The sequence below is a fragment of the Etheostoma spectabile genome, chromosome 17 (assembly GCF_008692095.1).
Source record: "Etheostoma spectabile isolate EspeVRDwgs_2016 chromosome 17, UIUC_Espe_1.0, whole genome shotgun sequence".
Lineage (NCBI taxonomy): Eukaryota > Metazoa > Chordata > Actinopteri > Perciformes > Percidae > Etheostoma > Etheostoma spectabile.
Window position 1 is genome coordinate 21,120,226 of NC_045749.1, and position 288,358 is coordinate 21,408,583.

Consider the following 288,358-nt stretch of genomic DNA (forward strand, 5'->3'; position numbering starts at 1 on the left):
AGTGGGACTGCGCTTACGTTAGGCAGACGGGTTATTCAGACCAACGCAGCTTTAGCTAATTTTAGCTTTGTCTAACAAGCTAGCATTACCTAGCAACTAGCAAGCTGTCATTTACTCGGCCAGCACCGCGGTAGTTCACATGGACTCAGCGTAGCCAGTGGTGACGTTACATTTTATTGACATTCACTTCGCATATAAAAATAGAACACAACTACTATGGGAATGTCAACCGATTCTTGACTACAAAGAAAATGTAATAGTGCTTTTCTTACCATTTCGACGTAGATGCAGCGGCTGGCTCACGACAAAATCCGTAACAAACCAAAGCTAAACGAACTGACAACCTCTGTGAACACACTGAGGAAGAGGCAACTGGACTCGCCTTTAACGGCTATCCTTAACTCCTCCTCTTTTCAATATCACTCCGCCAACTTCCCTTTTCCTCAATTATTAAAGTAATTAAAGACACTTTTAAATAAAGGATTAGCTATACAAGGAAATCCATAAACACCTGCAAAACGTACCTACCACTGCCTGAACGTTGTAGCGCCAGTATTAGAAATTATATTGCGTATTGCTGGCGGTCTACATAACGGTGTATGAATACTTTCTGCTACTCTGTGATGGGGCCCAAGACGTAGCTGAAAGAAATCGCGCTCTCTGATTGGTGTGTTTGTACCTGCAATGCGTCACTCCCATGGTCTGCGCTGCCGATGCATCTTGTCCATAGACATCCCAGTCAGTGCCACAGGCGTAGCAGACAAGCTTGGTGGACAGTGTGTATACATATGGGCATCCTTTTTAGGGAGACCCAAGAAGATAGTTTTGATAAGTAGCTACCAGGAGCGTATTTTGTTACTCGCAACTGGGATATTACTGACCCAGTTTGGATGAATCATTCTTGTGTTATTCATTGACATATTGATACCCATGCTTTTTTTTTAACTGCTGTTAAAAGGTTGACTGCGCTATAGTGTGTAGTTCAGTGTGGCTCCTGACCAAAGTACCTCCTGTCTGCTGTGCAAGTCATCCCTTTAAATCTTATGCATAGTGATATGCATTGACAGTGCTGAAGTGTTTGAGTGTAATAGTTTGTAAGAAGTCTGTGCATGTGTGTGTTGTCTGTGTGCATGCACGCTTAGATGTGTGATATGTGACTGGGCTTGTTGTGGGTGTTGCTGTGGATTCTAAGGTCTATTGAGCTGGCTGGTGTGGATGGGAGTATCTGATAGCTTGATTGCTCATGCATGACTGATCACCTAGTGACCACCTGTCTCTGGCCTGATCCCATGGAAGCTGCTGGGGAGAAGACGGATAAGGGTGCACAGGGATGTGCAAGGAGAAGGATTGGAAGAACCACTCAGAAAATCTACTAGAATCTGCATGCCCCAATGCCCCCCTCTCACATTCCTCCCAATTCTACTGCCTCTCTTATTATTAGACACATATGCAACACTATAAGTAGAGTAGGGATTGTGAAAAGCTTAATATCTCACACGCAGATGTAAGAACAGAGGACCCGAAGTGGTCTCCACTTCCATCTGCGGCGTTCGTAGAGGTGATGCCGCCCGTGCCATGTGATCTGCTGAGCAGCTTTAGAATCAGCCAAGCTTCTTTCCCCCCAACCTACCCAATCTGGAGCACATTGGATTCTTTTCCTTTAAATCAGTTTATTTATTTATTTTGTCACCGTTCAAATTATGTAATGCCAAAGGTGATAGCACAAAGGCCTGTCACAAAAACAACATAAGCTGGAGCATGTGTGAACGACGTGTACGTGGAGGTGTATGAATTCACCTTTAGACTCTGAAAAAAACACTGTAAAAGGTGAACGACTTGCATTTTTGTTTTTTTAGTATTCACGAGTTAGACTTTATAGATCATCTGCGGTGGATCGCTCCAATAAAACTGTACAATAAAATTATTAAGAGACAAAGGTTTACTGTTGGGTCATAAATACTTCTAAATCAGAATACCTGTCTACTTCAGTCCTGCTTAATTTCTATAGCCGCCCACACGCAATTTGCAGAATCAGCTGTTTGGTTGGGAGATGACACACCCTTTAATGATCCACAGGTCTCAGAAAACCTCCTGCAGGCCTAAGGTGATTTTTATCCTGGAGGCTGATATGAATAGGGACCCAGGAGACGTGACTTAATGGTCTACAAAACCTGAAACCACCTCCATGATGTGAGCCAAGGAAGACCTAAATCACTGTTGTTTGTTGTGTGTTATGTTAACTAATTGTGTTTTTTACCTAGATTAATCCATGTGTGCGTATACCTGTGCACTATGCTCACTATTAATTTCCCCCTCTTCTTATCAGTTCTGTTAATGTGTAACTGCCTCACATAATGAGGCTTTATCGGACACAGCCCAGCCCAGAAATTTTATTTATGAAACCGCAGCTTTCATTTCCATAACACGCAGGTCAAAGGTCACATCAGTGCAGCAGAGGCAAGGCTGAAGGCACCCCTCCATCTTTGTTTATGTCACCTCCCAATGGCCTATAACATCCCTCCCGCCGATAGCAGTTAGCATTGTTCCCTTTGCAGAAAAAACCTACCATGTGGTTCAATAGTTGGCGATGGGGGCGGTATGGCACACAGCGCGTGAGATACACCATGCACTGTGCAGTGTAGTGTTATTGCACAATCATAGCTGAAAACAAAGCAGCTTTCAAGCACAAAAAAGCTTAAAGCGAGGGCTAATTTGTATACCTAAGTGGCTTGTGAGGACTTTGAGCGATGAGGCGCTGGTGACAAATATGAGAAGATGTTTGCCCGTGTAACTGAAAGACACGGACACCATTATTAATGTATGAGGTTTTGTAATGCACCTGCTGGTTCACTGCCAGCGGAGTGGGTCAACTTTCATGGGAGAGAAAGGCAGTTTGTTGGACATGTTTGTGCATCATGGATGTCAAGCTATAAGTTAAAAGACCTTTGCATTGTGTGAGTGTGCATGTTTGCAAACAGGCAGGTCTGCATCTGTTTGCTTTTTAATGAGTTTGAACATCCATGAGTGTACAGTATATGCGAGATAAGCCTATATGCCTCTGTGCAATTGCTTCCTTGTACTCTGCGCTGATGGTAAATACGAAAGGGAAGGGGCGTCTGCATGTATTTTTAATGACCTATGGGCAATTTCGGCGGTTCCCCTGCATACACTGGCCAAAGGTCTGGCCTAGTCATTGGGCACAGTTAAACCAGCAAACCACTCCGAGTAAGCGTGAATGGTTTTACAGCCGTGCAATTAAGGCATTAGCCGTGCAAAGGCCAACAACAGCCCAGCCGCGCATGAGCCAATCCCATCGTCATTTCGGCGTACCTGTTACTGAGAAATGACATGTTCTCCAAAATTACATCATGAGGCAGAAATGATTAATGGCCTCAAATCGGATAAGAGGATTTCGCCGGGCCCTCTATTCCTTGTCTATTTCAATCACGTTGCGATGAAATGGATATAATGTTAAGCATGCACTTAGTTTTCTATCTCCCAAATGTGTTTCTGTTTGCGGCCCATAGTGCTAGATCATCGAGCGTCTCTAAACCTGCACGTCAGTTGTTTTATTTGAGGGGATCTGAGGGACAAAACCACTTACTGGCTGTCAAATAGAATCCCTGCCGTTGCTCGTCTCTTTCTCTCCCTTTTCATTCCCCTCCTGTCCTTTCTCTCTCTGACTCTATCTAACTCTGTCACTCTCCCTTCCTCACTGGCTTGCCTCCAGGTTGTCTGCTGCAGTCGGCGTGGAGCTGGAGTTCAAACACTGCAGCCTTCAGCAGCACATGAAACAGGGCTGCCTGGAACCTTCCAGAAGTGTGGCACTAAAAAGCTGCCTTGCCAAGGTGATTTTCTACTCAGTTAGCTGTGCCTTTGTCTAGAACAGGTGTCAGGAGCTCTACTTGCTATGGATGTTTTCTCTATGAATCCTATATATGGTGTTGTGGCGTAATATCAGTTTACTCTGTCAATCAGACCTGTAGGACATGAAACCAGTGGACTGGAGAAGCACTGCAGAGGGTACTGCAGGGGTAGTTTAGAGCCTCGGTGCGTAAGTGACAGGGGCCGATTGTTTTAGCAGCTCCCTGCCCTTGACCCCGGCGGAATGGTAGGCCAGATCTGTCTCTGCAGTGGCAGGGACCTGCAGGGACCTGCAGGGCTGCCTCGCTCCACGCCTCCCTCAGATGATCTCATTCTGCAGGGGGCAGCGGGCAGGCTCCACCCGCATGCTGTGGGTCCAGATGAAGGCTGCAGAGCAGGTGTCTAGTAGTCTGTGCATGTGTGTGTGTCGGACTGTGTGTGCGTTCAGAGCCGTGTTTCTGCTTAAACCCTACCCATTAACAAATGTGTTTCATCTGCCTTGCGTTGAAGACTCAGCTGTGACACCTGGTGGCTGGAGACGGAATCGCAGATAGCAGTCAAAAAAGAAAAACTGGACCAATGTGGTAAATAAAGGGAATGCTAATTATTGTAGATGCAGTTATGGAAAAAAACACAAGTACATTTAGTTCTTTTACTTAAGTGCAATTTTGAAAAAGTTGTACTTTCCATTGTATGGATCTTCTACCTATCTACCTGCCATAGTTGCTTTGCAGGTGCAAAAAGATACATAACATATGATCAACACACATGTACTTGCACAACATACTTTGCATGTTGATAGATTAAACTATACAATTGCATTTAAAGTAGTATAATTAGGTCCACCTCTACAAGCTACAACATTAAAAGCTGCTTACATGTTAAAGGTCCCATGGCACGGCATTTTACTTTATGAGGTTTTTTAACATTAATATGAGTTCCCCCAGCCTGCCTATGGTCCCCCTGTGGCTAGAGACGTTGATAGGTGTAAACCGAGCCCTGGGTATCATGCTCTGCCTTTGAGACAATGAAAGCATAAATGGGCCAATCAGGAATATTGCCCCTTATGAGGTCATAAGGGGAAAAGTTACCGCCCCTTTCTCTGCTTTGCCCACCCAGAGAATTTGGCCCACCCATGAGAGAGAGAGACATCATGGCTTTCAAATGAGCAAATTGGCAGTTGGTCAAGGCCACATCCCCACCCCCCAACCCCCCCTCTCTCAAAAGCTACAGATTCAGAAATGGCACATACTAAGGAAAGCTCATTGTGGGACTGGCTCTAGTGGCTGGAATTCTGCACCAAAGCTGAATTTTGGGAAAGAGTCTTCAGATACAGTATTACGGGACCACTAAGGTCTATATAAAAGAGACTTCAGATACAGTATTAGGGGACCACTAAGGTCTATATAAAAGAGACTTCAGATATGGTATTACGGGACCACTAAGGTCTATATAAAAGAGACTTCAGATACAGTATTAGGGACCACTAAGGTCTATATAAAAGAGACTTCAGATACAGTATTAGGGGACCACTAAGGTCTATATAAAAGAGACTTCAGATACAGTATTAGGGACCAATAAGGTCTATATAAAAGAGACTTCAGATACAGTATTAGGGGACCAATAAGGTCTATATAAAAGAGACTTCAGATATGGTATTAGGGGACCACTAACTATCAGCAGCTTCAGCGTGACAAATGTGGTTCCAAATTTTCCTCTCCAACGGTCAGGGTGAGCTGCAGAGAAAACCAAGGGGGTAAGCGAGCATTTGGAAAGCGTACCACCTATGGGGAGACTCTGAGGCCAACAAGCCATCACGTCCAGATAGCATTCCATTGACCGCCATTCATTTTGGCGTCACTTTAACCCTTGTGTTGTCCTCCCGGGTCAAAAACAGACAAAGATTTGACATTTTTGTCCCTTTTTCAGACTTGAAAGTGATCAATTGTATTTGCAAAGAGCGTTGTATGGAATCCAATCCATTGTTTTGTGGTAATTTGGTTAGAAAGAAACCCGTATTTCCGATACAGACATATTTTAAACGGGTCAAAGTTGACCCAAGGACAACAGGAGGGTTAAAGACTATTTTTCCATTGTATATTTCTAAAGAAACACGACAATGTATGAAAGGCTCCATTACCTTGTATCTCATGTTATGGCCCCCCATTTTTGTTAAAACAGGCTAACGACTGCGTCATCACCACACGACAGTAGAGAAATCACGTTTTAGTATGGGAGAAGCTTGCAGGCAATCGGGGGGGACGTGGAGGCAAACAGTCAGGGGAGAAGCCCAAAGAGAGACCATGAAAGCGTCACAACAAAATATTTTAATTTTAGTATAACGTTTTGATGGATTGGAAGCACTTCGGTATGTGGTAAGGGAATTCATATGAAGTAACATTTATCCAAGAACAAATAGATTTATCTTGCACAGCTACCAGAAGACTTACAACTTTCAGACAGGTTGCTCACGTCACAACGTGCTGTATTTATATATTTATATATTTATATAGCGCTTTTCTAGTCTTAACAACTACTCAAAGCGCTTTTACATCATACAGGAACCATTCGGCCGAGGCTGCTGTACAAGGTGCCACCTGCTTATCAGACAAACACTCACACAACTCAGGGTTCAGTGTCTTGGACACTTTGACATGGGACCGCAGGGCCAGGGATTGAACCAACAACCTCCCAATTGGCCTACAACAACCTAGCTTTACCACTGAGCCACAGCTGCCAGTAACGCTCAGCATTACCGTAAAAGAGCTTCTAATAGGACTTCACTGGTCTCCGATGAGCGTCGCTGTGTCCACTTCTTTTACTGTCTATGGAGAAAAACCCTAGACTTGGTGAGAACTGGACCTGGACCGGAAGCCTCTCCCACTAGAAGGGGACATGTTGGTTACAACATCAACATCCAAGTTGCTATGATCTTGAAATAACATTACTTCAGCACAATGTTACTAAAGTGGCGCTTTTAATGATTTACATTACATGTACATTTTACAGTGTTACTATGTTTTTTGGTGATTATGAGTGATACAAATATGGATGTATTACTGTTCATTTTGGACTAGAACCATAACGCACTGGATCAAGTGCAGGAGCCTGATGCCAGTTATTCTGCCTGATGCTTATGTTGCTATCAAGGAGGCTGTTGGCCTAGTATCAGCTGGAAACTAAAGAGCACTGCAGTGGTTTACTTTTCATCACTGTCTCCAGCCAAGAGGTTCTTGAGTTCTGCTGGGTCAGACTCTGACTGTAAACTGTTGTCCTGGCGAAAAAAACTTCCAGTCTAAACTTGGCAGGTCCATTGCTCAGCGGAGAGCATTGGAAATAATTGGCTTTAAAAGTCACTCACGTTGAATTACTTGTTTGTTACGATATAAATAAGTCATTCATCTTGTCTTTAGAAAACATATACAGTGGCTCCCAAAGTGCTTGTGCTGTGTTTGGAAGCCTGTGCATTTCTTTGTGCAAGTGTGTGTTTTATTGCATGTACAGTGGCTAGAATAAGTTTACACCCCCATGCTAAAGTTGATTAATAAGAGGAATAAAAAAAACATCTTTTGGAAATTGATCTTAATGCCTTAATTCAAAAGAATTTAGAAAATCCAACCTTTTAAGGACACTAATTTTCTTTGTGAATTAATAAATATTCTTCCTTAAAATACAGAGGGCATAAGTATACACACCCCTATGTTAAATTCCCATAGAGGTAGGCACATTTTTATTATTAAAGGCCAGTTATTTTATGGATCCAGGATACTATGCATGCTGATATAGTTCCCTTGGCCTTTGGAATTAAAATACCCCCCCCCCCCACCACACCACACACACACACATCATCACATACCCTATACCATACATTGAGATTGGCATGGTGTTATTTCAGTTAGCTTAATAGCTGGTTTGATTTGCATTGAGAGATGATCTTATGAAAAGTTCCCCATGCCAATCTCTATGTATGTTGAAGGGTATGTGATGATGATGATGTGTGTGTGTGTGTGTGTGGGGGGGGGGGGGGGGGAATTTTATCAGGATGCATAGTATCCTGATCCATGAAATAACTGGCCTTTAAAAATAAAAATGTGCCTGGCTCTATGGGAATTTAACATGGAGGGGTGTATATTTATGCCCCCTGTATTTTAAGGAAGAACATTTATTTATTTACAATACATCATTCATTCACAAAGAAAATTGGTGTCCTTAAAAGGTTGGATTTTCCTAATTTTTTCAAATTAAGGCATTCAGATCAATTTCCAAAAGATGTTTTTTTATTCCTCTTTTTAATTAATTTTAACATGGGTGTGTAAACTTATTCAAGCCAGTGTGTGTGTATGTGGTTTTAGTATGTACTATCTATGGCGTTGCCTGGGTACGTAGTGGTCCAGGATCCGGGGGCTGCTGTGGGTAATGTACTGCAGGGCAGGGTCGGAGTAGTTGAAGGGCGGAGGGTTGTTCTGCTGCTGGACGTAGTCTGGCATCATGTGCTGGAGGCTGGAAGAAAACACATGAGCCAATCAGAATGCAGGAGTAAACAAGAAATCCCTGCAATCAAGCAAGGTTCTAATAATATTCAATTAGTTTTTATTTCATTTTTGTTTTGACTTTTGGTTTTAATGTTAGTTTCAGCTGGTTTTCAGAGTCTTTGGTAGATTTAGTTAAGTGCCAGTTTTTCAGAAAGGTTTACCATTAGTTTGTTTATGTTAAGTTCAGGTTTAATGTCTCAGAATTATGCAGCTACATATACATATAGAATATGTTTGGAGATTAGCCATGATGTTTAATGTTTCATCTTTGCGTTACTTTAGTGTCCGATGGGAAGCAAATACGACGCAGGTCAAGTCCGTTCAATTTCTGTGGTTCAATGTGACGAGAGTTGACGTAAATTCATGCTGTCTCCTTTTTTTCCGGTAGGGAAATATTCTAGCTAAAGAACTCACACTGAAATCATTTACATTCATTTTTAATTTAATTTTATACATTTTTTTTTAACCAGGCAATGGAGTTTTATTTTAGTTTTAGTTTATTCAGATTATTTTCAATGCTTTTTGGTTTAGTTATAGTTTACTTATACTGTCACTGCATTCAAGTGGCAAATATGTAGAGTGGTATCCATATTATTTTCTTGCACTTTATCTCTTAAACTGCATTTAAGGAGTCCATGTTTTCGGCCTGTACCATGTGGATCATTACGTGCTGTAAAACTGTTAATAGTGGTGATGTACTGTATGCCTGAGTTACTTTTCTGCACATTTTGTACCTTTCCCAGTGAATTCCTGGCTCTGATTAGTGCTGTCTATAATTCTCCAGCTTCACAGGGGACAATCATTTCAGGCAATTTATGGAAATGTTTGGATGGGCAGCAGTTTTTGTGAAGTACTCAGCAACTTATGAATATTCATGCGGGCTCTAGCCTAGATATTCTGGAGAAAGACGCTGAAAACTGGAACTAAAGCTGATTAAAAACATGAAATAAACATCCCGAAAACAAAATTCTTTCCAATGAGACCCTTCAGACACTTTGTCTCATCATTGATTCTATGTTGAGAGCTGTATTCAAGCTAACTGAAGCTTAGTTCAAACATTAGTAAAAACCTACATTTGATGATGAAAAAGTAGTAAAAAAGAAACATTGGAAATGTTTAATTCAAATCATTCCCGCTCCACTTCTCATACATCTGGGACCTTATTATATCACAACACAATCCAAGTATCTCTATCGCTCTATCTCATTAAACACAACAGCATAACCTCTTCCCTAGATTCTGCTTATTCACTCTAATCTAACAACATAATCCCACAATGCTGGCGCCATCCCAGGCCATTATATCCATAGGGTCTGGTTCGCTGATGGCACAGAAAGCAGGCCAGACATCAGGGGGATTATGTGTCTCTATGGCCCACTAACACCTGGCCCAGATGCCATACATCTGTACACACATGCTGGGGCCAAGGACACATGCACATCATGATGCTCTGCTATGCCCACTGGCACGCACACATGCATCTGGATACGAGATGTTCTTTAGCAGTTGCAGCATGTTTTCCTTCAACATGGTACACTGAGCTTTGGATTCAAATCCTACTGTGATCGGATATTTTTCAGTGTGCAACTGAATGTGTGGTTAAATAATTCAGAGCTTTTTATTGTAACTGACTTCTCAGTCTGTTTGGTGTAGCTACTATTAAAGTAATGTTTTTTTGGGAACATTTCTTGCAGAGACTAAAATAAGAAGATTGAGCCAATTCTCATATTTGTAGGGTGAATATGAAGCGGCGTAGCTTAGCTTAGCTTAGTTTAGCATAAAAGCTGGAAACAGCTAGCCTGGCTCTGTCCAAAGGTAACAAAATCTGCCTAACTTTACCTAAGGCTCACTAATGCAAAATACAACCATGTGACAAGATATGTTCATTATTGAGCTTTAAATGTGGTGGAAGACAAGACTTTTGTTACTTTTGGACAGAGCCAGGCTATCTTTTTCCCAATTTCCTGTCTTTATGCTAAGCTAAGCTTAATTGCTGCTGGCTGTAGCTTCATATTAAGCATACAAACATGGGAGTGGTATCAATCCTCTTAACAAGTAGTAAGTTAGAAATGACATCTCTGATTTTATTATGCTGTTTAAGCCGTTTTTCTGTGAGCTAACGTCACCTCTAACCTGTGGACGTGGTACCCTCATCATTACCTCGGGTTAATGTATATTCCATTTGCAAACATTCGTCAGTGTTACCCACGTGCCGTTTCATAACCGAGACTAAGCTGTTAGTAGGAAGTGTTTTTGTTTAATATAGTAAGAGAGTGGGCAGTTCTTCCTCCAAGTGAGAAGTTAAGTACAAGGAGGCAGTGCTGCAGCAGCAGTACGGAGGACAAGATTTAAAGCCTTCAAGTCGCTGTGAAGGATTGTCTCTGGGCCGACCTACTCGACTACTGAACCTTATAACACTGAGTGTGTAACTCTGTGTGTGTGTGTGTGTGTGTGTGGTCTGTTCATCCTCTGCAGCAATATATTTTGTGATGACCTGAAATGGCCCCTACCACACCCTGCGTAAAGGGGCTGCTGCCCCACCTAAACCCTATTCATAGAGAGCAATGTTTCCCAAACTGAGTGTCGGGACCCAAAATGGGTCGCCAATTGGCAGAGTAAAATGCATATCAATCTTATGTGAATGAGCGTTCTTTTATGCTATACTGGTCTGTTCAGCTCAGATGCTGAGGGATGGGGGGGGGGGTGGTTCTCTCTCTCTCTCTTCTCTTATCCTAGGAGGGGATAAGAAAATGAGTTGAGAAAGGGGTGAGACACAGAAAAGAGAACAGAGACCTTTTCTGTTTTTGTTTACTTTTATAATGGAATAAATATACTTCATATACATTTAAATTCATGGTTTGTTCCGTCTTTTGTCCACAGTTTAAAAATGGAGATGTTACAATGATTCATGGTGTATTTTTGTCAATTTGGGTCTCGGGGAGACACCAAATTTCTCTTTTGGGTCTTGAGCTGAAAAAGTTCGGGAACCACTGGTTTAGAGTTTAATTAATGCACGACTACTGGTTTAACCATTGTTTTGAAGGTGTGTGTGTGTGTGTGTGTGACTAGAAACCCAGTCTTAGCATATGGCTGGAGTGAGGCTATAATGCTCATTCCATACCAGAAAACATGACTAATCTGTGACGCTCTCTGCACACACCGGAAGACGATTGAGACAGCGTTGCTTTTCTTAGATCCTTACTACTCGTGAGGGAGTATTGCAGGAGGGTGATGCCAAAAGAACAAGCACTAAGAGTCTGTGCTTATGTGACTAATCATGGAGAAACCTGGCGTGGGTGATTGAAAAATGGCCTGTGCGACAATTCAAAAATAAGGAACACATTGAAGCTTAGTTGTGCCCAGCAAATGTAAACCGCTAACCACTCTAGAGACTAATAGATAGTGTGTATTTAGCCATATTTTGGCAAAAAGTTGACTTTCAAAGAGCTGAAATAGATTTTTCTGCTAGAGTGGTTTAAGATTTTTAGATACTTCTTTTTCTTTGCAAAACTGGGTCACCATTGGAAACCATTGTGTCTTTTGTGTTTCTAAGATGACCGAAGGCTACAGATGTTTCAGAAACACCCTTCCAAATCTACAAGGACTGTTTCTAACTGAAAATATAGTGTTTTGGAGGAGCTTCAATCAAACACAACTAAACCCTCAGGAAATAAAACAAACTTAATCCTTCATGCATGTTAAATATATGTATACAGTACATATGTTCATGTTCTCCTGGTGTAACTTACTCTCCGGTAACAGTCTTCTTGCGGCAGAAGAAGTAGGCCAGTGCAGCCAAGAGCAGCAGCAAGAGCAGAGGGATGCCGATGCCCAGAACCAGGCCCAGAAAAAGGTGTTGTTCCATAGCAGTCACCTTCTCTTGGCCTGTAAAGGGTCAAATCAAACCAAGTCATGACATAGATCCCCATAAAATACTCTCATGGCAGTCACAGAATGGGTGAAAAGATGGTTAAGAGTGTGAAAAGACAGGATAAATGCTAGAGTGTTATTTACAGGGTAGAGAAAAATATACAATGAGTTTTTTTTTTTTTTTCAATTAAAACATGGCCTACAAAATGGCTATTAAACGTCATGAAGGCTGTATCAGCCCTTGGATCTAAAAAGTAAATCTAATCTAGTAAATGTTCTATGGGTTTAGCACACAGTATTGATTTTGTCAGTTTATTAGCCCTGGAGCCACTGCTGAAGCTGCAGGATGGATGTAAAGTCATGCTCAGATCCTCACCTATCACACAGGACTGGGTGTTTTCCACATCGGTTGTGCCGTTGCAAACACACCTGTAGCCTCCGTAGGTGTTGGTGCAGAGGGCAGGGTGGGCGCACCTCGCCTCCTTGGTCTTACACTCATCCAGATCTGTAGGTGGGGGCAGTCCAACAGCAAGTGGGAGAGGGAAGTATTCTTGATAGCTTGCCATCATTAAAAAAGTGTGTATTAGTGATAACTTAATAGAGCTCAACAGTGTCCGTCCACTTTTTAAACGGCTCTGGTTCCGGGAGTGAATTTCCCCATTTAACATCTCAATTGACGTTTCATTAAATGCTTATATGAAGAGTTTTATTTATTTTATTTTTTTAAAGATTATTTTTGGGGGTATTTTTAGCCTTTATTTTGATAGGACAGCAGAAGACATGAAAGGGGAGAGAGAGGGGGGACAACATGAAGCAAAGGGCCACAGGCCGGAGTCAAACCCGGGCCCCGTCGCGTCGAGGAGCAAACCCCCACACATGGGCGCCCGCACCCCCAACAGAGCCATCCGGGACCCCGTATAAAGAGTTTTAAAACTGGAAAAAGCCAACCAGCTACAAGATGAATTGTGACCATAAAACATTTGAATCGGCGCCAAAGAACATTTTGAAAAGGGCAAAAAAGACAAAGGTACAAGACTGTGTACACAGACTTCAATGGTAGTAGCTCGCTATAGCCATCCACAGGTGTAGTAAACATTTCCATAGTAACAGCGAGCTCCACCAATCCGAGACATTGCTGTTATCCTTGAGGTTGTAGATAGTGTACTTATGTATTTATCATATATCGTGGCTGGTAATCAAAATCCTTATGGAAAAAACAAATGGGATTTGGGACTGTTGGGCTCTATACCACATATTAGTTCCAGTTATTATGCAGGAGGCAGAGAAAAAGAAAAAATCAATAAAAGCATGTGTAGTTTACCGTCAACTTCTATGCTGCTGATGTCATAGTGGCTGCTGATCCTGGCCAGGTAGTCTCTGATGTACCAGTGGGGTGTGTCACTGGACACGTTGATACGATACTCCGTCACATCGGGATTGGAGCCCTGCATCGGATCCTTTCTGCTGGCGTTGTAGAATTTGTTCTGGAAACCCATGGACAGAATGTCCACCAGCTGAGAAAGATGGAAATATCGATTGTCTAATTTGTTTTTTATCATTTAATTATATTATTGCTGTTACATGTAACCAATCAGCTGGACCACATGGAATCTACGGACGTAAAACTCCCCGCAGAATTCATCAGAATCAGCCATCACTGGCGCCACACACACACACACACACAACACACACACACACACACACACACACACACACACACACACACACACACACACACACACACACACACACACACACACACACACACACACACACCTGTTGGAGTCCATTAGGTCTGTTCTTCATCCGGCCCATGGAGACGTTAAACACATTATACCCTGCAGATACAGAACAGCAGCAACAGCTGTGTGATGACCTCTTATAACCATCCAGTATATGGACATGTTTCCCACGGTAACAGCACCAGAGGACGAGCGAACATGATTAAGCTAATGAAGGCATTGAGGGAAACATATGTGAGGTCTTACCTGGAGGATTGGCAGAGTCACCTGCAGAGAAACACATCGTTCAGAACTGCATTAAATACTCAGGTGGCACACAGGACATGTGAAATATTGTTTATCATGTAGGTGTAGCCATTTTAAGAGAACAGAACTACACTGCACATAATGTGCTCTATCAGAGCTAAGCCAAATCACATTGGCACTTTTAGTTAGTCTGCAAAGGTCAGGCGCGGACTTCATATTCTGTGTGTATATTAGTTATATGTTGACATTTCAAGACATTTCATAATCCTTCAAATATTATGTTTAAATAAGGTCATTAAATGTCATTACGTCGTAACCATGGGAATCTTTCCCCTAGCTACCCTCCATCCCACACGACATGAATGTAGTGTAAGTTCTAAGATGTCTAATCAGGGGAAATGAGCAAGAACACCTGCATGGGTGCACAAGTGCTGTATGGTTGTGGCTTTTAAAGTACATTTTTGCCCCATAGGGCCTCTAGAGAAGTCAAGAAAGGCGTCTTTAAATAAAATGTATTATTATTATTATTAGAGAAGTATATTTCTAGCATGTAGAGTCCCTGTAGTGCCAAATAAATGAAGTGAAAAAAACATGTCAACCAACAATGCCATTTGGACTTCTATAAACCCATAAGTGTAACCAGTGGTGGAAGAAGTATTCAGATCCTTTACTTAAAGGTGCACTATGAGTTCCTACATGGTCCCTGCTGTTGACGTCTCCCTCCATGTTTCTGTAACGGTCATAACTAACTGACCAACTGTCACAATTTGTACAGTAACTAAAGCTGTCAGACAAATGTAGTGGAGGAAAAAGTCCAACACCTAGCTCTGAAATGTAGTGGGGAAGAAGTAGAAAGTAGCATGAAAAGAAAAGTCTCAAGTACCTCAACATGTTGTACTTGAGTAAAGGTACTTAGTTACATTCCACCATTAAGTGTAACTGATAAAATAGTAAGACAAAGTGGACATACCACATCCGACAGTGTCCGTGGTCTTCTGGTATCTACAGATGCATTCCACAGAGCCTTGTTGGTTCTTACATTCAAACTTAGCATTGGGACAAGTTGTGAGCATGGCACACTCATCTATATCTACAATAAAGACAGAGACAGTTAAAACTGTGTAAGTAAATGTGGTGTTATGCATACTGAAGTGTTGGGTGTTCAGTACCTGTGCAGCTGTGGCCGTCTCCTGTAAAGCCGGGCTTGCATGTGCAGGCGAAGCTTTGTTTGGTGCTGAGGCAGTCGGCGTCTTTGTGGCAGGGGAAGGGGAAAGGAGGGCTGCACAGGTCTGAGTAGGTATACAGAGAAGCAAGAATTACATAAATTACACTTTGGGTTCATTTTTTCTTCTCCAAATCTGACAATGGGACTGCACAAAGTGCCACCGACCATGCTCAAAGCACTTGTATCCCTTTTTCCCCCCGGAGAAAGTATTATTGGGACACTCTCCACAGGTGAACTGGCCAGGCTTTGACTCCGACGTGCACTGCACGCCACGAAAACAGGGTTTGCCCTGACATATGTCAGCAGTGTTCTCACAGAACTTTCCACTGAATCCCTTTGGGCACAGGCACCCTACCACCTGAAAGCGAAGAATAATAAACAGAAAGGAACAGAGACAGACAGAAATATGGCAACATTCAAAAAACGTGTCCCACACTCTGTGTGTGGATCTGAAAAACCAACTTTTCTCTTTCCCTGACCATATTTCCTTGAAGTTCCTTTATTGTAAAAATGTCCATGTCTTCTTCGATTACAAAGCAGGTTGAAGTGCTGCATAAATACAGTGAAAGTATCAAAAGGATGTATCCACAGAGAAATACACTTAGTATTTAGTAACTGTGCCTTCAAATATACCATTCAATCAAGTATATATGCCATTCAAATATGACCTGAGCTCAATAAATTGTTGTAAAATTAAATTATCAGCCAGTGCATACAGGTCAGCCACCTTTTTTTCTTTTATTGTTTTTTATTTTAGGGAATTAGTTTGAAGGAACTCCCTGTACTGATTTCTAAAACCCGGTTGGCTTAAGATTTCTGCATAAAGAAAAGTTTTTAAAGTCAGTAGAGCATTTATTTTGAACAAAAATCATGTCTTGAAAAAAATCAAATGTGAGTGCTAGCCTGCTATGTGAATTCTATCAGGGCCTTTATTTATTTTCATCTAAGGGTCATCTAAGGGGATTTAGTCCAATGCTACCACTGGAAATCCTTCTCAAATCTATGAGAGCATTCATGGATGGGATGCGCTGTTGGTTCTTAATCATTTTTACACATAACACACATGTATTATTATCCCACCTAAACCTAAATGGGTCAAATGAAATGATTCAGATTGTGGGTCATCCATTGATGAAGCAAGTTGTTGGACAGCTGTACTATGCTCATGCCTTTTTCATAAAGGATGGTATAAAGAAGCTCTGAAGCACCTTTAATATTGCACTTAAATATTTTCAGATAAGGTTACTTACAGTAATTTGCCTAAACTGTTCAGGGTCCACTTCAGAACAAAACTGGCATTTTTTCAAATGGAGCTCTGTATGTGAGGTGATGAATAGAGTGAGATAATTGCTGCACTGGATCTATAACAAGGACAATTTCAAAATGTACTTGGAAGGTTCCCTGGTAGTTGTTAGTGGCGCTGTCGTACTGGCAGGACCCTCCGTTGAGGCAGTTGCAGACGTACAGGATGGGGGTGAACAGGGAGCTGGTGAGCTCGTCTCGGACTCTAATGGTCAGCTGGACAGGCTGCGTGGTCAGGGGCGTCCATGTCAGGATGCCGTCGCCTGGAGAAAAGACGACAATTATACAATTACAACGGTGTTTTTGTTGTTGTTATATTAGTAAAAACAGCCTTTCAGATCATTCTGTGTGCCTGTGGATGTCGCTGTGTGTGTGTGTGTGTGTGTGTGTGTGTGTTTGTGTGTGTAAGCCATCCACTGACTCACATTTAATTAAGTTTTCTGTTGCATGACTGAAACTACTTTTGAACGAGTACATGTTGTGATTGGTTTAAAGAAAGCCGATGAACCAGAGCACTGTTGTGTAGACCAGCCAGACCCTCCTCGGCGGCGCTGTGGAGGAGGGTCTGGCAACGCGAGACTACGCCATCTGTAACATCGACTGAGGGCCGGGGCTCTTTTTGGTATAAGGATTTGAGGGAAAAGTGTGTGTGTGTCTCACTGCTGCCTATGGAAGTCCGTGGAGGCCTGGGGTTGAGCAGCGAGTAGGTGATGGGGTCTCCGTTTAGGTCCTGAGCGACAATCTGAATGTTGACTGTGGAGTTGACGACACCTCGGATCACTGCGGGCCCTTTCACTATGGGAGGCATGTTACCTAGCGGACCACAATCAAATTAGTACAGGCCAATGGTGAAAACATTAAAAACCTTTCCAAAATAGAATAGCCCTCTTACCATCAATCAGAGCCAGATGGTTGTATTGTTTCTTGGCGTCCAGAGTCCGCAGGCCCAGGTCAGAGCTGCCGGTTGCTAGCGTGTCGTAGACACACTGCATGCTGCCTTCACAGGTTCTCCTCAGGTCCTCCACCTCAGCAGGACTGACGCTCTCCAGCAGTCGCTGAGAGGAGACAGGCTCCAGTGGAGCCAGAGGAGGAGAAGAGAACAACAGGCTCTCTGGGACAGGAACTGCCCCTAGAAACACACATCCACACGGGTACAGGGATGAGGATGAGGAAGTGGAGCTGTGCAAACACCCCATATAAGGTCTACATGACTGAAATCGTACTGGACTGCAGGAAAATGGGACGTCAAACTGGATTAGCTTTAAAGGGAGGGGGCCGACTCTGAGGACCTTCAACATCTGCAGGATAATGCTGAGGATGTTTTATGAGTCTGTGGTGGCCGTTGTGGGGGTGGAGCTGGACTCTCTGTCGGGGTGTCAGAGAGGAGGATGCTGTCCAAACTACATGTCATCTTGGACAATGTCTCCCACCCACTCCATGGCATGCTTCTCATACACAGGAGCACTTTCGGTGATAGACTCATTCTCCCAAAATGCACCACAGGGCGCCACAGAAAGTCCTTCCTGCTTGTGGCCATCAAACTTTATAACTCCTCCCTCTAAGTGTCGGACACACACACACAACAGAATATTATCTGTTTTGTGCCACAACTGGCCTAAAATTTATGCAATACTCTGCCGCTACTATTTGTTAATTATTACTGTTCACCATTATAACTCCTTAATTATGTAAATACTGTATCATATAACATCCTTTAATGATGTAAATACCATACATACACAAGGCCTTTGTCATATCCACTGCTCCATCACCACCACAATCAAGGAATCAGAAACCCATGTACTGGAAGTTAACTGTTCACACAATTAGTAAATCAACCAACGTGTCCCTGAGCGAGGCACTTAACCCCTAGTTGCTCCAGAGACGTGCATCTTCTGATATATAGCAATTGTAAGTTGCTTTGGATAAATGTACAGTATAATTTGTACATATTTTAATCTGGGAAGCACTTTGTGCTTAATGCTTGAAAGTGCTATATAAATAAAATGATTATCATTATTACAAATTCACATTGAGATAAATGTTCAGTCCAAGGAGTCCACATTGTACAATGTCATTAACACAATTAAATAGTATAATATTAAAATAATATGAATTAATTATAATATTAATAATATAACTTCAAATATGTCATAAACACGATTAAATAGTATAACTGTATGTATCTGTGTTCCGCTCACAGGACAAGCCGAAGTCGTGCAGTCTCTCCTCTGAGGGGGGGTTGAGGTTGGTCGAGGGGAGGAGCCTGCCGTCGGACATGAGGAAATCGTCCAATCGGTTGGAGCTCCAGAGACCCATGAGACCCACAGTGCGGTTGTAGAAGGTCTGGGGAACCTCCACCATGGCCGCCAGCTGATTTTGACCAACCACCCGCCACGCCACCACGTGGAGACCACTGGCGTACACCGCTGCACAGCGAATTACTGACATACAGCGCACCGCAAAGTCCTTCTCACCCACGTGCACGACACCTGGAAGGACAGTTAGGACGTATTTAGAAGTGTTGGTTCCCATTCATTGCGATCAGATGATCACTTGCTGCTCTTCGTTCCATTTGCCCGTACATATCTGGGAAAAAGGGCTTCTGTCTACTCCGCTCCTTCTGCATGGAACTCTTTGCAAAAAGACTTGAAACTATCTGAACTTTTTCCTTAAATGCTTTTAAATCCAGATTGAGAGAACCTGAAATGACCTGTTTACATTGTAAAGGTTTTTAACTATCTGTGTTGTATAACTTTTATACATGTAATTGATTGTGTTTTTGCCTGCAGGACTCCCTTGAAAAAGAGGTTTTTAACCTCAACGGGACTTTCCTGGTTAAATAAAGGTTAAATGAAAAATAAAAAATAGTTGTCAAACGATGAAGACATGAAGACTACAGCCTTAAGGTTTTGGATACATACTTTTGCAGGTTTGGTTTGATAGAAAAAATTGTTATGAAGTGCTATGTAACCCTAGGTACAGGATTGTACGTAAAATGGCTTTTTTTAATTTCTGCTTCTGCACTATGTCGTCTCATACAAAAACATAACAGCTTGTTGTTATTGTGTGTCAGATGTGCGTGGTGATCATTACCAACTGTTACAGGGACTTCAGCATCATCCACAAAAATCCGCAGCCCGTCTCCTTTCTCCACACATCTCCATTCAATCTGAAAATAATACATGAATATTAGAGATATCCAGCATAATATTATGAGATACCTAAAGGTGTAGTAGGTAAGACTTATAAAACTAACTTTTGGTCATATTTGCTGAAACTGACCCTATGTTCGAGGGCACTACATGAAGCAGGTCATTTAAAAACAAATCTGGCTCCTATGGCTCCTCCTACTATCTGTAGTGCACCAATCAGGTCCGGGGGGGTGGTGGGGGCTGGGGGTGTCAATCACTGCTCATGCACACGCATTCATTCTCCCTTGTAGAGGGATGGGCTTAGGAGACCGTTTTGGGCTTTAGCGGAAAGGGGGGGGGACTGAGAAGTACATATTTTTGGTTTAAAGGTACTGTAGGCAGGACTGGGAAAATCCAGAACCTAGAAAAACTTCTCAGTCCCTCCCCCTTTTCTGCTAAAGCCCAAAAAGTTCTCCTAAGCTCCTACCCCCACAAGGGAGAATGAATGCGTGTGCATGCACAGTGATGGACGTGCAGTTAGCCCCCCCCCCCCGGCCACAGACATATAATTTTGAGCATTAAATATAATGCTATAAATTTGAGCATTTTTGCACCTATTTCTACCCATTTCTGAATCAATTTATGCTGGAAACAATTGAAAATGCCCTAACGTCTTTGTTGGGGAAGTAAATCTCTTTAAATGTGCATGTGGCACTTAATTAATGTGAATAATACATTAATTAATATTAATGAATTTATAAACTCCATAGAGCTCAGACGTGTGTCATCAGGGGCGGTCAGTTGGTGAGTGGCCGTCCATATATATATATATATATATATATATATATATATATATATATATAGGTTTATTCCCGGGGGTTCGACTCCGGCCCTTTGCTGCATGTCTAACCCCCCCTCTCTCCCCCTTAATATCTTCATCTGTCCTGTCAAAAATAAAGGCCGAAAATGCCCAAAAAAATCTCATCAGATTTCTGCTCATGTTTACTACTTTGTGCACATTCAAAATATAACTCCTCCCATCTCTATTGTCCGAGATTTGGAGAGTTGTAATATTGTCTGCTCTGCATGATATGGTAGTATCTCATTTAGACCGCCTGACAGACACAGGGGCCCATTTGGTTCTCTGGTCCCTGACAAAGTTTAGAGAAGTGGCTGTACGCTGCTCTTCATCGGAGGTAGAGCCCGGATGCAACGCGTCACTGCGACGGACGGGTCTGTAATACTCAGAGCACATACCTGAAGCCGGGGGAATGCGCCTGGGATGGCTCGTGAAGAAATGTTCTCAATTTGCAACATTTCCAAAATTCCACAGACAGGGAGCGCTCTTGAACCCCTCACAGTCTCTAAAACTAGTCGATCACAAGTGGCTCAACAGGTAGATCTATGGATTAACATATGTGTCAGGGGTGGCAGTAGCTCAGTCCGTAGGGAGTTGGGTTGGGATAGTCACTGGAGGGTCACTGGTTCAAGTCCCCATGTGGACCAAAAAAGTACGGAGTGTGGATTGGTGGATGGAAGATTCACTTCCACCTCCTGGACACTGCCCGTGCCTTGAGCAGGCACCATACCCCCCCAAACGCTCAGTCGTTGGTTTTGGCGGGCAGCCCACTCACTCAAACTCTCTCCATCAGTGTTGTGTGGGGTGGGGTGTGTTAGTTCAGGACTGTTGTGTGAAAACAAAAAAGTGGTGGACACAGAGTGTAAATTGTAATTTCCCCATTGGGAAACAGATTTAAATTAAATAAACTCATCTTTCAGTAATTTGACGGACCGGGTTGACACTTGTGTTTCCAATGCGTGAGAGTTGGCAGCCCTGCAGATGAGTTTGACTTTTAACTTCAAATCTACTTGATGAGAGATTTACAGGAACCTGGTTGCCAACATTATCCTTGCCAGTGGCGGATCTAGAAAATGTGACACAGGGTGGCAAAAAGTCTTGGCAGGGTGGCATATAAAGACGGAAACCCCCATATGTAAATGGATCGTGTGGCAAATAGAAGAAAAACTATAAAACTGCATAACATAATTCTATCATTTAACATTTTAGTTGATAAAAATTACTGATATAGTAAGACAAATAGAATAGAATGCGTCTTATTTTATCAGTAATTATGATCAAACAAAATAAACTGTAAAACATCATTAGATAATACATTTTATACGTATGTACATATTTACATATCTAAACCCCATGGGGGCAGAGCATTCAGCCGCTCTGCCCCCGTCTCTGGAGCTCACAACCCCCCCCCCCCCCCCCCCCTCCCTTTCAAAACATTGTAATTCCCAAATTCCCCAAATCTCAAATAAAAACACATCTGTTTAAAAATGCCTATTCCACCTAAATGTCTTTGCCGCCTTTTCTGTTGCTTTGCTGTATATATTTGTTTTGCTGTTGTATAGTATTTGTTTTGCTGTTGTATATTTTGTTTTGCTGTTGTATAGTATTTGTTTTGCTGTTTATAGTATTTGTTTTGCTGTTGTATTGTATTGTTTTGCGCTGTATTTATTTGTTTTGCTGTTGTATAGTATTGTTTTTGTTTTTCAGTATATATTTGTTTTGCTGCTGTATAGTATTTGTTTTGCTGTTGTATAGTATTGGTTTTGTTTTGCTGATAGTATTGTTTTTCTGTTGTTAGTTTGGTTTTGTTTTGCTGTATAGTTTTGTTTTGCTGTTGTATAGTATTGGGTTTTGTTTTGCTGTATAGTATTTGTTTTGCTGTTTTTATAGATTGTTTTGTTTTGCGTATAGTATTTGTTTTGCTGTGTTTAGTATTGGTTTTTGTTTTGCAGTATAGTATTTGTTTTGCTGTTGTATAGTTTGTTTTGTTTGCTTTTAGAGTTTTTTTTGCTGTTGTATATATTGTTTTGCTGTTGTATAGTTTTGTTTTGCTGTTGTATAGTATTTTTTTTTGCTGTTGTAATATTTTTTTTGCTGTTGTATTGTATTTGTTTTGCTGCTGTATATATTTGTTTTGCTTTGTATAGTATTGTTTTTGTTTTGCAGTATAGTATTGTTTGCTGCTGTATAGTATTTGTTTTGCTGTTGTATAGTATTGGTTTTGTTTTGCTGTATAGTATTTGTTTTGCTGTTTTATGTAAATTTGGGTTTTTTTTTGCTGTATAGTATTTGTTTGCTGTTGTTAATTGGTTTTTTTTTTGGCTGTATAGTATTTGTTTTGCTGTTGTATGTATTGGGTTTTTTTTTGGGTGTATAGTATTTTTTTTTGCGTTGTTAGTATTGTTTTTGTTTTGCATATATTTTTGTTTTTTCTCTTGTTAGTTTGGTTTTTTTTTTGCAGTATAGTATTTGTTTTGCTCTTGTATAGTATTTGGTTTTGTTTTGCAGTATAGTAAATTGTTTTTGCTGATGTTTAGTATTGGTTTTGTTTTGCTGTATAGTTAAATTTGTTTTGCTGTTTTTTTAGTATTTTGGTTGTTTTGCAGATAGTATTTTTTTGCTGCTGTATAGTATTTGTTTTTTCTGTTGTATAGTATTGGTTTTTTTTGCTGTTGTATTTGTTTTGCTGTTGTATAGTATTGGTGGGTTTTTTGCAGTATAGTTTGGGTTTTTCTGTTTTTCTAGTATTGGTTTTGTTTGCAGTTAAATATTTGTTTTGCTGTTGTATAGTATTGTTTTTTGGGTTTTTCAGTATATATTTGTTTTGCTGTTGTTTAGTATTGGGTTTTTTTTTGCAGTATAGTATTGTTTTTGCTGTTGTATAGTATTGTTTTTGTTTTGCTGATAGTATTTGTTTTTTCTGTTGTATAGTATTTGTTTTGCTGTTGTATAGTTATTGGTTTTGTTTTGCAGTTAGTATTTGTTTTGCTGTTGTTAGTATTGGTTTTTGTTTTGCAGTATGTATTTGTTTTGCTGTTGTATAGTATTTGGTTTTGTTTTGCTGTATGTATTTGTTTTGCTGTTGTAAGTATTGGGTTTTTGTTTTGCAGTATAGTATTTGTTTTGGGTGTTGTATAGTATTGGTTTTGTTTTGCTGTATAGTAAATTTGTTTTGCTGTTGTATAGTATTGTTTTTTGTTTTTTCTGTATAGTATTTGTTTTGCTGTTGTTTAGTATTGGTTTTTTTTGCAGTATGTATTGTTTTTTCTGATGTTAGTATTGGTTTTGTTTTGCAGTATAGTATTTGTTTTGCTGTTTTATAGTATATTATTTTTTTTCTTTGCTGTATAGTATTTTGCTTTGCGGTTGTATAGTATTTTTGTTTTGCAGTATAGTATTTGTTTTGCGTTGTATAGTTTGTTTTTGTTTTGCTGTATGTATTTGTTTTGGGTGTTGGATAGTATTGTTTTTGTTTTGCAGTATGTATTGTTTTGCTGTTGTTTAGTATTGGTTTTTGTTTTGCTGTTGTATGTATTTGTTTTGCTGTATAGTATTTGTTTTGCTGTTGTATAGTATTGTTTTTTGTTTTGCAGTATGTATTTGTTTTTGCTGTTGTATAGTTATTATTTTTTTCTTTGCTGTAAGTATTTTCTTTGCTGTTTATAGGTTTTTTTTTTTTGCAGTATAGTATTGTTTTGCTGTTGTATAGGGATTGTTTTTGTTTTGCTGTATAGTTTATTTGTTTGCTGTTGTATAGTATTGTTTTTTGTTTTGCGTATAGTATTTTTTTTGGCTGTTGTTTATATTGGTTTTGTTTTGCTGTTGTATAGTATTTGTTTTTGCTGTATAGTATTTGTTTTGCTGTTGTATGTATTGGTTTTGGTTTTTTCAGTATAGTATTTGTTTTTGCTTTTTTTGTATTGGTTTTGTTTTGCAGTAAGTATTTTTTTTGCTGTTGTATAGTATTTTTTTTTGCTGTTAGTATTTGTTTTTTCTGTTGTATAGTATTTTTTTTGTTTTGCTGTATAGTATTTGTTTTTGGCTGTTGTATAGTATTGTTTTTTTTTTGCAGTATGTATTTGTTTTGCTGTTTATAGTATTGGGTTTTGTTTTTGCGTATAGTATTTTTTTTTGCTGTTGTATAGTATTTTGGGTTTTTTTTTGCAGTAAGTATTTGTTTTGCTGTTGTTTAGTATTGGTTTTTTTTTTGCAGTATAGTATTTGTTTTTTCTCTTGTATAGTATTGGTTTTGTTTTGCAGTTTTGTTTTGTTTTGCTGTTGTATAGTATTGTTTTTGTTTTGCTGTATAGTAATTGTTTTGCTGTTGTATAGTATTGTTTTTTTTTGCAGTATAGTATTTGTTTTGCTGTTGTATAGTATTGTTTTGTTTTGCAGTATAGTATTTGTTTTTTCTGTTGTTATATTTGTTTTGTTTTGGGAGTATAGTATTTGTTTTTGCTGTTGTTTATATTGGTTTTGTTTTTTCAGTATAGTATTTGTTTGCTGTTGTATATAAATTTGGTTTTGTTTTGCGTATAGTATTTTTTTGCTGTTGTATAGTATTGGTTTTTTTTTGCAGTATAGTATTTGTTTTGCTGTTGTATAGTATTGGGTTTTGTTTTGCTGTATAGTATTTGTTTTGGGTTGTATAGTATTTGTTTTTGCGTTCTTAATTTATGAATTCCCGGTGCGGCGTCCTTAGTGCCAAGAAAGGCGCCTTTAAATAAAATGTATATATTATTATTAAACATATCTATTTATTCCCACAATGGGGGAATTCTCACTGTTGCAGCATTGAGGGACCGGGATAGCTTCATATTTTGCTTCCTTCACGACAACTTTTAACATTTACAAGACAAACATGAGCAGGGGCTAAACGGCTTTTCAAATCCATAAAAAGTATTGGACAGTTAAATAAAAGTTAAAAAAAAAAAAAATTTATTGTGGGAAAGGCACATCTTAAATAATAGGTAGTTGCTGAGTGCACATGGTTAATTGAGTTAGAGAAAATGACGTCCCAACTGGCGCATACTTGTGTGTACTGCTCATCTTTTTCCTTTCCATATTTCATAAAGTTTCTGCCATATTTTGGGAATCATCAGAAATCATTACATTCATACTGTAAATTCAACCAAACTGGTGTCCCATAGCAACAATAGAATGAAAGATACAATGGAAAAGAATCCCTAACCATTTGGATTGAAAACATAAGAATACATGTTGTTGTTGTCATGACAACACACTGAATACTGGGACCCAACTTTAGTTCTGACACACATTCACTCAGCAGTTTGTATCAGAGACAGTTTGACTTTGACAATCCAAACATTGCAACGAGAGAAAAAACACTGGAAAACATGGAATTCAACACCAGAGAGATTCAACCAATCAGTTTCTATCTCAGTTCACTTGAAGAACAGGTACGGTTGGAGCTGAAAGACGGCGAGGCGACGCTCACCCAGTGTGAATCTGAGGGGAGAGTTCGCCTAATCATCCGGGAGGACCTGCTGGCCGATCTCCTCAAACAGCTCCAACTCCAGAGAGAGGGCAGGGGTCGGGGCCATGAAAAGAGCTGATGCAGAAGGAGATAGGGGGTTTAAAAGTTCAGCTGGCTAAAACATGTCCCCTCCCCACCCGGGGAAACAGAGCAACTGAGATCCGCTTGGTCAAACCAACCAACAGCTGCGAAAAGCCCAAAAGATCTGGACCTGCATACTTCATTAGTGAAGATCTGAAGGTTAAATTGGAGCAGGTGAAGGGAGAGGAGGCCCTGAAAAGCAGTGGCAACGCAGAAGATGGAGCTTGTAAGAGAGAAAAATTGCTCAAGGTAAGTAAGACACCAATGTGGAGTTGAGTTGGAGAGCGATCTGGAGATGAAGGGCTCAAGGACAGGAGAAGGAGCAAAGGGACACTGGAAAGATCCCAGTTTCCCCCAAGAGTCCAGCTGGATGAGGCTCCGGCTGAACGTGTCCACTCCCCACCCGGGGAAACAGAGCATCTGACATCCCAGCTGGAAAAAGCCAAAAAAGATCTGGACCTGCAGACCTTCATTACTGAAGCCCTGAAAGTCGATTTAAAGCAGATGAAAGGAGAGATGCAGGCCCTTCTAAATATTGTGGCGAGGCAGAAGTTGAAGCGTCGAAAAGAGAGGCAGATCCTCACGGTAAGTAAGACTACCAACGTGACGTTGGAGAGCCATCTGGAGATGGAGAGAGCTCAAGCTCAGGAGCTGAAGGATAAATTGAGCAAGATGGGGGAAGCTCTCAGAGAACAGGAGGAGAAGGCAAAGGAGATTCTGGAAAGATCCCAGGCTTCCTATAGAGCCCAGCTGGAGATGCAGGACACAAACAACAGGAACATCATGGCTGCTCTTGAGGAAAAGTATGAACATCAGCTGGAGAGTGAGCGTGTCCTATGGCAGCAGGAGAAAAACACCCTGCTAGAGGAGAGCGACAAATCAAGAGCCTCCCATGTGGATCAGAATGAGGAGCAGAGCTTTGTGAGTGACTGCCTCCTCGCTGCTCTGAAGAACACTGAGCAGCAGCTGGAGAGTGATCTCAACCAGTGGAAGGAGGACAAGGCATCCCTCCTTCAGGTCACAGAAAGCCTGAAGCTGACTCAGCTGGAAAAAGAGCAGGAGTGGGAGAGGACTGAGAGCACCTTGAGGTCCCAGCTGGTAGATCTTCAGTGCCAGATAATGGAAAAACCAAAGAAGAAGAAGTGGTACAAAAAGCTTCTGCCTGGCTGAGGAAGAGATGCATTTGTACTGGTATAGTATCTGTCGTCTGTCTGTCTGTCTGTCAGTCTGTCTGTGTGTGGGTCTGTGTGTGTAGGTGGGTCTGTCTGTTTGTTTGTGTGTGTGGGTCTGTGTGTGTGTGTGGGGGGGGCGGTCTGTCTGTCTGTCTGTTTTGTGTGTGTGTGTGTGTGGGTCTGTCTGTGTGTGTGTGTGTGTGTGTGTGTGTGTGTGTGTGTGTGCGTGTCTGGCTCTGTCTGTCCTCTGTTTGTCCATGTGTGTGTGTGTGTGTGTGTGTGTGTGTGTGTGTGTGTGGTGTGTGTGTGTGTGTGTGTGTATCTGTCTGTCTGTGGGTGGGTTGTGTGTGTGTGTGTGTGTGTCTGTGTACGTGGCGTGCATGCATGCATCTGTGGGGGTCTGTGTGTTTGTGTGTGTATGGGTATGTGTCTGTCTGTCTGTGTGTGTGTGTGTGTGTTTGAGTCTGTGGGTGTGTGTGTGTGTGTGCGTACGTGTGGGTCTGTGTGTGTATGGGTATGTGTGGTCTGTGCGTGCATGTGTGTGGGTCTGTGTGCATGGGTAGTGGTGTGTGTGTGTGTGTGTGTGTATGGGTATGTGTGTGTCTGTCTGTCTGTGTGTGGGTGTATGTGGGTCTGTCTGTCTGTCTGTGTGGTTGTGTGTGTGTGTGTGGTGTGTGTGTGTTGTGTGTGTGTGTGTGTGTATGGGTATGTGTGTGTTGTGTGCGTGCATTGTTGTGGGTCTGTGTGCATGGGTAGTGTGTGTGTGTGTGTGTGTGTGTGTGGGGTGTGTGTTTGGGTCTCTGTTTGGGTCTGTGTGTGTGTGTGTGTGTGTGTGTGTGTGCGTTTGCTCGCAGGGCGTGTGATGCGTCAGTGCAGTAGTGGAGTAGTAGAGCTTGTAGTAGCTTGTAGTAGAGCTTGTAACTTGTAGCTACATGCTACATGCTGCATGCTGCTTCTGCACGCAACTCTCTGCTTCCAGCTACTGCCACCGGACAGCCCTTTGTTTTCAGGGCTGAAAGAAGAGCCGAGTGTGTGTCGCCTCCTCCGCCGGTACATAGCCTCTCACACTGCCAAGACCTCGTACACGCCTCCCCGTGGCACACATGGGAACTGGGCCCTTGTGGTTCCAGGCTAAGTTGTACAGGATCTCGGAGCAGCAGTGGGCCCCAGAGACACGGCATGCAGGCGCATCGGTGAGTAGAAACGCCCTGATGCCAGTCAACCACTGCCCCAGTTATGGGTAAATAGCCCCAGCTATGGGTAAATAGTGAAGACCCCAACAGTGGTGCAGGTGGAAGATGTTGGTATGAGAACCACAACGTCTGGGAAGGAGGAAGAAGGCAACCCCACAGCCATGTGAGTTAAATTGGGAGGGTACAGCGTCTAGGGGAGCAAACCCTGTGGAAATGTGAGAAAACTGAAACTATTCCTCACAAATATATAATAACTACTGCATACACACAAACACTAGCTCTAAAAATGATGTCATGTTTGTTGGTGTGCCGGCCCTGGGCCTGTCCTACATGGGTACTGTGGTTTGTCTTGTTAACTTGCAGGTGTAGCGGAGGCGATGATGAGATGACTGTGATCCTCCCAGACTGTTTAACCCCCGCCTGCCCCGAGACCAGGAGGCCGCATTCTCCCGATGGCGCACCAACATGTTTTCTCTCTTAACTACTGACAACATGCACCTCACATTCTCCATCACATCCATCCACCAACATTCATCACTGATACTGATAATGACACCTCATTCATGCTCTTGTTTGCATCATTATTTAATAAATGTCACTTTATCATTGTTACGTTGCTGTGGATCTCCCTCTTTTGTTTTGGCCTGTGAGCCGGTCGTAACAAGTTGGGGGCTCATTTGCCATGAGTACAAAACCAGGACCTTGTTGTGGTTTTCTTTAATTAATCCTAGTTAGTTGCAGTTGAGGTGATTTGGTTTAGTTGAGCTAATCTATTGTTGTTTAAATGTTAAGTTGCACTACATACATGTGTAATATAGTTTGATGTATAATGCATGTTGTTTGATGCCAATGCTCATTTGCATCCTAAACCCCCAAAATATAAATTGGCTCAAATTATTATGTATGTTAATTATAATATACTAAATAGAGGTTTTTGTCTGGAGGTACATGTTGGTCATCCAAAGAAAATAATTTAATAAACAAAAAGGAGCGTTTCTTTCAGGGACATCTTGCAGGTTTACAACGAGTCTTGTGTAGCTTTAGACTTTAAGACAAAACAGGTTTATTATAAGTTATACATTTTATGATGATGAAAAGCTTTAGAGTATACACTGGTTATTGTCAAATCAACTACAAACTTGAATTATTTGGTAAATATCAATAAGCAGTTTACTTCTTTGTTTTAGGAATAATCAATAAATCCTATGATTTTAGTTGTCAATGTTCAAATTTGTTGGCTAAGTCCTGTGTCTATCATACAGAACTCTGATTGTCTTGACAGTACAGTGGAAAAAATAGTCTGAGGCAAGTTAAAATAAGTCAATGGCAACTTTTCTCCCAAATATCTTGAAACTCTTATTCCTCATCACAATAATAAAAAAAGTTAGAGATGTTCACTAAAATTGATATTTGTACTTTTTAAGAGTAGAAATGCACCAATTCACTCTTTTTCCCAGAGTTAGATGAGGGGATTGATACCACTCTCATGTGCGTTAAGAATGAAGCTGGAGGTGATTAGCTTAGCTTAGCATAAACTTCCCTTGACTACAAATAGTTACTTTTATACTTCCATTTATGTTTTGATTAAACAAACAAGATTGTTGGTGGGAGTATTTTGAAATTTGGACCTAGTCAGGCTAGCTGTCTGCCTGCTTCTTTATGCTAAGCTAGGCTAACCACCTCCCAGCTATAGGTTTGTACTTACATTAAAGGCCCCATATTATGAAAGTGGGTTTAAAATAGGTCGAGGTGCTATATGAATACTGTGAAATAAATGAATGAATATCCAAACGCTCAATCCACAAATAAATAAAGAGTATACAATCAAATAAATAAATTAAATTAAATGCACAAAGCCTATACTTAGAAAGTGTCAGGACTTACTAACGGTTGTGATATCACAACTACACTATATCTAAGTAGAAAGTGCTGCTACAGTCCCGTTACAGTCATTCCCGGCTGCAATGACAGTGGAAACACTGACCAATCAGAGCAGACCGGGCTTTTTTCAAGAGGTAGGCTTAAAGAAAATGGAGCGTTTCTGACAGAGGGCGAATAAAGGTACAGTATATCTAGAAAGACAGTATTAGAAAATAATGTTTTTTTAACATTAAAGCATGTAAACATGTACTAGCAGAAACCCAAAATACAAGTATAAACCTGACAATGAGCATAATGTTGAACCTTAAACACAACATCAATCTCCTCGTCGACCTCGCACAAAGAAAGTGACCCAAGTGTAACAACTCCTTTCAGACACACAAACTCTCTCTCTCTCTGTAAAACACACACACACTTACATTGTCTTCCCAACCACACACACACAACTGTCCTGACCTTGCCAATGCCTTGGTGGAAGGCAGCCATGCGCACCACCACTGGGACCTCACTGATCCCCTTTGCGTCTGTATGGAGCTTGTCAGTCTGTCCTTGCAGGGTGAAGATATTAGAGCCGGTGGCGGAGGACAGACGCAATATCACAAACTCGCCAAGGGCCTTGAAGGAGTACTCCGTCCCATCAAAGGTGATGAAATGGAGACTGCCGTACACCATGCCTGCAAGGGAAACGTGGAATCAAGAGAGGTTTTCTGGTCATATTGTGGTCTCCTTTGATTAAAAAGTACAGCAAGACAGGCTGCTGACTATCATGACCATGACCATGTATACACTTTCAATTCTATTTTATTTATAGTATCAATTCATAACAAGTTATCTCAAGACCCTTTACAGATAGAGGAGGTCTAGACCACACTCCATAATTTACCCAACAGTTCTAGTAGTTCCCTCCAAAGCAAGTAACAGTGTGACAATGGTGAGGAAAAATTCCTTTTAAGAAGAAACCGGGGACAGACCCAGGCTCTTGGTGGGCGGTGTCTGACAGCCGGTTGGGGTTGAGACAGGGCTGTAGTCAAGACCACCTTAGTCAAGTCCAAGACAAGTCCAAGACCAGGACTAGTCGAGTCCAAGTCAAGACCGAGTCCAAAGAGGTTCGAGTCTGAGTCAAGACCGAGTCCAGGACAGAAAAAAAGATCTTATGCATGACAGCTTCAAGACAATTATTTTGGGTTTCACTTCCCCTCCAATATTATTATCAACATAATAAAGACACCTGGACTCGGTCGAGACCAAAAGCCATATTGGGCAAGACCAGTGGCCGAGACCGAGACAAGTCCGAGTCCAAATACTAGTGAGTCCAAGACCATAGAAAAGCAGTCTTGAGTCCATGGGTAACAATCTAATTTTAACCTTTGTGTGAAAAATCAAACTTTTTTAATCAATGTTTTTAACTTTTGACGCTCTTTTTTATGTTTGTCACTTTTTTTTACGTTTTCAACACTTACACTAACTTTTTGGAAGTTTTACAGTTATTTTTGGTCTGAGTCCAACTACTAGCGAGTCCAAGAGCATAGTAAAGCAGTCTCGAGTCTGGTCCGGACTCGAGTCCAAGACCGGACTCTACTGGTACTACAGCCCTAGGTTGAGACGAATACTGGGAATAACAGTCACAGTAAAAGATAAAGGAACAGTGACTAAAAAATAGTGATTTGTAATAGTTTTAACACACAGAACCAAACTCCTGCAAACCACCCCAGTAAATAATGAAATATGGCTTTTCTGCCCACAAATACAGATACTCCAACTGTATATTGTTACTAAAATGCAACTTTTCTTTAAAATCCCCACTCTCAGATGTTCAGTTGAACACACAATCAACATTTCCACTGATTACTGACACACCACGGGATCTTCTGCTGGTTTTAACTTGCTCTGTGTTCACTAGGAAGGGATCCCTCACCTACACCCTGCGTCGCCTGCTTGGATAGGGTGCAGCCGTCAGTGCCGGACCAGCTGCAACCTTGGCAACGGTCCAGTGGTCTCTTGTTGAGGTAAAGGTGGCACAGAGGAGAATCGATACAACACCACTGGAATGGCAGGAGATCTTCATCTGGAGAGGGAAGTGGGATTAAATATGTAAGCGGCATTGATTAGCAGTGAGACATGCTGTCCTGTAAGCAGAATAATCAACTTTACTTATATACTGTATAGCACCTTTCACCCAGAGAGTGCAGCTCAACGTGCTTTCCAACAAAGTGAGACACCACAAAACCAAGCAATCAAATGAGCTTTGAGAGTCACTAAATATCAAGAACAGGTAGAAGGTTGCGGGTTTGATGCCAGCAATGCACTACAACATCTCACTGACTCACAGTAATAGTAACAGTAACTTGTAACAATCCTATCAAGCTATTTATTTTCAGTCTACTGGTATATGAAAATATATCAAACTAAGTCATTGATAGGAACCTTATGTGTAGGAATTCCTACGCATTAATCCCTGTTGGATTTGACCAAAAATTAATCCGAATCAGAAATACTTTATTGATCCCTGAAGGGAAATTCTGTGTTACAGTTGCAAGAAGTATATAAATATCATGCCTTTCTTTAAATGACTGTCATTTCTTTAATGTTTAATTTCTTATGCTCCACTGTAACTTTTATTCTTGTGTTTTATGTGTCTTAATGTTCTTATTTTTAACTGTTTATTCACATGTTTTATCTGTTTTTATTTTTTAAAGTTTTTTTATGATACAAATTAAAAATCATACTACCAATATGTTTTTGTATGCTGTTTCCGGAGAAGTAGCGCTCATTGTACCCAGCCAGCAGCGGACCATCTGGGTCATACACACATCTCTTCCCTGAACCCTGTCTGCTGGACAGGACGGACTGGAAGACATGTCCCCCTGCGCCCCCCCACCGCTGACCCCTCAGCGTCTTCACCCTCGGCCCCGCGTCAGTGGAATCCTGCATGAAGGACAGGTCCTCCAGAGCCTGGGCGCGGGTGCAGGGACACGAAGACAGCTCCTTTGTCCACGCAGCAGGGTCGGGCTCCTTCATCGCCCACGCCTGGCACTTCGCACCGAAATCCACGGCCGACCCCGCCGACGCTGTCAAATCATACACCAGCTGGCCCAACTTTCCCATGACCCCTTTCACCTGCTGGGGCCTGTATCGGCCGCCTGGCCCAAAAAGGTTTTCTGGGGGTACAGTGGGCTCCTTGTGGGAGGACTTTCCATCGGTGTAGCCGATGAGAGCGTCGTGGTACTTTCTCTGGCCAGGACCCCAAAGCATGTCCCCGTATTTCAGGAGGGCAAAGGAGCGCGCTCCATCGGTGGTCAGGACACACTGGAAAGTGTTGGTCTGAAAATGACAAATCAGAAGTGTTTAGGCATCAAGTCCAAAAGCCCACATAAACCCAGTGTATTTATTTTTTGCCAGACACGTATCTTAATGAATTATGGGTCTAAATGTCTAATTTTAACCCTTGTGTTGTCTTCCTGAAAATTTTGTTGAGGCGTTTTTTTATCAATGTTTTTAACTTTTTCTTAGGTTTTTGTCCCATTTTTCAACACTTTTGTCACTTCTTTTGACGTTTTCAACACTAACACTAACTTTTTGGGACGTTTTACAGTTATTTTTGGAATATATGTTCAATAAACCTCATTTATAAGAAATCATACCTAATGTTTGAGTTAGAAAAGCAGAAATGAGGAATTATTTTGACTAAGATTAAAGGACTGGGTGATTGGAATATGTCAACTTTTACTCAATACTATTTCAAAACCACTTCAATTTTATTTTCAAATGCTATAAAATTGGATAAGACACCCCAAAGTTAATGAAAGTAGAGATTTGTACTTGCCAAGGAGCGTTGTGTGGAATCAATCAAGTTATTTTGGGGAATTAAAAAGAACACTGATATAGGACAACATGAGGACAACATGAGGGTTAAACAATCATTGTATCACTGACTGGTAAATCAGTTCACACCATTCAAGAACAACATGACTTCATAAGCAATGAAAAATGTACAGTATTTTCAAGAAGACAAACAATAGACAGCAGATATCCCTTTACTTTGCATTCAAGCCCTGTAGGTATACAGCCCCAAGGTGGCACCAAAGTTAAACTAAATATGTTTCAGGAATTATGAATTTCTGCTGACTTTGAGCTGACGGTTAAAGGGTTCACATTGCACATAACAATAGCACATAAAGTAGGACACGCATGCAAGCAAACAGTCACACCGCCTGCTCCATCACACCTTTGACTCTGCTACATCGAGATGTAAGGGATAGGTAGAGCTTTAGTCAGAAAGAGTTTCAAATTATAATTGTAATGGCCAATTTGGCTATATACGTTTGTTATGTGGGAAGTGTGTGTGTGTGTGGGGTAGGTCTGAGTGAATGGTTTGTTTGTTATGTCACCTGTGCACCTGTGTGTGGGTGCTAATTGGAGATTAGAAAGGGAATCACAGGTTGAGGTGGATGGGGTATCTGGATCCGGGAAGCCACACAGTTTTTCAACCTCAGCTGTGTGAGAGTAATGTTTTTAGATCTTGTCGTTCTCTGCTTTTAATCACTCTTATTGTATATCCTTTTATCTAAAATTATTGGACAATAAAAGATTAACGGTACAACGACGGCGGACCTCATTATTTGCACCAGCAAGAGTTGGAAAGGGCTTCAGATCATCCAGTGGCATTATTTGTGGACAGATTGCCACTACAATAATAAAGTGATCTTTTTTATATTCTAATGGTGTGTTTTATAACACAGCATGGGACTGGGAATGTGAATTATGCCATGCAGGACATGCATATTGAACTACTTTTTTCCTTCCAATTTAAAGCTTAATACTATGTAACAAGATTGTACAAATAAATTAGTTAGGGAGAAAATAATAACAAATTAATTAATTAGTTGTACAGAAACCTGAACCTGCAACTGTACTGTGATTTTAGAACATCTAAGCCAGTGCAAAACATATGCCTGTTAGGCATTTCTTTCAATATGAAATTTATCATCATCATTTTTGGTAAGAAAAGAAAAAAAAGAACAAAAGAAAGTAAGAACTTATTGGATTTGAATCTCTCTACCTCTGAGAAGTTGACCTTCTGGAAGGAGACGGGCATCACGCGGTCCCAGGTGATCTTGAGGATCCAGGCCGGGGTGAAGGCGGGCTTGCCTCGCCCCTCCTCAAACTTTGTCACATCGTCTGCCGTCCGGTTAAACACCACCTGGGAGTAGACGTCTGACATGTCAAGCCTGTGGTATTCCTGAAAGATTCGAGAAAGAAAAGAAGTAATATAAAGCAAAAGTTGCAAAATCCTGAGATATTACACGGCAGCTTGATTTGTAAAATGGCATCTGATCAAAGAAAAAGCAAAGCTGTTTAGTCTTTAATTAATTATTTCAACTGATCATAAAACAAACACCAGTCTCATTTTATCTCATTTATCCTCACTCTGACATCTCTCCATTAGTGCATGTACATGTGTGTAATAACTAACGACAGAGGGAAAATGTCATTTACCCTTGCAGGATCAATAAAGTAAGTCTTAATCTTAATCTTAACCCCAGCCAGGTCATGACCCCTGATGACTTCTAACCTGATAGAGCAGCCGCCCATCCCCCTGGGTGAGGTCGGCATCATCCCAGAACGCAGCTAACAGGGTCGCATTTATGTTGTCGGGGAAACCGCTGGCTGACGGAGAAGGGAGCAGGTACTGCTCATTCTCAGCAACAGATTGAAAGTGGACAAGGCCATTGTCTGAAAACTGAGAAACCAAAGGGAGATACAGATATGATATTAGACAGATATCATCTTCTGTTATAAAATCCTAACTCTATGGCTAATATTAAAGTTATTAGCAACATGTATCTTTCTCCTTGCCCACTTACTATTGTGCCTAAAACTGTGGCGGACACTTTTGGACATTAATTGTGTATGATCAGTGATAAATAAAATGTACATTAACAATGAATGAGTGTATTATTACTGTATGAGTGTATAGGTAGTCTTGTGGAGAACCTAACCTATGGGGGTGGTGGTATTTAACAGTTTAATACATTTGGTACCTTAGATTACATGTTGCCCCAGCCTGCCCCTCCCATTTAAAATGGTCTACAACCGCCACTGGTTGTAGATAAATACACTTAGGAACTTACATAAACCCTGTCGTACAATTTTCCCATAAAAAGGAAACCCATTGGTGGCGTGATGTATGGGGAATTCCCATCTTCTGTGTCCATGTTTACTCCTTTATCACCGACTTCTGCTCCAAAGGGGTAAAGGCTGCTCTCTATTGGGGGAGCACAAAAACAGTTAATCAGCGGCCAAACTAAAAATCAACCAAAGTATTCAGCTAATGCATGACGGTGATGGATTTGACAACATGGATGAAAAATTGTGGATAGAGGTAAGGATGCTAGCTTTGCTGACTTTGTAAAATGCAACTTTCTTACAGTAACTTGTCACTCAGCGAGGCAGCAGAGGAACTGAATAGGATGGAACACCAATTCTAAAATTTAGTTTGATTAGGTTAGGTTGGTTGCCTTTCGATTAGCCCTAATTAAATGTTTTACTAGCTTTACACAACCCTTCAAAACCAGTTTTTATGTTTTGATGAAGTGTACCATTTTTACGTTACCTACAAATGGATAAACCCCAAAATGCAGTTTTCTACCTAAAATCATTGCTATTTTTTTTTTAAATTCATTACATAATGACATTTTTTGGGGTTGAAAGCTTTTACCTGACAACAATGATGTGACATTTCAAGAACGCCTGCAGGTTTTCACTATTAAAATGAGTAATAATGACCAAAAATTGAACACTTGATGAACGTAGGCAAAACCGACCCTTCTGAGTCATCATTCTGCACACTGTGCTGTTTTGGGGACAGGAACAGTTGTAAGACCCTGGCAGGTTGGTGCAGGATGTTTGCCCAGGACATGCCGTGGGTGACACACACTCATCCAAGTCTACACATCCTCCTTTTCCACGACCATTGTCTTTGGAAGTAATCCAGCCCTGACTGCAAGAGCATGTGAAGCCTCCTGCATGGTTGGAGCACGTGGCAGCAGGGTGACACTGCCTGTTAGCCTGTTGGCACTCATCAAAGTCTACACACAGTGGCCCGATACTCACAAAGCCAGCCATACACTTGCATGCAAATGACCCTGGGGTGTTGTAGCAGCGAGCTAGAGGGTGGCACGGTTTGGTCAGGGCGACACACTCGTCCACGTCTTTGCACCAGGAGCCATTTCCAGCGAAGCCTAGAGCGCAGTGGCATGAAAAGGAGCCCGGGGTGTTCCAGCACCTAGCCGAGGGGTGGCACGGTGAATTCTCACATTCATTGTTGTCGACGCACGCTTGTTTCTCCTCGTGATACCCCGACGGGCAAGAGCAGTTGTATGCTCCGGGCAGGTTGGTGCACACCTGGTCAAAGCGGCAGGTGGTGTTGTCCTTGCATTCGTCGATATCCTCGCAGCCAACGCTAGTGGGTTTGTAGCCAAGAGAACACAGACAGAAGAAAGACCCTGCTCTATTGTTACATAAGGAGTGCTCTGGGCAAGGGGTTCCACCGGGGTCACTACACTCATCCACATCATGACACTCTGTCCCATTTAGAATAAACCCCTCGTTACAGGGGCAACGGTAAGACCCAATGAGGTTGACGCATGTTGAATGACGCTGACACACTGAAGAGTTGTGGAAATCTGAGCATTCATCAACATCCATGCACTTTGTCCCATTACTCCAGAAACCTTTCCTGCATTCACAGTAATATGAGCCAATAGCATTCATACATTTGCCATTGGTGCAAAGCTTCCCCAGCTCCACGTCACGTCTGCATTCATCGATGTCCACGCACACGTCCCCCACGCTGGAAAATCCGGCGTCACAAACACACAGGTGGCTTCCGTTGGTGTTGATGCACGTGCTATGCTCAGGGCAGGTAGAGTTGTCTAGGCACTCGTTGATATCCTCACAGGCAGTGTTGTTGCCTTGGTAACCTTCCCAGCACTTACAGACAAAAGATCCAACTGTGTTTAGACAGTTGGAGAATTTAGGGCACTGGATGAAGCCGAAAGGAGCACTCATCTACATCCAAACACCGGGAGCGGTTGCTTGAGAATCCTGGGTCACAGGCACATTTGTAGCTCCCCTTTGTGTTAGTACAAGTACTGTTGTCAGGGCAGGTGAAGTTACCCGTCACACATTCGTCCATGTCCTGACAATGTGTCCCATTGTCCTGAAACCCTTCCCAGCAGTTACAGATGTAGGAGCCATTCGTGTTGAAGCAGTACGAGAAGGCCGGGCAGACTCGATCTTGTGATTGGTTGCATTCATCCACATCCACGCATTTGGTGCCACTTCCTTTATAACCATCTTTACACCGGCAGTAGAAGGAACCCTGGTATGGGTGGCACTTTGCAAATGGGTGGCAAATGCCACTAGCATTTCGGCATGTGTCTTCACTCACACATGTGCCCCCGTCGTATACCAGGCCCAAGATACACAAACACGTGTAGGAACCAGGGGTGTTGTTGCATGTCGTGTTCCTGCCACAGGTTGAGGCCAGCTGGCACTCATCCACATCCTCACAAACAAAGCCATCACCCTGGTATCCCTTCTGGCACCGGCAGATGTAGGACCCGTTTGTGTTGCGGCACAAAGCCTGGGCGCTGCAGTTGTGTAGCAGGGTGGAGTTCTGCTCGCATTCATTCACATCCTGGCAGGCAAAGCCATTGCCCACCGTGCCAGGTGGGCAGGAACAGTGGAAAGATCCAGGTGTGTTAGTGCAGCTGGCAACTGGATGGCAGCCTCCATTTTGGATTTGGCACTCATCAAAGTCTATAATTTATCCAAAATGGGACAGTATCAGGGAAACAGTCCCAAAACGTGTTGAAGGTGAGTGCACTTATGGGGGCAAAAGAAGTGTAATTGATGTTTTATAATGAGGAACTGATACTTACCAGAGCAGTTCTTCCCATTGCCTGTGAAGCCGCTGAGACAGGAGCAGGAATAGTTGCCCTTTGTGTTGACACACTGGGCAAACTCACTGCAGTCATGCTGCCCCATCTTACACTCGTCCACATCTAAAAAGGGGATGGACAAATAATGAGGGGGGTAGGGAGAAAGAGAGGGAGATAATGTAGCTTATCAGAATCCCTTCTGAGGACAAATCAGTCATTTTGGGTGTTGTAAAAGCCAGATTTTACAGATCAACTTTAATTTTGAAGTGAGGTAAAGCAAATGGCTTAGTAAAGTGGCTAAAAAGAAAATTATAAATCAGTATTTTAAAATAAGGAGTAGAGTTATTATGTGTATAAATGTGTGGAAACTCCTCTGACTTAGATGCAGGAGAAGGGGGTGGTATGTCACTCCCTATTCTGAAATGAATGTTATCTCTTTCCTTCTAAACTTAAGTGTAGCATTGTTTAAAAAAAAATCTATTCAGACTACATCTTAACAACACTTACTTATGTCTCTTCTACTTTCTCTTTGCATTGTTCTTATTATTATTTGTTTAAAACGGATTCACTTTTAATTTTTAATCTAGCTCTTTCATAATTTGAATGTTATGAAGTTGTAATGAAGTTATTGTACGGTAAGTTGCATTGGACAAAAGCATCTAAATGAACTGTCCAATAACAGAAATTATTATTATTAATTCTTTTTTTTCCAGATGCAAACAAAATGTGCAGTTTTTGTCCAGTTGTTGTTTGAAGATTGTGTTTAAAAAAAAAAGATTTAAATACAAAAAAGTTAGATCTCATTTATGAATTCTGTGACTTTTAATGCAATAGTTTTAAATGTGTCTATTTGCTAGCCCTACACTTACTTTTCCTTCAAAACTAAAATGGGGATTTACACTAACTGTTACTAGGATTAGGTTGAACGTCCTAATATGACAGAAAGCTGCACTTTTCTTATTTGCCTCACAAATTCCTTAAAAATGTCTTAGGTTTGTATTTATTGTCTGCTTTTTGTTTGATATGTATTGGAAAAGAGAAAACAATGAAGGATAATGGCTTCTAGAGAAAAGATCAGTCGCAATTTTTACATGAACTGCTCTTTTAAATAGGGCCAGTTAATTTTAGTATAAGAATCAGATTTTTGTTTCCCTTCATTCAGCCTGGTATTGTGTTCATGATTGATTAATATAAATTATGACATTTCACAGATGTGGACAGCGATGCAGATGTCTGGAACCAGGCTAAGTTAATCACGCTTTATACATTTATTTGAAAATAACAATATAAAGAACTGTCTTACCAACGCACTGTGTTCCATTGAGTGTGTAGCCTTTTCTGCAGACACAGGAAAACGATCCTGGGATATTCATACACTCCGTTTCCTTTTGAGAACAAATGTTTGCCCTCTGGCACTCATCTATATCAGAGCAAGCCAGCCCGTCACCCACGTAACCCAGGTCACACACGCACTGGTATCCAGCAGGCGATTGGTGGCACAGGCCGTGAAAGTGGCAGGCAGGCTTACACAGCGGACTGGGTTGCACACAGGTGCCATTAAAGGCCACTGTGCCATTCAAACATGAACAGACATGAGCACCAGGGGAGTTGATACACTTTGAGAAGGGTGGGCAAACGTTGTTAGCGAGGGTGCACTCGTCGATATCCTGACAGGAGAAGCCATCCCCTTTGAAACCCTGCTGACATGCGCAAAAAAAGTCCCCCATGATGTTGGTGCACAGTGCCCGTGGGTGGCATGTATTGTCCACAGAACACTCATCTATATCTCTACACTGGATGCCATTTCCTAAAAAACCTCGCTTACAGGTGCACGTGTGGGAGCCAATGGTGTTGAGGCATGTGGCATTGACATGGCACGGGTTGTCTTGACACTCGTCTATGTCAATGCAGACCATGTTGCTGGCAGGGCGGTAGTAACCGCCTTGGCAGGAGCACTCGTACGACCCGTCCGTGTTCACGCAGTTTTCATTCACTCTACATGGATTGTTTGATTCCTTACACTCATTTATATCTTGACAAAGAGTCCGATTTACCAAGATGAAGCCAGGCTGGCAAAGGCAAGAAAAGGAACCCTGGTTGTTGACACATGTCGCTTTGTTTCTGCAACCTCCATTATCCGCCAGACACTCGTTCACATCGCTGCACCGGATCACCCCGTCTCCAGAATAACCCACCTGACAGGTGCAATTGTAGGAGCCAGGGAGGTTGACACAAAGGGCATTGGAGTGGCACTGCTTAGCCAGCGAGCACTCGTCCACATCCACACAAGTGACGCCATCTCCCGTGAACCCTGCAGTACACCGACAAGAGAAGGAGCCAGGTGAATTTGTGCAGGTTGCGTACGGGCTGCAGCGGCCTTCCGCGCACTCATCCTGGTCATGGCACTTGGAGTTGTTCAAGATGAAGCCTCTGCCGCAGTCGCAGTAATATGACCCAGCACTGTTGACGCAGGTACTGGTAGAAGGGCAGATGTTGGGCGTTGCGCACTCATCAATGTCTTCACACAGTCGACCGTCTCCTGTAAAACCTCCCAAACAGTAGCACTCGTAACTCCCCAGCCTGTTGATACAAGCCGCCCTGGGGTCGCATTGATTTTTTTCACTGCATTCATTTTTGTCCATGCACTTCAATCCATTTCCCTCGAAACCACTCCTGCAGGTACACTGGTAGGACCCCATGGTGTTAACGCAGTCCGCGTATGAACTGCAGATGTTGCTTGCACATTCATTGATGTCCACACAGCTCTGCCCGTTATTTTCAAAGCCAGTGTTGCACGTGCAGCGGTAGTTGCCGGGCAGATTGATACAGCCTTTGTAGCCCAGTGACGTGGAACACACACGAGGAGTCTCTGTACATTCATCTATGTCAAGACACAGGTAGTTTCCGTTGCCCTTATAGCCAGCATTACAGGTACACACGTAGGACCCAGGGTTGTTGGTGCAGGTTGCGTTCCAATGGCAGATCCTTTGGTTACTGCATTCGTTAACGTCTTCACACTGTAAGCCGTTGCCGGTGAAGCCGGCTTTACACTGACACTGGCGCCCACCCGCAACGTTAGTACACAGGGCATTGGCACTGCAACCCCCGTTGTCTTTTTGGCACTCGTCGACATCCTGACAGTTGGTGCCATCTCCGACATACCCAGCGATGCAGACGCAGCTGTAGCTGCCCAGGTTGTTGATGCAGTTGGCCTGTGAGTGACAGCCTTGAAGGCCACTGAGACATTCATTGATGTCTTCACACAGCAGACCATCACCCTCGTAGCCCATGCGGCACACACAGGTGAAGATGTTTCGAACTTTCAGACACTCAGCCTGAGGGTGGCACTTGAGGCCTGCCGCCTCGCAGTCACTCTGGCCGGCAACTGGAAAGAAAAAGAGGAAAAGAGAGGAGCTTGAGGAATTTGATTATGTGTTCAATTTTTAGAAATATGTTTAGGGCGCACATTTTGTGTCTACTGTCTGTGAGTTTGGGTAAAAACAGCAAACATAGTTCAAGTGAAGGTAAGATACCTGCAGTGCAGTATTCCAGCCCTGCAAGTAGACTCATCAGCCAGCGGAGTGGAAACCTGTGTGGGCAAAGAAAAGAAATCAATGTCCGTTAGTCAGAAACATAGTGGGCAGTCTCCATACTTGGGATGGTATCTTACTAAGATATGGGTGAAGAAGAGAGAAGACATTTAATCCCTGTGAAGGTAAGGAGAGATGGTTTTTGCTCACTTTGCATGTAACAGCATGTCATTGTAAACCACAGGCAGGGGCTTCAGTTCTATGGATTATGTTTCTGTGCATCACCTGAAGTCTGAAATGTCATCCAACTGTTGTTGAAATTGCAAGTAACGTATGGATTCGACCTAAATGCAAAGTACAGTATGTCCCACCACAGCCTACTTTCCTCCCACTGAACAATGGTCGAGTAACTATTGTTACAGTTTGTGTAACGCATGTAAACCTACCATCTTATCCTGGCTCAACCCCCCAAAGAGTTAACTTACTGGCATTCTGCTTTGACTTATCCAAGTTCACACATCATTCATACCACGTAAAGTTTGCAGATGCAGATAATATTGTTCTCAATTTAAGTGTTTTCCATTTTTGTCATTCATGAAATACTGATTATGTATCATTCACTGTCAATATGATCGAGGCTCCATGAACACAGTCTGTAAAACTGTCAATAAACTGTTATTTCCGAAAGATTTATTATATCCCATAGTTTCGAAACCTTTTACCAAAAAGGCCATCAAATAACTCAGATTTTCTAAATCCAAAATGATGACAAAATGATACAAAAGTCCAATAAGTCACTAAACTGCCACTAAAAATCACTGCAGCCAGCATGGGTTCATCATGCTTGAATGTCCCAATTTAGTGGACAATGTAAATTGGGACACCCATTGTTCAGAAGTCTAAATATTTGCCAGACATTCCTTGCTACTACAGTATCCTCTGAGAAGAAATGAGGTTGTGTTCACAGCGTTTTGTCTCAACTGAGCATGATGTGGTTTAAAATTAGTTTTTTTCCACAATGTGCTATGCAGGTCTATCAGTCACCCAGTTTTATAGGCAATGGCTTGATGAAATGGTTGAGTTAATTCTGAGAATACTGACAACAATCCGGTTTGTTGTGATTAGGTTACCATCTAAATGTCAATATTCCCCCCAGGACATGTAGGCCATTGTCTGTGTCTTATGTGAAAGCTCTGGATGGAAGGTGACAGTACTGAGGTAGAGTCCCATTACATAAATGCAGAACGGTCTACTGTAACTCCCTGAGGGACTCCAACTAGGACAGCTGCCATGATGTCTATCACTATCAGCAACACTTGTAGCCTTCTGAAAAACATCTGAAACATGAGGAAAGGGTTACCGTTTGGGACCTTATAGTGCACCAGGAATGCCAATCTTTTTTAACCCGTTTAACACGTTGTCCTATATCAATGTTCTTTTTAATTCCCCAAAATAACATGATTGATTCCACACAACGCTCTTTGGCAAGTGGGGTGTCTTATTCAATTTTATAGCATTTAAAAAAGTGGTTTTGAAATAGTATTGAGTAAAAGTTGACATATTCCAGTCTGTGATTCTCCACCAACATCCATTCCTTTAATTTTTGACTAAATAATTCCTAATTTCTGCTTTTCTAACTCAAACATTAGGTATAATTTCCTATAAATGAGGTTTATTGACCATAAATCTCAAAAATAACTGTAAAACTAAAGTTAATAAGTTAGTGTTACGTCATGTTAAACGTAAAAAAAAGTGACAAACATTGAAAATTAACACTTTTGTTGATGCTTTTTATCAATGTTTTAAAGGATTTTCTTACATTTTGTCCCCTTTTTCAACACTTTTAATGCTTTTTTTCAATGTTTGTCACTTTTTTGGGATGTTTAACACTACGTAACACTAACTTCTTAATTTTAGTTTTACAGTTATTTTTTGAATCTATGGTCAATAAACCTCTTTTATAGGAAATTATACCTAATGTTTGAGTTACAAAAGCAGAAATTAGGAATTATTTAGACTAAAATTAAAGGAATGGATAATTAGTTGATGGATACTGGAATATGTCAACTTTTACTCAATACTATTTCAAAACCACTTTAATTTGTTTTTCAAATGCTATAAAATTGAATAAGACGCCCCAAAATTAATGAAAGAGAGATGTGTACTTGCCAAAGAGCGTTGGGTGGAATCAATCATGTTGTTTTGGGTAGTTAGAAAGAACACTGATATAGGAAAATGGGTCAGTTTGACCTGAGGACAACACAAGGGTTAAGTATTTCTAGTCATCTCTCAGCTTTGTTCACTAAACTGAACCAACCGATTATTGATTCCCTACCTGTGAGTGTAAAGTAGTTGGAGAATATACACTACCGGTCAGAAGTTTGGGGTCACTCAAAAATGTCCATACCACTCCATTATAGACAGAATACCAGCTGATCTGAGTGGGTGGCTGATATTTAATCCAATATCTACATTGCTTCTTGTCAGCAACCATTCATCCAACGTTCCAAAGGCACATTCTGTTCACTAATCTGATATCATTTTAAAAAAACTAACTGGATTGGAGATTGGAGTAGGATTTTGCAATTATGTCAGCACATAATGTAATCTGAAAGTTGCTGCCCTGGTTAAAAAACAATGCAATTGACTCAGCTGGTATTCTGTCTATAATGGAGTGCAATGGAAATTTCTAAGTGACTCCAAACTTTTGACCGGTAGTGTACGTTAATACAGCTAATGGCTCTGTTAAAAAGATCTATCATTTTTTTATTTAGTTGCCTACCAGCAACGCTCAACCTTTCAAATTGGCATGTTACATCTTGTTTGGTTACGAGAATAATACGTACCTTGTTGAAATCCCTAGACTCAGACACTCAGACATTGTTCTGCACATAACCCTCCGTAAAACCATTTCATTGTTTAGCTTGGTATTATGTACAGATCAAACAAGCAATGGATAATGTGTTAATTAGTGAGCTTTAGAGATACTGCTGGGTGGATTTTGTTACCTTTGGACAGAGCCAGGCTTGTTGTTTTACTCAGTTTCCAGTCTGCGCTGTAACATTTTCTTTAACCCTTGTGTTGTCTTCCTATCAAAATTGAAAATTAACACTTTTGTCGCTTTTAATCATTTTTTTTTTTTTTAATTACTTTTTCTTGAGTTTTTGTCCCTTTTTTCAACACTTTTGAGGCTTCTTTTCAATGTTTGTCACTTTTTGGATGTTTTCAACACAAACCTATATTTATAACTTTAGTTTTACAGTTATTTTTGGAATCTATGGTCAATGAACCTCATTTATAGGAAATTATACTTATAATATTGGAGTTAGAAAAGCAGAAATTAGGAATTATTTAGACTAAAATTAAAGGAATGGATGTTGATGGATAATCACAGACTGGAATGTGTCTTTATAAAATAACTTTTACTCATTATTTTTGTTAATGTATACATTTTGTATTGTTTAATTTAACTGTATTATCCATCCATCCATCTTCGTCCATTTATTCAGTATAGGGTCTTGGGGGGGGGGGGGGAATAGCTCCAGCAGGGGACCCCAAACATCCCTTCCCCGAGCCCCATTAACCAGCTCTGACTGGGGGGTCCCGAGGCGTTACCAGGCCAGGTTGGAGATATAATCCCTCCATCTAGTCCTGGGTCCTCCCCGGGGCCTCCTCCCAGCTGGAAGTGCCCGGAACACCTCCCTAGGGAGGCCCCCAGGAAACCCATTTCCCATTTCAGACACTTGTACCCTGGATCTCGTTCTTTCGGTCCTGACCCAACCTTTGTGACCATTATTTATCTTATTTGTACAAAACAACTCAATCCCTCAGTATATAGTACAAATAGTAGGAATTTTAACATAACTAAACAACTTTTCACATTTATTATTATTTATTATTTGTGATGTGGTTCAAATAATATCTATAACATGATAACTTTGAATAACAAAACTACATCAGTAAGACAATACTACACAGGTTTGAAATTCAGCTTAAAATTGTTAATGCTGTTTTACGGTTATACTGACAAAACTCACTGTGAAGTGATCCATATTCATATTAATGAATCCTTCTTTGCATCCAAATGAAGACTTTATGCTTTAAGAATTAACCATAAAACAACAATATCAAAACATTTGTCAAGAAATCTGGATCAGGGTCACATGAAATGGATTAATGATAACTCTCGAACTATGAAGAGCCATTAAAAAAATCATCGCCCACCAATAATAGAAGATTTGCACTCACCGCATATTTCCCCGTCTCTTGGTGGTCCTTGACTCTTTCGTGGGGAAGAAAGTGTGAACTCCCCTTCTCTGGATATCCTCTTCAGCTTACTTCTCCTCCACCTTACTTGATTCCTCCACCCTCGCGACAATGGCCCATTACACCATAGCATGCACGGCCCTGACATCTTAAACCTCTGGGAAGGGGAACACCCATGTTCCCCAGCTTGTGTGTCAGCTCTTGGACAATACGTCCCCTGAGATTGTTTGTCCTCCTAAGAAGACAAGACACCAAAATGACTTTGAGTCACCTGTTCATTAGGGATTAGGGATTAGTGATATATTACAGTTAGAATTTTTTCTGTATTTCTTGGATATATCAGTTTGTATAAAAGATGCAGGTTAAAAATATGCAGATCATATTTATACGGATCCTTTAGGAGTAAAGCATAAGCATTATCATAAGAGAATTACATTACATCAGACAATCCTCTGAATAGGAAATGAATTGACAAGTACTTTGTTCAGTATGGTAAATCCCATTCATATGGCATGAATATAAGATAGGAACCAACATGTATTTTGTTAAACATTTGATCTAGTTCTGCTATTATTCCTAGGCAAATTCTACTATCTAATATAAGATATCAAAAGATCTTTTCAGACAGTGACACTGTGGACCTGCCAATCAGCAATAATGTCATTTATTGTATACAATACTGGTATATGACAAAGAGAGTCATAAATCCTTGGCAGCAGCTACTGTAAGAAAAGACTGGTTTGATGGCCCGTTGTAAAGATTTAGGTCTCTGATCACTTGGACCTGTACAATTGTGTACCCTTGCGACACTTGACATTTATGTCATACTAGCGATGGCCTCGGTTGTTATCAGTCTATAGCTGGTGCCAACACATTTCGATTCTGCGCTGTTCAGTGCTGACCATGAACCCTCTTGAGCATTACACTCCCAGTAAAGCTTTCTCTGGCAGATGAAAAGAAGATGTCGGTGACACAAAGAATCACTGCAATTCTGGCTTCTCCTACTCCCCAACAGTAAGTAAGTAGTGACAAAGACAAAATAGAGATTACATTTTCACGAGACCAACAGCCATGCTGGTGGCTCTGCAGTCTCGCATTGCCAGACCTTCCTCCACATTGCTGAAGGAGGGTCTGGCTAGTCCACAAAGTATTCCTGGACAGGACGGAAAGGTGCTCTGGTTTATAGGCATTTCTTTAAACCAATCACAATCGTCATGGGCGGCGCAAAGCACCACGCAGAGCCACGGTGTCTCTGCAAAATAGCCTCAGGAAGAAACTTGTTAGGTGGAACATGTGTACGTTGTTGTAATATAAATCCGATTGTATCACTGTTTCTTTTGAAAGACGTTCCAGTCACTTACATCCCTATGTCTGTGTGTGTCTGGGTGAGACATTGGGTGCGATCACAAGGGTTGTGAGTTGAACAATTTATGACTGCATTGTTTTGTTAGAGGAACTTAGCATCTACTCTGCATATTGAATAGAGTATTGCTAACCACACGCCTTAGCTTGCACACAGGAAGTTTGCAGAACAGAGCGCCCGTCTGAACAGAATGAGGCTTACAGGTGTTTCCTGTCACGCTGATGGGTTATTGTTCCTCTTGGTGACAAAGGTGTATGCACCGAGGGGTAGAGAAGAGAAGAAAGAGAGAAAAGGGAAGAGGAAAAGAGTCAGACATTCAGACTGTCAGCTCTGAGCATGTTGCTTGTGTTTGCTGTATGAACTGCATGTCTCCAAAATATATTTTGCATAATTAAATGGACCATTTACAACTCACTCAGGTCTGAGAATGTCCTTTCCAACAAGGAACCAAGGGCCCAACAACGTTCAATAGTTCTTTCAGTTGTGCAACAGAAAATTGATTGGACAGATAGTCTAGCTAGCTGTCTGGATTTACCCTGCAGAGACCTGAGGACCAGGTAACCATAGTCCTCAGGTTGGACAGATAGTCTAGCTAGCTGTCTGGATTTACCCTGCAGAGATCTGAGGACCAGGTAACCATAGTCCTCAGGTTGGACAGATAGTCTAGCTAGCTGTCTGGATTTACCCTGCAGAGATCTGAGGACCAGGTAACCATAGTCCTCAGATTGGACAGATAGTCTAGCTAGCTGTCTGGATTTACCCTGCAGAGATCTGAGGACCAGGTAACCATAGTTCTCAGATTGGACAGATAGTCTAGCTAGCTGTCTGAATTTACCCTGCAGAGATCTGAGGACCAGGTAACCATAGTCCTCAGATTGGACAGATAGTCTAGCTAGCTGTCTGGATTTACCCTGCAGAGATCTGAGGACCAGGTAACCAGAGTCCTCAGATTGGAGAGATAGTCTAGCTAGCTGTCTGGATTTACCCTGCAGAGATCTGAGGACCAGGTAACCATAGTCCTCAGGTTGGACAGATAGTCTAGCTAGCTGTCTGGATTTACCCTGCAGAGATCTGAGGACCAGGTAACCATAGGTCTCAGATTGGACAGATAGTCTAGCTAGCTGTCTGGATTTACCCTGCAGAGATCTGAGGACCAGGTAACCATAGGTCTCAGATTGGACAGATAGTCTAGCTAGCTGTCTGAATTTACCCTGCAGAGATCTGAGGACCAGGTAACCATAGTCCTCAGATTGGACAGATAGTCTAGCTAGCTGTCTGGATTTACCCTGCAGAGATCTGAGGACCAGGTAACCAGAGTCCTCAGATTGGACAGATAGTCTAGCTAGCTGTCTGGATTTACCCTGCAGAGATCTGAGGACCAGGTAACCATAGTCCTCAGATTGGACAGATAGTCTAACTAGCTGTCTGAATTTACCCTGCAGAGATCTGAGGACCAGGTAACCATAGTCCTCAGATTGGACAGATAGTCTAGCTAGCTGTCTGGATTTACCCTGCAGAGGTCTGAGGACCAGGTAACCATAGTCCTCAGATTGGACAGATAGTCTAGCTAGCTGTCTGGATTTACCCTGCAGAGATCTGAGGACCAGGTAACCATAGTCCTCAGATTGGACAGATAGTCTAACTAGCTGTATGTGGATCCGTATAAACATGATCTGCATATTTTTAACCTGCGTCTTTTATACAAACTGATATATCCAAGAAATACAGAAAAAATGGACAGGACAGCTTGGTGAAGTGGGGGGGGGGGGGGGAAGACATGCAGGAAATCATCACAGGTTGGACTTGGACCACTGAGTCGAGGCATAAACCTTGAAGTATATGTGCGCCTGCTCTACCCGCTGACCCAACCCGGCACATGAAACATATGATAAAGTAAGATGATATGTGATAAAGTAGATCCACAGCCTATATGTGTTTTGCCTAATTATTTTATGCATGTCTTATTAGGTCACGTGTATATATATATACAAAACTTTTGTTTTTCCTTATGGCCGTTTTTTTTTCTACTTTTTTTCTGCACTACACTCTAAGTTGTTGTCCATTATCCCATCCTCTTTCAGTCACTCTGTTTTGTGTCTTCTGATATGCACATGTCTGGAGACAGCAACTTTTGTCTTAAAATGTAATATTTTTTAAATAATCTATTATTAACTTATCAGAATTGAGCATCTAATCCTTCTAGAGAGAACCACAATGCATCTAAGAATCTCCTCCCCCCCAGCGGTCACATTTCATTTAAAGCAGCATAGCAGAAAAATATTAAAGCAAGTGTTTGAGAACGGCTCACTAAAAACACTGGAGCAGCTAACAGGCCGTTACAAAAATCAAGAATACTCTACTCAAACTGCCAAAACACAGCTATGAGGAGTTGTGTAAAGTGTATACAGTGTGTATTTGGGACAGAGTAACAACTTTAGAACCACAGGTGTCACTGTTTACATTAGCAAAGGCTGCATTCCAGAAAGGAGCAGTACTGCGGCACTACCAAGGCCCTGGCTCACCTGCTATCAACACAGCAAGCATTAAAGGTAGAAGGCTAAAAGCCTGCAAATACTAAATAGTACACACACACACTGAATTATGGAATTATTACATTATGACATTCCACATCCCTACCTTCCATACCTGACTCAAAATATACAATACATGCTGTTGTGATTGTGTTTCAATTATATAAATATAAACTAAATATGTTAGTGAATTTTAGAATTGTAGTCTGACAAGATGTACAATATTTACTATTATATTTCTAGACAATGTACAATATTGAAGATTTGTGAAACGCTTTGTGACAGACTTCAGGATCTTTAAAGAAATTGTTTCACAATTTGGGATATATATATATATATATATATATACATATATATATACACACATATATATCATGGCAGTATTATGTAACATGCAGCAACCGTTTAGCTTAAAACATCAAACCTTGGGCGCCTGGGTAGCTCCCCTGGTAGAGCGTGCGCCCATATATAGAGGTTTAATAATTTTTTTAACAATAATTGATACTGTTTATTAATCCCCAGTGGGGAAATTGCAATATACACTGTTTTTGTTAGTAATCGCTACACACAGGCCTGAACCACACACACATGCTCAGGACCTATTCATGCACAAATGGAGAGATGTCAGAGTGGGGGGGGCTGCCAGTGCTGGACCAGCACCCTGAGCAGTTGGGGGGGGGGGGGTATGGTGCCTTGCTCAAGAGGCCCTGGCAGTGCCAAAGGCCTAAAATCCCCCCCCCAAAAAAAATCTAAAAATCTTCAAAAAGCCCACTAGATGGGGTTACACAATTCATTAAAAGAGATAATTAAAGATTAGGCTACAGCATTATAAAAGACTACATCTACTATCTTACTTTTACAAAAAAAAAAACATGGATACAGAGGTATCAATGTCAATAAATGAGACTGAATTTGCCTAATAATCTGGCTATTGGCCATCTCACGTGTAGATAGTGAATCAGACATTTCGGGGAAAACCCACTACAATGGCTCTTCTTTTGTTTTGAATCTGCACCTCAAAGGCTCACCCCCACCGCCACCCCCATCCACCCTTCCTCAGTCGCCACTCCGGGGAACATTTCTCCCATAGATCATCTCTATGAGACCTGAGCGTATGACTCAGCCGTGTCTGTGATTCACAACACCTGAGAAATGTTTTCCAACCTCAGGTTTCTGTTAGGTAAGATACCTGCTCGACAGCTGATGATGTCATCGCGTCACACGGTGTTTCTCTGTTGATAATAAACAACAATGCAGGGTTTAGAGGGGGAAAAGTTGCTTACACACGGTGCATTTTGTCCACATTTTGGGATATTTTAGAAGAAAAAAAATGAATGAAACCGCTGAATGGTTTGAATGTAGCACAAAATTGAGATATGATGTCTAGCTGAAGGAACACCTACTACAAAGATATACAAATACAAAATGATAAAATACCATACTGGGACATTATAACGGCATAATACAATATATTGGGAATACATTTATATCATTACATACGTCTAGTATAAACTGTCCAAAGCGATGTACAGCCTATCCTACAGGCATATTACAATGATACAATAATTACATACACATAAAAAGCCACTGTACACTGTGATGATTAACATCCTGTAGAAATATCACAGCACCTTTCTAAGTATAAAGGTCACAATAGAGCCACAGCCTACATAAAAACACTGTTTTACAACAATACTTTATACTTTAAACTGTACGTGACTATTTTTTTTTTTTTTTTAGCTGCAAGCATTACAGATAATTAAGGAAATATTTGGTTTATCGACAAGCTGAAAGACTATATGTCAACACGGGGGGGGGGGGGGGGAGGATTTTATATATGATCATTTTATTGTTTCAAAGTACCCTTTGAGGGAAATGCACATCATTTGTTAAGTATCTACAATTACAGTGGCTTGACAAAGTTTACACCCCCATGATGAAGTTGATTAAAAAGAGGAATAAAAAAACATCTTTTGGAAATTGATCTTAATGCCTTAATTCAAAAAATTTAGGAAAATCCAACTTTTAAGGACATCGATTTTCTTTGTGAATGAATAATGTATTGAACATAAATAAATATAAATGTTCTTTCTTAAAATACAGGGGGTATAAGTATACACCCTCCTATGTTAAATTCCCATAGAGGCAGGAACATTTTTATTTTTAAAGGCCAGTTATTACATGGATCAGGATACTATGCATCCTGATAAAGTTCCCTTGGCCTTTGGAATTAAAATACCCCCCCCATATCATCACATACATTGAGATTGGCATGGTGTTATTTCAGTTAGCTTAATAGCTGGTTTGATTTGCATTGAGAGATGATCTTATGGAAAGTTCCCCATGACTATCTCTATGTATGGTGAAGGGTATGTGTGTGTGTGTGTGTGTGTGTGTGTGTGTGTGTGTGTGTGTGTGTGTGTGTGTGTGTGTGTGTGTGTGTGTGGGGAACTTCATCAGGATGCATAGTATCCTGGGTCCATGAAATAACTGCCCTTTGAAAATAATGATGTGTCTGCCTCTATGGGAATTTAACATATATACTTATACCTGTATTTTAAAGAAGAACATTTATATTTATTTATTTACAATACATTATTCATTCACAAAGTAAATTGGTGTCCTTAAAAGGTTGGATTTTTCTAAATTTTTTTGATTAAGGCATTAAGATCAATTTCCAAAAGATGTTTTTTTTATTCCTCTTTTAATCAATTTTAACATGGGTGTGTAAACTTTTTCAAGCCACTGTGTATCATAATATCATAAGGTACTGTATTATTATGTCAGATGTATATTTACTCCTTGTTGTTGTTTCATACGTATGTTTGTGTTTATGCTTGTTCACATGTATTTTTTGTCATGCCAATACACTGAAATTGAAATTGAGAGAGAGAGAGAGAGGGAGAGAGAAAGAGAGACAGAGAGAGCAAATATGGTCATACCGGGGAAAAAAATACTTTCGACCCCCCCCACCACTCCATCTACTATGCAAATTGGAGTGACGTCACAGCCTACTTGTCTTATAAAGTACTTCTTTACAGCTGTGTGTCAGTTGACAACAGACAGCTCGAGCTCTATAACTTCATCTCACTGGTGCTCGTGCTGGTTGGTTTTTTTCAGTGCTTACCTTTGTTTGCGCGAGCTCGTCGAGTTTCCCTCCCAAACAGGTTGGACCAGACACACCTGCGCGGAGAAGAAGGAAGCCTTGTACAGCCTACCTGGGACGCCATTATTCACTCCATCTTTGACCTCTGTGTACGACGGACGGTAGAAAGCCGACGAGGGAGACTTTTCCAGAAATTCCCTTCAAGTTTCAGCGATTTAATCATGAACATTTGGATTGCTCTCGTTCTCGTCGCCTGCGCTGCGGCAGCCTCAGCTCAAAGCTGTAAGTAGTTTGATTTCTTAAACTTTATTAGTCTTAAAAATGGCTAGCAACGCAGTTTGCCCTCGCGCGTCGCTTAATTGGATATATTTGAGTTGTAAGTGGGCCTACGTTTTCTCAGTACTTGGGCTAGCTTTAGTTGGCAAAAAAACAAGGAGAATTGGTTAAAATGACTTTTTTTAACCTCTAAACATCTGTCTTACCTTAAGTGTAATGTTGGCTAATATTTGGAGACTTTATGGGGGGGAAGGGATGGAACAAACAGTGTTAAAATGTAGATATCAAACGCAGATAGTGTCGTTGTTTGAGTGGGGGTGGGGAGGTTTCGCACTGCCCTGGGGACTTGTGTGTTTGGAGAAACCAACGCCCAGGTGTTCAATGAACCTGCTAGTCTACCTGCTGTAATGCAACATGCCCTCCCCCCTGTAATAGGGCTGTTTCGCCACACTAAATCCTGTATCTTACACCACATAGTCCACATTTCCATAGATTTGGGATTCTTTTGATTAGCGAAATCACAGCCTACCATAGGCCTCTGTCCAATATGTTGCCTTTTCTCAAACGATCATCAAATCGATTTTCAATTCGATTTAAAATCTGAAGTGGCATTTATGTTAACAGGCACTCCAGATGCTACAAGTAATTGAGTGTTTCAGCCTGAATGACAAATGTTGTGTGTCTCTGTCTAGGCCAATGTGGCACCATGAAATGGGCAGCCTGTGACGGGACACCATGTGTGTGTACCCTTCTTTTCGGTGAAAACGTGAAACAACCCCTGGACTGCAACAAATGTAAGTAAAATAGATGTGATCAAGGCTTGTAGATGTCCTTCCTCGTAGCCTTTTTCCTTTTGCAGGTTGTGTTCTCGCCCACTCACGATGTCTCTTGATTCACTTTCAGTGGTCCCTAAGTGCTTCTTGATGAAGGCGGAGATGTACAGAGCTAAGAAGGGCCTGTCCACCCGTACAGGAGGAAAGCCAGTGGAGACGGCCTTTGTGGACAACGACGGCATCTATGACCCGGAGTGTGAAAGCGACGGCAAATTCAAAGCCAAGCAGTGCAACAACACCGAGGAGTGCTGGTGTGTCAACAGTGCCGGTGTTCGTCGAACTGACAAGGGAGACAAGAACATCAAGTGTGACAAGCTGGTGGAGACCCAGTAAGTTATTTTGCCGCCCCCCCCCCTTTTCCTTTCCATCAGTGTGGAGAACTAGGTACATGGAATAGTAGTCTAACAGTTTACTTGTTCATTTTCCTCCAGCTGGGTTCGTCTTCAGCTGACTCACAAACCTGTGACCACTAAATTGGATACCGCCAATTTGAAGGTGTAAGTATTAAGAAATCTTTTTTTTTTTTGTATTTAATGACCAAAAAATGGTAACATTGGTTTCAGTGTTTAATAATAATTTCTTACTTTAATGCAGTGCAATTGCAAATGCCATTCATCAACGTTATGGCAACTTTAATAAGAGCATGGTGGACAATGTCGAGGTGAGTACAATTTGGGAAGTGGGGTGTTGGGCTTTTTTTATTTTTTTTGTTTTATTCCTACTAAATGTCAGAACAGCATTGCAAAAATACCTGACTAAGTTGTCATCCTGCAGTATGATCCTGAGGCTCGTAGGATTGTGGTGGATGTGAAGAAGGCGATAGGAAACCGCCAACATGACCTGGCCAACATGGCTTACTACATGGAGAAGGATGTATGTTGATGGATTGAAAAGAAAAAAAAAAGTATATAAGACTAGAGGCCTAGTGACTGATGCTGCCATTTTCATCCTCCCTCGCAGGTGAAGGTGCTGCCTCTGTTCAACAACCAGGAGAAGTTCATGCCACAGGTGGGCAGCCAGAATGTAGAGATGGAGAACATCCTGGTGTACTACGTGGACGAGGAGGCCCCAACGTTCACCATGAAGCACCTGACCGGTGGGATCATCGCTGTCATCGTGGTGGTGATCCTGGCTGTGGTTGCCGGCCTGTTGGTCCTGGTGAGGGAATCTACTTTTATCTTTGTCTGGCTTAACCTCTGATTTTCTTTAACCTATAAGTCATTTCATTTTTTTTTTTTTGTTTTGTTTTTTTAAATCCTTATTTTCTTTTGTCTGTGTGCAGTTCTTCGCCAAAAAGCGACAGGATCGGAAGTACAAACAAGCCCAGGTGAGCTGAAGTTCTTGTAATTGACATTGTTCAGTAATATTGTGTAACATGTACTTTTGGCACACAGAATGGTGTTTAACACAGTTTTTATCTGCTTTTTTTTTTTTTCCATTTTAGACAAGCGAGATGGCGACCATGTCTTAAATGAACATCTGCATCGCAGCAGGAGTGTATGAAGAGGAATCTTGTACAATACATTTTTGGAGTAACTTTTCTGCAGTGGGATTGTGCCATTTTTATTTGAGGAATACAGATTGTAAAGGAGCAATGAACTTGGTTTATGTTGGCACTACTGGTACCGCCATTATTTATAAATTGGAAAGTCTAAAGGCATCGTCCAATCTAAATGCCATAAACTGCTTTTCACAATATGCTTGGCGCATGCCACATTTTAATGTTAGAACTTGTTGAATGTTTTAAAATTCTACATCATAGATTGTACAGTTTCTTACTTACAGTGTGTTTGGGTGTTTGTTTTTTTTAAATAAAACTTTTTTTAAAAGACTTTTTGCTGTTGTGTAAGTTTGTCTGAAAAGTACGCAGTTTGGGTTGGGGGGGGGGGGGGGGGGGGGGGAGGAATGTCATGGGGTTTTAATAAATGCTGAAAATCTGATAGTCAGCATCAACACATGGTGTGTTGACATAGTTACAGTATATGGATATATTCCGCAGACACTTTAAACCCTCCCTTTGTCTCACATAAGACATAATAGGCCTTTTGTTTACATGGGGAAGCTTTCCAGCTCAGACTTTTTTCTTTCTCCCAGTGGGTGTGGCAGACCTGTATTGAATGTGTTCCTGTTTCTTTTGAAGGTAACCTTAATTTCAGCTTTCCATGGTTCACACCTGGAAATGTACCTGTAAATTTCATAAGCTACATAAATGTGAAGCTGTTGGCTTTGCACTCAGCCCTGTGGAATGTGACTTGTTTGTGTATCGGCTGTGCTGGTCGGCAGAGACTTGCTGTTAGCGTAGAGGGAGGCGGTTGTCATTTTAAGCTGTACCTCTGGACTCTATTGCACTGAATTCAACCTGTTAGTCAGGTTCTGGCTCATTCATAAACTAACCCATGAAGTATCTTTGCACACAACAAATAGAGTTTAACAAAGGGACTTAAGCAAGACTACAGCAGCTGGCAGAAATCCTCTAATTGAGTAGAGATTGCAAGGTGGGAGGTTTTTGAATAAATTGTGTTTCAATGAACAAATTCAGGTATGGAGGTTAAAAAAATGATCGTCACAACACTTTTGTGTCGATGTGCTCCAGCTGACGGCAGCACTTTACAACGCGGTTTCTGTGGAACCTTTGTGTCACAATTGTAAAGTCCCGCTGAAGTCTTCCTCGAAACCACAACACGACACAGTCAACATATCAAAAAATCTGTAAACAGCCTAACTTAAAAAGCACATATCTGCCATACATTGGATTTGCAAACATGTACTTGGACTTCCTGTTTGATCTTAATCCATTTCTCCATTTTGATAATACCAACAGAGTACCAGCATTAACCATTTGTCTTTTATGTCTTAGTTCTCTTGCCTCACCCAGTTTTGCTCCCTCATAAACCCTCCCCTTTGCTCCATAGCAACGCAGGGACAAAAGCATGTCTCTAACTAGTTCAGACAGGTTTGGTATCATATATCCTCCCCCTCCCCTGCTCGCTCTCTTCTCTGTGAAAGACTACAGGAATGAGGTGTGTCACTTGCCGTCAGGCACCTGTTGCAGGTATCAACACGTCAGTTACAGTCGCACCAATGAGGACGCAGGACGGCAGATTTGTGGGAAGAGAAACTGCAGCAAGGAGGAAAGAGTGTCTGGCTGTTTTGGTTTCTATGGTATTGGACAGCATATATAATTATTGTATGAAAGATGATTTTATACACTCAGTGAAACAAGTAGCCTGTTTGCTGTTTAGTTTATTCAATCATGAGAAATGTACAAGATAATATAATACCTGAAAATACTCACAGGGTTCTGATAATACTGGGAGGGGAAATAAGGTTTTACCTTATCTTTACTTTGTACCATACACAAAAAAAGGAAGTCCTGTTTTCAAGTTTATTATATTTTGTGTCACGCTAGGTGACCGAAAAGAGAAACACTATTTCTCTGTAACCCGAGCAACCAGTTCCCTTATCACATGCCTTGACCATCTTCCTCAAAATCAACCTAAACCCTGCATTACTTCTCTAAATGACGTCATGTGAAATCCTTAGTGGGGGCATCTCGCAGATTTCAATTGTGCACTCCACCGGAAAGGCTCAAAGTGTTTATAGATGATTAAAGTTTCACCACTCTGCTGGCTATTCAGTAACTAAGAGCACACAGGGTCCAAACTGGTGTCCTCTTATAAACTGGAAACCTTCCCCGACGCAACCAACTGCCACTCTACAGGCTTACCAATTACATCTGTTGCATTGCAAATACACACACACACACACATATACACTTACATTAACATTTTCTTCAGCTGCAGTCTTGCCCTATGCTTTAGTATCCTTCATTATGCAACGCTATCCACCGCTGGAAGGGTTTTAAACCCTGGTAGAGTTATTGTGCCCTACAGGAGGACAGAAAAAAAAGATTCAAATATACCCTTCTTAACAAGGCCTCATTACCTTTTGTATACAAAAGTTTACTTCAAAGAACACCTTTAAAAAAAAAGAAGAAGAAAAATGCACCACACGGCACAGATGGATTATTTGACCCTGTCAATAAATAGTGTCGACTTATCTTTACAATCATCAGGTAGACCAAATATGTCTTATATGATATATGGCAGATTGTTAAGCGAAGCCTCTTAGGACACCTTTGCACCAGCTCACTGCACCAGTTCCATATGTTCTCTGAGGAATGCACTCAGGTCACCTTTCAGGAGTTCAAATGCTTTAAAATGAAAGGACAAACTCAACGGGGATGGAACAACCGTGGTTTAGACAAGACTATGCTTGTCACTTCCAGTAGGCAGCGAAGCAACCTTACAAGAAATTAATCTGGCACACTGATGAGAAGGAAGAGCTGTGTGACAATGGGATTCAGGCTTTGTGCAACTGTAAATAAATCCTTCATTTCTGGGAAGTGAACGTTCCTCAGAGAGATCGGAGGCGGTCACAGCAGCGTGGGGGTCTTGCTGGGGCGTCCCAGTGCTGGTGGGGATTTGCTCCTCAGATCCCTGCTCTTCAGGCTGATGGGCTGGGCCGCCATCAGAGCCGGGGCAGAGAGGTGGTGGGCGGCGGCCTTCTGCTGATGAGCGCTGTTGATGTAACTGGAGAGGAGGAGGGTGATCTCCCTAATCTGTCGCCGTCAGAAAAACAAAAATGCACGTCAGCGTGTGTGTTCAGTTGTCTGCACGGACTGGAAATTCACTCAATAATCCTTTATACGGTCGGCTGCAGCTGATGAAGGCATTTGGTGATTTGTAATATAAGATAGTAGGAAAGTGCTAGTAATTACAGAAGAAAAACTTCAACAAACTTGTCACATTGTTTCATCAAGGGGGACAACAGTACTGACACGTTAAGACTGAAGCTACTGACAGACAGGCTATAGTGATATTCAACGACTTAAAATACCTTGATTTTCACCATTTTCATGTTTTTTATATTCCCAACATGTATATATTCTAATATTTGTTCTTGTATTTTATTCCTATTATTATTGCATGTATATTGTATGTATGTATATTGTACCCTAGTATTTCAGTTATATTTATATTCTGTGCTGTGTGACTGATTTTGCTGCTGGAACACTATAATTTCATATTTTATTGGGATCAATAAATATCTAAACTATTCCAAAAAAGACGTTTTATTTGGGGGTTATCATTTGTTTTTTTGCCACTTAGAAGAGCAGTTGCACAGGTTGACAGGTGGCAGAACTCGTTCATTCCTGAATCTGTTCAACATTTTGGGAAAAACACTAAATTCAATATGAAGCTGGAGCCAACGGCCGGTTAGCTTAGCTTAGCACAAAGACAGTCTCCTGTTTCCAGATTCATATCTAAAGGCGTGCTGCTCTTCCAACACTGAGCAACAAAACAAGTTAGTGCACTATTCCTTAAAAGTACATAGTCTGGGTTAGGCCCCGGGTGTTATTAATGGTTAAACCGTTGTAAGGCCGGCACCAGGCGGATGGATGTGTCATTGGTTTCTATTTGAATGAGTTCATGTTTTGTTTATTTTATTAATGTCTAACAGGTTCCATGAATGTACAAGGTGGCAGGGGAGGGGCTAGACAGGGTGCCCCCCCCCCCACTGGTGTCCCCCAACCTATTAGGCTAGAGTGCTGTCTGACAAGTTTGGATCAGAGGGCTGTCACTTGGCTGCCAATCGTCCCAAGACCAATTAATGTTTCCATGATGACCTAAATGAAAATTCTTAGGGCTTCAGAGAAAGGCAGCCCCAAAAGCAGAGACTGTAGGCAGTGGAATGACCAACAAAAAATATACTAAAGAGTCCTAGTCCAAAATGAAGTCAAAGTAAAAACAGGTATCACAGCAACCAGGAACACAGAGACGGAACGGGAAGACACACACACGCAATCCGCAAACAGACAACCAGACAAAGGAAACACAGAGACTAAATACACAAGTAAACGACGGTTGACAAGGGACAGGTGACACAAAGGCTGGGGGAACAGGTGAAAGACATGAGACAAGTAAAACAAGACAAGGGAAGACAGAAAAAGAGACTACCACAACAAAACAGGAAACAGAACAACATTGAAAACCATAAAAAATGATCTAAAATTCTGATATAATGGAACCAGCGCTGGCATTGTGTTTTCAATGCTGTATTCTGATAAAATGCCCTCCCCCCTAACTGATTATTCCCACTTAAAAAATCCTGGAATGGCCCCTGGAAGGTGGATGAAAAGACTCCTGCCAGGCAGCATGTTGGTAAAGCCTACTGTGGGTGCATGGTCATGATGTGATAAGCTCCACTCCTCATCAGACACCAGGGTTCAGTCTGGTCCCCCACTAACCTTGGAGGCGTCCATAGCAAACAGATGTTTCTCTGTAGGTTTGTCTTTGCTGGCGTTGGCCCCGACGCTCTGCCCCACGACCAGCATGAAGTCCTGTTTGCAGCCCCCGAACGTCATCAGGCTCTTGTACGGGTGGGACACCAGCGGCTTCTGGACATACAGAGGCAGACATTTGTGTTAAGGTTCTGATGAAGGAGATAGGAGACAATTAGGGATGCACCGAATCCAGAATACTGGGCTTTTTGACGGGGTTCGGACATAATGACTAGGGTGACCAAACATCCTCTTTTGCCCGGACATGTCCACTTTTTACGTACTGTCCGGGGCGTGGTTTCTAAATTCATGTAAGTGTCCCGTTTGTACTGGTTTTCATGGGACCATTATAAGTGTGTACTTCAATTGACTGGTGCTTTGCACACAATACTACAGTACTTTGTTGCGTGACATAATTCCCGAGGCTGCCTTGTGAGCTCAAAAGCTCCCATGGACACCGAAAACCCTTATCTTATTACATTGATATTGATATTTAGTTGAAGCTGGATTTTGAAGTTGACACAGAATAGGTCATATTTAGAACATTATTTCATATTTATTTATTTGAAAAGGGCTATTATTTTGTTATAGGTTGTATAGGTTGATTTTATTTTATTACATACGTTATTTTTTGTACCACTGAGGCATAATAAAGCACATTCTTTAACCTCTGAGAAATCTGAATTTGTGTTTTGGCCGAGTGTCCTCTTTTTTGGAAATCAACATATGGTCACCCTAGTAATGATGCCGTTGATTGCGTAGGTGGAGCGTTCAATACAGTAGGCTGTGAGAAAGGGAGCAGAAAAAGTGTCTTCTGCCAGTACTTTCAGTCAAAAGAAGTCGAGCTACATGTACAATTTGCAATGCTGATTTGTCTTGTGGTGGCAAGGGCCTGTAACAAAACACAACATCGCCACTGTTAAAACATTTGAGTATGAAACATCCAAAAGAATACGAGTTGTGCATGAAGGACTCAGACAGCAGCCGACATGCAGCAACTTCCGGTAAAACATGCTAAAAACATGCTAACTTCATTAATGTGTTTACTGTGTTAATAGACTGAGGATGGGAAGAGGATTCGAGATTTGTCCGAAGCCCCAAAATCTGGATTCAGTGCATCCCTAGAAACAATGTGGAAACTGGATTATGTGGAGCCATATTCCTAGCCCTCATATATCCTCTTGTTTGCATCTTCATATGTGTGAGAAAGTGACAGCAAGTTTCACTTATCAGCATTTTGAGTTGTAAGTGTTCACATCTTCTTCTTTTAGTCCAACTAATGCAACGGGCATTCCAAAAATCATGTAGTCTCATTAATTGAGCTGTATTATAAATACAGTAGTGGTTTCAGACCACAGATACCAAACAGAAATGTGTATTTTAAAGGTCAGAAGTTAAGGAAAACCGGATCCATACTAGCTTCTTAAAGCTACAGTTGGTATCTTTTATGAAAAATAACTTTTAGCCATATTTGCTCAAACTTAACGTTTGATCTCAGTTCACAAGCAGTCATTGTCAATGCGCTAAAGACTCCTCGGTTGTGATTGGCTGTTTTCCTTTGGACGCCGTGGTAACCAGAGGGAGGAAAAATGATCTGTCTCATGTACAACTGTCACCATATAATGAGAGCTTCTGCAAATATGACTAAAACATATATTTTTTTTATAAAAGGTACTTACTGAACATTTAGATAAAACACTGAATCACTATGTGCTTATTGTGCATCAAATGAGTGCTCAATAATAGAAACCATTTCCTTCTCCACTGCAGAGTTATAATAGTTTTGAATTTGATTTAGTTTTGACTTTTCATTTTCATTTTAGTTTAGTTTTCAGAGTGTGTTTGCTAGTTTTACTCAATTTTATAGAAGGTTTTACAGTAGTTTTAGTTTGTTTTTAGTTAGGGCACAAAATATCTAATAATGGAAGAAGTTCCACTCTTGATCATTCCGGTTTCTGAAGTGGTTGCAGTTCCACCAGAGTTCCACTAGGGGTGATTGCAGGCGTGTGCAGAATGAATGGAGGTCTTTGGAGCTATACTCCTCAAAATCCACTTTTCTCAGGATATCATTTTTTGACAAGTAATCTGAATGTTGCATTTCAAAGGGGAGGCTAAGAAAATACACACTGCTGGGACTTTTTTTTTTTAAAGTCGCTATTTGTTGTAAAAAGCCTTTTAAAATGTCATTGACGACATACACATGGTACGGCCAGAGATAATGCTTTACTGCGAGCTCTGAGTCCCTTCCTTTGTTCTGTCGAGGCAGCGACAACACAGCGGACAGCTTAGGTTCTCCCTGTCAATACACGTTATAGAAAGAGGTTTGCTATTGTTTTAAACACCACGTCAAAATATTCACTCAGACATTCAGGCTCTGCTTTGGATACCATCAAGCGGGATCTCTGGTCGTAATCAGTTTGTCACTGACCGATCAGCATTCATTAGCAGAACGCTGGCGTGTTATGGGCAACAACGACTCAGCCTGTAAGAAATCGAAAGGACAGAAGTACTCGCGCATTCAACTTTCAATCTATAATCCATGTTGAATTTGCAAAACTACAGTCAAATGTGAGATTTCTCAACAGCAATCAGGCAAAAGAGACAAATTTAGCCGTCTAGCTCTAGAGTCCCATTTGTTTTGCAATCCCCCCCCCCCCCCAGTGGAACTCTGGTGGAACTGCAGCCAAATTCAGTCCAATGGGGCTTAATAGAGAGTGACGGGCTTTGGTTAGGGCCACTAAGGCCAGGTATAATGTCTCAGACGTCCAGTATGTAGCTACATTTGCACACAAAAATATGGGGAATGGCTTTGATGTTTAATGTTTGTGCTACTTAAATTGATGTGAAGGAATTACAGCACAGCGCCAATGATAAGTCAGTTCAATATTTGTGTCACACAATGAGGGTGGATTGAAATGCATGCTGTCTATGTTTTTACTACTATTTGTATGACTCATAAATACCTCATGAATACTTCTACTCTCAGTAACTTCTAACTGTACAACTTGAATCATGTCAGGACAGATACAGGAAGGAACACCGGGGACGCTTACAACAGAGTTGTTTTCCAGAACGCTGATGCCATTTTCGTGCACGGCCAGCCAAACACGTTCCCCCTGCTCCGGAGAGGGAGTGATAGACTAAAAAGAAAGAGAAACACATCAATTCTGAATCAATTATCAAATTACTTATAAACTGAGAGTAAATACAAACAGATACACAATGTCACTGTTCTAGATACTCAGCAAACAGGAGACACATGAAGTGGGTACACTGTGTGTTTTGGATGGAGGCGAGTGGATTATATAACTGCTATAAAAGTACAACAATGACTGTAATTGGATAATCCTGCAGCCTTCACTGAACATCATGACCCAAAAAATGGAAATGTCCTGTACAAGTACAGCACAGTCAGTTTAGTTGACACTGTCAGCGAGGTGTTTATTCAACCTGAATAACAGTGGGATTGTCCTGAATTGTATTGTCTAGTTCAGTGTTTCTCAAATGGGGGTACACATACCTAGTGGTCTTTGGAGTACTGCAGTGACTACTACAGATTTCTTCTAAATGTTAATTAGAATTTTTTTTTTAGTTAGTTATGAGTCCTAAAATTATTATACCATCATAATGGGTACAAACAGCATTTAATTGTTATTCAGTGACGATGTTGTTTAGTAGATTTAGCCACTCATGGTTCAGCACTGTAATGTAGTTCTGTAATGCCAATCAAACATATTTTGTGCTGGTTAGGGGGTACTAATAATAAAATAATAAAATAATATATTTCAAAGGGGTACATTATTGAAAAAAGTTTTGAGAACCAATGGTTTAGTATACATGATAAGAAACAGCCACATGTGACCGCCGGGTTAGCTCCATTGGTAGAGCAGGTGCGCATATACAGAGGTTTAGTCCTCAACATGGCGGCCGTGGGTTCGATTCCGAGCTGCGGTCCTTTGCTGCATGTCACTCCCCTTTCCTGTCTTTATCTGTCCTGTAGAATTAAAGGTCTAAAATGCCCAAAAAATCATCTTAAAAAAATAATAAAAACAGCCATATTGTACAAATTTGTAATTTCTTTCCGTTCTCTTTAGCTTATTTATGTTTTCCGGCCATCTGTAACCCACACAGTCAATATACTGAAAATATACAAAAAATAACATTGTTGCCCTACTTACACAAACAAAAATTAAAAAAATGTCTTTAACAGACATGAAAACCAACAAACAACAACATCAATACTAATAATATATATACAGTGTGTGTCTGTATACATATATATATATATATATATATATATATATATATACCGGTTGGACCCCTGTGTGTTGCCTTCAAACTGCCTCAATTCTTCGTGGTATAGATTCAACAAGGTGCTGGAAGCATTCCTCAGGGAGTTTGGTCCATATTGACATGATGGCATCACATAGTTGCCGCAGATTTGTCGGCTGCACATCCATGATGCGAATCTCCCGTTCCACCACATCCCAAAGATGCTCTATTGGATTGAGATCTGGTGACTGTGGAGGCCATTTGAGTACAGCCAACTCATTGTCATGTTCAAGAAACCAGTCTGTGATGATTCCAGCTTTATGACATGGAGCATTATCCTGCTGAAAGTAGCCATCAGAAGTTGGGTACATTATGGTCATAAAGGGATGGACATGGTCAGCAACATACTCAGGTAGGCTGTGGCGTTGCAACGATGCTCAATTGGTACCAAGGGCCCAAAGAGTGCCAAGAAATATTCCCCACACCATGACACCACCACCACCAGCCTGAACCGTTGATACAAGGCAGGATGGATCCATGCTTTCATGTTGTAGACGCCAAATTCTGACCCTACCATCCGACTGTCGCAGCAGAAATCGAGACTCATCAGACCAGGCAACGTTTTTCCAATCTTCTATTGTCCAATTTTGATGAGCTTGTGCAAATTGTAGTCTCAGTTTCCTGTCCTTAGCTGAAAGGAGTGGCACCCGATGTGGTCTTCTGCTGCTGTAGCCCATTTGCCTCAAAGTTGGACGTACTGTGCGTTCAGAGATGCTCTTCTGCCCACCTTGGTTGTAACGGGTGGTTATTTGAGTCACTGTTGCCCTTCTATCAGCTCGAACCAGTCTGGCCATTCTCCTCTGACCTCTGGCATCAACAAGGCATTTCCGCCCACAGAACTGCCGCTCACTGGATGTTTTTTCTTTTTCGGACCATTCTCTGTAAACCCTAGAGATGGTTGTGCGTGAAAATCCCAGTAGATTAGCAGTTTCTGAAATACTCAGACCAGCCCTTCTGGCACCAACAATCATGCCACGTTCAAAGTCACTCAAATCCCCTTTCTTCCCCATACTGATGCTCGGTTTGAACTGCAGGAGATTCTCTTGACCATGTCTACATGCCTAAATGCACTGAGTTGCCGCCATGTGATTGGCTGCTTAGAAATTAAGTGTTAACGAGCAGTTGGATAGGTGTACCTAATAAAGTGGCCGGTGAGTGTATATACATATACATACTGCATATCAGCCTAGATTTAAAAAATAGTACAATGTTGAACAGGTACAGACCAACATATTAGGTAATATCAAACTCAAAATTCTTTTTGTATGAAAGAATATGATTTCATGTAAAAAGGGTAGGTGTAATAAATAATACAATAAAAATAGGCTGATAAGTTAACTTTAATTTACAACCACACACACAACAACAACAACACACACACACACACACACACCACACACACACACACACACACACCACACCACACACACACACACACACACACACACACACACACACACCCCCTACCTCTGCTTCAAATAATTTGGCTCCAAAGAACGGCCACTTCCTGGCAACGGTCAGGTAGATCCTGACACACTCGGGGGGGCTCCGACCCCTGAGGGAGGCCCAGCGGGCAGAGAGGCGCTGCAGCAGTTGTCTGACGGGGGGGAGACGGAAAACATTCAGCATATTTATTTGATTGCCACAATCTATTATGCAACAGTGTTCCTTTTAAAATTGGTTGTGCTGCATAACTTCAAAAAAACTCTTATTGTTTCATTCTACAGGTTATCAACCTCAAACGTATATTTAAAAAACTTTCTACAGATTGAACTGGGATTAGTATGAACGATGCTGATTACAGTTATGTATGCTCAGGATTATGGAAATTAAGGGGTTAACTGTCACTTCCTGTGATGGAAACCTATACTTTATGACCGTGATAAACAGATTATACCACTTTAACTGAGATAACGTACAAAAAAATCTGAAATATTAATTTCAATTTTATTTATAGGATCAAATCATAAAGGTAATCTTAAAACAATTTACAGATAGAGTAGGTTTAGACCACACGCTATAATTTACAAAGCCCCAACAATTCCAGTAATTCCCCAAGAGCAACCATCATATATGCAACTAAACACACACACACACACACACACACACACACACACACACACACACACACAACACACACACACACACACACACACACACACACACACACACACACACCATGAAAGTAGAAAATTTGTCAGTTTGCCAGTTTGTTCTGGTACCTGAGCTGCTCCTCAGATGTTGCCCTGCGGTAATGTTTTGGGTAAAATCTGTCCAGGACCTGTTTCAGGGTTTGGTTAGACTTGGTCTGGGCTGATCCAGGAGCTGAGAAGGGGCGCTCAAAGTCCCCAAACTCCACCTGAACACAGACACATTAGTGTTAATACTGTATTGGCTTTTGGTCTGGTCTAGCAAATGTGCTTTTAGGGTTCCTATGTTATCTTGTTATAATATTATTCTGTTGAGTTTGTACTGTTGATATTGTAAGTCCCCGTGTCCGCCCAAGGAACAGAAAGTGGGCTGTGTTCATTTTTCTAAGACAATGTCATACTGTTATAGAGGAGGAGCCCACTCTTTCTGTTTAAAAAACAAATGCATGACCGAGAACATGAACTACATCTCATTATTACAAACTATTTTTTTCAGACCTGGGCCAGCAGGGCAGCCATTTCTAGAGCCAGCTCCTTGTTAACAGGGAAGTGTCCCGCTACAATGGCCTCATTTGTCTGATAAGCCAGCAGCAGCCTCTCCCTCTCTGACTCCCCCCTGACCTGGAGGGAGAAGTACAGCCTGCGGATGGGAAGAGAAAGATCAAAACAGTAAAAGTAGAAAAAAAAACAGGAAAAAGAAGGCTAGAAGTTGGAAAATACAGACATGAATAATAGATAGATGGTACATTGTTAAACTTCCTTGGATTGTCCGTGTTGTATTTAAAAAAACGGTTGGTCTCCGTCACAGTTGATCTTAAGATTAGCATTGATGCATTAGAGTAAATCAGTGATCTTCAACAGGGGGCCCTTAGAGTCATTGCAGGGGGGGCACCAAATTACTGTTATACATTACACATATACCTTTTGGAATTTCTCCCCCCCCAATAAAATAGATGGAAAATATACATTAAAATGCATATAACATATTATTAGAAAAGATAAATTGGCACAGATCCTGGAGGTAACCGGCTCCATCGAGCCTACTGCTCCCAATAAGTGACAAAATAACACTAACATTTTCCTCTTTACAAGTTGTGATTTGTGTAGTGACGAGTACAAAGAACAAAATCACATGAGACACGGCCATCTAACCATATGCATACTGGGAACTATATTCTCTGAAGGTGGCGCACTGCCACTTAGTGATTAATATTCAACTCTGAGCAAACTCCAGGCAAACTCTCTGCTCCTCACCAAGGGCCTTCTCAGGTGCTGCGAGCAAATCACTCCACACAAATAGCAGAGTTAGCAGAGTTATGACACTCACAGAGATGAGAAGGGTATATATGAACTTATCTAACTCTGGGGGATACAGTGAATAAACTAACGTCCCAATGAGTATGTTTGACATTAAAACATGATGATATATTAATGTAAATAGTAGCTTAGTTTTGTAGGACACCATAAAAGGTTACATTACATGTTAGGTTAGGCCTAGTTTAATATGCAACTCAATACAATATACGTAGTAGGGGGTCCCAGCTCGTCTCTCTTTCAGTTTAAGGGTCCTTGGCCTAAAAAAACATTAAAGAACCCTGAAGTTAATGAAATAAAAAAATACATTCTGCTGTATTCCTGTAAAGTGAGCCAATATCATAAATGTGTTGAATGTGGTGTCAGCATGTATGAACATTAATATTTTTGCCACCACAGGGTTGGTTGGGTCCTTCTCTACCTGTTCTTGTAGGTGAGGCGGACAGTCCTGGTGTTTTCAGACTTGCCAGTGTGCTTCTCCTTAGACGCTTGCTCCCATTTGGAGATAATGTCACAAATCTGCAGGCGATACGGAGACGACAGATTTGCATTCATTTTAAGGGTTAAGCGTTGATATAACACTTCCAATGTTTAAAACGTCATTGTCGCATGAAGAAAAAGATGCACCTTGATGCCTCCTTGCAGGCAGTGTTCCAGCTCTCTTCCAGTAGGGTCATCAGTGTACAAGCTAAAACCAGAGAGCCCTGTTTTCCTTATGCCGGTGTCCTGGTTGAGGCGACACTGGAACTCGTCCACTGTGGTCGAAGCATCAAAGCTCACCACCTATGGAAATGCAACAAAATGCAGAGGACAAAGCTCAGATAGCAAAAAGTTTTAAAATAATTCTAAGCATTCAAACCTTTTTCAACTTTTAATGGTTCCAAATTTTGAATGGTTTCCCGTATACATAGCAGATACTTGCAGAGAATATAGAGACACTTCTTAAAGCCCCATATTCTGCTCATTTTCAGGTTTATAATTGTATTTTGAGGTTTTACCAGAATAGGTTTACATGGTTTCATTTTCAAAAAACACCATATTTTTGGTGTACTGCACATTGCTGCAGATCCTCTTTTCACCCTGTGTGTTTGGGTCTCTGTTCTAACTCCAGAGATCTCACTTCTTTATTATCTTTGTTGGGAATCGCACATGCTCAGTAGCTAGGTAAGATCCCATCAGCTAGATAACTCTTTCTCCAGCTTTGGTCAGTCCAAGGCAGGATTAGCTGGGAGACTTCTTCTAGACGAGGGACACTTGTGGAATACCTGAAGAACAGGGACAGGAAGTAGACCAGGGACAGGAAGTAGTTCTTTTGGAGATCAGGGTCAACTAGTGGGTGTTGTAGCTGTGTTTTGCCATTGAGAACAAGCTTGCATGCCAGCGCTAGCATGCTACGGTTAGCCACCTCGTCTCGGCTAGTGACGCAGAAAGCCGTGCACTTGTTGAACAGCTCACCCGGAGACTGAAGACGGAGGACATTCAGAAACCGGATCTTACTCAAAAAAGCATTGTTAGTTTTTTTTCCCAAGTTTGTATGTGTGTGGAAGCACCAGAGACACAAAATAACACCCCAAATCCCAGAAAAAGTGACATTGTCATAATATGGGCACTTCATACATATTGATAAATACATGCATGAGAGTAAGGAAGCATTTTTTCGGCCATCTCATCGTCTAACAAGAAGCCGCTCTTTGTGGCTATACTTTGGGTCAGTGGTGCTCTCAGCTAAATGCTATCTTAGGCATGCTAACATGCTAAATGTAAAAATGCTGACATAATGACCATGTCAGCTTGGTAATATTTGCTGCTGATAAGGTTTGCAGGCAAAGGTATTAGATAAACAGAAGTTGAGAGAGCAACAATATGATTACAATTCATCCCGTGGGGCAATTCCAAATTTTGTGGCAATCATGTAGCAATATTTTCTTTGGAATTGTGGGACGTTATCACTTCTGGCAAGCATACACAGTGAGAGCCAGGGAGCTGGGAGTGAGAAAAACAAACACTTCCTTAAGGGAAACCTTGAATCCGAGCGTACAGGTAGATGCTTGGGTGGAGCAGTGAAGCATGTGAGCATGTGCACAGACAAACAAGTGACTTATTACAGTGGACTGCTGTTTATGTGTAAACTGTGTGTGACTTCAGGTACGATGTAAGAAGGTAGAAGCAAGATTAAAACCGTTAGCATAGCATAACCGTTGACCTAGCTTTGAATGCTTCACTGTTATTGTTATTATCTGTCTTCCTGTGTATTGCTACCTGGTAGGTGTTATTGAGGAAGTGAACAGGAACGCTGAATGGCAGAGAGTGATGATAGGGATTCCTCAGTAGGATCGACAGTATCTCCATACGTGACGGCCTGGCATGCCTCTCGCCCTTCTGCTGGGTCCGCTCCATAGAGCGCTGGCAGTAGATGGCATACTTTCCCACCTCAGTCCTGAGGATACAGTGTATATAAGTACAGTAAGTGGTACAGCAAGTATATACTGTATTGTAATTGAAATTCACTCAGAGCAGCTACAATTTGGAATATACTGTACAGTATGTGACCAGTATTGCTGACTCAAAGATCATGATTAATCCAGTAGGTAATCCCTATATACCTATGTTTATTCTGATATGTTTGGAAAATGTTAATTTAAGCTCTTATAGGGGCACTTCAGTGATCTACTCTTAGTATTGCACTTCCATAAGGTTGGGAGATTTAAAGGAGACACATTTAAAGGTCCCACATGTGCTCATTTTCAGGTGCCTACTTGTATTTCGGGTTTCTTCTAGAACATGTTTACTTGATTTATTGTTCAAAAATCCCTTTATTTTTCTCATACTGTCTGTCTGAATAGATCTGTATTCACCCTCTGTCTGAAACGATCCGTTTTAGCCCGTCTCTTTAAGCCGCCCTGCCGAAAAAGACTAGTCTGCTTCAATTGGTTAGTGTTTTTGGGTCTTCTGCATTTGTGCTCTCGGAGTCTCTGCTTCCATAGCAATGGGGCATGACTGGAACGGCAGTGTAGCAGCACTTTCTACCTATAGTATAGTTGAGACAACGTTACAGAAGTCCTGACAGCTCGTTTAAAGGCAGTTTTTTAAAACTGGCTTTGTGCATTTCTCTGTGGATTGAGCCTTTTGATTCTTTCCCAGTATTTTTTATAGCACCTCAACATGCTTTATAAACAACAAAACATAGTAATCTCTCTTTTAAAATATGGGACCTTTAAAGCTACTTTGTGTAGGCGTTTCTCCCATCTAGCATTGAGATCATAGTATATGCAGAGACTGCAGTCTGGAGGATAATTAACTAATTGGGATTTGGTGTGTGGGTCCAAAGCAGCTCCAATGTTCATTCTTTTTTCTGATGACGCCGGTCTCTTGCTCTTTTAAATATCCGTTTTCTTTTTCTGGGCAAAGAAGAACACTCCTGTTTCTGAAATTTGGAATTTTAAATAGGTGTGGTCCTCCGTGTTTCCTTCTTCAAACTTTCCGGTCGACACCTACTAGCAGCAGCTGTGAGTCGAAAGCGAGAAAGGCAGAGCAGTATAGCCTGTATGTCCCTTAACGGCTAAAGTATTTCAAGATGGCGCATGAATATGGAGAGTATTTTTCAAGCCAATAGGAATCCTTGAAATTGATGGTGGTGGTCAATATTCATAAAAAAGGACATGTTTGTGAATGGGCAACACAGATTTTGATAATGAACAACTAAAAATGTTACACAATGTAGATTTAAAAAAAAGAATGGTTAAATGGAAGCAGTAGAAGCAGAGATATCCACCCTTTTAATCGCCAGTATGGGTCCAGCTCCTAAAACACTGGATCCTGCTTTTCACAAAATACAACTTAATAGCTCAACTTAATGATCTTTAGTCAGGCCTTTCATGCATGGTAAACGCCCACGTCTTTCAAGTTCCACACCAGATCAGTTTTTTGGTTAAAAATAGCTATAACCTAAATCTAAGACAGGTAAATCCACTTCAGAGCCCCAGTTGACACCCAGTTGCCCCAGTTGATACTTGTACTAACATATACTGTTTTCACAGGCTGAGTAGTCCTAGTGATGAGTAAACTGAATGTGTTTGTATGTGTATAATGGGTGGAGTACCCCTTTATATGAGTTGATTCTAAGTTATTCAATGTGCATTGCATCAGTGCGCAAAGATGCACAAAGAACTTTATTTCACAAGAACTGAAGTATATAAACTGGAATCAAGTTTTACAGGTTGAGGTTTACCGCTCAGGACATTTCTGGAGGGAAGTGATGGAAAGAGCAGCCAAATTATATTCAAATCCATGCACAACAAGTTGTGGCAGGTGCTGTAGTCTGCATTCTGTTTCTGTGGCGCACAGAAAAAATATATATGAGCTTTATTACAGCAGAGGCTACCACCGACGTTAGTACAGAAGAAGTTGCGATTTGCTAAAGGGATTGTAAAAGGCTGGCTCCATCATAATGCCGTGTCAGTATTACCTATAGTAAGACAACTTTGGCCCTGCACAGATGACATCCTCTTAGACAGCACGATAATTACTAAAATCATTAGACGGTTGACAGAATATTAGTTGACTAATTCGATAATCGAATATTTTTTTTTTTTTTTTAAGACAATAAGCTTGTTCGAGAGGAACACTCGTATGCTGAGTACTGGCTCCCCACAGGGCTGCGTGCTGAGCCCCCTACTGTACTGCCTCTACACCCACGACTGCAGTCCGACCCACAACAACAACCTCATCGTCAAGTTTGCTGACGACACCACAGTGGTCGGACTCATCTCAAAGGGAGACGAGGCAGCCTACAGAGAGGAAGTCCTGAACTTGGCAGCTTGGTGTTCGGAGAACAACCTGTCTCTGAACACCAAGAAAACCAAGGAGATCATCGTCGACTTCAGGAAGAAGAGCACCGACCTAGCCCCCCTGTACATCAACGGCGAGTGTGTGGAGAGGGTCCACACCTTCCGGTTTCTTGGTGTTCTCATCTCAGCTGACATCTCCTGGTCAGCCAACATCACAGCGGTCATCAAGAAGGCCCAGCAGCAACTACACTTCCTGAGGGTCCTCAGGAAGTACGACCTGGACTCCAACTTGCTGCTGACCTTCTACCGCTCATCCATCGAGAGCCTGCTGACCTACTGCATCACAGTCGGCAGCTGCACCGTGGCAGACAGGGAGAGGCTGCAGAGGGTTGTAAGGTCAGCACAAAAGATCACCGGCTGCCCTCTCCCCTCCCTGACGGACATCTACACCTCCCACTGCAGAGAACATCATAAAGGACAGCTCCCACCCCGGCTCTGATCTGTTTGACCTGTTGCCCTCAGGAAGGCGCTACAGGTGCATCAGAGCACGGACCAACAGACTCAAGAACAGTTTCTTCCCGAAGGCCATAACCACCCTGAACTCACATATGCACTGACTCCACTCCACAGCCCCCCCCCGGCCCCCGGACTGTCTTCTTCATTCCGTCCGACTGTGCAATATTATTGTTATACTGTTACTGTTATATAATACCTCATAGGACACTGGAATCTGTGCAATTTCATTTCATACAGTGCAATATTTAATACATTAACCTTTCCATTACTGTGCAATATTTATTTACTTAATATTAGTACTTAATCATTTCATTCCATCACTGTGCAATATTATTTATTGAGTGTTAACACTTACCTATGCTTATTCAAGCTGATTTATATATGTATACTTGACAGTCACTACACTTTATATCTTTGACTTTATATTTTTGATATTTTATACTGTTATATTTTATACTGTTATATTCTTATATTTTTTTGTGTCAACACTGCAAAGGGATTGCTTTAATCTCGTTGCACAAGTACCGTGTACTTGTGTATAATGACAATAAAGGCATTCTATTCTATTCTATTCTAACTGCGCCTCACCTGTAAAGTGGACGAGAGCAGGCGGCAGCATCCAGGGGCGGTGACAAAAATCTAAGTCTGACAGTTTTCAGCCATTTCCAGCAGCCTTCAGAAACCTCCTGTTAGGTCTGACCCGTATATCAGCTTACAAAGTCTCCAGGTGTTGTAATTATGACAGAGCTGCTGTCAAAATGCTCTACATTTGATCTGTTGCTGGTTTTAATTAACAACAGACTGTAGATGATCCGTAATCTGAACGGATTTAGTCTCTCTGACTTCTAAACGTCACTATCAGCCACACACCATGTGGTTTGTACAGAATAAGTCTTTAAATCAGACAAATAGCAGTTAAAATCCTTCCAATTCAACAATATAAAGTTGATATAAAATGTCATCATGTTGAGTCAATTCTGAACAAATCAGCCGAGAGGCAGGTGTTTCCCAGCATGCCCTGGGTCCGCCTGGGTCTTGCAGTGGGTAAAAAGTAAAAATGTGAGGGTGTTCTGCTCAGTGCAAATCTTGTACAAAACAAGAACTAGGTTGTGGGAAACAAAATGATGACTTCTTAATGAAAAAATAATGGGTAGATGAATTACTACTTAAATAACCCTTAGCTGCAGCCCTAGTTAATATCAGTATAACATGTGGGTAATAACAGGGGCCGAGCCAGACGTTGTAAACCTTCAGGGCTCAGGCCAAACCGGTCCGGGGGCGTGCTCCATTTACCACAGCTACATGCACTAGTTTCCAAGCTATTTGAGATCCTAAAAATCTAAACTAAAAAGTCTTCATCACTCTGACCCCCAAACACAACAAATGTTGAAAATGACTAATTTTTCACTTTTGTTATCTAAAAAGAGGCAAAAATGGTCTGAGGTTACAACTTATTCAATTCAATTTTTCAAATCAATTTTATTTATATAGCGCCAAATCACAACAGTTATCTCATTGAGCTTTTCATAAAGAGCAGGTCTAGACCGTACTCTGTGATGTTATTTATTGCCCAGGTGTTTCCAAAAAGAGCAGGTCTAGACTAGACTCTGGGATGTTATTTACAGAAACCCAACAATTACTTATAAGGTACAAAACATAGATAGGGTAGGAATTAGGCATAAACAGCATTACTAATCTTGAAACTTCTTCTTTTCTCTGCTTCTCTTCATAGTCATCAGACTCATCTATCCAACCCTTATAGAACTGGCTCAGGTTTGCCTTGCACCAGCTCTTAATTATTATAGGTTATATATATATATATATATATATATATATATATGTCATAGTTTTAGACTGCGGGGGGACTTCCTTCCTTTGATACACTGAGCTCCTCTCTCTTCTCTGTGTGCATCCATGTCCCAGAAATGCTTGTTCCTAACCTAGCTAAGGGGCCCTTATGTTTTCTGTCTCCCAGCAGTTTTCCTTGGATTAGGGTGGCACCTAAATTATGGTTGCAGCTGGCACCTTAGTACTGCTACACCCTGTGATGCCCTGCAGTGCCCAGCTACACCATGAACTACAACAACCAATATTTCTAGTCACTGTTCCATTATCTTTTATTGTGACTATTATTGTCACTGTTCATCGCACCCCCAACCGGCCCCGTCAGACACCACCTACTAAGAGCCTGGGTCAGTCCGAGGTTTCTCCCTAAAAGGGAGTTTTTCCTCGCTATCCTCGCACTACATGCTTGCTCTTGGGGGAATTACTGGAATTGTTGGGGCTTAGGAAATTATAGAGTGTGGTCTAGACCTACTATATCTGTAAAGTGTCTTGAGATAACTCTTGTTATGAATTGATACAATAAATAAAACTGAATTTAAATAATTGAATTAAAACCTATTTTCACACAGAATATGTGGCGATATTTCCCCAGTAATAGAACCTTTGCTCCATTGATTTGCCGGTCCTGTCTGAGAGACCGAGGGGAAATGACACAAAGATGAAGTTATCTTAAAAACCTAAATGATTTGGACTTTTTTTAGGAGAAAATATTCGGTAAGGGAGCTCCAGAAGCCACACCCTCACTCTGCCCCGGGGCAATAACGTTTTAATACAAGATTTTGTAACTTGATAATGTTTTCATAATTTTTTGTTTTCAACAGTTAAGTTGTTCCTTGTTAAATGTCGTGCCCGTTGATTTTTCACACTAACGTTTGGGCCCCTGATGTTTTCTCACCTGGCGTCTCCGTGTCTTTTGAGGTGAACCCGGAGCAGCCAGAGGAACGGGTGCTGAGGCAGAAACAGACCGACACACAAGGCTAGGAACTGCCAACCCTGAAGAATGACATACAGACACACACATTCTTTAAAAACTGTCACAGACAGTTGAACATGTTAGCAGGTTTGGACATGTAAATCAAACACTGAGTTCATTCATGTACACTGTCACAGAGGAAACTGGGATATGACTCATTCTGTTTTTGTCGTTGAATCCTACCTGTTTGAGACATAATCATTGTAGTTTCACTTCTGTTTTGAAACTAACAGATAGTGCTGAACATTCATCTGTAATTTCTGCCCTCTGCTGGTGTTATTGGTATTTTTGGTTAATGGATATGGAAGATCACAACTACAGGAGAGTTGGTGCTCTTTAAAAGCAGGTTTATATTTCAAGGCCTGTTCAGGACTCACTCTTTTCAAATAAAAGCTCTTTTGGTAATCAAGCCAAAATAAGGGCTACACAGCTCTTCAAAAGTACAGTTTTGAACATAAAGCTAGGATTATCCACACAGACTGAAAGGATTTTAAACTGATTGTATCCATGTGTTTTAAGCACTTAAAAGAAATAAAACCCATTTACTCAGTGAACCTTGATTATTCCAAACCTTTTTTCAGACACCCTGTTCTTTCAAATGTCAGTGTTTCCTGTAAATGTAAATAACACATACTACTGCTGCCACTGTGTGGTGAGAGTGCACACCTGTAGCGGCCCTGGATGGCCGTGTGGCTGCCTCCTGCGGGTCTGTTTGATGAGCTGGCAGAAGAACTCATTCTGGAGCTCTGGGTGGGCCAGACACACCTGCAAAGCACTCTGGGCCAGTGAGACATGGTAGTCAATGGCCGGAGCGTCAATGGCTACGTTGATGAAAAGCTGACAAGTCTGAGGAGAGATGATAGTTAGAGTTTAAAAAGAGCAGACGCATGGAGAGAGATCATTCTGTGTTAAGGGATTAAAAACTGCATATCGATGCTGTGTGTGTGTGTGTGTGTGTGTGTATGTGTGTGTGTGTGTGTACCTTAAAGAGTTTAACGGCCTCTGTCTGCAGAGCTTGTGAAGGCAGGGTGGTGAGAGGAGACAACAGAGCTTCCTTACTGAAACACAGCATGGGATGTCTCCAGATCTGAGAGTCTGAAAGACAGAGAGACACACTGCTAGCTAACAGGCAGTAATAAGCCCAAGTCATACTAGTCATCAGTTCATCTAATTTAGGGCTATTTATTAGGGTGACAAAATCCTCAATTTAGTATCAGGACAACAATCAAGACAAAACATTCTATAACCGTCATGTTGTCCTCGGGTCAAATTGACCTGTTGTCCTATATCAATGTTCTTTTTAATTCCCCAAAATAACATGATGGATTCCACACAACGCTCTTTGGCAAGTACAAATCTCTACTTTCATTACTTTTGGGGTGTCTTATTCAATTTTTATAGCATTTTAAAAAACAAATTGAAGTGTTTTTGAAATACCATCAACATCTATTACTTTAATTTTAGTCTAAATAATTCCTAATTTCTGCTTTTCTAACTCAAACATTAAGTATAATTTCCTATAAATTCCAAAAATAACTGTAAAACTAAAGTTAACAAGTTAGTTAAGTGACAAATATTGAAAAAAGCGTCAAAACTGTTGAAAAAAAAGATAAAAATGTAAGAAAAGGTTAAAAACATCGATAGATCGCGTCAACAAAATTGTTGATTTTCACTTGTGACGAGAAAACAACACAAGGGTTAAATGTTTAAACAGATTACAGTGAGTAACATTTTTTTTTTTTTTCAAAATAAATTTCATTCAGCATGGTCTACCTTCTATCTTTTACTTTTGCAGATCATGGTGTGATGTTATGTTAGGTATGAACCTGTTTTATTTTTTGTTATGTAAAAAAAAAAATGCAGCTATTAGTAATGCACAATCCAATAAAGTAATCTGTAGGTTATTCTTACTTGGATCTCCGTCCAGTTGGAAGAGTTTTCCCACCAACTGTTCAAACTCAGTGCCGACGTTACCCACGGTGGTTCCCGCTGCCACAGACAGGTGGTACAGCCACGAGTCCTATAGCATCACACACATTACCATCAGTGATAGCAGAGGCACATCAAATAAACAGAAACGGTCACATTCTGTTCATACTGAGAATAGAATTAGGCCCTATGATCCCTTTTTAGTTTAAACTTAAAACACAGTGAATTCCAGAGGTGGGTAGAGTAGCCAAAGATTGTACTCAAGTAAAAGTACTGTTACTTCAGAATAATATGACTCAAGTAAAAGTAAAAAGTAGTGATCTATGTAATTACTTGAGTAAGAGTAATAAAGTGCTCGGTGAAAAAACTATTTAAGTACTGAGTAACTGTTGAGTAACGTCTTATTTATACACAGAAGACATCACATAATGTAGCTGCTGTTTCCCACTTTTACTACGGTAAACATGCTTTCCATATGAGGCCGGAGGGGGGGGGGGGAGACGATGGTTGATTCTGACATTTTTGTTGTGCTACAACTGTAAAGTTAACCTGTCCAGCCACTGAGATTGAGTATGGTCACGTGACGAGACTGAACGACGACGTTTGATTGGTGGAACACAGTCCCGTGGTAGAGCCTTCAGAGGAAGTCTCTCTCTCTGTCAAATTCAAAAATCAAAATGAGGCGTACGCGAATACTAGAATACCAAAAAGGTCAAAAGAAAAGCTCATTGTAGCCTAATGTATCAGAGTAAGAGTACAGTTTCTTCTTCACAAATCTACTCAAGTAAAAGTAAAAAGTACAGTGATTTAAAACTACTCCTAGAAGTATAATTTTTTCAAAAACGTACTCAAGTAAATGTAACTGGTTACTACCAGAGATGGGAAGTAACGAAGTACAAATACTTCGTTACTGTACTCAAGTAGATTTTTCAGATATTTTTACTTTACTTTACTATTTATTTTTGTGGCGACTTTTTACTTCTACTCCTTACATTTTAACACGAATATTGATACTTTCTACTCCTTACATTTTACTAAATTGGCTCGTTACTTTCGTTTTGTACAAGACGTTGTTATGTCGGAAAATAGCGCGGATACGCGCCTCACACCGCGAGCGGGTGCCCGCGTCACACGGAGATAAAAGTGAGAGAAAAGAAAAAGCGCTGTCCGGAGGATAATCAGCTGAGATTGTGTGTGTGTGCGTCTTTGACAACTGTAAGTTGTATAATTTATGTTGTCAGTTCACTTAAGCCTGTTGTATTTGTCTACAGTTCTTCACATTTAAAGTAAGTTAGCTAGTGGTTTGGTGTGTTCTTCACCTGTTAGCTAGTGGTTTTGGTGTGGTCTTCACCTGTTCACCAACTTCAGATACTGTAGCGTTAGTTCAGTTGACAAGTGGATGGGAACTTAGCTAGAGAGATGTTGTCTCCGTCTGTTTTAACAGACACACCTGGGGGGACGTTGGAAACCAGAATCAGCTTTAATCCAGTCCTAATCTAGTCCTCAACTTCCACATCATTTCACTGGAGTTATCATTATTATTGTTTATGTCATCAATACCATATTCAATCTAAATAGATGGGAATATATCTACTGTACGTTGCATTTGACGCTACTCAACAGATTCAGCAATCTGCATTTACAGCAAATCATTGCAGTTTCTGTAATAATAATCATACATGTGATGTTTTAGGCCTATTGGCAGACATCCATTTAAAATGTAGCCATTGCCATATAAAGACGTGTCCTCCATGTTCACTGAAGTTCCTCAGCGTGCTCTAGTAACATGTGTGTGCTCCAGGTAGCTTTGCATAAAAAATGGTTGTCATTCGCAAGGCTACTTTTACTTTTATACTTTAAGTAAATTTTCAAGCCTGTACTTTGTTACTTTTACTTGAGTAAAGAAGTTTAATCAGTACTTCCACTTTTACCAGAGTAGTTTTTAACACAAGTATCTGTACTTCTACTTAAGTACGGAAATTGAGTACTTTTGCCATCTCTGGTTACTACCCACCTCTGAAAGGATTTACATTTGTTGTGCTAAACCAATAATGTCTGAGAGAAGCATTTGAACGCAGAAAACGTAAAGCAGATTTCCCTTCTGATTTGTTAATAATGATAGAAGAGCCCCACATACAGACATTTTACCTTCAGCAGTAGAAAATACAATGCTGATACACTGTCCTGATGACTGATCTCTTACAGCAAATTTGGAAGTACAGAGCAGAAAAATTGCAACCCTCGCAAAAGAAAGAAGGACTTTCTTTCAGACCTTTTCGTGGCGGGACTCGATGAGTAAGTAGGTCGGCCCTTGCTCTTGTGGGTGGATGGCGATGGTAAAAGATGCTGCCTGTAAGCCCCGCCCACATGCCTTTAGGTCATCATCTGAATCTCTTGACCTGTCTACCTCCTCCACCCGGGCCTCCCACAGCTTAATCTGACCCAGGGGGAACTGGAGACACACACACACACACACACACACACACACACACACACACACACACACACACACACAGAAATAAAAGGTAGACTCTTTTGTGTTGTACCACTGAAACAAACACGGTTCCCACACCTTCTTATCCCTCATGTTGTCCTCTGGTCATATTCACCTGTTGTCCTATATCAGTGTTCTTTTTAATTCCCCAAAATATCATGATTGATTCCACCCAACGCTCTTTGGCAAGTACAAATCTCTACTTTCATTCATTTTGGGGCGTCTTATTCAATTTTTATAGCATTTGAAAAAAGAAATGAAGTGGTTTTGAAATAGTATTGAGTAAAAGTTGACATATTCCAGTCTGTGATTATCCATCAACATCCATTCATTTAATTTTAGTCTAAATTATTCCTAATTTCTGCTTTTCTAACTCAAAAATGAGGTATAATTTCCGAAAAATTAGGTAAATAAATTTCCAAAACTACTGTAAACTAAAGTTAACAAGTTAGTGTTATGTAGTGTTAAACGTCAAAAAAAGTGAAAAACATTGAAAAAAAACATCCAAAGTGTTACAAAAAGAGACAAAAATGTAAAAAACATAAAAAAGCATCAACAAAAGTGTTGATTTACAATTTTGACGGGAAGACAACACAAGGGTTAAACATCAAATCATGGGCTGTTAAATGACTTTCCAGACCCAATTTAGTCAAATTAAATGTAAGACAGGAATCAAGGGTTATTAATGTTACACATTTTTATAATAAGGACCAGCAGGCTTTACTGCATAGTACAATGCTTCAGGTAAAACCTACAAAAGAGAAACATGACGGGGGCATTATAATTCTGTCTCTACATGCTGTAAATCTGTAAATAATTGAATCTTACCTTGTCCTCTTGGCTGCGGAAATAGTACAAGGTTTTGCCAATCAGGGCGCACCAAACCCGCTTAGAGTAGCCGTGCTTCACCTGCCATGGAGCAAAAAAACACATTTCACTAACTGCAGTGACAATCTAACAATGAAATATGTGGTGGTAAATATATATAAGATTTAAAAAATGCTTAAAAAAGTACTGCATTGTAGGCTTTTATTAGACAGGACCAGCCTGGAAATCTAGAGGCACCCTAGCGGCAGCAAATGTAAGATTCCTTCGTTATTAGGGGACGATAAAAGCACGGCAACAGATAGCAGCTAAATATGTTTCTCCTGCCACAAGACAAGGCTAAATAAATAGAGAATTTCATATATTATCAATTATATCAAAAGTATTCTGTTTAGTGTATTATTATATCTGATGTATTCACTCCTTGTAGTTGTTTATATGTATTGTGTTTGTTCTTATGCTTTGTATTTTTGTCATGCCAATAAAGCAAACTGAAATTGAAATTGAGAGAGAGACATGCATGACACGCAGCAAGGGGCAGCAATTGAACATGCGGCAGCCGCGATAAGGACGGAGCCTTTGTACATGTCTTTGCACACGCTTAACCAGGTGAGCAACCATGGTGCACCATTAAATGTTTGTTTTTTTTAAGTCAAATTATTGGTAGGTTGTTAGACCTTGATGAGCAGTCCCTTCATGCCGGGGCGAATATCCGGCTGGGTGAAGAGAGGACTGGCAGCTTTCACCCTGAGCACGCTCTGCAGCACCCTGAGCCACTCCTCCAGCAGGTTGGGGGAGTCAGCCTTCAGGTAGTACACACGCTTCCCTGTCACCACCTACAGTACACACAGCAAGAAAAACACGGGGGAACCTGAGGATGACTTTGAATCGTTTTTAACTGTGCAACTGTATTTTGTGATTAAAAGGTGTCAGGATTTGACAGGATAGAATTGTGTTAGTAGATATTCAGATACCTGGAGGACTTGTTTTCCCTCTCCACGGGCGATGCTGCTGGTGGCATTGACTTCGATCTGACCCTGAGGTTTTCTGATCACGTCACTCTATGGGAGAATAATGATAAAAAAAGTTTTACAGTGGCTCACTGCAGAGGTACATACAGTGGCTTGAGAAAATGTAAACACCCCTGCTAAAGTTAATTAAAAAGAGGAAAAAAATAATTAAAATAATCACATACACTTCACCATACATAGAGCATGGGGAACTTTCCATCTCTCAATGCAAATCAAACCAGCTGTTAGACTAACTGAAATAACACCATGCCAGTCTCTATGTATGGTGAAGGGTGTGTGATGATGTGGGGGGGGGGTATTTTAATTCCAAAGGCCAAGGGAACTTTATCAGGATGCATAGTATCCTGATCCATGAAATAACTGGCCTTTAAAAATAAAAATGTGCCTGCCTCTATGGGAATTTAACATAGGGGGGTGTATAGTTATGCGCCATGTATTTTAAGGACAAACATTTATTTATTAACAATATATTATTCATTCACAAAGAAAATTGGTCTCCTTAAAAGGTTGGATTTTCCTAAATTCTTTTAATTAAGGGATTAAGATCAATATTCAAAAGATGTTTTTTTATTCCTATTGCAACTTTAGCACGGGTGTGTAAACTTTCTGAAGCTACTGTACATCCACTGAGCTGAATAAATACAAATGAGCTGTCAACAGATAGATTAATACATTTCATAAGAAGATAAACCTATATGGAATATATTCCAGTTCAAAAGAACATTTTATAAAAAAGCACTCAAATTCTAATCGTGTTACTTGCATAATGAAGCAACAGAATAATAAAACCTACAGGTGAGTTGTAGTAGAGCAGCTCTCCGTCTTTAAGGACAAACCAGCGTCTCTTCCACGTTTTCTTCCAGGTCTTCACCATTTTCAACAGGTAGCCGGACTTCTCCATTGGTTCCTGCAAAATTACAACACTGTTCAGTTTTATTAAATGTAACGTACAGTGGATGGAAGAGTAACTCATTTTAATAGGCAAAAAATGTTCCCTCTTACCATTTAGAGATTCTACATTAATATTTTTGCAAACGGGTCTTTTTGAGCTTAAAAAAATTCAAGTTTACGCTTAAAATACAGTCTATGTAGTTGTGTGTTATAGGCAAAACACTATACAAACCATAAAGTTAATGGGTTAATGGGTTAATGAAATGGGTTTGTTTGCCTTTTATTAAAGTCAACAAAGTTTGGAATTTCCCTGTACAACAGAATATCAAATTTTTCAGTCTTTAAAAAAAATATGTTGTTTCTATAAAAGTGCCCAAAAATTCATTGAAAGCACATTGTTGCTTACGGCAACGTGATATCGTGACTTCGCGTAAACATACACGCCGACGTTTTTAAGCCGAGTGGCGTGTTATCTGTATGCATTTTGAGCTCTCCGCGTGTATGTCTACGCTGTATCCAGATCCGTGTGTATGTAAACGCTCTATACAGCGGACGTTAACATACACGCCACGTGGCGTGTTATCGCCATGTGTTATCGCGGGAAGAAAGCGATGGTTGAGTTTAAGAAACGCCACATGTGGGTTGGGTTTCAGAAAAGAACAACGGGGTAGATTTACTAAAAGAACGACGGTTGAGTTAAGGAAAAGAAGAACACTACTCACACACAATCGCAGAGTAATGTAAGTTAATGGAGGCCAAACGGCGTTGATAAATACGCTAAAAAGCGAGTATGCATCTTGAAAACACGCCAATAATGGCATACGAATTGGCGTGTCATACATACGCCATTTCATGTGATCAGTGTGAATCCAGTGTTGTGATGTAACAAAGTACAAATACTTCACCACTGTGCTTAAGCAGAATTTTCACGTATCTGTACTTTACTTTGTTATTTATACTTTTGAAAACTTTTACTTTGACTTCACTACATTTACTAAATAAAATGTATACTTTTATTTACTCCAACACATTTGCCCTAAGCATCTTAGTGACTTGTTACTACAAAATAAAATCAGAAGAAATTAGTTCAACTGGAAAAAAGCAAGTTTGGACAAGGGCTCTGCCTCCATGGTAACAGTTGATGACCCCCCTGATTCCAGTGGTGATGAAGATAACAGATTACACACCTTAGAACATAAAGTTCATGATCAAAGTTTTGTTTAAGTACATACAATATCAGAAACTTTAAGTGTAACTTCTACCAGTCACTGGTAGTACTACTTTTGTGTTTTTGCATTTTGCATTGAAGTGTGCTTATGAAGACCTGAGTCCTGACATGAGCTTGCTCCAAAAGAAAACATGTAACACAGGCGCTTGTGATCTGTGCTTGAGTGATGTTGCCGTGTCCCGGGTACTGTATGGCTAGGCCAATCAACTGGTCAATCACCCAAAGGACACAGGGACTCACGCTCTTGCCGTTGTCGCCGGCTGAAGAACAGGTTTTGGGGAGTTTTTGCTCCGGTTCAGAGCACTCTGTGTCGGTGGAGTAGGCATCAGGAGGGATAGCATAGTCGCTCTCTGATGTCATAGAAGATGTGGACACAGCTGGAGGAGAAGAGACAGTAAAGTAGTTGACAACATAGTAGGGCTGGGGAATATATGAATATTGAATCAATATCGATATATCAGACTAGATATCGTGCTAGATTTTGGATATATAATAGTGCATAAGTGTTGTCTTTTCCTGGTTTTAAAGGCTACATTATAGTGAAGTGATTTCATTTTCTGAACCTGCCAGCCTTACTAGCTGTTCTATTATTTGCCTTTACCAACTTAGTCAAAATCCACGTTAATGATTATTATTCATCAAAACGCTCATCGTGTAAATAAAAGCACCAAGTATCAACCCTACAATATTCTCGCAATATCAACATTGATGTATTTGGTCAAGAATATCGTGATATTTGATTTTCTCTATATAATAATAATACATTTTATTTAAAGAAGCCTTTCTTGGCACTCAAGGACGCCGTACAGGGAATTCATAAATTAAGAACAGCAAAACAAATACTATACAACAGAAAAACAAATACTATACAACAGAAAAACAAATACTATACAACAGAAAAACAAATACTATATATATGCTACTATATATAACCCATCCCTGCAACATAGTACATAATGATACACATCTACATGTTTTAATAGAGAGCCTCATTATGTTAAATATCTTTTGAAATGGAGCGATGGATTTAGAGTTGACCACTACAGCAGCTACTGTGATCAAGGATGGTTTAAACTCCAGCTGCTGTGGGAAAAAAAACTTCCAGGGGTGCCTCGTTAACTGCCTGGTTGAGCGTTTGCCCCGTGTACAGAGGCTCAGTCCTTGTTGCAGTGGCTGTGGATGCCCCTATTTCTCATACTTTCCGGACCTAGTCCATCCAGTATGTGTGTGTGTGCTGTACCTCTCTTGAGAGAGCGCGGGCTGCCCGGGCTGCTGTCCTTGCGGGAGCTGGACGAGGTGTGGGAACTGCAGAGGGAGCCGTCCTCCTCTCCAGAGCTAGAGGACTCCTCGGAGCTGGACGACTCGTCTGAGAACGGACTGCTGCTCAGCATGGTGGCTTTCTGCAAAACGGAAGTGTAGCGTCAACATGGCACTTGCACACAGTCATAGACATACAAAATACTGTATGTCAAAATCAGCTTTGCTCTCATCGTCACAGGCCAATAAGAACAAAGTGTTGCACTTACCCCCTTCAGAGTAGTGTAAACTGGAGTAGTCATGTTTTTATAAATGAGGGATGTGTACATTACAAAGGCAGGATAGGAGGACTGGAGGTGAGGGTCTGCAACACAGATCACAGATCACAGTTCAGTTAGTTAGTTAGTCAATTTTTCAGCTGAAGATCTCTGTAGCTGAGACTGAGCAGAAGAGTTGGGACCTTTTAAATGCATATTACCTTGTAAAATAACTGAAGCTACATAGCATAATTTGGGGGGCAGGTCCACACCTTAACCACACTTATTCTGGCATTTCTATAAATACCCACCTTACCTTCTCTTCTAATTCGCTCTTGCATTCTGCGCCCCTCCCTTCCTCCCACTCAGTTTCTTTTCCCCCTCCATTAGGTCCTAAAGCGCGGGTGCTATAGCGGATTCCCTACGAAAGCCTCCCCCACAACGCAGTCAGCGACAAGCAAATTCACACCTCACACACCAATCTCAAATCTCAAATTTACTCAAATGCAACAGTGTGCCTTGGATTGAATTTGAAGGAGACTTTGTATTTGAGAGCAGATTCTACCTATGCAATGAAAAAGGGGAAAGGGGGATAGAGGGGAGAGAGAGGACAACATATGACAAAGTACAACAGGTCGACTTTCTAACCGGACCGCTGCCGAGGACTCAGCCTACGTGTGGCATAATTGAACATTAACTCTCTTTTTGTCAGAATCAGAATCAGAATCAGCTTTATTCGCCAGGTATGAGGACACATACGAGGAATTTGTCTTTGGAGCATTGTTACTCACACTGTGCTTACACATACATATCAACCAAAACAGAAATATACACACTAATATATACACAATAATATATACACTGTCCCTGTCTTACCTTTGCTTGCAGTGTCTGTGCAGGATGTCTCAGACAGTCGGATTCCTGATTTAGCAACAGCATAGATGCGACTCTCCTGCGGAACAATTATCAATCAAAAAAACATTGATAATCCTACCAGTAAGAGAATATCTTTGGAAAGCTAACTACACCTGGCATTTGTTTTGTAATGTTGCAATCATATGTCAAAACAATGTTTTCTATATTACACTGAATAGTACCAATTGTCAATCTCAGTTTAGAATACACATTAGATCATCTTACCCAGGAGGGCAATCTGTGCAAAGGGGGTGTAGGCGGTGCTGAGCTGTCACAGTCTTCCTTCTCTTGGCTGGTCTCTGTACCAGCTTCAGGTGGAGCAGGTGATGTCTGCAAGGTTGGAGATGTAGGCGCAGCTTGTGAGCAAGGGAGGCTTTGAGGAGGCGTGTCCCTTCCCGTCTCCATGCCAACCTCCTGCTCCTGGTCGAGGTCAGTTTCCTGTGGCCGGAGGGGGCGTAGCATGCTGAGAGCGTTGCGTGTTTGTCCGTGTGCTGCCTCGCTGCTGATCGGCGGCTGGCTCAGGTGTTTCTTGGCCAGAGCCACATTCGTCAACCCGAACCCTGCTGGGGTCCGCAGCCGGGGCTGTTTGGGCGACGCGGGGTTATCCCTCGGGTCCTGTGGTGGGTTGGGTCGTTTAGGGGTGAGGGCCGGGGTGAGGATGGGGCTGGGGGTGTTAGCTTCGCCGGAAGAGGACGAGGAGTCAAGTCTCTGTGACTGGAATCGCTTGTTGAGCTCCTCTGAGGTGCAGTCCTCTAGCTTGGCCCTGTGTGCCCCCCCCTCCTCCTCCCCATCCTTACAGCCTCCCAGAGTCCCCTCGGATGAGCCCAGCAGGCTGAAGCGGGGCCGCTCGGCACGCTGCATGTCGTCGTCGAACAGAGAGCTGCTGTCGTCCGAAGCAGTCAGGTAGGTGTCACTAACGGGGCGGCTGAACTCCAGAGCACACCCCTCCTCCTCCTCCTCCTCTCCTCCTCCTCCTCCTCCTCCTCCTCCTCCTCTGCCCTCACACCCTCCTTCCCTCCTCCTCCCTCCCCCTCTGATGCAGCGCTGGAGAGAACGGAGGAGACACTGCGGGACTCAGGTCCACGTGCTTTCTCACCCAGGCTTTCAGATGCACCTTCCTCCAGAGGATTACCCAGAAGTCCAGTCTGGTCAGGGGTCTGGACTTCACCGTTTGTCCCTGAGAAGACTGGCTGCTTACTACTCCTCTCTGTCAAGGCAAACATGAAAATACTTATGTATATAAATAAATATATAATTTCATCAAGTTAAACAAGTTCAGGGCTTTTCTCAAAATAAATTCAACTTATACCCAATACAAATATAGTTTTTAATTACAGTTTAGACTCACTTTAAATGGAGTTGTGCAGCAACCAACCAATCCAAACCTTTAGAATCCTTGGAATATTTTTGCACTTTATGTGGTAGAAGCAATGATTTTGGCTTTGTGACTACAGATACACCAAAAACATGTTGTATATTATGGTAGACAGTGCAGGTTGCTTATTTATGTAACGTGTGTTAAGTTTTCCGTTAAACGCCAGCTGTTATGGGGCCTGTGTAGACAGCTGGATTGATTTAAGTTGGAGCTGATCTTATCCGTCAAAAACGCCGCCCTTCCTTGCCATTCAACACCATTTGTCTTGCTCTGATAACAAAGTTTGCAATAATGATGTAGGGCTGTGCAATTAATCAAATATTAATATATAAATATCATGATTAATTTATATACAGAGATAGATTTTACTATTATTAGACTCACGGTCCATAAAAACAACAACATGTATATATATATACATACATAAATATATACACTACCGGTCAAAAGTTTGGGGTCACTTACAATTTTCCATTCCACTCTATTACAGACAGAATACCAGCTGAACTGAGTGGGGGGCTGATCTTTAATTCAATATCTACATTATCCATTATCAGCAACCATTCAGCCAATGTTCCATAGGCACATCCTGCTTACTAATTTGATATCATTTTAAAAAAACTGACTAAGATTACATTGGAGAACCCTTTGTAATTATGTAAGCACACAAAGTAATCTCAAAACTGCTGCCCTGGTTAAAAAAAACAATGCAAGTGATTCCAGCTGGTATTCTGTCTATAATGGAGTGCAATGGAAATTTCTAAGTGACCCCAAAAGTAAGCTCTTATTTTGTCTTGAGTTCAGAACGAAATCTAAATGTCAAACAGCTCAAGTATTAAGGGAAATTTCACAGTTCAGTTTGCTGCTGGTGTTGATGATTTGAAAGGTTTCACTGTTTTAAGTTCAATAATGGCAACATCTTTCTAAAAGATAGATAAGTGATCGTGTTTCCATAATCGATCAGCTCAATAATGATGTCAGCAACGGTCATGCATATTCCTTAATTCTGAATCCTAGTATTGCTGCTCTGTAGCTGACCCTGACCTTTGACCTTTCCGGTTGGGAGGTAAGGCTGCATTTTTTTTTTTTTTTTTTTTTACAATCAATAATCTGGTCCATCCATTAAATTTAAAAAAAATCAACAACTTTCCAATTTTCTAGTTGAAAAAAGTATGGGCGTGGACACCTTTGTCTAAGCCACCATGGATATGACCTAATGGCTGAAAAAGTCTTTTGAGTCACTTCTATTTTCCACTATGAAACCTTGCCTTCCTTTGTCCCAGCGTCATCCACAATCTCACAGAATCAGTTTCCATATCCAAAGCTGTGAGTATATGGGGACTTACCGGTCTTATCTCTGCCCTCAGACTCTCCCTGGGTGCTCAGGCTCCTCTGGCAGGGTGCTGGTCCAGTGAGGACCTGGGGGCTCTTCCCCCTCACCTGGAAACAGCCAAACGTCAGGCTGCTGAGACGCTGGGCCTCCCCTGGTCTGCACAGGACTCCTCGTCCCCCACCACACTTCTGCTCAAAGACTGCACAAACATGTTTAAACAGTATAATTATGCATATACGTGTGTGTGTGTGTGTGTGTGAATTTACATACATACAGTACATGCACTTTGTACTAGCACTTGTCTTAATGTCCTCATGGAGATATTACCAGTCTACTTTAGACATAAACGTTTGAGCAGGACATAAAAGGCTCTTACCCTGCACTTGTTTCTGTAACTCCACAATCTGAGCCTCCTGCTGCCTGTTGGTTTCTCTTAAGGCTGCGTTCTCCACCTCGAACTAAAAAAAAAAGGAAATATGTTTCAAAATGAAAAGATGACCTCATGGACCAGGGAACTATCTAAGAGAGATCTTCAACAGGGGGGTCCAGGACCCCTAGGGGGGTCCTCAAAGTTACTGCAGTGGGGCCAATAAATTATTATTTTTTGAATTTGTTTTCAATTAAAAAACACCTTAACATGGTTCCAACATATTATTAGTCAATATAAATCAGCTTATTAGTGAAAATGAAACATTGATGATGGGCATACTGGCCTATTGGTAAGGTAGCCATTCACTGTGCCACAGGTTTGTTTAACAGTATTCTACTAACTAAGAAGGTATGCATGAAGGCTCTAGGCCGCCCAACACGTTATTGTAGGCCTAGTTTAATATGCAACATCATTTTGTTGAATATATGTAGTGGGGGGGCTCCGCCTTTCTTTTAGTTGAGGGGTCCTTGGTTTAACAGGAAAGGTAGATGATACTGGTGACCCTAACTCACCCCCCAGCTTACTTGTTGTACCTTTTCATCCAACTTTATATAAAATGCCATAATTTATTTACCTCTGACAACTTCAGCATCACCCATTCCTTGATCTTAGCTGCTTTCTCCTCCACTGTTTTGGCATCCTGAAGTCGGATCTGTTTCTGGTGAAAGAGGACCAAAAGTTTTTAAGGACCAACTTCAGTTCTCCCGGTTTGAACACAAGCAGTTATAGAATAGTTTGGGACACAAACTGTGGATGGAGAGATTTTAAAATAAAAATATTTGATCACAAAAAAATGTATAAACAGTGGATGGAGAGATTTTGATGATAGAATTTGGAAGACTTATTGTATGGGATATCATCTGTCATTTCAAAACAAGGACACAATCCGTACCATTTGGTCGCAGTCACCTGTCAATAACTCAGCGTTGTGGTTGTGCTTTTATTTCCACATTTTTACGATACACTTTTTTGGTTGTTTTAAAAAATATTTTCTAACCAAATGAAGGACTTTAGGACCAATCCACTTGGATTTTGGATCACCGACTGGATCAAATCTTGGAAATGGGTTCTTTAAAAGCAAAAGAGGGATTTCAAACAAAGATCAGATCATGTAATCCAATCTTACATTTGATCTGGATCAAACCTGCCCTTTGGGTTTTTTTAAACTTTGAACTCGTTTTGGGATCTATTTAATCCCAAAAAACAGGATTATGCTTATCCCATCAGAGGGGTGGATTCAGTTGTGATTTTTCGAACCAAATAAAATCAGAGAGGTCGTTTTTTTAAGTGAATGATCCTAAAATAAAGGTTTACTGATGATATCTACATGTCTTCATATTTGAAGGAAAAAAGAAGAAGAAGAAGAAGAAGAAGAAGAGAAGACAGAAACATTCACTGGCACTTGATCTATGGCTTTGATGAAATTCCCATGTGTGTGTGTTTTACCTGCTCCTCCAGCTGTTGCTCCAGCTGGCCGATGACGTCCTCCTTCTCCTGCACCGAGGCCTGCAGCTCCTGGCAGCGCTGGAACAAACGCACCTCAGAGTCTCCGGACTGGCTGTCTGGAGCTTTCAGCTTCTCCTCCATCCACTGCACCTGGAATCACACATGCACACTGTATATACTGTTGGAGCTAAATCTGCTCCATTCTCAGGGTTCATTCAATTAGTAGTCAATATCTCAGATGTGGATGTGTGTATCCATTTCATAACATAGGATATCCTAGAGACAAATCCAGAGTCCACCTAACACGGCTCTCCCCCAAATTTGTCTGCCTCTTTGGCTCTCGGACCCCCAGTATAATCTCACAAAGGGTGGGGTCTTTAGACCACAGGGATGTGTGTGTGTGTGTCTATTCGTTACCTTTCAATTGGAATGTGACTGAAGGTTTATGACTCTCAGTTCAGGAAAAGATCAGTGGGGGTAAAGAAAGACTGAAACCAGACTCAGGAAGCATCCCTAACAATCAATTCTGCTTCTGACACATTTAGGAGAGCTGGATTATAACAAAATGTAGAAGAACATCTTATATTATAAGACAGAGTATTGCAAAATACTATATACTACAAAATACTTATAACAATAAACTTAATGCATGACCAACATGTCTTCATTTATGCTGAAATAATGCTTTTACCTTTTAGCTTGAATGTATAATGCAAATCACACACAATGTTTAAGCACATATAACATTTTAAATTCCAACAATACCCATACATATACACACACATACAATACACATACACACAAACACACTTTTACGTGGATCCGTACCTGTTGGTGAGCGGTGAAGGCCCGCTTTTCTGCATCGATCACCTGCGTCTCCAATTGTTGAATCTGGGAAAGGAAGAGCACAATATTTGATTTCATTTGATCTCACCCAGGGCTTTCCTTACCATTAAACGACTTATAACACACAGCACCTAAGCCAAATGAATGTAAAATCAAGTTGAGCCTCTAAACTACATACAAGACTTTAACCAAGGTTTTTCCAAAACTTTCACACAAGCGGCTGCTATCCTACTACTTAAGCCTTTTTTTTTACTCCCAACTTGTATATATTCAAATATGTGTTCTTTTATTTTATCCCATTATTATTTCATGTACTGCATATTGTATGTAGGTGTATTGTATCCTACTATTTCATTTATATTCTGTGCTGTGTGACTGATTTTGCTGCAGTAACACTATAATTTCCTATTTTATTGGGATCCATAAATATCTATCTATCTAAAATTGCCTCCTTCAAGCAATCACTGCTAGCCTCCCTCCACCTGGCTTTGAGCTCCACCAGGTCACACATAAGGTCACACAGTTCATCAGAGATCTCTGCTGGGTCCATGTTTGGTTGGATTATTATGTCAGGTGGTTCAGAGAATATAGGACCCAAGTGCAGAGACAGCAGGCAATAATGGAGGTTGAATATTTAATAATAAAAACCCTTACAACTGAAGGAGTCCTGAAGATAACAGGCAAAACAGAAAACAATAATCCGATAAGAGACGAAGACAGAGCAGACGACTAAATACACAGGGCAATGAGAAGATAATAGGGCTGGAAAACTAAAGGCAGGAAGTAAGACTAGACAAGACAAGGGAGAAAAAAGGAACTTCAAAATAAAACAGGAAACCGAAACAAAATGATGTGAGTGTTAGCCTTAGATCAAATGGAACATAATACAAAACCTTTCTAGGCCATATAATCTGGTTTTACATCATTCTTTGGCTGATATAGTCATGAAACAAGCATTACATGGCATTCTCTGTCCTAACTGTGGCTAAATATAATAACAAACAATGCTGACATAAACTGAAACTACTTGACCGGGTCTCCGCTGTGAAAAAGGCCTGTGATTAGTGAATTATATCTCTTTAACCTATAAATCTGTCACTGAAGAAAGCAACGCTTTGTTTGTTTGCTGTATAATGTATTTACTCTACAGGGAATGACTTCCTTCATTATTTCCTGTCCTTTGTCGTATTCTGAGCTACATCTGATTGTCTGGTGTGTCAGCCCATTTTCCCCACAGGGATCGTAAAGGTTCTCTCTAATCTAGTCTAATTCGTATGTGTATATGTGCATGTGTAGCTAATTATTCTCCCCGTAGTGGTTGCAGAGTTGCTACGCAGTTGCAGAGAATTTCCATTTCCAACATTCCTACATATTTTTACTTCATGAAGCCACTTTCCTCAGAAGACACTGGTTTCTCTGCGGCTTCCGCCACTTTGAGCTGAGGAATTTCAGAGGAATGTGGCTCATAGAGTCATCTCTCTCCTCCATTCCTTCAGGGTTTTTCATCCTCGTGCATTTGCACATGTAGTTTGAATACTGGCATACAGTAGCTTGAGAAAGCTGACACACCCATGCTAAAGTTGATTAAAAACAGGAATAAAAAAACATCTTTTGACAATTGATCTTAATGTCTTCATTCAAAAAAATTAGGAAAATCCAACCATACCTAGAGATTGGCATGGGGTTATTTCAGTTAGACTATTAGCTGGTTTGATTTGCATTGAGAGATGATCTTATGGAAATTTACCCATGCCAATCTCTATGTATGGTGAAGGGTATGTGATGATGTGGGGGCGTATTTTAATTCCAAAAGGCCAACTTATCAGGAAGGAACTTTATCAGGATGCATAGTATCCTGATCCATGAAATAACTGGCCTTTAAAAATAAAAATGTGCCTGCCTCTATGGGAATTTAACATAGGGGTGTGTATATGTATGCCCTCTGTATTTTAAGGAAGAACAATTATTTATTTACAATACATTATTCATTCACAAAGAAAATTGGTGTCTTTAAAAGGTTGGATTTTCCTAATTTTTTTTAAAATTAGGCATTAAGCTCAATTTCCAAAAGATGTTTTTTTATTCCTCTTTTTAGTCAACTTTAGCAGGGGTGTGTAAACTTTCTCAAGCCACTGTGTGTGTATGTGGTTTTCTGCCTGTGTATCCATCCACGTGTGTGTGTTTCCAGGCTGCGTGACCTTTGGTGTTGCGGCAGTTTTAACACACTCCTACCAGGTTCCACATACTCTGCTCTGATCTTAGTACACAAAGCGCTGGTTGTACCTTTATAGATGTGACACCTCATCATTATTATGTACATGGATAGAGGTGATATATGCGGCGGCACTTCTGCACAAATGCCCAAATGGACCCATTGCCAAAAAAAAAGAGTTGGCAGCTTCTTCTTGGCAACGGAGTCTGCATTTAGTGCGTCTAATGTTATTGCATTTTATATGGGTATTTGTTGGGTCACCAACCTTCTCGCACAAACAGAGTCAAAGGTTGCTGTAATTTTAACCAATAGGGGCGCCTGGGTAGCTCACCATGGAGAGCGCACACCCATATGTCGAGGTGTACTCCTCGACGCAGCAGCCTCAGGTTCAATTCTGACTTGCAGCCCTTTGCTGCATGTCATTCCCCCTCTCTATCCCCTTTCATGTCTTCAGTTGTCCTATATAATAAAGGCCTAAAATGCCCCAAAAATGATAAATAAAAAAAATAGCCAGTAGCATGACTTATATATGTACATTGTAGAGTGACAAATGGGAGGAGGAGGTCTTAAATTTGAGAAATACCAAAGCAAGCATGCTTATCAATCACAATAGGCTTCTGTTGAAGCATAATTGATAACATTATTGTACATTATTAATGTAGCTAACAATCATATTACCAATTTATAATATAATATAAAACAATATATCCAATTACGTTACGAGTAGCTCACATTGAAATTTGGACAAAACTAACATGAAGTAGACATGCAAGCTATGGAAGATAAATTAACACCATTATGAGGTTGTATGTAAGTAAGTAAGTAAAGTTTATTTGTACAGCATTTTTCACAGACAAAGTCACAAAGTGCCTCAGAGGCCAAATAAATAATACATTGAAACATCAATATTCATAAAAAGCACAATAAACTGCTATAAATCGTAGTGAAACATAAAATCATGAATACAAAATAATACAGTCTGCGATTTGGCTAGATGAAAGCCTGACGTACGTTAATGTGCATGTAAGTACATCTGTGAACTTTGGGGATCCAAATTGTGATTCTAAACATTCTTTTGAGTCACAAATGTGCAAAGGCCAGCTGCAAAGCATCTGCTCTTTTCCAGCGTGGCAACGTTATCTCGAGCAGCGCTCTCATTCTGCCCTAGCATGCAAAACTTTCTCTTTATTTGGTGCTGTTGTGTTTGGCTCGGGACTCAAGTGGAGTTAATATTTCACCTCGGAGGTGAAGCTGAGGGGAAATAGAGGACTTATTTCAGATCAGATTGTGCAGTTGAAGGGAGTGTTACTATGTGTGTTTGTGTATGTGCTCATATAAGATGCAATATTTGTTATTAAGTAACCTCAGTGAGATTTTAGGAGAATTTCAATAAGGTGACAGTGTTTTCCTTAGGGTTGTGGAAGCCTTAGGTGCTAGTATATAGGTTAGGGTTCCTTGCTCAAGAAAATGTAATGTTTTTGCTAAAAAGAAATGCAGTTTCACATCATTTTGCACCATTATTATTTCCCCATCTCTGTCTAAAATGTTGGAAATGCTAGGCAGCTCCAAATATTTCGGTCTGTCAGCTCATCAGCTACCCGTTTAGCAGATATCCCCGACTACAAGCAGTCTTTTGAGGGTACTCGCCTGGTTATTTTCCCTGGGAACTGTGGCGGCCGAAAGACAGGATGTGGTCAATATGGGTCTCAACGTCATTCCCCGCGTCCACCTCTCTTCAGCCCGGAGATCATGCTGTCCAGCGGACTGGAGAACGTATTGTTGTGCAGCCTTCCAGAGTTTCCCCTGACGTCCAGCCGTCCAGAGTCTTGCCTTTGTCAGGCACACCAGGGACTGTGCCTTGGTCAGGCACCCCAGGGACTTTGCCTTCTTTGACTCCTGCTCCCTGTGTTTTGTCGGTGGTCTGACCGACTCCTGACTTCTGTTCCTGTTACCTTGGCCCAGCTGACCCAGAGGGGTACCGCTATGCCGTCCGGCTCGACCTCCAGAGGGGTACCGCCTACGTCGTCCTGTGTGGCCGCCTGGGGGGGTTTCAACATCAGGCGCCTCTGAGCCCTCAACGTCCTGCTCGGCCACCTGAGGGGCTCTAGTTTTGGCTAACTGAGAGCCCTTGACGTCCCACTTGCCTGCTTGAGGGGCTCTACCTTCTGCCACCAGATGGATCCGTCTTTGCAGCTGGCCGCAGCACTCCAGTCCTCGAGTGCCTACTGGCCCCAGTTCCGGAGTGGCCACTGCCCCTGTTCCATAGTGCCCGCCGTTCCATGGCCCCATGGACTTTTTGGTTGTCATGGTTGTATGTTTCTGTTTCCTGTTTCATTTTGAAGTCTCTGTTTTCTCCTTTGTCTTGTCTAGTTTTACTAGAGTTTTTTTCTAGTTTTACTAGACAAAACAAGTTTTCCAGCCCAATTATCTTCTCATTACCCTCTGTATTTAGTCTCTGTCTTTGCCTCTTGTTGGATTTTTGTTTTCTGTTTTTGTGGATTGCCTGTTATCTTCAGGACTCCTTTTGTTGTAAGGATTTTTGTTATTAAATATTCAACCTCAATTATTGCCTGCTGTCTCTGGGTCCTATGTTCTCTGAACCACCTGACAAAACTAGCATGAAGGGACGACTGTATTTAGCTGCAGTGTGGATGCAGCCGGTGGAGACTGGCATGGCCGTGCTCCAGCTTTCCCCTGCTTCTGTTAACTTCCAGACACCAGAAGAAATGGACCCAGCTCGATCCAAAAGCAGCCACACCCTGCCAGAGCCACTCAACGTTTCCACTGCACAACGTTCTCTGGACCAAAGTGGAAGCAAGGCCTTTACGCAACCACTTGTTCCACTTGTCAGTTGACTGGTCATTTCAGTGTGATTTTGAAAAATCTAATTTTACAGACAAGGTGTTATGGGTATATCCACCCTTCGCCTGGAAATTATACATATCCTGTAGGTCATCTGGTTTTGGAGATATTGTGAGCAAATTCATCCATTTGTGCTGATAAAAACTGCACGTAAGTAACTAGAAAAGTGAACTCAGTAGAGTGCAGATGTGTGTCTACCTCACTCCTCCCAACCAAAGAAGAGCTGAATCTCACTCAGTTGATTCATTTGATTTATTTCAGGTTTATTGAGCATGGACAACACACACTAATAAAAACAATTTAAAAACAATTTAAAATGCTTTAAATCCTTTCCGGATCTATTATGACAAAATACACTTTTGTGCTTTCCCCATTTTCTATGTACAACTCCCACACCGCGCAGTTATGCAGCTATGCCACTGTCCTATCCACTCCTGAAGAAAACACCCCCCCACACTCGCTCCCTGCTTGCGCATCCCAGCTCCCATAGCAGCCGTATGGTCTAGATAGTGGCAAAGATAACAAAAACAAGGATTTAAATATCTCGTATCGTGCCTAACTTTAGTGGATCATAATATATTGGGTGTGAAATGAAACAAACCCTTTCTATGTCAGTTTTTGAGCATTAAATAAGCCACGCAAAGGCCAAAATGTGGCCTTCAAAAGACTAGGTAAGGCTTGTGGCTACCTGATCCGTACCGAAAACCCAATTTGTTTTTCACATACAGTGGTGTGAAAAAGTGTTTGCCCCCTTCCTCATTTCCTGTTCCTTTGCATGTTTGTCACACTTAAGTGTTTTGGAACATCAAACCAATTTAAAAAATAGTCAAGGACAACACAAGTAAACACAAAATGCAATTTGTAAATGAAGGTGTTTGTTATTAAAGGTGAAAAAAAATCCAAACCATTATGGCCCTGTGTGAAAAAGTGATTGCCCCCCTTGTTAAAACATACTATAACTGGGGTTGTCCACACCTGAGTTTAATTTCTCTAGCCACACCCAGGCCTGATTATTGCCACACCTGTTCACAATCAAGGCATCACTTAAATAGGAGCTGCTTGACACAGTAAGGTCCACCAGAAGATCCTTAAAAGCTACACATCATGCCGAGACCCAAAGAAATTCAGGAACAATTGAGAAAGAAAGTAATTGAGATCTCTCAGTCTGGAAAGGGTTATAAAGCCATTTCCAAAGCTTTGAGAATCCAGCGAACCACAGTGAGAGCCATTATTCACAAATGGCGAAGACATGGAACAGTGGTGAACCTTCCCAGGAGTGGCCGGCCGCCCAAAATTACCCCAAGAGCGCAGCGACGACTCATCCAAGAGGTCACAAAAGACCCCACAACAACTTCCAAAGAACTGCAGGCCTCACTTGCCTCAGTTAAGGTCAGCATTCATGCCTCCACCATCAGGAAAAGACTGGGCAAAAATGGCCTGCATGGCAGAGTTCCAAGGAGAAAACCACTGCTGAGCAAAAAGAACATCAAAGCTCGTCTCAATTTCTCCACAACACATCTTGATGATCCCCAAAACTTTTGGGACAACATTCTGTGGACCGATAAGACAAAAGTGGAACTCTTTGGAAGGTGTGTGTCCAAGTATATCTGGCGTAGAAGGAACACTGCATTTCATAAAAAGAACATTATACCAACAGTAAAATATGGTGGTGGTAGTGTGATGGTCTGGGGCTGTTTTTGCTGCTTCAGGACTGGAAGACTTGCCGTGATAAAAGGAACTATGAATTCTGCTGTCTACCAAGAGATCCTGAAGGAGAATGTCCGACCATCTTTTGTGTACTCAAGCTGAAACGAACTTGGGTTCTGCAGCAGGACAATGATCCTAAACACACCAGCAAGTCCACCACCGAATGGCTGAAGAAAAACAAAATGAAGACTTTGGAGTGGCCTAGCCAAAGTCCTGACCTGAATCCTATTGAGATGTTGTGGTATGACCTTAAAAAAGCCGTTCATGCTCGAAAACCCTCTAATGTAACTGAATTAGGACAATTCTGCAAAGATGAGTGGGCCAAAATTCCTCCAGGACGCTGTAAAAGCCTCATTGCACGTTATCGCAAACGCTTGGTTGCAGTTGTTGCTGCTAAGGGTGGCCCAACCAGTTCTTAGGTTTAGGGGGCAATCACTTTTTCACACAGGGCCATGATGGTTTGGATTTTTTTTCACCTTTAATAATAAACACCTTCATTTACAAATTGCATTTTGTGTTTACTTGTGTTGTCCTTGACTATTGTTTAAATTGGTTTGATGTTCCGAAACACTTAAGTGTGACAAACATGCAAAGGAACAGGAAATGAGGAAGGGGGCAAACACTTTTTCACACCACTGTATCCCCTGAACCAATAGACTATCCTGACCCTAAACATTAAACATCAATGTCTTACCTCAACCATCTTTGCAAATGCGTAAAACAAATTGGATTTTTGGTAAGGGTCGCTTGTTTTTATCGTGGCCAATCCAGTTTTTTGCTACTGTAGCAGTTGCTGATCACTTGCAGCCAATATCGGTCAGTTAAGAGTAGGGAGTGAGTCAAAACTCAACGTCGGTATAAACCAATTCATAAGGGTTAGAGAATCCCTCTAACCCAGAGAGCTCCTTTCAGACAACACAGTCACAAATGTGCACAAAAATAAGGCTGATGGGTCTGGTATTGAAGATTAGCTGTGGACAGACAGATATGCACACACACACACACACACACACACACGGACCCAAGCATGACCCCATCCAGGCTTACACCTGACAGAGATAATCACATAGATAGATGGCTTCTTTATGTGAATTCTCTTGATCTAGTTCTGTAGTTATTTTGACCTTAACACTCACAAATCACTTTTCACTGAACCTACTTGTTCTGATCAAAAGCAGACATGAAAAAGGATCCTATTTATCTCTTTTACAGACACACACACATACACACACACTATATAACCTTGATCCTTTGCTGTACCACAAACGACAAACCACATGTGCCTCTCTCAATAACAGATATAGCATCTGGCAGAGAACAGCATGATAATTACAGGGCATGTATACTGTAGACGCTAGAGCTGGAGAGGACACACACTCACACAATCCTGCACACACACCAGACATAACAACATATAAAAACCCATAAACACATAATGATGATATTCTCCTCTGTATCAGACTAGGCGTGCAAGTGCATATGTTTTCCTCATTCTGTATGTTATATATAAGATCAATTAGGCCTGTGTGTGTGTGTGTGTGTGTGTGTTGTGTGTGTGTGTGTGTGTGTGTGTGTGTGTGTGTGTCATGTCCTGTTGGGATGACCAATGACAGGTTAAGGTTTACATTATGTCTATTTCAAGAGTTACAGTCCCAAATGTACTCACAAACAATATGAGTACTTCTGCTGCTTCACTGTGTCCAGGCAAAACAAAACACACATGTGTGACAAACACCCCCCCCCCCCCCCAGCCTCATAACTTCATAATTCTGAACAACGCTCTATCACCTACCCAGTCAATTCCCTCTTCAGAACCAAACTCCAACTCAACTTCCATTCCACGAATTCCACAACTGGCGCTCTGCGACCCCCCCCCCCCTTCCCAATCGCTCCATCCACGGCCAGCCAGCCAGCTCACAAAGCCTCTTTCTGTAGAAGCTACAACTCACAGTGCTGACCTACACGTTTAACACCAAGTAGGTTCAGCCAATACAGTACTACAGTTGGAACTTATTCTCAGAGAAATATGCTCACTAACACTCTAAAACTATAGTTCAAATGTCTTAATTGTTAAATAGATCCAATATAATGAAAACTGGGGACAAATAGAAGGATAAACTCACCTCAAAACAAGACTCCTTTCTTACAGTCACAACAAGAATATACGTCTATGTGAGAATATATCAATATATTTTACATGTTGATTCATTACATGTGTATTGACTATGACTGACATTGGTCCACATGGCTAATATAGCCCTCATACCACATAGGAGGATGCTTTGCTTCTTTCTAATTGTGGAATCATCTGAATGGAAGACCAAACCAGAAAATGCCACTCCACCCATTGTGGTTTTGGTCCGTGTCTACTGTATGTTCAGTATACGATATGGATACTGCATGTGTGTGTATTCTTATCGCTGTAGGATAGTTCAGGCAGTATTCTATATTGCAATTATTATCACCAAATACCACAAAAAGATCAAAACCAACAGTTAATTGATGCTGCTGATATTATGATATTATGTACAGTATGTTTAAAGCCTGATTAAGAATACATCTTTTTCCTGTGCCATAGAACGCCATTGTTGTCCAAACAATATTAAAAACAAATTATCAGCCACATCCCTGAACTAGGTGACATGCTCCTTCATTATTTATATGACCTGTATTGTACTTTATTTTGAGGCTATCCCACATACACCATTCTGCTGCTGTAAAACTCCCAAGAGCACCAAATGTGTATTAATCCGCAGCTGGAAATAGTCCCTAACCGATGAACTATTTCATTCTGCTTACTGAAAACGTCAGTGCCCAGCTGTTTTACGAAATGATTTAGCCTTTAAAAAATGACACTATATATTTATTTCCGATTTCAGAGGTTAAGTGTTCAGCAGGGAGTCTGAGGGAGTCTATTAATTCATCATTTGCATTTCACTGAATTCAAAATGCCGATTCCTTCTTTATAGGGATGAGGTTCACAATTGTTCTCAGAGACACACAGGCGGAGAGACAGAATAAAAATGACCAGCGAGTGTGTTGAGTGTGTTAGTTTGAAGGGGGAGGCTGAGAGAGAATGTAACACACATGGCTTCTTTGTCTCCATAAGACCATAAGATGTATAGTCTACTGTTACAGCCGGAGGCCCTGAAGGCCAAAACTAACGTCCCTCCCAAATAGCTGCACCCACGCAAGCAACGCGAGTCACTTTTGTGCAAAATCTATGTTAAAAAACGTTAATAAACATAAACATAAATGAATTTGACTTGACCTGCTTACATACACGTGCAAACACACAGAATAATGGACTGCTTCAACTTCTTGTAACACACACACACACACACACACACACACACACACACACACACACACACACACACACACACACACAGTTTACTAAACTGGGTATTTCCTCCCCTGGGCAGCTCAATCTTCACACAAGGCCTCGTTTTTTCTCTCTATCTTTTTCTCCTTCTCATTCCTCCTCCATCCACTCACACAGGCTTTCTAGGACTTCAGCAGTTTTCCATGTTAGATCCTGTAATACTCAATTGACTCAATTAGCGGTCCAAAGTAATTTCCAACAGGGTACAACGTAAGCACCATCCACGAGCCAAACGTTTCTGTTGAGTGGCCGGATAAAATTTCACTAACATTCACTAGTGGACAAAAAGTTCACTTTTGCACCCTGATTTCTAACATGTTGCTGAAGTGTACTGTCACTACAAAAATTGTTTTCATTAGCTCTCATTTCAGTAGTACAGAACAACCCAGAATGTTGCAGTTGCATCAATGAATGGACACAAACCGGCTGTTTGTTCAGCACCAGAGGCCTCGACAGCAGAGTGAATCGCCACTCCAAATGACTTTTTCACCCTTTTATAAGCCTACCTCCACAGTGAGATATTAGGGGGATTTTGTAGTGACGTGCATACGCCCCCGCGCAGCTTTAAAACAACAAGCTCTGGCTGAGCCGGTGGGAGCCACAGTAGAGAAAGAAAAAACATCAGCAGGGGGCCGCATGTTAGCATCATGAGGTCATAGCATAGCATCAGCAGATCAGGCAGCACAAAGTGATGGGTCGTTCTACAACAAACCAAAATGACTACATGCTAATTCTGACAGCTGCAGGAAAATATCACAATGTAGTCTGCATACTGATTAAAAAGCAGATTTGAAGTTAATTTCTGATCCCTGTAACTGCATGAATTGCCAAGTCGGATGTTAGCTTTTTATTACTGCAAAGGTCTGATTTGGCTAATCAGTTTCATTCATCTCTGATATGATGGATTTGATGCAACAAGTTTGGGTTTAATGGAGAATTTTTCACACTTTTTCATACTACCCAACTAAACCTCTGCCAGGTTCACTGAGTCTTTGTATCTTTTTTAATTAAAAAATGGAATTGATCATGAATAAAAGATTAAGAAAAACTGTTGAACTCTGGTTGAACTCGGGATCCACGGGAACTAAACCAGTGCTCTTCCATATGTGGTAAAAGGAAGGGATTACTGCTATTCTTCATCGGTTTTACCCCAAACTCACAGTGTGCTGAAAGAAAAACAGTTAAATACAGGCTAAGGGCTATAAGGTGGTGAACCCAGTTTTAAAAACGCCAAACTAACTGACTACTGGCACACATGCAGGCATGGCACTAAGCTCTAAACTGCTACTACTTTACTCCTAACAGTCATCACCACTTAAGGAAAGGAAGTAAACTGGGGTAGTCGGGGTGAATTATAGCTGTGCAGAAAACCCATTGTGTGTTATTCTGAGTTTAATGGTGTGTTTTATGATGTCGAGTGGAAAAATCCTTAAACATAGTTAAATTCAAACCTGTCAAACAGGATGGATAGGACAAAAATATGCAGCGGAGACTCACATGTGCTACGTGGGCTGCAAAAAACCCACCAAAGCCAATCTTTCTTCCAAGTCTCTCCGGGAGTTTGTTTGGCTGTCCAGCTGAGCTTACTTTGACTCTGTAATTGACTGGAGCTGGGTCAATCCCATCATGCAGTGCGTGGCAGAGCCCTGTGGTCAGACTGCTGTTTACATTAGAGCTCTAATCAGCCTCCCTGGAGAGCAGCTTCAGATCTAGGCCACTGAACAGTTTGGGCCGGCCAGCTCTGTACCCACTAGACACACCACAGCTCTGAGAGTGGATGTCCTCCTGTAATTATGAGGGCAACATGTTGACGCTTTTTACATTAGGACATTGTATTTGGTGCAGTGCTATTTTTATCAAACAATGAGGTCAAAGTTGGAGTTTCTGTAGTCTGGCACTCTCACAATGGAATCTCCTGCTACTATAAGCACCCTGTTCTTCTGTTTATTCCTGACAAACTTAGACCTACTGTAGGACATGACTTGATTTGTTTCCATATTCAGTAACAATGATTCTAAGGCTTAGACAGTAACTTTTAAATAAAAATCAACACCTTTAACCCTTGTGTTGTCCTCCCAGTTAAATTTGTTTTGACACTTTTTCAACATTTTTTGACGCATTTGTATCGATTTTTCGACGCGTTTGAGATACCTTTTAATCACTTTTTGATGCTTTTTTCAACATTTTCTTCATTTCTCTAACCCTACAATCAGTACACTTTACACATCACTAACACCAATATATTATCACTTGTTTTACACTATTTTCTTTTTTGATTAATGGTCAAGAAACCTAATTTATATGAAATTATATCGCACATTAAATTGGGAAGCGAGGATTGAATTTGGAACAATTCCAATGAAGAAACAGTTCTGCTGGAATCGTTGTCCAAGTAGGAATGGGTTCGATGGCCAATCCTGACATTGAAGGACAGTTGAGATGCTGTGCATCATGAGTGATTTCCATCTCGATGATGTCACGTTTGCTAAACTCGATTCCTCCATGCTCACATCTCCTCTTCATATCTCACCTCGTGCAGGAAGAGAGACGCAACTGTTGGAAAGACTTCCCACCCTTGTACAGTACACTTTCCCACAAACGGACACAATTTAAATCATAAACTGCTTTCTTTTAAACCGTTTGGCTTCAGCAGATGTACAGGAAGAGGGAGATTTGAACCAACCTTGTCAGCGGTGAGTTCTCGAATCTTGATTATCTGCACTCTGAACTTCATGAGCAGGGCCTCCAGGACCATACACTTCTCCTTCCAGTCCTCCTGGCTCATGGCCTCCTCCCCCTCCGCCATACCACCCAACCCTCTGGAAATCACACACAGACAAACACAGAGCAGTGAGAGACCAAGAGTATGTAGACCAGGGGTTCACAACCTTTAATGGCCCTGACACGCTAACCCGGCGGCTGACCGGTGGCAGAAAAGGCCGTCGGGCTGACTGCCTCCCCGACTTGGCCAAAAAAAGAAGCCATGCCGATGGCAGCTGATTGGACGAATGCGTCACGTAGGTCTGGTTTCTCCAACTGTCATGACGGATTGTTCAGAATATGATCTCATATTTCATAATAACTCACCAAAACGTGTTTTTGAAAACATTTTAAGCGAGAAATAGGCCATGCAGCTGCTGAATCTGTCTTGATTTCAGATCGACAAAGGTCAGTTTAAAAGACGTTCGTCAGATTTACAGAGGTTATGGCACATCGCCATCACATCAGATTCGTCATTTGAGTCCGAATGCCGGCAGTGCCCGGTATCAGGTCGGCCAAAATGAAGGCCGCCGGCACAGAACCAAGGGGATAAGCCTCTCCTCTCTAAGCCTAGATCCTATGGCGTCATTTTGATGCTAATAAGCACTCACTCGCCGTTATCATTCCATTAACTGCCATTCATTTTGACGTCACTTTGACAGTGAATAACTTTACATCTGAAGCGTTTAAAGACTCCATTTGTCCGTTATTTATTTCTAAAGAAACACAATAAAGTATAAAAAACTCCATTATCTTGTATTTAACGTTATGGCTCCGTAGCAGACGTTTTTGTAAAAATAGGATTGTGTCATAATCACGCAACTTACTGTTGCACAGTAGAGGAATTACCGTATAGTACAGGGTAAGCTCGCAGACAGTTTGGACTTCCATTAGCTTTAATTATTAATGGTAACTAGCAATTTAGTTAGCAGTAATTAGCCTGTGTCTATGTTAATGTTAACTAGCATGCTAGTTAGCAGTAATTAGCCTGTGCCTATGTTATCTCCTGACATATACCTACGCTCTCCGTCTCTGCTGATTGGGAATGATTGAGATTTCTCTTGCACAGCTACCAGAAGACTTACAGCTTTCAGACAGGTTGCTCACGTCACATCTACGTCGTCAAGTTCAGTTGGAGGCTGCGCAGTAACGATCAGCATCACCGGGAAAGAGCTTCTAACAGACTTCACTGGTCTCCGTCCTGAACAACGGGATCTGTTGGTCCATTTCTTTAACTGTCTATGCACAGAACACACCAAACAGACTCGAGTCACTGACCTCGCCAGACAATTATCGGGTTGGTGTGTCAGGGCCTTTAGAGTCGTGACCCCCCCAGAAGAATGACGTTGGTGTTCACGACCCCCTCCACCCCTCTCGGCGACGAGAAAAAGAGCAAACCAGTGTAAACAGCTGTTTCTATACACCCCCCCCCCCCAATTTTTTTCGGTCGGACACATCTCCAAACAGCACTGAGACTCATGATGATTGATGCTTACTCGTGTCAATATTGCATACAGGGCAACAAGGGCTGCATTTCTCTGTTCTTTAAATAAAAAAAATCAATTGACCTTTATTATATTCATAAAATGTAAAACAGACACTTGACCAGTATATGAATTTTTAATTCTATATACTGGCAAACCAATATACCGCATCTCCCTCACCCAAATATGCACAGACATATCTAGACACAGACTAAAAAAAACAGACAGAGAGCTTGTTGTGCAGATGTTTTGCCACCAGCCAGCACCTGAAATATTCCAGGGTCGCGCCCTGCTGGAACAGTGTGGGTAGTGGGCGTACCACTCAGCTTAGCCAAATAGAAAAACACCTCGACACCCTGCCTGGGACGGACTTGCATCATGTTTTCCAGCGCTATCGTTGGAAAACAGGCGGTTCAAACAGAGAGAGAAGAGAGAGACAGATGAGCATCTCTGATGGAGGAGAGCAGCAGGAAGACAGACGGCCTGGGTTTCTCTTCCAAGTAATAACCTCTCATTACCAGCTTGGCCTCCTTACAAAGAGACTCACTGCACACATGTGTGGAGGAAGGCCATAAACTACTTTCCACAGGCTTATTTCTGTTGCCTGTTTGCTGTGGTAAACACTGAGGAAGGCAAAGGAAAAAAATAGCTCTCATCCCACAAAACAAAACCACATAAATGACTATAATATGACATATTGCATATGAATAAATCGTGCACACGGGTCAATGACTTGTGATACCATATATCTGTTCTTACATTATACATATCCATTCAAAAAATCAATATCCCTTTTGTTGTATGACTTTTTGTTACAAAGGTATTAAGATATTTTGTCAACCAACTTTAAAATGCCTAGTATCATTGCTGTAATTTGCACTGACAAGACTAATTAGGTTTTGTTGCAAATTCTCTGTAAGACCACCCTCTCTCACCCTCACCTTCATACTTCGTTAGTCTAATATTCTTACTATGCAACTCATAGTGCCTTTGTTATGGTTACCTAATGGAGAGTATTATCGTGTCTTATGGTTCAGCTGCAACAGTACGATTCATCTGGGCTTTTGAGAAGTTGATTTAATCCAATTTCCTTGTAAGTACATACTGTAGTTTGTAGAATTTAATAAGATCTTATGAGAATATTAGTCCATTTTCTATGGAACGCTATACTATATTTTATTTTTATTTTTCTAGAGACTTTCTAAAGAGACTAGAGCCCGACCAATATATCGGCAGGCCGATATTTTCGGGCAATATTAGGGATTTCCCGATACTGATGAACAAATATTTAAAAAATAACATGAAAACGGACGGTCAGCCGTGTTATGAGCGTTGGCGTTGCATGGTTTGTCCACCAGAGGGCGCTCTACAACATCCCTGTTGGCAACACTGATTATTTTTTGTTAATGTGTTTTTCTTCAAATTACTTCAAGTTTCATATCCCAACTTTGTATTTTTATAAATTTTATTTATCAGAACTTTAATATATTTTGATGTTCTTCTGTTCTGTTAAAATATTATCAATTTATTGTCATATTATTTTATTATTATGATATAACTACAAATAGCTAATGTTAGGGAAATATGTTTATGTTTTGTTACGCGTTTCTAGATTTTTTTTTTTAATTTAATATATTTAGGCCGATATATCGCAATATCAGATTTTTAAATTACCAAATATTTGAATTGGTATCGGCCTTAAAAATCCTTTATCGGTCGGCTCTAAAATAGACAGTGGACCAGAATTGAAAAGACCAGAATTTATAATTATTAATTTAATAAACAATTCAAGAATTCTTTCTTCTTCAGGATTAATACAGAGACTTTAAACGGTCAACAGTTAGCCACTCTGAGGCAAAATGCTTAACTTTAAACAGTTTGTGGCGTTTTCAATTGAATTTACAGACACTATTACACTTTATAACTGTTGTGGTTCTGTTTCCTGTGGTATCGCAATACTATTATGACATTTCATTTAAAAAAAAAAAGCATATTTTGGTGTCTAAAGTTAGGTTATGGCTCTGAATATAACACTAGCTAGCAAAAGACACAGCTAACGTCACCTAGCTTGATTTCCCTCAGTGAATAAATGAGTTATGGCAATTGCAAACAGTAGAGACTACCGTTTTCACATTCAGGACTGTCCTCAACTAATAAAATTAGCAATTTCGCATCACCAAAAACCGCCAACTGACAAACAGAGCAAATGTTCAGTGCTAATTTGTCTCATAAGTGTATTAAAAACACAGTTTGAACCTCTCTAACATACCTTAAGCTACAACACAGACCCGCCGTTGCCTATTTAATTTAAAAACTGCAATTTTTTCCAAAGTTTTTCGACTTACCCTTTCAATATTTGATGGACAGAAACCACACGAGGGACTTCACGCCATGTTGACTCCAGCTTCTAAACTTGACGTCTTGTTATTCCTGCGGAGAAAATCCTAATTCCTGAGTAAAACGGTGAATATCTCTCTTGCGCGAGGATTTCATTTCAGCTCAAAGGCAAAAAGTTGGAGCAGGGTTGGATTTAGGGTGTGTGGTTTCGCACAGCACGTCCAATCACATATTTGGAGGGCGTTTCTCTACGCTGCAGAAACACGAAGTCTTTGTTTGATTGACGAGTGCTGTCCGCCAATAAGAAGCCGGAGCGCTATTTTATGGAAAGTGTAGTTTATGAAGGCGGTCTGTCTGTAACGATTTGTCGGAAGTGACGTCTCACACGTGCAGCATGGAGCATAGTGGGTGTGTCAAGCTTGCGGGAGCAATAAAGGAAGCCAAATAAGTGTGGCTTCTAATTCAAAGTTTCATAACAATTAAATATCCAGAAGAATTTACAACTACACATTTACAACAAATCAATGCAGTGTTATATGTGTAATTAAATAAAGACTATAAATAAGTACAAAAACTAGATGTAAACTGCATTTTATTTAGTTATTGGTCATGGTGTTTCCATTTCGTTTTATTCTGAAAAATACTTACAGGAAGTGAAAGCGTTAGTTTCCTCTACCTTGACATACATTTCATCTACCAGCTAAAGAAGAGAAGCTCCAAGTAAACCTCATGCTGAATTGAGGTGAATGCTAGCTACTTATATTTAACGTTACACTTATTTAGTTGTACAACTTTTTGTGAGCATTTCGTTGTTTTATTTGTCATTGTGTCATTGTTTGCTAGTTGTGTCTCGCTTTTGAATTTCACACGTAGACTCAATGCCAGACAGTTAGCAATTGTTGGCTAACAGAAATCCTAGCAACAGTAAAACGTTGACGTTAGTTTTAGCCGAGGTAAAGCTAAATATGCAGCAAGTGTGTGTGTGTGTGTGTGTGTGTGTGTGTGTGTGTGTGTGTGTGTGTGTGTGTGTGTGTGTGTGTGTGTGTCTGTGTTGTGTCTGTGTCTGTGGTCTGTGTCTGTCTGTCAGTCACTCACTCACTCTCTCACCGCGCGCGCGTGAGGGAGACAGACAGACAAAACGTACAAAAAACGCTACGTTTTTCATTATTCATTCACTATTAAAGACGTGAAGATTTGGTGTTGTGCTCAATTTTGACAGATGTGACAGATTTTATTCTCTATAACCAAGCCATGTTGCTGATTTGTGTAAATTTAAATGATTGATTTAGATATGTTCTAAAACAATAGTAGTTGTTTGTTCCTCATACAGGAGAGCCATGGTGGTGAAGAAGAAGAAGACGGCCAAAGTAGAGGCTGTGGTTTTGGATGAGGAGAACCTACACAAGCTGATAGGTAATGAGACTGAACTACTAATGTGCAAACTAACCACGGTTAATAAAAAACAAACGTGTAATTAATCCTTAATCCTTGGTGCTCCCAGTAAAGATTGCATGCCAACGTAGAGCACTCTCAGCCCAGATGTGGCACTACACACATGCCACTACATTATATATATATATATATATATATATATATATATATATATATATATATATATATATATATATGTTGTCACAGTGTTTAACGTTGATCTTTTCCAGCATCCCTCTCTGTTGATGGAGGACAGGATGGAGTCAGGCAGGTGTCCCAGACCCTGAAGTCCTGCTTGGAGCTGACAGAGCCGGTGCAGCAGATCCAGCTGGTTAAGAAGGTTGGTTTTGTGAGATATAATAAAAAGTACCCCCTTGTCATCTTCAACATGCAAGGATTATGTTGACTTTATGGACAAACGGCTTGATAAAAAAAGTGTTAAAACAAGATAAGTGTGATTCTACTATGATATGTGTTATTCAAAAAAAAGAAGACCGTTGTTTACATACTGCATCAGGCAGGGTCCCAGCTGGAAGCACTGACTGATGAGGAGCCTGATGGAGCTCTTCTGCAGGCCTGTCTACACACCCTGTCCCTGGTCTACACCTCCCTGCAGGCCAAGAACCCCCTACGACGAGCCATTGCCAGGTACATGGCTAAGTTTTAGGATTTTTAGTTAGTCAAATAAACAACATGGAGACTGTAAGGTGATTTCCGTGGCCACTTGCTACTAAGGATGTAACGGTAAAACACAATACAAATGTTGACGATAACAATTATCGTTTTCATTTAAAATATCATGGTTATCACGGCAGATTACCACGGTGTGGAAGCCGTGTGTTTCATCCTCCCCAGCTTCCTCCGAGTCTCCTGAAGTTGCCGCGCAGGTGCATTGTGTAGCCTCCATTGTGCGTTTCTTGAAGGTGGAATCATGGCGGAAGGAGGCGCTGACAGCGCTCAGGACATGTATCAGACCTCTAAGAGGGCTACGTCTGAAGCATGGGCATATTTTGGTTATTATAAGAACGCCAAAGGACACTTGAAAGAAGATAGTTATCCTGTCTGCAGAACACGCAGGAAAACGTTGCGGCTATTGGCAATGAACACGATTTATAATTGGCAACAATACCAATAATAACTGTGATAATTTTTGTCACTATAACAGTGAGGTTAAATTTTCACACCGTTACATCCCTACAACCAGTTTTCCATCCCAGATTTTCTTATGCATTCCGAAAGAATTGTTCCTTCTGTGACTGAAATTGCAAATCTTTTCATGTCATCATCCTAACTGCAATGTAAATTCCATATCAATGTCCAAGTAGTATTAACATGTGCTGCCAGTTAGTGCTGTTAATTCTAACCCTGTCCCATCATCTGTGAATTACTAACCAAAAACCTAGAAGTCCTAAACCTACATCCTAAGAGTTCATTTTAGCCTGAGGATGTTTAGTGAATATGGCCCCTGTTCACTAACATGACTCTCTGTTGCTTTCCTCAGTGCCTTGGGTTCAGTACCAGCCTGGCTACAAGAGCAGACTGTAAGCAGTTTGTCTGCCTGCTTGTCCGACCGACTGTCCAACCCAACTACGGACCAGTACCCACACCTCGTAGACACCATCTCTGCCTGTCTGGATGGCTTCACTCTCGGTGAGTGGGTGATTGCCTTGGCCCTTACTGCCGACTTACTCTACTTTTAAACACATCAGATACATTTACCCCCAATTGTAAAATTACTTGTAGAATAACCACATTTCCAAAATTACTTTTCTTCAGGTGAGAGATGCATTCACAAACTGCTGCTGGAAGGTTAGTATCTGGCTTACTTCCAAAAAAAAACAGCCATTTTTTCCTATATTCTTTTAAATTCTTCTTTCTTTATGTAGATACATACATACATACATACATACACAGTACACATACATACATACACAGTACACATACATGCATACACAGTACACATACATACATACACACAGTACACATACATGCATACACAGTACACATACATACATACATACACGCACACCTGGACTTAAATTCACACCTAGTCACTTTATCACTTCAATACTGGACTCAACACTGACACTTTAATAATAATTTTATGGTCTTTTGTTTGTTTATTTGACAAATGTTCTTATTGTTGTTATTATCATTATTGTTATTTTGTTGTCTTTCTTTTATCTATTTTTTAATTTCTTTTTTCTTGCTAAAACTGCTGCTGGAATTTTCAATTTCCTTGCGGGAGTCATCCCAAAAGGATTAATAAAGAGAAGTCTAAGTCTAAGTCTAAAGAAAAAATTTCCATTGTCTCTCTTTTCTCCTTTTATGTAGTGTTGCATTTTCTTCACAAGGGATTAAGTGAATACCTTCTCCAGAACAGGTATAGAGAGATATTATTTATTCTATATTTCGCCATATCTCCCCATTAGTATTTGTTTTTTACTTTGATTTATGCTTGGCTTTTAATTGTATCGGAGTATTACACATTGAAAATAAATTTCTCTCCTTCTTGCCATGACACAAGTTAGTGAATACATCACTTCCAGTATGGTACCTGGTATTAAACAGCTGCTGTTGGAGCTTTATTTCCTCTTTGACTCGTGATGCCTTGTTGCTCTGTGGCGTTACAGTCTGATCAGCCAGTTAACCTGTTGATACAGGAGGGAATCCGGTGTCAACACACAGCTCGTTTTTGATCCATGTGTCTCTGTCGCCCCCTGCTGTTGTCCAAGTGGTCTAGCAGGACGTCACATTGTCCAGGCCCAGCTGATGCAGTCCTGTCTGGCAGCCGTTAAGACCTCCATGCTGGTGATCCAGAGATCCCAGGAGACCATCAGCGCTGCCCTGCAGGCTGAACAGAATCGCTGCAAGCTGGAGGACACAATGAGCAGCCTCCTGGGCTGCTACACACACATCCTCATTGGTGGTAAAAAAAAAAAAAAAAAAAAAAAAACGGTCTCAAAAATGTAGAAACACCTGGCATATACAGAGACTCAGCTGATGGATGTAGACATATAGCTCTGCCTTCTCTTCAATTTCAAAAATATTCGTCAATCTCCATCCATACTCATTATTTCTGACTTATTCTTAGAAAATGTATTTAAGTCCAAATAAAGAACTCTTTGGGAGAAGAACAGGTTCTCAGGTTTTCAGAGTATTTTAAAGATGCTTAAATAAAATGAGGATATAAATATTTGTATGTCTATATATTCAGTGGAAATGTCATTACATTAAAGAAGTCTTGAATGTTTCAGTCTTTTAATCATTTTAATTTAGGAAAAAAAATTAAATTAGGAAAACAATAATGCTACTTTGAATGATACTGTCATTTTATGATACAAAAAAATGGGAGTCATAAACTTCCCAAACTCCTGATTGCTCCAGAACTTTATATGAGGGCCTGTTTTGCTACATATATAGGAGGAAACCACAAATACTTACAGTAGGTGAACATATGTTCCTCTCACTTTCCTCCTCTGTTCCTTTTTCTGTTTCTAGAGGAGTTTGTCCAGTCCGTCCAGAGTACAGCTGGCATGGCTGTGGTGTTATTGATCAGGTCTGTCATGGGTCATGGAGATGAAGTTGCTTCTGTGGTGAGTCGAGGATTAGGAATTCTGAATTTTGCACATTACGCACACATTTGAGAAAATGGAATGGTGTTTTCATTGAGACTGACTGACTTGTAAAGTCATGATCTTGGAAATAAAACGTCTTTCTTTAACATGCAACACAACAAATATAGCAATGCATGTGTAATGCTGCTGGAATATTGCATCTTGCAGAAACCTGTATTGATTCTCTTCAAATGTTTTGGCCATTCTTGTCTGTGTGTATTAGATATGCAGTTTGCTGCGCTGCTCAGCGCAGGGTTTGGACCCAGCTCCTCAGTGGCTAAAGCTGAGTTGTGAGGGACTGTGGACCAGTGATCGCCCGCCGGGTGTCTCTCTGTATCTGTGTCATGGGGCTCTGGCCATGTTGTGCTGGAAGGACGCTTTCCCTGGGCCCCAGTGGGAAGAGTTGCTGCTGTTGGTCCCAAACACGCTGCTGGCTCTAGATGTCAGGTAGGTCTGGGAATCTGATCCCCTTTCAGTGCTGAGTAGTCTACATTGTTAAGCTGTATCAAAGGAGAAGGGTCACAATTAGAATTAGTCAAAAAGTCCTTTTTAACAAAGCACTTCAGAATCATCTTTATTTGCCAGGTATGAGGACACATACTGTACGAGGAATTTTTCTTTGGATTATCATTGCTCACAATGATGTTGCACATAAAAAACAAACAATATATATCTAATATAGACACACTCTAAACCAGGGGTCTCAAACTCAACTTACTTGGGGGCCGCTGGAAGTAGAGTCTGGGTTTGGCTAGGCCGCAACAAGTATTCCAAAAAAACCCAACTATTTCCTCCAAACAGGGCGCGGAACTGCCGGTGCTTTAAGCCCCTAGATCTGATATGGTTGGTGAATTTCACAACAACAGACATCACATTGTCAAACCTCAGGCATTTGCCGCAAAGAGTACTTAGCTAGCTTGACAACCGTTACGCCGCTGTCAGGAGACTACTACGGTAGCCCATAAGTGACAAGCGCAATGACAAAAAGTTTCAGAACGCGCGGGCCGCACTAACACTTAACTTTGATGTCAAGTAGGGGGCCACAAAATATCATCCCGCGGGCCGCAATTGGCCCCCGGGCCGCGAGTTTGAGACCCATGCTCTAAACAGAAACAATAGAGGCAGTAGTGCAATGAGTGCAATGAAGAGTGCAAAGTATGCAGGAGTAAATTGTGATGGTTATTATTTTAAATGTGGAGCATAGTGCAAAGGATGCTGGAATAAATAGTATTATGTTACTATATTTCAATATGAACAGTATGAACAGCTGTCAAATAAAGAACGAGAATTATAAATAAATAAGAAGTGGAACCAGTAAACAGGTGCTGTTTAGAGACAGTATTACTGGGTTATTGCACAGAACACTGGAAGGAAGAAGTCAGCTGTTCATTAGAGTGATGGCTTGTGGGAAGAGGTGTTAGGTGCACTTAGGTGCTTACCACAGCTGAAAGTGACAGACACAAGTGTGTAACTACTTGATCTGCGTCAACCATCTCCAAATATAATCTTTCTAAAGTGTAATCAGCACGCCTGTTTTTCTTTTCTTGCTGTAGTATAAAGGAGTCCAGTACAGCCATGGTGGTGGCTCGGGTGTTGACCTTGTGGAGCAGTGCTGCACTTGACTGCCTGCAGGGGGAGAGGCTGCCCTGCCCTCCCCGCCTCCAGCAGTCCCTCGGGGGCGGCTCGGAGCTACAGCGACAACTGCTGGAGCACATCTACTCCCATTGGGAGCACCCACTGGACGGAGTCCGCCACCAAACCCGCTCCCTGTTTCGCAACCTCCTCCTGCTCCATCAGCACACCAGCCCGTCTATCTCTGACCCAACCAAGGACTCTTACATCACAGAGCTCTCCCAAAGCCTGCTGGGACTGGAGTGGCACATGAGGGGGAAATACGGCTCCTTGGGCTGCCTTGTGGAGCTCTTTGGGGCACTCTACCTGCTTGACATCCAACCCCAGCTGCCTTCATGTCTCCTGGGCCTGATGGGTGACCAGACCCTGGCTCCTTATGCCAGCGACCTCCTGGAGAGACTTTTTGTCAGCCACAAGGCGCAGCTGGCCAGTGAGGCTGGTGCAGGGGAAGAGACAGCCACAGAGGACTGGATGGAGTGTTGGCACCAGACGTGGGTAACCCCCCTACTACAGGTGCTGTGCCGTGCCAGACTGGACCAGACCACGTACATCCTGGACTATTTCCTGCCCAAGCTGCTATGCTGCAGCCCCTCCAGTCTGGCACACATGGTGCAGGCCTTGCAGGACACACCACCAAGCAGCACAGGTAAAGGCACACATGTCTGCACATAAAAACACATTCACATTCCATATATTGGCAACTATTTTCCCTTTTTCCTTCTGGTTATTCTCATGATGTATCAGCTGCACGTGAATGTCTCTCTTTTCTGTTCTCCTTAGGTCCTTCAGGCAGCAGGGGTGCACTGGGAGCTCTCATGACATGTTTGCGGGCAGCCAGGGCCCAGGGTGTTGTTCCATCCTCAAAGGAGGGTCTGTGGGGAGGACTGGTGCCCCTCTCCCTACTCCAACAAGCACTGGTACACAAACATGATCAAGTGAGTGTCTGTATCCTCAAGTGTGTATCCTTTCTTTTCAATATTGTATTTTTCATAAATTTAGCATTTATCTTGGATTTTCATTGTATTTGTGTGTCCTCAAATCCTACCGCCCAGGTGAGGATGGATGCTTTGGGGTTGGTGTGTGAGAGCCACCGCAGCACTGAAGCGCTGTCCTCCCAGGAAATGGACCTGATCCGCCACTTCCTGCTGCCTAATCTCAACAGTCAGTCGCCAGGCGTCAGACAGCAGACAGTCAGCCTGCTGAAGAAGGTCAGCCGTTTACCTCACATTGCCTTTGTTATGGATTGTAGTTTCTCACTGAATTTGAGATGTTGATGGGTATCTTCAGTGTTTTCCAATCTGGGCCCTACTTCCAATGTTTTTGTGTCAAAATGACTAATTGGAACAATTTTTAAAATTGGTCCAGTATTAACCAAGTACCATGTAATCTCTCTGGGCAATTGAAAACCATCAATGAATGTCCACAAAAAGTGCTTGTTTTTGCCACTGTTGAGTTTAGATTGTTAACTATATTATGGAAAGGGTCCAACTGAGAAATTAAACGTTTTACTCTTTAACTTTCGCCCGATCCAAACTGTTTGTTGTGTCCAAGTCCCGCTCAAGGAGAAGTCTTGTTCTGAATCAGGCAGCAACAGGTCCCACTCATTACAACATGGGCATTCTTCCTTTGTGGGCACATGGTCACACTACAAATCTCCATACCCTTGTGGCCTTGCAGCTGCTGATTCAACCTCCTCTCCCTGCTGCCCCTCTCTGATGTCCATTAAAGCAGTAGTTTGCTGTTTTGGAACGTTCATGTGATTTCTGTTTTTCACCTTTTTATGAGGCAAAAAAAAACCTGGCTGGTAAAAAGTAATTGTGGTAATATTTGAATCCACCTGCCACAGTTTGTTGGCTGGGAGCAGTTTATACTAGGGAATGGAAGTAATTGAATTTTCCCTTTCAGTGGGATCTGCAGTGCTAACAACCCTACACATTACAAGGAGACATGTATGACTCAATTTAATGATCAAATCAAAACTATTACATCACAGAGCTTAAAATCTTCTTCTTTACAGCTGCTTTGTAGAATGAAGGACAGTGCTCTGCTGCTGCAGAAGAGACTGATCCAGGAGAGAGAGCAGGAGCAGAGAGACAGAGACCAACACACACTACTGCTGTACAAGGTATACCATAGCACGCACACACACACATGGAACACAGCAGAAAGAGGTCTACCAGAGTTGATTTTGTCTCACAATGAAAATGTTTTTATATTTTTTATTAGGAGTTCCTGCGCTGGCTGTGTGTGAGGCTGCTGGAGGTTTTGCTTCCTGGAGCTTCCTTCTCCAAATGCCTTATGTCCCTCCACCTGCTGTGTCTACTGGGTGAGCTCTTCACCTTCAGCACTGGTACGCCTACTACTACTACTACTACTAATAATAAATGGAATTATATAGAGCTTTTCACAGACTCAAAGTCTCTTTACAGGGGAGGTAGTTCATCAGCAGCATGACTTACCAAACTTTACAAACCATCACAGCTGTGTAAAAAAATCTGCTTCTAACATTATAGGTTGATGGCAAGTTAATAACCAATATGATTGTTACTTAATTTAATTTAAGTTAATGTTACTTTACATTATGCAGTAAAAGAATCTGCTACTAACATTATAGGTTTATGGCAAGTTAATAACCAATATGATTTTAAATGTTACTTTACATTATGCAGTAAAAAGATATATAATGCATAAAGCTATGTATAACTGCCTGTAGGAGATCACTGACTGTGTTTGTCTTATTGTTGTTTGACGGTCAAAATAGCTCATTTAACTGACATCATACCAACAGCAACTTTTAGGCACTTTTTATAGACAATACCAGACAATTGAAATTGGTCTCGGGGCGGCCTCTAGCTCACCCAGTAAGAGCGTTCTTCCCATGTTGGCTGAGTCCTGCAGCGGCGCAGGGTTCAAGTCCAACCTGTGGTCTTTTGCTGCCTGTCATCCCCCATCTCTCTCTCCCTTTCCTGTCCATCCACTGTCACTAATAAACAAGCAAAAAGCCCCAAAGAAGTAATCTTTAAAAGAAGAAATTAATCTTTCTCGTCTAACAGTATGCCTCGTAAATATACATGTTGCTAAAGTTCACTCAAAAGCTTCAAACATAGTGTCATATTTCATCCAACTCACTCAGAGCAGTTTGGAATCAAGTGCTTTTGTCAAGAACAACTTTGTGATGATGTTTTCATGAAATACCAGTGGCCAGCACTCATTTCTGGAACACATCTTTCTTTTGATGCCAAAAACCAGCAGTCCATCCATTACTAGCTGGCCTCTTGACTTTGATGCCAACCTGATGCTCTAGCTGGCTCAGCCTTGCTTCACCTCTACCTCTCGGTTTTCCTCAGGGCCTGATGTGTTTGCCCTCGGTGAAGTTGTGACCTCTGCTCATGCTCAGAATGTCCTCTACTGTGTTGCCAGCAACTTCCTGGAAGTCAAACAACTGGCCTCAACGTTACTACGGCAACTCCCAGAATCCGCTGTGGGACTACAGGTTAATATGCGGACCAAGCTCACTCACTATCTGTAATTAGTAACTTTTTGATATTAATGAATGGCCAAATGAGTTGCTCCAAAGCTAATTAAGACTGTCAGCTCCACACAACTCTCTCTGTATTTCTCAGTATAGAAATATGTATAGAAACTGGTGTCGGCCGGCGGATTTCACACACAGAAATTCCAGTAAAGCTAATTACGTCTTCTGAAGAGTCTTTTTTTAATCCTCCGTGTCCTCGTCCCCTAGCAACTGCGTGGAGGAAGGGTGGGGGTGATGCACAATCAAGGAAAGCTGGTATCAGCCGACCGTGTGGTTGTCAATACTTAGAATTAGTATAGTAGTATTTTCAAGTTGTTTTACTGATTTCACCTTGGTGTTTATGATGTCAGGTGCCGGAGAGGATGCGCAGTGTTCTTCAGGCTGCTCTGGACCTCAGTACCAGCACCAAGCCTTTTGACAGCGTCACAGCAGCCCACCTCCTCAACCTGCTACTCCAGCAGCCAGACCTGGGCCAGGCTCTGCGGTACTGTGCCCAGGAGCAAGGCCTGGAGTTCCAGCCTCCCTCCTCACCGCCCCAGGCTTCTGAGACCGTCATCTTGGAGCTCAACACACTGGCTGGTGAGATCCAGAGGCATAGCCCTAATGCATACTGTATATGCGTGCGTTTTGGCACTAAATAAAATGATTGTATTGTTGTTGTCGTGTCCTCAGTGGTACAGTTCTTGCTGTGCTGTCTGCAGTTAGAGGTGTCCAGGTCCGAGTCATCTCTCCTGCAGGCAGCTGCTTCCTATCCTCTCTATGGCAGAGCCAACTGCATCACGGCTGTCCTGCAGCACCTAGACACTAAGTGAGCTCATGAGTCACACCAACACATACACATCATAAACAACCTACTTTCTTTTGGATGTGTTGCTTTGCTGTTGGCAGCGGAAACAAGCCCTCACACATTCCCTGAGCACAACACCATGTATTTGAAGCGAAAATCCAGCCATGACCTTAGCCATATACTTACTGTTTTGTATGTGTTTGTGTGTGTACGTACGTGCGTGCGTGCAGGAATTTGAGCCAGCCTGAGCGGTGGAGATGTCTGGTGTCAGACCTGATTACTGTGTGCTATAGGATGTCTGACGTGGTCTCCCCTGTAGTCCAGAGTTCATCCCCAGAAGGACTCATCCCCATGGATACAGACTCAGGTAATGAAATTTCCCAGCCTCTCAGTTTACGGTAAGTGCACTTAGTGGGCCTCTGTACTATTCTTATCCTAAAGTTCTACTTAATCCTGCGAGGTTGTTTGAACGTGTGTTCCAAGTCTGATTGACCAAACTCTTTTTCACCATATAAACTTATTGTAAATTCATTGTTTGAACTTGTGGACACCACCTGTTCATGAGTAGATGAGCTTTCATCATGTATATAATCAGTACCCCCAAATTGTTATAAAAGGTACCTGTTCCACTATGTTTGTCTGCAAGTTTTTTTTCTTCAAAAAAATGTCTTTTGAAGAAGTTCACACAAGGGGCCTTCCAATCCTGCTTTCGGGAGTCAACAGACAAAAACACAACAAATTTACCAGTGTACGGAATTGGATTCTCATGCCAAAATATTTCAATTTATTTTTCTGTTTAAACAGGAGAAACTCTTGTTGGGATTAAAATCTCTTTTTCAAGAGAGACCTGGCCAAAAGTGCAGCTCTATACAAACAACATAAACAGTCTAGTCTAAACAGTCTATCATGTCCGAAAGAACGAGATCCAGTGTACAAGCGGACAAAATGGGTCGATAGAAGCTGATGGTAAAGTCACAGGAATCTACCAAGGCACCACGAGGAGACATTAATATCAATATGACATGCTTTTTGTGTGTGTGTTTTGGACAGAGACCTCAGCAGGGCTGCAGAGGATCCTGCAGGAGATTCAGCCCAGGGATACCAATGACTTCTTCACACGTGCCAGAGAGCTGGACACACACCAAGGAGATGATCACACACAGACCCAGACCACACACACACAGTCACCAAACACAGGTGAGTTAGAGATCATTATACTAATGCCCTTCAACATTACACAGAAAAATGTCTTGCCATGCCTCACTAGTCTCGACAGTCGAATATTACACTAGTGCTACGCCTACACATGGCCGGCTAATTTTATAAATGGACTTTTTAACCTCTCAGTTTTCAAAAGTAACATTGTGCCAACTGTCAGTTTTTGGAAAAAAAGTCACACATTATACCACAATACAGTATTATATTGATTCTTTACTGATATCACAAAGTCTGCCAGGGTACGATTTTGACTCAGTTCACTCTGAAATATGATTTGACAATTTTATTACTAAGCTCTACCAGACATTTAAATTAAAAACAAAGTACTCCTTTTACTAAAAATAATAAATATAAAGTGGGAATTTCAAAATAAAGTCCCATCTTGATAATGCCCATATGTATAGATATTTTCACTTTATATCCGCAATATTATATTGTTGGTGTTTAAATCGATTAATTGTCGAGATCGATGACATATGACTATAACACGGACCCACCAGTGCACATTCAGCCCATGTTGGACCCGTTTGTGTGAGACAGTCGTCTCTCTGTCACGGCTAGTAGAGAATCCAGTCTGCCGTGTAGTTAATACACACTGATGAACCAAAGAATTGTACAAGAAGCACAATCGGCTTCATGATCACCTTACACCCCTCTCTCGTCCATGTGAGCGCTCTCTCTATAGCCGCTTACCGACCAAGGGATTTTTTCAGTTCCTATAACATAATTTTCCTAGAACCCTTTTAAAATTTTTGACAGGACAGTTGGGTGAGAAATGGTTGGACCTCTGCATCGAGGCATAACCTCTCAGACCATGTGCACCTGCTCTACCACTGAATCAACCAGGGCAGGGTCTTTTCCCTTTTCTGTATAGGAACCCTTAGTGACCTAGCAACGTCTGAAACACAAACAGTACATATTCTTCACTGTCTGTTGCCTACGTATGCTAACTCATAAGACAAACATCACACATTCAACCAGCTAATTGTTAATGCCACTTAAACTTACCTGTTGTTTTTTTGCCTGTTGCACTCTGCTCTTCTACCATCTTCCATTATATTAATTAGGATCATATTACGCTGGAGCCTTCGTTTTCTGTGTTTCTCTGTTAAATACTCCCGCCTAGTCTTTAAACACCGACGGTTGAACTCCGTTAAGTCAAGTGACAACGCTATAAAGACTGGTGCCGTGCTTGCTTCACTCCCTTACCCCGCTTACCAGTTCCTATGGCCACTTGGCCATGGCAAATGCAAATGGGAAAACGGGTTTTTGGGGAGAGTAGTTAGTAGAACTGATTAGAAGTGGACTGTTCCTAAAACAACGTTCCTGTAAGTACTTAGTTGGAAAGAGGCTCATCTTCCCCAGGGGACTTTCAATAGGTTTAAACATTACTAAATAATACACGGATAAAAAAAACAACCAAAGCAAATCCTTGTTCCAGCCGCCAATACGTCACCATTGCCCCCACACCAAAACTCACTGCAGTGCCAGACATCAAAACCCTTTAAAAGCAATAAGTCATTGATGCTTGTGCAATACTAGTGATGTCCTGATGGCGGAGGTGTTTGACCTCATTTTTGTGTGGCATATTTATACAGTGCACAAAAAAATACTTTTAGGAATGATTACCTAAACTACTAGTGACTTTACAATGACAAGCAAAATGAACTGGCTCTGTGCATTGTATGTGTCTGGATAGAAGCAGGCACATGATGTGACTTTGGACGTCTTCTGGTTTCCATTGAAAACAAAGCTTTAACATTACATGATATAACAAATAAAGCTTGTAGCTCAAGTTTGTATTGTTTGGTAATAAAACAAAGTGATCAAACTTTTACCATGTCACTGTGTGTGTATGAGAGACACTGTGTGCGTGACTGTGTGAGTCACTGTGTGTCGCTTTGTGGGCTCCAGGTGGTGAGGGCTACAGGGTGACAGCCCAGATGGTGCTGGTATGTTGCTGGCGGAGCATGAAGGAAGTGGCCATGCTGCTCGGACAGCTGTGTCAGAGCCTGCCTCTGCACTACATCAATGACACCCACACACACCCTGGACTCATCACAGAAGAACAGGTGAGATTCTGACATGCCAAACACACTCCCACCGAGCTCACTCTGTCTCTTACTTCTGTTACCTCATATACAGTAGCATCTAGCCGTGTGTGCAAATTAGTGCCGGTCATGTGACCTGTAGGGTTTCATTTCACTGGTCACATGGGAAAAGTTTGGTCAAATATTTTCTGTTTATTGTGCTTAAAATCAATTGATAGGCAGGCTATATATAAAGATTAATATCACGAGATATAGATTTATACTTTTTTAATTGAAATGTGGGCTGCCACCGGCTGAAAGTGAAAAATAATTAAATCAATGCACATAATTGTGCCGATCTGAGTTCAAATAGGCCTATTTTCCATTCGCTAGGCTGAGGAAATACAAAACAATACAAACTACAGTACAAACAAACTGGCTCATAAAATGAATAAGTGCCGACTAGAGTCAAAATAATTGTAAACAAGTGTCTCATTGCAACTTACCATGTGCATATGTTACCTTACATTTAGATGATCCCAATGAGTTCCACAGTGTTATCCAGATTTTAAACGTGTATCCAGATGTTAAATGTTGTGGAAAGTGAGCACTGGTATTGGGAAAGAAAAAGCCAGATTGATGCATTCCTACAAAGTTGTTACGAATTCTATAACATCCTGATCAGTCTACTGTGCTAATCCACTTGTAATATGTTCCATTTAGAATAAAATATAATGATACATATTATTAAATAGCCTCAGCTCTGCTCCCTCCAGCGTATGTTTTGTATATCAGTAGCTTTTCACATCTGACAAAAGGCCCTTCAAACTTCTGCTGCCACTTCTTAGCTCTGTCTTATCACTATTCTTACTGCTTTGAAGCCATGTTTTAGCAATAGGATGGTCAACAAGGCTAACCACGCTAAAGCAGCTGAGCTGTGGTAGAGGGCTGCTGAGCACAGCCACCTCCCTAACATGGATATAAATTCTGCCTCAGCCTGGATGAGCTGGGAAAGCTATTGCAATCAGCACACAAACTACGTAATTCATGTAAAAAGGTGTTTTTCACTTTGTGTGAATATATAGTACTGTAGCAAGGCATGATGTGAATGTGTGTCAGTGTGTTTGTGATACCACGCTGGGATGCTCTTCAATTAGTATCCGCCCTCGTTAGCGCCACGCTTTCATTTGAAGCCCGGACCTGCTGGTTTAATGGCCGCGATGCCCCTCCCTTTCCACTGCATACTTTCCAAATCACTTCCACCACCAGCAGGAAAACACTGAGACACACACACACACACACACACACACACACACACACACCACACACACACACACACACACACACACACACAGACAGATAGACACACAGACAGACTCACACAGGAATAGTTGTCTGAGTGGTTCAGCATGCGGACATCCATAATAACAAGGGTACCAGACGTAGGCTGTGTTTGTCTGTGTAGGGGGTAAAGGGTGTGTGTGCATGTGTGTTTGTGTAAGCCTGTTGAGCATGCACTTACACTCCTAAGAGAGAAAGTAGGAAGTCTCGTACTTACTATGTGCTGCTGAATGTGTGTTTAATGGGTTTGTGTGATGGAGGGACATTGTTTTTTAGGAAAGTCATCGGTCTGTTTACTACAAGATTAGCAGCACGCTGTGAATTATACTCTGTTATGTTTTAGTAATTGGCTTTTCCTTTCTTTTATATTATTCGGTCAGTTGTAGAACTTTTATTATCAATACACAGTAACTATTCGGCAAAAACAGACATAGAATTAGATCAATTCTGTCAACAATGGTTTACTGTACATGCAATTGCCCGTGTATGCTCACAAAGTGTTGTTGTTGCCGTGTCTACCGGTCTTGCAACCATTGGATGCTGGAGTAAGCGTACTTGAATTGTTCCTGTTCTTCACCAGGAACGATTGGTGATTTTAAAAGTTAAATAAGGTTTAAGATAACATTAACCTTTATTGATCCCCAGCAGGGAAATGTTGTTGTTGTTTTTGCAGCAGCTCAAGGACAGCAATAGTACAGATAAATAGTAGTAATGCACCGATTTTTGACTTTTTCAGTCCAGATACCGATACCTGGGCTTTGGATATTGGCCAAGTACCGAATGTGATTCCAGTGTTTAATTAATAAGCTGCATGCCTCACTGTGTGGAAGACACTGGGATCATTCTTTGATGTGTTCGGTTACATTAGATTAGATCAGATTAGATTCAACTTTATTGTCATTACTCAGGTACAAGGCAACGAAATGCTGTTTGGGTCTAACCAAGGTGCAATAGCAGTAAGTGCAGGATATACACTGGTTCCGTAAGTAAGTGTAGGACATGGATATGTACTGAATAAATATAGAAATGAATACTATTATAAACAGAATTTTACAGATGGGTTTGTCCTATGAATATAATATATAGATAACAAGTATTGTGAGCAAGATTTACAGCTAGAAATGTACTGAATATAATATACCGGTGGATATTACTATAAGTAGAAATTTTTACAGATATGTGCCAATAACATAATATACTAATGGTTTACAGAGTTTACAGGTGAGTATGTACTATGAATATATATACAGGCGGCTATTATTATAGACAGCATTTTTACAGATAGATATAATAAGTTAGGCTAAACTGAGCAGTATAACAATGGATTTAAAGGTAGTACAAATACATTTTGGGCAGAAGCTATCCAAATTAAAGTGCAGTGGAAAGTAATTGCAAATTACAGTTAAAGTACAGTATTGCAGATGTATATGTAAACAATTGGTACTGTAAATAAACCGTCAGCAGTTCAAATCTGGTTTGAATCATACACTGGTTTCTTAACTTTGTACTGAATTATTTGTTATTTAAATTAAAAAAACATCCACCAGCACCTTGGTAAATTAACAGGAATTCTAATTCAAGCGTACAACTTACAAATGCAGCAACAAATTGGTCAAAACTTAAACAGGAATTAAAATTCCAGTAAATAATGTACATAGTATATAAACATAGAATTGAATTGAATAGATCAACCCCATTGCCACCTGTACTCAATCTAGCTATTTGAGTCAGTATCTGTGCATCCATGATAAATAGATAAAGTAAAATACATAATAAGAATAGCATAGCAAAGAGAAACTATACATAAACATATGGAAATACATATTCATTACCAGCAGATTATCTGTAATATAGCCAAAGAGCCAAGAGAGAGTCAAGGTCGATAGCACTCTCCTGTCTGTATGGTAAATACAAAGCTGCAGCCAGTTAGCTGAGCTAGCTTAGCTCGTTAATAATGAGCTTTTGAGGTGCTGGTTGGTGGAGACAGGCTATATGTTTTCCCATTTCTAGTTTTTTGCTAAGCTAGCTGGCTGCTGGTGATCGGCTCGTATTTACCATACAAGCACGAGAGTGGTATTTATACTCTATACTATAATATTTTTCTTTCAAACTACATATATACTATCCCAACAATACGGACAGATATTTCTGGAGCAATAGCTCAGATGCTAGCTGCTAACATTGAAACGTATTCTCCAGAGACTTTGCAGCTGAGCACTTCCTTTTCTATGGCACTGAACAATCAGTGCAAAGTATTTGAAAATGGTTTTCACCAGATTCTGCATAGAGATGTGAAATCCATGTATGGCCCTTAGTTAGGCACATTACCGTTTGTCAACGAGTTTGTTCACTTCTCTTCATTTGTGTACAGTTAATAATGTCCCCGTTAACACTTTGATTGCCGCTGATGGTAGTCTCTGCGCAGTGTTGTGTGATGGTTGTGGACTTACAGCGGACAGTTGGACCCAAACGAAGAACCACAGACAGCTCCGATGTCGTTGATCGTTTATTGCTAACAAGCCTTCGGGATCTGAGGGATACAAGCCAGTAAAACTACTCAATATAACATAAAGGAATAATCAAAGGAAACTTACAATGATGATTTCTGTGGAAATCTATGTATGAAACAACTACTGACTACTGACTGATCAACGGTACAGGATCATATAGGCTACTTTTAATTTTGGGTGTTTACACATAGATAATTACTCTGAATATACTGTCTCATTAAAATATACATTAATATTTACAGGTTTCTTCAACTTATATTACAGTACACGCTCACCTGAGGATACAAGTCCAGTCCGACTTGTTCCCCCAGGGATGGAAGTTTTATAGCTCAAATGTAACCTTGGATACTGTAACTTAGTTCCTTTTTAAATATGAAATAACAGTATAAAGATACAGAAATATGACAAAAATGTACACGTTAGAACTACCAAATGAAGGTAAAATTAGTAACAAAATTAAATAGATCTCAGACTGTGTTTTTAATGTAACATGCAAGAGGCATATGTTACACATGCTCCCGTGAGTTTTCATAACATTAAATTAGTATGCCCTCTAAACCAGATGGACACAATATTAGGCTGAATAGCAGGTGGATAACAGCCGTTTTGAGAGTTAATGCTGAAATGAACTTGATGATAATGTTACAACCGCATTGTCCTGAAGAGATAGATAATGGTGATAGCATAGATACCATGTTTTCCACTATGGTGATGAGAGGAACTCTGAAATCCTGTCCTGTCCGTCTTTACGGCATCCTTTCTCTTCTCTCTCTCTCCTCTCTCTGTTGTGTGTGTGTGTGGGTGTGTGTGTGTGTGTGTGTGTGTGTGTGTGTGTGTGTGTGTGTGTGTGTGTGTGTGTGTGTGTGTGTGTGTGTGTGTGTGTGTGTGTGTGTGTGTGTGTGTGTGTGTGTGTGTGTGTGTGAGATGATGATCCAATAGTATTTGGAAAGTCTGGGTCTGGCTAAGTCTTTGCGGACATAGACATTCTGCCCTACCACAGCGATGATATGCATGGGAAAACGTGTACTGCGTGTGTGACCAAAACACATGTCTTTCCAAAATGTGTTTGAGCCCAACACCACCTGCGGTCCTCAGCCAGCATCCTGTTTTACATCCTTGTTGCCCTGGCAACACTGCGGATGTTTCTGTCACTGGGTAGCACCATGGCAATAGCAATAGTTGTGAATGGGCGTCAACGGTAATGTTTGATTTCTTTTGTTATTTCATCACTTAATTTTTCTGGATAACCAAGATGATGCATTGCGAACAAAGAGAGACAGAACTATCAAATAGTTTGATTGTGACAGAGACAAAAGGAAGGAGTAGCTGTTAGACATCCTGACAGGACAATACGAGTTTGTGTATATGTGTGTGTGTGAGCACCCTTGTACTGTATGAGTTGGGACAGACCACCAGAGTCGCTGGCCAGCTGGAGTTTGACAGCTCGGGTGTTTATGTGGCATAGGTCAGCCTGGATCGGTTGGAGCCTTGGGTACACAGAGGAGACAGACCATTTGTTTGGCTGCACTGAAGCTAAGGGAGAAACACACACACACACACTCTTATGAACACAATAGGAATACTTTGTCCGACATTGCTTTGTATTTGCTCTCTGGTGCGTAAAATTTACTTTACACCATTTTATTTTAGTGTCCAAATTCTAAAAGTGAATTTTATGGCCCCTAAAATTACCTTCAGAGATTCCCACAGTGGAAAAAGGTACTGGTTGTATCATGTACACTACCTTTTTGCTTAAAATCTCCTGTTACTGTCAAATATGTTGCAAAGAAATGACGGTCTATACAAGTAAGTGTCCTAAATCTCATTTTACTGCTCACTGCAGGGTGAACTAATGAGTGTTTTATTATGCAGGGGCTAGTGAATGAGTGAATTTGGAAATGACTTTGGAAACAACTAATGTTTTCTCAGGCTCTATAAAACTGAACAATTAGGTAACTAAGTAACAGACACTTTAACTTGTCACAGTAGGAAAAGCACAGGTGTTACTAATAACAATAACATTGTCCCTGTTCCATTCAAGTGTGCTAAGCAGCTACATGGGATCGTTCATTGTATTAGTTACACCTGTGCTCTTCCTACTGTAACATATCGAAATGTCTTCTGTGAAAAAGACCTATACACTATTACAAAATAAAAACCAAAACTATGCAATACACACCTATAGTCATTGCTATACATGAAAGCCTCCTGGAAGTTTCCCGGCTCGTATACCTAATTTTTTCCTAAAGGCTTTACACAACATTTAGACATGGATCTGTAACCCTCTGTTTTATTTGTTAAAGAAGCGTGGCACTGACATTGATTTTTACTAATTCCTGAATTGCTTTGCACAAGCTTTAGTTTAGTCTTTTAATCAGGCTAAAATCCATAAATTTCATATTACACGTTGACGTATAACGTGATAACAAACTAAGTTTAACAGCTACAACTGGACTTGGGCAGTTGGGAATAACAGTTTATTGTGTAATAGTAAAATAATCTGAATCATTGAATTTAGCCCTTTTTTTATTGTCGGTACAATTTAAAAACCAGAACTTCACAATTCGTCCTGCAGCAACAACAACAAACATTGTCAGAGTGCTGTCTAACCCTCGGCTGCCAGGGCTATTTGGGACGCTGTCACGGCCTTGAACCATACGTGTAATTAGACTTGGGAAACTTCTCTCTCCGCACATGTGCGTTTTTCTGGGAAACAGGCACTTTGCAAACAGGAAGTTGACGTCTAAATAAAGTCCCCCCCCCCATCACCCTCCCCCGCCTTGCTCAGGAAGCTCGCTTGGCCCTTTTAAACAGTTACACAGACTGGAACCTTCGAGGGGGGAGCTTTAAATAGGCGAAGCCGCGGCCCGGCTCGGCCCAGCTCAGCGCCGCAGCGGTCTGGGCCCCGGCAGCCACGGGCCGTCTTAACGGTGACTGGCGCTGCCATTTTTACCCCGGTGAGGTCAGGCCTGTCCAGGGAGTCCACTCTGGCCACCAATGTGATAAGTCATTGGGCTTGGTACTGCTGTGGTTTCCTCAGTCCATACTTTGGTGTTTAAGTTAGTCCACTTTCGGTCTGCAGGGTCAGTCGAGTTTATTGACCAGTCATGCGGCCAGAAACAGGCTGCCTAAGCCCTACATTTTTTTCCATTTTCATTTACACTTATTGTTCATTTATGTTTGTATTATTTTTGTGTTTCAGCCCATTCTGCTGTTTTCATTTAATGACCTGTCCCCATGTTGCTGAAGGTTACAGTAACTGGCGTACTCCTGCTTCATATGCGGTTTGCGTCTGTGTTAGTTTAGATGTTGTGTCTAACCCCACCTCCACTGCGGGGCTGTTGGGATTTTTACCCCTCCCCCCCTTTTCACACAGTGTTTTTTTACATCAGGGCCTTGCCACCCCTCCCTGTGCCCTCCATGCCACCCCTGACTAAGTCGAGGCCTGGCCGCCTCTGTGGTGGCGGTGATACCACAGCCTAAATGACAGGGCACTGAAGCTCTGCGTCCGCCTCGCCCTGCCGCCTCACCTGCAACACACTCACCAGTTTACAGTTGCATGTGTGTGCGCGTCTACGTATAGTTACAATAACGTTGCTAACACTATTACTAACGGGATGGTTTTACTGACAGTGGCCATTATGTGGATGTCTCTGCATCCTTTTTTGAACACACTTGTCACGCCACTGACATGCCGCTCTCACGCTTGACGTGCTCAATGCTCACTGGCTGAAAAGTGAGTGGTGTCTCTAAAACAAGAGTGTAGCCAGTGTTACAGCTTCACTTTTCTTGCCAAATGGAGAAAAGGCTAAAGTTGGATTACATGTAGATGATGCAGTTCATTTGCAAATCCTTTCTACACCCTGCTGCTTTGCTTTTATTTGGCATTTTTAAGAGACAGTGAGTCATTTTCTGTCTAAATGGCTAAGCTGCTTCGGGGAAATTGTTCATTTTACCACTGTGTGCCAGCATTTAATTGACCATGAATGGAATTATGTCATTTGCTGGGGTGGATTTGGGTGGGGAGGTAATTGTAAGTGTATTGCATGTATTTAGAAGTAATTGCTTGACTTTACAAAATGGTTTTAACAAAAAGTACAAAGGCTACAGGAGTGGTTTCATTTAGAGCTTTGTAATTCTCACTAAAACTATCATGGCTTTTGAGGTAACAGATTTTACATCCACAGAGTTGAAGGGATTTTCTGTTTTTTCTCCTTTAACTCGTCAAGTATCCGCAGTAGTCTCCGTCATTATCCAAGCTTTCAGAAATTTGCTTGTAATGATTGGTCAGATGATGGTAGGTGACGATGCTTAACTCAAAGTGAGTCATTGAAATGCCACCACTCATATCAAAAGTTATATAGTTTCTTAAACAAATGTGAGGATTAGCTTCTTTTCTTTCTTTTTATGATTATAAATCAAATGCCCAGGGGTTTGCTCTTACTCTAGTTGTTGAAGCACATAATTGCATTGTCACCCTAGGCTCTGGGGACACGTGAGAGGTATTTTGTTACCATTTCTGACATTATATACTAACTGAGTCACAGATTTGGTAATTAAAAAATAAAAAAAACAATCAGCATTTTAATCGATATTAAAAGTAATCATGAGTTGCAGCCCTATTATAAATCCCCCAGTTAAATCATTACTACTAGAATTCTAAAGGCTTTTGTAGACACTCAACCTTGTATAGCAAATAAGATACAATACAGTATCCATAACAGTGATTTCAATGCTCTGCCAGTCTTTTTTAGATAAATACAGTCAATGCAATCATGCAACAATCTATCACTGAATTTGTTAGTCATTCCTGTGGGTGACATATATTAACCACAACGTTAAAAGTGACCCTCTACAATAAGATTTGCATTAGTTAATGTTTGCTCTGGGGTAAGATGCATGAAAAGCTTCCAAACACAAACTCGCTTCCTGTTGTTAATACCTGTTAATACCTGTGTTATTGATCTGTTTTTCTGTAACGCACTTTGAGCTGCATGTTTATGCTTTCAAAGGTGCTATGTAAATAAATTGTATTACTGTGATTCTTCATGACTCTTTGTTGTTGCTCATAGTAGAATTAAGATGTTCCAGTATTTAACCTTGCATGCCACATAATCATTTGGACTGCAGTTATGTCATTTAACTGTAACTGGTCACCTCCATTTCTGCTGAAGGCTATAGCAGGAGGCTTTAAAGTCATGGATACAACACACACACAACACACACACACACAGTTGCTGATTCCCTGTCTGTCTTTCTGTTCCAGGTGGAGGGGGTAGGCCTGTACTTCCGTCAGCAGCTCCTGCAGTCCCGCCATCGTGGCGCCTTTGAACTGGCTTATGTAGGCTTTGTACGCCTCACCGACATGCTGTGCAGGTGTGTGTATTCACGTTCAGGCCAATGGGCTGACAGGTAACACTGCTGGCTGGCTGAGGGCATTAGCTCCCATCATGACACTGAGTGTCAGTGTGCCTTGTAATTAGCATGTCGTCTCAGTATCACTCTTCAGGTATAATAGACTTAATTACAAAGACTTGATAACTGGTGTTATTCATCATCTGAAGCCTCTAGACGGCCAACAGTGACGCACAGGCACAGGGAAAATGTACCTGCTGTTAATACAGAAAGACAAGGTGGCAACTCGCAGTGCAACAAATCAGTTAAAATGTTTTTGATGAAGGAATTAAAAAAAGCTGAGGACTTTTTATTTTTTTAAGAATTTCTAATACATTATTTAAAAAAAGGAACTTAACTCTAATATCTTTGCTTGGTGCAGAGATGAGTCCGGATCAGGGTAGTCCATATCAATAGCGTTCCACTGGACTACTCCAGTGCCGCTGGAAATTTCGCCAGATGTCCCTCTTTTTGGCTGGATGTCTGTTATTTTAATTTTAAACTCCAGACCCAAGACTAGGAACAGGGTTGTTATAGTCAACTAAAACTAAACAGAAAAAAACTAAAACCTTTAAGTGAAACTGAAACTTTATTCTTAGGTTAATAAAGAATGCTTTAGGGGTCCTGGTAAATGGATTTTGTTACCTTTGGACAGAGCCAGGCTACATGTTTCACCATGTTTTTAGTCTTTGTGCTAAGCTGAGCTATCTGGCTGCTGGCTGTAGCCTCATAGTACTTTTTTTTCAATATAATTTTTTGGGGCTTTTCCTTTTTATTCCAGAGTGACAGTGGCTAGACAGGAAATGAAGAGAGCAAGTCACGTCATCTTTATTGTTCATTCTTCACATATACTAGACATGCAGAGGAATCAAAATTTCGTTTTTCACAATCCCCACGGTGAAGACAAAAAAAAGCACAACAGATAAGACAGACATTCCTACCACAGAGTTAAAATAAAAGTATTAATATTTAATATTTACAAGACAAGATAACAAGACAAAAAACAGAAGAATGTTGTGACATGATGTCATAGTGCATAAAGATGTGCAAAAAATGCAAGAGCTGCAACTTCAGAGTCCAGAGGTTTTATGCAAAAAGGGTGGGGGGGCAGTGGGAGGGGGTAGAGAGAGGAGAGAGTTTCCTGACAGCCAGGTGGATAAAGCTGTTTGCTGAAGAGAGGGGATGACACGCACAAAAGGGCGGCATGTTGGATTTGGACCCGGGCCGCTGCCAAGGCCTCAGACTCCCAGCCATGGGACGCACGCTCTTACTGGGTGAGACAGAGGTCGCCCCAGCGCCGTATTTATTGTACAGACATTAGGTTGACATTAATAATTGTTTCATAATCTTGGGAAGAAAGCGAATGGTGTAAGTAACCGCCAGTGATTATAACAGGAATAACAATTTTAAGATGTCAGCCCATTAATGTTGGTACTTAAAAGGATTGCTGTGAGCTTTATTGTGTTGTGTGTGTGTGTGTGAGAGAGCAAGTTATGGCCACATATTGCTAAAAAGAAAACAACAAAAAACACCAAAACATTGAGGTTTAGTTTCAAAGCTACTCATGCACTTTCATGGCACACTGAACAGTACTGGACTGTTCTGGGCCTCTGTGGCGACATGCTGCCAGGGGCAGCATTACTCGAGTCTCCTACAACTCCACACTCCCCATCACCTCTGCTATTCATGGAAATGATCCTACCATTATCATCCTGAGGGGAAGAAAAATAGCAATCTTTTAATTCTGAACAACATGAAAGAGTTCTCACTTTCTTGTACCTCCCTGTTTTCCTCAATGGTGGGTTGTGGAAGATGTCTTTAACCCTGTGGCAGGTGACAAACCACAAGACCGTCGCAGCCGTGTTGACTTTGAACCACCCAGCGCTGGGCAGAAGAAGAAGAAATGACACAAAAAAAAACTCACATGTTTTTGTTCTTGTACAGAAACCAGTCTCGCAGTGTGTTGTGTAATGAGGGCGACATTCTAGCGGTTGTGTGGAGGAGTACTGGGGAGTGTGTGTGTGTTCTGCTCCGGGCATGCGTGGATGGGAGTGTGTGTGTTTTCAGGAGGGGAAGTGCCGTGTGTGGATGGTATGCAGGCTGTGTGCTGGGTTATGGGGTGTTGATGGCGGGGTGCTTAACCACGGCCTTTTGATGCTCTGCCTTGGAATCTGGCTCTGCTGTGTTCCACTGTGTTTGCACTCTCTCACTTTGTGTCTATGATTCACTCTTAATTTTCGCCCATTTTCTCTTAATTTTACTATTCTCTTCCATCCATCTTCTTTTTTTTTTTTTTTGGGTCTCTTAACCCCGTTCCCTAGTCAGGCGTGTGCATTTATATCTGTACTGTTTACAGCAGTGTTTCCCAACCTGTTTGTCAGACGCACAACACCCTGTAGGATGAACCCAAGGACCTCTTTATCGACACCACTTGTTTAGAATGTATTGATTTCCATCCATCCATCCATCCATCCATCCATCCATCCATCCATCCAAACTTAAAGTGGATATTTTTGCAATATTCTTTCATACAATTTAACTGTCAATGTCAGCGTGGTTAAGTTTGTATTCATACTATCACCACTTAAGGTGGCATAAGCTGGATGTTTCAGCCATTTATCCATTATTTAAGCAAACTATCTTAACCATATATTCATTATTTTGGCTATCTATTTTAACCGTTGATCCATTATTTTAGCTACATTCTTCTCATCTGCTCGCTTACTAACTAGTTTACACCTTGCTTAATCGCAGCAGTTATCAGGTTTCATACTCATAATGCGGAAATTCAAAACAAAATCAAACTGTCACAATAATAATAATAAAAAAAAGAATGTAAGTAGTTGAGTTATTTCACAATCTTTCTACATTCCCCCTGGCAGCTGCCGAAGTACCCCCTTGGGTAAAATTACCCCTGGTTGGAATGCAGAGAATTACAGTATATATCTTACTGCAAGCAGCCAGTCCCTGTTGTGTCAAGTGTGTGTGATGAAGAACACTGGAGTGTGTGTGCCAGCGCTCCACCCTTGCTCTGCACATTGGATTGTTTTCATTGTCCTCTCTGCTCCATTGGCTGCTGTTAAACTGCAGCTTCTTGCAGAACAGGGCAGAGCGATTTCTTGTGGGTGCGGGTTTGTGTGGGTTGTGTGTTTGCCAGACCTGCTTCAGATCATATTCTTAGCATTTGTCCTAAAAAGCTCGGAGTACCAGATGCCACAGAGTAACCGTGTAAATGTGTCAAAGTTTAGAGCAGGAATTTCCACATAGACCAATGGATCCACGTTCGATAAGTTGGTTTTAGCTTGATGTGTGTGGGGGGGGTGGGTGAGGACTTGTGCTGTGGATGAGGTGATTTATGATCTTTGGAATTTAAAGTTCAGTATATGGAAGCTAATTTAGTACGGCAGGGTGTTAGCCGTAATTCATCTGATATTTTCTAAGCTATCAATTTATGGCACACTTTTAAACCTACTTTAAGATCAGCTTGGTTGACCCAATAGATTTAAACAAATATCTAATATGATTTGCAGCCACATGATCTAGGTTTGGTGTCTGTCAGGTGACTGGTTTGTTTTAGGTGAAACAGATTTCATTCAGTGCATGAGATTAAAGCCATGCCACAGTGTGGAGGACAACTTTCCATTTTGAAAAAATGCGTGCGATACTGCAAATGGGGACATTAAACATTGCAGCTGACAACTCTGTTGTGTATAGGAATATAGGAAGGAAGTGTATAGGACGTTTTTCCTGATCTCTGTGGCCTAGTGCTTGCTCTTGGTGAATTGTTGGGTTTCTGTAAATAACATCCCAGAGTACGGACTAGACCTGCTATTTTCTGAAAAGCGCAAAGAGATAACTGATGTTGTGATCGAGCGCTATATAAATTTAATTGAATTGAATTATAGAACATAAGTATTGAAAAATGCAATTCTGTACATAACGTATTATGGTGCACAAAGAGTATAGCTACTGTTATGTCAGGCATTTAAAAAATGGTATTTGATAAGTAAATATGTAACTTGAATCAACATTTGTAATTCCATAGCGATTCATCTGTTTTTGAGTGTCTTTGATTAGAGCCCGACCGCTAAAGATTTTTAAGGCCCATACCGATACAAATATTTGATTATTTAAAAATCCGATATTCCGATAAATTGGCCGATTATATATTTAAAAAAAGAATCCAGAAACGTGTAACAAAACAAACAGATTTCCCTAACATTAGTTATTTGTGGTTATTTATGAGTTCTCATTAAAATAGTACAATTGTTTTATTGACACAACAGAACAGAGGAACATCAAAATATATTAAAGGTCTGATAAAGAAAATTTGTGAAAATACAAACATTAAGATATGAAACGTCCTCTATCTATCTATCTATCTATCTATCTATCTATCTATCTATCTATCTATCTATCTATCAATATGATGTTTTTATATTGTCTGGCTCTATCTTTGATGCAAAATGATGTGTACATTTTCTCACTCAAAAAGATAAACCCAAAAGATTTAAGACCGTGTTGTGGTGTGTGTGTGTGTGTGTGTGGGTGTGTGTGTGGTGTGTTGTGTGTGGTGTGGTGTGTGTGTGTGTGTGTGTGTGTGTTGTGTGTGTGGTGTGTGTGTGTGTGTGTGTGTGTGTTAGGAGGTGGAAGTCGGCCTGCAGCAGCTTCCGGCCCGCTGGCTATCTGAGGTTCTGGAGGAGGTCAAATCCAGTGACCGTCATCCAAGCTGTGTGCCACGCGACGCAGCGCTGGGATACCCTTCTACATCCAGGTGTGTAAGCATGGTTTTCAAAACTGAAAACACAACAGCTGGGCTAAAGAGTATCGAAAGGGTGCTTGTAATGTTTCAGTCTTGATGCTGGACTTGATTTCATGAAGTGACAGGAGGCTGTCGTTTTCATTTGAAATCCTTAAGAAAGCAGGAAATGCAGACTTCTCTCAGTAAACAGCACATTCCTCCGATTTAATTCCTTCAGCGTGTGTGGTGGAGTGATGGTCACATTGGTTCACCCATCAACAGGGAATCTAATCCTCTTTGCACAGTGTTGCTTTTTTGTGATCCTTTGGTGTTGTAAACACAGTTTGGGTTTTCTTTTGGTCATTTGTGGTAATTATTACCTGGAGTTTTGCATTTTTGTGTCACACATGACACTAGACGTTCAGAAAGGCAAAACAGGGATTTTTTTTTTTGTTGGGTCTACTTTTATTTGCTGGAATTAGGTAATTTAAAATATTTGACTGCAGTTAGTATGAACTCTAAAGATCAGAAATAAGAACCAGTTGGCAAAATACAAATTCTAATCTAATCTGAACTGTAACATGAGGTGACCCTTAAGGGTTAAAATGTGGTCAAACTGAAGATTATGATATGGAGTCTGTTGCATGGACACTGTCAGCATTATGATTAGTGAATGAATGTTGGCCAGTTCTCAGAGGGTTAGTAATAGAAACCGTGTGTGTGTGTGTGTGTGTGGGTTTGTGGGTGTGTGCGTGGGTGTGTGGGTGTGTAATTTAATTTATTTGACAAGGACAGTGTACATTAATTAACATTGCTGTAAATGCACCAAAATTAGCCAAAGGGCTATTTTTCATCCGTTATCCCTGGACAGATCTTGAAATTGTCTATCTAAAAAACAATAAGAAGATTACAGTCAAAAATACAAATATAAAAAGTAGTAAAACAGATAAAACTCTTCAAATCCCGTTGATAAATACAGTGTACAAGTTTACTCAAAGAAGTGCAATCAGCATTTCCTGGCATGCCACTGGAGCAACATTGAGTTTCTTAATCCAGCTGCCTTTTATTTCTCAGACACACACACACACACACACACACACACACACACACACACACACACACACACACACACACACACACACACACTGTCCTTTGTTTGACCCCGTGGAGTAGTCTCCAGTCCCGCACACCGTTAACAATGGGTTGTAATCTGTGACTAACCTACCTTAACACTTGACTGACTCAGACTGTTATTCAGCCACAGCTCGCCTCCCCACTTCCTACGATTACTGATATCAAAACTAGACATGACAGCGTTCATGTTTTATCTTAGCACGTAATTTGAAAGTGGGCTTGCTCTTTCTTGTGGTTATGGGTACACGGCGCATGGCTGCACCGCTGACATCATTGGCTCTTCTGTTTTTATGCATTTGTGTGCCAGGCTGAATTCAGCTAGATATGATTCTTAATTTTGAAAAAAGTTCCAGGTTTCAAAAGCTAACTTGATTTTAAAAAGGGTAGCTTGAATGCCCATGTTTATCCCCATTTCAGGGACCAAGGGAATTATTTGCTGTTAAGCCGGAGACCCCTGTTGTCGGGCAAAGGACCGTAATTTTAAAAGATATGGGGGAAAAAAGGCGATAAAAACCCCAAGGGGTTTTTAAAGCAGAACAAGTGTGAAGAAAAAACATATGGATTCCAAAGATGGGGGAAAAGGGAGATTTCGCAGACAAAGAGGAGATAAGATAAAGGAGAATAAGGCAGTGTTGAGCAGAGCACAGGAAGTCTGAAGAGAGGCAGAAGTCGACACCTTGGCAAGTCGGTGCTTTTTTCACCAGAAAGCGTCGGTCGGGAAGGTGGCTCCTCGTGCTCAGGGTCGGATTGACCTGGGACAGACTTCACAGGAACCGTGCTTGCCCTCCTCTTCCTCTTAACCTGCCTCCACCCCAACCCCCCCCAAGAGTTTATGAGAGCCAGACTGTTCCGCCTCTTCCTCATCTCCACCATACCTCCATCCCCCATCTCTACATCCCTCCCACACCTCACCCTTAAAGCAGAACTCTCGCCAAAATGCAACCTAGGGTTTTTTTGTGAATCTACCCGAGTCAAACTTTTGTTTAAAAGCATAATTAGGACGGAAGCGCCACTTTTAAGATTTATCGTTTTTCGGTCAAGTGACCTTTTGAATGGGAGGCTTGGCACAACTTATAGTATCACCAGGGGCTCTACACATGAACTCCACCATTGAGAACATTGTTTGTGTACACAGAGTTTACTAGAAGGAAAGGTTCTAACAACTCACTGTAGCGGTTGGTTTTTCCAAAAATGGTTAAGGCAGGAAAATTAAGATGGAAAGCTTCTAAAGCTTAGTTCCATACAAATGCACGGATAATTCCTTGTTTGGTTGTTAGTGAAAAACAATATTGACCTTGTAGTTGAAAAGGAGCCTCATATAAGAATGACATTTCCTCCTATAAAGTCTGTTCATTCGCTTTCGGAGATTGACTCTTTTTGACCGGTGAGATGGCAGCGCCCTGAAACAACAACCGCTACAGTGAGTTGTTAAAACCTCTTTCTGGTAAACTATGTGTACACAAACAGTGTTCTCAATGCTGAGTTCATGTGCAGAGCCCCTGGTGATACTTGGAGCAAAGTTTCTGTGTTTTCAGTGTCTGCAAGGTTTTAAAAATGGTGATTTTGATGCTATCATAGTCTTATGGCGGTTTTCCACTGCGTGGTATCTACTCGACTCGTCTCGACTTTACTCGCCTTTTTTTGGTTTTCCATTACGAAAAAAATCCCTGGGACCCGCTACCAAGTACTTTTTGTAGTACTACCTCAGATGAGGTTCCAAGCGAGCCGAGGCGATACCAAAAGGTGACGTGAAAACCTGCAGACCGCTGGTTGGTCGGAGAATCGTCACTTATGACCGCGTTTTTAGCAAACAAGAGTGCAGAGTGTGTTTCCAGAACAAACGGGACATTTAAAACAAATCTAGCCGGACACCGACAGATTATCCACTCTCTGCACTATTCTCACTTTTCAACTGTTCGGGCTACTAGCGGCTTCATGTCGTTTCCAATATTGCACACTGTTACTTTAAAAAAACAAGACAATAAATATAACAAAAGTTTTTATTTAGCTTTTCAAGTAGCGCATCAAACCCTCCCAAACTATTCCCGGTCTTCTTCCTCTGCCCCCTGTGACAGTGTCCCCGCTGGCTCTGCTGGCCCAGATGCATCCCAGTCGTTGTCATAAGCCTCTCCGTGACTCTCATACAGATTATACGAAGCCCAGCAGGTCAGAACCAGAGATCTCACCGGTCGGACATCGCCCACCGGACGGTCTGCGGCGGCGATTTTACAAAGCGTGAATGCTCTGAAACACGAACAGTACACAGCAAACATGTTTTGGTGTGTAATCATGGTCGCTAAAGTTCATGTACTTTATATAGCGTATAGTAAATACTGACTGCGACGCTGAACACATGCAAATGTTAGCTAACGTTACCAGGAAACTTAACTTACCCTGTTGTGTCGGCAAACAACCGTCATGTTGACGTCTGAACTCCGTCAGAATTCCCAAACTCCCGTTTTTTTAGCTGTGATTTTTGTTGCTTCCTTCAGCTTCTTTTGAAACAAAACATATCTTCTGGCTGCGGCAGGTAGCCAACGTGCTGTTGTGAGTCGCGCTGAAAATTACGTCATCACGCGTTGCTATGCGAGCCGAGGCGAGCCGTTACCAGCAGTGGAAAAACGCCATTAAAGTCTAACCTTAAAAGTGGAGTTTCCATCCTAATTATGCTTTTAAACAAAACGTTGACTCAGGTCCATTCACAAAGAGACCCTAGGTTGCATTTTGGCGAGCGTTACGCTCTGACCATAACCCAGGCCAGACACACAGCTGGCTCCCACAGTAGGAGAACTCCTCTCTCACACAGCAGTCAGTTGCTGTCACCTCCTCGCTCCTACATTCCCAACTCCCATCCCGGCACATACAAATGACGTCATTCAGTGAATCTATCAGAACAAAACACAGTGTAAAGTATAATTTCCCCACTGGGGATCAATAAACAGTATACATTTTTAGAAATGATTATCAGTATAGGCAAAGTTACGTAATCCTATAGCTGGATTTTTATGTGATAGAATACCACTGTACAGTATGCAGTGATGGGCTTAACTAACTTCAGATAAGAGGTCTATTGCTCCAACAAAAGTAAGAAGTAACTTAATTAAAAAGATTGACTGATATGGATACTTATTTAAATTGTAGATCTGACAGTAGTTCATGTGGCCTGTTGACAAATGCATCAGTTGCCGTTTTTTGCCAAATTGTACACCATATAATATACACCGTATAATGTTATGACTTTAAACAAAAGGTAGATGATATGCAGTGGCTTCCCACTTGTTACATTTTTCAAACTACTTACCGACTGCTTTTTATTAATATATTGACAGGTCAATAACATTGCATTATCATATTGAGTTTAATGAAACCGTGTAGTTTTTAGGGTCTGATTAAATGAAGTGCCATTCGCCTGCAAAAACAAAAATCTTTCCGTTACATATGAACTTAACAAATAACAGCATGACTAGATTATATCATCAGGACAGTAAGTTCTGGCCTCAACAATTAAAACTTGAGCAAATGTACTGTACAAATTCTTACAATATGAATATCAGGATTGCATCATATCCAGAAAGTTGAAAGCTTAATTGCTGCAGATAACTATTGCACATGCTGTTATTGCAGCTCTGGTTAGCGCAACAAGTACAAAGCCCTCATATCATGTTACTGAAAAAGTGAAAAAACCTCTTGATGTTTAACGTTTAAAATGGCATGAGGCAGCATCGGTTGGGGCCGAGAACACAAGTTTGAAAATGAAAATTTCCTGGCCAAACTGTCGGCAGTAAAGTTGAATTGTGGGGAATGTAGACACCAGATTTAGGAAGAAGAATGCCTGGAATAAAAGAACAATACCTTCGGTTCTGCTCTATCAATTGTGATCCTTTGTGTTAAATGGAGTGCAGTGCTAAATTGATGGAGTACTCTTTTAACAAAACCAAGATCTGGTGAAGACAGTCACGTTATTAGTATCTCTGACATGTCCGTGTGTTGTAGAGACATGCACTGACCTTTTTTGTGACTTTTTTTGAATTGTACCTACTGCATGTCTGTTGTGTTTTGATGATTTTTTCTTCTTTTTTTTAACTTCCGCAGGCTCTGCTCTCCTCTGAGCCCAAGTCGTCAAGTTGCAGTCTGTTGAAAATGACCATGAGAGAACTGACTGCTTTGGCCATGCCCTCTGCTGACAGGAACACTGACAGCTCCACCGTCCCTCAGGTTTGACCACCCAGTAGCTCCATGCACGAGTCCTTTATCCAGTCAGATCTTACACTGGAGAGCTGTTTGCTGAACTGAAATGGCATTGTGAGGAGTGTGGATCTGAGTTCTTGCTTGACTATCATCCCTAATACACTTTGGCCTTCCCTAAAAGTTTGTTGATCATGTAAACACACATAAGAACTAGGTTAGAAGAAGGCTGTCCTTGACAAAAAAATGTGTACTCTATTACCAGTCATATGAATTTGTCGACTAATCAATGAGTTGATTTGATTGACCGATGTGTGTGCTTTGAGTGTTCGTTATGATTAGTAACGCACAATATAACTGCAGTCCATTTATCATCTATAAAACTGATTTTCACCACCAAAAATTATCCAAAAGCACCACTTTGAATCCTGTGTTTACCAGTACTCGTAGGTTGGAAATAAGTCATTCAGCATAAGAGAGCATAAAAAAATGAAGGAATCTTATTCAACTAAGACCAAAACGGCCGATTAGTTGACTAGTCAGGTGGTGTTTTCAGGTCTGTAGGCAGTCTGTGTAGTATTAATGTATTCTGAAAATGAAAGAAACCTGAGGAGACCATCCATATCTAGAAAAAAGCTGCTAAGTTTCAGGCCTCAGCAGGATGTCAATCCTTTGCAGCTCACGATGTGATTTTTAAAAATCTTTTGGCCTCATCAAGTAGTGACGGTAGTCCGCTGAACGGTTAAATGTTATCTGTTTACCTTGCCACAGGTCCATGCTCTGAACATCCTCAGGGCTCTGTACAGGGACACTCGCCTGGGGGAAAACATCATTCCCTTCGTCTCAGAGGGAATGCAAGCTGCTGTACTCGGCTTCACCTCTCCTGTTTGGGCAGTGAGTTTCATCTTCCAAGTTTTCTTCTTCTATTATTTATATTTGTCTCTGTACTTTGAATCTAGACAGATTAACATGCACCCCAACAGCATCCCAGTCTTTCACTCCGTCTCTCTAGGGAGGCGTTTCTAATATTTATATTACTGAGGGCAGACTAGATAGACTAGAGGCACTGACCCATTCAGACATACACACTCTCTCTCCTCTCTCTCTCTCTTCTCTCTCTCTCTCCTCTCTCTCTCTCCTCTCTCTCTCTCTCTCTCTCTCTCTCTCTCTCTCTCTCTCTCTCTCCTGTCTTCCATCGTCTTTCTGTTTTTTTTTCCCCAGGTGAGGAACTCTTCCACTCTTCTCTTCAGCACTCTGATCACAAGGATCTTTGGAGTAAAGAAAGGGAAGGACGAGCACTCAAAAAAGAACAGGTCTGCTGCTTCTCTCCCTCTGATACTGCTCCAACAGTTCAGGTCTAATGTCATGTGCATCAGTGCAGAATGAGATGCTTACATTTGTTATGAGTCATGTCTATGCAAACAAGGTCCAAATGTCACAATTATTAGTGCAAAAAAGTTCTACGTAACACTCACACACATTTAATACTGTATATTAAATACCTTGAGGTAAGTCCTCTTAATATCCACTTGTGTCAAAAGTTCAATTGTTAAAAAAATGCTATTTATCGTGTCAGTCTGTCCACAGTCAATTCTGTAATTGTCTCTGACATATTACTTTTTTATTATTTTAGATGCTAAGCTCGGCTGCCTAGCATAGGATGTAATACATCTATATTTGTAGTACATCAACACAAATCTACAAGAAAGCAATTCAGAGGACTTGTGTAACAGTTTTTGTTTTACACCACCGGGGGACACTGTTGTAACACAACTCTGGCTGAAATGAAGGTTTCACTCTACTCAAACCCACTGCTGGTTGTTATTACATGTGGAGATGCAACTCTCCACTGGTGCTGTACCAGCAATAAGGAAAAGACACTGGATGCAGAGAAAAAAGGGCCATTTCACATGGAAAGATAAAATAGAAACACACAGTATGAAGTTATTTTTATTGATGCTCTATTAAAAACCACAGGGACCATGCAGTGGGTTCTGTTGCAGCTGGTTTCATACCTGTGGGCTGTAGTTGATAAGGCCTGAAGTATAATTCAGCAAAGGTGTGGCATCAGAAGGACAATAACATACAAAAGACTGTCTGGTCTAATCAGTTTTTATTTTGGAAAACATTTTTCACGTTAATTTCCAGAGACACACTCAACAACAACACAGATGATGAAACATGCATGTTTACACATTTTCTGGGCCAACGTGTTGAGATGACCAGAAACGTATATGGAGCCAAAAGCCACTAACCAACATAAAGTAATGAATAATGAACAATACATATTTGAGAAGCTGTCGGTTTTTATTTTGGTGGCTAAGATGCAACCGCCACACACCCAGTCAACATGAGGAATCTGTTTAGATTTCATTGATTTCATTGTAGTTGGAAGGCTATCAGTTGCTAGTCCTGCTTTGCTCTCAAGGATTGTTTTGAAAAAATGTGGATTTGTTTTGAGGTTTTTGGAAAAGAGTCTTAAATTATAACAGGCTCCGAATGCCTTGTCACACAGCCATCCAAAGCTTGATGATGAAAATGATAGCAGACCTGGGTCAAGTTTCCTTCCTCATATATTTTACGATTTGTTGTATTTAACTTAGATAGATGATAAGTGGAGTTGAGCTCTTTGGATGCTGCAACAGGTTCCCCAGGCTTATATACACACAGGAAAATATTTGAAGAAATGTGAATGTCTTTTCCACATGTTGTGAAATGCTGAAATTCATAGATAGATAAGAAGAAACACAAGAAAACAACTATGAATCAAATGTTAGTCATCAAGGACTGCATCTTCAGACAGCTGGAATCTGACCTTTTTTGAAGTACAGAGCACAAGCTAATGACAATGTGTTGTTCATTGCATCAAGATTTCTAGTTGTCCATTACTTAAGTGCGTGACATAATACTTGCAAAACTCCCAACAATAAACAGCCTCAGCTGTACTCTTATTTTGTGCTAATTAGCAAATGTTAGCACGTTAAAACGATGATCATTCTATCTCCTTGACATCAGCATGTTAGCATGCCGATGTTAGCATTTTTTGCTCATAGCAGTGCAGTTCAGCCTCACAGAGCCGTTACCATGGGGCTAGACTCTGATACTGTGTCCATCTTTAATGGGATGGATGGTACATATTAAGGTTGTCAAAAGTATGCAACTATCAATACATTTTTGATACCACATACAATTTCCATTAATGATGCATTCAAAAGTATCAAAGGTACTAAACCTTGTGCATGTTGTTTTACTTTATCCTTACTTCATCCTATTTTGTGTACGGTGGACTTCTTTTAAAAGTCTGGTAGCGATTTGCTAGATTTCCGATTTGCGGGCGTTCACGTTATCAGGATGCTTGCCTGATTACAGAGTTGATCTTGTGAGGATTATATTTCTGTATATGCTAAGCTAGGCTTACCATGTCCCTGCTCTATCTCTGTATTTTGTTACCTCAAATTGTTAACATGGCTATTATTATGCATGCTAAACATCAGCATGTTAGCATTGTTGTCACTATGAGCATGTTTGCATGCTGACATTTAGTTTAAAGCATGCGTGTGCCTATAATAATGCGTTCTATTTGTACTCGGAACTCGGATTTTCCGAAGCCGAGGTCGTAAAAACGCCCCACGACCTTGGATTTCCGTGTTCGGAACTCGGGCAACCACCGAGTACCCCGAGCTAAATATCCAACATGGCTGCCCCGTGCATCAACAGTTGTGAAAGCTGTAGTAACATACAGTTATAAGCAGTTCTTTGTTATTTGTGTCTCAATAAATCAGTCGTCCATCTTCTATCTGTGGACAGTGTTGTTATGCTGCATTGCTAACACTGGCTAACTTGGCTAGAGCTAATGGTAGATGTAACGCGCTATAAGTAGAGCCTCACAGAGCTGTTAGCATGGCTGTAGACTCTTGGTCTTGTTTAAAGCTGCAGTAGCCCTGTACACCATGAAACTATCATTAATCATATAAACATGTATATGATTGATATCTTACTGGCCCCTTTTGGAACTGATAGAGTTCCATTTAGCATTCAGGGCACATTAAAACAAACATGAACAATAATGTGCATGTTGTGTTTGGCTGTAGGGCTATGTGATAGTTGTATTAAGGTCTATATTGAGCTCAGAAAGTGATTTTGTTAACCCATAGATAATCCAGGGTAACGTTTCACAAGGCTTAGGCCCTGTTCCAGGAAGCTCTGTCTGGTTCCCTTTCCTTTATTTCTATTGGCTGCTTTTCTGAAAACCTCTGAATACTCTCAACCAAGCCAAGGCTGCTCCTGTTTATCTCGTCTGTTTTCACTTGTGTTTTTAACCTGCTGTCTCTCCCTTTGTAAGGCTGTCAGATACCTCCCACTCGTCTTGTCTGCTGCTCATAATGACTGCTTGGGGTTATTATTATATGCATGTTTCACCGTTTGTGTGTTGCGATTCATGACAAAAGAACAATTGGCATTTAAACTCTAAGCTGCATTTTAGTGTCTTTACAATGCATGTACATGTTTTTTTTTTTACTTCTTTTAGGAATCACTCATTTTTCAGTTGCTATAGTGTTCTTGTAACATGTAAGTGAATGTCATCGGATGGATCGGAAATGTTGAATTTTTTAATTGCGTCTTTTCCACAGTCTGTTGTGTGTCTGGTCTCGGTTATTACCATGATTTTACGGTTGGGATCTCTGGCGGCCGAAAACGCATTGTGACAGCTTGTCCACTCTAATATTTGGCTGTGTGTTCGTAGAGGCCTCTTGCTCCACTGAAGCCGGAGCACAGACATAGTTCCCCTCGCACACGAAACCAGTTTATTTTAACATTTTGAGTAAATGTGTGTTTGGGAAGACTGAGCTTGTTGCTGTCTGTGGGAATTATGTGTATTGGCCATAGTTACTTGAATCCAAGCATGTTGTTTGCTTGTGGATCATCGTTCCACTAAGTTCAGGCTTCTGCTCTCCGTGACCGTGCATCGATGTTGATCCGATATCGTTGCTGAGATAAATGCAACTGTAAACAAAGCTGACAGAGTGAACATTGCTCTCTGCATTCCAACCAAAGCCCCCAGCTTTATCTTCAGCCTACGTCAAGTCCTCACTTTGCACTACATGTGCTCTTGTACATGCAAACATTTCCATAGCAATGTCACTTACTCTAGGTGCTTTTAAATTAAATAAAAACTAGAAAGGGAAAGCAGCACTCTCATAACTCAAACACATTTATTTCAGCTTATTAAAACCGCCTTTTCAAAAGTCTTCAGGGTGTACTTTGATCTATATAAATTGAAATAAATGCATGCAAGTTATTGGTTGTTGGCCTTTCCCATTCTCCTTTTTTTTTTTTTTTACTTAGCAAAGTATCAATACAAAACTGATAAGAACCTCTTGCTCAAGTAAAAGTACACACAAATGTAAGTAATGAAGTGCCAAGTACAGAAAAGTGGTACGACTGCGACTGGAATGTTGTTTTCATTTATTAGAATGTTAGTACCATACATTATATTTATATAATATTTTCATGGTTTTTTTTAGGTTGAGGTGGAGGGTTGTTAGTTTTGTCCAGTGGTTACAGCTACACCTTTATATTCTGTTTTTGAAATTTTCTCTAATCTGTAGTTTTAGTGTGAAATATTTGATAATTGTACCTCTTTTGGGTCTTAAACAGTTATTTATAAACTGAAATAATTTTTGCTTCCTTTGATAATAACTTTTAAAATCTTGATATGAAAGGTTCTGTTGTATAAATATGACATTAACCTGTGAAAGAATAAAGTAACATAAACTAGATATAGCCATTGCACAAATACCTCAAAATCGTGGTTAAGTAGTTCTCCACCACCTTTTTTTTTTATAACATTTTGTATATGCATTCTGTGAATATTCTATTTCCCTTGTGCCAATCTTTAACAAACGTTTTGTGTGTGTGAATCAGTCTCATTTGCCTTCAAGTTAATGCAGCCTGTATGAGTGTGCACCCAGCTGTGAGCCCACAAACATGACCAGGCTTTTTCACTTACACCTCCCTTCTCCTCTTTTGTGACCCTTAGCCCTTTTACCCCATCTAATCCGCTCCAACACAACCTCTGACCCCTGTCCTCCAGGCGCAGAGTCTTGTCAGACAGAGAGACTCTCATTAGAAAGAGTAGAGGAGAGCGGGGCGCGCACAAACACGCACAACATTGGCACTCCTGTTTTTTATTTACACATGTATACAGTGAACATCATTTACATTATTTCATTTTCTAATGTGGTTAGAATTTGCAGTTCATGACTCCCTTTTTACTACCATGACTGTGCCTGCTTTTAACTGAACTGTGTGTGGTGTGTGTGTGTGTGTGTGTGTGTGTGTGTGTGTGTGTGTGTGTGTGTGTGTGTGTGTGTGTGTGGTGTGTGTGTGTGTGTGTGTGTTGTGTGTGTGTGTGTGTGTGGTGTTGTGGTGTGTGTGTGTTGTGTGTGTGTGTGTGTGTGTGTGTGTGTGTGTGTGTGTGCAATCTCCCCAGGCTTGTGATCATGTGCTTGGCAGACCAGACCTCTTCCCTTTAGGAGCGACTTGATTTAGACAGGCAGAGTTAAATAAAAACTTTATTGGCCTTGAGGCTGAATGTTAAGGTCTTGCTGTTGCAGCAGCAAGACCGCTAGTGTTAAATATAAAGTTTGTCATTTTATTGACAGTTGTGTATGAGTACGCACAAACACACGTGACTGTAATTTCTAGCTGGGTAAGCAAACATAAAGGCTGGATTTGTTTAAGTAGAGAGTAATTGGCATCAGTATGCTCTCTCAATCATTTGCCTCTTCTCTGCTCCTTGCTGTTTCTTGTTATGTCACTTTTATTCAAAGCATAAGAATTTAATCACGACTAACTGCCAGGTAATTAAATTAACTGAAAGTTGCGTCCGCTAGTACTTCTGGTTAATTCTAATCAATGTGGACAGTGACATATGATGGCAATCAGCTTTACACTCTGCAGAGATTCTATGTTGCATGTTTATACAGTGTACTAGCTCAAAGCTGTAACACAGTTTTTGCTTCTTTCCAATTCCAATAGCATTGTTTGTTTGTGATCAAATGTTTTTTTATTATTTTTTATTCTACAAATTAAGGAAAATCACAAACCAACCACAGGCAAAACAATGGAACATAAAAACGTGTCCCAGGGCCAAAACATACAGAGAGGAAAGACTGGGGGGGGGGGTTCAGAACTCGGGGTTCAGTGTTTTGCCCAAGGACACTTCGACAAGGCCATGCAGGGCCAGGGATTGAACCACCAACCTTCCAATTGGCAGGCAACCTAGCTCTACCACTGAGCCAGAGCCGCATGGGCCTGGTTTCTCTGGAAATTTCTGTTACTGTGTTTGCACTCCACCATATATTAAAATATTGTATAAACAAAAGAAACTAACAGAAAAAAGTGACATCCACAGCTTACAAATAATACACGCAGAAGCAGTCATACAGAAACGCACACATACGCAGACACACACATAGACAAGGGACCAATCACACATGCAAACAGAAGTAAAGTCTAACACATAATCACCACATAGAATACAAAGACAACGCTGAGCCAAGGGTCCAAACTCTGTCCTGGGGTACCATTAATGGGAGCCGTGGATAGTTCATACAACATCCAAAAAGAAAGGATCCATGTAGAACAGATAAATCCTGAGGTGGTTTCCAACGGGTTGCAATCATCCTCTTAGCAGCTGTAAGTCCAGCAAACACAGCACATTTTTTAGCTTTAAAAGGTCCTTCATAATCAAAACATTGACGATAACAGGCGCAGTAACATTAATTAAGGCGGAAATTTAGGATGAAATATTGTTCCAGAACTGGCCAACAGGAGAACACTCCCAGAACACGTGAAGATATTATTATTTCTTTATTTTACAGACTCAAGGTCCAGATGATTAAAAACAAAAAACACATTACAAAAGGGGTTCAGACCAGACACAGACATAAATACATATAGACAAACTGATCCCCAACAATATCACAACAAGAAACACACATACATACAAATTTACCAATTGCAATGCTCAATGATTAAAACAGGTACAAATGCATGTTCCAGTGATTCCATAGTTTTGACGAATATCTGGTATCACTAAGTGCAGGATTGATTATAGCCTTTCAAATTGTATTATTTGACCTGATATGTACCTGCTAATAGCATTGTTTATGATTGTTGTTTAATTACACAACATACCACATCGTCTTTGCTTTTTTAACATCTCCTTATTGCATTTTCAAAATATTCTACTATACATAATCATCATATATCATAATATTGGCATTGTGGCTCTATGGAGTCCAATATCAGACTGGTGGTCACTTGGGACCACACTGAAATATCTTCGCAACTATGAAATGGATTGTTATGGAATGTGGTACAGACATTCATGTCCACCTCACACCGAAATGTTGTTGGTGACTTTTCATCTAGCACCATCATCAGGTCTTAATTTTAATTTCTCTTACCTGCCAAACTAATGGATTTCCCATTTTGTGTTTAGCGGTAATCAGCAAGTGTTAGCATGCGGACATGTGAAACTAAAATGGCGACCATGGTAAACATGATACATGCTAAACAGCCGATCACCATTGTCTTTGTGAGTATGTTAGCATTTAGCTCAAGCCACTGCTGTGCCTAGGTAGAGCCTCACAGAGCTGCTAGCATGGACTCTTGATCAATATATGTAAGCCTTAAAACTTAAATATGGAACCGCCACCATGAACAAAGAAGCCCCCACATTATGCAGAGTATTAATAAAAAGTACAGTGTTTTAGGACTTTGGTGGCTATTTGCTTTACAAATATGCTGTTTGCGAGAATCCTTATTTCTGTAATGCTGTATTTTGTTCATGCTTAAGTTGCCCTATTACTTCTAAAATAAAAATCATGCTCCTTCGGTCTCTCCTTTCAGGATGACGGGCCGAGAGTTTTTCACTCGGTTTCCAGCTCTCTATCCATTCCTTCTGAACCAGCTGGAGGAGGCTGCAGCCACGGTGGAAAGGTGAGGTGGTCCACCTTAATCCACACACATGCACACTCCACATTCAGCCCTTGCCATGGCTTTTCACACTCCCTTGGTCCCATTATAGCTTTAATTTGACTTACATTTAAGCCACATGGAACAGCTTTTTCTTTTTTTTCTTAAGCTGATTAAGCAGGGGTGTTTTTGTGCTGGGAGGCTTCCAGGAGTAACAAAGAGGAAAGGTTAGTGAACTTTTGGTTTGTCCTATAACAGATTGTGGGAACCTGAACTTTGAACTCGATTTTCTCTAATCAAGTAGTATTGCCCAAGATTGAGTTCTCGTGTGGGCCTTTTTTTTCCTTCTAAAATATCTCTTGCTCAACCGACTATTTGATCAAAGAATAAGAGTTTACGATAGAATAAAATAAAAGTCTCGTCGAGATTTAGTTTTGTTGTTTTTGCAGTGTGGAGATTGATTGACCTTATCTTTCACCACAGCCCAAACTCCCTCTTTTAAAAGCATCGGAGTCGTCCAACAGCTCCCAGGGCGGCCTTATCTTAATATGGATCCAATTAATTGACTGCTCTTGCAGACCGGCTCTTTCACAATTCCCCTCACTCCTTTCGACCCTTGTTAAAACATTTGCAAATTTCCCACGGAACCAGATCTCGGCTCTCTGACTTCCCACATCATTTCATCATATCGCGCCACCCAAACAGACCGACCGCACCATGTTGTAGCAATACACAGCAGGACAGGAGACAAGAGAGCTGCTGTTAGTGGTTTTAGACCAGTCTTGTGGAAGTTAAGTACAAGTGTATTCCTAAAATAGGTCACAATATAGTAAAGATTATAGAAATGAGATGTTGAACTATAAGGTTGTACTTTGGAGTCTGTACATTATATAATATGTAATCCTCCACAAATGCTTCCCCTCCCCCCAAAACAAGCACTAATGAATAAAAAACAATTCCGGTGTCCACAAAAAGGGGCTGTAATGTACAGTACATGCACTCTGCTACAGTTGTGTTCAGAATAATAGCAGTGTGTTTAAAAAAACTGAATAAGGCTCAAAAGCCCTAGAGTAGCTTTTAATTCCATAATATCAATGCATTGGGAACACTTCACATTCAATTCCAAATCAAAACATGACCAAATGTGAGTATGATCAAAAGGAATATTAGGCTGTAATATTTGCATTTTTCTTTACAAACTCAAACATTTACTGTCTAAACTGAAAACTGTCTCAAGGGTTTGCTTTACGTTGAGTCACCGCACTAATAATTAGTTGCATAACCCTTATTTCTGAGAACTGCTTCACATCTGTGTTGCATGGAGTCACCTGTGAACAGGTATTCCAGCCCAGGACCATTGAACTACATCCCACAGTTCCTCTGCATTACTGGGTTTTGTCCCAGAAACAACATTTATGATGTCACCCCACAAGTGTTCTATGGGACTGAGGTCCTGGGATTGGGGTGGCCGCTCCATAACATCAATCTGCTCATCTGGAACCAAGACTTTGCTCACTTACTGGTGTGTTTTGGGTCATTGTCTTGTTAAAAGACCCATTTCAAAGGCATTTCCTCTTCAGCATAAGGCAACATGACCTCTAAAGTATTTTGATGTATTGAAACTGACCCATGATCCCTGGTATGTGATAAATAGGCCCAACACCACAGTAGGAGAAACATCCCCATAACCACCATGCTTTACTGTCTTCACAGTGTACTGGGGCTGGAATTCAGTGCAGGGGTTGGACAAAATGTTAGCGCCCCTAGACCCAAAAAGAACAATTTTGCTCTCATCAGTCCCCAGAATGTTGAGCCATTTCTCCTTTGACCAGTCAATGTGTTCAAACGTTGCAGTTGCAGTTAGCAGAGTGTGGGCATCTCATTCTGTTGAGTTGTATCCAGCTCTTTTTTGACCTGCTACTACACTACTACTAATACTAATACTAATACTCCATGTGTGGTTGATAATGTTGTTGTTGTTGTTGTTGTGAATTGACGTTGTTTAAATGTTCAAACTTGGTCTTGGCCTAAAGCCAGACTAAAATAGTCAAAGATTTTGTTTACTTATGAGCGGTTTCACTGCTAGAAAAGCTGAATTCTTTGTTCTATAGTTTCAGTTTTGAGTATTATTAGCTGTCACTTTACCCTATTGCTGTCTTTTTAAATGCACCAACTCTTGGTTTTGACATTGATATTCTGGAGCTCCTAGCATGCAGGTAAGGAGACTGACTTAGTAAGAAAAATGTTGTCCGTGCATATCAAATTCCTAAGGTTATTATCTCAGTGTAGCAAACGTAACCAAGTTTATCTGAAACTATTTCAGGTCAGTGCCCACATTTGAAACTGCTGTGCAGTGATTCGTTCGCAGTACAAACAGTCTTATCTGCCACAGCTTTCACTTCCAAAGAAAATAGTTTTTCACATCGTATCCCAACTACTTTTCTCTAATTTTCTAAATAAAACTGATGATTTATTTGTCTGACTGGAAACTAAATGGCAAACTCAAGCTTTAGTTTACTTTAGAGCTTCTTTTGAGTCATTGCTACTGTTTCCTCTTCACTGCTTTCCACATGAAGAGCACAAATACTTAAGGTCAGCGTTCTGTTTCTACTCTTGTTTAAAAGATGTAAAACTAAAATAACCCTTTAATCAAACACCCGGGTACTGGAGATGATTGAGGAGTTGGAGGAGCTCAACATGGAATTTTAGAATGTCGTTAAAAGCCACAGAGTCGCTCTCTCATCCTGTCAAGTGTTTCTGCCTCCAGCTGTATCCCAACAAGGCCTAATATGTTTGCAATTTCACCTCTACAACCCCCTCTCCCTGACATCACATCCTGTCCCATTGCGCTTGACACACACTAGACCAGTTGCTAATTAAGCTGCTTTTCCATTTCCCATCTTGACGATCTATGGCAGTCCCCATGGAAGGCTCCATGTGTGTTTTGGAATGAAGTAATGAGAAGCACAAGTTGTTTTTCACAGGGGGTCTGTGAAAAACAATGACGGGCTGGAGGACACGTTGCCCTCCTGATGCACACACTCCAGAAAAGCAGACCTACCACACTTACAGACCTTCACAAAGCTTAAATGCAGGCGCTCTCTACATTGTAAACCCTCGTTTCCCGTGATATTCCCTTTTCATGAGATGAAAAGTTCACCTTACACACTGCTAGGGTAATGGTGCTAGAGATAAAAATCCTTCCCCAGCCGATAGGAAACTCTGCAAAACTTTTGGGGAATTGATTTCCACTTTATTCTTCCCCCAAAGAGCTGGACCCTGACAGCAGGACAAGAAGTATTAAAACCGCTCTGAAAGCGAAGCCTGGCGCTCAACAGTCATTTCCCTTACTTTGTGCTGTAGTCGGAGTTCTTGTCTGTTTCTCCATTCCCCTCCCTCCTTTCCTTCACTGTGAGTGTGTCAGAGTGAAACTGTGAAACCGCTGGCAGAGACGGACAGTTTCCATTGTGACTCAGTTGGCGGGTGATGAGATTTGGATGGAGGAAAGGAGGGAGGTAATAAAAAAGGACGGATGAGGAGAAGAGTGTATTGGAGTGTGGGTGGTTTTAGATATGCACTGTGTATCAAAGTGCTAGAGGAATGCAGCCCTGTTATATTGTGGATTGAACGTTGATTATATGTAATTCTTACGGGAAATACACTCACTGTCTTGCTGAGAGACCGTACACTGAACACAGTATGAAGCTGGAGGTAGCAGGTGCTTAGCTTAGCATGAAAACTGGAACTGAGACAGGTTACATCACATAACTCCAAGTAAAACCACAACATATTTGTTCTGAATGGATTAAACAAACAAGATATAACATTTGTTAGACATCTTTAGAGGTGCTGGTACTGTTGGTGGACTTTTTCAACCTTGGACAGAGCCAGTGTTAGCTCTTTAGCGTACTTTCAGTCTTCATGCTAAGCTAAGCTTCTTGTCTGCTGGCTCTGTCTTTAAGTTGGCTCTGTCTTTATTTAGTGTACAGTAATGAGAGTGGTACCGATCTTCTCTCGGCAAAAAAGCTAATAGGCATAATTCCCAATTTGCTGTAACTTAAATGTATAAAAAAATCCATTCCCTGCCCAGGACAGTTTCTTTAATCTTGCTCCTACCTGAAGTGCTATGGAGCTAGAACAGTGACAGTAACCTGTGGTATTGAAAATAAAATTTGGCATTGAAACAACAAATATTGGCATTGAAAACTGTTGAACTGAAGTATAAAACACAAACATCAAAAAGTAATAATCTCATAATCCTATGATATTATTTCATTTTGACGTTTGTTTGCATCATGATAGGTTTTTCAATGTCAATGTAAATTTTTTCTTGATGTCCGTGTCTTTTCAGTGACAGTTTTTTTTTTTTACGCTGACAAGATTTTTACAATGTCACTGTTTTCAGTTTCAACTTTCTGTCACTGTTTTGGCATAGGGAGGAGGGGCCTGAGGGGAGGGATATTGGGGGCGTGGCTTACGGGTAACTTACAGAGGCTACTGGCGAGAGACCGCACCTCCAGACGAATCCTCCCAGAGTTGTTAAAACCGCATATCTGCAATGTCTTCCACACGTTCACCTGGAACCTCCAAATCTCAAGTAAGTCTGTTCATATCGGCCATTTTTTCACATAATAGGTTTCTAGGCAAATCACACACTCACTAAAAGGCTGGACGCATTCACTGACAAACTACATTAAAAGTTAACACTAAACCAGCCTGCTTCTGTGTGAAAAAATGGCAGGATTCCTATGGAGGTGCGGTCTCTCGCCAGTAGCCTATGTAAATTCCCACAAGCCACGCCCTCTGTCCTTCCCATCAGGCCCCTCCTCCCTATGCCAAAACAGGGACAGAAAGTTCAAACTGAAAACAGTGACATTGTAAAAATCTTGTCAGCGTAAAAAAAAACTGTCTTTGAAAAGACACGGACATCAAGAAAAAATTGACATTGACATTGAAAAACCTATCATGATGCAAACAAATGTCAAAGTGAAATAATATCATAGGATTATGAGATTATTACTTTTTGATGTTTGTGTTTTATCCTTCAGTTCAACAGTTTTCAATGCCGATATTTGTTGTTTCAATGCCAAATTTTATTTTCAATACCACAGGTTACTGTCACTGTTCTAGCTCCATAAAGTGTGTGTGGGTGTGGGTGGGTGGGTGTGTCTCTTTCTCTCCGCAGTGAAAATAATTAGATTTTTAGGGCAACTTTTAGCTCACCTTGGAGGCGGAGTCGGATGTTCTGTGAAAGTTGAAAAGGGAAAAGCTGCTAAAATCAGGAAGACACCACAGTAACTGTAGAAAGCGCTGTGTTGTGGTGAAGAGGTGAAGAGAATGTCACTCTCACTGGACTGCTTTTTCTTTCTGTCCATTTCACGTTAATGAGAAACACAATCTATGCAGGACTGTGCAGATTTAATCTTCTTCTCTGGCCCTGGCTACACCCTTCGACCATATTTTATAAATCTTTTGACTGTGTGTGTGTGTGTGTGTGTGTGTGTGTGTGTGTGTGTGTGTGTGTGTGTGTGTGTGTGTGTGTGTGTGTGTGTGTGTGTGTGTGTGTGTGTGTGTGTGTGTGTGTGTGTGTGTGTGTGTGTGTGTGTGTGTTTAGTGACAGTGGTCATGTGAAGCTTCACCCCAGTCTGTTCCTGCTGCTGCTCGTGCTCAGTCGACTCTACCCTTCTCCCATGGATGGATCATCTTCACCTCTGGGTCTGGCTCCTTTCATGCCTTTCATCATTAGGTGGGTCTCAGTCTACACACACACACACACACACACACACACACACACATCTCAATTTTATGTATAGTATCAAATCATAAAAAGAGTTATCTCAGGACACTTTACAGATAGACTAGGTCCAGACCCCTCTATAATTTACATGGACCTAACTAGAGTATAGCAGTGTGTAGCAGGACACTGCAGAGCGGAGCAGGGTGTAACAGGGCATAGTAGGGCGCGGAGCAGGACCATTGGGACAGCTGCAACCATGATTTAGGTGCCACCCTAATCTAAGGAAACCTGCTGGGTGAAAAAAGACAGTAGGAACTCCAGGGAATAAGCACCCCAACACACACACACTTACAATTTTACAATCAGGAGCGACTCGGCTGTGGCTCATCTAGACATTCTGCGTGCCCCCTTTTTTTCTTCTAGCTGTCCGACATCCAGGTATTGATGTGGGCGGGGTTGGGAGGTTGCCTGATGCTCTTTAAGCATGCAGCGTGCAGAACGGCTGTAGCAATGTGCACAACCGCCGGCAACAAAACGACGTGCTGGAGAGCCCAAGAGCCCGGGCATTCATCTAACGTGTTTGGGACTAATTTAATAATTTAGGGTAGGGTAGACCGCAATCAGTTTTTGACGGATTTTGACTTCTGGCATGACACCGGTAGCCCACTGCGAAGACATGCTTGGGCTCTCTTATTACATCAAGGGAGGTTGCAACCCCCCACTGCTCTACTGAGCATGTGGGAGACACACATACGCAAAGAGATTCCTTGATTTATAGTTAGATTATAGACGGTCTGCATACAGTGTACTCACACCGGATACACACTGGTACTATGCTTATGTCAAATCACTCCCCTCCATCATAAAAGAGTTGAAAGTGTCCTTAAACAATCATTTCCACTCCTAAGTGCTCTAAAGCCCCTGACACGCCAAGCAGACGGCTGACCCTCGGCAGAAAAGGTAGTTGGACTGATCAGTCTCCGCAAGTTGGTCAAAAAAAGTGACTCTGAACATACTGAGATGAAATACGTCTCCATAACAGCAGGTGGAGCTAATGAAAAATGAAAACCGGCAGCTGATTGGACGAATGCTTCACATGGGCCTGGTTTCTCTGGAAATTTCTGTTACTGGGTTTGCACTCCGCCAATCAGATTGGTCATTTAAGTCCGACTGTCGGCAGTGCCCGCCTTCCAACTGACCATGTCAGGTCGGCCAAAACGAAGGCCGACTACCCCTCTGGGCCGCTCCGAACAGACGACGGCACAGAACGCACCCTACAGACTCGAGTCACTGACCTCGCCAGACTGTCCGACGGCCGATTATCAAGTTGGTGTGTCACGGCCTTAAGAGTCCCAGCAGAGCTGCTCAGTGAGCAGCAGAGCAAAACGCAGTATGAGAACAGGGTGTAATGCTCTCCCTTTCAGCAGCTCCTCCCTTGTGTCATCACTATCAATGAGAATGTGTTGCCAGTCAGCTGCAACGCTCATATACAGGTTGAAAAAAAAAAAAACAGCATGGGGAACGCTCTATCAAATCCACGAGGGTCACCGACCTGCTCTCTCAGCCGTGATAAACCTTTCATACAATCTTTCTCTGAACCAAAACTCCTTCCAAGTATAGAACAATCACCAAGACAAAACACCTGCAGACTAAACAGTAGTGTGTGTGTGGATATTTTTTGTGTGGTTTGTTTGCACAGGTGCTTCTGCATCTTTTCTATGAACTTGTGTCTCATCATTCCTTGACTGTGAATCCAGCATATAGGAAATTGGCCAAGCATGAGAAAGTTTTTGTCTGTGTTGGTCGGATTTTATGTTTCTGGAATAATAAGACAAAACACCTCTGTAGTCTGAGTTGGTCTCTCCAGCGAGTTTCTGTGTTGTTGCGTGTATCGTCTTGTGTGGCAGCTGTTGATTAGATTGTGACGAGTTTTTATCTGAACTCTACTCACTGTTTACTGGGGAGTAAAACCTTACAGGTGAATGGGAAACTGTGATTAAGGCCTGCCTTTTTTACATTCCTTAAATGTGGAAGTCTACAAATAGTATTGGTACATGTTAATCTGCTGCACCTGATAATACAACTCAAGCACCTCTTTTATTTGTGTTACTATTCTTGTGAGAATGCGTGTCATTGACCTTATACTAATAATTCTCCACCTGCAAACTTTAACCTTTCACATCACAACCACATGCCTTATCTAAAAAGTCTTTATCCTAATCATAAAACTAAGTTATACCCTTCAACAGCCCTTTAAAAAATGACTACTCAGATCTGAGGTCTAAAATAGGAATACCAGTATGTAGTAGGTCATAAGAGACAGATCCTGGAAACCACCGTCAAGTTCTGAATCAGATTTACTGTACAGCAATAATACACAGACCCTCCTTTCTTTACTTTATGTTTCGGTATGAATGCGCTTAACTGAAACAATTACTTTCATTTCTCTATTAACAGTTTGATCCACTAAATGTCAGAAAATAGGCCCAAATAAAGCCAAAAGAAGCATCTTGAAATGTCTTGTTTTGTCTGACAGACAAATTGATATTAGGTTTATCAGCAACCCGGTTTGCAACCTTTTTTAATTTTTTACAAAATAACTGTACAACCTGTACTGATATGTTTTATGTGCAGTGGTGGAACAAGTATTTATATTTACCTAAGTAAAAGTACTAATATCGCACTGTAAAAAATACTCTCTTAAAAGTAAAAGTCCTACGTTGAAAAGGTTACTTAAGTAAAAATATGTATCGTCAGGAAAGTGTACTTCAGTTTTTTTAGTCCTTTTAATACTACAGGACAGATGAAGACATGAAAGGAGAGAGAGGGGGAATGACATGCAGCAAAGTAAACCTCTATATACAGTATGTGCGCCTGCTCTACCAACTGAGCTAACCCGGCCACATACTTAAAGTATTTAAAGTAAAAGTACTCAATGCAAAAAGCTTCTCACATTTTAGAAACTCAACTTAACTAGGTAATTAATCGGCTAATCAGTTCAGCTGTACTTGTAGGCCCGTATATTGTTGGGTAGGAATATTTATAATAACACATCTTATTTTGTGTGTTTATGTGAAAAAATCTTAATTTGTAAAGTAACTAAAGTTGATTAATGTAGTGGAGTAAAAAGTACAATATTTTTCTCTGAATTGTAGCGGAGTAGAAGTAGAAAGTGGCATGAAAAGTAAAGTACGAGTACATCAAATATGTAGTTAAGTAAGGACGTAGTCTCGTTGAAGTTACCAAAGGTTCCTGAAGAGCCAAAACTAAGCTCAAAGTGGGCGGATAACGCCAGATAATTAAAAAAATTGGGCAAAATGGTGGAGTGTGTGTTGAGCTGAAACGTGCTGAATGAAGATTACAGTCCATGTTCGCCTCCTGCGATGACATCCACCTGTCACTCCAAAGTGGCCACGCCCTTAATTAAACACAAAGAGGGAATTTTAAACTCATAAGACACTTTAGAAGATATCATCAATTTGCTGAATGCTCATATTAGCTTCAGATTAGCTTTAGTTATGTTTGCAGGGAGCGTGGATTATGTGCCCCATCGCTTACAGTGAAAGCCTCTTTGGAGAGCTTTTACTGGCCAGTTTGAACCGTTGGGGGGATAACAGAAAGCAAAACCCTTTTCAATGTGTTCATGTGGGTTTTAAGAAGGACTTGAAAAAATTTAAAGCTGTCCTTTAACACCACCTTCTCCCTTAAAGAAATAATCCCTTTTTTGGGGTGTTATTTTGTGTCTATGGTGCTTCCACACGCATACAAACTTGGGGAAAAAACTATCCATGCTATCAACATCGGCACGGCTTTCTACGTCACTAGCCGAGACAAGGTGGCTGACCGTAGCATACTAAATCATTCTCAATGGCAAAACACTGCTACAACACCCACTAGTTTACCATCATCTCGAAAAGAACTACTCCCTGTCCCTGTTCTAGTTCCTGTCCCTGTTCTGCAGGTTTTCCACAAGTGGCCCTGGTCTAGAAGAAGTCTCCCAGCTGATCCTGCCTTGGACTGACCAAAGTTGGAGAAAGAGTTATCTAGCTGATGGATCTTACCGAGCTACTGAGCATGTGCAGCTCCCAACAAAGATAGTATAGAAGTGAGATGTCTCACTCTGGAGCTAAAGCAAAGACCTAAACACACAGGGTTAAAAGAGGATCTGCAGCAATGTGCAGTTCAACAAAAATACGGTGTTTTTTGAAAATGAAACGTATAAATGCATAACTTCAAAATAAAATTATGAACCTGAATAATATGCATAATATGGCCACTTTAAAATAACTAACAAAATAGTCCTGTTTATTAAAATCACACAATAATTTGGCAAAACTTGCTGTTACTTAAACCACAGCTGTTTTTCCCAGCTCAAATGTAAAGACATAAAAACAAAATCTATGTAAACAGTCATCATCAGTGTTTTGTAAAGCTTCCCAATAGAATGATGCTCTAATAATATCCATGTTTAACCGTCGTCCATGATGCTGTTTATTAAAACTGGGGACGTTTTTTTCCTTAATCACAGAGTTTGGCTAGACCGCTCCACTCTTAGTGGGACACCATACGTTCATCCGGTTTGCCTTATTGACAGACTGGTCGGAAGGCGACAAATGGAAAGGAAAGTGGGATCACGGGGGGCCTTTAAACATGGACCATTTGGAGCTGTGAATGTGCAACGTTTCCAAAAGAAGCCATGTGTTCTTCAAAATCAGTTACTCCTTGTTTCCGATGGACAGATTTACCAGATATGTTTTATTTGAGCGAATCAGTCGTTTAGTGGAATCTTTAAGAAACTCCTTTAAGAGCCCATCTATTGCGAGTGCAGGAAACTGCTCGATAGCTTGAGTACTGACTCGCTGGCTGTCCGAGAAGGTATGCTGCACACACATCCACCCAAATGAAGCCCACATGTTGGAAATGTTAAATATAGCCCGGCTCTGACTTCTTTGGCTCCAGCCGTGTTTCTCTTCACCAAGCCTCCCCCATCCCCCCCGACTCTTCTTCCCCAGGCGTGTGCGGACGTGCTTGCATGAGGTCGACGGCTGTCACCCCCGTCCTCTTCTTCCCTCTCGTCACATGATCTGACCCGCCACCCGTCAGGGATCAGATGTAGCTTGGCTCCTCTTCTGTTGACAGGACGGAGCAACCTGCCTAATAATTCTTCCCCTTTACCCGTCCATCACACCACACGCCATTTTTATCTATCTGCCCTCAAACGACTCTGCACGATTTTTGACATTCCTTTTTTCTGCCTGGCCTTTGCATGCGTCACACCTGCCTGGTTTATGACGAAGTCTAGGAATGACGAGATTGATGAGGATGACTACAAAGAACCGGAAGAATGATGACCAACGGACACATTTCTTTCTCCATATAATTTACGGCTGCTTCATTCCAGCCCTTGACGTCTTCAAGTTCGTCCTAACCCCCTTCCAATGTCTCTCTTTCAGCTTCTTTCTTTTCCCTCTTCTTCATTCTCTCTCTGGCTTCATGCTAAAGAGTCTTGATTGTGATTTATCTCTTGTGATATCCAGTACGGGAATCTCTCCTCGCCCTCCCTGCCTCACTCCCTTACTTTCTCGTCCTCACTGACTCGTATCTCATTTCTTTTGAAAGGGCACAGTAAATAAACCAAGTCAGACTCGATAAAAGGGCCATTTCCTTCCCAACATAGATGCTGTGTATTTTCCCTCAGTGCTCATGTTATTGTCATCTTGTTGGTTTGGCATGAACTGTGGACAGTAAAACTTTTTGTTCCACGTTCAAATTTCCGAATGTAAACTGATACAGTACCTTGTCTGGCAATCTGGGCCCACCAACATTTAGAACTGCTAACAGTAGGTCACATTTGGTGCTGTATTATTACTTTGTAGATGCTTTTTGGTTATTCATTTTAAGGTATTTTAGCCCTAAAGTTGTATTTATGTTTTAGTCAAATGACTGTGAAAGAAGGTAAATACCTCAAAGCGGCAACTTGTTTGTGTAAAGCTTTTTACACGCTTAAAATCACTATGTGCATACTTTTTTACAACAGTGCTCGAAGGTTACTAAGTACATTTACTCAAGTACTGTACTTAAGGGAATTTACTGCCCTACATTCTTATTTTGTAGTATGTTGGATGTGTACGCTCTCATACTTTTTGGGTGGGATGCTTGTCAGGTGAAGAAATACAAATGTATCTTGCCTTAGTCTTTTTTTTATACTGACACTGTGGGCGCCAAAGACAACTCAACAAAACATCCATTCAAATTCTACAGATAGTGTTTTGAAAGTAAACTTTTTTTAAAGTCAATCAAAGTGAAAGAATGATTGTGTTTAGACAGCTACATCGTGTCCATATAAATGAAAGAAGCAAAATAGTTTTAATTATGTCACCACTTATGTCACCACTTCCCTTCGTCTTCAGTGACAGACTTTTGTTGCCGGGACTTGTTTAGCGAACATGCTACAGTCTCTGTGGTGGAAATTATTCTCCCAGTTCTGCAAAATGAGGCCCAGATGACTCGCTCCATGCCAGTCAGCAGTCTGCCTCTGACCCCCACAGGGGACGGCCCTGTTTCTAAAATTATACCCTTCCAAACTGTCATTTCCTTTTGCAAAAGTGTTTCAATGGGACAAATTAGCACAGATAGTTAACATATGGGCCCCAAATGGGGGCTGGGAGGGGTGGAAAGTAAAGAATGTATTTATAGATTTAGGTCATTTGTGTGTGTGTGTGTGTGTGTGTGTGTGTGTGTGTGTGTGTGGTGTGTGTGTGTGTGTGTGTGTGTGTGTGTGTGTGTGTGTGTGTGTGTGTGTGTGTGTGTGTGTGTGTGTGTGTGTGTGTTGTGTGTGTGTGTGTGTGTGTGGTGTGTGTGTGTGGTGTGGTGTGTGTGCGTGCGCTCATAAATTCACATGTAGGGGCTTGTGGAGCTCAGGAATGCAAACTGTTGTCCGTCTTTAATACAGGGTCTTGGGGTGTGTGTGTGTGTGTGTGTGAGGCATGCTCCCAGCAGGTGGAAGAGCATTTGTTGACTTGATGCTCCTATGCAAACTGTCCTTTCTTTGTTGAAGTCCATATAGATTTCAAGTCTTGTGTCTTTTCCCGTCTTTGACAGCAGTGGATCTGTTGACAAAATATGTTTTGTGCATACAAAAAATGAAGAAAAAAAATGAACTTGTGAAGTTTGAGTCTACTAACGTGACATAACACACCTTCTCTCATACCAAAATCCAAAAAGCAAGCTTCCTTTTTATCTCTGCATACCGTTGAAGTGATGGATCCGAGTTTCTCTGAGCTGAGCTGCTTGTTTGGCCTCCACAGCCAGCTTTAACGCCATCCCAGACCTTGTCCTCCTTGACGCTGTATGCATGTATTATATGTAAGCGTATGCTTGACTCTGCCCCCATGTGACTGCACAGTATGTATATATGTATTCAGAGCTCATTGAATACATTTGTTGCTCTAAGTTGAGACTTCCAGACAGTCCATATTCCTTATCTGGACAGAATGTTCTTTCGTGCTGCAAACAGCCTAAAGGCCACATAAGCATTATGTTGGGCATCAATATGAAGCAGCATCTGTTCTTTAGGTGTTTTCCCCCGCGTGCCTTTTTTGATGTGGGATTCTCATAGGCAGCCAAATTAGATGTGTAATGAGCAGAATGAAACAAATTAATCAACTACGGCCAGTTTTCTTGTAGCTCCCTGGCACACAAAACCATTTTAACTTGCATTTTTTTGAAATATGTTAGGTCCATATGTGTTTGTGTTATGTTGTGAATGTGAAAATGAACTGCCGCCTTTCAACCTATTGTTAGTACTGTGGAATTTCACCGAGCATTTAAGCACTACCTTTAGGTACAACCTAGTACCATATCACAAATTACACGTGAGAAACAAATTGATATGCAAAACTAAAAAAAAAAAAACGTTCTTACCATGAACCCGACATTTACTTTAGTCTGCCATTTTACTGCATAATATGACAGCAACTCGCCAAGTCAGACTTTCCGAGCGGTTCCGACTTGGTTCACATTCATTTTTCCCCAGTTGAGAAGTCAGTTTTCCAACACCACGTGAATGCAGCATAGCTCATTTTCGGACCCTTTAGATCTGTCCCTCCCCTCCCCTCCTCTCCTCTCATCTCATTCACGTCTTGGTCATGTCCTTGCCTCGCGTCAGCTATGGTAGTGTTATGACATTGGATAAGGAAAGACTATCAGCTTGTAAACAAGGTTAATTTTAGCCTGCACTCAGGGTAACTGGCCACATTCTCCATCACCGGTGGATACTGTAAACTGCCCTGTGTGTTTGTATGTGAGAAAGAAATAGAGGGAGAGCGATATCTGTGGGCAAAGCCAACATGGAATAGATTATTTCCTTGATAGATGGATTTTTGGATTTCTTTTTTGAGTTTGAGTGTGTCGGCCATCTGCTGGCCTGGGAGCTGTTTAGGTTCGGATCTTTTGCCTTTGCAATAGGAGAGAGAGACAACAAGAGGGAGGAAGATGGAGATGTTACATAAAGTGCGCATAAAAATAGCGACCAACTTTCCAAATGAAATTAGTAAATTTGTCATTTGTCCATTACATAACCTGGCTGGAAAACAAAATAATAATAATAATAATAATACACAGTCATTTTAAACACTCAGAAAAGTTATTTTTCATAACAGTTACAGCTGTGAAATAAATGAAACCCAACAGTTACAACAACAACACATGGCCTGTGAATTAGAAACATTGCATAACTTCCTCCATTATCTCAAATATGCAACGTTACATAATACAACAGTAAAAGATTATGATAACGCAATTTTCCATGAAACTAATGCTGTGTGTGTGTGTGTGTGTGTGTGTGTGTGTGTGTGTGTGTGTGTGTGTGTGTGTGTGTGTGGTGTGTGTGTGTGTGTGTGTGTGTGTGGTGTGTGTGTGTGTGTGTGTGTGTGTGTGGGTGTGTGTGTGTGTGTGTGTGTGTGTGTGTGTGTGTGTGTTCTCTGCAGATGCGGCCACTCAGCGGTGTATCGGACCAGAGAAATGGCGGCTCGGGCCCTCGTCCCCTTTGTGCTGGTCACCCAGGTCCCATCCACCGTCACCACGTTACTGCAGGAGCTCCCTGCAGCGCCCGGACCCACAATCCAACACAACCACATCCACGGGACTCTGCTGCAGGTCTGCACCCACGCACACATCAACGTAAACCAGTACACTCGTATATACATAACATATGCCATAACATTTCGTTGGGGGCTGTAATCCCAAGTCCTTTAAATGACCACAAGGGTTTATTTAATGATGAAAGGCTGGAATCATACCCTGATTGTCACTGTAGGATTCTAAAGTATGTTGAAACACACACACCCCACACACACACACACACACAACACACACACACACACACACACACACACACACACACACATAGCTTCTCAAATGTAAGGATTTGTTGCTTTTTGCTGTTTTGTATCATGGTCAATTGAATTTTTCCCCTTCAACCGGGTACTCGCAATGGGCATTTGAAAAAAAAAATTATATTTAGACTAAAAGATTAATTGATTTATTGCTAAATTAATTGACAGATTAAAATAGTGAAACCTATTAAAGATGCTGATCAGTTGCAGAGTGGTTTTAGTTAAACTCTCTGGGAATTTGGTGGCTGTTATGTGTAAAGTAGTGATGGCCGAATGAAGCTTTGTGAACCAGTGTCTTTATTTTCTGAGTCCACTAGATGGCGCTCTCTGTTCAACATTTGGTTGAGAATACACCGAATGGCTTAGGCCTTTCTCTTAAAACCACGAGTGCTCTCTAGTGCAGTGATTCCCGAAGTGGGGGTCGGGACCCACAGGGGGGTCGCGAGCCGGAGAGGGGGGGTCGCAAGTTGATTTCCAGAAATAAAATAAAAATATAAAAACGATTAGAAATAGCGAATGTTAGCCATGATTTTAACACAAGATGAAACTAGTGGCTAAATTTAAAATAAAACCAAGCACATAAATAAAAAGGGAACAGCTCTTTTGATTTGAGACGAGGGCAAATCATCCGACATCCGAGCTGGAGGACGCATTGGTTGAACTGTCAAGCGACCGGACCTTGAAGACAGCGTTTAATAAGACGCTGGCTGAGTTTTGGATTTCAGTTGAGAGGGAATACCCACAGCTATCCAGGGCGGCTTTGGATGTGCTGATGCCGTTTGGCACTACCTACTTGTGCGAAAGACTTTCTTGGCACTGATGTACCTTTAAAAATAAATACAGATCGCGACTGAATGTGGTGGAGGATCTCCAAGTAGCGGTCTCCAACATTAAACCAAGACTGGACTTGCTGTGCTCCAAACATATTGCACATCCATCTCATTAGGTGAGGTTTAGTTCAAATTGAAGTAATGACTAAATTACTGTAGAATAATGTTATGGCTGTTGTGTTATTTTGTGTTGTCAATATGCTCATGTTGGGATACGCCTATAGTGCGTGCGTGGTTGCGCGCAATGTTTACATACGTTTATAGTGGGGGGGTCGCAAGTCACTTGCACCGTTACTTTGGGGGTTGTGGGCTGAAAGTTTTGGGAACCCCTGATCTAGTGGACGCAGAAAATAAAGAGTGAAGTAGCTAATCATTTTTTGTCCCACCTTTTTTATTTCATTGAGGTCAGACAGAATATTTTCATCGGGGATATCCTAACAGGATTTAGCAAAACAGGATGCTGTTTGTCAGTCGTAGTTAGTGATGGTGGTCTGCATTCTACTAGAGAGTAGAGGTCAGAGGTCATTCTAATAGTCTGCACACCTCATGTGTGTAAATGGGAAGCACAAAAATACCTCTTTATCAGTGACGTCAACAATGCACATTTAATTCATGTAGTCATTGCAATGTCAGCAAAAACTGAATATGGGCATACACTTTGTAAAGGTAGACTTCATGGCAGAGCTGTTGCATTGAACACGTGCAGGTGTACCTGGTGTAGTGGCCCTTTAGTGATCGTACAGTTCATCAGAGTTTTTCTGCTGGCCTGTGAGAAGGGAGATCTTGGCACTAGTGAGATGGCATTTTAACATGGTTCATTTTTACATACTACCAACATTATTATGATACAAATTTGGTTAGAATATTGGCAAAGTATCCTCTTAAAGGTTCCATGGCATGAAAATTTCACTATGAGGTTTTTTAACATTAATATGTGTTCCCCCATCCTGCCTATGGTCCCCCAGTGGCTAGAAATGGTGATAGGTGCAAACCGAGCCCTGCTCATCCTCTATGAAAGCTCAGATGGGCTGATCTGGAATCTTGTGCCTTATGACCTTATAGGGGGCAAGTTTGTCTCCCCTAAATCCACTTTTCCCGCCCAGAGATTTTGGCCCCCCACTTGAGAGACATCATGGCTTTCAAACAGATACAGTAATAGGGACCACTAAGGTCTATGTAAAAGAGACTTAAGATACAGTATTAGGGACTACTAAGGTCTATATAAAAGAGACTTCAGATACAGTATTAGGGACTACTAAGGTCTATATAAAAGAGACTTCAGATACAGTATTAGGGACTACTAAGGTCTATATAAAAGAGACTTCAGATACAGTATTAGGGGACCACTAAGGTCTATATAAAAGAGACTTCAGATACAGTATTAGGGGACCACTAAGGTCTATATAAAAGAGACTTCAGATACAGTATTAGGGGACCACTAAGGTCTATATAAAAGCATCCAAAGACCACCATGTCATGGGTCCTTTAAGAAAACAAACTCGGTGTACAGTCTTGGAATTGTGTAGCTATTAAAATATGAAGAGATGCATGTCTCATATGTTATTATACACTCCCGTATGTTATGCATCATTTGCTTCTGATAAACTCACATCTTGAACTAATCAAAGCAGCCTTGTACTGTATTTGCAGTTCCAATCATTCTTAGGATTGAATGTCCTCGGTTTATTAATGAGTTTATTGTCCTTTTATTTCAAGTTGAAACACGAACCTCTTCACAGCTGGACGGGAGACGTTTTCACTCAACAAAGACAAAACATAAAAATGCAATTACCAAAGCGGTTATCAAAACATGTGTATGTGCACACCCACACAGAGATGATAGATATGGAGCATCGAGCCTTGACACACTTACACACACACACACACACACACACACACACACACACACACACACACACACACACACACACACACACACACACAGAGTCTGTTGTCCCACACACCCAGTTTCCACACAGAGCCTGTCCAGACAAGGCGGTTATCGCAGGGTAAATACCAGTGTTTAGTTCTGTCATCACACTCTGACAAACACAACCAAACAGTCTGCCGGTAATATCAACACACGCAGAAGAAAAAGGGGGAGGGAGTTTCCCCAGCCTTTTATTGAACACCACTGATGGGGTCGGTTTGGGAGCAGGGGGTGTGGAGCGGTAAGAACCGGGCTGAAGGGTCAACACAAAGACTGGAAACTGCCCCGTTTTCTACATCACTTATGGTTTGATAGCGGTCTGGAGTGCAGGGAGGTCTGCTGTGGGATGAAGGCAAAGGATGGCATGAAGGATGAGGAGGAGGGGAGGTGGGCCTCTTAAAGGCTTAGAAGAGATTTCAGGAGGAGAGTGGATTTTAGTTGGCTTTCCTTTCACGGTCGCCATGTGTGGAGCTTCCCCAGATCTGTCTTCAGCTCCATCTCTATGTATTTCCCCTCTGTCTCTGTGTTTGTCTGCTTCCTGCCGGTCCTTTTTAAAATGTCTTTGGCATCTTTTCTTCCTGTCTGTTTCTCCTTCTGCTACTGTCTGTTTCTCTGTGCCTCTCCCATTCCCATACAAAGGGCGAGATCACATTGTGTGCTGCCCCTGTGTAATTTAGTCCCATGTAGTGAATCTTTTATCGTGAGGTAGCTTCTTTGTCCTGTCTTGTGTTCTTTGTGTCTCATCCTCACCATTTCCAAGTCTTGTCATGCGTCGTGTGTACTATACCATCAGCTACCTGTTTTCATGTCATTTTGTTTTACAGCAAATTGTATACACCAGTAGTTGTAGTAGTACAAGCAAACCCCCACCATTAGAATAAAAACAACACACATCCCCACTCTCAGGACAGGAGTGGTGCTGTTAAATATTCAGGCACATCCTTTAAATAATCGTTGTAGTTTGCACCTTGTATAAATGTAAATGCACACATGAGGTAGGAGGCCCATTTGGCAGTTTTGCATGTGCCAATTTTAAGCCCTGTTTCTAGCTCTTCTCTTCACTAATTCACACTTTGGGATTTTACCCATCCAGAAGAGAGAGTTAAGATGTCGAGTATGTCGCACCCACACTGACACAAACATGTCTGTATGGGTTATAGCACAGCTTATTCTGCAGCCCTTCCTTGGCCATTTCAAGAAACACGCCAGCCCATCGCAGCTCATACACTGTGTGCAGCTTCACCTAATGAATACAGCTCTTCTGCTGCACCATATAAGAAATACCATGATACTATTGTACAATGGAAAACCTCTAGTGGGGGACAAACTCTCTGTTTCATCTTTTTCTGAAAAGCAGGGAATTTCACCATGACGGTGTAAGGGTGCGTTCAGGCCAAACAAAGCGGGTTGCACCACCACAGGGTTGTGGTGGTGCGGTGGTGGGAGTGTCACATACAAACACATACATATATTTCACAATTATTGTTTCCCGCTGGGGTGTTTATAGATCTTGACATTTTCGACCGCACTTGAAGGCAGTTTAATTTCACAGAGAAAAAGAAAAGAGACTGAGGGACTGTTCTTTGTTCTGGAGCTTGTTGCAGGAAACAGTCAGCGTTAAACTTAAAGGGGAACTATGCAGTTTTTTTAGCTTAATTTACTGACTTATTATTATAACTGTTATTTAATAACTTATTTACTTAACTGAACAGCTTTGGAGTCATTGGAATGGTTATGACTTCTTTCAAGTTGAATGGTGTTTGTCTCGCTTTTTGTCTCACCCTTGCAACTTTGGGCCGCCTCAGTGTCAGGAAGTATGGCGTGATATCAGGTCCCGCGATCTAATGAATTGCTTCACTGCACCGCACACGTACACACCCCCGTTCAGGAACCAGCAAACAAGGTAGCGATGGAGTTTTCCACACTACCGTCATGGCTGAGCCGGCAAAAAAGAAGCAGAAAGCTAGCAAACCATTGTCGGGGAAAACGAGAAAGAGGAAATGGCAGACTAACCGAGAGAGGGGTCACACACAAGAAAACATCAGAACTGCCAAATATCTATTCTGAAGCTGTAGGGGGAGGTCTGTAGAGATACCTGCGAGCAAAAAAACAGAGAAATGGCCCAAACTGCATAGCGCCCTTTTATGTCAATGTCAATATCATATTTATTTATATAGCACATTTCCAAGGCCGAGGCCTACCAAAGTACTTCACAGTAAAATAAAACAGATACAATAGAAGACACAATAAATAACAAATACTAGGAAATTATAATACAACATTCATCAAGACGGCTCCGATGAGTGCTTAGGTTTGGTTTTTTTACCCTCATAAGGCCCCATTTTAACAATCTAAGCGCACGACATGAAGCACATGGTGCAGGTGCGTTTAGGGCGTGTCCAAATCCACTTCTGCTAGTTAGATGGTGGAAAAAAGGGTCTGTGCGCCGGCCACATGGTTCAAAAGGGTTGTACTTAGTGTCTTCATTAAGTCATAGGTGTGTTTTGGGGCGTAATTTGCAATAAACCAATCAGATTGTCATCTTCCATTCCTTTTAACAGCCAGGTCCATTTGTACTTGCGCATTGCTATTATGATGGCAGATTGCACCGTGACATTTTTACATGTAATCTTTTGCGTGTGTGTGTGTGTGTGTGTGTGTGTGTGTGTGTGTGTGTGTGTGTGTGTGTGTGTGTGTGTGTGTGTGTGTGCACGCTGTGCACGAGACTAAGCACATTTTATTAATGCGCTTATGCGTTACAATAACAATAAAATGCTGCGCTATTGACTGTAGACCAGGTTATTGTTGGTTAATTGCGCGATCACTTCCCGCTGCCTCAAGAAAGCAACACGCCGAGAATGCACCTGAACACACCTCCCTATAAGACCAGCACGCCCATGGGTGCACAGATGAGCGCAGCTGCATTTGCTATTTAAACGACGTGGGTGCTGGATGCTCTTAAAATAACATAGACCCTGGTGTCTGGCTTTGTGCTGCACTACACCGGGTGCAAAATAGGGCCCATAGTGATTTAAAACTTTCTTGTGCAGTGATCTTTCTTCTTAACTGCACCGGACTCTCCTACTGTCTCAAAATGTCATGTCAGATAGCCAGTTACCGGATTCGCCAGCACAGGGGGGTGATGGGTTGAATCTGTGAGTCCCCGCATCCTTAATGCACTACCTTCATTCAAAATGAATGCAAAGACCCACGTTTTCACCGGACCACCTGACTGTATGTAAATACATGGAATCCAAGGGATCCAAGTGGTTTTCAGACTTAATGTAGTCCTGATAGGGTTGTTTATATCTGTTGGGGCTGTGTGTAACCATGTGTGTAGGTAGGTGGGGGCATTATCGAGATGATGAAGGCAGATATGTAAGGAGTGTCTAGATATGGGAGGTTGGGGGGGGGAGCTGTGTAGTTGCAGGTGAAGTGGTCTAAACATAGTAAAGCAGAGATAGAGGCCTGCAATGTACGTGTGGAAGGGAGCGTCACACACACAGAAACCCTGATAGAAGAGATAGCGGCTGTGTGTGTGCGCGCGTGCGTGTGTGTGTAAAATATTCTGCTCTCACGTGTAAGATGGGAAGCTGAGATGTTTAGGCTTCAAAAGAGTGTGTGTGCCTGAATGTATGACTGTTTGTGTGTGCGGTGAGTTAATGCCGAGATGGTGAGGACGTCGGGTTTAGCCTTGGGACCTAATGTATGTTAATATACTTCCCTGTGTGTGTTTGTATGTAACAGGTAGCAGATGTTATTGCTCGAGGAGAAATGACTTCCTCTGTTATTGTCGAAGAACAACTGTTAGTGGGCCAAGTGGGGAGCTGGGAACCATCCCAGCTACTGAGGCAGGCTGTACCACTCTGCTGACTTTCTCACACACACACACGCAGTGAAGCAGTCTGATAACCAGAAAAGAAGAAAAAGTTTCCATCCATTCTCCTTAATGTTGCACTTATTCTACATCATTGAGGATTGGCATTCAAGTTGTATGGATAAAGCTATTGTACGATTTAGATTTACGATATTTTATGCTAGCAAATTTGAAAACTGTTGGTCTACCAAAGTAGTATTCAGGCATATGCTATGGTGATGGTATGATGGTTACCACCTGCTGGCTCTAGTAAAGGTCCAACCAGGGATTGGCACAGTAAAGTGAACTTCATGGAAGAGTTGCAGCCAAAAAGCCGTCACTCCGACTATGTTTTTGTGCATAGTTGAGTCGCTTGGCCTTGTTTCTATGTCAGAGGTATGGCTTTTTGGCTGCAACTCTTCCATGAAGATCCCTTCTGGCCAGACTTCTCCTGACAGTAGATGGGTGTTTCTGGTCCCACTGGTTTCTGCCAGGTCTGAGCTGATATCCGTGCTGGACATCTTCCGACTTTGAAGGGAAATAAGCTTGATGTGTTTTTCATCTGCTGCACTAAGTCTCCTTGGCCGACCACTGCGTCTACGATCGTTGCCTGACTTTTTGCAAGTGTACCTATAAGAATTGACGCTGGTTTGAAGGCAAAGGGTAGTAACACCAAATACTGGTGGGAATTAGATTTTTCTTTTGTTAACTCACTTTGCATTTTGTAAATTGATAAAAATAAACAATCATTATTTATATTTTTTTAAGCATTCTTTGTTCACAGCATTTATCACTCCTGCCTAAGACTTTCACACCTGCCTAAGACTATGTACAGTAAATGTAAATGGGCTGTACTTAAGTATATAGCGCTTTTCTAGTCTTAACAACTACCTAAAGTGCGTTTACATAGTACAGGAACCATTCACACACACTGTTGTCAGCTCTCATCCCGACTGAAGCCTTGTAGCGCCTGGAGACTGAGGCAGACAGACGGGCTAGCTAGCTTAATTACCATTAGAATAGTCGTCTATCTATACATTTAACATTACTGATGAATTAGTGGGTTAGCCCTGAGTTGTTAACCATGGTCAAAACAATCATACTCAAGATAACTGAGCGTGTTGAACGATGTCGTAATCTTATGTTACCCACTAAGAATTACATTAGCATTAGCTACTTGTCAATCAGCACCTTAACAGTAGGCACCAAAGCACTTTCCCTCTTTGGTCCCCCTATAGGTTGGAAGCAGTCCATTATTGTTACCATTACCATTATTCGAATGTCTCATTCCGGCGAGGTAATGAACCACTGAAACAATTTTGGAAACATTTAAAGGTACAAATAAATCTTTGGGGTTGGATCAAACAATATTAAAATCCATCAATGTCAATACATAAGGTATCTGTTGTATAACTGTGTTCCAAAGTGGGATGTAATCAATGACAAAAACAATGCCATGTGGTAGATAAAAAGTTGTATTATGTATGTATTGAATCGTGGGTCAGAAATTGACAAATAGTGGGTGAACCACTGTAGCCGGAGAGCTAATTGCTAATATGATAGCCAGCCAGTCACAGTAGTTCTTGTAGCTTGCCAACTGTCATATAGCAGACTTCTGCAGAAATTGTCAGTTTGCAAGCTAGCTAGCTTGCTAGCTTACATGACAATCATTTCAAATTGTATACTCAAGAGCCCAGTCCTCGATTGTGTGGCTAGCAGTTTGTACTCTACCAGAGCACAATTCATTAAAAGTAAATGGATGGTACAACTCTGCTAACAGGCTCGACGTGAAGGAACCTCGTAGGTTTACTTTGTCCCCACAGACAAATGTGCTGACAGAGAGATTCATTTGGAATGAAAAATGCGGATGTGACCAGACCTTTACAGACCCTGCAGTGTTTTGCTAGAGTGAAAAGTCTTATGACAACATTTGGCAAGAGGACACTTATTACTGTATGTCCTCCATGAAACTGAGGTTAATAATAACAACTCGAGATTGCCTGAGCAAGGCCCTTGTCTTTGATAAAGCATCTTAAAGCACACTGGAATCACTTCAATCGCTCCGGCGTGCCCCAAACCTCTGTTGACACAACCAGAATCAGGCTTAACAAGCCCATCGGACAGGCCGGCACTTACCCAGCCCGACAACGCACGTTGCTCTCGACACACGCCAGCAACAGCCCTGGCCCACAACGCCTGGTACAGGCCAGAAGTATTAACGCTGCGGCCTGTGGTGGTTTGAGAAGGGCCAACTCAACAGATTTAATCCTTTGTGTATTTCCAAAACAGAGGCTTAAGTAGACTGAGACTGAGGAGAAGGAGGCTTGAGATTTAAGAGCATCGCAGTCTCCTTTCCTCTGGCAGCAGTGATGTCCGTGTTGTTTTCCCAAATGCCTTGTTCCCTGCTCTCTTCCAATAATTTTCTTTTTGGTCTGCTGTTACGACGGCTGCCTTTGGCCAGTGGTCTGCCTTGGCTTTCTGAGAAAACCCTCAGGGTTGAACCAGTGACAGAATGTGTGGGCCTAAAAACACAGCTAGCTTGCTTTTCATGACATGAGAAGTGTTTAATCCAGAGGGAGTTCCAGGTGTTTAATAGTGGTGTCGGACACTCCGCTGTGTTTACGGACATGGATGGGCAGTAACACAACTTTAGGGTGGGACACTCTATGTATACAAGTCTTTCTCACTGCCTAAACTTAGTTGCATTTGAACAATACTGTGGCACCTTTTTGCATTAAATTAAGTAAAAGCTCTTGACCTGCCATTTCTCTACAAAGTCCTTAGGGAGTCAAAGACCCCCAATTTAAGACCCTGACTTTAACAAATGTAATAATAATCTTAACTCAACGTCTTCTGACTAGCTTCCACAACAGCTAGAGAGTAGAATTGGTGTGTTGTATTACTATTTCTAAGGGTCAAGAATGTATTTTTAGTAGATTTTCAGGAACAGATCATCTGCAGCATCAGCTGGCCTGCAGTCGGTTGCAGTCACATAAAGACTTTTTTCCTTAGCTCTTAATATCAAGAATAGGAAGGAAAAAAAAGATGATTATTTAATTACATATTAGAAAAGGTGTCCATTGTTCAAATCCTACACTTAGTGTAAATCTTAAAAATATGATTATGGAACTAGACCTGTTTAAAAAAGAAAATTTAACAGTGACTGTGGAAGTAAAATAATTTAGCAGAATTTCATACTCTTGACATATTTTGTCCGGATGATTTTGCATTGTGGTAAGTAGAGCCCGACCGATATATTTGTGGCCCGATGTTGTCGTATATGCCTAATATGTGCCAAAATGCCTAATATATATTAGGCATCTACCGATCGGTATTGCCATTTATAATGACCAAAAAAAAAAAAAAAATATATATATAGTATTTTTCCTTTTCATTTTCATTTATAATGACAAATAAATGATTCTGATTAATGAATATATAAAAAGTAAAATAAAACGGATGGTCTACCATGTGAGTGATTGCGCTGCATAGTCTGTCCACCAGAGGACTCTCTACAACGTCCCTGTTGGCAACACTTGATTATTTTTTTTGTTAATGTGTTTTTGTTCAAACGACTTTGTTCAAGGCTTTCACATTTTAGGTTTGTAATTTTAGTCATTTTATTTATCAGAACTTTAATATATTTTGATGTTCCTCTGTTCTGTTGTGACAATAAAACAACCTTATCATTTTATTTTAGTGAGAACTCATAAATAACTACAAATAACTAATGGTAGGAAAATCTATTTATGTTTGGTTACACCATTCTGGATTTTTTTTCTTATAAAATACGCATTGGAATGTCCGATTTTTATATATAAAAATATATATTTCAATATTTGTATTAGGATCGGCTTTAAAAATCCTTTATTGGTCGGGCTCTAGTGGCGAGACTTCTCAGAGTAGATGGTTTAATTCAGACCATGTACTTGACTCTACGTGGTCAACACTATAAAGAGAACTATGGAGATCTATTTGTTGTTGAATGTAAAAAACAAAAGAGTACAAAGGCTCTTTCAGTAGGAAGAAACCAAACGTGAGCTGACCTCTGGGTGTTAGCGGTGTTGTTGGAGTAGCTCAAGTTTTACAGCTTTAGGAGACACGAGCAGGAGTGATGGCAACGGGCCACCGAATCTCACTCGTCCACACGCACTCCTACATATACACAGCTCGAGCTGCCTGTACACAAACATACAGGCGTCTCAGGACATAATGGAAATAACGAACGGCTCCCTCGGGGCTAGTTGAGATACACCGCTGTAACTTTTACACAAAGATGTAGTAGCACAGTTCTTGCATGCACACACAGACGTACACACGCCACTAAATTACTTGGCTGTCACGCCCATGTGTGTATGCATATGTGAGGGAGTGTGACTTGGTGTCTAGAGGGCATATGTAAGCTTTGTTTGTGCAAGAATACGGCTATATAGAGTGAGAGATTGTGTTTATTTCTTTTTATATTTAGCCCGTCTTTATTGGGATCTCTTTTTGCCTAATTGGGCGCGTCCACACTTTGCCTAACCTCTATCTGGTTTTATGTGAATGCCGATTTATGTTTCTTTGTACATGTGTTTTACTGGACTGAGCCATGAATTGGTGTGCAATTATTTGCACTTGGTGTGTGTGTGTGTGTGTGTGTGTGTGTGTGTGTGTGTGTGTGTGTGTGTGTGTGTGTGTGTGTGTGTGTGTGTGTGTGTGTGTGTGTGTGTGTGTGTGTGTGTGTGTGTGTGTGTGTGTGTGTGTGTGTGTGTGTGTGTGTGTGTGTGTGTGTGTGTATAGTTACTCAGTGCAGCGTGTGGTCAGTCTGTGGTTGCGGCAGTGGGAGGGACGGCAGGGCAGGCTGATAACAGAGTCTGAAGGGACCTCATATCCACCACCACTATTTTTACCGGGCCCAAAAGAGGAGCAAGGCTTGTTGCGACACACACTCACACAGGGAAAGACACACACAAGCAGTTAAACGCCACTAGAAAACAAGGCGTACAAATAGGTTTTGATATTTTCATATTTAGCGCTGCCACAGCAAGTCTTTTTTTCTCCTTGACGTTGCAACCCCGAGCAATGGTCATAAAGTAGAAAGGATATTAGGGAATTAGAGCTGCACTAATCATTATCTTTATTTTAATTATGGATCAAATTAGCTAACAATCTAATAGGAAAGGCAGCTGTCTAAACTTTACTATCACTTTAACTTTAAAACCTGTCCAGCAGATGGCAAAGTTAGCAGTTAACTAGTGAACACAGTGGAGCATATAGAGGAGCCAGATATGAGCGACTTATGCTGCTTCAAAGTTCAAATAAATGACAAATACATTGGAGACTGAGTCTCCATAAAATGTATATAATAAGGCATTTTGCTCTAGAATTTAAATACAAAAGAACCTACCTTATTTATTTCAAACAGTAAGTACTGAGCTAACACTTACGTAATCAAGTTTCAAATGTCTTAATATGTCAATTTTTAAGCTGGTCACAAAGGTTTACAGCTAAATAGAATTCAATAGAGCTTTCTTTTTCATGTTTATTTGAAAATTTAAAAAAAAGTGTGTCATTGAACCTGATGCTAAAGTGGTTGACCACTAGTACATGTGGGTCCCCGATTTGTTTGTTGTGGTGCACACACGTGCACACCGCTTGTTTACCAGAAACCTCCACAGGGCACCTTTTAAATGTCTTAAACCTTCAAATGAAATGATAACACCTTATAAAAAGGGTACATGAATTATCATGACTTCATGCATGAAATAGCATAAATTCATTTGTGTAGTACTTGATGAACTAGCAGTGATGTACAGGGATTTATAGTACCTTGTGCATGACTTAATGCAGGAACAATACGTTAATGCATCAATTAAGGTTTTTCAATCATCATGATTTCTGATTGATTGATTTTTTTAGTAAAGTTTATTTTTTTTACATTTATTGTCTTTATTGATAGGGCAGATGAAGTCAGGACAGTGGGAGAGAGAGTGGCATGACATGCAGCAAAGGACCGCAGGTTGGAGCTGAACCTGCGGCCTCTGAGACAAGGACTGGGCCTTTGTACACAGGGCGCACGCTCAACCAAGTGAGCTAACCAGGCGCCTTGATTTGTGATTTATTAATGATGTTCATGTCTTCTTCAAAAAAAACTGCAGTGTACATATATTATAATGCATTGTAGTGTTGTAGTCATGATTACATAGTCATTACTTCATCATGTTTGTGTCCCTTCAAATAAACCGGGTCCATCTTTAACATTCATAAATAGGATATGGTTAATGCTGGCATACAATGAAATGTATTAAGAATCAAAGGAGGTTGGCAAAACAACACTGAGGTAACTACATTTATACAAATTACAGTATACTGCAGTTTTTTATCGTTGCTTCGTTCACAACAACATCAGGCCTTTAATTAGTAATGCCTAAGAACAATGCTCACCCATGTCGGATATTTATGAAGAGTCTGTACACCTGAACTTTCTTGATGAAGTCCAAAATTCTGATTTGAATTTGTAATGTTATTTGATGTCTTAATAGACCGAAGGGTTGGCTTTATTCCAGTGGTCACATAGATGATTGCTGGAAATGCCACCATTCATCATATCGTATTTATTAATGTTAAAGATGGACCAGATAGCAATTAATTTGAAGGGCCCCAAACTTGACAAAGTAATTTGGTGTTTTTTACAACACCAAAATTCTGTTTTTTTTAACAGACTTACAAATGAAGAAGACATGAACATCATTAATAAATCAAAAATCATGATGGTTGAAATACCATAATTGATGCAAATTCATGCTTTTTCACGCATGGAGTCATGCATGAATTCATGATCATTTAATTACCCTTATTATAAAGTGTTACCAATTACATGGAAGCTCAGCCTGCACCAGGTCTCCGTGCTGCTGTCTCATGGCCCCGTGTTCGCTTGAGCTTGATCCAGACCCAGCATCTCCTCCCACATGGGGTGTAGTTCTGTTCTGTCTTTGGGAGGAGGAACAGGGAGGCAGCATTTTCTATAAATATTCCGATTCTCTCCATGCCGTGCTGGATTGAGCCGGTTGAGCCTCCCATGCAGGGACTTCCCAACCCGGTGGATGAGGTGTAGCTGTAAAGTAGACGGAAAAGGAATGACAGCGGAACCAGTGCTGGCCCCGATGCTGGCCCCGATGCTGCAACCTTTTAATCTGCATCTGCTTCTGAATCAGTCGACCGATTTTATAACTGGATGTAAAAGCAATGAACATAAAGCATTCTAACAACCACAGAGAGCATTCCTTGGTTAGTTTCAACAGCCTGTAAGCTAAAATAAAGTTCAGTAGAGCCACAAACGTCCACGTCACTTCAAAAACGTGATAGATGTTGAGTTTAACGCCACGTCAGATGTCAAAAGTTACAGCCTAATATTAGTGCACCGTTGAAGGCCACCTTTGATACACATAAGACATAACATGTCATGTTTGGTTGTGTACCAGCAAGTTGAAGATGCCAGAACCTTCACGTCTTGCCTGACTTGTCGCCAGCCCAACAACACTAAACACAGTTAATCAAGATTATTGCAGTGTGGTAGCGCTGTATTAAACAAACAGGTTAATCCTGCCTGAATCATTTACTACTCCCTTGTCAAACACAAGATGCATCAAGAGATCATTGTGTCAGTTGGTTCCACAAAGGTGAGCCGTGACCTGGAAATCTGCCAAAACATTGAAATCTGAGAAATACTCTTGGATTGGTCACATGAGATTTAATGTAGTCAATAAGGAGATCAGCAAATATTTGCAGAGACCAGTTCAAGTGTGATTGAGCCTTTCAAACCACTTTTTTTGGACAGTGAAATCACTTGGAAAGGTTTAACATTTGGTCTGGGAATCGGTTCCAGCACTGGCTCCTTGTAGGTGGAAAAGCCCTTAGAGAGTGACAGCGAGAGGAAGAAGCACCCAGGGGTGTGGATGCTGTTTGTATGAGCCAGTGGGTGTTGCCTGGACGTGGAGAAGGCAAGAGAAGAGCAGGGGCAGGCCAGGGCTCGGTGGCCAGGCTTGGTGCTACGTGGTCGGCCTGGTTTTTACCCACGTTTCCTTCCCTGCACTGCGTAATGAATGGCTTCCTACTGGTCTGTGGCCGTGGCCCCGGCTTAAAGAGTATACTTACCAAGGCCCAGAATACACACCCCAGCCAGCCAGCCAGCCAGCCAGCCAGCCAGCCAGCCAGGCCTCTGAACATTCCCATCCACCAGTCCACCTGCTACAAACTGGCTCAGTCACACACTGTCACATCAGCCACAATGAAAAGAATGATTTGATCCTCAGTGGGAAACATACTTTTTGGGAATTCAAAACACTATCACACACTGTACAATTACTGCTGGTGTTTACGAATCCTATTATATCCACCACAGGGGCCAGAAATCAAGTGACTGGAAGGACGGTTGTCTAGTATGGGGGGGGCTCGGGGGTAGCATGTTTGTTGACTGGTTAAATGATAATTCATAATGGCCAGCAGTTGGTGAGATCACTGTGTAGTTTTAACATGCACACGTCTGTGGCTGTTTGACTGAACATTATGTTTTCAAATTTATTGTCAAATATGGAGAGACTCGTGTATAAAGCGGTCAGGACTCACTCAGACTGCTTTAAGCCTTTTGGGTTCAATTTTCTCTTGTTTGTGAACATACTTCACTTTTTCGTGTATGACCACACAGCCACATTTCAGTCATTGCGCCTGGATCATGTATAAATAGTAAGAGATGATCGTTCTCACATGTACATATCAATTCAAGAGTGTGTGCATTTGTGTGTATGCAGGTGCTGTTTTTGCTGCGCTCCTACCAGACTGACTCACACAGACCCCTGCCAGCAGGAAATGGCATCACCGAAGGCCTCTGTCAGCGCATGTGGCTCGCCTCTCGGTAATCCTAGACTCACACACACACAACACACACACACCACACACACACACACCACACACACACACACACACACACACACCACACACAGATAAGCATCCCTCCCGCCCTTGCAACTCGCTCAGCAGAAGAATAGCTCCTTGTCTCCCCGTTCATCCCCACCCTGGCTGTGTCCGCCTCATGTCCTGCCCAGGCTTCCATTTCAAAGCGACCGCCTGCTGTCCCATCCGCAGACCCCCCCCCTCTCTCCCTCTCCACCTTCTACCTCTGTCCCTCTTGCCCAAGATCGAGGCCTCAAGATGGGGCACAGATTACAGCGTCGGCCCCCTCCTGCCCGGCTGAGGTCAGACCTGGGTCTCCAGTTTCCTCTGTGCCGCGGCTCACGGCAGATAACACAGGGTCACTGGGTTAGCAACACTAGCCCTGCTAGCTGCGCTTGGTTACACCGATGAGCCTTTATTAAGATGACGAGGTGAATTCTTGCTCACCAGAGCGCGCCCGCCGTCTGTCCGTTTGATTATGCAGCATCACAGAGCCCGGCGCCCAGATCTAAGGACCGCACAGGTCTGAAGATCTCTGTTTTTGGAAAAAGAAAACCACCTCTCTCTTCCAGAACACCACTAATTTGAAACGGCCACCTTCCAAAAAGGACGGAATGCATTGTTCGTCTGGTCTGAGTCAGTGTCGGGTTTTGGCCTCACACCATCTCTGTGTTATGTCATTTTGGACTTTTCCTGGCTCCAAGAGGCTGTCAATGATATAACGATGACTGCAGACGCTCGTGTAGCTCACTGCAGTTGACTTTGGCTCTGTGGTGGCACTTAAGGCCCAGTACCAACCTCTTAGAACATCCCCACTGTATTGTTTGGATTAAGATCCACCGATGTAGCTTCTTACATGTGATAATGTCACATTCATACACACATGAGCACACTCAACCCACTTCACAGGACTCATATCTGACCAAGTATGTTCTTACTTCAGACACACACGCACGCACACACACACACACACACACACACACACACACACACACACACACACTCCCCCAGCCCTCTTCCCGTGCTCCATTACATGTGTTGTGTGCGTGTAAAGTGTGTAGAGAATTTGTGCGTGAGCGTGTGTCTTATTAATATCTGGGTGATGAAAATGTGACGTCAAGCTCACACACTGTCTCCCTTGTTTTTACACACTGGGCTTTCACAGCACTGTGGTCATACCCTCGATTGAACGCACACTGAACTGAACACACACTGGGCGCTGCCCACACACCACGCACACACTAGCCATAGGCAGATATTGGCAGATGCACGTATATTTGAGATATTCACATATTATTTCTACATTTCTCAAATAATTTAATGGTAATAATTCTACATCGTTACTATACTGAACCCAAAGAGTTGTGGGCTATATAGAAGTAGTAAATTATTGTATATTTATGAATAGGGAGGAAATGGTTACAACAATGGTTTGCCTTTTTCAAGCCTTTGCTTGTTTACATGCGTGTACTGTAAACTGTAAGTAAATTAATTGAATCTGTGATCGGACAGCTGGGGGCATCTCATGTGATGGTCCCAAATTCTTTCAAGGATTCACCACAAATGAAAACAAACAAAAACCCATCACTGTCCTATTCAGCATCTTCTCCTGCGAGCTGTTGACCCAGTAATAACAGTAACTTCTTGTTTGGCTAGTCTACACATAAATGAATCCCATCTGTTGTCCAATCATGGCCACATGCACTCACTAACAGGAATCATGCTGAAACCATTATATCATTAGTTGATCAACATTTTTATGTCATATTTTTCACTTTTCTATGGAGCACCTGAGGTGACATGGAAGGGGGAAAAAAACAACAAAAATAAAATTACACAAAAGCATGTACTGGGGACAAACACTTTTTGCCATATCTTTACTTTGACATGGAGGGGGAAAAAAATTAAAACTAATAAAACACATACTGGAACAATCACTTTTGCAAGATCTTGACTTTGTTTTGTGAGATCTTGATTTTTAACACTCAGCCATCATTTGAATATGTTTTTATATTTATAAGGGAGAAATCACCATCACCAAACCTACCAGACTCCATTTAAATAATCAGTACTTTTTTCATTGTAAAACACCAATAGCCTTTATGTAATTCCATCCGCTTAAAGTCCATATCTTTCATAAAGAAACCCATCAGGGAATGTTAACGTGTTGTCAGTCTCTAAATGTTTTAACTTTTCTGAGCACACCTCTCTCTCTCTCTCTCTCTCTCTCTCTCTCTCTCTCTCTCTCTCTCTCTCTCTCTCTATACTCTATCTCTATCTCTATCTCTCTGCGCACCAAGGTCCAGCTGATCCTCTAAGAACGGTGAAGCCGTTATCGGTCGAGTATTGATTGGTCAGTAGTTGGTGCTTCCACGCGAGTTGATCTCTAATCTCCAACATAACCTGCTCCCGACCAGGTTAGGTGGTCAGCATAAGTTACCCCGGCGATTTAACCCGGTAACAAGTGATCCACCGTCGTGATACACAAAACCCTGGGTTGAACCTGAAGTTACCTCGTTAACGCCAAATCTTGCTTCGTAATACAGGCCTCAGTAGTTCTTGGTTAGAAGACCTGAGGGACCTGCTAGTAGTGTACGGATGGAGCAGGTCCAAGATAGAAACAGATGCCTGACCTCAAAAAGCTTTAAAAGTCAGAACAAAAACTTTATATTGGATCCTGAACTTACAACTTGGTTTAGGAATTGATTTGAGTCACACACAAAAATCTTCTGTTACAAGAGATACAAACATAAGACCCAATACACAAACACACTGTTATGAAGCTCTGGAATAAGCTAATTAATGTGGCATGAGTTGAAACAATTTATCTTACTTCAACAATGAACTCATAAATGTACTCGCTTCACCATCAGACAAGACGCTTTAAAACCACAACGAGAGGTCTGATCAGGATGGGGAAATGACATCAGACCTTGGGATCACACCCCATCATGAAGATCCTTAAAAACCAATAGATCCATTGAGTTGCCAATGTCCAATGACCTAATCAAGCAGTTTGCGGGAAGACATGAGGCTGTTTCTGAGGAAAATCTTTGTCTGTGATCTTAATGGAAAATATCCAATGACTGGAGGCTGCAATCTTGGATTTTTAACTATTTATGAAAGGTTTAGGAGCATTTAACGAGCTTCCTTCATAAAAGGCAGCTTTCATTATTACAAGGTTCTTCCTTTAGTGTCCTTTGCTAGATCACGGTACAACTAATCAGCCAAGGTACTTGTTGAAAGAATTAACTCAAAGAAACACCATTGTTTGTTTCTCTCTTTTCAGCCAAAATCGCTGTGTGGTGACCAGAGGAGCCTTTCTGGAGGTGGTGGTGTGCCTGTGTGGGGGGAAGATCAGTCTTCTGGGTGGTGAGTAGTTACTGAGTAGGGTTCGGTACTGAAACGCGCTGCCAGTAGGGCACCGGTTCCGACGTAAACGGTAGTACCGAGACGAATAACAATGAAAATTTCAGTTCCTCATTTCGACGCCTGACTTTCTTTTTTTTCAAAAGCATCGCCGCACGGGATGCTACGTTACCGTTAGCTACTAGCTGGATTAAACACAATGGTTAAAATGCTGACAGCGTACGTTAAGCAGTGTAAAGTGTGACGGTATTTCCCTGTAGAGGATTTACACCTGCTGAAAATTACAGATTCAAGTTCACCTGAAACTCGCCAGCCTTGTGGTGCATTTTAGGTTTTTGTAAAATACTCTTTTCCCATCTGGTGGTTGTTTTTGTCATTTACCAGCAACTCCTCCTGGTGAAATAATTAATTGTTATTGTTAATTTTGACCATATGGCCTTAGCAATAAACAAGCCGTTCTTCTTTAATGTCGCCAACTGTCTTTTTTGTGCTCCTTTTTTTTAATTTCATATTATATACATTATAAACATATTATATATATATGTATATATTTCTGTTCAGGCAGCTGTTCAAGCACCGTTCAGGCAACGACACCAATTTGGTATCAGAAAAACCCAAACAATCCTCAACCCTATCACTGAGGGGTCGCTTTAACTCAGGTTTTAATATTAATGGAGCAGGATAGTAATAGAACTCTCTATCAGTATTTAATATACCTGGAAATATCCCTGCCCCACCCCATGGGGACGTGCATTTGTGTCACATGGTTGCCAGATGATCTTGCATAACTATATTATATGTATCCTACTCTACATCGCATTCTTGGTTCAAGATCAACAATTGGATGACATTGTAAAATGTATGCTAAAATCAATCATCTATTATCATGAAATCCTTTTCTGTCACGCCAAAAACAAACAGCACAAGATTAGAGCTGCAAAGGTAATCGATTAATTGTCAACTATTAAATAGTCAACTATTTTGATAATCGATTCATTGGTTTGAGTAGTTTTTCATACAAGTACAAAGTACAAATTCCCTACTCCCTTCTTTTTAAATGTGAATGTTTTCTAGTTTCTTCACTCTTATATGACAGTAAACTGATTATATTGGGCTTTGGGAAACACTGGTTGACGTTTTTCACCGTTTTCGAGAACATTTTCATAGACCAAACCACTAATTAATTGTTCGAGAAAATAATCGACAAATGAATCGACAATGAAAATAATTGTTAGTTGCAGCCCTACACCAGAGTGCACCTGGCAGCAGACCCTAGCAGAAAAAAAGATTGATTGCAACAGCTTTTACATAAGCCCCAAAAAAAACAACAACAGGCAAACGCACCAGACTCAAGCAAACTAAGAAATGACAGGTACTGCAACATCGCCATAACGTTAACTACTTATGCGTGTGTATATCTTGCTTTGGCAAAAAGAAAAAAAGCACTTACACATTATTTGACAAACATTTGCCAAAAACTACCAAACTTGTGAAACCACCCCTACATCATCATCATCATCTACTAATCTGCTTTCCATTCATACGCTCAGTAAGTTCCAAAAACTTTTGCCAAAACATGGCTCATACTCTCCTTCGGTCTGAAAACCCTGCTCAGCTTCGTGTATGGTGTACTTTATGACATCAGTGAAAGACTTCGAATATGTAGAGAAGAGAGAGAGAGAGTTTTTAAAATATTACAGATATCGAATAGAATATAAAATAGGAAATTAAGTTTATAGAAAAATTCATTAGATAGGAATTGATGCATTTTGTGATTATACTACTGAAACAATGCCTTCATTTACTTTATTCAATTTGGAAGTTTCACTGTATATTAGAGGCCCATATTGAGCGGAATCTATTTGAATGTTGAACGTCTTGAACGGGGGATTTCAACGTGCTTGTTCTCACCCTTGTTTCAGTCTTGATTGGGATTTAGATGCTGATGTCAGCCAGTTGCTGGGGAGTTCATCAGCTCCTTTAAACAGCAACTGGGTTCCCTCCATTTGCTGGGATTTGGACAGTGAGCGCTTCCAAGACTGAACAGACAACCCCCGCGACGTTTGCTGGCGAGGCTGTCCACTGCGCTCTCCATTTAGACTGATTGTTGACAGAAGTCAGCTTCATCCTCCCCCGTGCGTTTGTGTGTGTGTGTGCGTGTGTGTGTGTGTGTGCGTGTGTGCGTGTGTGCGTACATATGCGCGTACATATGCGCAGACCGGCGGGGGTCTCCGCAGTGGAGGAATGTGAAACCGAAGGCGAGCGATCTCTGACAGATGGTGGGACTGTGCCTGTGACCCAGTTTGTGTCGGAGTGCTGTACTCGGAGGGGGGGGGGGAAGAGAGAGGATGGGGAGGCACTTGTGTTTTCGGGCGGCCATGTGCTGAACACATGTTGGTCTTGACAGTGGAAATACAGAGGATTTCAAAAAACAAGCCTGTGGATTGAGGGCCCGGCCTGCTCCTTACATAACTAAATAAGCACCCTCTTGCTCACACACCTCTAATGCCTCTCTAGTCCGTCTTTGGCTTCATGTCTCACCCTCTCTCTAGGGGTGTTTGAGTCCTCCAATGGTCTGTTTTTCTATTTTTCCTTCCTTCTACTCCTCATTTCCAATCCTTCACCCTTTTCCTCTTGTGTAATTGCACTTTTCAAACAAATCAGATGTTGAGTTAAAAGCCACACATTGGGCAAGTTTATATGAAAGCAGCAGGCTCTTAAGAGTGCCTGGCACCAGGGGTAAAGAAGGTGAACAATCGGCTTTTTCAATATTGCGCCTCTTTTTTCCCTTTTTTACTGGCACCCTGCATTAAGTAGGAACTTAGATTTACCAGCCAATTCCTGTCGGCTCTGAGTGTGAGTGTGAGAGGGAGTGTGTGTTTCATTTCTCTGCTCCAGCCCTTTGATCCATGCCGAGTCATAAAAAAGCCCCCACCGTCCATTGCTTCATCTCTACCTCCGCCAGTCTTCTGTTTCTCTGCTTTTCAGCCATGCCAGTAAAAAAAAAAAAAAAAGCTGGGAAGGTAGGGAAAAGGGAGACGGACAAAAGTAGAGAGGGAAAAAAAAAAACATAAATGTTTATAAGTATTAGCGAATTTGCTGGAATGTCATGTGTCTCCATAAGTGTGGGAGCAGATGCTGATGGTAAAATATTTCTCTGCCCTCTGGCCGGTCATTTTCCTAGTAAACCTTTTTTTGTATCTTTTGTATGTCTCTGCTGATGAAGAACACTTTAAATCAGAAATCTCATGTTGTACGTTTAGCCACATTTATTGAATATTTCACTCATCAAGTGATGTCACTTGAGTCAGCGTTGGTGATTGTGGCTTAAGACTAAGTTTAAATATGAGGCTAGTGGCTTGAGATGACCCCCCCCCCCACACACACACACACACACACACACATAGCAGCTGTGGCTCAGTGGTAGAGCGGTTGCCTGTCAATCGGAAGGTTGGTGGTTCAATCCCCGCCCCTGCAGTCATTGTCGAAGTGTCCTTGGGTGGTGAACCCGAACCCGAACCCTAAACCCCGAGTTGCCCCCGGTGCTGCGCATCGGAGTGTGAATGTGTGTGAGTGTTTATCTGATGAGCAGGTGGCACCTTGTACGGCAGCCCCGGCCACAGTGTATGAATGTGTGTGAATGGTGAATGTATCCTGTAGATGTAAAAGCGCTCTGAGCAGTTGTTAGACTGGAAAAGCGCTATATAAATACAGCACATTTACATTTATAGAAGAGGATGTAAAGCGCTCCCATGCGTTGCACTACTCGCCCTTCTCTTCATTGAAGCCTCGATGTTTACAGGCTTGTGGTGATGTGCAATGTGCTATAGGTCCCCAAAAAATCAGTTTGGTGGCAATTTGTTTTTCTTTAGTCATGATCAAAAAAATTGTACCAGAGAATCATGATATCAATTCCAAGCTAAAAAAAAATCATGATTTATATTTTTCCCCGAATCGTGCAGGCCTAGTGTAATGCTAAATCAGTGGAATCCTCTTTTAAAGGAGAGGTATGGTTACTCAGATGCCATATGTAAGAGTTATTGGTTGCTTTAATCATTCCAATTCACCATATTTGCGTTGGCCTGTATGATCATGTATGGCATGTTAGTGTTTTTTTAAGATAGACTTGAAGATACTCAAACCTATATTTTAGGTTCAATCTGTCTTACTACACAAGAAGTGTGTCACCATAATTAGGATTCAAGCTACTTTAGCACATGAGATTGATGTTCATCTTTGGCAGCTTGGTAAGCCATGTAGTTGCATATTTGGATACTCGCACACATATAACTTTGTGCTTGCTTTTTAAGGGAACTATGCACCAACCGCTGCAATTCAATGTCAAAACAAGAAAGATGTATTTCTCCTCCTTATTCTATGAAATCCTACAAGACACTCCAGTCCACACATTGCACCTTCTGTTCCTCAACATGGGGGTTGTGACCCCAGATCGGGGCTGCAAAATGCATCTGTTTTGTCAGGGAGAATAAAAATAAAAGGTATAAAAAAAATTCAGAAATTTCTCAATAAATGCTTAAAGATCCCATGGCTTGAAAATTTCACTTTATGAGGTTTTTGTAACATTGATATGGGTTCTCCCACTCTGCCTATGGTCCCCCCAGTGGCTAGAAATGGTGATAGGTGTAAACCGAGCCCTGGGTATCCTGCTCTGCCTTTAAGAAAATGGAAGCTCCGATGGGCTGATCTGGAATCTTCCCCTTATGAGGTCATAAGGGGCACGGTTACCTCCCCTTTCTCTGCTTTGCCCGCCCAGAGAATTTGGTCCACCCATGAGAGAGAGACATCATGGCTTTCAACGAGAAAGCTCATTGTTGGACTGGCTCTAGTGGCTGTAATTCTGCACCAAGACTCAATTTTGAGAAAGAGACTTCAGATACAGTATTAGGGGATCACAAAGGTCTAGATAAAAGAGACTTCAGATACAGTATTAGGGGACCACTAAGGTCTATATAAAAGAGACTTCAGATACAGTATTAGGGGACCACTAAGGTCTAGAAAAGAGACTTCAGATGCAGTATTAGGGGACCACTAAGGTCTATATAAAAGAGACTTCAGATACAGTATTAGGGGACCACTAAGGTCTATATAAAAGAGACTTCAGATACAGTATTAGGGGACCACTAAGGTCTATATAAAAGAGACTTCAGATACAGTATTAGGGGACCACTAAGGTCTATATAAAAGAGACTTCAGATACAGTATTAGGGGACCACTAAGGTCTAGATAAAAGAGACTTCAGATACAGTATTAGGGGACCACTAAGGTCTACATAAAAGAGACTTCAGATACAGTATTAGGGGACCACTAAGGTCTAGATAAGAGACTTCAGATACAGTATTAGGGGACCAGTAAGGTCTAGATAAAAGAGACTTCAGATGCAGTATTAGGGGACCACTAAGGTCTAAATAAAAGAGACTTCAGATACAGTATTAGGGGACCACTAAGGTCTATATAAAAGAGACTTCAGATACAGTATTAGGGGACCACTAAGGTCTATATAAAAAGACTTCAGATACAGTATTAGGGGACCACTAAGGTCTAGTAAAAGAGACTTCAGATACAGTATTAGGGGACCACTAAGGTCTACATAAAAGAGACTTCAGATACAGTATTAGGGACCACTAAGGTCTATATAAAAGAGACTTCAGATACAGTATTAGGGGACCACTAAGGTCTATATAAAAGAGACTTCAGATACAGTATTAGGGGACCACTAAGGTCTAGATAAAAGAGACTTCAGATACAGTATTAGGGGACCACTAAGGTCTAGATAAAAGAGACTTCAGATACAGTATTAGGGGACCACTGAGGTCTATATAAAAGAGACTTCAGATACAGTATTAGGGGACCACTGAGGTCTATGTAAAAGCAAAAGAGCACCATATCATGGGACGTTTAATAACATCACAGGGCTGAACTCATGATTAAACGCTACATAGCGCTGTATGGGTAGTTGACTAATCTAATGCTAAGTAAGCCAGCTAGCACACACCAGGCCATTTTCCTCATTTCCCGGCGCTTAGAGACTGGGTGCTAACAACGCGAATGCCAATGACAGAAAGATTACCCCTGGTGGCGGCCAACCGAAGGTGTCCGGTCCACCCTGGAGCGGCTGCCCACCACGCGCGGAATAATTCTGCCATTGGCGGGAAATACCACAAACCCCTTAATCCCCCCGTGCTGAAAAAAGAGGAGACAATGTGATGATGACTAACCCGGTCAGCTACCACCAGAAATAAAATCTTTGTAATTATGTGGGAAATACTGCGGCTATTTTATTAGAATGACATGAAACAACATAAACAGTACTAAGCGTAACTTAAATAAAACTTTTAAAAAATGAACTCGTCCATGAAAAGATACTGTACATTTTCATCGGCAATGGTGGTGGTTTAACAATGAAGTCCCATGATCCCATGCAACTTCACGACGTCCTCAATAGGTCTACGTTTTGATTGCGAGATAGCGGCAAAGCGGCAGGTGGTTAAATATTTTAGCACAATAGAGAGGAGAGCTTTAGTCTGGAGTTATCTGCCAAATCATTTTTCATTTGCACTTCCCTATGTCATAATTCTTTGGCAGAAAATCTGCAGTATTATTTAACAGTAATGTGGCCATTAAATTAGTAACAATTCCTTTGAAATTTAGGTATCTAGCGGCTACTGTGGCTGGCAAACAGTGTCTGCGTTTTTTTTGCTCGTTGTTATTTATATCAAACACTTTTCTGACTTTTTGAGATATATATATATATTATATATATATATATATATATATATATATATATAACACACACACACACAGTAATTAGAGGGAGGGACCTCAGCAAATTGTAAAGTGCCATCAGCATGAGAAGGATGTCAGCTCTCTCTCACACACACACACTCACACTCACACTCGCACACACACATACACACACACACGTAGCGTCTGGGGTTTGTTTTTCACAGTTTGGGTAATGAAGGTGGAAGCTGATGGGAAACCCAGCTGTGTGCTTGCGTGGGAGAGCGCATGCAAGTGTCTCGCCAAAGTTCTAGCTTGACACAGCAACGTGTCTTTACTGACAGCTTTTAGCCGCCTATGGACAGTACTCATGGAGGCCCAGTAAGCTCACTGGCCCACTAACACACACACACACACTCCCACACACAGGACAGGATTTCAGAGTTTCCTCTCGTCCACGTCAACATTAGTTTGTTAAATTATTGGTTATGTAATGAGGCCCATCGCCTCATTACATAAAGTAGTACACAAATACACAAACACACCAAGTACACATCCATCACACTTTAGTTTTTGTGTCAGTACAATCCAAACTTAATTTACTCAATACAAGACATGTTCAAACATCACACATGGTCTCTCATTCTGTGTTGACACTTCTTCAAAAGCATAGTGTTAAAGTCTCGGTGGTGTTGAAATGGACGTAGCTGTTTACTTCCATTTTAGTTTGGCTTACAACGTCTCTATGCTCTCTTCAAAGTCACCAGGCCCGTGACTCATTGCCAAACCCTTTCATTTGACCTTGCAGAATGTGAGCGTTGCTGGTCTACCACTGATGCCTTGATCTGTGAGTTTGTTTGTGTTATTGTGTGACTTTGGTGTTTTTAAAGGGGTTAGGAACTAACAAACTAACCGATCAAGGCAGCAGTAGACGAGCGACTCCCGCGTTGTGCGAGGGAACATTCCAGTTTTCGGGAAAGGAGTCTGGGGCTTTGACCAGAGCATAGACAACTGCTCCAGTTGCCCAGTGTAAACCTAAACAACAAGGATACACATAAACTGATTTTTGTTTTGTTTTAGGTGGGTAAGTATGTTTAGCTAGGGTTAAATGTTTACCAAATTGTAATTTAATCCATCCAATAACTGACGGCGGTACTTCAGGAAAAGTCAGCAATCAGCCATGTTTTTAGCGGTCTATAAATATTTAAAACAGCCTTTAGACCAGTCTAAGTAAACTCTCCACTGAGACCTGCATTTGTTAATGATCTCAATGCTTTGCTGGCAATGTAATCCGCTGAGCCGGGCCTCGTCCTAGAGTGTTGGAAATGTTAGACAGTAACCACAACCTGAGGGAGTCTGGACACGGTCCAGGTGCACAGGCAGCATTAAGAGACACAAGTGTTGTAGACACAGATTTAAATAAACACAGCTCTGGGAGAACAATGGCTGTATATGATCGGACATGAAAAGTCACATTGAAATGGCCCTCACAGGAACGCCTTTCATTTGCTGAGGGAATGCCTCACCCCCCCTCCTCTGCACATGCTATTTTAATAAAGGCCACCATAAAAAATCTGCATTTCATCCTAACTAATGATGTTTGTTTTTTTCTCTGTCTTGCTCTCTTCTTTCCTCCCCCCCCCCCACACACACACACACACACACACACAGACACACACACACACAGACACACACACACACACAGTTTTTGGCTCTGCCTTTTCGTTCATTCTACCTTACTTTTTCCTTCCCTCTCTAATGAGCACATTTGGAGTCAGTTGAAAGAAAGTAGTTTTTGGGCCTCCTTGCTTGATTTGTTCCCTTTAGTGTTTTTTCTAGGGTTTAGCGTGTGTGTGTGTGTGTATGCATGTGTGTGTGTAATGATTTTTTATGGTGTCTTTGTAAGATACACATAATGTATAAATTGGCACCGTAGAATTACATTTGAATGTTTTAGTGTGTGACAAGCTAATGGTAGTATGCTGCTACAACCCTTTGAGACACACACACACACACACACACACACACACACACACACACACACACACACAATCTATGTTTCTCTCTACTTCACCGTGACAGACAGTTGTTTTCTCTTTGACACGCTGCCATTCTCTTTCAGTCATCCTCCTCCCTCTCCTCCCTTCATCATCCATGTCATTACTGTGCCCCTATTCCCCATTATAACCATTAGGGTATGCTTATTTGGCCTCGGACCCCCCTTTGAGGATCAGGTTCCAAAGTAACCTGGCCCGTCTCCACGGTAACCCGGCCCATCTCTGGAGGAATGCGGCATTTCCCGCTCTTTTGTCAGGCCACGTTTTGAGTGCTGCTGCAGGGCCGGATTGAGTTGCAATGAGTTTGTGTGTGTGTGTGTGTGTGTGTGTGTGTGTGTGTGTGTGTGTGTGTGTGTGGGGTGTGTGTGTGTGTGTGTGTGTGTGTGTGTGTGTGTGTGTGTGTGTGTGTGTGTGTGTGTGTGTGTGTGTGTGTGTGTGGTGTGTGTGTGTGTGTGTGTGTGTGTGTGTGTGTGCGCGCAACTAATTGAGTTGGCTGTCAAAGCAAGGTCTGTGCGGGGTCTTGGAGCAATACTGTAGGGAGGAGCACAGCTTTAGAACGGCATTGGGTTACTCTATAGTCGCCCTGCTTCTGGATTATACTTATATTGAGAGGAAGTGCGTGGTCATTTGTGTGTTTATTTGTGTGCACATCACTCCCCAAGAGTGTATGTTCACAGGTGGTTGGGTTGGCACAGCCATGGGCATTTCCAAACAGACACTGACGCAGCCTTTCCTATAAAAGTCAAAATAGAAAGGAACAGAGGAGACTGGCTTCTTCAGTCTGGCCTGTTGTCTGCATGTGTTTGCTTCACAAATGACTGTGTGTGTGTGTGTGTGTGTGTGTGTGTGTGTGTGTGTGTGTGTGTGTGTGTGTGTGTGTGTGTGTGTGTGTGTGTGTGTGTGTGGCTTGTAGAGAGGTTGGACTGGATACGTCAAGCAACTGGGAAATTTCAATAAGCTTGCTACAATTCTTTTTCAATGTACATGGCCATGGTCACAATAGTCAATATCAGATCTTAAGATCTTACTTAAAAAATAGGAAAAATACGACCTTTAAGGACTCCAATTATCTTTGTGAATGAATAATGTATCATTAATAAATAAATGTTCTTCCTTAAAATACAGGGGGCTGAAGTATGTTTTTTTTTAATTAATTAAGGCCAGTTATTTTATGGATCCACGATACTATGCATCCTGATAAAATTCCCTTGGCCATTGGTATTAAAATTGCCCCCCCCACTCCACCCATCATCATCACATACCCTTCTCCATACATAGAGATTGGCATGGTGTTATTTCAGCCTAATAGCTGGTTTGATTTGCATTGAGAGATGATCTTATGGGAAGTTCCCACAATGCCAATTGTGAGATATGTTAAAAGGTATGTGATGATGTGGGGCTATTTTGTATTGTTTTATTTTTTATATTAAATGACTTTGTGATAAGAACATCATATAAATAAGCATCCTAAAAGTGCGGCCTCATGCTACATTGCCATCTAAAGTGAGGTTTTGTGTGTTTGTCAGATTCAGAGGTCAGCGATCTCCGTCGGGAAGCTTTGTCCGTCCTGATGGCCTCAGACCTCGTCACCTCAGAAACTTCCTCTACCACCCCGTGTCCCGGCAACACCCAGTACTTGCTCAGTCTGGCCCGGGTGGCACTCAGCGCCGGCGTGGAGGTCCCCGAGTTCTGGGGGGGCCCTCGGGTCACTAGCCAGTTCCTGCAGTGTCTGCTGCGTTGCCCGCTGTACGAGGTGAGGGAGCTGGCACTGGAGGGGGTCCTGAGGAGGCTGCAGGAGGAGGGAAAGAAGAGGAGACCTCAGTGGGTGGACCAGACCACCCTGTCTACCCTGACCGGCCTGGCTTTTCACGAGACACACCCCCAGTGTCTGGCCAATGTGAGACCACACACACAAAAACATTACAGGCGGTGCATGTATGTGTGTAATCCTTAATAAGCAATCCTTTCATCGCACAATGAGGAACGCTTTTCCAAAATAAATGCTTTTCCTATTCGTCACAGTTTTACTACACCACAGGGACATTTGCTGCAAATTGATTAAATGTCCAAATCCATCTTGCAGAGGCTTGCGTGTCAGGCTAATCGGCCGCAAGGGGACACGCCAAGCACACTGGCAGCTCGCTCGCTCGCTCTGTCACTCACACACTCATGAGACACTTGGTAGGCCTCCACTCTTAACAAGTTTTGGAGGGGGAAATGCAGCCTATTTCCTGTTTGGGGACATAAAATTGTATTTCAGTGTGTTCATAAAGCAGGACAGGCAGCCAGCAGATCGGCTCTGTTACTCTTGCCGTTAACACCCCTCCAGAGCTGACATGTATCAGCACTCCTGGGACTGGCTGACAGTTTGCGTGTGTGTTTTCACCCTGCTGCAGAGTTGTGTGTGTGTTTTATATGTGTCGTGTGTATGCGTTTGGTCGGGCATTCTTTACTAGGCTGCTTTACGGGCCAGCCGTTAATGTTTAAAGTCTTGGACGCCCCTGCGCCAAGGATACACCAACCCAAAGGGCCAGTTGCCATAGCTCGCCCTGGACTCCAGTGAAGCATTCTGGGAGAGGAGCAGGACCAGCAACAGTAGGCTTAAGATATCTGCGATTATCCTCAGCAGTGGTGCTTCCAGCGTCTGAAGAAGTCTGTTATCTTCAGTCCTTATTCAAGACATAGAGTATGTGTTAAAGAAATCTGCTCCAATGGAGGATTCATATGGGAAAGATGGTAGCCTGAATGCCTTAGAAAATATTCAGTGCACATCAAAGAAAACTCTTATTCAACACCATATAAGGCTGTTTGTAGAGTTTGTGTTCTTCATTCTTCATTTCTAATTACTAGAGATGCCACAGAAGCAATCCCTTTGATTCCTGTCAACAAAATGATATCATTATTATAAGTATAAATCACGTTAGGAAATGACAGATGGGTTCTTACCTAATACTCTAAAGCAGTGGTTCTTAACCTTGTTGGAGGTACTGACCCCCACCAGTTTCATATGCGCGTTCACCGAACCCTTCTGATGATGGCCAAGCGGGGCGTGTCATCACGCATCGTATGAGTCGGGTGTGTGTCTTGACCTCCGCCGAACCCCTGAGACTGACTCACCGAACCCCTGGGGTTCGATCGAACCCAGGTTAAGAACCACTGCTCTAAAGTTATTCGCCGGTAGTCAAGTGGCTACTTGTGTGACGTGTTTCAGGTAACTGTTATTTTAATTCCAAAGGCCAAGGGAACTTTATCAGGATGCATAGTATCCTGATCCATGAAATAACTGGCCTTTAAAAATAAAAATGTGCCTGCCTATATGGGAATTTAACATAGTGGTGTGTATATTTATGCCCCCTGTATTTTAAGGAAGAACATTTATTTATCTATGAAACATTATTCATTCACAAAAAAAATTGGTGACCTTAAAAGGTTGGATGTTCCAATTTTTTTAATTTAAGGCATTAAGATCAATTTCCAAAAGAGGTTTTTTATTCCTCTTTTTAATCAACTTTAGCATGGGGGTGTAAACTTATTCTAGCCACTGTATATTATGATTTCTTTTACATTTAGCTAAATGAAGCCTTTGTAATTAGTCAAAATGTCTTTCATGGTTCGGTGTGGGGACTGCTTCGGCCCAAGATGCCAGTTAATGCCAGTTAATACCAGTGAAAAGCAGCAACACCTCGAGGCTGTGAAGGCTAAAAAAAAACTAGACTATGCTACACAGCACTGCTGAGCAAGCTAGGTGACATTAGTATTTGTTAACATTTTTGTGTGCGTGTGTGTCTGTTCATGCAGGGTGGGCATCACTGTTTATTTGCATGTTACAGCTATGAAAGGCTGTACGCGTCTACGCCTGAGTTGGCATGTTTTCCTGTGACTGTGTATATTTGAGTACGTGGGCAGTCAAGTGTATTCAGGACGGGAGCTCATTAAAGCCGGTTGTTAAAGTCAGAAGCAGCAGAGATGGTCAGACCAGCTGCGTTGGAGCTAGCAGGATGAACAGTGAAAAACACACAGCTGGGATTTAGACTGTGTACCTTTTTCAGGTCTGCAATAAAGAGAGAGAAACATAGTGGTCCAATGAATAATGACCCTGGCTTGGCATTACTGGCCCAACGATTGATTCACTCTCAGTGGACTTTGTGAAAAATTGTCTGAAAGACACACCTTGCGTCCACCACAAGTGTGACGGGCTCCTGTGGTTGTCTCCAACAGTATGAAATGTGGACAACTTTGTAGCATCATGTAGCTTACTGTTGTCAGAATTTCTAATAATAAGTTATTTCTCCTGAGCCAATGTATTTCCACAGGATGCTTACATTGACATAATGTATCCCATTGTAAATCTGTTTTGGAAAAATAATTTCCTGAACCTCCAGCGGACACGGAGCTAGTTGGCATTAGATTTATTAGTGTCTGGCTACCTGAAATAAGTCCAGTATTCTCTCTCCTTTTGGTCCTGTTCTGGTTTAACTGCCTGGTTCTTTGGCTGCTTAGTGCTCCACCAGGTAGTCGCTAGGGCCCCCGTTTGGTCCTGAACAGGTAGCGTACAGTTGGTTTATCAGAGGTTTTTCAATACAACCAGTGCCTGCTATAGCTGAAAATTGTTGTGAGTGGAGTTTTTGGTCCAAAAAAGGGTTTAATGCCTTTTTGCTGTGGTCTCCGATTCAATACCCCTTCCAAAACAGGTAGCGTCCTTTCGATTCCCTCCCCTCCTGCTTCCGTTTGGTTTTTCCAAAACCCCAAAAATTTTGGGGGTTTTGAAGCGGCGGGTAACCGTTTCTTTTTTGTGACTTCAAAGTTTTTTGGGGCCCCGGTAGCTGGGTCCTCCCCATTCTTTCCAGTTTTCCTTCCAAGCTGCTTGGGGGGAAAACCCCACAAGGGGGAAATTTTTTGGTTTGGCGGACACGTGGAAATGTGATTTTTTGGTGGTTTGCAGGGGCACTTTGATTAGTGGGTTTTTCCCTGTGTCTACAGGGGGCATTTTTACAGTGTGTTTGGGACACAGTTTTTGGGGGAAGGCGTGCAGATATGGGGAGATTTTTTACAGTGTTTCTGGGACGGCAGTAAGATAGTGAGGAATTTTTTTACAGTGTGTTCTGGGGAAAAGGCGCTAGCAGATGTGGGGAGATGTTTTCTGTATGCGACCAAAAAATGGTGTACCAAAAAAAGCGACATCGCTTAGAGCCCCTTTAAAGATGCTTTGTAGAGCTGAGGGAAACTGTAGAGTTGGTTGATAATTCTTGGGGTTTATTATTAGCGACCCTTTTCACATTACCCATAAACGTACGATCCATTGTTTATTTTAAAAATTGACAAATGCAGCTTTAAAATTATTTTCATTGTTAAATGACAAAAATCAGCTTGTAATTGCTGTTGAATTAGTTGCATATATAGTGCACATATGTATATGTTTAAGTTCAAATCTAATGTTCTGTGGCATCTTGCTACCTTGTCTTTTTAATGCTCACATGCACAAATACATACATTCACACCATACACACAGATGTTCACACACAGATGGTTGCATGTGCCCGCTTACCCTGCTCTCCACCCCCACCGATATAAAGCAAGCTTTATTTTAAAGCTCTTGTAACAGGTTGGGGCCTTGAAAGAAATAATAATCATCGAGATATGCAGCAGGAATGTCAACAAGTGTTCTCTGCTGGATGTGTGTTTTTAACGGCGTCTCCAGCGGTGGAAAATGAGCCTTTTCCTCCGCTGACTCGGTCAGCTGCCTCCCTCTCTGGAGGATTGACCGGGGAAAGAAAACAGTATGGGAAGGATGCAGAGGAGGGGGAAGCAGCGAGGGGTGGAGGAAGCAGAAAATCAAGTTTAGGAGGTCAAACCTAATGGATGCTAAGAATAGAAAAAAAACAAAAAACGAGGAACATATTACTGCCTAGAATGAAAGAGGGAGATGAAATGAGATGAGCTCTTGCTTGCTTTTCTGCACATCTTTGTGTGCATGCATGTGCTTGTGCATTCATATTCATGCATATATTTGTGTGTGTATGTGTGTGTCAGTGTGTGTCTGTGTGTGTGAAAGAGAGAGCAAGGCAGCTGTGTACCCGTGGTTTGGGTGTGTGTAGGGAGGATCTGACCGGTGTGGTAAAAATACCCTTTGGGGCAACTTGCCAGCCGCACTGCAGAGAGGACACCAAAGCTGTGTTGATGGATGGCCCTAAGCAACATCCCTCACCAGTAGCTCTCTCTCTGTGTGTGTGTGTGTGTGTGTGTACACTTTTTCCGCAACATATTTCCCAAAGACAATGAGAAATCGTGTTAAATGTTTGTCATTTCAGTCTTGACAAAAATAATGAAACTAGCAGTGATTATGATTTTATTTCCCCTAATTGAGCAGCCCTAGTATGTGTGTGGGATAGAAGTGATAAAAGAGCTTCTCTGCCTGTCCTTACTCCTCTCAGGTCCTCGCGGTGTTGTGTGTGTTGAGCTCTGGCGGGGAGCTGGAATGGAGGGACGGTGTGAAGATGTTGTCCCAGGAGGAGGTCCGGCTGCACCTTCTTGCTCTGGCTCAGAATTCTTCTCACAGGTCAGAGAAGACACATAAACATGTACATGTACAAATAATCTTCAACATCCTCCCAAAGTCATCTTGATGTGATCCTCTGTTTCCTGTGTTTTGGCCAAAGGATTAGACCGTTATTGTGTTATTCCAGCAGACCAGCGATTGGAGCCTGCACTCAAGATTTATTACCAAGAATGTGCGTGATACCTGAAATGCCCCAAACAAATCCTACAAATGATAGAACATGATTTCTCTATCAAATCACTTTTACAATTACAACTAGATAATTACTATCAAAGTCAGTCAGGAATAAGCTATATATACTTAGTGATAAAACCGCTTTGCAATACTGTTAGAATAAGGTGACCAGATTTGTCAGAGAAAATCCGGGGACATTTTCAACTCAGAAGCTTATATGCCTCCAAAACACGTCATGTTTTTAAAACGGGAAAACTAGACCAAGAGCGGTTCTCATTAGGGGCTGAGCCCCCCAAAGGTCTGATCCTAGAACCACCCCTGCTGCTACTTCATACTTGTACTCCACCTCAGAGGGGAATGTTGTAATGTTTACTGAACTACATTTATCTGACATCTTTTGCTTTATTGCTTCAGGCTTGTTTCTGCAACAGCTCATTGAGGATCAGATACAATAAAAAACTATTAAGGAAATATTGTCTTTTGATATTGATTCAGTATTAAACAAGATCGTTGCATTCTGCAGCAGAGAAACAAGCTAAGCCTACAATATAAGTTAATAGAATAATTGTCCAGCTTGTATTTACGTTCATAAAAGTGTTTGTTTTGCTGATGACAGACTCAGATTAATATTCTGTCTGTCAACATTATGGAAAGGATTTCTAAGGAGGTCGACCTTTCTGTTGAAGATTAAGATCCTTTTTTAAAACATAAAAGTCTGCGAAATTGCGTTTGCTAAACCCACCAGACTCCATGTAAATAATCAGTAATTTTAGCATCTTAAAATACGGCTTTCTTAAACATCTCTGAGCAGCTCTGGCTGTCTTGAGCCTGCGTGTGTAGGGCGTGCGACTATCGGCTACGTTTGGTCAATGTTTTCTTTCTTTCGTTCCAATTTCGGGTCTGTCAGTCACAGTGAAAACCGGGGACATTTTCAGGGACAGATCCAGCCGGGGACAGGTCACCAAATCTGGGGACTGTTCCTGGAAACGTCCGGGAACGTCTGGTCCCCCTATAGAACCACAGTTGTAATTGATAATATTAATAAGGGTCCATTTACCTGTTCAAGGGCCCTACTGTTTTGTCTGCTGGCACTTTGACACAGGTCAGTGACACACATAAAAGGAGTAAAGGAGGAACGACCAAACTTGGTTAAGTAGGAACAGTTTTTCTGTGTTGACAAAACTGATGTTTAGTAGGTATAATATTTCCCATGTTCAAAATCCTAGTTGGCATGCTAACACTTGCTTATTAGCACTAAATACAAAGTACAGCTGAGGCTGATGGGAATGTTGCTAGCTTTACAAATATTTGGTCATAAAAATATATTTGGTCACATTGATGGTGCTAGATGAAAAGTTAGGGACCATAAATATCTCTTTCTAAACTAAAAAACAACTATGGTGGCACAAAAGGGAACATCAGGGCACCAACAGAGAGCGCCATGCCAGTAAAATGGCTAAACATTCCTAAATTAAGTGAGACTGCATTGGAAATGTAATGTTTCTCATGTTTAAGATCATTTTAATTTTGTTCATGCATTGTGTTGTTATGGTTCTTAAATTGTATATCCTGTACATAGGCCCACCATAGCATACCACAGGCCAATACCTGTAACTTTAATTCATTTCAAGATAAATGCAGGAGAAGGGAGGCGACTGTGACCCTTCACCGCTTTCTCCCTCTTTAAAACCTGCTGTCAAAACAGACCCTAAACAATCCCAGACCCGCTTTTAGCTATGATGGATGGAAGAGACATGAATGTACCACATGGCAAGATGCATCCACGCTCCTCTGTCATTTCTCTGTTTTTTTCTGGCTTTTCTTGTGAAAAAGCCCTCACGAGCTGTGGCAGGCTGCCTGTCAAGCCTTCATTCAGAGCCAGAGTCCATGGAGTAGGGACACACAGGTTCACTGGCTGCGCCTTAACTCTGCACCTGGGCACACCTGGAGCTCAGTGGCCCCTTTCTGCGCCTGTGTTTGTGTGGTCGCTCATGTGTGCTGCAGTATTTAGGTAACCAAATTGCCCACCAACATCAGAGACTGGTAGTTTTTACAACATTTAAAAAAACATAGATGAAAGCTGATATTTGTGCTCTCAAAGGCTCTCATTACAGCATTATTCCTACATTAGGTTATTCGCACCTGTCAGGCGCAAACCATTATTTTTGTGAGAGTTTCTGACAGACTCCGGCCCTCTCTTACCACAAACTGATTTGGCACACACTGTTCCTGTGTGTGTGCGTGTGTGTGTGTGCGTGCGTGTGTGTGTGTGTGTGTGTGTGTGTGTACACTGTAAGCCCTTTGACATGAATTGACAGACACGCACGCCTTCCTTGACAAGCCACTGCTGTACTTTTCTCACCCCGACAAGAGAATACAGGCTTAAATAAGGATTGGATTACAAAGGCTTTTAGCCTTGTAAAGCCTTTTCCTGGCCACAATCTCTGGACCCGGGATCCACTTTCCCTTTGGTGTGGCCCCAGGGTTATGATTAGAGCTGGGGAGGGATGAGATTGGGTTGCTGGCTGCCCTTGTCTGCCGTGTGATTGAATGGCACTCGGGCTATTGTGATCCATAATGCAGTGGTGCGTACCCGCACACTTCTTTTGTGGATTGTAATTCAATCCAGTGAGTGGTGTGTGTGTGTAGTCGACGGTCCTGGGGTGTTATGTGCGTGAACGTTTTCCACAGAACAACCTGAGGAGCGCGTTATCATGTTCACTGCCTCTCCCTGCACCAATATGTCAAATTAAAGGGTTTGGTTCACCCAAATTGCTAAAAAACAAACAAAAAGCATGTACTCACTGTGCTTCTAAGCACCAAAGATGGAATTATTTTGTACGTCCATTGCATTGAGGTGAAGTGGATCTATTATATTAAAGTTTAAGTCAATTTAGTTTGCCAATATATAATTACAAATCACTAATTTTCCTCAAATGGCTTTACAAACCTTAGACCCTTGTTTTGGAAGAGGGGAAAAATCTCCCCCCGAAAAAACATGAATGGGGAGAAACCTCCGAAAGAGCAACAGAGGAGAGATTCTTCCAGGACTGACATTAAAAATAAACTCACCGAGTTATTCTTAGACATTTGGAAGCTGGTATCAGGTGTTTGACCTTGTGTTTCAGTGTGGAGCTCCACTGTGCTGCCCTGACCCTGCTCTCTCAACTGGTGGTTCAACTGGTGCACTCCAACCCTCAGGTAAATCTGACTGTGGACTAATAATCTCTCCCCTGGCAAAGAATAATGTGTGGGCAGCCTTTGGTTAAAACGTTCAAAGGTACAGGAAGCAGGTGCTTGTTTCTACCACCCATCAGTCCAGTGGTGTTTGGTTTCAACTGTGTCTGGTAGCTTAGCATACAGCTAACTGATCTCGCTACAGAGCAAGTTGCTAACTTTTTACTTGTGTACTTCTGTTATTAGCACACAATTTTAATTCCAAGTTTGTCAATTCAATTGATTGTCATTGTTTAAAAAAATGAACTGGCTATTGAAGATTAAAACCAAACAGCCATTGTAATATAGCAATTTTATAAAGAATTGGAAAAACACACCAAATGCAGATTTCAATCAGCAGATCTAAACCAATTACCTATAGAAAGTAAGTGGACGCTCGTCCAGATCCCACGCCTCTCTTTTCATGCCTAAAACTGTCCTATTGATATCAAATAAAGGCTTAAATAAAGATGGCTCGGTAAACCTTTACATGAGTGTACTTTTCTGATCATTCTGTCGTCTAGGGTGCGAGTGCAGTGCCGTGTTTAGCTCAGTGGGCGGCGCTGCTGTGCTCATGCTGCAGCGAGGAGCAGCCAGTGGAGGCGAAGCTAACGGCCGCCACGGTGCTGGTTAACTGTACAGCCAGCGTGCTGACCAGCCCTGATCTGCCCCTGGGTGAGTCTCAATCCTGGAACAACTCGATGAAGTATTTACCTCCCAGCCAGTCAAGAAAAACACTTTGATGTGTTGCAAAGAATAAAGTATTTTAATTGCGTGTTTGTGCGTGCGCATGTCAGGTCTGTCCACGACAGTCTCTTTGTGGAGGAGTGTGTTTACGCTGCTGCAGGACGAAGACCAGGATGTCCGCGATTCAGCCTCTGACTTCATCTCTAATGTACCAGCACATCTGCTCTGTACAGGTACACACACATAAAAAGAGTACACACTAACTAATATACCTGCTCAGCACATACACACACAGCCACACACACACACACACACACACATAACCATGACCATACACAAAATACATGCTTTTACTTACTCAGATACAAACACATAGCAAAGCATTGGTAGACGACAGTGATAATTACTGAAATATGCTGTTTATACACACACACTCAAATCTATTTAAACAGACATATGAACACAAGCGCATAAAACACCACAAACACTTGTTAATCTTAAAACGGGTTGATGACATCATTTAGTGCTTAGGGTTGGGGAGCATGCCTGGAATGAAGGGTGCTAATTCTAGTTGGGACCCAAGAGTCAAGTGTGCGTGTGTGTGCTTGTGTGTGGTTATGTGTCATTGTTTGGTAAATGTGTGAGGTCTGTTTTCTGAGGAATTGTATAATGGCAGACAAACAGATTTGCTCACAAAGTATACACACACATAATGTATTATCCCCATAGAAGCACCCTCACAATTCTCTCTCACACACACACACTATCAGAGGGACTGACAGCTGTTGGCTCTCAAGTGCCCCTCACAAACAGCCATAGTGCGACTTCCTGTCCTCACTTCCCGTATTTTCCCAGCTTTTCCTCCAGGAGCCACCCTTATTGTGTCTGTCGCCACTGATTGTATCTCATAACATAACACAAGTAAGCAAAACATCTTCTCAGCAGGATCCGCAGCCCCTCATGGCAACGCAGTCCATGCATGGGAGGGCATGGGGGAGACTCAGCTCACAGCTATTTTAGCTAAAGGCAGAAAGGGACTTGTTTTCTTTTTTTTTTTAATGTACTGTATTTCCGATAAGTGTGCGTGTAGAAAGAGAGATAGAGTGGGCTATCCTCCTTTGTCCATCCATATCTATTACTCATTTGGAGATTACTGTGTGTGTGTGTGTGTGTGTGTGTGTGTGTGTGTGTGTGTGTGTGTGTGTGTGTGTGTGTGTGTGTGTGTGTGTGTGTGTGTGTGTGTTGTGTGTGACCAGTTTACTTCCTTACTGTAAACTGGTACACATTTCCTCCTGGACACTCGTCTCCACTGCAGGAAACGAGTTTGAGTTTTTGCCTCATTCTTGTGGGACTTTACTCTTCAGCCAGGCCGCTCACAAAACTAATTTGATGTCAATTGATGAAAATTGCGCTGAATTCCTGTTTTCATGTGTCGCACACACAACAGGAATGTAGCACAACAACACAGAAAGCAGAAACGAGGCGGTAAATTGGTAAGCTTGTTTCAAATGAATGAGTGACTTGGACAGAAAAGTTGAATTCCACATTTAAATGAAAAACAACAGAAAAACCCAAAAGGAATCACATGCCACTGACTGTAAAAATACTAAGCCCTCATTTGGGAAAATATGTCATCTTTCTACTTTGAGAGCTTAAACTTAAGTTTCTAAAATTAAAAACACGGCAGTGAGCTGAAAGGACATTTAGATCACTGACATGACATTTAATGAAGTCATCATGATTGCGTGAGCGTGGCACGAATACTGCCGTCTCTCGGAGAACACGTCACGTCAGTGTGTTAAAGATAACGTTGAAATCATTTTGAAAGTTGGTTACTATTATTTTTCAATCATTGCTGAAATTCAAAAAAAAAAAAAAAGGGAAAAGAAACACAGCACATTCTGAGAATCAACAATAACCACAGTAATACTTCAATTAAATACAAAGGTTTTTTTCTTTAAAGGTCCCATGACATGGTGCTCTGTAGATGATATTACAAAGACCTTAGTGGTCCCCTAATACTGAATCTGAAGTCTCTTTTATATAGACCTTAGTGGTCCCCTAATACTGTATCTGAAGTCTCTTTTATATAGACCTTAGTGGTCCCCTAATACTGTATCTGAAGTCTCTTTATTGACCAACTGCCACTTTCCTAGTTTGAAAGCCATGATGTCTCTCTCTCATGGGTGGCACGGGCAAAGAAGAGAAAGGGGAGGTAAACTTTCCCCTTATGACCTCATAAGGAGCAAAACTCCAGATTGGCCCATCTGAGCTTTCATTTTCTCAAAGGCAGAGACCCAGTCCTTGGTTTACACCTATCACAATTTCTAGCCACTGGGGGACCATAGGCAGGCTGGGGGAACTCATATTAATGTTAAAAAAACCTCATAAAGTGACATTTTCATGTCATGGAACCTTTAAAAGTACAAAAGAGTATACAAAGAAAAAACACACACATTAGGCCTTACCCTGAAAAGATGTCAGTACAGGGGCCCAGATCTTGTCAAACACATCTCGTCTAACTTCATAATAAAATCCCAGTCTCTCCAGATCTTATGTGTTTGCCATTTCTCTCGATCCCCCAAAATCATACGCGTGAACAAAGTCAGTTTTTCACCTCGCAGTATTAACTTCTTTGCTATTGCCAATACAAACCAAACAGTGATGTTTCATACTTATTTTCAAATGAAAATAGTGCAAACCGGTGAAACATCAGTTTAAAAAAAACAAACAGCTGTGTTACTTTTCCCAGGAATAATCGGAGTCTGTGAAAGTTTTTTTTTAACTGTATATAATGATGTCTGACATTGACAGAACAATCATGTCTGCTTAAGAATGATTTTATTTTTAAATCCTGTAAGCCCCAAAATTAAATTCTGGTACATGTCTAATTTCGGTAAGCGTTTTTTAAGGGCTTAAGTGACACACGGTGAAAGTGGTAAAGTCCTTATCCACCATGGCAGACACCTTTGGCTTGGTGAACTGCGTAATAGCTGAGGTCAACTTTCTGCTGTGGGACTGCCAAGGAAATAGAAATGGAATAGCTTGGCATGCTATACATAGCTAGCATAGCTATATAGTGCAATGCTGTGCCAATGGAAAAACATTACTGTGTGTTAGTGTGTATACAGGTCACTTCAAGCATGTGTGTGTGTGTGTGTGTGTGTGTGTATGTGCCCGTTTTCCCAACCCCTGCAAGCTAGCCAGTCAGCTAGTCTGCCCAGTGTGTGTGTGTGTGTGTGTGTGTGTGTGTGTGTGTGTGTGTGTGTGTGGTGTGTGTGTGTGTGTGCCCGTTTTCCCATCCCCTGCAGGCTAGCCAGTCAGCTAGTCGCCCAGTGTGTGTGTGTGTGTGTGTGTGTGTGTGTGTGTGTGTGGTGTGTGTGTGTGTGTGTGTGTGTGTGTGTGTGTGTGTGTGTGTGTGTGTGTGTGTGTGTGTGTGTGTGTGTGTGTGTGTGTGTCTTTTATGACCTGCCGTTGCAGAGTCAAGTATCTGAGGTGTTAGCTGCTTGAGATGGAGGCGACGACTCCTGGCCCTTTGATATGGAGGTCAGGCAGAGATGTGGGAACAGAGACGAGTTCTGCAACACACCCTTACAAAATGCAAAATACCCCCCCTCCCAGCCCCCCACCCACCCACACCCCTCACCAGCTATTTAAAGTTTAAATGCCTAATCTGCCTGTTTAGTTGCTGATGATGTTGTTGCTGGACAGTATACATTGTAAACCAGATATTAAGCTAAACCAGGAATTCAGTACAACAAAGACATGTTGCCTGTGCAGTTTATAACCCACTATATCTAACAACCAGTGAAAGAACAGTTTGATATTTATCTTTCTTTCCCAACCTTAGATGAGAAGATCAAACCATTGTCATATCTGTATGCTACCGTAAATATGAATGTAAAGCCAGCAGGCAATGAGCTTAGCTTAGCTCAACATTAAGACTGGAAACGGGAAAACAGCTAACCTGGCTAAGTGTTCACGTATATTGCTTTTTTTTAGAGGGGGGGTTCTCTTAAAGCAACACCAAAGACCTTTTTGTACCTTAAAATAAAGTTTCCAAAATTGTTTCAGTGGTTCATTAACTCATAACAGGGTGAACGTCACTTCTGCATTCACTTTGCGGCTCTCTACCGGCAATAACCGCCCCATGCTAGTGTGCCAGATCAGGTGGCGGATCTGTAGTTCCAGCGAGACATGATGGGACAATTGTGCTTCCAACTTGTAGGGGGACCGTAGCGGGAAAAGTTCCCCAGTGTAGCTTTAAAATAGAGGGACTATTTTGTGTCATATATTAATATTAGACATTCTCTCACATTCAAGGAAGGGTAGGACTCACCTTGCCTTTTGATAAAATCTGTGAATGCTTTGCAACTTTTTCTGTTTCCCGTAAAGTAGTTGACTGGCTCTCTTTTACTCGCCGTTCACGCATCCTTTTGATGCTAAACCAGGTAACATCCAAATAAATGTGTTTAGTGTGTGGGAGAGAGATTTGTGCTGATTCACGTCAGGTTCCTTGAAGCTTATCTTCTGTGAACCACAGTGGAGCCATTGTCCTGGACAGGAAGAGCAAATCTAATTTAACCCCATCCCACCTTCCAGCTCGCTCTCCCCCCCCACCACCAGCATCACCCAAATACCTCCAGGCTAATTGAGTCTGAAATCAAACTCCACTCACCCCCGCTGGACCTCCAGCACTGTGTCAGACCCCGGGGCAGGAACAGAGGGATCACTTTATATATAGAGCCCAGAGGGATTTGGTTGGGACAGGAGTGTGTAACAGGGCAGTTATTGCAATTCTGATTGGGAACGGAGTGACACACTAATCCTCCACTTTTGTGTTTTTCAAATGATTCATTTAAAGTGCTCATATTATTCTCATTTTCAGGTTCATAATTGTATTTTGAGGTTGTACCAGAATAGGTTTACATGGTTACATTTTCAAAAAACACCATATTTGTTGTACTGCACATTGCTGCAGGTCCTGTTTTCACCCTGTGTGTTTAGGTCTCTGTTTTAGCTCCAGAGTGAGACATCTCTCTTCTTTACTATCTTTGTCGGAAGTTGCACATGCCCAGTAGCTCGGTAAGATCCATCAGCTAGATAACTCTTTCTCCAGCTTTGGTCAGTCCAAGGCAGAATTAGCTGGGAGACTTCTTCTAGACCAGGGACACCTGCAGAACAGGGACAGGAAGTTGTTCTTTTGGAGATTATGGTGAATTAGTGTGTGTTGTAGCAGTAGCGTGCTAGCGCTAGCATGTTATACAGTTAGCCACCTCGTCCCGGCTAGTGTCGTAGAAAGCCGTGCAGATGTTGAACAGCTCACCCGGAGACTGAAGGCAGAGGACATTCAGAAACCAGATCTCACTTTAAAAAAACAGCATGGAGACTTTTTTTCCAAGTTCGTATGTGTGTGGAAGCACCAGAGACACAAAATAACACCCCATATCCCAAAAAAAGTTTCATAATATAGGCACTTTAAGACTTTTATCATATGAAACATAAAGTTGACATGACAGTACATAGGCTGGACGTATTTAACTACATAACTTTAAACCTTACAGTTACGGCTGAAATGCCGGGGCGACCTCGAGCTCACCCAGTAAGAGCGTACGCCCCGTGTAGGCTCAGTCCTTTGCAGCGGCCCGGGTTCGAGTCCGACCTGTGGCTCTTTGCTGCGTGGCACCCCCCATCTCTCTCCTACCTTTCCTTTCTATGTAAGTACCGTACATATCCACACTCCTTATATTTCTTTAGTTATATTTCTACTCTATTTATATCCTCATGCAACTGTAACACAGAATTTCCCTCCAATAAAGTTTTTCTGATTCTGATTATCCACTGCCACTAACTACTAAAGGGAAAAAGCCCTTAATTCTTAATCTTAAAAAAATAATATTTGATAATATGTTTCAGATTTTAATTATGTCCGCAATTTTAACGGCCAGTCTACCCGTGTTGTTTTTGTGGTAGCGTGACGCTCCAGTGAGTCGGGTGTGTGTGTGTGTGTGTGTGTGTGTGTGTGTGTGTGTGTGTGTGTGTGTGTGTGTGTGTTGTGTCTTGAAGTCCTCCTCTCTCCTTCCTTCTGTTTTTTTCCACCATCCAGTCGTAGTGTTGAACTCTGTTTAAAAAATGCCGCAGTGGCCTCACATACTCTGCTGACATGCTCATGTTTTCCAGGCCATTCTCAGTGAACCCTGATCTACTGGACCAACCCTCTTTGCTTACTGTGAAGACAACAAGCACCTGTGCAGAATATGCCCCAGTTCATTCATTGACAGGGGATGATGCAGATGAATGGTAGTGAACGACCGGACAAGGGCTGACGAACACTCATTAAACGGACCTCGTCCTGTATTTGCACAGCACTCACTCAACCATCAAACCTGTTTTTTGTGCGTTGGGTCAGTTTGGATGAATGGCTGATCAAGACTTCAAGAAAAGTCTCACGTGTCACTAATTTAAGAAGAACCTATAATATACACAGAATCCGTGGAGCACTAATTACTTAACCTTTGGATTCGCAGCTTTCTCCTTTACTTTTCGGATAAATACGCTGTTATTTCAGCCTCCATAGAGAAAACACAACCAGAAAGGGTGTTCCTTTCACCATCTTTGACTGCAACGGCAGCATGTGGAATGAGATTTAGCTGATTTGGTGGTGTAAAATAAAGTGTCACATGTCTGCAGTAATGACTGGTGTCTGCAGGCTGTGTTGAAGTGCGTGCACATTGTATTCATTGCCGTCTACAGCTGTGGGTTGTAACGCTTGATTAGGATGTGTTTTAAAGATAAAATAGGAGCGCATCTTGAGAGTATCTTGGTTTGGCTTTTCTCAATCTCACTGTGTGATGCTGTGTCGGCCTAGATGTGATAGTAGTCGGTCGTTTGAATGTTCACTTGTGGAATAGACAAAGAGTCAGCAAATGTCATTGAAGTCGAACAATCAGACATTACCTGACCTATCTGAAAGACTGCAAAAACACAGAAAGGAATAAACGTGTGTCTAAATGTATCTCTCAATTATCACCTCCTTTGTACGAAGATATAAAGGTTAGTAAAGTAAACCACAAAATCGTGTGAGCGAGCCTTGTCACGCCAGATCAGTCTTTGAAGTTTTTTTGGGTTTCTGGTGGGCTAAGGTCAGCTGACGCTGTATGTGAAGCATTTTGAAATACTACTCAGCCTGTGAAAGCTGTCATGTCATTTCGTTTGTGGATCTGGGCGATCAGGAGTTTCCAAATGGCAAATGCTATTATGTTGCATTATGGGAATTGTAGGTTCCAGAGTTTTTGAAGCTTGACCCATACAAGGAAGTGACTGAAAGTCAGGATTTGTCAGCCCCTTGTTGCATGTTCCATGTCTCAAAGGCGCTATGAAGTCCACCCACCCAAGAGTCCAAGTTACAGAGTACAGTTGTTGGTCACGGAGTCACAAAATCAACTTAAAAATGCTTTGTTATGAAATTTCCTGGGTATCTTTGTTTCATTTGGCAAAAATCCACTCCGTTGCTGCTTTGAAGGGATCAACAAGCGCAAGAAAAAAATATATATAAATATATGACATTCTTTTGGGGCTTTTCCCTTTATTAGTGACAGTGACATGGGGCGAACGCTCTTTCTTGGGGGGGGGGGGGCTAGACGCCGCCCTACAAATTTGATCTGATCCCTGACTGCGCTTCATGACATGTTGCTACAGTGAGCTCAGACTACTAGCATTTATTCTCAGACCAGTATTGCAATGGTAATTCACACCATTCACTGAGTTTTGTGCTGTTAATTTCATGGTAATGTTTCCTGTTGTTGTTGTTGTTGTTGTTGGTCACTCCCCGTTTTCTCTCCTCCCACCACCAGAGGAAGTCGGGGCTGTAAAGTGTATGTTTTTATTTCACACCTCTCAATCTCACACCTATGCATCCTGGTGACTCGGCTCCACTGAGGCGTCTGTAGCACACACTATATGTGTGTGTGATGTGTGTGGTGGAACGAGTGTTTCTCGTGAGTGTTTTTGCTGCCATTGTATGGTCTTGTTTTCACAGTACCTTAATACACTGTTAAGCTTAAGGGGGGGGGGGCAGTAGCTCAGTCCGGAGTTGGGTTGGGAACCGGAGGGTCCGCGGTTCAAGTCCCCGTACGGACCAAAGTACGGAGTGTGAATTGGTGGCTGGAGAGATGCTACTTCACCTTCTGGGCACTGCCAGGTTGTCTTGAGCAAGGCACCGTACCACCCCCCCACCCCCCCATCAATCAGAGCGCTGGTCCAGCACTGGCAGCCCACTCACTCTGACATCTCTCCATTTGTGCAGGCATTGGTCCTGAGCATGTGTGTGTAAACAGAATAAATTATTAATCTTCTTCTGAAAATCCATTTCATTAATTATTATTCATGAAATGGATTTACAGAATCCCCAGATGAAATCCGGCACACATATACACATATAGATCTTTGCTGCCCCTTTCGGACAGACGGTCTTTGTCCAGGATGTATAGAATAAAGAGCTGACTGTGCTGCAGAGCAGGTGTAGCTAAGTGACCCATACGGTGGCCCGTCGGCAGGTAACATCCCCCAGGTGGGATGCATAGTTGAAGCAGTTAGTTGAGGCGGGGGCTTTTAATCCAAATCCCTTAGATGTGGGAGGCTGAGCAGTGGAATGACAATAAACAATGGGAGGGAGGGAGAGAGAGAAGGGGTAATGCAACGATGGCCTTCTGGCGGACTCGAACCGAGGACATTGGCGTGCAGGAACGCTCTGCCATGTAGTGATTCATGGTCTGAGCCTTAAACCCTTAGACCACCAGGGCACCACCTCTTCTTCTGCATTAAAAAAATGTTTCTAAATTAGTGCCATGGCATGGCTTAATTCAGAAGTGTCATGAATCAGCCATTTTATTCACCCTTAATCCATATCAGTGTAGAAACATGCAGGAACCAACATAAACCGTTTAAACTCAAAATCAGGGAAGAAAAGAAACAAAACTAGGCCAACACAAGCTCTTGTTACTTGCCTTTTCCAGAGCTTTTAACCCTACCACATGATCTTCATAAGGGGATGGACTTTGGACCCAATGCCTGGGAAAACTAATGACGTTCCCGTCAACCTTGTCTGTACCTAACACGTTAAACTAAGATGCTGCAAACAGGAAACATTACAGCTGTTAAACGCCAGTATGTTAGATTTTTCATTGGGATGTTGCCATGCTAGCGTTAGCATTTAGCCCAAAGCACTGCTGTACCCATAAATACAGCCTCACAGAGCCACTAGCATGGCTGCACGCTCTTTGTCTTGTGTGGAGTTTACTCACTTGTGTGATCACACTAGTCAAAACCAGCTATTTGTTAGCATGCGGCGCAGAACTGGGACGCAGCTTAGAGTAACAGTCCGTGTCCGTAATAAGCTCAAGTGGCTCTTTGGCAGTGAAGATAATAGTGTGTGTGCACGATAAAGAGCTTGTTCTGGTTCCTGCAGATTTACATGTGAAGCACTTTTTTTCAACTTGGTTGCCAGAGTCTCTAACAAGGCAACCAAAGATCGTAGTTTAGTTTGTTTTATTTCTTTTTTTTAAAACCCTTCAGTGCTCAGAATGGTACAACTGTTATACTGTTTCCACAAGTGGCACAAGGTTAAGTTTTCCCCTCACACTCCTGCCCTGCCCAGTTTAAAATGTACTTTAAGAGTGGAGTGTGTGCCAACGAATGCCAGTTGCACAACACACACACACACACACACACACACACACACACACACACACACACACACACACACACACACACACACACACACACACACACACCACAGCCTCACCCAATCTTACTCCAACCCATTCATTCACCAGCTGGCACCGATATTGTCATTTGCAGAGACAAGATTAAACTCGCACAGACGTTCACCGCAAACAATGACCTCTTAGGACTAAACTCATGCCAGCGTGTGCACACACACACACACACATACAAAAACACACAAACATGTCCACACACTACCCACCCAACACACATGGCAGTAACAGCATGAAAGACAATCCCCTTGAGAAACGGAGCATTCTGCGGCAAATGCTTGTGGAGGGAAATCGCATTAAGCGATGTGTGAAACCTCCGTAGCAAAGTAGATAAATTGAATGCAGATAAAATTTCCTATTATGTCCCTTAATGTTTGGGGGAGGTGGGGACTGTAAAGGCTTGACATCAGGGGCCGGGCTGTCCCAGAAAGAGGCGGCATCTTGGTAAAGAAAGGAATTTGTCACTCAAGCTCCTAAACTCTTAAATCTCCTCTAATACAGTACAATCAGCAGCGTCTAATGTTCACAGAGCGGGTTGCCCTCTCTGCTCAGACTTCAGGCTCTGCTCCGATTTTACGCCTCAAAAACAATCTGGGTTCCCAACTCTGTGTGTGTGTTTTTTTTTATACTGTATGTGTGCCGATGGGGGTCTGTCTACCTCCACCCTCCCTCCTCTCTTCCCATAGTGGTAGTGTTTTGGCTAGTGTCTCCTAAAGCCTTTTGAAGTCTCTGGTGTTATCTGGGTGTCAGCTGTGGTGAGGATGGTCAAGGTGGGAGAACAACACTCTCTCACACACACACACACACACACACACATACACACATATACACACAACCTCTGTGTCAGATGGTGGCTGCATGGACAACTGGAGTCGTTAAATGAAGTCATACGTTATGTTTTCCCTTTGTGAAGTGTGTGTCCTTGCACTCACACTTCCTCCACTCTTGCATACAACACTGTATGGGCTCATGACAGGCCGGGCCGCCTGCCTGCCTCTGAATATATGTGTGTAGAAGCATTATGGCAACAGAGGACTATTTGTACAAGACTACAAATAGCAAAAAATACAAAAATAAACCTATTTATTTTAGCAAAAAGTGCTAAAATAAACCTATTTATTTTGTCAACATGAACATCTTATTCACATATGCTGGCAGTCCATTCATAAATCCTTTTCATTAACACGTAAACAGGAAGTTAAAAGCAACATTTGGACTGACTGTGTGCGCATGGCGCATACTGGTGCAACGTGCACAACAGTTTTGAATCCACTCATACACACCCTGATCGTGGTTAGTTATATGAGTTATAGTTTTGTTTCCCAGAAGGCAGTCCAAGCCCAGAGAAGACACACATGCGCGCACACTCACACTAAGTTTGGATCATACCGTAGCCCTGCATCATTTAAACAGGCAGAGACCTACACCAGGCGAGGGTATTGGAGGAAATCAGGTGGAAAATTGCTCAGTAATCAGTTGTCCGTGACCAAACCTGGTATATTTATTTCATATTTGATAATGCTGCGGTCTGAAGAAGTATTTTTTTCCCCCCCTCATGTTTTGGGGCTCGTGGCGCATACACATTTTTTCCTGCATCTGAATTTTACAAAAGTGTACTGTTCAGTTGTGGAAACGGACTTATTTAGAATGATTTATTTCACTTTTAGTCAGACTTTGGATTGAATTATTTTGGATACAGGGACACACCACTCTGGGTAATGGTTTTTCCTTTCATGCCACCGCATCACACGACACTCGATGGGTTGGGTCGGGTCAACGTCCTCGTGTAGAAACCCAAGTAGAAACCTGTGTATCATACATGGCTGAGGGGTACCCAGGTTGACCTTAAAAGGGGTCCTATTAGTGTGTATTAGTGTTTTCTACTCTGGGCTTGAACTGACATATAATTCCATATGATATATGGTCAATAGGGTTTATAGTGTTACATTTAGTTACACATTAGCGTTAACACCAGAGAAACATGTAATCGTGGTTGCAGAGGTTTCTCCCTGATTTCAGATCAGTCCTGCTGGAACGTGTTTGATTGTGTAGATTTGGGTTTATAAGCCTTTATTGGCCTTTATAAGTCTTTATTCACGATATAACGTGCTGTTATGTACTATTTTGTGTTTACTAAGTAGAGGTTTACACAAATTATTTACACTTAGTGACTGTTAGGTATAACTGTCAGCTGTCAGTGAGGAAATGAGCGTTGGCTCGTTAATATGTGACCTGTTTAGATTGAAAAGAGACTTTTTAATAAAAAGATATGGTAGACACATCTGACCTCCCACTTAATTAAAAAGCAGTTTATTAATGATATCAATTGAGAAGATTTTAAACTACATTTGAAAAAACACATTACACCATTATCTTTGAATAAGTGATCAAATAATGAGGGTTTAGTTAACATACAATGGATAGTTTTCTCCCGTTCTAAACTGCATAAATACTATTACCTCTGAAGACAAATATATATAATATAAGACAAAACATAAAACAATCATATCTACATTTACAAAGGCTGGGACAGTCAGGTATAAAGTGCTCATGTTATGCTTTTTGGATTTTTTTCCTTTATTGCGTTATATATCTTTTTTGTGCATGTTATAGGTTTACAAAGTGAAAAAGCCCCCAGTCCCCCCCCCCCCCAGTCCTTACCTAGGTACTGTCAGGGCCCTCATACTCTGCTTCTGACTGGCTAGTAGTCCTTACCTAGGTACTGTCAGGGCCCTCATACTCTGCTTCTGACTGGCTAGTAGTCCTTACTAGACTGCAGGCTACACTTGCTGACTGCTAGTAGCTCCTAGGTACGTCAGGCCCACCCTCATACTTGCTTCTGACTGGCTAGTAGTCCTTACCTAGGTACTGTCAGGGTCCTCATACTCTGCTTCTGACTGGCTAGTAGTCCTTACCTAGGTACTGTCAGGGCCCACCCTCATACTCTGCTTCTGACTGGCTAGTAGTCCTTACCTAGGTACTGCTTATGTGCAACTCCCAACAAAGATGGAACAGAAGTGAGATGTCTCACTCTGGAGCTAAAATAGAGAGCTCAACACACACTATGAGCCTGAGCATATCCTCAGACCTCAGGGCTAAAGCTGAACTTAAGACTAAAGGTGAAGTTGGACCACTGCCCAGCTGACACAGTAAAGACATGGCATCTGCAGCAGACGTGAAGTAAAAAGGTTAAGGGTGGGGAAATTTGACACAGTCACAACACAAGCACTGATTGTTTACTGTTCCTTTTGTATTGCATTGTGTCTTGACTGCAAATTATTTCTGTGGGTCTTAAATGTCAAACACGGTTTACAGACTTTGTTTAAACGTGTGGCCTCTCTTGTCCTCAGGTGTCTCAGGTGTGCCAGTGTGTCCTCCGGTGGCCCTGGACTCAGGCGTGGCGCTCCTGTGTCGGCTCTTTGAGCTGTGGGGGCAGGTACCAACCGGTGTCCTCGCTCTGACAGAGTGGCTGCTGGGAGATGAAGAAGCCCACGATGAGGCGGTTCCAGACGAAGCTTCCAGTCTGGTGAGGGAGCAGACAGAGAACTCCAAAAGAGATCAGTGGAGATATTTGACAGGACTTTTGATTTCCATGAAGTGAAACTGATGACCACGATGACTATCACGGTTTCGTTTTCTGTCACTACCTCAGAGATTGTTCATTATCTCCCAATGTGGAACACATATGAATGAATAGACTGTAACAGCACTACTTACAGGCCTTAAGTGATTCGGCTTGGTTTAACACTGAGGAATCACAGGGACAGGTGGCACTGTTATTTATTTTCCCTGCCCTTGTTTTTTTCTGCTCACAGTAGTAGTCAAAATAGCTGTCGAGTGCTTTGAGTCACCAAGGTTTCTGCTCTCGAGCCACACTTTGTTTAGCTGCCTGTTTTACTTTGGGTTCCTGTTCAGTCGGTTGTTTCTTTCTTTCTATTAAAGACTTTGAAGGCACCCTGTGAAACCGCCGAGAGGCATTGTAAGACATAACTCGTGTGCTGGTAGCCTAAAGATGTTTGGTTGTTAGGTTCTGTATTCTTAACGCTGCACTAGTCACTGTTTTTACACTATGGGTCAAATGCAGAGGTGGGTAGAGTAGCCCAACATTGTACTCAAGTAAAAGTACTGTTACTTCAGAATAATATGACTCGAGTAAAAGTAATAAGTAGTCATCTAAATAATTACCTGAGTAAGAGTAAAAAAGAGCTGAGTAACGTCTGATTTATTTTTTAACACAAGCATAAATAAGCAAAAATACCAAAATAATCACCTTTAGGCAAATTCTAGTTCATCCGATCAATAAAATGAATTCAAATTAATTAATTACAAAATAGCTTAAATTCAAATAATCCAACCTAAAAGACAAACATTCGCCTATCCACAGCAAAAAAGAAAAACGAATTTAGGAAAATTACCGTTACAAAACCATGACGAGTAGAATACCAAAGAGGTTTAAAGGAAAGTAAGGAGCTCATTGTGGCCTGATGTATCAGCTTCTTCTTCACAAATCGACTCAAGTAAAAGTAAAAAGTGTAGTGATTTAATACTACTCCAGAAGTATAATTTTTTTCAAAATCTTACTCAAGTAAATGTGACGCATTTCGCAGTTCCCCTCATTTCTAGGGATTCATTGAAGTGTTTTTGAGCTCATTGTTTTGGTTTCCAGGGCCGCACCTTTGTGTCGGTGGCAATGAGGTTGACACTAACCTTATATTTTTTTTGTTCATAAAATGTACCCAAATTCACATATTCACATTCAGTATGTTGGATGTTACTACAGATATTCTTGTAATCTTACATCTCAATGTCTGCTGTAATAGCCATGTGTTTACAATGTGTTTATTTGCATATAGATATGTAGATATATATATATGTAGAGCGGGGGAAGTGATATCCGAGCACGTCGAGGTGTGAACTTTGTCTACTTGTGATCAGATCACCTAAGACGCATGTTAATGCCAGGTCCAAACAGGGCCAATGTGGCTCTGGATCTGTACGACGTGTAACTGTAACCATCATATCAACTTTAGAATTGTTGTGTTCCTCCTAAGTGGCCCAAAACAAATCCACAAATAATACTGAATTACATCCACATCCCAGTAACCAGACTCCCCATTTTGCTTGTTGACCAGAATGAAGAGGACTTCCTGTTCGAGAAGGGGGATCTGAACCTGTGGGCCGAGCCGGTCCAGTGGGTGAAGCTGCTACACAGGCACGTTGGCTCCCTCATCCCGACCTTTAAGCAGACCCAGGCCCCTGGAACCGCAGGGCCGGACCAGGTCCACCAACTCCATACCTTGTCATCTCAAGCCCAAGCCAAGGCCCTCAGCTCGCAGCAGGCCCTGGACTCCCTCCCTGCGCTGCCCCAGTTCTCCTTCACCATGGAGCACACCCGCCTGCAGCTGCGGCACCAGAGGGCCACCCTGGCCCTAGATGTGCTGAAGAGGCTGAGGTAGAGAAGTTAGCAGGGTAATAGCAACCCCTTTTTTAAGGAAATTGTTAAAGTCAGGGTTCGTAATAGTGAAATAAAGAAAAAGTGATCAGATAAATGCTTCAATGAACCAACGCATGAGACCACTGACAGGCTTTATGGTCGCGTTTTTTATTATCACATCGAGGGAATGAAGGAAACAAAAGGTTGTTTTTTGTACTTTTTTGTACTTGTCTCTTATTTTGTCTTTCAAATGTTGCCCTCGTTGATTACCAGATGTGTTTTAATTGTTATGATCACTGTCCCTTGGTATCTTTTTAATTAAAATTATGTCTGCATTTTTTAGTCCAATGACCTGTTATTCCTAGACGGAAAGACATTGACTGTCTAACTCCTTTTATTGTTTGCAAGTGTAAGTGTGTAAAGCGATAGCAGAGAGAAAACAGACAGTAATAATAATATGAACACCGTGTGAATATGCGCGCGGAAGCCATAACAATAACTCAGGCCGAGCTTGTTCAAAACAACACTTGTCCTCCTATCAGTGGGAATGTGTGACACACCGGTGTCAGTGGTGGGTACAGCGCGCGTTCTGCCTTCTCCACGTCGAGCACGGATTTAAGGTCGGAAACAAAACAACTTCCACTTCAGGCCCTAACTTCAATGGTGCGATTGTGCAGCGAGACGAGAGTTTTCTCTGACACGTCACCAAAGTTGTATTTCAGTACACGCTTTGACTTCTACTGTATGTTTATACGAGGTGTTATTTTCCTGTGATATTTAATTTACTGCAGGATTCTTCCCATTGGACTGCGTTTTTATGCTTCCCTCTACTTTTCCTGGTTATGTAATTAGGAGGACGGCACAATGGACTACTGTCCTGTCTGTGTGTGTGTGTGTGTGTTGTGTGTGTGTGTGTGTGTGTGTGTTGTCTCTCTCTCTCTCTCCTCTCCTCTCCTCTCTCTCCTCTCTCTCTCCTCTCTCTCTCTCTCTCTCTCTCTCTCTCTCTCTCTCTCACACAGCTTGGACCCTTTCCCTCCATGGTAGCCATGTTCCCTGTTACAGTAAAACTGACGTAATGTTTTGGAACAGCTCGACATCCCCCAATAAAAACAGAGTCGTGTGATGGGGACAGCGGTTTTTCTGCGGACGAGGACATGTTCAAGGGATTTCTCAGGAGCCTCGTCGCGTCTGTCCTTCACTATTTATCACAACTTGCAAAGCGCAAATAGTCCTGGGGCAGCCCTCAGCCTAATTTTAGGGTTGGTAGTAGTAGATTCCATGCTCTTATGTCACTTGTTTTTCGCCTGTTGCTATTTTCCCTTCTCTTTTTTTTTTTTTTTTTTTTTTTTTTTTAAACCTCTCTCTCTCGGCTTCTTTAACCAAACCTTTCAGCACTTGAAAGAATATCGAATCATGTCACAGAAAGAAAAATCATTTTGGTGACCACTGCACCAATGACGATCCCATGTGGAAAAGGCTTAATGGTTACCAGCGTCGCTGAAACCGGCAATTTCTGGTGATATGTGTTGCGCAACGTTTTTACACCCTCCTGACCAAAATCTTTGTGTTGTGGAGCCCTGATATAGAGTCGCGTCCTCCGCTGCCAACACTGCAATCTTTCCACTGTGGTTTTTAAAACTTGAAATAACTCCAAGTGCAAAGTAGAGTAGTTTGACATTTTCAAGTGAACATTCTGCCATCCTGAGAAGGTTACATCATGCTGAGACAGGGGCAGCATACTGCAACCGCACTGCACTCTTTGGCTTTACAAAAGGGGGATTGTGGTGACTTCTCTGTGTCTGGGGCTCTGCTTTATCCTCTCTTTGAAAAAAGGAGATGTAAAAGACCATTTGTCTGGGATAAAAGTGTGATATTAGTACAGCTAAATGGGCCTGACTGTACCTTGAAATCTTTTTCCAGCTCTGCTCAGCAGGTGGCGCCCCAGTCTTTCCCCAGTCATTCTCATTTAGCTCTCATGGGGGCAGTGTTGCTCTGTTGAACCACAAGAAACCACATTCCTGCAGTGTGGACTGAGATTTGGGGGGTGGGAGATTTAAGACTGGCTTTAAATGATTTAACCAAAGTAAATCCATTTTGTGTTCAGAATGACTCAACATCTTGTGCCATAGGAGGAATTTGTAATCATAAGTCAACATTTTGAAGTTTAGTGATGAGACATTGTGTACCCTGTGTGAGTACGGTTGGTATTAACTTGTCAATTGTCCATGTGTAGTAGAGCGGAATAGGCTGCAGTTGCACTGTGGAAGTTGATTATGCAACCAGTGGATTCTAAAAATTGTACTGCACTCTGCATGGACTCTTCTCCGCTCATACTTGTGGTCTCACCCCATCCACAGGCAGAGAGAGGCAGAGTTTCCTTCCATTACAAATACATGTGTCAGCTTCCAAGTGTGGTGGTCCAGAGGCTAGAGCGGTGGCCTTGTTACAGGGTTGGTTCAAACACCAAGGACTTGGGGAGTTTGGGGTGTCTGAGGAACCATTTCCCCTTTCGTTTAAATTCAGTAATGGGGGCTCTGAGCAAGGCAGCCCCCTGCTTCATTAGAGGACTCAGGTGTGAATGTGTGTATGATTAATTTGCTGGCATGCACAGACGTCCCTTGATAGTTCTACATTCTTCCTCTGCGAGAGTAAACCAAAAAAGCAAAACCAACTTCCACAAAATTGGTTGTGTGATTAAAAGGAGGAGGAAAAAAAAGTTTTAGAGGGGTGTGAGGAGGAGGGGGTTACCGGGGTTGGATTTCAAGGCGTGGTGTTACAGAATAGGCGGCCAACCGGTGAATGGAAGTTTTTTTCGGAGAGGAGGGGAGGAGGCGGCTCCTCGCAAAACTTTGCACCGACTTCAGCTCGCCCCTCCCTGGCCACCGCCACGCATTTATACCCATGCAAAAAGCTCGAGCGCACAGCGAAGCACTCTGGCTCAGCGCTTCTCGAGGGGAGGACGTAAAGCTACAACTCAACAATACAAACCTATCCCCTCTTTTTTTTTCCTTCTTTCTTTTACGGACTTAAACAGCACATAAGCTTTTAAAGTAACTTTTCCACAACCAAAACCAGTCGTGGCACAAACTAACATTTCCGCACGTCGCGTTCTGGGATCCTGGTCGGTCCTCCATGAAAGAGGGAGTGCGGCAGCAAACTTGGGGAAAAGAGATGTCTGCGACTGTCTTGTCTGCGTTCTACGACATGGAAATGCTTTACAAGGTAAACTCTTGATAATATGTCGAGTTATTGTGAAGCACTTTGACGTAACGATGGCAGAATTAGCGTGCTTCAACTTCAGTGGAGTTAGCATGATGTGTTTAGCTGCAACAAGTTGTCACGTTGCAGGCAAACAGTCTTAAACATGCCATGTGGTCAAAATAGTCAAATAATTAGTGCTTGAAGTGCATTGCCAATCGTTCTTTCCTTTCCTTCAGCAGGATAAAAGCATGAACATGAACGCCCTCCACATCAACAGCATGCTGGACAAGAAAGCGGTGGGGGCTCCGGTCACTCCGGGCTCCAGTGGCCCCTTCACACCGGGATTTTTCCGCAGAAACTCAACCAGCAACGTGGAGGCAATGAACAACGGCAACAAATACTCGATGGGCTCCTACAGCAGCCTGAAGGAGAACACGCCGAGCAGCAACAGCAGCACCACGGCCCTTATGAACAAGGAGAACAAGTTCCGCGACCGTGCTTACAGCGACAACGGAGACCGGGGCGTGCTGCAGCAGAAGCCCGGCTCTCAGATCAACTCCACCCGCTACAAGACCGAGCTGTGTCGGCCCTTCGAGGAGAACGGGTCGTGCAAGTATGGGGAGAAATGTCAGTTTGCTCATGGCTACCATGAGTTAAGGAGCTTGTCCCGCCACCCTAAATACAAAACGGAGCCGTGCCGCACCTTCCACACCATCGGTTTCTGCCCTTACGGTCCGCGGTGTCACTTTATCCACAACGCCGACGAGCGCCGGCCCGCTCCGGCCGCCAACGCTAACATGCAGACAGGGGAGTCCAGGTCGGCTCGTGAGCTGTGCGGCTACGGCCAGAGGGATGTCCTGCCGCAGCAGCAGCTCGGCTACACCCAGAGGGACAGACCAAAGCTTCACCACAGCCTCAGCTTCTCCGGCTTCTCCAGCCACAACGGACTCGAGTCTCCCCTGCTCGACAGTCCCATGTCCCGGACCCCACCACCACCCAACACCGCTTCGTCCTGTACCTCCACCTCCAGCTTCTACGACGAGGTGCTTTCTCCCAACTCCGTGTCTTGCATCAACAGTGCCTTCTGTTTTCCTGGACAGGACTTAAAAGCCTTACTGGCTCCCCTGGCTGTGCACACCCCAAGCGGCTACACCAACAACCACTCCACCGGTGCCTACTACGGGAACATGCAGAGCAGCGTGTGCCCGCCCTCCCCTCCGACCTACAATATGAGCCACTTGCAGGCTCTGCGCCGCCTCAGCGAGTCACCGGTGTTCGAGCCACCTCCCAGCCCGCCTGACTCGCTCTCTGACCGGGAGAGCTATGCGAGCGGGTCCCTCAGCTCTTCCGGGAGCCTCAGCGGCTCCGAGTCCCCAAGTCTGGACGCTGGAAGACGTTTGCCAATCTTCAGCAGGCTGTCGATTTCAGATGACTAATCATGTTTTGTTTTCATATAATATGGATTTATGGACTGGTAAGGCAGGGTGGTTAAGAAGCCAGGCCAGGGGGTGTCAGTGAGTGAGGTAGACTGTCCTTCAAGCAGAGGATCCTGGTTAAGCCCCATCACCCCCAGCCGTCCACCCCATCTCAGCAACTACCACCCGGCCAAAGTGCCTTCGAGTAAGACATTGAATCCCTACCAGCTCCAGTGGTGCTGACCCTGCTCTGACCTCCCTGGAGGGGGGCAAGAGAAGACTTCACCCACAGGGATCAAGACAGCTTCAAACAGTTTAAAGTGTCCTTGACATGGCATTAGTTTAGTATTTTTTTTTTCTCTTTGTATGTAATATAGCTGTATTAAAACTTAAGATAGCAAACAGAAGGCATTCCATCAGTGCCTTGCCTGAGGGCCCATGGCAGCCCCCTCTCCCTTTTGCTCTATCAGACAAGCCACACTTTTCTTGGGATTAGATGTGTGGGTGACATGACTTGACAAGAAGAGACTCTAAGCAGTTTTCAGATTTCCTCCCATCCTGCCAAGAATATGCCTTGACTCAAAGTAACATTTTTTTCTTTATCAAATTGTTTTTTTTTTCCTTTTTTTCTGAAAGCTTCAACTTCCATTCCAGATCTGTCTTCTCCCAGCGCCACCCAGTGGTTCGTTTGGTTAGTCCAGTTTGTTGCTTGGATAAAAAGCGCTCTTGAGTTGGGTTTGTTTGGGGAAATCACTGCTGATGGTTGAATATATATTTTTTTAGCTGTTTTTTGAGTGATTTGCATAGCTGTGCATAACTGGCTATGGACTATTTAACTTATTTATTATCTTGTGAAAAAAGTATAGGCTACATTGGTAATTTGTGTCCATACTGTATTTATCAAGTATGATGAAGCAATAGATCTATATTCTTTTATGTTTAAATTATGATCGCCATTATTAATCTGCATAAAGTGGAGTGTATGCTCTTTTCACAGTAATATATATATTTTGTTTTTCTCCTTGTTTGTAACTTCACTTGGTTATTTTTATTGTAAATGAGTAAAAAAAAAAAAAATCTTAATTTAAGAGAACATGTGATATTTATTTCATTAATTTTGTTTCCTTGTTTACGTTTATTAAAAAAAGGTTTGCGTGATTGCTGTTTGCTCCTGAGGTTGTGTCAGTGCTGTAGAAGGCTTATCTTATTTTTTTTTTGGAGGATCCCTAATTAGATTTTTTTTTTCTCTGTAGAATGTATAAACAATGTGGTTGTACAGACCGTCCAAACCTTACTTCTTTTGTTGATTTAGATCAGACTTCAGTGACAAAGAACCCAAGTCAATAAATTAACCAAAAAGTATTTTTGTTTTCCTCTCGGTTTGCACGAGGTCACACTGTGATTCCAGCCACGTGCTAAAGAATGTAGCAATCCCTTGTGCCCCAGTATTATTGTGTAGTGCCTATGGGGTTCAATATCTTGACATGCCTTAAAATTAACCAAATAAAGTATTTTTCCTACATGGCATCTTTTATACACATTGTTGAACTGAATGTAGTGTTGGATTCTGAAACATTTTATTTTTAAGGTTGTACTCAGACACTCTGACAACAACAACCGTAATCTTTCTACATCCCCATTCCTCTTATTTGAATTTTCTTTTGCTCTGTTTTCTTTTTTTTTATATATTGAAATCTAGTCTTGAGTTTGCTGGAGAGGGAAGTGGATGAACCCGTTTGGTTTGTACATAGTAGGTACAGGGGGATGCGCACTATGTACTTTTGACTACTTTATCAGAAGTAAAGCTTTTTGAATGTAACAACAAAAAAAAACGGACAAAAAGACAACGATAGTTGTAATATTTTTTTGGGGGGAAGTCAGTTCACTACAAATTGAGTGTGAGACTGTTAACTTTGTACTGTAAATTTCTTTTGTAGTTCTCCCAATAAAAATCATCTTGAAAAAGCTTCACGCTGTCGAGCTGTGATTCCTTTGCATCGGAATGTAACGATGCAACAGGTGGGACGTGGGGATAAACATGAACAGCTGATGTTCAGGATAGAGATATTCCAATACCGATACATGTATCGGTATTCCCTCCAATACTGACTAAAACACTGGTATCAAGAAGTACTGGAGTTTATGCATCGATCTGATACCACATAATGAAGCCCTAAAGAAAATCTACATTAAAGTAGTTCATTTATGTTCTTTTTCTGACATAATAAAAGTTCTATGGCATTCATTGTGTTTAACCTGAGCCAGACCGACGACAAAGATAAAAATCATATCACATCAATACAGGGAGAGTAGTATACAGCTGTTAAAACATAAGATATGTGACACACTGGTATCGGATCAGTGCTCTGTATCGGCCAATCTGCAAGTCCAGGTATCGGAATCGGTATGGGGGGGGGGGGATGGTATCGGACCATCTCTAGTTCAGGAGCAGAGCTGCAGAAAGTGGGACAGCTCCCAGAAATGCCTCAGATGTTACAGCACAACTCCTGTAGTCCTCCGCCAGTGGAAAAAAGCCTGGAGGCAGGCGGGACTGAGTCTGCATGGGTACAGTAGAGCCCCAGCTGCCTTGTGCTACTATCCAGGGGCACTCAGGGGAAGGGGGAGAGGAGGGGGGGGCTCTCCTTAGTATACAGTAAAAGCACTGACCTGTTAGTTTCCAGAGAAAGGCATGTCCCCTGAATCCCATCATGTCAAACAAAAGAGACATAAACTGAACCGTAGGTGGGCTCCGGTACAAAAACAATCAGATTCTTGAAAGCTCATTACGAACATGAAAAGGCAACGCCACACAAAAAAAGGCCTGAATAAACTGGATGTAATATTACATAATCTGTAATGTTCCGGCATAAACAGACGTCGATGAGCGATATGTCTGCGCCACCTAAAGGGATGAAGCCTGGAATTTTAAAATGGAAAATGTTTAGGAGCCCAGGTCCTCGGGAAATCCCGCTGAACGTGTCGGAGGCTGGATCCTCGCCATCGGGTGAAGATTTTAATCTTTTAATACAGTGTGTGTTATGATCCTTTTTTCACAAAACATCCGTCATTCCTCAGACAGCGGCCACTTGAAGTATACATGAAGAACAAGGGGTGGTCTGATCCTTTAATTTAGTAAAAGCACCTACACTATACTATAATGTAAACATGAGTCATGCTTTTAAAATCTTGCCTATAAGTAAAAGTACATCAGTATCATTAGCTATGTACTTAAAGTATCAAAAGCTGAAATATGTTGTATTAGATTGGTTTTATTGTTGCAGCTGGTCAAGGTCAAGCTATTTGGATCTTCTCTACAGAAAGTTAGGTTCCCATTGTAGGAAAAAACAATGGATAGGAAAAAAGAAAGCAACAATTTATGTTGACATAAACTTGTCATATTAGATATTTGGACCTCTGTGGGCATGAAATGGTCATTTGAAGGAGACTATCTGATGAGGGTGGGGGGGGGGGGTCTTTTGTTTGATCTGCATACAACTCATGTATGTTTTTAACGTCATATCCTGATTTGAAAAAGTGTGCTTTCACTCTACGTAACGGAGTAAAAAGTATAGTATTTCCCTCCGATATGTAGTGGAGAAGAAATGGAAAGATGAAAGTATAGTACTTGTACCTCAACATTCTACGTGCGTACAGTACTTGAGGAAATGTACTATCCACCACTGACAACGTTCTACAAGTTAAAGTACTAATACCACGTTGTAACAATGCTCTGTAGGCCTATAGACGGACAAAACGGCTGAGTTTGAGTCTGTCATTGTTTGTAATGAGAAACGTTTCTTCTTTCATGGATTTCACAAGACGTTATGCCGTAAACCGTTTAAATCTGAGTATGTGACTCACATTGGGGAGGGACACAGACTACCAAGCAACCCCGAAGTTTTGCTAGCTAACAAAAGTGGAGGCAGCAGTATTTTCCAAAGGTTTTAGGGGCTCGGAAACGCCTGAGGAAAGTACAGTTGACGCAGGGAAGGCGTAAACATAGCAATATACATATGTTTTTTTAAACCAAATGTAGTAGTGTAGATAGCTTGAGTGTATGGGGATCACTAAGCCTGTGTTGGAGGAATGATGCTATTATATATGCTGTTTCACTAATTAATCTTTCACATAGAGCTGGGCAATACATCAGTATGACATCAATATCGTGATATGAGACTAGATATCGTCTTCGATTTTACATTGTAATGTCGTGACATGACATAAGTGGTGTCTTTTTCTAGTTTTAAAGGCTAAATTACAGTAAATTGGTGTTATTTTCTGAACTTACCAGACTCTTTAGTCCTTATTTTAACATTGCTGATGATTATTATTAATCTTAAACCCGAAGTGTGAAGATATTTTGTCAGTTGTCAACGCTACAACATTTCCACAATCTCGATATTGAGGTATTTGGTGAAGAATATCGGAATATCTGATTTTCTCCATATCGCCCAGCCCTACTTTCACAGTAATCCATCAGATAGCCGAGAGTGGGGGCCAGACGGGCCGAGATGGCTGTAGCTATCAGTCTGGGAAGTGAAGACCAGACATCAACCCATAACTGATTAACTCTGTAGCTGGAAATGTGTTCCTACTATGGTGAAGACTGGATAAACTGATCAGGCGGGCCGGCTCTGTGGTCGGCATGAAGCTGGACTCACTGTTGACGGTGGCAGAGAGGAGACATTGGACAAACTGCTGGACATTACTGACAATGCCAGCCACCCCCGCACCCCGTCATCAGCACCCTGAGGAGCCGGTTCAGTGGAAGGCTGCTCCTTCCCAAGTGCCGGACCAACAGACTCAAGGACTCCTTCGTCCCTCATGCCATCAGACTCTACAACTCCTCACTAGGGGGGGAGGAAATAGGGCAGAGAGGACAATACACTACATACATAACATACATACATACAATACATACAGTACACATACACACATACACACACATCCATACATACATACATACATACAGTACCATACCACATACACACACAACATACATACACATACATACATACAACATACATACACATACACAACATACACATACCAATACAACATACATACATACATACCATACCACACATACAACACATCACCTACAACATACACACACACATACCATACATACACTACATACTCATATACATACATCGATACACACAACATAATACATACACAGTACACATACAACATACATCACATACATACTACATACATACATACAACAACACATACACATACATACATACACCTACATACATACAGTACACATACACACATACACACATACATACATACCATACATACTACTACACACATACATACACATAAACATCATACATACATACATACATACAACATACCACATACATACATACATACATCACATACATACATACATACACACATACACTAACATACATACATACCATACAACATACATAACATCACATACACATACATACATACACTGACTAAATCACACTGGTCACTTTATAATAATTTTTATACACGGACTAAACACTGACATTAATAATAATGTATGGTACTTTTCTTTGTTTATTTGACGAATGTTTAATATTATGTTTTTTATTTATTATCGTTTCTTGTTTTATTTGTTTGTTGACTTTATACTTTCCTTTTAGTCTATTATTGTGATTCTTTTGTTCTTGCAAAACCGCTGCTGGACCTTTCATTTCCTGGGTCATCCTCAAGGATCTAAGAGAATAAAGCCTAAGTGGGACGAGGTGCCTGTCAGGGCAAACCAGCCGTTTCCTCTGCCCTGACTTTGGTCCTATTCAGGTCACGTCTAGACCAAATAAAAGGGCCTACACAGGTTGGTGTCGTGGTGTGACTTCCAGGGGCCTGTCAAGGGCGAAACTGTTTGTTTTTTGCGCTTCTGCAAGTTTTCATGGATGAAGGTTAGAAAATAAGAGCCCAAGGAGTCATGGAGTGCCGGTTCACGCCAAGATAGGCAAGCTGATAGGGCCGGCAAATATTTACTGTGTCTCGTGGTTTAATAATGATGTGGGTTTATCAAACAGAGCCAGATGTGAGCACTCACATGTCCGGGGCCACTACAACGTAGTAATCCATGTACTGTGACTCAGTGGTGTGTGTGTGGTGTGTGTGTGTGTGTTGTGGAATGATGTGTGTGTGGCTCGGTGTGTCAGTCAACCAACCAACAGAAGCATGAAATGTCTAACGTTCGACATGTCTATAAAAGACGTGTATAAAACTTTGCAATTGTGATAGGTAGGTCTATGGTCCCCTGTCACTATTGTGTGTGTTGTGTTTTGTCTCTGTGTGTGTGTGTGTGTGCACGCAGGGGTCCGCTGGTATGGATCCCCAATGAGAGGAAACCCTCTCTGACTTGTGATTAGGGCAGGAAGAGTCCCACTTCCCGGCCACCACCCATTTCCACCTCTTCTTCGCCCTGCTGGTTTTCCTCCTCCTCCTCCTTCAGTTTCCCCTCTCCTCTGTAGTCGCCGCTTCTAGAAGTTACTATTTGTGTTCCATTGCTGCGCTGGGGAGCTCGGCTCGTCCTGGTATTGTTTTGGCACGCTGAGCCCAGGCCCGGGGTCAAGTAGTAACAGCACATGCTTTTTTGACTTTGTTTTAGCCTACATGGGTGCCAGATGGGTGGCGTTCGGCCAAACAGAGCGGCGGTTATTAATCACTAATGTGTCACAAACCACCCAATTAAAGATAAGGAGCCAGGCTTTGTTTTTATTGATTGAGTAATGATGTAGCCGACTACTGAGATTTAAGTGAAATCTGCCTATTTTTAATTAGGTATTAATTGCTACTTATAATTAAAGTGTTGACAAGTTAGCATTTTAGCAAAGAAATAAAGACCCTTCCTGTTTTCCAGGGCCCTGAGCCACATGGTGTCATAAAACCACGGAAGTGTGTGTGTGTGTGTGTGTGTGTGTGTGTGCGTGCGTGTGTGTGTGTGTGCGTGTGTGTGACCTAACTGGCACTACTTTAAGGTTCAAACAAGCATGTGCAGCTGTTAGACATTCTGGCAATCAATTAAAATGAATATTATGTTTATTTTTTGTGTTTTTTTTGGGGGGATTTTCACTTTTATTATAGTGGATAGACATGAAAGGGGGAGAGAGATGGGGGGTCGACACGCAGCAAAGGGACGCAGGTCGGATTCTAACCTAGGTTGCTGCTGGACTCACATGGGGCGATCTCTCTTACTGGGTGAGCGAGAGGCCCCCGCCCCATATTGATTCTTATGTTGGCTTAGAAGCTTATTTGATTACTGATAGATAGATAGATAGATAGATAGATAGATGATAGATAGATAGATAGATAGATAGATAGATAGAAAATGATGGTGTTACAGCAGCAAAATCACTCACACAGCACAGAATATACATATAAATGAAATACTAGGATATAATATACATACATACAATATACATGCTTTGCTTGTATTGATAGAACACCACAGAATCATCATTATGTCTAGAGGGGGTTTAACCCTCATGTTTTCCTCGGGTCAATTTGACCCGTTTTCCTATATCAATGTTCTTTTTAATTTCCCAAAATAACATGATTGATTCCTCACAACGCTCTTTGGCAAGTACAAATCTCTACTTTCATTAATTTTGGGGCGTCTAATTTAATTTTATAGCATTTGAGAAACAAAAATGGAAGTGTTTTTGACATAGTATTGAGTAAAAGTTGACATATTCCAGTCTGTGATTATCCATCAACATCCATTCCTTTAATTTTAGTCTCAATAATTCCTAATTTCTGCTTTTCCAGCTCAAACATTAGATATCATTTCCTATAAATGAGGTTCATTGACCATACATTCCTGTAGTGTGATGTAGTGTTGACAATGTCAAAAAAGTGACAAACATTGAAAAAAAGGGACAAAAATGTAAGAAAAAGTCAAAAACATTGATTAAAAGCGCCAATAAAAGTGTTGATTTTTTAATTTCGACGGGAAGACAACACATGGGTTAACGTCTTTCAGCTCATTGTTGTTGCTTCGTGGCCCGCAGCGTTGCTGGTTCTGTCTCAACACTCTCATTAACCTGGCTTCCAACGGCAGCCGACGGCTGTTTTCCAGTGACAAAAACTCTCATAAAGTCCCTGTACGCTAGTTACCCAGCACCACAGGGTAGACCGGCACAGTTAGCGCCTAGCTGGTGAACACAGTGGAGCATTTAGCAGCTAAAGAGACAGATAGTTCCCCTAGGAGGTGGTGGAGACCAAAACAGAGCAAAAATTTGAGGGAATGTTGGACTTCTATGTATCAGGAGACCCGAAAAACAACTCCAAATGAAAGCTAATGTTGCTCTTGTTGTGGCTAAAAGTGTAAATAAGAAACTGCTGACTATAATATTCACCATAACTATAACATTCATTAGGTTATGGGCTACTATGTCTATGTTGTGTGTAAAACTTGTGCAGCCCCATAGTGGCCAGAAAATCCATTAATGTATGTTGTAAACAACTGAATATGGAGAATCTTAGGAAATAAAGAAAAATTGTACGAGTCTTAAGTAATGTTTAATTCACAAGAAATAAATCCAGTTCCAGAATTGTGAGGGACCAAGCCGTTAGGGAAGAGGAGTCACAACGAGAGCTCAAAAGTAAAGATTTGATTTGCCCCAAAAAAATCATTACATCAAAATAAAGAAAATTGTGCCCATGAAAGAGGTCAAATAAACAGGCGGTAACTAGAGCTCTGAACGTAAGGCTGAAGAACCCAAGAGGACTTATATATTGGCTGATCAGACGAATATTAACACACAGGGGGGGATTTAACAATAACACTACTACAGAAACACAAAAAACGCAAAACCCACCTACAAAACTTAGTCCAAATAAAATACAGCCCTACTATTACTTATCCCAACTCAACAAAATAAATACTCAATATATGAATCTAAACCCCAGAATATCTGGGGTTTACTCTACTCTATTTATAATATTGTGCAACTACAACACAGAGTTTCCCTTCGGGGATCAATAAAGTATTTCTGATTCTGATTCTGATTCTGATGTAAGGAGAGAATAAAGCTACCCCCCCCCCCCCCCCCCCGACATAACAAGCATGTAGTGTCCAATTAGGCCACCTCCCCCTTTAAGCAAGCAGACTTCCTGGGTCCCTCCAGGGTGAGGACTCAGAAACAGTCATACAACAGAATGATAATCCAACAGTTATTTATAAAAGATACTTCTGTATATTCAACTAAATAAAGTATGATGTATTGGAAATGAACCAAGTGTCCTGTAAGTTATTTGTAACTGAATACATGGTTGCAACAATTGACATAAACAAAACATATAAACTAAACCTAAGGAAAAACATAAGTGCATGAGATTACCACTTTTAAGATGGTTGTGAGGCCATCATAGGAATGTATAACAATGATGATTTATAGTTGATGGTATTATCTCTCCTCATACAGACATTCAGTAAGAGGAAGATATGGCCAAAATGACCACACGTCTGCCATCTTGGAAGAAAATCTAATCAAATTGGTCAATTGCATAACACAGTAAGAGTCCATTTTGTATTTACTATGAGTGTAAACTATGATGGGACTGATCAACATTGAAATATGATAATAAAATCCATTTCTCTTTGCCTGAGCCTCAACAGTTTTACAAAGTTATTTGCAGTGATGCACAGGAGATTCAATAACTCTCCTTTTTAGCCCGGTGCAAATATTTCTGATGTAATCTCATTTCATATATCACAAGTATGAAAATCTTCTAAATATATAGATATATATAAGCAGTCACGCCAGTATAACCATTGACAAGAGCTTACAAAACATCATCATCTTGACTTTATTTTCAGGAAGTAGCCACCGGCAACACAGTCAGATGAGGTGCCCCCCCCCCCCCCGCTCGCCTGCCCCCCAGCTGCCGTGAGCTAAGGTAAGCCACAGTGCACAGATGCTGAATAAGGTAATGTTGTTTGTCCAGTGGATTTCAAGTCCGGTGATGGTCAGAGGCGATTGGGGGGGGTGGGGGGGTGGTGGAGATGTGCTGGAGGAGGGAGTTGGCCGAGTCAGGTCACATTTGTCGGCCGCTGCTCGGTCCGGCATGCTCCTCTCTCCCTGTCGAGCTGTAAATATTTACAGAGCATCGTGTGTGTGTGTGTGTGTGTGTGTGTGTGTGTATGTGTGTGTGTGTCAGATGAGGTACTTCCCTCGGTCTCCCCACAGTTTACTAACACTGGCCCCTGGCTCTTGTTCAGGCCCTGGCTCTGAGCTGCTATGAATCAACCAGTGAGAGCCGTGAAGCAGAAAGGCCCCTCACTCTACCTTCCCTGACCCTATGCAAATGACAGAGAGAGAAGAGAGAGAGAGAGAGAGAGAGAGAGAGAGAGAGAGAGAGAGAGAGAGAGAGAGAGAGAGAGGGCGATGTGTGTTTGTCTGCATCGCCCCCGCCCTGTATACGAGGCTGCGGCGCTGACATCACGTCTTTGCGGGTGGAACGTTCTCATGAAACATGTTTTCTTTACTCCTTTCCCAATGTAAACAATACAGAGGGTGTAAATACCATTAAGTCCCCGGGCCAGGCTGGTTTGAGGCATGCAGCTCTGTATACGGATGTTTCCACGTTCATGCAGCCCGGACTGAGTACATGGGCGGAAGTTCCACTGTGGTATGGTTGTTGAGGTACACACACATGCTAACCTGGACTGGGTCTAATTCAGTCTCAGGCTGCTTTATTTCAGAGGTCAGCATATTCTTGGCTGCCCTTTTAATCTGCTACAGAGACCACGATAAACTTACAACACAAGATAAGGCACTGTTACAAAAACCCTCCCAAATCCATGCATGAAAAGGCAAATTATATCTTGAAAAATTAAGGTTGTAAAAAATAACATAACATACAATGGCTTTATCATCTCAAAATAGATTACATGTTGTTCTCTCAAATCCACTTAAAACATAAATGTCAATTTTCTCCCATAACTTTATCAAAGATGCTTCAGAAATGCGACAAATTAAAGAGAAAAAATGAGTTAAGAAGCATAAGAAATGCTTCGATATAGGGCTGACTAATGAGAAAGGGTAAGTGCTCATACCAGACCAAGTGAGACTAGCTGCAAATCCTCTGAGTGCACTGAACCCAGCAATGGTGTGTTCTATTGTGTATCAATTCAACTTTTCATGATGCAGTAGATGAGCTTTATTAAACTAACTCTCTGTCATATTTGCTGAAACTGACCCTGTGTTCGCGTAGAACTACATGAATAAGATAATGAAAAATAAAAAATCTGGTTCCGCCTACAGCCTGTAGTGCGATTCGCAGAATTCCACAGCTCCCTGTTCAGATGCACCAATCAGGGCCAGGGGGGGGGGGGGGGGTGTCAATCACTGCTCACGCATTTTATAGCGTCCTCCCTCCCCCTTCCACCCCACTCTGCACAGCTCTCCCTTGTGGGGGAACTACTGGAACTATTGGGTCTTTGTAAATTATAGAATGTGGTCTAGACCTGCTCTATCTGTAAAGTGTCTTGGGATGACTCTTTGTTTTTTTTATGATTTGACACTATAAATCAAATTTTATTAAATTGGGGGAGGGGCTTAGGAGACCGTTTTGGGCTTTAGCGGAAAGGGGGGAGGGACGGAGAAGTCGTCGATGTTCAAACTGTTCGGCAAAGTCCTGGATCTTCGCAGTCCCACCTACGGCACCTTTAATGTTTAAGAAAACTGATCTGTTGTGTAATCTTTCAAAAGTTGCGAACACATAGTGTGTCAGTAGCACAAGAGTCCTAAAATCAGCACTACCAGCTAACATTAGCCACCGTTAGCTAGTGGTCGAACCAACCGGAGCAGCCAGCACCCCAGTTTACCAAACTGATCCAGGGTGCGTATTGTTGCTGATGAATTCAACCTTTCATTTCCAAAAGAAAAAGTACATCATTTCCTCTTTAAAACAGACATAGTCTCACATTAAATCAAGAGATTACACCAATATTATCCGCCAATATCAGGCATTTCCCCATCTATCGGTATCGGCATTTATAATGGCCAATAAATAATATACATATATATATATATTTTTGTTCAAACGACTTTAAGTTTGTATTGGTATACACTTAATTTATCAGAACTTTAATATATTTTGATGTTCCTCTGTTCTGTTGGGACAATAAAACAAATTATAATATTTTTAGTGAGAACTCCTAACTAACTAATTTCCAATTAAAGCCATATGTTAGTCCTTTTTCAGGCTACTCTAGAAAGGAATCCTCCTGTTGAGCCAGATTCATTCCAACTCAAGGTGAAACAACACATCTCCAGTGTGTCACTCGGGAAATATCGAACCATTCTGACGTAGGATTTTAAAATGAAAGGCATACATGCGCAATTAAAGCTGTGTTTGAATTTTTTTTTCCCAATGGGTCTCGGTCTTAAAAATCCTTATAGGCTCTAGTCTCTGTGCTATGTGTGTCACTCAGTCTACCTGCTCAGCTTTTGCAGCCCAGCGTGACAACGGTGAGGAGGAAGAGACACGGAGGACAGGCTTAAAGTCTCAGGCCCGGGTATTCGAGGGACCCAGCTGTAAAATATAACATGCCCTATCTAGTTCAGTAAGGAGCTTTACTTAGACCAGGCGCGGCCTTAAAAACACGCGGAGGGCGATAAGGAAGGATCTGTGAGGCGAGAGGGCGGGACCGCTGTGGAAGTGAACGCTGTGTTGACACTGTGTGCGTTTGGCCTACTTTTTTAGTCTGTGGCCAATGGCGTTAAAGGCCGAGAGAGCCACGCGTGAAATCCCAATCAAAATTAACGAATGAATGAATGTCAGCACTGTGGTTTTTTTGAGAGTGAGAGGGAAAAGGACTGAAATTATGGAATATGGCAAGAAGTGGGGAGATTGACGTGAACATACTGTATTAAATGGGTGTTTATTTGGAGAGGACCTTGGCTTTGAGCATGTGCCTGACTTCTTTTGTTTGCCTTTTTTACTCAGTAAACACTCTTCAGATGAAGAGAATCCCTGAGGTCTGTGTGTGAGAGTCAACGTGAATGTATGTGTACCCGTGCAACACTGGGTAATTACACATAATCATCCAAAATGTTTATACTGTACAAATAGCCTAACTATGCTGAGTGAGTGGCTGTGTGCGACTGCTATAGCTGGCGTTGTGAATGAGCCCGGCCGCTCGGTGATTACCCAGGCCCTGGTCCAACCTCAGACTGTCATGCAGCTAGACAGAGGGGCCTGCATACACTCTTTATGACCATCATATCCATAGGGCACTCTACAACACATCATAACTCCATCCTCTATGTTGTAATCATCATCGGTCCTCATGGCCATGCTTACAGTAGAGGCCAGGGGAAGTGTGCCCTGTCAAGGTTTAACCAAAGAACTGTTTTCCCCCCCCCCCCCAATTAGTCCAGTCACATTTTCAAACTAATCCGGTTGTGTAACACATGCTCCTTATTAAAATGGCTATGATACACACCTGGCAAAAAGATTCATGTTACATCTCATATTTGTTGTGATGCACACTACGCTGTACAGACTGAGACTTCTCTTTATTAATCCTTTTGGGATGACTCCCGCAGGGAAATTGAAACGTCCAGCATCAGTTTTTAGCAAGAAGACTACAGCACAGAAAAGGAAAAAGACTCTATGAAGATAACAATAATAACAATAAAAAAACTTTGCCTATAAAAAGACGTTTACCATAACTTATCAAGTGTCAGAGTCGTTTCAAGTGTTCAAGTGTCTAGGTGTTTATGTGAGTCCAGGTGTGTATGTATATGTCCTCTCTGTATTGTCCCGAATGTCCCCCCCCGAGTGAGTACAGTATGCCAGTGTCAATGTACTGTATAGCATTGCATTTGGTATGGCATTGCTAATCAGTGCCTGATTAATCATTTCCTGTCTGAAACATTATGCTTTGGAATTGTACTGTTCCCGGATTGTACTTGGAAAGGTTTTGGACTTCTTTATTTTTTAGAGTATGTTTTTGCTAGCAACGCAAGCAGCATGGCTCTAAGAAAGGCAATGTTGGTCCAGATTGAAATATCTCAGCAACTACTGGATGGATTACATTTGTGGCAGATACAATGGACCCCGGAGGATGAATCCTAATGGACTGGCAACACATTTTAATCTGTTATTGTTGCCCAGAGACACCAAATATGCTACAGATATTTGATGTATAAACTGTGATAACTTGCTAAACTGAGATGGTAAACATGGTAAAAATTATACCTAACATCTAGCTGGCTGTAGACTCTCTGGTTCCTGGTAACAAGCTGTTAGTGTCAATGTCAACCATTTATACAGCGTCAAGGCACTCTGAAGCTTTGTGTGATTATCATATGTATCTACAATCTTCATGCATGTTGTTGTTATGCATCACCTGGTATCCATAATGCTCATTAGCACATCTGAAAAAATAAAAAAGAAGGTGTCTCTGGCTCGCAGAGAGTTCAGAGTGCCCTTTGAGGTTTGACCTGCATCTGGCAGAGAGTTAAAGCGGGTTAAGGGTCGCCTAGTCCCGGATGTGGTGCTGGTTAGGCCGTGTGCATCTCTATATGTGTGTATGTGCTAACAAAGAGGAGGGGTGTCGGTTTGTACTTCTCGGTGGCACTTACTCACGTCCATATTTCATATCTGCGGCTTTCAAACAAAAGCCGTGTGTTGATACAATCTGCCGGCCAGCCAGAGGAAATGAGTGTTTGTGTGCTCACTAATGATGTTTCTATTTCTCTTTCTAATGCGATCCAGTTTTTTTCCACTGAGCCCATTAGATTACCCCGTTTCTCAACATGACCACACTTCTCTTTGTCTTTGGGGAGACAGTTTCATCACACTCGGGTCATCACTGCTTTTTTATGTCCTTGCACCCATGGAAACCTTCAGAAACCAGTTGTTTGTTTGTCCTCCACCTGTATTGTTCAGGGTGTAAATACCATTAAGTCCCCGGGCCAGGCTGGTTTGAGGCATGCAGCTCTGTATACGGATGTTTCCACGTTCATGCAGCCCGGACTGAGTACATGGGCGGAAGTTTCACTGTGGTATGGTTGTTGAGGTACACACACATGCTAACCTGGACTGGCTCTAATTCAGTCTCAGGCTGCTTTATTTCAGAGGTCAGCATATTCTTGGCTGCCCTTTTAATCTGCTACAGAGACCACGATAAACTTACAACACAAGATAAGGCACTGTTACAAAAACCTCCCAAATCCATGCATGAAAAGGCAAATTATATCTTGAAAAATTAAGGTTGTAAAAAATAACATAACATACAATGGCTTTATCATCTCAAAATAGATTACATGAGCTCTTGTTCTCTCAAATCTACTTAAAACCTAAATATGTCCATTTTCTCCCATAACTTTATCAAAGATGCTACAGAAATGTGACAAATTAAAGAGAAAAAAATGAGTTAAGCAGCATAAGAAATGCTTCGATATAGGGCTGACTAATAAGAATGGGTAAGTTCTCATACCAGACCAAGTGAGACTAGCTGCAAATCCTCTGAGTGCACTGAACCCAGCAATGGTGTGTTCTGTTGTGTATCAATTCAACTTTTCATGTGTAAAAGAACAGATGATATTCTTTTAAAAGTTGTGTATTCTCACTGTAAATGCATCGTCATTTAACACTCCATTACTAGATATGATCAATATGTCTCTATTAACAGGTTATGTACCACAGTCATTTAAAGTAGCTGTGATGAAACCTCTCCTGGAAAAAACCTCCCCTCGACCCTGAGGTCTTAGCAAACTGTAGACCTTTATCTAACCTTCCCTTTCTCTCCAAGATCTTTGAGAAGGTAGTCGCTTTTCAGTTATGTGATTTTCTACGTAGCAATATTTTACTTGAGGACTTTCAGGCAGGATTTAGAAAGCATCATAGCACAGAGACGCCACTGGTGAAAATTACTAATGAACTGCTGCAGACAAAGGACCTGTCTCTGTACTTGTTTTACTAGATCTTAGTGCTGCATTCGACACCACTGACAGACTTACAGAGACTGGAACATTTAGTTGGCATTACAGGAATCGCACTAAGTTGGTTTGAGTCATATTTATCCGATCGATCTTAATTTGTTAATATTAACAATAAATCCTCCAAGTACGCTAAAGTTAGCCATGGTGTTCCACAAGGCTCCGTGCTTGGACCAATTCTATTCTCCGTATCTATGCTTCCTCTGGGCAGTATTATTGGGAAACACTCAATTAATCGTTTAATTGTTATGCGGATGACACCCAGTTATACCTATCAATCAAGCCAGACGAAACCAGTCAGTTAGCTAAACTTCAAGCATGCATAAATGATGTAAAATCATGGATGACATACAATTTTCTGATGTTAAACTCAGACAAAACTGAAGTTATTGTGCTTGGCCCTAAACCCCTCCAAACTTCATTATCTAAAGACATAGCTACTCTGGATGGTATTGCCATGGCCTCCAGCACTACTGTTAATTTGTTTAATTCATCTTACATTAGATTAATGGTGGATACATTTTTTTTTTGGGCCCAGGGCTTGCAGGTTGATCCATGGCAGTTGAATCGTTACCTAGAAACCGTGTATCTGGATTGGCCATTAGAAACCCATTCAGGCTTTACAACGACTGTGCATCCATGTGCAGGAAAAGCGAACACGCGGTGGCCTCACACCGGAGGTCTCGACTTTCGGAGTGTTGCTGTACATATCTCATCCACCCCCCTGTGCCCACCACAGCCCACCCTCTCCATCTGTCCTCTGCCGGTGTGCTGCAGGCGGATACAGGTCCTGGAGCTGCTGCAGCCGGCCGGTCCTCCATCAATGCCTCCTTTTAAGGGTCAGTGGAGCAGGGCTGCAGCACAGACCACCTTTATCCGGCCCACTCAGGACACTCATTCATACACCAGAGAGGGGGAGCTGTCTCTGCAGCAACACACACACACACACGCACACACACACACACACACACACACACACACACACACACACACACACACACACACACACACACCACACACTGAGCAAAGCCTGTGTATGTGTGTACTTGCTTACTCAAACACCATCGGGGAGCGAGAAAACACACCTCCTGCACTCATTCGCAGACTCCTTATGTGCATCTGTGTCTGTGTGTTTTTCATCTGGGACTATGCATACACACACACACCTCTGTTTACTGTAAATAAAGATAGATTTCATTTTATAAACAAATTCATGTTTATTTGAATGATCAATCTCAAACTTGTGTGCAGCCATTTAGGAGTTTTTTTTTTTTTTTTTGGTAAACTCCATGCGGCCGCTTCTCTAAAACAACGAGCAGATAGAGTTGACTGTTTCCTGTGAAGTTTACCCGGCAACAGTCCGATTTCTTTAAAAGTTTAAAATGTCAGCATTTAAAAGTCAAATGTACCTTTGAGATGTTTGAAAATTTGTAATTTTTCGTCTGATGATCATGAATGACGTGTAACAGCAAACGAGACTTACAGTGAATATACATTCTCAAACTAGGATTTTATATAGATTTATTCATGTCTTTTCCCGGGTCCAATTTTTTTTTTTCCCGCAAAGTCACATAATTATTTACGTCAAGTAGACGGTGCAACAGGAACACATTCTGATGGGTCACAGATTTTATTGTAACACCAGAAAAGCCTGTGTCAGTGAGCATCCAGCCAGGTAAAAGGAAGCAGGAGATCTGTCTTTATATAGACCTAAGTGTATTCTAGTTGTATTTTAGAAGTAATCTGCGTAAGTAATGGCTGAAGGAAATGAAAGGAAGAACTAAAAGCTAAAAGAGTTATGGGAAAGACAATGGGCAAATCCCGAATAAATCTGTCGGGCTTTCACTAGATGGAGATAGTGACAGGGTTGTAAATGATTCAAAAATGTCCCAGAATCGGCCCTCAGGTATGTAATATGTCTACTTCATTCATAAAATAACTTTACAATGTGATTGGACGTCAGTAGCCGACATTTTATTCCTTTTCGTTTGGTTTCTGTTGGCCTTCTAATTCTTGTGCCTTGTCCCCCTGTACTTGTGTAAAGTGTCAGTGGGTTTCATGAAATGCGCTTTATTAATATAAGTTATGTTGGTTGCTACAACAATCTCACAACCCTCATGTTGTCCTCAAGTCAAATTTGACCCGTTTTCCGGAAGAAAAAGAAATTGTCACAAAAATTGGGCCGTCAAAATGTCAACTTTAAAAATATCAAAAGACTTAGGAAAAAAACATTTAAAAAAGCATCAAGAAGTGTTGGAAAAAGCGATAATAATGTTGAATAATGATTTCATGGTTGACGCGAAGACAACACAAGGGTTAATGCTTTGACCCAGTGACAGTGAGGAGTTCAACTCATCAGACATCCAGGCTAAGTGTGCAACAGTTGAAATGCAACGCTGCATCTGTAACGTATTCTTATTGTAAATGAATTTCTGTCTGAGCGAGAAAAAAAAAACATCGTGACAATATGGCCTCCGTAATGCTAACTCCGAAATATACAGCGGGCAATTGTTACAATACGCCAGGATTGGCTCAAATGCACGGCTCACGGGGAAAAGGTATTTATTGAGGGAAGGAGGTTAGGTGTGGAAGTGGGGAGGAGAACACCGAGAGCAGGGTGATAGAGGACCGGAGGGCAGGCGAGCAATAATTGGCATTTAAGGACTTGAGAGGGACCTTTCTGAAAGCAAGTGACTGTTGCTAAGCTAATTCGAGCTGGAGGCATTTTCAACCGTGTATCATGGAAATATTAATGGGAGGCGATCGTACCCTCCTCGCCTCATATCCACACAGAAACCCCCAAGGACTCGTGCTCTCCAGAGGAAGTGAGAGGGTTGAGGTCACTCGGCTGACCTGTCGCCGTCACGTCCTTGCTGTTTCCCAGAGCCGTCGACCGGGCCGCGACTTCCAATTCAAGTCCTCTGCCTCTGGTCTGCTTATTAGAGGAGCGTTAGATAAACTGGGGGAAAAAAAAGCGCTCTTCTTTTTTTCATTCCTGGAGAAGTGTATGAAGTCATTCATCACTGGCCAGAGTGTTTCAGACACTCTTTGGGCTCCATCTCGGTTCCCCGTCAAACACCTTGGCATGGGAATTCATATTCATAGAAGTAGTTTCCAGCACTGAGGTTGAAATTTACTGACGGGTTATTTCACTTCCTTGTAAAAGTTTTTCCAGATGAGGTGAGGTTGGCAAAATATGTAACTTCTAATGATTTCACATACGCCAGAACTCTCTTAAACTTGTATTGTCCTTTTTGTATGTATGGAACAAAGTCAGATAGGAGGATTTTTTTAGAGTTATTAGAAAAAGTAGATCAGCCAATATAATCTAATACATTTCACAAATATACAGTGTGGATTTTCTAGTCAATATTTTTGTATTACCAATGGATCACATGACTTTTGCAAAATGAAAGTGATGGGTCACCCACAATGCAATGCACCTCAGCTCTACAGCGCTTATTAACCCTCGTGTTTTCTTATATCAATGTTGTTTTTAACTAGCCCAAATAACATGATTGATTCCACACAACGCTCTTTGGCAAGTACAAATCTCTACTTTCATTCATTTTGGGGCGTCTTTATCAATTTTCAAAGTGTTTTTGAAATAGTGTTGAGTAAAAGTTGACATATTTCAGTCTGTGATTATCATCAACATCCATTCATTTAATTTTAGTCTAAATAATTCCATGTTTCTGCTTTTCTAACTCAAACATTAGGTATAATTTCCCATAAATGAGCTTTATTGACCATAAATTCCCAAAATAACTGTAAAACTAAAGTTATTGAGTCAATGTTACGTGTTGAAAACATCAAAAAAGTGGCCAACATTGAAAAAAGTGAAGAAAAAGTTAAAAACGTTGATTAAAAGCCTCAACAAAAGTGATGAATTGAGGCCGTAATTCATACAAAAGGGGCCCAAAGAAAGTACTGAGTACATATGCATGATTATACTTTTCAGAGGGCTGACATTTCTGTATTTAAAATCCTTTTTTTCATTGATTTCATGTTATATGCTGATTTTCTGAGATTTTGAATTTGGGGTTTTCATAAGCTGTACGCCATAATCATCAAAATGATATCAAATAAAGGCTTGAAATATCTCACTTTGCATGTAATGAGTCTAATTATAGTAATATATTAGTTTCACCTTCTAAGTTGAATTACGGAAATGAATGAACTTTTGCACTGCTGACGGTTTATTTACAGTACCAATTGTTTACATATACATCTGCAATACCGTACTTTAACTGTAATTTGCAATTACTTTCCACTGCACTTTAATTCGGATAGTTTCTGCCCAAAATGTATTTGTACTACCTTTAAATCCATTGTTATACTGCTCATTTTAGCCTAACTTATATCTATCTGTCTGTCTATAATAATAGCCGCCTATATATATATTCATAGTACATATTCACCTGTAAACTCTGTAAACCATTAGTATATTATGTTCATTGTACACATCTGTAAAAATTCTATTTATAGTAATATCCACCTATATATTATGTTCAGTACATATCCAGCTGTAAATCTTGCTCACAATACTTGTTATCTATATATTATATTCATAGGACAAACCCATCTGTTAAATTCTGTTTAGAATATTATTCATTTCCATATTTATTCACTTATGCACTTATGGAACCATTGTATATATCCTGCACTTACTGCTATTGCACGTCTGGATAGACCTAAACTGCATTTCGTTGCCTTGTACCTGTACCTGTGTAATGACAATAAAGTTGAATCTAATCTAATATGCTAATCTTTTGAGTTTCACCTGTATATTCTGTGCTGTGTGACTGATTTTGCTGCTGTAACACTATAATTTCCCGTTTTATTGGACGGTTGGTCGGTCGGTCGGTCGGTCGGTCGGTCGGTCGGTCTGGTCTGGTCTCATGTCGGCCCATGAATTGTCGGCCCGAAGTTCACCAATCACGTCATCTCTCCAGTTGGACATTTTCGCTGCCATCATCGTGTAGACAGAGAAACATCATCATCATCACCCGCTGTGAATTCTCCATACAGGGACCTGCTCTATTCACACATTAGCTCAATGGGACATTACACAGACTTTTTACAATGGAGCTGGCAGGGTAAAGTCCATATACTGTCCGGGCAAACTGATTTCAAACAGGCTTCTCACATACAGCTTTCAAGTTTGCATGTGTGGAGAAAGGGTGCTTAGGCTAAATGCTAACACCAAAACAGCACATGGACAAAGTTAGCATGCATTTAGCAGCTAAAGAGCCACATGTTCCCCTCTGGAGTTGGTGAAAACCAAAACGGAGCAAAAAGGGAAGGGAATGCAACTTATACACATTTAACAAAAGCTGCAACTACAGTCGACTGTGACCCTGTATTGCAGCTGGATAAGTTTTGCCCCACCTCATGTCAGGATTTCACTCCTGCCCCGCTCTAATCATGCTTGCAACACTGACCTAGATTCTTACGTAAGGATTACTCCATGTGATTGCACTTGCATGTATGCAACATGATGAGAGACACAGGTGGTCACGTTGCTGCTCCACATCAGGTTAAATAAGCTCATCGGTCAACTTTGTCCAAGCACAGGACTATAGAACTGGTCCTCACACACTTAAACACACACACACACACACACACACATGCTGTACAGCAATTATGGACCCACTAATGCCATAAGCCTTTACTCTGCAAACAAAGAAGCTGTACACACAATAAAATGCACACAAAGAACTCATGTGACATGGAAACAGAAGGGAATTATGTAAGAGTTGAGGGAAGATGAAACTTGTTATAGCGAATGATCAAATTTCAAATTATATTACGTAGAATTAATATTTTAGGGGGTTAACGGCTTAGGAATAGACTCAGTGAGAATTGTGTTAAGTACTTAGGCCTGCATGATTCGGGGAAAAATATAAATATTTTTTTTTAGCTTAGAATTGATATCATGCTACGATTTGTTTTTGACCATGACAAAACAAATTGGCAGTACCAAATATATGTATATATATAGTATATATGTAGCACATTATTTATTGCACAAGCCTGTAAAAAGAGGCTTTAATGAAGAGAAGATGTTTAATACTTACGAAGGAAAGTAGTAGCGTTTGTGACGCTGTCGGCTTGTAAAAATAAAATCAAATCATAAAAAAAAGAATAATTTAAATAAAAGTTAAATCTTGAACAGGGTGACTCGAGATTGCGATTTTATACCAATTAATTGTGCAGTTCTATAAGGACTAATAGACAAACGCAGGCAAACACTTCTTGACATTCACTTTCCACACACACACACACACACACACACACACACACACACACACACACACACACACACACACACACACACACACACACACACACACACACAGTAGTGTGAGATCCCCAACAGTGATACAGCATGTTAAAGGTTTAAATTCCTTGCTCTAACCCCTGGGTGGACACAGAGGAATCTCAAGCCCATCCAATAAAACAGAGTGTGTTTGTACGACTCCTGACCACTGAGGGCTGCTTTTCACGTTACCCAGTACTGTACATTCCTCCAAATGGTAAACACATCCCGGTCCCGCACACACACACACACACACACACACACACACCCACACCCAAACACATACACAAGCTGAAATACTGCTGTTTGTGTGTTGGCGCACAGCACATAAATCTGGTGAGTCAGAGGTAGCCGATGTGATAACTGTGGTAGGGAGTGTGCAAATGAGTGTGTGCGAGCATGTGTGTGTGTGTGTCATTAGCGCCTCACACCGCCCACCTCACCATAGAAGTCAGGTCGGGAACAGCTGGAACCAGGCAGCAACATCTGTCAGTCGCGTCAAACACACACCTACTGTCTCTTTTCCCGTCTGTGTGTGTGTGTGTGTGTGTGTTTCGGAGTGTTTGTCTGTGTAGAGAGGGGTTGTGCGACACTCCAGCCCCCTCACCTCACCTCAGCCAGCAGGGGGGTTTTGTTTCTGCTGAGAAGAGGAATACATAACACTTTTATAGTTTTTATTTTGTCTTGCGACAGTTTTTGATGACAATCCAAGGTAATGTGGATGATGTGCAACAGGTCCCAATCCTGGCTTTGACCCGGATGTCCTTAAGTCAACAGTGTCGCACTTGTGAGTCAATTGATTTATCCAACCCAGCTGCTGCTTTTTGCAGAGGTATTATGGGAATATAAGTCTGTCTCCATGTATCACATGCTGGTTCACACAGTTGAGCTCGGTCACGTCAGCGTGCATTCAACTGCTCTCTGGGAAAACAACACTGCGTCCATTCAGTCTTTATCAGTGCATCAACAGTCAGGGGAACACATGGCTTTTCCCAGTGTTGTGTTCACGCTCATCAGATTTCCCTCTCTGTATCTCTTTTTCCTATTCTCCCCCTAAAGCAGGAACAAAAAAGGTTTTATACAGTGCCAGAAAATAGTTCTTTTAGCTTTAAGCAGAACAGCTTTCTATATTAGATTAGAGCTGTGAGTATACTGAGCGTATACGTCCTAAAAAAGACCCCCTCAGGAGGTTTGTAGGTTCTTTGCCACTTCTACGACTTATTGCTTTTTGAAAAGTTGGTTGAGCATTTGTGTGTGTGTGTGTGTGTGAGGGAGAGAATGTGTGTGTTTCACCATCATTACCAAAAGGGTCTCACGGCAGCTCTTAAAATGGTCACGTCATTTTTAATCTATTGATTTGTGTACAAAAGACACTCTTATGTTGTTGTTTTTTTCCCGTGGTGGTGAGCACTAATTTTAATTTAATGTATTTCAGTTTCTCAATTTTCTCAATTCCTCGTGGTGCTCAGCACATAATGGGAAGCATCTATACGGCGGTACGGTGGTTGGGTTTAGGAAAAGAACAATCTCGCGATTTCTGGGGTCACACGCCACAGCAACATGATATTTTTGGCTTTTCAAAACTTCTCTCTATCGCGCTGTGATCACAAAACACGCTTCCCATTCAAATACGTTAGATGAACATTTGTGCGCACCAACGCAAAAAAAAAAATCAACATAATCGTGTTTGTGTAGATTAAATAACGTGACCATTTCACAAACTGCCGTGCGACTGGGTTGTCAATACAGCCGGCAGAATGGGAGAGGATACAGAGAAAAAACAGAGATTTTATATTTAATGTATGGAAAATAATTAAATTATACTTCCGGAGCCAGATTAGCATATGAGCTAACTAGTTTGTCTCAACACGAAAAGGCATGTCAGTTTATCCACTCCACTATTTATATAGCACGACTTAAACAAACACAAGGTTTCTAATATTTTTGTTAGTGACTGAGACCTAACTCTTTCTTTCACTGATACACCTGAACATTATTAATGTTACATTGTTTGCTAGATATGGTTTCGCTTATCCTTGCCAGCTAACACAACTCGTAGATGCTACCCTTATGCACTGCTAGCCCTTCACATTACTTGTAGTTTACAGCAAGCTAGCAGTCACACTAATTCAACATTACCATTATCAGCTAGCTTGTTAGCCTTTTAGCTAGCGAGCTAACAAGGTCAGTTAAGCGAACTAGGTTCATGCTAATTTCTGTAGCACAGATGAGACTAAATGGCTAAAGGCACCTTCAAAAAACCTCTGTACTACCACTGACCGACAATATGTGATATGGCATATGAGTTGCTACTTTTGTTGTTATTATGCAACATATAACATGTTTAATATCTAACAATAAAACATGGAAATCTAGAGCCTGACCCAATTTAAGTGAAATTTAGTGGCAGTTTGAATTGTCTTGGTTGTGTTTCAGCAAAAAATGTTTGTAGGGTGGCAATAAGGTAAAAGACAGATATGAGAGAGAGAGGGGGGGGGAGAGAGAGAGTAGGGGGGGGGGAGCTAGGCAAGCCTCAGACAGGTTTAGGGTTACTGAGGTGACCCACAGCCACTCCCAGCAGGTGGGAAGGAGGCCTGGTTTGTTTGTGCATGTGTGAGGGGTCGGGTGGGTGTTGGGGGGGGGGGGGGGGGGGGGGGTGGCTGCCTGGATTCCTTCATGCTAGCATTTAGCCACGCCGCTGCAGACCCTGTGTTTTTAACCATGACAGCTGTTAATCTCTTGTCCCAACAGCCCCCCCCCCCGACAACCTGACTGACTGGAAACAGACGTGTATTTGAACATGCGTGTGTGTGCGAGTGAAATGTTGTCCTTCATTTGCTTGAACATGAACTAAGTAAGCTGACACAGCAAAACTTTCTTAAACAGTGTGGGGATATGTTTGCTATTCCCTCAGGAGGACAGCTCATGAGTCACATGATCTGTGTGAACTAATGTCAACAGCCGGTCAAGCAACAGAGTCGAGCCCTTCATGTCCTGCATTATGGTGAATTTATATGAACCAGTTTATGGTGGGAATGTCTTTATTTGTGTGAAGGAAAACACAATATTCAGGTGCCGTGTGACAGTTCCAAATATTCAAATATAATGCAATATAAGGCATTTCATTTTGAAATATTTGTTTTTTACACACACACAGTGGCTTGCTAAAGTTGATTAAAAAGAGGAATAAAAAAAACATCTTTTGGAAATTGATTGTAATGCCTTGATTCAAAACATTTAGGAAAATCCAACCTTTTAAGGACACCAAAATAAATGTTCTTACTTAAAATACAGGGGGCCTAAGTATACACCCCCCTATGTTAAATTCCCATAGAGCCAAGCACATTTTTATTTTTAAAGGCCAGTTATTTCATGGATCAGGATACTAGGCATCCTGATAAAGTTCCCTTGGCCTTTGGAATTAAAATCCCCCCCCACACACACACGCACACACACACACATCATCATCACATACCCTTCACCATACATAGAGACTGGCATGGGGAACTTTCCATAAGATCATCTCTCAATGCAAATCAAACCAGCTATTGAGCTAACTGAAATAACACCATGCCAGTAATATATACAGTACATATATACTACATGATTTACTCATCCCTTCCCTAGCTCATAGTGTTTCAGCAAGATGTATGCTCATGTTCAAAACTTCCTGCACATTTAAAATATATCCCACAAATCTGTGTTCTCTGTGAATTCAAGTATGACGTTGTAATATGTTGAGGAAATACTTGCCTCACTTTTAAAATTACTGTGTAAGTTTCTGATTTCAAATCGGATAGTTTCGGATGTTTATGTGAGTTTTCACCATAAACAGTTTTGAGGGTAAGTAGTTAGCTGAGAGACACAAGATTTAGCCCTTAAGATAATACATCAGTCATAATTAGATAACATCTAAATTCCCTGGAAAGCTAAATCTAAATTAAAACTCAATGACACACAGTAACTCCTTATTTAACTGCCACTATGTACTGCTACTAATCTTGTACTACACAGTCATAGGACTTTTATTCCCACTCTTTGCCCACAATAGTGTTTTTGATGTCTTTGTGTGCTTGTTCAGCGCAGAACGTAATGACAGTGTATATATTGGTTAGTGGGCCTCTACATGACATGTCTGAGTGAGCGGTACGAGTGGGGTGACTGAGTTCACAGTGCACGCGGACCTGTGTGTGGTGTGTGTGTGTGTGTGTGTGTGTGTGTGTGTGTGTGTGTGTGTGTGTGAATGACAGGGAAGGCGGGAGGTGGAGGAGACAGACAGACAGACAGAATAACCGGGGTCGACTGACCACAGAGGAATTCTCCCAGCAGGCCTCAGGGCCCACAGCTGATCACTGCACATGGTAATTAGTTTACCTCAGGAGACACACACACACACACACACACACACACACACACACACACCACACACACAGGCTACCCTTTACTGAAATCCATCATAAATTGTATGTGACCGGTCTTTCTCACACACATCTTGTTGAGTTACTTACACACGCACACCTTGTTGAGTTACTTGCACACGCACACACACACACACAAACACGCATGCACACACACACACACAGACAGACTACCCTTCACTGAAAGCCATCAGAAGGTGTACGTGACTGGTCTTTCTCACACACATATTGTTGAGTTACACACAACACACACACACACACACACACACACACACACACACACACACACACACACACACACACACAGTCAGTCTATCTCTATACATCATCTTTACATACAGTGAAATGACATAGGACTTTGTCACACATGTGACATTGCAGTGTGGAAGTGGGTCGGGGACAGTGTTGTGATGTAACGAAGTACAAATACTGTACCTTACCACTGTACTTTGTTATTTATATTTCCGGAAACTTTTACTTTAACTCCACTAAATGTACTAAATAAAATGTATACTTTTACTTTACCCCCAAGCATCTTAGTTACTCATTACTACAAAATAAAATCTGAAGAAATGTGTTACACTGGAAAAAAGCAGGTTTGGAAAATCATTGCTCCTGTATTGACAAGATATGCATGCGTGTGTGTGTGTGTGTGTGTGTGTGTGTATATATAAATATATGTATGTATATGTGTGTTTGTGTGTATATATATATATACATATATATGTGTATGTATGTATGTATGTATGTATATGTATGTATATATATGTGTGTGTATGTGTATATATATATATATATATATATATATATATATATATATGTATATATATATATATGTATATGCACATATGTGTGTGTATATGAATGTATGCATATATATATATATATATATATATATATATATATATAATATATATACAAAGTATAGAGGAAGAGGAGGAAGGATAATGGCTGATAGTGTCATGGAAGCACCTTTTTCAGGCTCTGCTGCTATGGTAACAGATGATGACCACCCCGACATCAGTGGTGATGAAGATAACATAACACACCTTTGGCCATAAAGTTCATAATCAGTTTTTTTTTTCTTTTTACCTTTACTTCTAATACTTAAGTACATACAACATCAGAAACTTACTTTTGATACATAACTCTTGCCAAAATGAAACCTAGGGTCTTTTTGTGAATGTCCCAGAGTCAAATTAGGACGGAAGCGCCACTTTTAAGATTTACTGTATCCTTGTTTTCAGTCAATTGGTCTTTTGAATGGGATGCTAGGGGCGCTACTATAATAGCATCAAAATCACTATTTTTAACACACTAAGAAGTCTCGACTCAACATGAGACTTTGCTCCAAGTATCCCCAGGGGCTCTACACATGAACTCAGCATCGAGAACGTTGTTTGTGTAAACTGAGTTCACTAAAACGAAAGATTTTGATCAATTCTCTTTAGCAATTGTTGTTTCCATGCGCTACCATCTCGCCAGTTAAAAAAGAGTCAATCTCCGAACGCAACGTAACAGGGAAAAGAGTAAAGAGGGAAAGCTCCTAAAGCTTTGTTCCATATGTGGCCGGGTTGGCCCAGTGGTAGAGCAGGCGCACATGCACTACCGGTCAAAAGTTTGGGGTCACTTACAAATTTCCATGCCACTCCATTATAGACAGAATACCAGCTGATCTGAGTGGGTGGCTGATCTTTACTGCAATATCTACATTACCCATTATCAGCAACCATTCATCCAAAGTTCCAAAGGCTCATTATGTTTACTAATCTGATATCATTTAAAAAAACTAACTAGAAAAACACTGGCGAACCCTTTTGCAATCATGTCAGCACATAATGTAATCTGAAAACTGCTGCGCTGGTTAAAAAAACAAGGCAACTGATCTCAGCTGGGATTCTGTCTACAATGGAGTGCAATGGAAATTTCTAAGTGACCCCAAACTTTTGACCGGTAGTGGACACTGAGAGGTTTATGCCTTGGTGCAGAGGTTGAGGGTTCGAATCCAAGTTGTGATGATTTCCTGCACGTCTTCCTTCTAACTGTCCAATCCAATAAAGCTGGTAAAGACCAAAGAATCATCTTTAACCCTTGTGTTGTCTTCCCGTGGAAAAATTAAAACTTTTTCTTATGTTTTTGTCCCCTTTTTCAACACTTTTGACGCTTTTTTAAAAAGTTTGTCACTTCATTTTGACATTTTCAACACTACGTAACTAACTTATTAACTTTAATTTTACAGTTATTTTTGGAATTTATGGTCAATAAACCTCATCTATAGTAAATTATACCTAACGGTTGAGTTAGAAAATCAGACATTTTGAATCACTTAGACTAAAATTAAAGGAAAGTATGTTGATGGATAATTTGCTGCCGTATCAGCTGTGTCAGCTTTTACTCAATACTACTTCAAAACCACTTCAATTGTTTTTTTCAAATGCTATCAAATTGAATGAGACGCCCCAAAATCAATGAAAGTACTTCAATTGAATTTCAATTCAATTTTATTTATAGTATCAATTCATAACAAGAGTTATCTCAAGACACTTTACAGATAGACCACACTCCAGAATTTACAAGGACCCAACAGTTCTAGTAGTTTCCTCCAGAGCAAGCAACAGTGCGACAGTGGCGAGGAAAAACTTCCTTTTAGGCAGAAACCTCGGTCAGACCCAGGCTCTTGGTAGGCGGTGTCTGACGGGCCGGTTGGGGTCAGAATGAAGAGTGGGAATAACAAAAATAGAAAAAATTAGTAGTTTGTAGCAGTTCTTTGTAGTAGTTCATGGCATAGCAGGACGCTGTGCGGCATTACAAGGCACAGCAGGACGTAGCAGGACGTAGCAGGACGTAGCAGGACGTAGCAGGGCACCGCAGTGTAGCAGTTGAACATGGCATCACAGAACGTGTAGCGGGACCATGGCGACAGCTGCTACCCTGATTTCGGAGCCTCTCTGATCCAAGGGAACATGGGAACATGCTGGGGAAAAAAGAACATAAGGACTCCGGGGAATGACTCCCCCGAGCTAGGTTAGTAACCAAAGAGCGGTGAATAAATCATGGTATTTTGGGTAATTACAATTGGGTAGTTAAAAAGAACATTGATATAGGAAAACAGGTCAATTTGACCCTAGGACAACATGAGGGTTAAAAAAAAAAAGCTTAGTTCCATATACAGTAAATGCATGGATAATTTGTTGTTTTTACCTTGTAGTTGAAAAGGAGCCTCTTATAAGAATGACATTTCCTCCTATGGACTCCTAGTTGTTAAAATCTTTCTTTTTGGTAAACTATGTGTACACAAACAACGTTCTCAATGCTGAGTTCATGTGTAGAGCTCCTGGTGATACTTGGGAGAAATTTTCATGTTGTGTCGAGTCTTCTTATGGCATTTTTCCATTAATGGTACATGCTCGACTCGCCTCAACCCGTTCTCCTTTTTTCCATTACAGATTAGTACCCACACACACACACACACACACACACACACACACACACACACACACACACAACAGAACGTCGAAGTTGTGTTGTTGTTGGCATGTAGAGACAAATGTAGTTTCAAAAGAAGCTGGAGGCGGCAAAAAAAAACCAATTGCCTAAATTGTTTAAACATCGCGGGTTTGTTCAGGACCCCCCCCCCCCCCCACGTCTGTGGGGGGGGGGGGGGTCTAGCAATGATGCCGCAGTGATTAGTGATGATCCTCTCCGTCCAATCATCAGCAGTCTGCAGGTTTCCACGTCACTTTTTGGTATCGCCTCAGCTAGCTTGGAACGACTGAGGTACTACTACAAAAAGTACCAAGGACGTTTTTTTTGCGATTGAAAACCCCAAAAAGCTGAGTCGAGGCGAGGAAATACCACGTATTAAAAAAAAAAACGCCATTAGTGTGTTTAAAAATGCTGATTTTAATGCTATCATAGTAGCGCCCCTAGCATTCCCATTCAAATGGCCATTTGAGCGACAACCGATAATACGGTAAATCTTAAAATTGGCATTTCCATCCTAATTATGCTTTTGAACTTAAACTTAAAAACACCCTAGGTTCCATTTTGGCAAGAGTTATACTTTAAGTACAGTACACATAGATACTTTTAAGACTTTTACTTTTAAGTAATATTCCAAAAGGAGACTTTGTCTTCTACCAGTGATTTTCTGGTAAGATACTTGTACTTCTACTTTAAAGTATTGCTTCCAAGGACTGTTTACAGGACTGGTCCGGCAGTATTTGCAAAGCGCAGTGTTTGTTTTTGTCATGTTTCGAAACCAGATGGGTGGAGTCACCTAAAGCGGGACAGTCAGTACAACAGTCTGTCAATGGGAGAAAAATACACAAAGTCAAGGACAGTATTACCTTTAAGCATTTAAATACTTTCTACAAAACATGTAATACAATCAATATGTCTACTACAATAGTAACATTTTTGTATTTCAATATTTTATTGCATTTTCACTGTAATTTAAAATAAAGTTCCAATTTCATCAACTCATTTGAATGATATTAGACGATTAATGATCGGATTAGGGTCGCAAGTGTTAATTTTCATTATTGATTTATTTTCCATTTTATGATAAATCGACACATTGTTGAGTGTAGGGAATTTCAAGAAATTATGAAAAAGGCCCATTATTTAAGTTCTAACAGTCCAAAGTGACGTCGTCAAATGTCTCGTTTTGTAGAAAATACAAAAAAAACGGGGGGAAAAACAGCAAATCTTCTTGGAAATATTTGGATGTTTTGGACATAATTTAAACAATAATCTGGATTATGTTGTGCAACATTTGTACTTTTTTCACTCTGCGTACATGTACTGTACACACCGTGTAGTTTGCTGTGTAAATGTACACGCGGCGTGTACTGAAACCAGTGCATATGTACCTGTCTGTGTGACACTGTGAGGTGTTCAACATCATATGACCGGATCACAGCACTATAAAAACACAGCCTCGTGATCTACGCACGCACACACACACACACACGCACACACACACACATTCACACACACGCACACACACGCTCGTTCTCTCTTGACTTTTCGGGCCCCGCCCGCTGTCGAAACCCTTGACGAGTTGCACATCACGGCCACATTGACTGCGCCCTCCTCTCCTCATGGTGTGGGCTAATTGATCATGTGACCATGGAAACACACAGGAGGGAGGGCTAGAGAGCCAGGGCATGAGATTTAAAAAAAAAAGAAAAAAAAGAAGGAAACATGTAAGCAGTGGAACAAAAAGATGGAGAGAGACTGGGAAAGTCCACCACTTAGTGAATTTACGTTTATTGAATAACTCTTGACATCAATTTTTCAATTAGTGTTAAAACTCCTGGAAACTGGGGTCCAAACCGTGTGGGAAATGTTTCTTAATTACGTGTGTACGTGTGTGTAATTATGTGCATGAATGAAGATTTCTAAAGAAGGTTTAATTTTTAATTAAATGTAATCCAAATAAATTGACAACTGGGGCTGATTTACAACTCAAGTGGCATTTATGGCTCCAAAACATGGGAGGGAAACATCATCCGTTCCTTCTCGGGTTTTCCTTGTGACCTGCAGGATACATGCTGCTCCATATCATTTCTCATGTTTCCAATATGATGCCTGCGATCATATGCAGTCCATGCTGCTAATATGAAAGTTGCTATTCCATCCTACTCCTTCTTCTAGTAGTGCGGAGGTCTCTGCCTGCAGTATCCGGCAAAAAAAACACATTATGATGCATCTTGCTTTGTAAGATATAGGGCAAGATATATCTCCTGATATCTCTCAAAACCTGGGCAAATTAAACCAAAACTGAATAAGATTTACATAACCTTTTAAATGTCAATTGACCCAACACCAGCAAGATAAAAGTGTTGATTCTAGTGTCGTTTAACCCTCATGTTGTCCTCGGGTCAAACTGACGTGTTTTCCTATATCAATGTTCTTTTTAACTACCCAAAATATCATGATTGATTCCTCACAACGCTCTTTGGCAAGTCCAAATCTCTACTTTCATTAATTTTGGGGCGTCTAGTTCAATTTTATAGCATTTGAAAGATAAAATTAAAGTGGTTTCCGAATAGTATTGAGTAAAAGTTGATATATTCCAGTCTGTGATTATCCATCAACATCCATTCCTTTAATTTTAGTCTAATTTCTGCTTTTTTAACTCAAACATTAGGTACAACTTCCTACAAATGAGGTTTGTTGACCATAAATTCCAAAAATAACTGTAAAACTGAAGTTAATAAGTTAGTGTTACGTTACAAAAGGGACAAAAACCTAAGAAAAAGTTAAAAACGTTAATAAAATGCGTCAATAAGTGTTGATTTTGACGGGAAGACAGCACTAGGGTTAAAGGAAAGATTTAACAACCAACATGAAGGCACTTGGATCACCAAATTTCAAAATAAAGTTTTAAGTCTAGCATTAAGGCTAACAACTTACAAATATGCTAACTTAAACGCTGGTTTAAGTAAGGGTTTATACCCGCTAGGTGTCAGTTATCAGGAATTAGTGGACGATGGTGAAGCCAGAACCAGGTCGGAGACGTTGGGAAATGTAAATAGACCTTTCTTATATAGCGCTTTTCTAGTCTACTACCACTTTTCTAGTCTACTATGAGTCTACAACAACTACTCAAAGCGCTTTTACATACAACCATTCACACACATTCATATACTGTGGCCGAGGCTGCTGTACAAGGTGCCACCTGCTCATCAGAGACACACACACACATTTCCACCCCGATGGTGCAGCATCGGGGCGACTCTGGATTCATTGTCTTGTCCAAGGACACTTCGACATGCAGGGCCAGGGATCGAACCACCACCGTTCCAATGGGCAGGCGACCGATCTAAAAAAAAAATCCCTGGTAGCACCCTGAAGTAGCACCTCAGGGTTTGGCTAATACCTGAAAAAATCATTCCCATCCCATATGGTTCTTCTGCAATGAAATTGTTGTTCGCTGCTCCAGGAAATAGGATGGACCTAAGATACGAGTTTCCACGTTTGGCAACAGTGTTATCACACAAACACACCCAAACCCACACAGACAGGCATTAAGGTCATTAAAAATCTAGCAGTCAGGACATTCACATTACACTCATTAGGCTGGACTCTGAGGTCAGCATGCTGACCTTTGACCTTTTTAACCTACAAACTTAGTTAACATGGCCTGTCTGATAGAATCACGTACTGCTGTGCTGCTCATCTGATGTGTGTGTGTGATTGTCAAACCAGACTGTTGTAGAGTACTCTAACACACAGTGTGTGTGCGTGTGTGTGTGTGTGTGTCTTTGTGTGTGTGTGTGTCTGTGTATTGTGTGTATGTGTGTGTGTGTGTGGTGTGTGTGTGTGTGTCTTTGTGTGTGTGTGTGTCTGTGTATATGTGTGTATGTGTGTGTGTGTGTGTGTGTGTGTGTGTGTCTGTGTATATGTGTGTATGTGTATATGTGTGTATGTGTGTGTGTGTGTGTGTGTGTGTGTCTGTGTATATGTGTGTATGTGTATATGTGTGTATGTGTGTGTGTATATGTGTGTGTGTGTGTGTGTGTGGGATAGTTGTAGCAGGGGTCGATGCATGTGAAGCCAAAACATCTGGATTGCCCCTTGGTGGTTGGCTGCAGTATATGTCATAAGCCCCGCCCTCTCCATGTTCATGGATGGGACAATAAAGTAAAAGTACACGTCAACAAATTTTTTCCCCGCAGATGGTTTCTGTCATTTCAGGTAGTTGTTATCACGCTGATGTTTCTCCAAGAGTTCATTTTTCTGATACATTTGGTTTTTATTAGTTATTTGATGCTATAAAAATGGGGTGTATGGGCGGGACTATAATACCGCTGGGCCACCACAACCAATCACTGCTGCGAAAACTCTGGATCCGCTATAACAAGATATCTTGGCTTCACTTTTGTACAGTGGGAGGAAATAGAGAGGTGTCATCCATTTTTTTCCCCCATAGCCTATGGGTAATAGTGTCACATGATTTAATTAGTCAGACACTGAATACATCTCAGTGCTACATGAGCATGTTGGCAAGATGTCTACAAAAATACACAGACAACAACTAGCTTGTTGCAGCCTTGTGGTGCCATGTTAATCTATATGTGTGTAACTGTGTGTTCATACCTTTGTGTATGTGTTCATCACTGCAAACTGTTTCCTTAACCCTTCATACTTTGCTTATCCAGTCCCTTTTGTAACTGACTCATATCTAAATGGACCAGTATTGCCATACATGTGATCTTAATGCATATGTGACATTAGCATATGGTAAATTTGCATCTGAAACCATGTAGGGACTGACTGTACGGTTTAACCCTCAAAGCACTGACTCATATTAGCCCACCGGGGAGCAAGCTTTGTCATGCTTTTGTGCAGCTCTGCTGAGAAACACCCTTTTATCTCTCTTCTCTTCCTCTAGAATCTGGATGGATTTATTTCAAAGCGTATTCAGATTAGAGTGAAACTGAAAAGGGCTCTTGTGATGAACATGCTCTCTGAGTCATAGCACGGTTTCTCGCTCATTCCGTGCCTACACGCAACAATGCATAGTGATTATCCAAGTCTAAGCAGATGGCTTCTCTGCTTTTTGGGTAATGGAAAACATCCTACACAGACAGAGGAGACAAAACTAGAAAGATAATACCAACGCTTTCTGGGAATTAGTGATAATTAATAATAAAACAGGATATTAACAACAAGCTTGGGGCCAGCCATGTTCATTCCTGTATGTGGGTGACATGTATGTATGTATGTATGTATGTAAAGTATGCAAGTATTCACTAATGGTGAAAACTAAGTGTATTACTTACATTTTTTGTGGTACTTGTAGTTCGGTTGCTTCATACTTAGAAAATAGTGTACTTTTTGCTCTAATACAATTTAATTATAGCTTCCTTCTAGTAGACCTGGGCGATATATTGACATTATATTGATATTGTGATGTAAGACTAGATATCAGCTTCGATTTTGGATATCGTAATATTGCAAGTGTTTTCTTTTCCTGGTTTTAAAGGTTGCAAAACAATAAAGTGATGTCATTTTCCGAACTTACCAGACTGGTGTTGCTGTTCTATTGTTATCCTTTATTACCCACTTAGTCATTATATCCATATCGCTGATGATTATTCATCAAACATCTCATTGTGTTAATATTATAGTCAACACTATATTGTTGCAGTATTGATATTGAGGTATTTGGTCAAAAATATCGGGATATTTGATTTTCTCCATATCGCCCAGCCCTAGCTTCTAGTTACTTTAAAGGTTACTATTTTACATACAAAAGATATGATAAGCATATGCATTCTCAGCCCTGTCTCTTAAAAAGTACACCCCCACACAACTAAATTGCATTATGTTTAGATGGAATCATATTTTTGTCCCGGGATTACTTCTTCCTGTTATTTTCCTTTCGTTCTATCCTTTTTCATCTTGTCTCTGTGTGCTATTGGAGTGGATTCATTCAGGATACACACAATTCAATTCAAATTAATTTTATTTATAGTATCAATTCATAACAAGAGTTATCTCGACAGACACTTTACAGATAGAGTAGGTCTAGACCACACTCCAAAATTTACAAGGACCCAACCGTTCTAGGAGTTTCCTCCAGAGCAAGCAACAGTGCGACAGTGGCGAGGAAAAACTTCCTTTTAGGAAGAAACCTCGGTCAGACCCAGACCCAGACCCAGGCTCTTGGTAGGCGGTGTCTAACGGGTCGGTTGGGGTTAGTGGAAATAACAAAAATAGAAAAAATAGTAGTTTGTAGCAGTTCTTTGTAATAGTTCATGGCATAGCAGGGCACTGTGCGGCATTACAAGGCCCAGCAGGACGTAGCTGGGCACCGCAGAGCGTAGCAGATGAACATGGCACCGCAGAACGTGTAGCGGGACCATGGCGACAGCTGCTACCATGATTTTGGAGCATCCCTGATCCGAGGGAACATGCTGGGGAAAAAAGAACATAAGAACTCCGGGGAATGACTCCCCAGAGCTAGGTTAGTAACACGCATTTCTGGGACATGGATGCACATAAATGAAAAGATAAGAAGATAGAGGAGAGAGGAGCTCAGTGTGTCAAAGGAAGGCCCCAGCTGTCTAAAACTATTACAGCAAAACCAAGAGAGACAGGGTAAAGAGAGGGGCCTGGTCAGGCTAGAACTCTCCCCAACCGGATCGGGCTGTATGCCAAGTCTCCCTTTAGTTTTATTATATGCTTGATTATATGATAGATAAATCAGACAACTATGACGAGAAGCAGGTGGGCCGGGTTAGGCGGACGCTGCGACTCCTCACTCCCTAACAATATTCAATTTTATGCCCTAACAACAAGCTTTATCAAAGAGGAAAGCCTTAAGCCTACTCTTAAATATGGAGACGGTGTCTGCCTCCCGAACCCCAACTGGAACCTGGTTCCACAGGAGAGGAGCCTGATAACACACATTTGTCATAAGCTGCATAACATGCATGAACTTGTTCAAATGAGCTCCACCTCCTTTATAAATTTAAAATACACGTTCTGAAATGGTATTGCCACAAAATGAGTACTTTTTGAATTTTTATACGTACATTTTGTTGCTAATTCTTCCAAACATCTACTGGTTAAAATGTAAATGCATGTATTTAACTTGTAAGCACAGTATTTTTACATTGTGGCATCAGCACTTGTGTGTACACTACTACAATTGCATACAGCCCAGAGTATTAAGAGTACATGATGTTTCCCTAAACTTAACTGAAGACTACTGATGTTAATGGAGAAACTGTCTCTGTAGACATATAAAGATGGCCGAAGCTGAGTGAACTCTTTATTACTCACACAGTGAAGATAAGACAGACACATTTACAAGATGACTGCATGCGGTGTCACCAGCCCTTCACTTAAACGCAGCCTCCAGATTGATGAAGCAAGACACTTTGAGCTGACTGTGGTTTTCCAACCAGAATCTGTTCTACTCAATAAAAAGATACGACTCGACCGACATGACAGCGTGTTACAAAACCACAGATCAGGCACAGAAATGTGTACAAATGCAGTTTTGGTGCATGCATGTTATACAATTTCTTATACAAATTTCCTGTATTTTATGTCTGTAGCTACAGAGACCTATTTGGGACAGAAAGCCCCGGAGGAGTGGATAACTGGATCTGGTTGTGGTCAGACCAGTCATAACCCATAATGCAGCATGTGGAACATCTCTGGCCTGGGGCAAAAAAGGTTATGAGACAATACTCTGGCTAATGCTATTTAATATGGCGGGCAGCTGTCTATCTGGGCGTCTACCTGCCTGTCTGTCTAACGTTACATCTTTTTTTAAATCTGGTCTTGCATACCTGATCCGCGGCCTGTTTATGGAAACTCTATCCTCCCTGATGTGATTGCTTCCTCGTCTCAAGCCTCCCAGTCATGCCTGACTCATTTTATGAGCTGTCCCCACGGACAAACGGGCCATCATGCTTCACTTAACGCTTTGGGGTGTGTGTGTGTGTGTGTGTGTGTGTGTGTGTGTGTGTGTGTGTGTGTGTGTGTGTGTGTGTGTGTGTGTGTATTGGGAAAGTTTGACTCATTCTTAATTGTTTGTGAATGTGCACCCAGGAACGTCTTGCGATTTGCCAAAAAAAAAAGCTTTGGAAAAGTGTTTTTTGTTGTTGTTTCAGGACACTGGAGATTCATCAATCTAACATATCGGCTCAGTTTTTAGTTCTGTTTACACGGAGCACATGGATGCACATTATCCAGATGTCTCTCAGTCCAGTATGTAGGTCAATGGCAGTAGATAAGTAAATGTATGGTGGTGTATAGGAGACTCATTTTCACTCATCAATCAGCGTAGTCCTGCTTAGTATAAACTGATACTCTGACTTATATAAGAGGTGTTCACCCTCTTACACGCCCAGTAAGAGTTATTATGACCTGGCAGCTTGTTTTTTCAACCTACATTGTGATTAAGTGATCCGGGTCGGTACAGCAGAGCTTCAGTTAGCTGTGAAAGGGGGGGGGGGGGGGGTCAATTTCAGTCCAGAGTCCAGGGCTGATAGGAGTGGAAATGAGGGCCTAGTTTAGCTTTTTAAACCTAGAAAAAAAAGCAAGATTACACAGTAATATAACTCCTAGTTCAGCACTTCAACACACACACTCACACACACACACACACACACACACAAACCTCACAAGATTAAACAATTATTACACTTTTGCTAAAACAAAGAATGTTTTTTTTATAGGAAAGAATTCTAAATTAAACCATATGATACCATACTATAAGAATAGATTGAGAATGACATTAAGAAGCATGATAAACTATGTATTATACGATTTATTTTTTATATATTTTATAGTTCATTTAGTATTAGTATTCATAAGTACTGCATTGTGTGTCCCAAAAAGAGACAGTGACAAGACTACCCACGCAAAAAAGGAAAAATGCTCCAATGTTACTTCCAAAAGTTGTTGTGTATTGGCTTGTGGCAACACAAAACTCATCGCAAATGTGAAAATGAGAAGAAAAAAAAAGGAAACTGAATGAAAATGACAGGCCAATTTAGCTGGTTTCAGCATTTAATACATTTCTTTTAGTGTGTCGGGAAGGTGTGACTGAGTCTTGACTTCCTGAATCAACTTTGGCCTATTGTGCTTGCCATAGTTGCTTTGCAATGAGGGATTACACTTATTTATGTGTTTATTTATTCATACATTTTGGCTGTGCTCAATCACGATTTAACCTTTTAAATAAATAAAGTGGTAGATAATGTGGCCAAACTGTTGTTTTTCTTATCCGTCTGGCTTTGTTTGAGTTATGTCACTGTGTTCCCTGATTTCAGCAATGACTTTGCCGAGTATAATGTCATCATAACTGATACACACGACGGCCAAAACTAGCACCATAAAACCCAAGCTGTAATAAACCACAATTCACCTTTTAAAACCAAAATCTTTAGCAACCAGGAACATGAAAAGTCTTCCGAACGGGGTCACGAAGAGCCACCCGATCTGACCTCGTCCTGCTGGCCTCCGTGACGCTGCATGCAGTATTCAGCAGCATCTGTGGTCCGCTGCCACTGCAGGACGGGGCTGCAGGCGGAGCACAGTGGTTAATATGGAAGTGCTGGAGATATGCATGTATGAGGAATGGATCAGGATCAAGCGTGGGGGGGGGGGGCAGGAAGGACACGGGTGGAATACATTGGGTTGGAAAAAGTAAGTCGTTGTTTATTAAAAGGTGCGTATTGTAGATTTGGAGGGGAACCTTGGTCTAGACCAAGGGTCTGCAACCTGCGGCTCCGGAGCTGCATGCGGTTTCTCAGGCCCCCCCAGTGGCTCCCCAGAGCTTTGACATAAAAATGTATGTATTTCACTTTTCATTTATCATTGTTGTTGGCCTAAAGTGATCCTTACATATTCAATATGCATAACATTGGATTTATTTCAAATCTGCGTCATTGCCTGCCTCTAAAGCCTTATCTTCTAAATGTTGCCCCTCTTTGCAAAGAGAGCCAGAGCAATAACAATGGCAATAAACATCACCATATGTTTGAATGGTCATTTAACCCACATGTTGTCTTTATGTTGTCCTCATGTTGTCCTCGGGTCAAATTGACCCACTTTCATATATCAGTGTTCTTTTTAATTATCCAAAATAACATGATTGATTCCACACAACGCTCTTTGGCAAGTACAAATCTCTACTTTCATTAATTTTGGGGCGTCTTGTTAAATTTTATAGCATTTGAAAAAAATAATTGAAGTGGTTTAGAAATAGTATTGAGTAAAAGTTGACATATTCCGGTCTGTAATTGTCCATCAACATACAATAATTTTACTCCTAATTTCTGCTTTTCTAACTCAAACGTTAGGTGTAATTTCCCAAAAATGAGGTTTATTGACCATAAATTCCAAAAATAACTGTAAAACTAAAGTTAATGAGTCAGTGTTGCGCAGTGTGGAAAATGTCAAAAAAAAGTGACAAACGTTGAAAAAAAGCGTCAAAAGTGTTGAAAAAGGGACAAAAACGTAAGAAAAAGTTTTACAAACAAAAGTTTAAACTCCAGACAGATATTTTCTTTTTTAATGTTTTGGCTGAAAATTGCTCTTTTGATAGTATCTGCTGACCCCCGGTCTAGACTGAAGCACCTGATCGTAATGGCTCAACGTTGCAATTATTTTGTTAGAAAAAGGACAGAAGAAGACTCACAAAGAGGACATAGACAAGAGGAAAAGACATCACTGGACAAGGACATTCACGCCTGTCTGTTACCCAGACTTGACAGACTCCAATCATGTATGTGTGTGTAGTGCTGTGTGTGTTACTGACAGACACAACCATAACCAAACGATGCTTGTGTGTGTGTGTGTAGGTGGGCGGTATCTGTCCCGCTCTTTGTGAGTATGTGTGTTTGGTAGTGGTATGTGAATGTGTGTGTGTCAGTGTGTAAAGCGTCCCGCTGACAGCAGTGTCCTGGCAGTGGTGGGGGCGGTTGAAGGTGCTGACAGGGTCTTGTTGGTTCATGGTCCTGCTGGGGGCTGTCGGGGCAGGCCGGGCCGCAAACCGCTCTTCTCTTCTGTCCTCAGCGCGGCCGGGCCCTGTGGGTTAAACACACAGCCTTTTACACCGGTGTTGAATATCTCAGACCAATATTGTCATGTTCAAGAATTACATATCTGTGTGTAATGGGAATGGTGTCACTCTCAGTGACAAACCTACAGAGAATTTTCACCTTTTAGCGTCTTTTGTCTCGTTGTTGTGGCTTGATGGCTTGCAACACACATTTTTGTGACTCTTATTGGCTAATAAGTGCAGTGCATCACCCCCCCCCCCCCCAACCGGCATCGTCAAACTCCGCCTACCAAGAGCCTGGGTCTGTCCCAGGTTCCTCCCACTGTCACGCTACATGCTCTTGGGGAACCTACTTGAACTGTTGGGGCTTTGTAAATTATAGAGTGTGGTCTAGACCTATTCTATCTGTAAGTTATAGAGTGTGGTCTAGACCTACTCTCTGTAAATTATAGAGTGTGGTCTAGACCTATTCTATCTGTAAGTTATAGAGTGTGGTCTAGACCTACTCTCTGTAAATTATAGAGTGTGGTCTAGACTTGCTCTATCTGTAAATTATAGAGTGTGGTCTAGACCTGCTCTATCTGTAAGTTGTAGAGTGTGGTCTGGACCTGCTCTATCTGTGAGTTATAGAGTGTGGTCTAGACCTACTCTATCTGTAAGTTGTAGAGTGTGGTCTGGACCTGCTCTATCTGTGAGTTATAGAGTGTGGTCTAGACCTACTCTATCTGTAAGTTGTAGACTGGTCTAGACCTACTCTATCTGTAAAGTGTCTCGAGACAACATTTGTTATGATTTGATTACTAATTAATCACATTGACTAATTAACGATTGAAAGGCGCGGGTGCGTTTAGGGCGTGTCCAAATCCAGTCCTGCTAGTTTGACGCCGAAAAACAGGGTCCGGGCGCATGGTTCTAAAGGGTTGTACTTAGTGTCTTCATTAAGTCATAGGTGTGTTTTGGGCGTAACATGCAAACAACCAATCAGAGGTCTTCTCCCATTCCCTTTAACAGCCAGGTTCAGTTGGACCCTGGCGCTTTGCTATTATGATGCCGGATTTGCACCGTAATATTTTTAAATGTAATTTGTGTGTGTCCTGCTGTGCTTCCTTGTGTGTGTGTGTAACAAGCATAGTAGTGTGTGCGTGCTGCGCATAAGCCATAGGCACATTTTACTAATACACTGTTAAAATAACAACGAAATGCCGCGCTACTGACTGTAGACCAGGTTTTTTGTCGGTGAATGGTGCGATCACGTCCCGTTGCTTCAAGATAGCGATACACCCAGAATGCACCTGAACACACCTCCCTGTAAGACCAGCACGCCCATGGGTGCACAAAGGGGCGCGGGTGCATTTGCTATTTAAGCGACATGGCCGCTAGAAGGGAAATTGACACCCGTGTCGGTCCCCTCTGAGACCGAGACACTCGCCCACGAGTTGAAAAGCACCTCTGATTCATAGTTTAATCATTTTTAAACCATACAAGCGATTGACTTACCACCGGAGACAACGTCACCCCTCTTGTTTAGAAAGCCAGAAGGGACAAAAAGACCAATGGCCTCTATGGAAGGCCAAGAGGTGCACTATTTAGACACGCATTTGCTTGTGTAGCATTGCTGTGGGTGTAACATTAATAAATATGACATTATTATGTTATTATTGGCATAAGTAAATGTCATGAGAGAAAAAGCGTCTTGACTTTCTTTGAAAAAATGCATGTGTTTTGTCAACTTTATAAGTTATGATGATTATTTCTTCACAGTGTGACTCCCAAGACATATGAGAAGTGTTTTAGAATGGAAAATGGCTTATTCATTACTTATCTGTCTGTGATATCAATACATATCTGGAAGATTCATGTTCCGTTTTATTTATTTACTTGTCTTTAAGGCCCCACAACCATTTTTAACATGCAAGTGACCTCACTGCAACCCAACTATTCTAATAATACAGTTTGTCCTAAAAAAAATGATGTTCATATCTTGACTGTAGACCACAGGGTTGATGTTTTACAAGCTTTTTTATGAAATAAATCCAGACGGACAATAAACTGTAAAATTGGCCTCAGGGCTCAGAGACACTTGGGCTGGGCTTGCAGGATAGCCCTAATTATTTAACTTTTGTAAATTGATAAGAAATAAGAAATGAGCGATTCATTTGTGATTATTCGCGAGTACACTATGGACAATTATGTGATTGATTCAACATTTGAATCGAATGACAGCCCTACCTCGCTACTTTAGTGTTTTCGTCACAGTTTCACTCAACCAATCCATCAACACTTTTGTGCATCGTTTTCATTGGAAAAGCCACTGGACGCTACCTGCTTAGCATCATGCGGCTCACGGTCAAAGTTAGCGACTAGCTGGTGAACATCGGGGAGCATTTATAAGCTGAAGAGCCAGATATGTCCCTCAGGACTTGGTCTCCGATCCAGTGACACATAGTCCCAGATTATTCGGTAAAAGCCTGCCACACTACCCTGAAATTAGGTCTCTTGTCAGACATCAGAAATATACTCGCATCCTTGTCTGGTATCCAATCAGAATTCATCTGCATCCTATTAGACGTAAATGATGGCTGTTCCTATCTTCAAAAAAAAATGTCTGCGTCTGCAACCCAACACATCTGATGTTTGTGTACCTTCCCCATTTGGGCTATTGTTATCCAAGGTATCCTGCCCTGTGAACCTGTCAAAGCATATTACCCATTGTCCTACCTGTCATGCTCATGTTTTACTGAAGGTTGTCAGACGTTGTAAGTCAAAGTTATTTTCACCTTTACTGTGAAGGCTGACGATAAGAAGGAACGCAAACCTTATTAACAGATTTACACACGTGCTTTGCGAGGTGATCGGGGTTTATTCCATGGAAAATAAATAGCCAGATGTGAAGCGACACACACATGGAAAAGGTGGACATCTGATCTCAGTGGTAACCTGACTGACCTGTGTGTGTGTGTCGGGGGGGGACTTGCCCAGGGAGACAGCCGACAGTCTTTCCATGTCTGTCACATCCTGTCAAGAGGAAGAACAGTGAAAAGGAACACATGCACACATTCACGACACTCTTAGCATGACAAGATTTTTAATTTGGGTTTCGTCGCACTTTATGGCGTCATGAAATTGTATTGATTTGTCTATTCTAGCATTTTTTGGTGCATGGAAACTATGTAACCTAATACTACACGCCAGGACGTATACTGTACCCTTGCGTTGTCTTACCCTCAACATGAAAAAACACTTTTGATGTCCCTATCGCAATGTTTTGTTGCTTTAAAAAAAAAAGATTTTACGTTTTTTGGGGTGTTTTTTTCAACATTTTTATCGTATTTTCCCATCCAAAGTCTTTGTCCCTTTTGTTGAAGTTTTGTTACTTTTTCAAAAAAATTTCCCAAATTTTTGACACTTACTTCCAGTGTTTTTTTTTGTAGTTTTTGACACTTTTTCCACTGTTATGTTTTGTCGCCTTGTTCGACATTTTCGACCTCCCATATTTCTGATGTAAAAAAAACTTGGAAACGGGTCATATTTGACCTCAGCACAACATGGGGGTTAAGTCATAAACCGTGCACTGCTTTAAGCGAGCTGTCATCACATGCTGTCAACCACAACTGTCGTGGAGTCAGCGACGGGGCGAAAGGATGGAAAAAAGAAAGGCCGGAAAGAGAACTGAGGACGATGACAGATGCTGAGAACATCAACCCTGACTCATAAGAGGAGATGAACCAGCCAAAAACTGACATTTGTCTCCGATTTAGATCCTGGGTCCAGCTCAAATCCCCCTGGATCAATTCCATTTTGATTCCCAAGAGCAAGCCCATTGTTTTTACTGAAGGTTACTATCTAACTTCCAGAGTTGTATCTCACATGTTTATCACTCACTTCTTCCCCATTTGCCCTTGAAGAGCACACTGTATGATAAGAAATATGCTAATTATAGCAAAGTTAGCCATTGTAGCGAAGGATGTCTGCCATAATAAACAGACTCATACACCCATATTGTGCTAGCCTGTTGAGGCTATCGCAGCAGAGACACTTGTTTGGAAGAGGACATAGTGGCCCGCTGAGTAGGGCCCCATTCCATTAAAAAATCTTGCACCCTAGCCTTTGATCAGACGCATTTTGCCAGCCTGGGGTCGCTTTTTGTATTTGTCAGTGAAGTGTTTTGCATGCTGCTTTTGCGTTGTTCAGCGATTTGTGTCATTTTGCAGGAGCGCCCTGAACGCCTCGTGTTGAAAAATACTTCCAATCAGAGCGGACGTAACTTTAACTTTACAGACAAATAAGGGTTGGCTGAGGATGGGTGATTTAATGGTTGCCTAGCAAGAATAACAAGAAGACGCAACTGGTTGGATCGGGGGTTCTTCAACACGTCTTCAAACGCGCTCTGATTGTGGTCGAACAACTTTTTTCTTGCTCACTACACACTCAATTAATCTGAAAGTGTTCATTAGTAAGGATCGCATTTAAAAAAACGATCAACTTTTAGCCAATAATTTTAATAAGGACTTCAACCGACTAGTATTTCTGATGTTAACTAGCAAAGGTAGCAAACTAGTGTGTTTCTGTTTGGAATGTAGCCCAGGAGTCTGGGAGGCCATCTGGATTGGAAATTGTCATACCTGCGAATGATTTACAGCCTGCTGGAACCTAACATACACACACACACACACACGCACACACACACACACACGCACGCACACACACACACACACACACACACACACGCATGCACACACAAGTGTGTCTCACTATCTTTGTGGGGACCAGTCATTGACATAATGCATTCCCTAGCCCCTTACCCTAACCTTAACCATCAAACCTAAATGCCTAACCTTAACCCTCACCCTCACCCTAACCATAACCTAACTCTAACCCTACTCCTAAAACCAAGTCTTATTCCTCAAACAGCCCTTTAACGTTGTGGGGACCAGCATTTTGTCACCACAAAGCTGTCAGGACCCCATAAGTATACTGTATTCCCAGTTTTTGGTCCCCACAAATGTAGTTAAACCTAATATACTCATACATCAGCCATATTAGGGAAAAAGCAACCGCACTACAAACAAAAACAGCCAGAAATGCAGTGTTGTAACCCTACAGTCAGACACACACACACACACACACACACACACACACACACACACACACACACACACACACACACACACACACACACACACACACACACACAAATTGAAGTAGGCGTGCTGCTCAGCTGTGTTCATGCGGTGTGTCGTCCTCCCCCTTACGTTCCACACTCCTCTGTTTCTCTCGTTGACCTCCTCAGTCCTTCCTCTATCTGTCCATTCTGATCTTCTCATCTTATCACTGCTCCTCATCTCAACCCTCCCACTGATGTTTTGACCTTCGACCTGCCGTCGACCCTGCCTGGTTTCACTGATGGCATTCCAGTCGTTGGCTCCTGTCTGATGTCTGGATTTAAACACAGGTAGCTTTTGTGACTAACGTTATTTATTTATTTATTAACTTATACTACTTACTGTACTTAGTTGTTGTTACTGGGGTGTTGAAGAACTCTACATCTCTTCTCTAGCTGCCTGTCCCCACTGTAAAAAATGTCTCCTCACTATCTGCTAGCTGCCTGTCCCCACTGTAAGAAATGTCTCCTCACTATCTGCTAGCTGTCTGTCCCCACTGTAAAAGATGTCTCCTCACTATCTGCTAGCTGCCTGTCCCTTAAACACACTGTAAAAACTGTCTCCTCACTATCTGCTAGCTGGCTGTCCCCTGAACACACTGTAAAAAATGTCTCCTCACTATCTGCTAGCTGGCTGTCCCCAAAGTAAAAAATGTCTCCTCACTATCTGCTAGCTGGCTGTCCCCTGAACACACTGTAAAAAATGTCTCCTCACTATCTGCTAGCTGGCTGTCACCAAAGTAAAAAATGTCTCCTCACTATCTGCTAGCTGGCTGTCCCCTGAACACACTGTAAAAATGTCTCCTCACTATCTGCTATCTGCCTGTCCCCACTGTAAAAGATGTCTCCTCACTATCTGCTATCTGCCTGTCCCCACTGTAAAAGATGTCTCCTCACTATCTGCTATCTGCCTGTCCCCACTGTAAAAGATGTCTCCTCACTATCTGCTAGCTGCCCATTCCCAGAACTCACTGCAAAAAAAACTGCGCCAACCTGCACCGCTCAACATATCAAACAGTGTTCCAGCCTTGACCTAACCTAATTGTGTTACTTTCTGTGCCACTATCACACTATCCTTTCATTCAAATAAGACTTTTAATGAATAGTTTAGGGAAATATGCTTACTTACTTACTTTAGCCTAAAAAAACATCTGTATTTACGCAAAAGTAAATTTTAGTTTAACCTTTGTTTGTGTGGCTTCTTTTTGGAAGAAGCTATGGAAATTAGGAAAAGATTTGAGGTGTGACAAAGACCCCTCTTCCCCCACTGTTGTATACCCTCCCAAGCTTAGTGCTAGGAGTAACTGGCCTCACTTCCTTTACTTTACACACTTAGAAGGGAAATCTAATGAAAACCCTTATAATGCCTTACAATGTTCTCACAATGCCTCAGGTTTGAAATATTTGGACCATAATGCACCACCTCTCTTCATCACCTGTGTCCTACACTGTACATAATAAAGCATACATAATGGTCATATCTGCTAGCTATTTATAAATGAGCCTATAAATGACTATTAACCTCTGACAAGCAACATTTGCAGTTATTGCAGTTAGTGGTCTACTGAATTATATATACCTGGATATTACATGTGTGTGTAAATGCACCTGTAAGTGGCCAACGTGTGTGTCTGCATTGTACAGATAATTTGCAGGGTTGTGTGTTTGTGTGTGTGTGTGTGTGTGACAGTGAATGAGGGAGAGAAACAGACACAAAGCAGCTAACTAAACAACAACAAAAAGACTAAGTAAAAGTGCAGCTCTGCTCTAGAAATAGCAAAAGGCTCAACAGAGAAACCAAATGGGTGGCTCAGACACACACACCACACACACACACACACACACACCACACACACACACACACACACACACACACACAGATGACAGATGAACTGATGATGGCCTTTTGAGGACCATCACCCCTAAAGTAAATACTGTGTGTATTTGTGTACTATTTGCATGTACACAATTACACACAGGAATGAAAACTTGAATTTGAACATACCTAGGCAAAAGAGGAGGATTTTAGGAAGTGAGTGCAACCACGTGTGTGTGTATTTGTGTGTATGGTTAAGTCTGAGTGGTCATTTACGTAGACACACTGGCACTTTACATCCCCACCACATCCATATAGGAGGCTCGGCCAGTCACAGCTATCATTTCTGAACATAAGCAATGCAGTATGTAATATAGACTGTGTTTAGGATTGGAATTGTGACACTGTGTGTGTGTGTGTGTGTGTGTGTGTGTGTGTGTGTGTGTGTGTGTGTGTGTGTATTTATGTCTTCGGCTGTCTGTTCACTTTCAAGGACAGGTTAAACACTGCTGTCTTTTTATAGCACCAGCAATTCAGCCTGTGTGTGTGTGTGTGTGTGTGTGTGTGTGTGTGTGTGTGTGTTTGATAGTCCGGAACTTAGTGAATAAGTGAACACACAAAGAAATTGTGTGTTTGGGAGAAACCAAGCATAGAAAGATAACTTTGATACTATAATCTCTGTGATAGTGAGAGACTTGGGAGGGAAAATGTAGGTGTGTGTGTGTGTGTGTGTGTGTGTGTGTGTGTGTGTGTGTGTGTGTGGAAGCATGTATACTCCTGTATGTCCTTGGGCACAGCTTTGTGCTCTGACAAGGAAGACATAAAAGTGCATGAATCAGCCCATGTGTGTGTCTTTGCTCGCACACACACACACACACACACCAGTGTGTTTTTCCATTCAAGTGTGAAAAAACAGACAGCGCTGTCAGAGAAGAAGATGACTCACCTCTCCTGCATTTCACACACTCATTGCACTTGCCTGGGAAACAAACATATCACTGCTATTTTCAACAAGTGCATATGTCTACCCTGAGAGGATATGCAGAACTGTAGATTATATGGAGGGACTGTCAGGTGTTAAGGAATTCGAGGCGGGTATTCTAACCTCTAATCTCTAATCTTGTGATGTAGCCGTTTCAAATGGTTTGTTGTTGTATTCTAATTTGCATGTTCCACTTGTTAGCAAAATGCTAGTGGAACCCTATGGAAACAGATTAGCAATTGTCTGAGACAGGTGGGTCCTTTGGACCGTAAACAATGTAACAGCAGTTGATGTCATTTTAGTTATACATTTTATCAATATATAAAAAAAAAAAAAAAGTTCTATGTCAAATGCAAAGCATTAGGAGACTAGGTTAAGTCTGTATTGACAAATGTTCTGGGGCCTCAGGAGGTTTGTTCCAGAAATTCCTCCGAGCTAGAACTGACAACCAAATTGCAGCTCTTTTTAAAAAAATTTTTTAACTCATCAAACACTTTTAATTCCAGAGCTCGCCTACATACGTGCACATTTTCGACATTTCCGTGCTAATTTGCATTCACCTGCGTCCGCCCATTGTGATTGGTTTAAAGAAATGCCAATAAAGATGTCCTAGGAGGCTGTGTGTGGCGAGACCCTCCTCTGCAGCGCTGTGGAGGATGGTCTGGCAAAGCGAGACTAGCAAACAGTTAACCTGCATACACTCAGTGGCAGGTGTAAATGGGTTTAAGGTGTTTTATAACACTGATTTCACAGAAGAAAATACTACGATAGTCTAATATATCTTTTACTAGCACAATAGCATAAGGCTGGTCAGAGCCTAGCTATGAAAAAATGAATATTTTATTATACAGATATATTACAAGTTAAAGTTATCTAAAGTCTTTCAAGTGCAGACCAGGCATTTTTAACACTCTGACACACACCTTATATTCAAAAGAGATTGTATCACAATTGGTTAAGCATGGCCCATATATTATTTATGACATTACAAAACACAAAACACCTGGAAATTGCCAGCTAGCCATCGTAAATGCTAATTAAAACTGTGTTTTTTTCTGCTATGATACATAAATCGCCTTTGTTCCCAGACCAACTTCACCTTCTGTTTCACGATTACTCAGCTTATAATGGGTACTGTATGTACTATAATGACCATTTAAGGATGTATTCATTAATTACATGATGGGACACCTGTCTCACCCCCCCTCCCCCTCCCCTCCCCCCCCCCCATCCCCCACAGTCATGCCTCTCTCCATGTAGTTTCATTTCTGCAGCCTGGAACAACACAGCCGGCTCGGCTGTTTGCTATGCCTGGAATGAAATGGTTGCTTGTCAGTCATCTGATCACTGCACCCATTCCCCGGGCATTAAACAAACTGAGGCTCAGCCCCTTTAATTAACCCTTTAGGCCAGGCTGCCAGGCTGTTTTTTTTTTTTAAGGAACCACTTTTTTGTTGTCTACGATTCCTCGTTGAACGGGGATTGGATATAGCTGTTGTGCATATGGTTGTTTTTCATAAAAACAGAGGCTTGACATGTGGCTACAGATCACAGGTTCGTGCTGATTGACGGCTGTGTGACACCCACCCTGTGACAGACACAAGTTTAGTATGTGATTAGACTTAATAATAAGAATCAAACCGCAAGTTGATACATGTGCCATGCCTTGCTGTCTGCTCCGTGTTTTATCTTGTATATCCCAGGTCTTGGCTAAGTAGAGACCTTGGATATCGTCACGGGGGTGAAATATGAGCAACTGCAGGTATGTCCCTAATAAGGCTCAGCAGCGTGGGAGAACACTGCGGTTATTAAGTCGGCCTGATAACAGGAATGACAAAGTAACCCTGTTATTTTAAGTCAGTCGTCTTATTTTCCTGCACTTGGCTTTCAGATTGCTGTTTTTGGTTTGGGTGTTTTGTTGTCCACATGTAGTCAAAGATGTTAAGGTATAATGAGATGTGGAACAAATCATACATCAACCAAACTGAGTTATTAAACCTAATTTTTGTAGCTCTGGCCATTGGCAGTGGTAGACTCTAACTGAGTCAATTTCTCAAGTACTGAGAGTACTCAAGAAGTTCTACTTCACTACACTTTATTATTATTATTATTTTTTTTTTTTAAAGCTGTAGTAGTTAATTACTCTGCAGATTTAGATTGTAAATCCAAAATAATATAAACACCTAATAAATGATGATGTACAGTATCTCCATAGATCAGGGGTTGGCAACCTTTTTGAATATGAAGTGCCATTTCAAAATGCTGTTGTTAATCAAGTCAATTCAATCCAATTTTATTTATAGTATTATAATAAGAGTTATCACAAGACACTTTTTAGCTAGAGTAGGTCTAGACTACTCTCTATAATTTACAAAGATCCAACAATTCCAGTAATTCCCCCAAGAGCATGCATTTAGTGTGAGGAGAAACTCCTTTTAGGAAGAAACCTGGGACAGACCCAGGGTCTTGGTAGGTGGTGTCTGATGGTGTCGGTTGGGGGTGCGATGAATAGTGGTAATAATAGTCACAATAAAAGATAATGGTACAGTGAGTAGAAATAGTAGTTGTAGTAGTTCATGGCACAGCAGGGCACTGCAGGGCGTCACAGGGCGTAGCAGGACGTAGCAGGGTGTAGCAGGACCACGGCGACAACTGCACCCATGATTTTGGTGCCACCCTAATTCAAGAAAACATGCTGGGCAAAAAACCCCATAAAACAACATAATCAGTTTGCCATATCTACATTAAGCCTGCCATCATCTACCAAGGCAGTGTATTTTCTTTCTTTGCGACGCGTTCTGTGAGTACTACGAGTACTAGCCAATCAGAGGCATGCTAGTGTGCAATTGGTTAAGATATCACGTTCCTTGGGTGACATATGGGACTAAGGTTCCTGTCCCTTGTTAAAGATTAAACTGCCTGGCAGTGTATAAAGTACAGTCCCATCTTTACCAGCAGCAACACGAGCAATGCTAACACATTAATGCATCAATAATGCCGAGCCAATACTATAGGATTTAAAAATGGGCCGTTCTGCATGAATACTAAGTATATTTTGGTGCTATACTGTACATAGGTTAAAAAAAATTATTGTACAAAAACGTGAGTATTTAGATGATCAGAAAGGTTGACTACAAACTGATTTATTAGCAACTATTTTTGTTAGCAATTATTAGCAACTTTTAGCTTTTCCCCTAAACCATTTGTAGCTAATCTGGCTAAACTGCCGGCTTGTTTACCACATATATATATATATATATATATATATATATATATATGATCGTCTCACGACTTTAGTTTCTCGTCCCATTGGACCGATTTTTTTTTAGTGTTGCTGTGTTCTAAGATCTCAGCAATAACTTCAATGTTATCTAGAACGATAAAACCTTTGGCCAGAGCTATTAAAAATGAAAGCAGTGTTGTACTTTTCCATAGTTTTCCTTTAAGCACCACTGTTCCCCCTGAACTAGTGACTTATTACCTTCACTGTGAACAAATAGTAACCGAATGGGAGACTCTCGTATGACTCATCCGTTGTTCAACATCATATCCACACTTTTAGTGATCGGAGCCATGGCAGGGATGTATCTGAGAGAAAATAAAAATATGATGCCAAACTGGTATTTGTGGGTGAACTTTGACAAGTTTTTTTCAAACATCTACTCCCAAATCTTGTGGGATAACGGCATGAAATGCAAAGCATAAAAATATCCTTTGTACCTAAGTTATAAAAGGCAACTTTACTTCAAAGAGAGCGCAATCTGATATCTGATATCTCTCCATTAGTGCATGTATAGGTATAATAAAGGATACATTATTATTATTATTATTATTATTATTATTATTAATAACTTTCCCTTGGAACCCCTTAACGGTCTGGTGAACTGATGCTCCTGTAGTGGAAGTGGAAGTCTGTCTGCTTGTCTGTCTGTCTGCCTGTCTGTCTGCCTGTCTGTCTGTCTGTCTGTCTGTCTGTCTGTCTGTCTGTCTGCCTGTCTGTCTGTCTGTCTGTCTGTCTGTCTGTCTGCCTGTCTGTCTGTCTGTCTGTCTGTCTGTCTGCCTGTCTGTCTGTCTGTCTGTCTGTCTGTCTGCCTGTCTGTCTGTCTGTCTGTCTGCCTGTCTGTCTGTCTGTCTGTCTGCCAGTCTGCCTGCCTGCCTGCTGTCTGTCTGCCTGTCTGTCTGCCTGTCTGCCTGCTGCCTGCCTGTCTGTCTGTTGTCTGTCTGTCTGCTGCCTGCCTGCCTGTCTGTCTCCTGTCGTCTGCCTGTCTGTCTGTCTGCCTGTCTGCCTGTCTGTCTGCCTGTCTGCCTGCCTGCCTGCTGTCTGTCTGCTGTCTGTCTGCCTGTCTGCCTGACCTGTGCCTGTCTGTCTGTCCTGTCGTGCCTGTCTGTCTGTCTGTCTGTCTGTCTGGGTGCCTGTCTGTCTGCCTGCTTTCTGCTGTCTGTCTGTCTGCCTGCTGTCTTTCCTGCCTGTCTGCCTGCCTGTCTGCGCTGTCTGCCTTTGACTGCCTGCTCATGCCTGTCTGTCTGCCTGCCTGTCTGTCTGTCTGCCTGTCTGCTGTCTTCATTCACTCACATAAACACGCTGCCACCTTTCCAACGCACAGCTACTCTCAAACACACACCTTATACACACTGGCAAACTGGCACTGAACTCTGCACTGGAATCAAACTCACAAACTGGCATGACCACAAACACACACACACACACACACACAATGGCTTTGTTTGTGGCCAGTATTGAATACCAGTTAAAACAATGGCGGTTTGTGAGAAACAGGCGGGAGCCAACCTCTCCTTGATATGACAGGACCAATAACAAAGCCTATCACATTACTCCTGTAATCATTAACTACTTGTAGCCCACTTTGTGTGTGTATGGGTGCATGCAGGGTTGTCTCAGTCAATCATTCAGTCCCGCGAGGCTTTCTTATGCAACCGATTGACTGTTGACCTTATCAGGCCACTGTACACAATGATGTCATTCTCAGGTGTGTGTGTGTACGCGTCTCTGAGTCTAGGATTGATGCATGTTGGGTTTACTTAAATCAAATTCCTTACTTGTACTTCAGTTAAGGTAGTGTGTACTTGCTTTGAACACAGAGGCCATTCATACAATTTAAATTGTGTAACTACATGCTGACCACTGTAGAAGCCAAGCATGCAGTGCTGGAAATACATAAATCACGTTGTATAAGTCTCATGGTAAATCATATCTCTCTCATTTTCATCTACCTCTCCCTAAAATGATGAATCACTTTCCAGGAGAACATGACTTGGCAAGCTCACTGTAACAACACTCTTATCAGCCAAGCTAGAAAAATGTGAAGGCCTGGAATGTTTTTTTTAAAAACCTTGTGAAAACAGTGCTGTTGTCTTTTTAATCTTTGTCACAATTATGGACTGAAAAAGTCAGATGTTTGAACCCTGCAGCAGCCAGTGGCCTTCAGAGGAGCGCATGGTGCGACATGCTTATCCCATGTTACCTGGGGGATGTGTTCTAGTGGAGGTTTAATGTCTGATCCGGTTGGTTTAACTGTACAGCAGATTAATACTCAGCAATTATTAACTTTTTGCAAAGCTAGCAGTGTTAGCTCTTCAGATAGCAACATTGACACTCGGCCCCCCACTTTACTCCAGACCAGGGTGTAGTGCTACTGGACCATGATGCCAATTTTGGTCCAAGTGGGGAAATATTCTCAGTTTGCATAATCCGGTTGAAATTCATATTTCTTTTAAGCGCTTGAAGATCCAGTAATAACTTAAGCGTATGTCATGCAAGGAAGATATTCAAAACAAACGGAATGGTCAAAGTCATACGTAGTCACATGATGTCAATTAGGAAAAGTGGTTACATAAGGTACATTCAAAAAGAAGCCACAGTTCATAGATGAGCTACGATACATAAACACATGGCACTACACCTTTAGTCCAGACTCAAATATCCAAATATCAAACATCCATAACAACTATTGGAAAGATTTGGGGAATTTTGTACATACAGTTCATCCAGATGATGAACTTTAGTGAAATCACTCAACAGCTGTTGGATGGATTTCCATCAATTTGAATACATTTGATTCTGGATTTATTGTAATAACATTGGGGATATTTTATTTCATCTTGCGTCATCATGTGGGCAATATTTTGAATTTGTCTAATACATTGGTTTATGACCACATACCTGCTAAATTAATGCCATCTCCATCAGCCTCAGCCATACTTTGTCTTAAGTGCTAACTAGCAAATGTAAGAATGCTAATATTTTATACAATGTACCAAAGATCAGCATGTAACTTGTTAGCATGCTGATTAGCATTGATTATTGAAAGACAGATTTGTTTAATCTGAACACAAGATTTCAATGAAAAACTATCAATTTTCTTCTTTTTTTTTCTGTCATCAGTTCTTTGAGCAGCTTCAGCTGGCACAGAAAGAGTTAAGTGCCCGCAGCCGGTCGGTGTTGCGCGGGTTTTTTTCCACCCGATTAACCTTCGGTACGCGCCAAATGTTAGTCTTGGAGCAGCATGGGGGAATCTCCAGCTGCCCAACTTTGTTTAATCAAACTTTTTAGTCAAACACCTGCTCATTTCCGCACGCGCAGCAAACACACACTCACGTCCGCTGCCTTTTTCTCGACAAACACGCACACACACAGGACACAGACACACTGCAGGAACTCAGGGGTGCCAAGAGGTTCCTGTCTAACTGTAGAGCTCAGGTTAATGAACTATGGCAAGTGCAATCTCTCTCTCTCTCTCTCTTTCTCTCTCTCTCTCTCTCTCTCTCTCTCTCTCTCTCTCTCTCTCTCTCTCTCTCTGATTTCAATTTGTTCTATTGGCATGACAAAAATACACGTGTTGCCAAAGCATAAGGACAAGCATACAGATATATATATATATATATATATATATATATATATATATATATGTGTGTGTGTGTATATATATATGTATATATATATACATATATGTATATATGTGTGTGTATCTATATGTATATATATATGTAATATGTGTGTATATCTATATGTATATATGTATATCTATACATATATATGTCGTATATATGTTGTGTATATCTATAGTGTATAGTATATATGTGTGTATATATATATGTATGTGTGTATATATATTATGTATTGTGTATATGTATGTATAATATATATATATGTATGTTAATATATATGTGGTGATAGTATGTGTACATAAATATATATTATGTTATATGTGTATATTGTATTGTATGTGTATGATATGTGTATATATATTGTGTATGTATTAAATATATATAGATAGATAGATAGATATACATATTCACCCCATACAAATATATGTGTGTGTGAATATGTATATCTGTGTATGTGTATATATATGGTTATATGTATATATACAGATAATATGTATATATATCGTGTGTGTGTGTGTGTATGTATATATATATATAATATATATATATATACATATACGATTCAAAATTTCTTTATTGTCATACCACAGTACACTGTTGTACGAAATTACCTTCACAGCTTCAAAGAATACAGCACAGCAAAAATTAAAAACACCGTGGAAAAATTGAGTTATTAGTTATATGAATTAAAATAAATATGCTTATATTTGCTTATATGCTTATATTGGCGTGCAGAGTTTATCGAGTGATACACATAAATATATAACGTCTAAAAAAAACTAAAAAAACCTGAAAAATATAAATATCTAGATACTAGATACATACAGTTGTCAAGAAGTATAAAAGTACAAATATCCGTATTTAAAGTAAAATAGTGCCGTAGAGAAGAAATATAAACAAGGAGTGAATACATCTCTCTCTCTCTCTCTCTCTCTCTCTCTCTCTCTCTCTCTCTCTCTCTCTCTCTCTCTACCTGTCTGTCTCTCCCAGTGTTTGTCTTTACTTGGCCTCCATTCAGCTCTTACATAACCGTGTTGGTGAGAACTTGCTGGCTGTTCAAACAGGTCGGCATCACAGAGGATTAGAGGCTGACGGACATGACCCACATACTGAGACACTTTTCTGCAGGTAGCTGTCAGCCTGTCACCCCTCCCCACTAACACACACACACACACACACACACACACACACACACACACACACACACACACACACACACAGATAAAATCTGCTCATGTCATGTTTGAGGATCAGGGCGTTACATTGATAATAAATGGCTGCCAACGGTGAAGCAGGTGACTGCAGTGCACTCACGTCTTACAGTGAAACCTCAAGGCCAGGGATAGACTTCCCATTGTTCTGCCAATTCTTTTGTTTGAGTCATGACTCATTTCAGATACGTGGCTGATTCAGTTTGTGCAGAGGTGCCATGTGACTTGCTGTATTGCTTGTATTTGTTTTACTGGAGGAGGAAGCTGCTCCTAGATGTTTGTCTGGCTACTTATAAAACTAGTGAAAGGATTAGGGTGGCGGTATTCTTTATCTTCTCTTATTGTCAACAAGTCCCATGAGTACACCAAAACCCACAATGTGTAAGTCGGTTTCTGTTTGTAATACTTTCCCACTTCCCTCTTCGGACAAGCCTTTAGTCCATTCATTTCTAGTAAAGACGGAAATTTAAAATAGGATTCACTCACAGTGTAGGGGGGAACTATTTCAAACTCTAGCTAGTCAAACTGCAAGCTACGCTTCATGGGGAGAAGTTAAAGGAGAATTCCGGACAATTTTTATGTTAATCTTGATCGCTATAAATATGCGTGTACTTTCATTTGAAAAAAACCCCGACCTGAATCGATGCATGCAACACGGAGAAGCTGCAGCTATGTGTACGAGCGGCCACTGAGCTAAAATGGCAGTTATTGGGGCAAGTTTTAGAGCTTTTGTGCCTCTTAACAGACACAAAAGGTAATTAATATGTCCGTGCAACATGAACAGGGTCCTTAATTGACAACACTATGCGTTTTCAACTCAGACGTTGTTCAAATTCCCCTACCCTGTCTCTACGCTGCCGGTAGCTAGCTCGCCCGGTTAGCTGCTAGCTGCTGTCTGTAATGTTCAGCCAGGCTTCTGTGACAATCATCACGCAGCAGTTGTGTGTGTATTTTAGCTTATCCATTTTGTGTGTGATCAATCTGGCACAAATAGATAAGCTACAAATATACATGTAACTACTGCATGATGATTATCACGGAAGCCTGGTTGAACATCACAGACTGCAGCTAGCAGCTAGCAGATAGCAAGGCGAGCTGGGTGAAAATGTCCATTTATGAGGTTTTTTAACAATAAAATGAGTTCTCCCAGCCTGCCTATGGTCCCCCAGTGGCTAGAAATGGTGATAGGTGTAAATCGAGCCCTGGGTATCCTGCTCTGCCTTTGAGAAAATGAAAGCTCAGATGGGCCAATCTGGAATCTTGCTCCTTATGATGTCATAAGGGGCAAGGTCACCTCCCCTTTCTCTGCTTTGCCCACCCAGAGAATTTGGCCCACCCATGAGAGAGAGACATTATGGCTTTCAAACAAGCAAAGTGGCAGTTGGTCAAGGCCACCCCCCCCATTCTCCTTAATAGCTACAGAAACAGAAATGGCACAAATTTTGGGAAAGAGACTTCAGATACAGTATTAGGGGACCACTAAGGTCTATATAAAGAGACTTCAGATACAGTACTAGGGGACCACTAAGGTCTATATAAAAGAGACTTCAGATACAGTATTATGGGACCACTAAGGTCTATATAAAGAGACTTCAGATACAGTATTAGGGGACCACTAAGGTCTATATAAAAGAGACTTCAGATACAGTACTAGGGGACCACTAAGGTCTATATAAAAGAGACTTCAGATACTGTTAAGGGGATGTGACAGGTGGAGGACCCAAAAGCAGAGTCGAAGCAGGCGAGTGGCACTTCAACAAAAAGTCTTTATTGCAGTCCAAGAAAACACAAAGGCGGGCAAAGCCCAAAACATAGGTAATCCAAAAAACACAAAAAACTCAAAAACCAAAGGCAGAGCAGGGTAAGGCAATCACAAGGGGAAAGTCCAGGGGAGTACTCACAGAGAACAAAACGGAGGAACGGGAAAACTCGTAGAAACATGTAGTACACTGGCTCGAGGACAAAACTAATGATGCGGCACTAGACAATGGGAACACAGAGGTTAAATACAAGAGGTAACGAGGTAATGGGGAACAGGTGACACATCAGGTGAATCATATCAGGGCGGGGCAGGACAATCAGACAAACAAGGTGAACTTAGACAAGACAAGACAAGACAGGAAGCTGACTAACAAAAACAGGAAGCAGAAAACACAGACACAGGGAACCATAAGACAGAACCTACAACACCAGACAACGGAGAAAACTGGGACAAAAACACAGGGAAGGCCAAACGGGAAAACAACCCCAAACAAAACCCCAAACCATAACAGATACAGTATTATGGGACCACTAAGGTCTATATAAAAGAGACTTCAGATTCAGTATTAGGGGACCACTAAGGTGTATATAAAAGAGACTTCAGATACAGTATTAGGGACCACTAAGGTCTATATAAAAGAGACTTCAGATTCAGTATTAGGGGACCACTAAGGTCTATATAAAAGAGACTTCCGATACAGTATTAGGGGACCACTAAGGGTATGTAAAAGAGACTTCAGATACAGTATTAGGGACCACTGAGGTCTATATAAAAGAGACTTCAGATACTGTATTAGGGACCCCTAAGGTCTACATAAAAGCATCCAAAGAGCACCATGTCATGGGACCTTTAAATGTAACTACACACATTTAAAAAAATACGATCTGTCACATCTGTGGTACAACACCATTCATCTAGTTTGTATTGAAGATCAATATCAGCTCCAAATATCAGCAATTAAAACACTATTGGTCCAATCCTAACATTGTAAGAAACAGACATAAGAGTTAAAAAAAAAAAAATAGTGTAACCAAGCCGGGGAAGCCAAATGCCTAGTGCCTTTACCACAGCGTGCCACTGAGTTTTGATGACCACAGGCTGTCTGTTTGTATTTATCTTTATTAGCCTGACTTTACCAGGCTGGCTCTTCAGGCAGGGCCCTACAAAATGTTAACTCCGACCTGATGAAGCGCACGTTCAGAGAGCCAATCCTGGGTCATCCCCTTAAACCGTCGCCCTGACAATGTGCACCCATCGGTGGGTTACCACGACGATGGCAGAGTGCTGCACAAGCACTTAGAATGCATGGTGTGACATTGATCACGTCTACACAACGTGAAAAGAGGGACAAGGACTGTGTGTGCCGTTCTGAAGCATGTGATCATACAGGTTTGTTTGCTCACATGCGCACGTTTTTTTTGTGTGTGTGTGTATGTGTGTGTGTGTGTGTGTGTGTGTGTGTGTGTGTGTGTGTGTGTGTGTGTGTGTAAAAGAGAGATGGACTATATGTGTGCGCTGTGTTGCCTGTTTAAGTGAAAAGCAGACAATAAGAGGAAGCAACTCCAGGAACACGGGATCAGCTGCAAACAGCATTAATGCTAAAACTAGCTTCCTGTTTAACACTCTTCCAACGCAACCAGCACCTAACAATGTTATACAAAATCTGTCGTCATTTTCATAACGATAAATGAGCAGATTGATCTGTCGGTTGAACCCTCATGTTGTCCTCGGATCAAATTGACCCGTTTTCCATATCAATGTTCTTTTTAATTCCCCAAAATGACATGATTGATTCCACACAACGCTCTTTGGCAAGTACAATTCTCTACTTTCATTAATTTTGGGGCGTCTAATTCAATTTCATAGCATTTGAAAAACAAATTGAAGTGTTTTTGAAATAGTATTGAGTAAAAGTTGACATATTCCAGTCTGTGATTATCCATCAACATCCATTCCTTTAATTTTATCATCAATAATACCCAATTTCTGCTTTTCTAACTCAAACATTAGGTATATATTCCTATAGATGGTTCATTGACCTTAAATTAACTGTAAAACTAAAGTTAATAAGTCAGTGTGATGTAGCATTGAAAACGTTAAAAAGTGACAAACATTGCAAAAAACTGTCAAAAGTGTTAAAAAAGGCACAAAAACGTGAGAAAAAGTTAAAAACATCGATGAAAAGTGTTGATTTTTAATTTTGGCGGGAAGACAACACAAGGGTTAATGTGAAACTACAAAATAAATCTTGAGCAAGGCACCGTACCCCCCCCCCCCAAACAGGGGTGTTGATCCAGCACTGGCAGCCCCCCCACTCTGACATCTCTCCATTTGTGCATGAATAGGTGCCGAGCATGTGTGTGTATTGCAGGCCTGTGGGTAGTGATTACTAACAAAACAGAGTGTAAATTGTAATTTCCCCACTGGGGATCCAGAAACAGTAAAAATGATTAAATTAATATTATTAAACCAGACCCTGGAGCGTTTTGTCTGATAGTCTGGTTGGTTTGTGGAGATGTACCGACCTAGCCAAACTCTGGTCCACCTGTAAAAAGGGGGTCTCGGGTCAAGTCAAGTAAGTCAATTCAATTTTGTTTTATTCATATAGCGCCAAATCACAGTTATCTCATTGTGCTTTTTTCATAAAAAAGCAGGTCTAGACCGGACTCTGGGATGTTATCAACAGAAACCCAACAGTTCCCACCAAGAG

At 41.5% G+C, this 288,358-nt stretch overlaps 7 protein-coding genes and 1 long non-coding RNA gene across 9 annotated transcripts in view; 3 read left to right on the forward strand and 5 right to left on the reverse strand.

Moving 5' to 3' along the window:
* The window catches only part of calm2a (calmodulin 2a (phosphorylase kinase, delta)), a 4,536-nt gene extending 4,014 nt beyond the window's left edge, over positions 1-522 (reverse strand). Inside the window, exon 1 of the mRNA XM_032542157.1 lies at positions 273-522. Coding sequence (XP_032398048.1) covers positions 273-275 — 3 coding nt within the window. The 5' untranslated portion in view covers positions 276-522. The remainder of the gene's footprint in view (positions 1-272) is intronic.
* Positions 523-8,081: 7,559 nt separating this feature from the next.
* Positions 8,082-38,842, reverse strand: si:ch73-105b23.6 (mucin-4). The gene is made up of 21 exons (XM_032541697.1): positions 37,423-38,842; positions 36,730-36,863; positions 36,171-36,338; positions 35,658-35,837; positions 33,328-33,919; positions 32,514-32,663; positions 31,055-31,272; positions 19,878-19,953; positions 18,983-19,273; positions 17,674-17,910; positions 17,442-17,594; positions 16,869-17,044; positions 15,645-15,837; positions 15,424-15,543; positions 15,225-15,344; positions 14,255-14,275; positions 14,043-14,104; positions 13,588-13,780; positions 12,643-12,771; positions 12,146-12,281; positions 8,082-8,364 (listed from the first exon to the last, which is right to left on the reverse strand). Exons 1-21 carry the CDS (start codon positions 38,666-38,668, stop codon positions 8,223-8,225), a joined length of 4,737 nt encoding a protein of 1,578 aa, XP_032397588.1. The 5' UTR covers positions 38,669-38,842; the 3' UTR covers positions 8,082-8,222.
* Positions 38,669-43,132, reverse strand: LOC116705498 (fibrillin-2). Its single transcript, XM_032541698.1, has 5 exons — positions 43,077-43,132; positions 40,847-42,928; positions 39,544-39,666; positions 38,777-39,421; positions 38,669-38,694 (listed from the first exon to the last, which is right to left on the reverse strand). Exons 1-5 carry the CDS (start codon positions 43,111-43,113, stop codon positions 38,669-38,671), a joined length of 2,913 nt encoding a protein of 970 aa, XP_032397589.1. The 5' UTR covers positions 43,114-43,132.
* Positions 43,133-54,289: 11,157 nt separating this feature from the next.
* Positions 54,290-57,104, forward strand: epcam (epithelial cell adhesion molecule). The gene is made up of 9 exons (XM_032542146.1): positions 54,290-54,621; positions 55,308-55,409; positions 55,519-55,777; positions 55,880-55,945; positions 56,043-56,109; positions 56,223-56,321; positions 56,409-56,606; positions 56,731-56,775; positions 56,893-57,104. The coding sequence occupies exons 1-9, from the start codon at positions 54,561-54,563 to the stop codon at positions 56,917-56,919; spliced, it is 924 nt and encodes a 307-aa protein (XP_032398037.1). The 5' UTR covers positions 54,290-54,560; the 3' UTR covers positions 56,920-57,104.
* A 1,780-nt stretch (positions 57,105-58,884) lies between these two features.
* plekhh2 (pleckstrin homology domain containing, family H (with MyTH4 domain) member 2) lies at positions 58,885-110,746 on the reverse strand. The gene is given in 31 exon segments (XM_032542122.1): positions 58,885-60,069; positions 61,759-61,908; positions 64,845-64,931; positions 67,591-67,720; positions 68,346-68,482; positions 68,772-68,913; positions 70,009-70,106; positions 70,215-70,370; positions 71,847-72,024; positions 77,631-77,728; positions 78,375-78,554; positions 78,691-78,803; positions 79,620-79,728; positions 81,910-82,089; positions 82,960-83,040; positions 83,634-83,792; positions 83,931-84,017; positions 84,781-84,894; positions 86,347-86,483; positions 87,347-87,506; positions 87,633-87,727; positions 88,497-88,572; positions 88,761-89,546; positions 89,549-89,742; positions 91,257-91,442; positions 91,620-91,701; positions 92,248-92,331; positions 93,120-93,269; positions 93,948-94,010; positions 106,815-106,950; positions 110,721-110,746. Coding segments are annotated over 30 exon segments (4,521 nt in total). The 5' UTR covers positions 106,938-106,950; positions 110,721-110,746; the 3' UTR covers positions 58,885-59,883.
* A 637-nt stretch (positions 110,747-111,383) lies between these two features.
* Positions 111,384-222,221, forward strand: thada (THADA armadillo repeat containing). Its single transcript, XM_032542159.1, is given in 39 exon segments — positions 111,384-111,454; positions 112,043-112,125; positions 112,374-112,483; positions 112,661-112,791; positions 113,645-113,793; positions 113,920-113,952; positions 114,478-114,526; positions 114,879-115,072; positions 115,645-115,739; positions 115,984-116,207; positions 117,314-118,038; positions 118,173-118,327; positions 118,445-118,600; positions 119,410-119,517; positions 119,619-119,742; positions 120,740-120,885; positions 121,278-121,506; positions 121,600-121,735; positions 121,945-122,081; positions 122,765-122,911; positions 124,847-125,004; positions 134,080-134,193; positions 138,854-138,920; positions 138,923-138,981; positions 144,175-144,297; positions 145,039-145,161; positions 145,489-145,580; positions 153,187-153,276; positions 158,867-158,998; positions 167,977-168,145; positions 183,790-183,893; positions 187,221-187,303; positions 197,625-197,995; positions 202,530-202,654; positions 205,957-206,029; positions 206,569-206,719; positions 206,842-206,964; positions 219,858-220,033; positions 221,640-222,221. Coding segments are annotated over 38 exon segments (5,781 nt in total). The 5' UTR covers positions 111,384-111,454; positions 112,043-112,049; the 3' UTR covers positions 221,964-222,221.
* Positions 222,222-224,834: 2,613 nt separating this feature from the next.
* zfp36l2 (zinc finger protein 36, C3H type-like 2) lies at positions 224,835-228,517 on the forward strand. 2 transcript variants are annotated; one of them, XM_032542143.1, is made up of 2 exons: positions 224,835-225,163; positions 225,379-228,517. In XM_032542143.1, the coding sequence occupies exons 1-2, from the start codon at positions 225,074-225,076 to the stop codon at positions 226,576-226,578; spliced, it is 1,290 nt and encodes a 429-aa protein (XP_032398034.1). In that variant the 5' UTR covers positions 224,835-225,073; the 3' UTR covers positions 226,579-228,517. The 2 variants fall into 2 exon arrangements, with proteins under 2 accessions (XP_032398034.1, XP_032398035.1); XM_032542144.1 differs by having other exon boundaries at positions 225,382-228,517.
* A 41,619-nt stretch (positions 228,518-270,136) lies between these two features.
* LOC116705759 (uncharacterized) lies at positions 270,137-285,618 on the reverse strand. The gene is made up of 3 exons (XR_004336023.1): positions 285,607-285,618; positions 279,059-279,060; positions 270,137-270,229 (listed from the first exon to the last, which is right to left on the reverse strand). It is a non-coding gene; the product is annotated as an uncharacterized LOC116705759 (long non-coding RNA).
* Between the last annotated feature and the right edge of the window lie 2,740 nt (positions 285,619-288,358).

Coding starts and splice junctions, on each gene's coding strand:
- zfp36l2 (XM_032542143.1), top strand. CDS start 225,074: ATGAAAGAGGGAGTGCGGCAGCAAACTTGGGGAAAAGAGATGTCTGCG. Junction 225,164..225,378: donor ACATGGAAATGCTTTACAAG/GTAAACTCTTGA, acceptor CCTTTCCTTCAG/CAGGATAAAAGCATGAACAT.
- si:ch73-105b23.6 (XM_032541697.1), bottom strand. CDS start 38,668: ATGAGTGCTCCTTTCGGCTTCATCCAGTGCCCTAAATTCTCCAACTGT. Junction 36,864..37,422: donor CAGAATGATGACTCAGAAGG/GTCGGTTTTGCC, acceptor CTCCCCCAATAG/AGAGCAGCCTTTACCCCTTT. Junction 12,772..13,587: donor CAGCAGCATAGAAGTTGACG/GTAAACTACACA, acceptor CCCCACCTACAG/ATCTGGATGAGTGTAAGACC.
- epcam (XM_032542146.1), top strand. CDS start 54,561: ATGAACATTTGGATTGCTCTCGTTCTCGTCGCCTGCGCTGCGGCAGCC. Junction 56,110..56,222: donor GCATGGTGGACAATGTCGAG/GTGAGTACAATT, acceptor GTCATCCTGCAG/TATGATCCTGAGGCTCGTAG. Junction 56,776..56,892: donor GGAAGTACAAACAAGCCCAG/GTGAGCTGAAGT, acceptor TTTCCATTTTAG/ACAAGCGAGATGGCGACCAT.
- LOC116705498 (XM_032541698.1), bottom strand. CDS start 43,113: ATGAGTCTACTTGCAGGGCTGGAATACTGCACTGCAG. Junction 42,929..43,076: donor GCTGGAATACTGCACTGCAG/GTATCTTACCTT, acceptor TTTTCTTTCCAG/TTGCCGGCCAGAGTGACTGC. Junction 38,695..38,776: donor CATGGACGAATGTGTGACGG/GTAACTTCACCT, acceptor AGGATTCTCAAG/CAACCGCTCCCGGTGTTTGG.